Genomic DNA, 288,358 nt, shown 5'->3' with positions numbered 1-288,358 from the left:
GCACAAAAGCAACCTACAGGATGATTATACATAACTGAAGTAAGGCTGTGTTTCAATAAAACCTTATTCACAACAAGAGTAGCAACCAGATTTGGGGTTATTCACTGAAGTTTGCCAAACCCTAGAAAAAACATCCAGAACACACATTTTATCTATCCTTGTTATTATCATTATTTTATATTTGTGAGGGAATCTTTTGTAATCAGTGGCATTTGAACTATTTAGTCAGATTTGTATTTGCTTCCCTCCCCCAGTTATGTAGGTGTATTAGGTGTCTGAGAGCAGTTTACACTAAATGGTCTGCTTAAGGTTTTTGGACAATCCAAGCAGTGTGAATTTAAGCCAAAAATCCATGTTAGTAAGAGCTGTGTTCCAGACTTTTAAGGGAGTTATTTTTTCCTTCCTTCTTTTTGACTTTACCAAGGTCAAAACAAGACAGTTCCTTAGTTACCTTTCTGCATGCTGATTTTATTACTCACTTGTGTAACATGAGGATTTACTTCTTTGCTGCCTACTTTCCATGGAGATTTTCTATTAGACTCCCATCTTGGACACTCTTATCTTTTTTTTCAGTACGTAAAACAATCATATGCAATAATTGATGGGGCTCTAAATTTGATGAAATGTGTTACTAAGGGTGTGGGGAGAGTTAGCTATTCCTATTTATGCTAATTTCTGAAGTAGATTCTATGAGGTGCTCTGCTGGATCACCTTCCCAACCATTACCTCTGTCCATCCTATTATACTCCAAGTACCTTCTCAGAAATACCCACAAGGTTTTCCATACCTTTTTCCCTAAGGCAGGCAACAGTCAGGACTAAGATTCATGAGTGATACAGTCTGAATAATGAGCACTCTAAATTCATAGGTTGAAACACTGACTCCAAGTATATCAGAAGGTGACGATGTTTGGAGATAAGGCCTGTAAGCAGGAGAGTAAAATAAAATGAGGCAGTTAGAGTGGTGTCAAACAATTATGTCTGGTGTTTTTATGCAAACAGAAAAGGAGACATCAAGAGCACAGAGAAAAGCCTATGTCCTGGCCACCTGCAAGACAAGGAGGGAAGCCTGATAAATCTTTCCTTTATGGCCCTCAAGGAAAGTACCCTGCCAGCATCTTGATCTTGGATTTCCAGCCTCTAGAACCGTGAGACAGTAAGTGACGACTGTGTAGCCATATAGCCTGTGGTATTAGGAATATGGCAACCCCAGAAAACCAGTATACAGAGAACACAAAATGCCAGTCTTCTTCCCTGTATTAGCCAGACCTTGTGCCACTGTGACAAAATACGTGACACAAATAACTTAAGGGAAGGAAGTATTTACTTTAAATTATGATATTACGGGGTTCAGTCCATGGTCACATGGCTCCATGGGCCTGCTGTGAGACAGAACATCATGGTGGCCAAAATGCAGGGAGTAATGAAAGGACTGGGGACCAGGTTCATCCTTGAAGGTATACTCCCTGGCACCTGCTTCCTCTGATTAGAACTCACCACCTGAAGTTTCCAGAAGTTCTCAAAATAACACCACCAGCTCAGAATCAAGAGTTAAAAACTTGAGCCTAGGGGATCATTTCATGTTCAAATTATACCATTGCCTCAGCGAGGACAAATCTTGTCGGGCCCCATCCCCTTCCTCACTTGTTTCCTTGCTTCTTGTCTCCTGAGCACAATCCTTCAATACGTTAAGTGCATGCAAATCTGACTCAGTTTCTGCATCTAGAAAACTAGACCTCAAATCATGCTGAACTTTAAAAAGATTCAGAAGCCTATCAGTTCTGAGAGGTAAATGTTAAGGATCCAAGTCAGATTGGATTACATTGGCTACTGTTGTAAAGAGAAAGCTGAAGGGGCCCAGTAAATGTTTTTCTCAGAAAAACATCTGTGCTGATATTTCCAGCACATCAGTCCATTCCGGTGATCCTAAAATATCACGTGTATTTCCCACTGGAATAGAAGACACTTTGAATGTAGCGTCTGAGCTGGCAAAATGACTCAGGAAAAACCTGGTATTCTTAAGCACATGTGGGCAGCAGACTTTTCAATATTCACATCAATCTAATTACAAAAAAGCAGGAAAAATATTAATATCCTAGACATATGCAGGAATTTCAATTATCTTTTGCAATATGTTATGATTTTACATGTTGCAAAACACTGTTATTTTTAGTCATTAGATCGTGATGCATCTTGAGAAACTTTGTCGATTTTTATGGACTTTTTAATAAGGTTTTCTTTATTAGAATGTATTACTATAAATAGCTGCTATGTGTGTGTGTGACAGAGAGAGAGACAGAGAGAGAGAGAGAGAGAGAGAGAATAAAGGGAGGGCAAAAAGAAGAAGACGAGGAAAAAGGAATTCTATAGAGATGAACATACATACACAGATGTAAAAACATGTTTATAAAAAGTTAGATATTCATTTGAATATCTCCTTACTTGTAGGACACCAGAGCTTGTAATACAGTACCAGGAGACAGTAGTGAGGGAGTGGTTGGGATCACTGGACCAAGAAGTAAGTTATGATTAGGTCTCCACAGTATGATTAAAACTAAAACTTGAAACAATTACAGGTAATTCAATGAAGTTCCCAATAATTGCTGTAATTCTTAACCTCTTCTGAGATTTAAATGATGTGTACCTGAGGCAGATGAATCATTCTAACTCTCACAGGTAAATTAGGGTGAAACGAAAATACCAATAACCCTAGATGGAGAGTATACTCTCCTTTACTTTTTCCTTTTCTTTTCTGGACACTGTAACCATCTTGTATTGTCCCTGAAACTTGCAGTTCTCTAAAACTGTCCTTTGTCTCTATTAGGAAACAAGAATGTGATTGCTTCCTTTCATATTCTGCCTGTCCCACCTGCCAAAGTCATGCATGTGTTCACTTACTCCCTCCACTTAGTTCTCAGTTGAACAGAATGCTCCACATAAGCCTAGCCTCCAAAGCAAAGGCTCCCAGATTTGACTCCTCATTAGAATCATTTGGTGAAATTTTGAAAAATGTCATGCCCACACCCCAGCTCTGACAAATCTAATTCCCAAAGTATCAGAAACCTGTCCCTAATATACAATAGTTAAAACAGAAGACCTCAGTTGATCTTGCTCTTTGATTTCATGCTGACCATGAATGTAAAATATCTTTATGTTACCTTCTCCCCTTCCAAACACATGACAGACAGCATTAACCCTCTCCCAGCATTAATCTTTCCCAGTGAGTTTTCATAGTCTCATAACCCTCATTACAGAATTGTTGGTGGCTGCTAGCAACTGAAATAAATAAATAAAAACTATTTGCTTTAAAAGGGAAAAGAGACCAATTCATTCAATTGCTGTAAACATAGTAAAAACATATGAAGTAGCAACCTGTCATACCATAGTTATTCAACCTGTGGCTGATAAATTCGTTTTTTACATATCATCTGATGATTTAAATATAATGGACTATTCTCTCCCCCTAAGGCATATTTTATGTGTTATATAGAATACAGTTACATAGAAGTCACCTTGATAGATAAGTACCCCATTAAGTGACAGATAATGTTACATCATAAATAGAAGAAGCAAAAGAAGCGTTGTTCAAGTGTTCAAACCTCCCTCTCCATGTTTTCTTTATTCTGAGAACATATTAGTCTTCTTAGTGTTAAGAAGATTCTAATTTACAAAGCTTAAGTGAAGAAGATTCTACTTTTATAAACTTAGTTCTGTAATGCTCTAATTTCAAGAGTGGATGAAGAATTTGATTAAGAACTTGTTCACTCAGACAATAATGGGATGAGAGAGAGGAATGAAGGCAAACATAATGATACCAATAGAGCCAGCAAGGGTACTGCAGGCCAAATTAAATTTTTTGAAAATTGCACAGTGTAATATTAATAATCAGAGTGAGGACTGATATTAAAATCTAATTGAAATGGATTCATACAGAAAAATTCAGTTCTGACACTTCAGACATGAGCTCCTGAAGGCAGCTCCTGATTTCAAGAGGCCAGACTTCTCTGCAATGTCTTTCCTTTAATATTTCCTTCACAGATAATTGAATCAGAATACTTTTACACATAGTAAGCCTCTGGAGTATGGATCTGAGGGAAGCTGCTATAAGAAAGACACAAGTGAGGAGGGGAAGAATGCATTGGATACTTAATGCAGGATTTTTTGAGGTGTGGAATGTGACTTAGTGTTTAATTATGAACTAATTTAGTAAAGTAAGATTTTTCCAAAGAACAAGATAAAATGATGGACATTTCAGTCCCCAATTTCCCATAGAGAAATAGTTATTGGGTAGGAAATGGAAAAAAATGAACATGGATTTGAAGTGATACTGATGTATGTGTGTTCATTAAAGTTGTGATAGTCTATTTTTCTTAGTCAGACTTGGCTCTGGATTTCCATAGCTTCAGGAATGCCATATGTCTAATGAAGGGTCTTGAAAATTGCGCAAACCAAAAAGGGTTTGTCTTAGTTTATATTATCCCAAAGCCAGAAAGCCACTGATATTTTGGGGAGTGGAGCATGGCTAGCTCAAACAGACAACAGTAAAATGTCAGGGTTTTGGCCTAAGCACATTGCATTTGGTGCAATTTCGTTTCGATTTGATAACTGTTGCCTGAAATATAGACTTTGTAAGAGATAAATTGGTTACTATTTCTACCTTGCATTTTTTCTTCTTATATATAAATTCTTTTTGAAGAATAAAGGAATGACATCCACTAATTATTTTCTTACAAGGTATTTTGCTATTTTTGGCCTCTTTTTGATAACAAATTCAAATCCAGCCTTTAGAGAGCACTTATAGAATGTGCTCAGCATATATTTGAACATAAAAAGTTTGACCAGCCCCACTACCGATGAGTGGATCAAGAAAATGTGGTATTTATACACATTTGTGGCTTTTTACTAAGCCACAAAGAAGAATGAAATCTTATCATTCGCAAATAAATGGATGGAACTGGAGAACATCATCTTAAGCAAAGTTAGCCTGGCTCAGAAGACCAAAAATCATATGTTCTCCCTCCTATGTGGATTATAGACCTAAAACAAATGCAGTAATATTATTGGACATGGGTCACATGCTAAGGGGAGAACACATACAGGAGGAATAGGGAAAGGGAGGAAAACCTTGAAAGTGTTTGATGTGCCCACTGTAGAGGAGTTAATAAAGTAATCATAAGCTAACAGAGGCCACTATGGGAAGGTGACTGGGAGGTAGTGAAGAGGTCAGGTAGAGATGAACCAATATGGGTTGTAATACACATGTGCATGGAAGCAATGCTAGGAATCTCTCTGTATAGCTATCTTTATCTCAAGCTAGCAAAAATGTTCTTTCTTATTATCTCTTATGTTTTCTCCTCTACAAAATTAGAGAAGAAGAGGGCAGAACAGGATCTGCCTGGAAGCGAGGGGGGGAAAGAGAGGGAAGTGGAGGCAGGGGGAAGAAATGGCCCAAACAATGTATACATATATGAATAAATGAATAAACAATAAAAAAACTTTGACCAAGTTACTGTTACTTTTATGTCATCGAATTTTAACAGATAATCATCATAAAAACAGAACAAGTCTTCTTATTTGGGGAGAATGTCTTAGTCTGCTTTCTGTTGTAATAACAGAACACCTGATATTGGATAATCTGTAAAGAAAAGAGATTTAGCTCATAGATACAGAAAATGCAAGTCCAGGATCAGGAAGCCACATGGTTCAGGAGCCTCATGCTGCTCTGTGAAGAGCAAGAAAGTGGAAAGGCAAAGCCATGTGTGTAAGAGATCACTGGTGAAAGGGGAAGCAACAGATGCTGGAGAGCCAAACTCACTTTGTACCAACCAATTCTGGAGTAATCCAGTTCATCAAGAGGCAGAGCTCACCCAAATGAGAAAGGCATTAATCTTTTCCTGAGCATGCCACCCCCATGACCCAAATGTCTCCTGTCAGGCTCCCATAGCCCAATATTTCTGAAGTGAGAAACTAAGCCTCAAATCAAGTTTGGGTGGGAACAAAGCATATTGACACCATAGCAAATAATGGAACCTCCCACTCCATTTGACAAAAATAAACTTGATTTAAATACACTCCTGCGGAACTGGCATTCATGCAGTAAATATTTGGGAAAGATGTTACCCCACTAAAACTTAAACCCAAGTATCACAAGGCAGAAAAAAACCAGTAACATAGAATGTCTCCTCAAAGTGAGGTAAGCTCCTTGTCTGAAGCACAGATTCTGCTCATTGAACTCAAGGGTGAAATGAGCCCCTGACTTGTTTAACAATAAATCACATCTTTGGACTTTTAGCGTCAAACTAGCTCTAAAAGAGGTTTTCATGTTTAAAATCTTGCTGAAACTTATCCAAGTAGAAACTTGTTTAATATGAGTGTAGTGTCATTTTCTTTCAGATGTGATGAATGAAAGTCAAAATTTAATATATGAAAGATGTAGTAGTATGGAAAGTTTTAGGATTCCAAGCTAAGTTCTGACATTTATTTGAGAAGGAACTAGCCTAGAAACCTCAAACTCTACATATATAAAATGAGGATAGTAATAACACCTTATTACCTGTCTCCAGGAATGATCTTCAAAATATATAAGAAATAGTTGGACATGTGCATAAAAAAATCAGGACACCCATTTGACCAAAATGAGTGACAGTGACAGTTAACACATGTACCACTCCTCAACACCAGTGTTGGTCTGTGTGATCAATATACACTTTATTGATGAGGTCATGTTCTCAAAGTCAGTGGAGTCTCTATCATTTTTGGCAACATTCTATTCTTTGGTCATTCCTTTGGCAAAAGGAATATAAGTATAGAGCCTGATGTGGTAGGGAATTGACACCTCCTCCCAACAGCCATGTTAATGAGTTTAGAGGCAGATCCTCCCTAGGTGCAATGAGATCCCATATCAAAAAACAAGCCAGTCATGGCAGTATACACCTGTCATCCCAGTTATATAGGAGGTGTCAGTAAGAGGATTGTTGTCCAGGCTGGCCCTGGCAAAATCTCAAGATCTTTTCTGAAATATACTAAAGCATAAAGGGAAGGAAACATAAGTTCAAATCTTGGTACTACCCTCCCCGCAAAAATACAGATCCTTCAGACCAAGGAATGCTTCTAATGAGTAATTACCCAACTTACAGCATGACATTAATTTCATGACAGATGTAAGCCAGAATCACCAAACTAAGTGGCTTCTGCATTTCTGATCCTGGCATCTGTGTGAGATAATAAATACATGTGGGTTTTGTTATTATATTATTTTGTTTTGTTTTCCTTTTTATTTTATTTTATCTTATTGATTGATTGATTGAATAATTGATTGATTGTGTTTTTAAGAAAGGTCTCACTTTGTAGCCCAGGCTGGCCTCAAACTCCCAATCTTCCTGTCTCAGCCACCCAAGTGCAGGGATATAGGCATCGTCATGCCCATCTTAAATATTTGTTATCTTAGGCTGCTATGTTTGGGGTAATTTTCTATGCAGGAAGACATCTCTAATTCCATAAATAATTGTAACTAATATATAAAAGAAAAAATGAGGAGAAAATGCATCTTGGGGCAGAAGGGTGTATACTATTTCTTAATACAAAAATTGAATAAATAACAGACCTTAAACAGGCTCGTCTTTGTTGGCTGATGTAGGAGAAAGGAATGCTGCAATTTTGATCATGTACCCTTAACTAACCCACTGAGCTTGGTGCTTTTCAAAAATTAACTAATATGATTCTTGCATAATCCATCTACATAGATTTTTTTCGTATTTCTCATTTTACTAGTGAGAAACCCAAAATTATGAAACTTATCCAAAGATGCACATACAATAAATGAAGTATGCATCACATTTAGTTGTAAGATGGTGCTACAGACAAGGGTGTCCAGCCTGGGATAAAGAAGAAACTCATAATCAAACTGTGCTCCTGTGCTCTGCTTTCCAAGCTGCCTCACCTGGCTCAGAGTTGCATCCACACAGAACTACCAGTGCCTGTTTCTAACTCACACAAATGTTTAATCCCATTGCCAAGACATGTACCCGGTGTGGGGGGGGGGGAGCTAACCAGCCCAGGAGGCATTTTTTTCCTAAAAGCATAAAGATACCATATAGGCCATCAGTGGTCCAAGGAGAATTTAAAACCTTTTGAAGAGCATTGTTCTAGTTTCAAATCCTACCTACCTCATTTATTTTATGTGCACCTCTGGATAAGTTTCATAACTTCAGGTTTTTCTCTAGTAAAATGAGAAATACAAGCAAAACTATCTATGTGAATGGATTATGCAAGAATTATAAGAGATAATTTTTGCAAAGCACCAAGTTCAGTGTGTTAGTACAGGGTGGAGGATCAATAGTGCAGCATTTATATCTCCTTTGCATATGTTTGAGTGTACGGAGAATAAAAAGGATGTTATAGAAGAGATTACAAGCTTGCCAAATGAGTCAAAACTCGTAACATTTCCTGCTATAGCAATCATTAGGATATAAGCCTAAAGGGAAGGCTCAGCACAAAGTCCTGAACTGTTTACCTGTGAGCAACACAGAAATGAGATAGGTGTTAGGTAAAAGATAGATAGATAGATAGATAGATAGATAGATGATCAATTGATAGATAGATAGATGATAGATGATGGAAAATTACATATGGAATAGAGAGCAAGAGCATACATAAAATACAAAGATATTTATTACAACCTTTCTTATGATAGCTATAGTAAGTTTCCAATAAATAAGAGTGTAGAGAACTCCTCTCGAGATAATTTAATTACTATATTTCCTCTTCTAAAAAGAATAGGGAAGAAAATTTATATGATTTATCAGGAACTAAATAGTCTTAATTAAAAGTTTCTGTATTAATAGTAAATATGCTCCAAGAGATTCAAAATAATCTATAGAAAAGGATAAAACTCTTTATGATAAAATTATTATTGTAACCAATCTATGGATACTTATAGAAATTAATCTTGCACTTATAATAAAATTGAAAAGAATAAAATTATGTTCTGGTTTATTATTTAGGGTTTTAATGTGAGTAACAAGGAGTGAAGATTGCTAGAATTAGCAAAATGAATTTATTACAGGATATTTCCAGGAGTGAGTTGGGCAAAAGATGCTTTCTTCTTGTGTTTGTCATCTCTATGGTACCTTTCAGTTCTCAAGTTAATAACTTTGTACACACTCACATTTCTTATACCATATTTTCTCTGACCTAAGGTGCAACTCTAGCCTGATAAGGGGCAAAGGGAAAAACAATGGATACATCCAAGCCTGAATATGTACAGTCAAGTTAAAATGATTATTGTTTAAGTAGGTCAATTGTTTGGGTTGGTTTTCTATATTATAATTTATTGTGACTATTGCTTAACTATACAGTTTTAAATAGTTACATAATTAAATGCATAATTACTTAAGGTTAGAATTTTCCTATAACTTATTCACACATTTCCTCATTTTTTTCCTACTGTGTTAACTTTACCAATTCTATTACTTTCAGTTTCACATAGCAAAAATCTCCCATAGGCCAGAAAGAAAATAGAAAAAGAGGTATTATCAACTTACACTCCCACAGCCAAAATACTGAATTATTCTATTTTCTTTATTTTCCAAGGGAATTCAGTTACACCAGCAAACAGAGCAGTAGCCTCATTCTATTTCACTTGTTCTACCAAGTTCTGACTTTTCTTATTTCCTTGTACAGGTTCAACAGACATCTAAAAGCCCTCATCCGAGAATTGAAATGCTGTTAAAAAGGGAGAGGGACAGAGAAACCTGTTGAAATATATTTTAAAAAAATATTTCATGTGATGCCACTGTTTGAATAAACCATTCAAGTTTGAGGTTTATGACATTTTGATTGACAATGTGCCTAGGTAAGATCTAGTGCTGATAATGCTTTGTAAAAACATTTGCAAATGCATTGAACATTGCACAATTTGTACATATCTGGCAATTAACCAAGAAGGAAAAAATGAGTGACAAGAAGCACAGACTTGTAGGAATTTTGAGTAAGAGTTATCACAGTACGAATAGTTTACAAGTGGTAACATTATCCTGAAGGACCTAAACTGTAGTGTTAAAACATAATGTCTTAGTGGAAGAATACATTCTTCAAAAGAAATCTTACATAGTATTAAAATATGTTATTAAAAAATAATGATGTTGTTACAGCATCTGGAGTTGATATTGACTCCTGGCACATTGCTATGTGGAACCATCCTCCCTGCCTTCCTTGCTTTCATCTACTCTCAATTCTATAGCAAGCAGAATCCCAGCAGGATAATACAGCACACTCAAATTTAGTAATTTGAGCATAATACAGAGATTATTTATAAAACTGTAGACAAGATATAAGGAAATTAAAAAGTTAGTATAGTACGCTAATTTAATAAAAGTCTGAAACCATGAAACTGCATTAAAAAAAACCCTATTTTCCTTCCATGTATTCCTTTTACAGTGTCACTTGGTATTCCTCCCATGAGAAAGAAGTGTCACTGGTCCCTTCCCTTGAATCTGGAATCAACTTGGCTATGGTAGAAAATGAAACTACGTGATTCACCTGGCTGCATAATTTATATGTCTGGCGTTCTTCTGGAAGTTTGCCTTTGGAACCCAGTGAAGACACTATGAGGACGTCTAAGCCATGGAAAAGTCCATGCTGTAAAGAAGCCCACATGAAAAAGAATATAGTCTCTTTAGTCCAAACTGAACTCCAAGTAGACAGTGAGTACCTTCATGCAAGCCATGCAAGGTTGCCAGCAGACATGGTGAGAAGCAGAGTGGCTTCTCTAGTAAGCCCTGCTGATTCTTGTAAAAAATATATTATTTTATTTTTATGTTACTAAGTTTTGAGATGGTTTGCTTCGCAGAATCATAATTCAAATGAGAACTCACTACTCTAGGTCTGGAGGAGAGAAGAAAAGTATTAGTTACTAAAACTCAGAAGCAGAAAGAGTGGTGTGTAATTAACTCTCTCTCCCAAGAGAGGAGAATGGGAGATTAAATACCCTAATCTTCCAATCTTTCTTCTGGATGGGCGCCTGCTGATTCCCTCATTGGCTGAACCCAATGGGATGCCAGGGAGTAAGGAAGTCTATTGACATAATCCATCTAATTTAGCTCCATGAGGCACAGAGGAGTGAAGCAAAAGCTACAAAGATAATGTCCAATCCAAACTCCTTCGAGCTATCTTCATGGCTCTGTGACACCATATTTTAAGACCCCTGACCTAGATAGGGCATACCCATAGATATTCTTTTTTAATTCAACTGCTCTATAAAATTTTGCTATAGATTACCTCATCTCTGGAAAGTCATGTACATGGGTATATGGATCAAGAGACCTATGGATAGATCAATATACAGATATGAAATGTGAATATGGATTAACATACTATATTGTCAAGATATTATTGGTGATTACTATCATTTTAAAGTTCTTCTTTTATTCTATCGCTTTGGTTTTCTATAATGAGCAAGTTTTACTTTGGGCATCTTCAAAGTTATTACCCAAATAAAAAATAAGTGTCAGTAGAATCAATAGAATCTTTTAAGTTCGTATCTTTCTTCTCTGCTTAAAATGCAGACTATTCTGGGAAGGTGAGAGTGTATTAAAATTTAGGTCATCGGCCCTTTACTGGGTATATAAATGCATTTTAAAGACTTTGTTAAAGACAGGCTTTGATGGGAGTGCAAAATAAGGCTTTGTGGATAGTGGAAGAGGAGGTGCAGATGAAGAGATACAATAAAGTCACTGAGACAGGGACTAAAAGAGGTAAGTTTCTGAGTCTACAGAAGATCTTTGAATATTTCTGTTTGGATGATAGGGTACTTCTGTTTGCAGAGCAATGTCATTGAGTAGCAGCAGGAGGTCTTACTGCCTTCTATGTGTAGGATTAGTTTATGCACATCAGACTCAATACTTTTCTCAGTTACTTGTCTGCCTTGTTCTTCAAGACTCTTTTAAATTATCTAAGAAAGGTCAAAACCCCAAGATATAACCAAATATGAACACAAATTCTGTAGTTAAGAATCATGTCTTTGACAAAGAGTGATACTAATTTAAACTACTGAGCTTCATTATTAGGTTACAGTCCAGCTCTACACAGGTTGAATGGCATCAAGTGTGCTCGAACATATAGCTCATTCATTGTTTTATTGCACTCAAGTCTAAGAGATACTACCCATAGAATTTACAGTTATATTGTGGATTATTTAGAAGAATCCTATTGAACATTTCCTCCAAAGTAGTAATCCAGGCTTTTGAGAGTCAGCATGACACTTAAATGAATTATTCATGCAAGATTCTGCGAGATGGGCAAGTTTCCTGCCAGGAGATGCACAGCAAGGAGTGTTATAAAACTGAAATTGGTGTGCGTAGAAGGAGTCATTGAAAAAGATGTCAAAAGATGATCCCTTTGCTGAGAGGGTGTATATGTGTGTGTGTGGAAATCCTCTAGACCTTTAAACCTTGCTTTCACAGCAGAGAGCATTCTAAATGCTCTGATTCTCTCCTGCCATTACTTATCATCATTCAGAAGCCCAAGATGCTAAAACATAGCCCTTTCCTAAGTTGGTTTAATTAGAATAAGAAAGCTGTTTTGAAATAGACCAATCAGTTCTGAAAGGACATGTTAGCATTTCATTGTATGACTCTGGTTACTTTGGTCTGTGCAGATGAAAGGGGCTTGAATGGCAAAGTTATCGCAGTTGTACAAAGGCTCTATCTTAAACAAACAAGAGTTGCACATGACCGCGTGCCTTTCTTACAATACATAGACATGAAACTTAACACCAGCCCTGACATATGGCAGCAGTACAATGACAATTGCCAGTCCAAGGATTAAAGCCTTTGAGTTTTCCCCACGTTTGAAGGATTTTAATACTTTGATGCAGAGCTCTGGATCTGTAAAGTCAGTGATGGAACATCCCACTGAGCAGCAGTAAGTAAGCTCACAACAGAGATAAAAGAAGCCATACCCGAGTAAGCAGTTAGAAGAATAAATACAAACTACAGATATTACTTATCTGGTTGGGCTGTACGATTTCTGGGCCAACAAATCATTCAGCACTGAATAGTCCTGGTAATGACAATATGAATAATGCAAACCATCAGAAGTGCAAGGGAGGCCATCATTAGTGCAAAGCTACTCCATGCTTCTGAAAATGTGCTTTTTATTTTAATTTATATCTTAGAAAATGTCAAATACACACCATTCACAATTAGGACAGAGAGCTTAACAGTCGTTTATTCTAATTCGGTCTCAATTAGGGATTTGGTGGCAACCCAATCTTTCCTTTCAGCAAAGCACAAAGTGATAGTCTGCAGGTTATTATCCCAATTCTGACAATCTAAGAAACTGCAGTTAGAAAGTAATGAAAAATTCAAGTATTTGTGCTACCCATTCTTTCAAAAATGCTCTAAAAGACTGTGTTCATATTCTTTAGAGAAACACTGAAATGGTCTGCTATAGTGAGCTACAGAATATGTAAATATATCCCTGAACTATTAAAAATGTGCACACCTAAATGCTCACAACTAAATCTTGTAACTTGTCCTATGAACAAGGGAAAGTGTAATGCTATGAGTGAGATTTCGATTTCAAGACAGAAAAACAGTTATTTATTTGTGTCTAGGGAGTTATGGATTGGATTTGATTTTACTCAATTTCCCTCTGGAAATTGTTTGGAGCACTAACCTACTTGAGCATCAGTGGGACTAATTAATGGCTGGCGTATGCTTTCATTGAAGAAAAATGTTTCCATTCCACAAACATGTTATTGGGATGTTTGGAAAAATACTGTTTACTTCCATGCTCCTACGTGTAAGGACTAAATCCCTGAAACACCCCCCCAGGCTAGCAAAATAAGTATGATTAATGAAGAAGCACAACCCCCTTACTTGACTTGATACTCTGCTTTTGAGTGATTTATTGAGCATCTGTGGTACATAAGGTTTATACAGTGTTATTAGCAATAAAATTAAATAATAAAAGATTGACTACTTCCTAATTTCAAATACATAAACTTAAAATAGATTCTCTGGAATCCCTAAAATAATGAGTTATCTAGGCAGAAAAAAAAAGCATTCCTCCAAATAACTCATTGAGAATTTATAAGACTATTCAGAAGTAATGTTCACATATCTTAAAGTGAGTTACAAGAATCAAACATCTAAAAATATATTAGGTCAGTTAGGCTGGGGGAGTAGCTCAAGTGATTGAGTGTTTATGTAGCATTTGTGAAACCCTGCAATTGATTCCTAGATTATCATTGGTGGAAAATTAGGTAACATGAGAAATTACTTTAAAACCACTATTAGATACAGATGAGAGTACACTATGAGCAAAGTTTTCTTATTATCCTCTGAAAGTTTCATTTTATGAATTTTTATGCATTCCATAGTATTCATAGAAAATTTTTATTAGTAATTTATTACACATTAGTTCATGGTGTCTGAGGTGATTAGTAACATAAAGATAGGCCTGAAGTATATCAAGAAGATGCTGTGATTGATGTTTTTAGTATTTTGAGAAGGTCTTATATTTGATCTCATTGGGGATGTAGCTCAGTGCTAGAGTGCTTGCCTAGATGCCCTGGGCCTAAGGTTCAATCCCCAGCACTAACCAAAACCGGTAAAGACACAACCAAAAAAGAACACTCTAGACCAATTTTCTTGATGAATATGGATGCAAAAGTTCTCAATAAAATACTTGCAAACTGAACTCAAAAAACACATTAAAAAGATTATACACAATGATCAAGTTTACTTTATTCCAGGGATGTAGGGATGGTTCAACGTATGTAAACCCATAAACATCATACAATTTGTAAACAGAATCAAGGACAAAAGCCACACGATTATCTCAATAGAGGCAGAAAAAAATCTTTGACAAAATTTAACACCCTTTCTTAATAAAAGTTCTTAAGAAACTAGAAATAGAAGGAATGTATTTTAACATAATAAAGCTATATATGATGAACCTGTAGCTCCAACATCCTACTAATTAGGGAAAATCTGAAACTTTCTTCTCAAGTCAGGAATGAGACATGTGTATCCATAATCCCCACTCGTATACAACATAGTACTGGAATTACTAGTCAGAGCAATAAGACAAGAGAAAGAAATAAAAGATGATAAATTATTCCTATTTGCAGATGATATGATCTTAAAAGATCTCCATCAAAAAACTCTTACATCTGATAAGTACTTTATCAAAGTAACACAATACACAATAAATATACAAAAATCAATAGCTTATCTACACACCAACAATGAAGAGACAGAAAGAAATCAGGAAAACAATCTGATTCATAATAGCCTCAAGTAAATCTGAGAATAAATTTACTTAGGAGGTAAAAGACTTCTACAATAAAAAATTATAAAATCCTGAAGAAAGAAATCATAGAAGACACTTCCATGTTCATGGATTGGCAGAAACAATATTGTGAAAACGGCTTTGCTACTGAAAGGGGTCTATATTCAATGCAATTCCCATCAAAATACATGACATTCTTCACAGAGGTAGAAAAATCAATCCTAAAGTTCATATGGAAGTACAAAAGGCCCTGAATAATGAAAACAATCATGAACAAAAAGAGCAATTCTGAAGTTATCAGACTACTTGACTTCAAACAAAAATAGCATGAAGTTGGGCACAGTGGCTCATGCTTATAATCCTAACTACTCAGGTGATTGAGATCAGGAAGATCAGGGTTCAAGACCAGCTCAGGTTAAAAGTTCACAAGTCCCCATCTCAACCAATAAAAGCAAGGTATGACATGAGATCCTAATCTAAAAATAACAAGAGCAAAAGGGGCTGGGGCATGGCTCAAGCAGTACAGTGCCTACCTGCAGGCTCAATACCCTCAGATCAAACTCCAGTACCACAAACAAACCAACAGCAAAACAAAATAGCATTTAAAAACAAACCACAAAAAATTAAAAAATAAGATAGCACAAAAGAGACACATTGATCAATGAAATAAAATTTTGAGTATCCAGAAATAAGCCCACACAATTACAGCCAACTGATTTTTTTTGATAAAGGTGCCAAAAACATACATGGGAGAAAAGATAGCCTCTTCAACAAATGATGCTAGAAAACTGGACATGTACTTGTAAAAGACAGATACTAGATCCTTGTTTCTTATCCTGTACTGAAATCAATTGAAAGTGGATCAAAGACCTTAATGAAGGACCTGACACTTTGAAATTACTACAGGAAAACACATAGAAAACCCTGGAAAATATAGTAATAGGCACCAATTTCCTATTACTGAGTGAATCACCAATTTACTGAGTGAATGGGACCCCAGTCACTCAGTAAATAAGAACAAGGATTCACAAATGGGATTGCATCAAACCAAAAAGTTTCTGGACAGCAAAAGAAACAATCACTAAAATGAAGAGACAACATGAAATCTTTGCCAGCTATTTATCTGACAGGCTATTCATCTGGTTATTAATAACCCAAATATACAACATTCTCAGAAAACTAAACTCCAACAAGAACCAAGAACCCAATTAATAAGTGGACAAATGAGTTGAACAGGAAATTCTTGAAAGAAGACATACAAATGGCCAATAAATACATGAAGGAATGGTCAACATCCTTGGGTATAAAGGAAATGCAAATCAAAACAACACTGAGATTTTATCTCACTCTAGTTAGAAAAGCCATCAAGAGTACAACAGCAAATGCTGCAAGGAAGGGGTTGGGGGAGAGCCCTTTTGCTGGTGGGAGTGTAAATAGTATAACCACTATGAAAATCAGTATGGGCTTTCCTCAAAAAACTGAAAATAGGACTATCATATGATCTGGTGATACTAGTCTTGGGCTATATTTGAATGAATATAAGACAGGATACAATAGAGACACCTGAACACACATACTTATTGCAACACTATTCACAACAAGCAAGCTATGGAATCAGTCTAGTTCCTCTTCAACAGATGAATAGATAAAGAAAATATGGTATATATACACAATGGAGTATTATTCAACTATAATGAAGAATGAAGGATTCAAGATGGTGACTAGGGTGCTGAAGCAGAAAGCCTAAGTTCTGTGACTCCAAAAACCTCCCTGAGACGTTGGAGCCACAATTAGGTAATTCTGATTGCTTCTAGCCAAAACAATAACTGCCATCACATTAGGTGAAGAAAAAAATTCAAAGACTCACTCTCAAATCAGCCCTTAATTGTACCTAGCAACTTCAACCGCTACACAGCCAGCAAGGTGGGTCCAGCCCAGGGGAAATCCTCCTACCCCATGATGATTTATTTTTCTTTTTTTCTTCTCTTCTCCTTCCTCCATCAAGTGGAAATAAAACATCAACAGAATCAGACTTTTGACATCCTGAACCCCTAGCCTGTGGAAAGCTTCCCCATGCCATACCGCACTAAGAAAATTGGGTGCCATTTCTCACTGCCACTGGTTGCTCCAAACCTCCCTATACATCAATTGACAGAAGGAATGGATGAGCATGACACACCATGCAGGAATCCCCTAACCACTCCCAGGAACATAAACCAGTGCAGCCCCTGGGCAGATGAGTCCCCCAGTAGACAAAACTGGAAAACAGTGAACTGTATTCAAACACGGAGAGCGGAGGGGGTGGGTTGCACACTGAACCTGTGCTGGAGAAAGGGGGCACGGCAAGGGGATAAACTCAGTAAATAAACACAGGAAAGGCAGCAAAGGCTGAGAGCAGCCAGGTGATAAGCCACTCCCCAAAACAGGGCAGGGAATGGAGCACAGAGATCTCCTGAGCAAGAGAGTAGCATTCAAAACTGAACTGTCCTGCAAAACTGAAAAACAAATAGTGAACTGTAATCTAGCACAGACAGCAGAGGGTGTCGGTGGCATGCTGAACCTGCCCTGGAGAAAGAGGGTGGAGCAAAGAACTAAACTCCCAGCACTGAATTCTCAGTAAACAAATACAGCAATAAGCCACCTCCAAAGCAGGGCGGGTGGTGAATCACAGAGCTGATCTGACACATTCAAAATTGAACTGACCAACCTTGCTGGAGCAGGAGCTGACCAAACATCTGCATCTGAAGGATAACACCACTATGATCTGGGGAAAACAATAACTCTGACCACCCAGCATCATCTGGCAAACCTCCCACACTTTACAATTTCAATTAAACTGGTAGACAAAAGAACAAAGCACTACTCATAAGTCAATCTCCTAGTGAGACCACATCAGAGAATCTGCTTATATGCCAAGACCAAGACTGGCTGCCAGAAGAGTAACTCCAGAACCTAAACTAAGACTTAAATTCTATTGTTCCTACACCTGGTGATTTTTATTGTTTTTTGCTTGTTTGGTATATTACTGTGAGTTTATTATTTTTATTCTTATTTTCTTTCTGTATTATCAACTTTACCATCACTATGTTCTCATCCCTACTCTCACTCCCTTCACTCTCCCTCCTTCTTATGCACTAAAATCCATTGCTCTTCTTCCCAACTACTATTTCTGCCCCTTTTCATCTACTCTTTCCCCTTGCCCTTGCCTTCCCTCTCATTCTCCCCCAACCTATCAACAGACTACCCCTTCCTCCTACACTCTCACCACCTGCTGACCAACCTACTATACCAACTTTACACAACCCCAACCCTATGCAAACCCCGACACAAGCAGCCTACACTACAACAACCGAAATACACCCAAACACACATAAGCTGCCACAAAACCCAGCAGCCCCCACACTGCTTCCCCCACTCACCCACACCACTTCCTGCCTCCTCTTTTAGTGCCACCTTAACCAATTTCCCAAATTTCTATAGCTAGACTGAGAACGTTAACCCCTCAAATCCCACTGTTTATAAATATTGCCACCAAGGGGCCTTCTATATAATATATAAACAACTGGTCAGGTATCGTACCTGTGAATTAGTTATTGCTAAGTTACACCTCCAGACCAGGGACAGAAATAGCACACTAACCTAGCTAACAACCAAGACAGCCACAAAACAAAAATTAAATCAAAGGAAAGAAAACAGGTAATTAAAACCACTAACTAGCATATCAAGGACATAGTTGAATAGCGCCAAGTGGAGCAATGGGAAGAAGAAGAAGGGATAGAAAACAATACAGGATTCAGAGGGAAATGAAGAAAATGGATACACAGTTCCTGACCCCCAAAAAACAATGATAAATAACACTAAGGAATCCAGCAATGCTCCCCAAAAAATCCTCAAAGAAGAAATCTTGTAAGAAATCACTGAGAATTTCATGGAGATGATACTAGACATGGTTAACCAAAATGTATAAGATGAACTCAAGAAATTTCAAGACACCAAAAATAAGGAACATGAGAAGACACAGAGAGAAACAAATGAACTCAGAGGTGACCTAATTAAACACCAAAATGAAATAGAGAACACTATAAATAGAGAGATGAATGAATTAAAGATGAAAATTAAAAACTATTAAAGAGGAAGTGGCCCAAGATATGGAAGACCTCAAAAAAAAAAAGAATCAAACAGAAATACAAAACACAGTAGAAGGCCACTCCAGCAGACTAGAACAAGTGGAAGACAGAATCTCAGAACTCAAAGATAAAATAGAAATAAAGAAAGAACTAAAGAAATGTTAGTCAAACAACTCAAGAGCTGTGAAAGGAATATGCAAGAACTCACCGACTCCATCAAAAGACTAAACCTGAGAATCATCAGTATTGAAGAAGAAGTCCAAGCAAAAGGGATTTATAATATATTCAGTAAAATAATAACAGAAAATTTCTCAAATCTCGAGAAAGTTTTGCCCATTCAGGTACAGGAAGCCTCCAGGACACCAGACAGACTTACCCAAAATAGAACCTCCCCACGGCATATTATCATTAAAACACAAGCACAGAGAATAAACAAAGAATACTAAAGCCTGCAAGGGAGAATAAAACAAGTAACATGTAAAGGTAAACCCATCAAAATCACAGCAGATTTCTCAACAGAAACCTTAAAAGCAAGAAGGGCATAGACTGAGGTATTTTGGGCACTGAAAGAAAATAACTTCAACCCTTGGATATTCTACCCAGAAAAACTATCATTCAAAATACATGGAACAATAAAAATCTTCCACAATAAGCAGAAACTAAAAGAATATATGACCACCAAGCCACCACTACAAAAGATTCTCCAAGGAATTCTGCACACAGAAGATGAAAGCAAACAAAACCATGAGAGGACAAGTAATACCAAACCACAGGAGAAGAAAAGACAAGGAATCAGAAAGAAGCATCGATTCAGCTGCACACAATTGAGCCCTTAAACAGCAAAAACAACTAAATGGCATGAATCACCACATACTTATCAATATTATCACTGAATATCAATGGACTCAACTTCCCCATCAAAGGACACCATTTGGCAAACTGGATTAAAAAGGAAGGTCCAAAAATCTGTTGTTTACAGTAGACCCATCTCATTGACAGAAACAAACACCATCTTAGGGTGGAAAGCTGGAAGATTTCCCAAGCCAATGCCCCCGAAAACAGGCAGGAGTAGCAATGCTTATATCAGACAAAGTACACTTCAAACTTATCAATATAAGTTGACCAAATGAGATAACGAAGGACACTCCATACAAATAAGATGGGAACTACAGCAAAAAGAAATAACAATCTCAACCTATATGCACCCAATGTCAGTGCACCAAATTTCATCACACATACTCTGAAGGACCTAAAAGCACATATAGACTCCAACACAATGGTAGTGGGAGACTTTCATATCCCCCTATCACCAATAGATAGGTCATCCAAACAAAAAATCAATAAAGAAATTCTAGAACTAAATCATACCATAGATCAAATGGACCTAAAACTGATGTCTACAGAATATTTCATCCAACGTCTGCACAATATACATTCTTCTCAGCAGCCCATGGAACATTCTCCAAAATTGATCATATTTTATGGCACAAAGCAAACCTCTTCAAAAATAAAACTGATCCCCTTCATTCTCTCTGATCACATTGTGCTACAAATAGAACTCAATAACAACAGCAGAAAATATGCAAACAATTGGAAGTTGAATAATACATTGCTCAGTGACCAGTGGATCATTGATGAAATAAAAGAGAAAATTAATCCTGGAAGTTAATGAAAATAAAAACACCACCTACCAGAACTTATGGGACAAAGAAAAGGCAGTCTTAAGAGGAAAGTTTATAGCCATGAATGCATATATTAAAAGGACAGAAAGTTCTCAAATTAATGATCTAATGCTACATTCTCAAACACCTAGAAAAACAAGAACAAGCAAAACCCAAATCAAGCAGAAGGAGAGAAAGAATAAAAATAAGGGCCAAAATTAATGACATACAGACCAAAATAAATAAATAAATAAAAACAAAGAATCAACAAAACAAAAAGCTGGCTCCTTGGAAAAATAAATAAGATTGACAAACCCCTGGCAAATCTGACTAAAATGAAGAGGGAAAAGACCCAAAACAATAAAATCAGAAATGCAAAAGGGGAGATAACAACAAACACCACAGAAATCCAGGGAATCATCAGAGACTACTTTGAGAACCTATATTCCAATAAATTGGAAAATCTTGAAGAAATGGACAAATTTCTAAATACTTATGACCATCCAAAACTGAACCAAGAAGATATTAATCATCTAAACAGATCTATAACATGAAATGAAATTGAAACAGCAATAAAGAGTCTCCCAAAAAAAGAAAAGTCCAGGACCTTAAGATGATGTTCTCCAGTTCCATCCATTTACTTGTGGTTGACAAAATTTCATTCTTCTTCATGGCTGAGTAAAATTCCATTGTGTATAAATACCACATATTCTTGATCCATTCGTTGGTAGTGGGGTATCTTGGCTCTTTCCATAGCTTGGCTATTATAAATAGTGTTGCAATAAACATGGGTGTGCAGGTGCTTTTGTAATAACCTGAGTCACATTCCTTTGGGTATATCCCTAGGAGTGGTATTGCTGGATCATATGTTTAGTTTTTTAAGAACCCTCCATATTGTTTTCCAAAGTGGCTTCATAGGATGAGTTAGGCAGTGTTCCTTCCTTTTCTCTTTCATGGAAAAGTTTAAAGGAGAGTTGGTATTAATTCTTTAAAGGTCTGATACAATTCAGCTTGCATTCCCACCAGCAGTATATGGGGGTTCCTTTTCCCCCACATCCTTGCCAACATTTTTGTTGGTGGTGTTCCTCATACTAGCTATTCTAACAGGGGTGAGGTGGAATGTTAGTGTGGTTCTGATTTGTATTTCCTTTATGGCCAGGGATGGTGAGCATTTTTTCATGTGTTTTTTGGCCATTTGGACTTTATGTCATATCTAGCCTTTATAATGTTGAGGTACACTCCTTCTAGTCCTAGTTTTCTTAACACTTTTATCTGAAGTGGTGTTGAATCTTATCAAAGGCTTTTTCTGCATCTATTGAGATGATCAAGTGGTATTTGTCTTTGCTTTGATGAATGTGCTGCATTACATTTATAGATTTGCCTATGTTGAACCACCCTGCATCCCTAGGATGAAGGCAACTTGGTCATGGTGAATGATCCTTCTGATATGTTATTGGACTCAGTTTGCTTTTATTTTATTGAAGATTTTTGCATCAACATTCATTAAGGAGATTGGCCTATAGTTCTTCTTTTTGGATGTGTCTTTGGTTTTAGGATGAGTGTAATAATCATCCTAAGACAATGTATGCACATATGAATAAATGAATAAACAATAAAAAAGAAGAATGAAGTAATGTCATTTGCAGGAAAATGGATGGAACTGGAGTTCATCATGTTAAGTAAAATATGCCAGGTTCAGAAGGACAACGGTAGTATGTTTTCTCTCCTATGTAGAATCTAGAGCTTAAATATATGTGAATTTTGTGTTTGTGTATACTAAGATTATAATTGTTGGGCTATTTGAGAAAAAAAAGAAAAGGGGAAAACAGAAAGAGAATGATGGAGTGAACATCATGAAAAACATCATGTCTATATGAAGATAACATAAGGAAACCCACTGAAATCTGTTAAAATTGAGGAGCAGGGAAAAAGAGAGAGTAATAGAGGGGGTTAATCTGATCAAATTACATTATATATGCATGTGTGAGGTACCACAGCAAAACCACTTTTTAACAATTATTATACACTGTAAGAAAGAATTTTAATATTGGAACTAAATCTAGTCATTACAACTTTAGCATTTTAATGATATATTTTGCATAGGTTATATCTACACAAAGATAACAAATTAGCTTAGAGTAAATATAAGGCCATTCTATCCAGCTTGTTAATGTCTAGCATAATACTTTTTCATTACTTTTAAAAACAGAGTCTCCAGTTAATATATCTTTTGTGCTTTTTGTTTGTTTTAGGGAACATGATCTATGTCTGAGAAAAGTTGGTAAGACAGACTCCGGACAAATATCTGTGCATCACAAACTTGGAGATGTCATGTGTTTTATTTTGCTTTGATAGAGTTCTGTAACAAGGATTAAAAATTTCTACAATTCTACATAAACTGAATATCTACTTGTTGAAATAAGAATGTGTATCAAACCCATTCACATGCTGTCATTTTAACATTTCGCCAATATAGCAAATAGCCGAACATATCCACTTGAAATATATTCACTCTTTAAAACAAAACAGAATCAATAGGCACCCAGAAGAATTTTGTCATCTATTTATTTTTATGATATTAAATAACTGACAGTATAAAATATTTTTTTATGCTTCACTCCCACAGTTGCTGTTATTTTTCATAATAGTTAAGTTTGCTTCTCCCAGTGCCTAGACAACCTCTATTCACAACTTTAGGTTTCATATTCATTCTTTTAGGCAACCAGAATTGCATTTGGTAAATAATGTCACTGTGCAATACATGTCTGCATGAGGAAGCCTTCCAAAATGGTCTGTTCAAAGAAGATCATATCCAGGCAAGTATTAAAATGAAATCCTGTATTAAAATGCTTCCATACTTGACACATTTTTTTCATACTTACATACTTTTCACATGAAACCCTCTTTCATAGACTTTCACTCAAAGAGTTTAAGGCCAAATATGGTCTAGACAATGCTTTAGACTGCAGGAATACAACACTGACACTGTGCAATGGTCAATGAATTCTGAGTCCAGTTGGAAGATCAGATAAGAGCAAAGTAAGAATGAGATGAAAGGGACAGGCATCCTTTATCAGACAGTCAGATGATCCAAATGTCTTTCCAAAATGGTGATGTCTATATTCAATCTTGAAAGAAAAGTCATAGACAAATTATAATTGAGGGTTGTAGGAGACAGGTCAAAGTAAAAGCATTTCCAGAGGAAAAAGGGACATAAGATTATACCATAGCCCAAGAAATTTGTCCTCAAGTAGGCAAAAAAAGGTTAATCTCTACCCAGGCAAAAAAATGTACCTTTTGACATGTGTGTGTGTGTGTGTGTGTGTGTGTGTGTGTGTGTGTGTGTGTATGGCTAATTTTTTTAACCAAGTCCTCTTTATATAGCAAGTAGTAAAGACAAGGAGGGATATTTTGGGTTAACTCCAAAAAATGTTATGAGTTTAAATTATAGTTCTATAATACTTTCAAAGAAATTTTAGTTATGTTAATAGGGATGAAATCTATGAGTAAAATAACAACAAATAATAAAAAAGTAATAATGCATACTTATAACACAGCCAATACACAACTTAAACACTGATTAAATCTTCTTAGTATTATCTTGTGAAGTAGATACTATCATTGACATGCTACAAATGAAAAAACTGAATCCAGAAATTAAACCAAAGTACACTGGATGGTGTGTAAGCAAAATACATGAAAACAGCAACTTAGAAGCATGAAAGATTTATTTTATTTCATGGTTTCAGATTTCACTCCATGGTCAGCTGGTTCTGTTGCTTTTTGGCCTGTGGTGAGACAATACATCATGGAGGAGAATGTGGCAAAACAAAGTTTGTGACAACTGGGAAGCAAAGAGGGGATGGTATCACAATATACCCTTCAAAGACATGTCCCAAATCATCTAACATTTCCCCTATTATGCCTACCTCCTAAAGGTTTCACCATCTCCCAGGCATGCCATAGGTTGGCAGCCAAGTCCACAGCATATGGGCCTTCAGGGTCCTTTGATAAACAAATGATAACAAAGGGTGATGTCAGAGAAAGCCACCTAAGCATTCCTTATAAAACACCTTCCTGTAACCAATAGAGAAAGAGAATAAAATTATCCATAGGTCTTAAATATGACTCATTGCAGTATTTTTAATTCTGTTATTTTAAGCACTGGATATTCAATTACATCTAGTTAGATAACACCTGCATTAGAAATACTTGTATTTCTTTCTAAGATTGGGTTTTTGTCCAACTGATCTTCAGTATGCAGATTTGGGGCTTGGATGACCTTGAAGATATAGGAATTCACAAACTGGGCTTCAAGACATATGTTGCTATTTCTAGAATAGAGCTATCACTTCCACCAAAACACAAGTTCAGCTAATGCCATCCAAAACTAGTGCCAACTCACAGCATTACATGGGTTATAAAAATAAAATTAGTTCTGACATTACTCACAATGTACTTAAAAATACCTAATTATTCTTTCCAGGCCCTATTTGATTTCATCTGTATATACCATATGCTTGATACCCTATTTTGGGTAGGACATAAAATTAAAAATAAAACAATATCATAAAAAATTTTGAATTATTGATCCATAATTTAAAATTGAGTTTTTTGGTGAACACACAACCCACTTGCACTTTGCACTTCTGGCTTCTGTTGTCATCAGCAGTTTGCTGAAGAATTACAGCCTCTCATAATTCAAACTTGTTCATTCCATGGTTAACAGTGCAGAAAGCAAACATCTTTGTATGCTCAAAATATATGGTCACACATTAAAAGTATTCTAGATGATATTTGCTCTTGCACTAGGTTAAAAATAAGAATGGTTATTACATGAATTTTATTCATTCTGAAATATTTATTGTATGATAGTCACACAGTACAACTGGATACCAGTTGGGATCAGAAATTGAATGCAACACAATTACAATGAAGGTAAGAAAAAAAGTGTTTATCTATATGTATATAAATATTAATTAAAAACAGCAAGTATGTAACAACCTACAGGCAAAATTGTGAACACTTAATAAAGTGTAATAGTTTCTGAAATGTTAAAATTCATTAAGCTTTCGAAGTAAGGAAATGTGTGTTGTCAGGATAGAGTTTGGGGAGATGCAAGCTTAATCCAAATTTTTTTAAGTTGAAGATTATTTTTAATTATTCATTTATGTACATGTGCATACATTGTTTGAGTCATTTCTCCCCACTGCCTCCCTCCCCCCTCAGTTCCAGGCAGGTCCGGTTCTGCCTTTATCACTAATTTTGTTGAAGAAAAGACACAAGCCTAATAAGGAAGACAATGCATTTGAAGATATTTTGGAGGCTGAGTCTCAGCTTCCACTCTTACCTGCTGTCTTATATTGGGCAAATTAGTTAATAATTATTGCTTCAGCTTCCTAACTCCTTGGTGGGGTTAATAATAAAGCCACCTGTAACAAAATACAGTTGCTGTGAGCATTAAATGAATAAGTACTGCCAACATTTAATCTTTGGAATTTTCCACACCAGGACTTTCTGAAATATAAGTATTATGAGATACTATGCAAAAAATGTTGTTATGTAAGCAAATGTGGTCGACAGTAGGATAAGCCTAGTTAAACAAGCATCTCAGAACCTGAATTAAGGACACGGTGAAGGTACCAAATCACTTGCTTGGAGATATTATTTATAACAGGCATTCACTAACTCAATAATCAAGATAAATATTTTTATATTTATGTGTTTTTGTTTCTGTCAGTGCTTACGATTAAACCCAGGAATTTGTGCACGGTAGGAAAGGAACTTTTGGCAGAAAACCACGGAACTACATACTCAGACCTTGGTTTTTTGAGACAGATCTTACTTTATAGCCCAAGATGGCCTCCAACTCACTATAATCCTGCTTCTACCTCCAGGGTGCTGGGATTATAGGCATGTACCACCATGTCAGGATTTATGCAATGTTTTTAAGCTCAAATGAGTATAGTATGCAGGTTAGTTGTCATTTTTATAAAAAAAATATTATTGAAGTGAGGGCCAGTGTCAGGGTGTGGTAAGAGAGGAAGGGCTGTGAAGTATTGCATACTGCATTCATTTAAAATGTTTATAATATAGTGATTACAGACTTTTTCATAAAATGTGGATGTTGAATAATATTCCATTAAATATTTCATCTTGATTACTGAACTTTTTTGATACCTTATTACTTTTGGGCCCTGATCCTGGTTGTACAATGTTCATTCTGAATCAGCAAACCTGAAATATTTCACTAACTAGATTGGTCATGGAATTTTTTTCTTTGTCACACATACAGGGCTAGTATTTGGCAGAAAACACTAAGGGAGACAATAATCTATAAATGCCTAAGCACTTATCCTTCTGCCTTAACCATAAGGGCTGCTAGTCCCAATGAAAGGGAAAGGGAATTTAATAAAATAAAACTTGGCTGATGAGAATTTAAAACCCCATAAGTTATACCCTGAAGTATATGCATAATTAGCCTGGCAACCAGGACAGGACCACTCAAAATTGGATGGCCTACATGTGGTGCAGATGGTGTTGTTATGAAAGAGGACTCATTTCCAGCATCCTTTTAAGCAGAGTTCAAGGCTTGGTCCTGATTTATCATGTAAGTGAAAAGGGTGAGGTCAATTCCTAACTGAATTAGGAAGAAATGGCTCTAGTGCCAACTTTTATGGTCCTTTAGGACCACAAGGCTGTAAGGCTAATTCAGGAGAATCTATGGAAACATCAAGCAGAATTTAAACAAATGACAGAATTTCAGATAACTTTTCCCTATTTGAGTTTCTAATAAAATGTCTCTTTTTCTTCATGTGAATCACAAGAGAACTTGTTCCCCATCTTGTAGGACTTAATCATAGTTTGTCTTATTCCACAGGTCTTTGTCAAGATATGATTCTGAGTTCTGAGTCTGTGCTTTTCTCAAATACAAATGACTATAATGATATAATGAAAATTGGATATAATATCTGGTTTCACAAAGTAAAATGTGGATGTCAAAGGGCTATATTAAACTCTCAAGCTATCCATAGATAATACACAATTCAAACCTCAACCTCTTGGAATACCCCTTAGGTCAGAAATTATATTTCTCAATTACAATGTAATATCAGTTCTGATAGCTAACATTCATTAAACATTGTGGGGCAGGGCTGGGACTCCTCTGAGCATTATATGGTTATGAACTCATTTTTCCCTCCAACAAACAATGCAAGTGACATCATGACGACCTCCACTTTAGAGTTAAAACATCTGTCTGATTGGAGAGAAAAGGGGAAGGAGAATCAAGTTTCCTGCTTCATTGGAATGATTTTACTTTGCTGTTATTTCCTTATGGAAAATGAAACTTTTTATCCTTGTAACAGACTCTGATTCTCATGTCCCCTATGCTATAGCTTAGCCTTCCAGGGTTGTTAAACAGTATGGAGAAGCCAGAATCAAGTCTGCTTGTCTCACAGAAAACACATGAGTTTTCAAGCCTCTATGGTCACCCATCATCACGTTCCCTAAGTATATGCTGTAAAAACCTTACCTGTGCTTCCTCCCTATATTTCTTCCTATATTTCCACAATAATCCTTGTTCCATGATGACACTGAGAATAATTTTCTTTTCCTGAGCTCCTTCACCATGAATTAGGTTACAGAAATACCAAATACCTCCAAAACCTTATGCCTTCTAGTGATATGATATCAACTTTGAATATCTTGATTAACCCATTAACAAATACTTAAATAACTAAATTTCTCTTTTTAAATTTTATACTATTTAAAGGGGAAAACATTGCAATTTCTAACTACCAAAGAAGACTAGAAGTTAACTCTCTGGGGGTATATAGACAAAGTGAGAAGGCAAGACGTCAGAGGCTGTTTTCAATACTAAAAGGCCGTAACTGGGGAAATTACAGCAGTCTAGAAAGATTATTTGGCATTAAAAATAAGTCTGTATCATGCAGCCCTCTGGCTATAACAGAAAGAAAGAAAGAGGATGGATTTAGAAAAATCCCCTCTGTGAAAGTTTTCCCAGTTCTGCCGCAAACTTAGACAACCATGGCAACACCAAGGGAAGCAGTTGTTTCTGAGTAAGATTATAAATCTAAATAATTTGGAAGATTTTCTGGTAATATGCATCCTTAGGCCACACCTCTTGTGCTGGTTCCATGAATAAGCACAGGGCCCAGAGTTGTAGAACCATATCTCTACCTTGACACAGAAGATATGGCAATGGGTGTGCATGTGCAGGTGTGTGCATGGATAGGAAGGTGTTGTCAGTAGTAACTCAAAGTCTGGGCTCTGGAGCCTGACCACCTGGTCAAATTGCACTTCCCAATTTTGTGACTGCAGGCAAGTCACTTAAGCCTTCCAGCTCTCAGGTTTCTTCCTCTGTAAAAAGGAAATAATATTAGGACTTATCTCCTGGGGTTGTGATGAGGATTAAATGACTTAATAGCTAAGAACAGGGCTTTCCAGAAAGAAGCACTGTAGTGCGACTACAATGACAACAATATACGTTAACATTGTTGAGCATGTAGGCAGCCATGATACATACACACACTTGATAGTGTGTGGATGTGTCTGAGCTGTGATACAAGTGTGGGTCACTGAAGGCCATTGAGAAAAACAGAAATCACTTTCTGATGCAGGCCTGAGACTTCTAGGTTATTATGCCAGAGCTATGGTAGAGCTGACCTTTGGAGCTGAGAATGTGTGAAAATAGAGCACCAAAAGGAAGAGAAGCTTATTTTGTAGTGGCTGAACCTGCTACAAAAAAAGCAGAAGAGGGTGAGCAGACATAGCCGCTCTCTCTGCTCCCTCTGCCCTGGATTATAAGGAGTCAATAAAGTAACTGAGGCCAATAGGAAAAGGGGAACAGGAACTAGAGAAAAGGTTAGATCAAAAAGAATTAACCTAGAAGGTAACACACACGCACAGGAAATCAATGTGAGTCAATGCCCAGTATAGCTATCCTTATCTCAACCAGCAAAAACCCTTGTTCCTTCCTATTATTGCTTATACTCTCTCTACAACAAAATTAGAAATAAGGGCAAAATAGTTTCTGCTGGGTATTGAGGGGGTGGGGGGGAGAGGGAGGGGGCGGGGTGGGTGGTAAGGGAGGGGGTGGGGGCAGGGGGGAGAAATGACCCAAGCCTTGTATGCACATATGAATAATAAAAGAAAAAAAAAAGGAGTCAATAAGAGAGAAGACAGACATTTGGATGCACAATATTTTGAAACATTCTTTCCTTGAAGGGTAATCTGCACATATGGCTGGGTAAAGATCAATGTGCAGCCAGGTGTGGTGGTGCATGCCTACGATCTCAGTACTTGGGAAACTGAGGCAGGAAGAACATGAATTTGAGGCAAGCCTGGGCTACCTAATAAGATCCTGTTTCAAAATAAGAAATCCTTGTGCACCCCATGTGGATGTACAGATATATATCCTATACAATTTTTAAAAAGTTCTACTGGCAACTCTACTTTGTATTCCACTGACAACCACCTAGGAAAAGAGAATCAGGACATCTCACTCGCTTTTATATCATTAGTCCAATCAATTGACCCAGACTGCACAGATGGCATTATAGCCAGAGGATTTCTATTTGCTTTTTTTTCTTGATGAACTCTATGTTTTATCTTAAAGCATCTCCCTGCAAAAAAAAAAAATAGTGTCTCTTTTTGCAGCAAGACCTGTAGATCTATACTAATGCAAAACATCCAGAGGTTTTAGCCAATATGAATAAACAACAGTACTTGTGCATTGCTCTGCCTCAAAGAACCAGAGAAACAAACAAAAAATTGAGGAAAATGATTGAGAGAGAACTCTGGAAACTAGCAAGGAATTGAGAGGAGCCCTAAACAGAACAAAGTCAGAAAGGCAACCTACAGAAAAGAATATAGAAAGTCGCAATTTCAACCTGAGTTCCCTAGCCAGGTGAGAACTTCTCACTGCCAAGAAAATTTAAGTGGGAAAGTACCAGCAACATCTATCCAACCAGCATACATGCAGTCCTAACTGCATGAGAATTCCACAGTCCTCACTGCTTTTTAATCCAGTTTGAGGTCCTCAAAGAATCACTGCTCTGTACCAAAATGGTTATTCACTTTAGGCCTACTCCAATCCCCAGAACCCAAGCTGCAACAATACCCACTGGTAGACACCATCTCACCTTCAGGTCTGTCAGTCAGTTCCCTGACTCCCCCAGAAGGCACTGGCCAGTGCATGCCTCACAGAGTGGGCGAAAGTCCCCTGAGCATTCTGTAGCCTCAGGACCAGTGCCTATCATAGCCACAAACCTGAGTCTAATCCACACTTTCCCTACAGGAATGAGGAAGGTCTATACCACAGCCCACAGTCTTGGGGCTGCAGCTGCTGATATCTAGTCCCAATTTCAAACATGTCTGTCCATCAGAAGTTGGGGAAGGTCCCAGCCACATTATTAAGCTGCAGGAACATGGCTCCCTGTGGTCCCAGTCCTCAACTCCACCTCTGGTCACCCCATGGGAATGAGAAAACGTCTCTTTCCCAACCTATCGCCTTGGGACTGTGGCTGCTGGTGCTGAAAACCTAGCACCATCCATACCTGTCTCTCCAGGAATTTTCCAAATGTTATTCTACGAGACCAGTAGTGTCCTGATACCAAAACCAGACAAGGTCACAACAAGGAGAACAACAGAAACCTACTGGCCAATATACTTCATGAACATAGAGACAAAAGTTCAAAGTAAACTAGCAAACTGAATTCATTTGCTAGTAAAATAAAAAATATTCTTCACGTTACAATCAAATGGCATTCTTCTAGGGGTACAAGGATGGTTCATTATATGCGAATTGATAAGCATGGTAAGACATCAACAGGATAAAGGTTTAAAAATAGATGTCTTAATAGATTCAGGGAAACATTTGCTAAGATTCACTATGCCTTCATGACAAAAACTCAAGACTTAAATGTGGAAAGAACATGCCTCAAAATATTTAAAGGCTGTATGTAAGAAAAGCAATGTTATTGAAGAGAAATGTTGAAAGTGTTTCTTCTGAGGTCAGAAATAATACAATAAAGTTCACTTTTACCACTCTTTTAATATAAATAACGCTGAGAATCTTGGTAAGATCAATTAGGCAAGAGAAAGAAATAGCAGGCATCTGAATTGAAAAGAAAGAAGTCAAATTATTCATATTTATTGATAACATAATTTTACTCATATTAAAGACTACATACTCAAACAAAAAGCCGTTAGAATGGATAAAAGAATCCAGCAAAGTTGCAGGACACAATACTAACATACGACAAGTAGTGATTTTATATACCAATAATGAATTGCTTGAAAAGAAATAAAGAAACCCTATTCACAACAGCTACAAAAATATTTCAGAATGAATTTAACCAGAGAAGTGAAAGAACTCTGCAATGAAAAATTACAAAACATTGATGAAAGAAATTACATTAAATTCAGTAAAATGGAAAGATAACTCATGTTCAGGATTGGAAGAACTAATCTTGTTAAAATGATAATACAAACATTGTAGGAACCTGTGTAAATGCCACAATGTACCCTCACCCATCACAATTATAAAGGAAAAAACTAAAAATATAAATAAAAAATGATAATACAAGTCAAAGGAATCGATACAGTCAATAAAATTCTCATCAAAATACATTAGCTTTCTTTATAGAAATAGAAAAAAAATCCTACAATTCAAGTGGAACCACAAAAAAAAAACCAGAATAATCAAAGCAATCTAAAGCAACAAAAGACCAAAAGGTGGAGGTATCACAACTCTTGACTTAAAAGACAAACTACAGAGCTCTAGTAATCAGATAGCATAGTGATGGTATACAAACATACACAGAGACCAATGAAACAGAAGTTAGAGCTCAAAATGAATCCATGTGCACACAACTGATTTTTGACATGGCACCAAAAACAAAGAATGGAAAAGATGTCTCTTTAATAAAATGTTGCTAGTAAGAGGGTAAAGGAGGGTGCATATGATTGAAAAACTTCATACACACGTATGAAAATAGAAGAATAAAACCCACTGAGAATTGTTTTAAAAGGGTGCAAAGAGTAATAGAATAAGAGAGGGGGTGAATTTAATCAATGTACATTATATGCATGTATGGAAATACCACAATGAAAGCCCTTTGTGTAATTAATATGCACTAATAAAAATGAGAAAAATGATAAATGGTGCTGGCAAGATTGGACACACGTATGCAGAAAATGAAATTTGATGCCTTCCTTTCACCATACACAAAGTACAACTTAAAATGGATCAAAGACCTAAATGTAAAATGTGGAACTGTGAAAACACTTGAAGACATTGATTTGGGCAATTGTGTGTTTGATAGGACCTCAAAACACAGGCAACAAAAGTAAAAATAAACAAATGGGAGCAGATCAGACTAAGACACTTCTATACAGCAAAGAAAACAATCAAAAGAATTAAGAGACATCCTACAGAGTGGAAGAGAATATTTGAAAACCATTTAACTTGACAAGAGATTGATAACTAAGATACATAAAGATTTCAAAAAGCTAAACACCAAAAATAAATAAATAATCCAAATAAAAGGGGGCCAAATAGCTAAATTGTCACTTTTCAAAAGACATATAAATATTCAATAAGTATAAGAAAAAGTATTCATTTTCACTAATCATTAGGGAAATGCAAGTCAAAACCACAAGGAGATATCCTTGTTAGAACAGCTATATCAACAAGATTTTAAAAATAATTCTGGCAAGGATGTGGTAAATGAAGAATCTTATATACTGTTGGCGGGAATCTACTTAGTATAACCATTATGGAAATTCCTCAAAATACTAAAAATAGGTCTACTCTGTGGTTCAATAATTCCATTACTGGATATGTCTCCAACTAAGATGAAATCATTATACTAAAAAGATATTTGCAATTTGAAGTTCTAAAAAGGGCATGAAAATATAGTTGCAGAAGGAGAATTAGTTCTGATTTTTCCAGAGCACAGCAGGGTAACTATTATTTATTCAAAACTGGTATGAAAAATTAGTAGACAAGTATGAAATTTCCAACACATAAAAATCTACAGTGTTTGAAGAGAAGAAAATGCTCACCTCCTTCGTTTGCTTATTTGTTTACATATACTGCATTATCATCATGTGTCTCCTAATGATGTACAGATATTATATATCAATTTTAAAAAACAAAGATTTTTTTGCAATGCTAGGATTTGAATACAAGACAAACTAGGAAAGTGCTCTACCACTAAGCTACATCCCTAGCCCGAAAATAAATTAATTAAAAAAAAAAACCTTCAAATGAAGACTTTTTTTTAATACTCAAACCTTCCATAATAATTTTTGCTAGAAATTACAATCAAAGTTCTGGTGAAGGGGGCCTTAGGGAGTACTCATTGTGATCTAAGGAAAATTTAAAAAAATTAAAAAGTAGCATTTATAGTTCACAAGAGAGATTTCCAAACAAACAAGAAATAGATGGACTTATAAACTGCTGAACGTGTTTTCAAAGGCAGAAACTCCATGTGTTATCAACTAAATGCATTTTGTGGCCTCTCTAACCCTTCCAGAAAAATATTGTTAAGAAATTATATTACTTGCAAATTATTAAAGAGGCAAAATAGTGTGTATGTAGCAATAACATTTTAAGTATCACTGATAAATAAAACAAAAGTTCAAATTTTAATTAGGAAAGGTTAATACAGAGTATGTTGCAAAGGAAAAGAAAGAAAAGCAATTTTTTTCTATTGCTTTCAAAGAAGGAAAGAGGTACAAAAATGTTGGAATTGAAGAATCTGTCAGAGAGAAGATATATGAAAACGTAATCCTCTTTGGCACTTCGTTTACAGTGTTTTCACTCCATCCTAAATTGTTTTGACCCATCATATTTGTCTTTCTTGTTTCCCTTAAAGTATGTCCATGCTTTGTTTTGACTTCACCTTGCTGATTTAAGCCTCCAAATAAAGTTCTTCCTACCTTCATCGTTTTTTGTGACTCACACATTTGTACTTTTATCTGCTTCCTGAGTCCCTTCTCTTCTCAGTTTCATAACTTTTGTTCTGTATTTTTCTTCCTTATGCTTTATGTTTTTTGAAAGAACAGTGAAAGTTTTCATCTAATTTTGGTTACAAGACTTGTTCAAAGAAGCTAAGGAAAAATGAGAGGTTTTGAAAGACTGTCCATTTATACAACCATACTTAGAATTCTTAGAACAGGCTGCTTGCTCATTCATAAAGGTTGTGGATAGACATGAACATAATTTACTCTTTCATTTGTCCTAGTACACAGGCAAGCTTCCAAATCCCTTATAATCTCCCCACAGCAGCTTCCTAATTATGAAAATTAGTCCATAGCTTCTTGCTTGGGTTCCATAAACCATTTATCCTTTCATGCCCTTCTCATTTTCTTTCAAAGATATTTAGGGCAATGGGACCATGCATATAAATTTTATTCAGTAGGTCACAACTAGAAATTTGGGAAAATGTGTTTCCTACTTCTTTAGGAGAAAAAAATACGCTTGATTTTAAGTAAAATTCAAAAAATAAGAAGAGTGGGTAATATCAATACCCCAGGAAACAGATTATATTCTCCTTGTACACAAGGAGATATCTGTGAGGCTATCTTCTCCTCTCCTCCCAGAAGAATGTGCTGTAGTTATCATTTTCTTTCCCTCTATGTGGAACTGTATAGAAAGGAATAACCAGGTGTGGCAGTGTATGCCTGTAATCCCAGACTCAGAGTGACTGATGGAGGAGGATCACAAATTTGAAGCCAGCATGGGCTACTTAGCAAGACACTATCTGGAAGTAGGGAGGATACAAAAGAAAAGAAATGGCTCTTGGCGAAGGTGGAAGTAATCTTGAATATAATCAAGCTCACTCTTACTCATATTTTATGGCTGTAAACTGAAACCCAGAAAAAGAAATGAGCTGGTTGTAGCCCAAGGGTTGGTGAACACAGGATATGCATGAGTTGTGTTAGTCAGCCTTCCATTGCTGTTACAAAATACCTGGCATAAACAACTTAAATACCTGGCTTAGTTTTAGAGATCTCGGCCACGATCGGTTGGCTCCATTGCTTTTTTGGGCCTAAGTTGCATCAGATCATTATGACAGGGAATGCATGGTTTAGCAATGCTGCTCACTTTATGAAGCATTTGCCAGGAAGCAAAAACAAAGGAGGGTCCAGGACCCCAATATCCCTATTAAGGGCATGTCTCCAGTGACCTAACTTCCTCTCAAGAATCTACCTCCTAAAGTTTCCACCTCCTCTCAATATTGCCAACCAAGTGTTTTAACATGTGAGACTTTGGGAGCATTTCCAAACCATAGCAAGACACTTCTCCTGAAGCCACACCTCTCCCAGTACTGGGACACCTGTGCTTTGGTAGGAAATGAGGTGATCTTGCCACAACCCAACAGTGTCATGCAGAATCTCCAGTGCTTCAGCAGTCTTCAGATTCATTGCTCTCCACCTGGTCTATACATCCTGCCAATGAGAGATGTTTGAGTTAAAATAATAATTTAGTAGAGTCATTGGGTATTATATAATCTTAATTGTTATATAATCTTAATTTTGTCTCTTATCATGTGAGGAAAAAAAACAGGAGCTAAAGACTGTGGATAATTATTACAGAAGAGGAAGATGGCAGACAGAATCAATTACCTAAATTGAAGTGTCCATGAGGAACACCAGTAAGACAATGCAAAATATAGAGAAGCAACTTGGCTGAAAACCATCAGGAACATGTATTTTTGGGAAGATCACTTGATTGCAAAATAATAATTCAAGAAAATTAGAAAGAATTACTTTAGCTAAAGTTTTAAAATAAGATTATAGTCATAAAAACTTTAGACATTCATCATACACTTTGAGGCATTGATTTAAGGGATAAAATAATGAGAAACATTTAAGACCATTAAATCTTCTTGAGAACGATGAGTGTTTATATGGTCATTATTTAAAGCGCTTGCTTTTATGTGATCACAGTACTCAGGAGGTGGAGGCAGAAGAATGGCAGTTTCAAGAACAACCTGAACAAAGTTAGCAAGACACTATCTCACAATAAATAAAAATAAAGGGATCGGGACATTGCTCAAGTGGTAGAATATTTACCCAGTATGTGTCAAGTCTTGGATTCAAAATCTCTAGTACCACAAAGAAAAAAATAGAGCTTGCATTAAACTTCTCCCCTGTATTGAAATGTTATTAAATCTATACTTATTTTATCAATGAGATATAGAACGAGTGCAGAGTTCACCATTTAAATCATGTGGCAATCACTACAGGATTTTTGTACAAACAACTAACAGTAGCAAACATAACTGAAAAAGGAAACAGTTTAGTACAGTTATCAAAAACTTTCAATTGCCAAATGCTGACAAATGTCAAATCTAAGGTTTTTCACACCTGACTACATTTCACATGCTTTACATATCAGCTTTAGCATGCCAATCAGATTTGAATGAGTGAATCTGAAGATGTTTTGGTAAACTCATCCCCAATATAGGCACATACTGGACATGGTAATGGTAAGAAATATTTGGGGTTGAGTGTTTTGTTCAGATCCAGTTATTAATTCATAACCTTAATCATCTAGAAAAAAAAATCAACTTTATACATAGAAGATGCTGTAGGCTACTGATAATTTAATGCAAATCAAATGTGGAGAGTTTTGTTTTGTTTGTCTGGTTCTTGTTTAGTTGGTGTTTTGTGGTACTGAGGTTTGAAATCTGGGCCTTTCCCTTGCTGGGCATACACTATACCTCTTGAGTCACACCTTTAGCTCTCATTTGGTTGATTTTTGATATTTTACTTAACCGATTTTTCTAACCTTAAGTTCAATGCAAAATGGTACTCTAAAAATTGATAGTTATGGCTTTTGTAATAGAGTAGAAATAAGAGAAAATTATAGCAAGAAACACACAGAGGATGTAGGTTTTACAGCCTCAACAAACTGAACATAGCTTGTGTTAAAGCAAGTGGCAGCTACTACCTCTGACATTTCAATATAAGTTCAAGAAACACACTCAAGAATCACTGGCAGTTGGATGTAAGGGATATTTTCACAAGGAGTGGACCATCTAGAAGGCAACACCAAGCCATTGCGATATCAGTTTCAACATTTCAATACTTTATAATATCATGGAAGCCAAGAAAAGTCAGAAGTCCCCAGAAGGAGATCACAAATCCTAGAAGAAAACTCAACACTAGTTAGATAGTGTCACCTTGATGAGGACTGATGGTGTTATGTGGGCAGTGGTTATGTAGGGAAAGTAGTTACCAGATCTTCTTTTTCTGTTTGCTGAAAGGGTATTTGTCCATTACTACAGTTCGTGTCAGACTTCCTTTGAAACTTAAAAGACTGTAGGAGATCAGCCCACATTTTTTGCATTATTGAAAGGGAGGAGACCGGCAGAATACCCTTCAGTAAGAATGATGAACAGTGGACTTGATCAGATTAGAAAACTCTGTATTTCAAAGCAAACTTCAACAGCACATCATGTAGGATGCCAGTTAAGAAGAATTCCTAACAGTATCTAGTGCATAATCCTTCAGGTTTATAGAAATAACCTAAGAGACACAGGTAAATAGGAACTGTAGGAAGCCAATGAGAATTTTGGTTCATTCTGATATGTTAATTTCATGATATTGCTGATATAAAATTAAATTGCCATGACATTGATCTAGGAATTTACAAATGGGCAAACAATGCTCTTCTCCAAAGTTTGCATGCAGTGCATTGTGGATGTTTCAATTGTCTCTTGCTTTATACCTAGCCACCCCAGAGTTTTGTGATTTTAAAGCAATTACCATGTGTTAGCTCACAAGTCCATAACTTGTGCCAGGCTTTCTACGGATGGATCATCTCTGCTCCACATGGAGTTGCCTTGGATGACTTACTTACCTGGAAACTTGGCTGGGGCTGGAACATTCAAGATGGTTCACTAACAACTGAGTGCTACAGTTGCAGTGGTCAGAATGACTCATGTTAGCTTGCTCTCTCTCTCTTTCTCTCCCTCCCTCCCTCCCTCCTTCCCTCCTCTGTCCTCCTTCTTTCCCTCTTCTCCTCCCCCTCCCTTTACTCCCTCTGCTTCCCTCTCTCCCTCTTTATTTCTCCATCTCTATCATAATGGCATCTGTATCCCAAGAAGCCAAAGTGTCATGAATCTCAAGACCTAGGCTTGGAGGTCTTATTCTATTAGCCAAAAAAGCCACAAGAATATCATTAATTAAGTAGAGAAAAACAGACCTTGCTTCACCATGGAAGGAGCTCCTGGATGACAGTCAAGGCTGACAAGAAACATTGGCAACTATCTTTGGAGATAATCTACCAAAGTATGTAGAAGGATTATGTCCTTAAGAATGTATGGCAAAAAATAAAACAGAAGATAAAACAAAAAGTAGTATTTATTATCTATTTTGTTCCATATATAACATCTTTATTGAAATGCATCTTACCAAGTCCTAGGAAACAGAAAAAATATTTTTCACAGATATCAATACAAGCTACATAGATGAAGCAATTTTATTGAGACAATAAAAAGATTTAAGGTATATGTAGATAGGGGAGAAGAAGGGACATTTATTTCAAGCTAAAAGAACGGCAGAAAATAACCAGTTACAGGAGTTAAGGCAGAAACTTAGATGAGAAGGGTCTGTGTGTATGTGTGTGTACACTTAAGGATTGAAATATAAAGCAAAATAAAGTGTCATGAAGTTAGTCCTGGGAAATGTGGCAGGAAAAACAGTATGGAAACAGATGGTAACATATATTAGCTACTGAAAACATTGCAGCCAACAAGGCCACAGGATCTGTGATTTGGGCCAGAAGGGATGTTCCTCAGATATTCTAATCTTCTTGAGGATTAACAGCATTGTATCTTCACTACCTATGTGATTTAATTTACTCAATTAAAAGAAGTAGTATATCTAAACTTAAACCCACGTACTTAAGAGTATTTGGTGACATCATGGCACCAGTACACACAGGGAGAGAATCCTTCATCTGTCCTCATCATAATCTTTGCCCACTCATCTTTGGCAGGGATGAGAAAGATACAACCTTGGTGACATAGACTGAGCACTGAATGATTACTTGCTGATGGACTGATGTGCTGTCTTCTTGCTGAGTCAGCATCCTCATCCCCAAACTGCATCACCACTGCCAAATGAGATTACCTGAGGAATCCATAATTGGACTAGTCATTCCCAGCAAGGAAACTAAAGGCACCTAAATGCCTCAAGTCAAAGTGTGGCAGGGTACAGACTCCGTTAACATTGCTTTCAGACACTTACCCTTTAAATTCACAATATAGAAACATTTCTGCAACACTCTGGGTGCCTGGATGGATGGATGCCATTTTGGAAATCATTTATCCTTTGGGGTTGTGAGTAGTTGGCAGGCCTCCACTGCAGGGCTCTCATCAAATGTTCGAGTGTTGCCAGTAATCAAACTTACTGCATGTCAGCTGCTTTCCAACATCCTTCTTTTCTATCTTACAGCCAGATACTTTCCTGGTTGCAGTGAAATAAACAGCAATATCCATGCTTGCTTGGACAAAGTGTGATGAGGCATTCTTGATCTGGCAGCGACAATTTATGAACACACTTTGAAAACAAGAGATTTTGTCAGAGACATATTAGGCAACAGTGCATCCTAGTGGATAGAGCTTTGCTTTAGAGATTTAAAAAAAAACACAGATACATTTTATTTCCCTACCTAGATAGCTAGCCTTGTGAGCAATTCTGCAAATGGCATTTTTTAGTTCACAGTTTACAGTCTTCACAGAGGGTTCAGATCTTTCTCTCAAAGATCAAACATATTATGTGAGGTTCTCTTCTAGTGAAGAGATTTTGTGGCATATAAGCCTCCAGCCTAAAGAAATTCATTTAAAAAAAATCAGCTGTGGTTTTTAAAATAGAAATATACAGCAATACTTGAAAAAATTGGAGAACATAATCTTTGTGTGAAACCAAAGCTCTACTTTTCTTACTTGGTATTTTTGTAAATCTCTGTGTAGGTTTGCAGAAGAGAGAGAAGGAAACTGAAGATTCAAAGGCAAAATTTATTAGTGGTTAGACTTCATCTCCTAGCATGAGTGTTCATGTGTCCATTTCAAAAGTTTATATTGAATTTCTAAGAAACTTAAATTTAGCCATTAGTTACAGTTACAGGGAAAAAAAAACCCTTGTATATATTATGTCTTATATAGGTAGAATTTCATAATCACACATGACAGAAAGTCTCGAGTAGGTAGGTAGAGGATTAGTTAATTCTGTGGCTTAATGATAGAAATTATTCTTAACTTCTCTGCAATTCATTCAGTTTTCACTTCCTGCCTTTGAAGTGGCTGCTAAAGCGTTCACATATCACATCTACAACAACAACCAAAGGCAAAATGTGGCATGTTTCTGCCTTGTGCCCATTTTTAAGAAAGATGGTGACTTTGCCAAAAGCCCCTCCAGGATAACTCCCAGACAACTTTGATATGTCATCATTACACTTTCTGTCTAGGCATTACCACAATAAATACTGTCATTGTGATTTGCTTGTAATAATTAACATTTCCCCATTTGCCTTTTCGGAGAAGCTATAGGTGCCCTCCTGAAGTCCATTATTACAATGATAATAAGAAAGAGGGATGGGATAGCTAGTAAATTGGAAAGTAAGAGAGCAGTACAAATATTTTCTTTTCTGCAACTATGACTATGTAGTTTACCTTTGCTGCATAAAAAAAAAAAACTCCAAAATTTAGACTTAAAATAACATCATTTATTTAGCTCCTAATTCTGTGAGTAAGCAATTTTAGCTGGGCTCCTGTGGGCAGTTTTTGGGCTGGTTTTGACTGCTCTTACATCTGCATCTGCAGTAATCAGGTAGGCTGGGAGCGATTTGGTGCAGCAGATCCAGTCGTAGTGGAGGTCCTTATCACCAACTTCTCTGTTGCATTCCATGTGTACTCACAGCCTTCGCAGGTTGGCTGGAACTAGTTTACAAAGTGGTAAAGAGCTTTCCAGAACCACAAGAAGACAATCCCTAATATACAAGTGCTCGTAATGACTGTTAGCTTCACGTTTATAGCTTATTGATCAAAGTGAATCACATGCAGAGCCCTGGTTCAAGTGGTGAAAACAGACCCCACTTTTTTTTGACAGTACTGCAGTTTGAACTCAGTGTCCCACACTTGCTAAGCAGACACTCTATTGCTTGAGTCATCCCCCAGCCCTTTCTGCTTTAGTTATTTTTCAGGTAGGATCTTGCTTTTGTTGTCAGAGAAAGACTGGACCTTGATCCTCCTACTTAAACTTACCATGAAGCTAGAATAACAGGTATGCAACCACCACACACAGCTTTTTCCTTGACATGTGGGTCTCAATAACTTTTTGCCTGGGCTGCTCCCAAATTGTGATCCTCTCCATCTCTGCTTCCCAGGTTGCTTGGTTTATGGGAGTAAGCCACTGCATCTGGTCTAGACTCGACTTCTTAATGAAAAGACATGCAGTGCCATACTGCAAAGTTTGAGTGTGAGAGAGGAAGAATGTACAGCCATTTTCACAACCTACCACACAGGTTCTACTAGAAACTGTTAGGTTGAACTATTTTACAAAATTCTTACAATGTATGGGCAATGGCAAAAATTAGAAAAATAGCAAGAGTTACATAATATTTTGTATGTGCCATACATGACTCTCAAAGTCTCACACATTAATTATTAAATTTATAAAACTGGGAGTCTACAAGGTAAAGGATTTATGATACACTGAAAAGAATATGGGCTTTTCTGCCAAAAAAAAAATCTATGCTACTTACCTTATATTAGCAATATGTGTTGACCTAGGGAATGTTACATGTTATTTACTTTCTCCATGCATTGGATTTCCAAGTCTGTAAAATAGGATTGTGTTAATTTGGGTCATATAAGAAGCAGATCCCAAGACACAGTTAAATATGCAAGGGATAGATTGTCCTGCAGAGGACAAAGGGCAATGAAGCAAAAATAGCAGAATGCAGTGAAGTTCTACACGTGTGAATGGGGAGGGTGAATAGGAAATGAATAGTTTAGACCACAGCATAGCACTAAAACAGTCTAAGGGTTGATGGGGAGTCCTTGAGCTAAATGAGTTCATTAGAAGAACATGGATGAGTCCAACAATGAGCCAGTTCTACTGTCCCCAGTGGACTTAGTCTATATCTGGGAGCTAGCACCCCATGGAAAGGATAGTCTGGTGTGAATCCAGGGGTGAATTCAAAGAGGGTTCAGCTAGAAATAGTTATTTAGTAATGCTCCCTGCACCCATTCTCTTGAAGAACATCTGAGCAGTACATATTGATGGCTCCTTCAGAGTATAAAAATGTCACCCTTTGACTTATTATAGTAAAGAAGGTACATAATTTCATTTCAACTGCTCAAGATAGAAATAGCCTCAAATTTGACTATCAAATGTGATCAAGCCCACTGCTGAAGGCAAAGTAGATGCTTGATAAAATATCATTTTATATCCACCAGCTATTACATTGTTATCAAAGCCCAACTTCATGTTTGGGAACAGTTCTTGCTTGAGTCTGTGACCTACATCCTATGAGTGCAGAAGCACTCATTTCTACATAAAATATCTGTACCATACCACAGATAGAGTGTTGACTAGGAATGGACAGGTAACTCAAAATGAGCTCATGAAATCTCTTCCCTGGGAGCTGAGAGATGAAAAAGCCAATTTGGTTGTTCTCCGGGTTTATGAACCAGAAGCAAGAATACTCAGAAGTTATATTTCCAGCATGTATCCCAGCAAACAGAGAATGTCAGAATATCACCAGGAACAAAAATAGTGTACGTCATAAAAAGAGCAGATATGAAGAACAAAATGAGTGTCCTTTCAGCATTTGAACCATTTATTTCAGTTCATTTCTAAATTTCTGATGCATTTCTCTCTTTTATTTATTTGGCACATAATATATATTGTATACCATACTTCCTCCTCTTGTGCTTAAGTCAGCTCAAGTGGGCTTTTATGATAAAAGTAATGTAACTGATTTATCAACATATTCAAGTGTTTGGAAGTTACAACAAAAATAACTAAAATATAATACAATGAAAAGAGGTCATCTCTGTAGCAATCTTGCTATTTGACCAATTAAAAACTGCCTAAATATGAGTCCTTGGTGGCTTCAAATTGAGAACAGTAATATAAAGCATACAAATTGAAAGCACATTGAAAAATATATGTTAACTATGAGAAGAAAACAAATTGCTTGCAAAAGCTCACCAGTATGCAATTATGAAAATGAATGTAGGAGTTTTAAACATTGGGGATTACTAGAGAGAAACAATTTACAAGGCTATTTGTTAGAGCTTAGAATTCTTCAATAGTAAAGGACATTCATGGGGTGTTTGTAAAAATTATTTAATTGAAAGGATTTAAATAGATGGTGGCTGATGGTTCTCCTGTAGTTATACAAAATGGATTCCAATCATTATGAGACTAAACCAGATAACAATTTAGTCCACAAATTCTGATTCAAAAAATAACTACATAAATAACAGTACACAGGGCATCATAGGAAATTTAAGGATTCGAATAAGCATATGAAAAAATATGTTCAGTTTCCTTAACATTAAAAAAGGTATACTAAAGCATTAAAAGACAACATTGCAATATTAAGCAATCTCATAATATTAAGTGTTGGAAAGAATAGGGCAGAAGAGGGACTTCCCTACTCCACAGTTGGAGATATAAATTAGTTCTATCCAATCTTCTTATGTTAAGACACATGGTTGTATACAAGAAAATTGGTAATGCCAATACACTCCAATAATTCTGAATCCAGGTTTATAAACTAGAATTACTCTTGCACAGGTGCTCAGTATGATGTGTATAAGTGTGTTTGTTGAACTATAAAATAATATAAATACCTATCAATAAAAGAATAGATACATAAGATGTGATATAGTCATAAAGCTGAACTCTATGGGTCACTTAAAAAGCACATACAGGATCTACATTAATATGGCTACACAGCAAAAACATATTACAAAATTGTGTAAGTTGGAGTAGGAATCACATACTGTAAGACAATCTTTGTTAGTCCTGGCTATACAAAATGTCACCAAGCGTAGAAAAAACTTTCAAGTAATTTATTAGGGGAAATTTCCACACGATAGGAAATAGAAAGGCCTTTGGAAAAGGCTGGGAAGTTCATGAGACTTTAACACTGTTTTGATATTGGGGGAAGAGAGGCAGAAGTGTGAGTGGAAGAATTCTACACTGACTTAGGTCAACTGCAAACATCTACTGTTTTATGCTAACCCATTATGTGGTCTAGGATAGTGACATTAAATTAGAACCTAAATTATGAATTTGGGTATTGTAAATAAGTATGCTTTTCTTGACATAAATGTTGCATGAGATAATGACACCAACCCAGACAAGTCACATCCCAAGGAATTTATAATACATAATATAATATCTATATGTAAACATTCTTTATGAGGAGTAAAATCCTCCCAGTCTTTTGTACCTCCCTGCACATCTGCCTTCTCCATTCTATACAAATACCTGCCACAAAAATCTATAAATGTTTGTTTTGCTACGATTGATGGCTACCTTGCTGAAAAGAGCCTTCAAAAGTCTGTTAATGACAACTTTTGGGCATAAGAACGTTGACTCTACAACTTTTTAATTTATAAATAGTTGAACCCAGCTAAGCAAGCGCTCTATTCCTGAGCTGTACAGTCAACCCTATATGGGGCTTTAAGAGAAAATTTTAAGGAAATTCCAAAGGTCTTAAATAAGAGATTAATTTAGTACAACTATCTTCTCCCAAATAACTATAGTTTAGAAGTTTCTAATTGATTATATTTGAATATTGCCTTATGCTATTATTGTCATGATTATGATTTAGTAAAACCGCTGGATAAAATTGTTGCTCATTTATACGCAGCTGTTACATTCTTACTCAGAAAGACATTTGGGAATAGGCTTTCTAATAAGAGCCAAGAAAGGCATCTTTCAGATAACTTAATACTCATATTACTTCTTTGTGCCCTCAGCCAAGCTTTGAGACACAATAGCAGTCAAAATAATTCTGCCATATGATCACTAAAATACTTTAAATACCTTATATATGCTCTATTAAAAATACAAAGCTGATTACATCAATATTTTTTAGTTTCTCTTTACTGGGTGGCTATTAATTACTATAAAATTGAAGCTTTCTCATTTTATTTTACATAAATAGTAGGGACACTGGAAAGGGGCACACATGCTAGGAAAAGGAAAACTGCCTTCTACTCTAATGAAGAGTTTTTAGTAGCCAGAGAGTATGAAGACAAGTTAATCCAAACACTTGCTAATATATCTTAAGGGAATTGGCTCTTTCACAAGCCACTTACTTTTGGAACTGTTGATTCATGAATCTAAATCACACTCCAGTTTCAGCATGTTCATTTGTCTCGTAGACCACAATGATCAGTGTTTTCCTGCGCAGGTATTTTATTTTATTCCACTTTAATGTGGAGTACAGTTCTGCTTTCATGCAGAAATTACCTTTGGTGCTTCTTTTCATGAAGAACACTTATTATTTGAAGGTTCTTAAGCTAGAAGATGCTGAATTTAAGTGCTTTATTCTCTTGTGTGATATTAATTGACTATCATAACTGAATAAAATTCATCAAACTAAGGATCCAGTTAACAGAGGAATAAGATGATCTTTAAAATTCCAACATTTAATTACTAAGGACTTTTCTTTCACATGATGCAGGGCTGCCCAATAATACAAAGTATCTAATAAACAATAGCTTTACACTGATATTTAACTTGTGTGCTCATTAGAATCATTATCTCTACCTCTGCAAATGGTTAGTGTTAAGAATACATACTGTAATTCTATGACTTAAACAGAGAACAGTTGTCTTAAATCCCATTTGTCACCTGACTGCCATTTTCCCCAAGTCCAACTAGGATCTGAGGATTGTTACTTGTTATAAATAAAATCAATTAAGTGAGAAAAGTATTAATTTAAATTTAGGGCAAACACAGCCATAATGTATTTCATGTTGTGAAACACATTCCATGAGTAATGTGTGTTAAAAATATTGTTGTTAAAGCCAAACATTTTAAATGCCACCCAAAACATTAAAATACCAAAGTAGTAGTAAAAGAGTTCAGACAAATGATCTGATCATATTCCGATGGATCTTATTTACACTTTTTGCATTATAAGTACAAGCAGGTTATTTCTAACTCAAAACTTTCAGTTCATTATATCCTTGTAGATGGGGACAGTCTGATAAACATTAGGCTAAGCAATAATCTATTAAATATAGTGATTTGAAAAACAGGCTGTTAGAATTCAAGGGCAAACAAGGATTCTAATTTCTGACCACATTAGGGAAGTTAATCATGTAAATTTATAAATTATTAGTAGACATATTTTTTATCTTTCTTAAGTTTAGTTTACTTTACAGTGATCAATAAATTTCCAATAACCAGATCCACTTGTGATCTGCTTTCACAATTGCATTATTTTGCATATTCTTATTTTTATCCTAAGTTCATTTCACTAACATTGGTAAGTGTACAGATATTTAAATAAGCTTGTATGTCATTTAATGAAATAATTATTTTACATCCTGATGACAAGATGCCTGACCTCTGACTTTCCTCACACATAAAAAGATTCAAACTAACCTAAGCTCAAAGGGGAAAAATGTCTGGAAATATGAGAATATAGCTATGTGTAGACATGCACTTAATCTACATACTCTCTTCTACTCAAGTTAAAAAAAATCTCCTAGAATCACATGAAATAATACTTATAATTTGCCTTTACAGTCTCTTATATCCATGTAATATAAGTCAGTCCCATGTCTGAGAAGCCATGTGTTTAAGATCAGAGTAATAGATTTAGATCTGCTTTGGTAAGTAGGTTAGCCACAGGCCACCTACTTCATTTCATTTTATTTTTAATTAATTAAAATAAAATGAAAAATATACTTTCTCAATTGTGCTGGCCACATTTGAACTGCTCAAAAGTCATGAGTAGATAACGAATACACATTCCTCAGTGTAAATCTAGAATATGTACAGCAATCCTCTAAATCAGTAAGAGAAAAAAATCCAACAGGAGAAAATAGTCTATAGCAAGCATTTCCAACACTACATGCCACTGAACAGCCATATCAGAGAAATCCAGTCTACATTGTTTGAATAAAGCAAACCTATGCTATCTTCTTTGGTGCTTGGTGATTTTCTTTTTGACAAGTTCATATTGTGTTTTATTCTCAATTACAAAAAGAGCACCATTGATTTCCATAAGTCAGTTGATATAGAAATTATCAGCAAAGACATAGTCCAGGGGCATACAATGAAAAAAATTGAAAACATGGGACAAAGTGGTGATGATATAAATAGAAAGAACAGTGATTCTACAGACCTAGGTATCAGGTAGATCCTGTCCGTATAAGCAGTGCTAGAGATAAGTCACCGTCTGCCCCTCCTTCTACTAGGTGAGTTTTGCACCTGCCTTTAGAAATGAAAGTGATATGTTTGTTCTAGGAAACAAGTCACAAAGAGAATTTGGTCAAAAATTATTATATTTGAGGAAATAATTATAAAAAGACCATACTTTTTTCAGAAACTACAAACTAAAGCTGAAAATCTCAGATGAGGCATCATGAGTGTGAGAGTGTGTATGTGTGTGTGTGAGAGAGAGAGAGAGAAACCATCTCACATTTAATTGTGACTTTAACATTACACAAGTGTCATGACATCTGCCCTTCCACCCAAGAATCATGAGTATTTTTAATGAATAAAGAACAGAGAGATTCTGTAAGAGGGCCCAGACCCCCCCCAACCAAAAAAGCCCTCATTTGTGTCAAATGACGGACAGAGTAAAAGAACATCTACATTCTTATATGTTAAATACTGATCTATATATCTATTATATGATGACACATATCACACGGTATTTTACATGACTGACCAGGGATCAGTGCCAATTATGTCAATTATTTCTAACAAATTAAACCATAAAAGGCAAAATGCTACTTAACTGAATTATGCTTTAGTAAGAAAGAAACTACATTTCTCCCACAGGTTCATTGTAAATATTTGTAAATCTTTCCTTTCATGTTTCTAAACTTCAGTTTCCTCATCTGTAAAGTAAGTAAAATATAAGTACCAGTCTCAGAAATATAGTATGAGAAATAAATGAGATAATGTTATAAAACACCACTCTGGGATGTAAGAGCTTAATATATTTTAAAAGATGTATTTATAAAGCACTTTTCAGAACTCATAAACAAGCTTCAAAATTTATAGTTCCCCCAGTCCCCACCGAGAACAATAACATTCAGACCAGAAATTAGATTGAGAAAAAAATGTAGCTGGGCCAGTGGCCAGCCATCTGGTTGCAGGGACTAGCCAGGACTTTCTCTGAGCAGACTGGCATAACTCCATGTCTGAGGTGCTTAGCTGCCAACAGCATAGTGCTCTATGCTCCTGGCCTATACCCAGAGGGAATCTCAGCAGTGGACAACCATAAAGTAGCCACTGTCAAACAGTCTGGCACATCTGGGAATGGGGATGAACTGTTACCTACCGCTGACAATGGGTCCAAGATATCGGGAAAGCAGAGAGATGGGGCTTCAGTTCCCAAGGTTCTTAATCCCATTTACACTATTGTAAAGAGCAAAGTGCATGTCTTTGTAACTTATTTCCTTTTCCATTTGGAATCTTTATCTAACTCCTCACCCAAATTCAGAATAGCTGCTCAATAAATGTTGACAATTAACTTCAGTTGACTGTGATGTCTCCCTTCAGATTTAAAAGTCTAGGGTACTAGGGTGAAATAAATGAATTCTGTCCATGTTGATAGTCTTCTGGCAAGATACAAAATTCAAATATATCTGTCCCAAAACAATGGGAGAAGCAATGTTACAGTATAAATACAGAAAATACATAAATGATAACAAACATTTACTGAGTACTTACTATATGCCAGTAATTGTGCATGAATTATTTAATTTAGTTTTTACAATAACTTTTTGAATTAGATATTGTTATTATTGTAACTTAATATAATTCTATATTATATAATTATTAATATGAATTATTATTTATTATTTAGGTATTATGACAAAATTAATAAAAACTGGATTAAACCCATAGAATTTTGATTCAATCCCACATGTCTGATTCAAAGAATGGATTCTCTAACATTTTAATTAAATTCCTCTTAGAGAGAATAAAAATGAAGAAGAGTGTATGGTTGTAGAAAGATAAAGGACATAGGTCATTGTGGCCATTTTAAAGCATGATTGTAACTACTTTGATGTTCCACTCATGAGAAATGAAGCCTCTGTCCCCAATCCTTTAACCTGGACAGACTCAATGACTGTTTAAACCTATTGTATTACAGAATGAACCTTGTGTACCTTCCATTGCTACATCATATAAGCCCACAAAACTTCTGCCTCATTCATGGAATATACTCCCTGTGAGTGCCATCATTCTGGGAAGGACATATGTGGGTACTCAGCATAGTCCAGACACTGCTACTAAGTTAGCAGACATGTTTTTGAAGGCATCTTGGGTAGTCAAGACTAGCTGAATGTTACAACAACATGTTAGGGACAACTATGAAAATGAATTTCTCCTATCTTCTTCATGATACTCAACTTCAGGGGGATGTAAATGACTGACAGCCATCACTCCTGATCTAGCAACCCATTTGACCTTCTCTTGGGCTCCTCCCACCCAATGACTGAAATCAGCAAGGTTACTAATAGACATCCATTTCCCTAGGAAAAAAGATGCTTTCTAAAGGTAATTTTTAGTCTGGACAAACCTTTCTTAGGACACCACTGCAATCTGGTCATCTTCTTATTCTACTCTCGTTCCTATCCCACCTCTATCACAAGTATAGTGTCTGCACAAGCGATGATCCGCCCACAGAACTGAAGTCTGAGCTATCAATTCATTTAGGCATGCTCAAAACCTTATTGGTTTCAGCACTGAAATTTCAGAGTCCAAGGAAACCAATTACTCCAGGATAAACCAAGACAATTGTCCATCCTACCTATTACTCTTCATTTGCACAAAGTGCAAAGGTCAAAGACTTTCTTCTTGGCCTTGATGGACCAAAGAGTGGCTTTATTCCTCAGAGAGAACCATTACCTCATTCAAGAGTCAGTGTACAGGTATAGGCACAGATCGATTCTATAAACTAAAATCTGAAGATAATGTCCCCTGACTACTGTCCTCTGTCTCAGTGAGCACCTGTCATAGAAAGTCTCAGATACATTCCATTTACCTGCCAGGAAGCTTAGGTAGAAACTGCATCCTCCACCACAGTCACCTTCTGAGCCCAAGCTTTCATTTCCCAGAAAATACTGTGACTCTGAACTCTTCTACCTGGAGAAGCTTTAATAAATACTATTACTAGTATCAATAATAATATCCATAATGGAGCCTAGGATTAATTTGGGAAACACTGCATATTCTTGAGAACTTCAGCATATATTGTACATTGAGAATCTCAGTAGATTTAGATAAAGGTTATCTTTTTTATGGGGACTACAAATCACCAGATCTGTTTCATTTATCAGATTAGCAATACTTAAACTAATCTATAATATCTATTTCGGGCAAGCAAATTGGGAACAAGTTCTTTGGATAAACTGCTGTGAAGGAATAAATTGAAAAGAGATTTTTGGAGAGGCAACTTGACAGATTTTATTAAATGTAAATGTATATATTCTTCTGTCTAGCAAATTTGCCTCCTGATATTCATCTTAGAGCAAACATGCATCATTGCACAAACATGTATACAACAGCTTTATTTCCATAGTCTGTGTATTAGAAAAAATCAGCATAAATGATCACTTATACACATATATTATCTCAGTGTTTATTGAATGTCTGCTACACGCCAAATATTATTCTACTCAGATGAGCCTATAAAAAATGGAGATAAGATACTGACCACTGTCACAGAGTTTATGTAAGTGAGGCAAACATACAGGGAGGACAGACAGGGCTTATAAAACAAAATGAGAAATGAGAAAAATCATATAAATATACACTACTTATTTGAGTTAGCTTAACTGGACTCACAATAATAGTTGCTTAAATAAGAGAGTTTGTTTCTGTTTTGGGGCAAATTGTAGGTAGTTCATTCACAAATGGTTTGTTGATTGTATTCTTATGGAGTCCAGTTACTTCCAACATTCTGTTCCGCTATCCTCACGTAGCTTTCACACGTAAGGTCCAGCATGGAGCTTGGGCCATTGTCACATCCATATTCCAATCGGAAGAGTGACAAAAGGTGTGAAGAAAGGGCATTTATCTTAGAAGTTGCACATACCATGTTTATTTAATTCCCTCAACCAAAACCTCATCTTGATGACGTGACAAACCATGAGGAAGCTAGAAATGACAGTGATGCTTTTCTTCTAATCAGTCATATGTCCAGCAGTTCTATGAATGTGGAAGCAGGAGAAGAGATATTTGGTGACAACTAAAAATTTTGCCATAAGATAACAAGAAGTCATAAAGAAAGCAAATGGAGAGATATGTTGGTGAGGAATGGGTAGCAATTTTAAATTAGGTTGTTTAGGATGGCATTCCTAATTGTTTGATATATAGGTTGATACCACCCAGAAAAGAAAAATACATCCTATATTAGTTATCTAACTTCAGTAATAAATGACTGCCAAAACTTAGTAGCTTAAAATAATTCATATTGATTATCTCAAAGTTTCAGTGGGTCAGAAATCCAGGCATGACTTACCTGGGCTCTCTCTCTGTATATGGTTTAACAAAGATTGAGTTAATACACTGACATCTTGCAATATCATCTCAAGGCTCATCTGAGAAAGGCTCCACTTGCAAGCTCACATACTTTTAGCAGAATTCAGCACCCAGAAAATTGTTGGACTGAGGACCTTGATCACTCACTGGCAGTCAGTCAGAGATTGGCCTCAAGTCCTGTCCACTTGGGGCCACTTTAACATGCTACTTAGCTTCATCAAAGAGCATAAACAGATTACAGATTTCTGTAACCTAATCTCAGAAGTGATAGCCTATCACTTTCTGCTAAATTCTACTTATCTGAGCAAGTTACTAATTCTAGTACTTACCCAGGGGAAAGAGATTACACTAGGGCATTATAATAATAGGAGATGGGGCTTTCTTAAATGCTGCATCCATACCAGCTATGAACATGCATGCACTAAAATCATTTCAAGCAAAGGGACTAACTACAATGAGACTCTAATTGGTATTTTCAAGAAAGAATGAAGGCTGGTAGGACTGGAGCATAGGGGAGATGACTGGCAAGAAATAGAGATGCAGTGATAGGAAGAGGTTAGATCATGTTAGGTATTTTAGTCCAGGTCAAAGAGTCTGGATGTTAATATGTTATGGAGGCTTTGGAAAACTTTGAGCAAAAAAGTGATATGATTCACTTAATGCTTTACAAAGCTCACTCGGGGCCACCATGCAAGATAAGTCAAGAAGGTAGAGACGGTATGGTCAATACATAAGAGGAATTGGGAGGAAAGGAAATAATTGTCACCTCCTGAGAGGTAAAACGGAGGTCAGAGAAGTGCCCAAAGGATTCGGAAACATAAATGGCACTAGTGATAGTGGAAGCAATTTCAGAGAAGCGTGGGTATTGAAGACTGGAGTGGGAATATGATGAGGAAGTTGAGAAAGTAAATATAGACAGCTACCTTAAGAAGATCTGTTGCCAAACAAAATTAAATTTGAGAGCAAAGGTTTGATTGGAGTTTGATTTTGTGTAATGGTATCAGTTAAACTTGACTAGGTTTTGCTAAGAGAGTAAATGTGAGGCTCAGTAGTTAACCACAACAAACATTATTTTCTTACACACATTATGAACTTAATACAGGCTTGCAAGGTCTTTGCTTCTCATTCTAACTCAGGGAGCTAGGTTGATGCTGACTCCATCTCAACTATTATGTAGTATGTGCTGGGCACAATCAATGACCATGTCTTAGGAATGACCCTCAGAAATGACTACTCAAAACAAATCACAACACTAACTAAATGCAAAAAGTTTATTCCTGCTTGACAACACAGTAGGAAGGCTTCTAAACCATTGTTAAGAACTTTTATCATTAAATATATGTGTCAGTTAACTCCATGTGTTAACTACAACAGCAGTAAAAAAAAGAACTTGATGGTCCTGAAGGAAAGAGATTTGTGAGAGAAGATGAGTCTCCAATTCAAACTGAACAAATATTCTTAATTTAATATATACAGATACTTTAATTTATTGGAACTATTATAAATAAGAGCAAAGCAGAATATTTGGAGAGATTGGTATATTTGATAAGAATATTTAAATAAAAGACAGCCTATCACACTGTTACTCTTTCTGATGAATGAAGTTGTTTATACATACTGATGAGAACAAGTATCTAAAAGATATTATTTGAAAATAGGTACAGATTAACATTTAGAAAGGATACATAAAAACTACGGAAGTTATTTATGTAACAGCCACCGAAAACACATACACGTGCCTGTTCATACACCCTTTGCCTATGCAGCACACATAAGTATGCACCATCACTGGAAAAAGAATTTCCGTGCTTACTCATCAAAATGACAAGCATTGCTATTGGAATGGCATTGGGAGTGGAGAAAAATGAGGAACTTTGACTCAAGGGTTATTTTCTTGATCACCTTTTAATAAGACATCAGTCATACAGTATTTGTATAATTTTTAAAGGCTAATTAAATTTGTTCATCCTAATACTACCTAAATGTAAACCTCCTTAAAATGTGTACATTATAAAAGACCAACTATTGCATGTACTCACTCACTTTTAGAAACTAAGACTGAAATGATGATGATGATGATGATAGGACCTGAATATATATGGGGGACTGTCTAGGGAGGAAGTCAGCAGGAAGGGGAGGAAGAAAGGATACTGAGGGGTGAAAAAGATGGAAGTACATTACATGTATACATATGAAGATAGCAAAATTAAACCCATCAAACGCCATTTGAAAAGGGGGGAAGAAGGGAGAAGAGTAATGCAACTAAATGGAGGGGCTGAACATGTTCAAGGTACACTGTACACATGTATGGAATTACCACAATGAAATCTCCACATATGATTAATGTACAATAAATCAGAAATAAAAAACAATTGAAAATACATGTGCTATGTGTATATATATGCTTATATAGGTACATATTATCTATCTATATAAGAACATACATATGTACATATATATACATATACATATATAATATACATATATATACATATATATAATATACATATATATACACACACATATGCATGTAAACTATGTAAAGTCCTATGGAGCAAATTGAAAAAATGCATTTGACTTCTACCTAGGCTCTTATTGGGGCCTCCGTGGGAGAAAGAAGAAAACTCTCCATATTTCACAGTTACATCTTTTGCAAGCTATATCTCACCTCTGTTCATTCAAGGAAGCTGGAAAACTGGTAAGAAGTTTTTTTTTTTACTTAATATTTCTTGTAAATAAATCTTCCATCAGAGTACTTAACCCTTGTGCAAACTGTTTCCAAAGATACAAATGGAAGATGACTAAAAGCTAGTCCATATGAAAAGCTCTCACACACTCATGAACAATGTACTGTGTAAAAGGGAAGGCAAACTTGCAAAGGTCTTTCACACCCCACTCCAAAAGACATCACTCAGTAAATAAAATGCAGAGAATTAATCAAGGTTACTTTTGTTCACAAAAATTAACACAAAGTAAAATTAAAATGTCAAAGGAGGTTTTAAAAAGGGTAGAAACTACCTTCAAAGAAATCTAAGAAACCTACAGGTTATGAAGGGCAGATAAACTTGATAAACTTCGGTGACTTCTGTTTGGAGTAGTTTTATTTTCCTCCTCCTCAAATCAGACACACAAAGGTGAGTTTGAGATAGAGACTCATCAGAGTGAAAGATCAGGGCCCTGGGAGGAAATGACTCACATTCTTTCTCCTTTAGTGTCTGACAAAGAAAGCATTGTGATTCTGTCCTTAAGTGAGCTACAAGGAGAAATAAAACATAATATCCCAATCAAATTTATCCACTGAGGACCTTGACTGAAGTTAACTAACACAGGGGCCATTAGCCCATCAATAATGTCTTAAAAGACATCCCATCCTTTTAAAGACCATCTCTCACCTTCTGGCTCACATCTTAAGAAAGGCTGAAGGCTGAACAGTCATAATAATAAAAGACATTATGTCAGAACTTTCTTAGCTCAAGTAAAGAAAATTCAATACATTCACTAGATAACTAAACTGAAAACCAGTTTTTCAAATTTTACCATCATGTAAAATATGTTTAATTCTCTTAAGGATCACTTTAGAAGAATGATTGATTTTAAGTGAGTATTTTAGTTTGGGGTTAAACTATTATTCCCTTCATTAATAAAATAGATAAGCACACACACATACACACACGTGCATACTTGTATCCCTTTCTCATAAACTCACAGGTGTGTATTTGAGTGCTTCAAACTAGCAAATTCTTCATGCACTTATAATATCTTACACCCTCAGTATTTATAGACAAACATAGTTGTTTTGTTGCTGTTTTCGTTTGTAATAAACCTCTTGCATTTTGTCCTGCAATCAACGGCTTTAATTACCATCAGTGTGTTGATTATGGTTTAACGCTGTGAGCATTTTTCTTTCACTGTAGACTAATTTTATTTCCCCTTGGGAGTCATTTAGTATTTCAGAACTATGAAAAGCTGATGCTGTTTTATTGAGGTTTGTAATATAAGTCTGGAGTCAGAAAACTTTTCTTGCAAAGGGACTGACAGTAAATATTTTGGACTTTGTAGGCCACACTTTTGGTCACAAAAGCTCAGCTCTGCATTTGTAATGTGAAAATAGTTAAAAACAGTGTGTAAGTGTAGCTGTATTCTGTAAAAGTTCACAAAAACCAGAGTGGCTAGTAGCTATAATTTTCATTCCCTTGATAGAGAACTATAGCTCTTAAAATATTAGAAGAATTAAATATTCATTTATGCCTATGATAATATCCTATGTATTAAGTCATAAATTTACAGTCATAAATAGAGTCATAAATGTACAGTAACATTTGTGATAGAAGTATTGGTTCATGTCATAAATTCATACCATTGTGTAAATTTAAGTGAGATTATTAATTTACCTTATTTTTAGCACATCATTGGTGGTTGATTATAATTATAAATGAGTTAATAATTGCTTATTTTTAGACATTATAATATTCACACAATGTGATAGAACAGACCCACTATTACTATCACTATATCCTGTGTAGAAATACACCTACAAAGGTTGAGTAAGTTGCCCAAGATTGATGCACTTTATAAAAGTAGCAAAACTAGGACTGGAACTCAAAGTCCAGACTGTCCACTGCTGTTTCTACTACATCACTCTGCCCGCTTTCACTAGAAAGAAATCTCCATTGTTCCTGCAGAGTGATTTGTTAGCTTATTAGTAGAAGTTCCAGGAAAAGCACTCAGATTTAGGGAATGGAGGAAGGTGAGGCTCTAAATACACAGACAACAGTTTCCCGATATTTGGACAATGCTGAGTGATGCAGAGGTTTGGGTTGGTGGCCTGAGTATTCAGCAGCAGTGTTCTACGTATTCAGTGGCAAAAAGCTGAGAATGATCTCCAAGTATATATTAGGCATTTGCTCTAGATATGTGGCATGAGACATTACAATCTTGCATATATGTTGTGTATCCCTAGAATCCCTCTCCACACCCACAGTGATATCACTTATCTGTCATGGCACACCTAACATCAGTGCTACATTCTAATCTTCAAGAGATACTCTCTATAGGCTTGAATTTTCACAATTGGGATCTATTTGCCAACCTTTTCCTCAATGATCATATTATTAGCTCTAATCTAGCTCTGAAGCTGACATTGAGTCTAGACTTTACAGTGCTATATGAGTTTTTTTTTTTTTTGATAGCATCAACTTTGTTCCAAGACTTAGTTGACCAGTAATGTTTCAGATTCAAAGTTAGGTCATTAGTGAATGTATGAATGTAACTGCATATAACAGTGGCTCCGTGGATCTCAGCAAATGGCAGGTATTTAAAAAGGCATTTGCATCTAGAGCATCACTATCCATCAAAGAGAAATGAAAAATAAGAATAAGCTATGTGAAATGAAGAAAAAAGGAGAGGAAAAGCAGATCCACATCCATTGTTGCAAATGGAGACATCTGGAGAATGATAGATACCAAGGAGATTTTCTGGTATTCTGGGTAGACTTCCTTTTAGAATAAGGAGCATTTTTCAGTTTTTGCATTGATAAATCAGGTATCTTTTGTTCTCTGAATAATTACTAGTGCTCACTAAGTTTTGTGTAATGTATTCTATATCTTTCTCTTCAAAAGAGAGATGGCCTTTTATATAATAATATAGTTACACAACTAATGTGTTAACATTTTATATAAGTGTGATTTACCCACATTTGAAATACTGTGATACAAATGACAAAAATTCCTTTTTTGAAAACATCCTTCCCTTCCAAAATTAAATTCAAATATTAATTTGATTGCATAGCCAAATGCTTAAACTATACACCATGTGAAGTGGCATTATCATCTTTAGCTGGTACATAAGGAGTCTAGTTTACCAGGAAAAGTCTTGAACTATGTGACTTTTGGATTACTTAAGGCAGTTAGTGCACATACTCTGGCATAAAGTGAAATGCCCTGAAAATCAGAGTGTGTTCAATAGAGTTTCAGCAGGTAGGTAACTAAATACAAGTGAAATATCTCAAGGGGTCTCAAAAACTATTAACTATATAAAAACTTCTGAGCCCAAAGGGATTCAGATAATGATGAACACAGCCTCTATAGCAATGAGCAATCTATTCTATCTTCCTTAACTACCTGAAAAAACTAAAATATCACGGAAGGAAAGACACTATGCTTTATTGCTAATTGAACCAATAACCAAGGTTTGTGTTGGTAGTTCTGAGTCTTTACACTCACTAAGATACACTTGACAGTGGATAGAGATAATTGTGAGCAATTACTGACTAGAAAGACTTAATGATTATAGCAAAAGTTAACCTGCATTTTCCATCACAGAGAAGTATATCAAATAATTTTACTGGTTATTATCACTATTATGATAATAAAAGAAATAACTACAGTCTTGTCAGACTGTACAGATGTGAAAATAGAGATTGTCAGTGGAGTAGAGAGAGCTATGAAAAACATCAACTAATCCTTTGTCTGGTTCAGGATGTTAAAGTCAGCTCCAGTTTACATTGTGTATGTATTTGATTGAAAATAAATATCAGTTTTGTCACACCCTCACACTCAACCTAGTTGGTTGGAAGTTGCTTTGTTTTTCAAGTCCCTTTTCTACCGTTATAATTTGGGATTCCTTTTACCAATTATTTCTTTGTCCATTTCCTTCTTTATATAGGCAGATATTTCCCCTTTGGTAAATCATATACTATAAATGATTATCCAAGTACTGAGGTGTCTTTACATTTGAAATCTCATTCTTATGACCCATGTCTAAACAGTGTCTTTTTTTTTTGTGGTACTGGGGCTTGAACTCAGGGTCTTCACCTTGAGCCACTACACCAGCCCTATTTTTGCAAAGGGTTTTCCAAGATAGGGTCTTGCATAACTATGTGCCCAGGGTGGTTTCAAACCCTGATCCTCCTGATTGTTGCCTCCTAAGTAGCTAGGATTACAGGTGTGAGTCACTGGCACCCAGCTAAACACTGTTTCTTAAATATCCAGAGAAATCGAATATTTTAAATTAGAAAGCCAAGAGGATTGTTTCAAAGGGCACTGGATACTGATGACCTAGAAATTCTCTCCAAATATGAATTATGCTTTTTTCCTAGGAAAACATACAAAGCAGAATTACTGGTGAAATTCACAGATACATGAGGTATGCTGGACATGTGTTAGTCTGTTGGGTGTGGGAATGCTACCCAGGTGGGTGCTGGGGGATGAAATGGACATTGTTTAATAGTGTGTTCCATCTGCTAACTTCATTAAGAAAATTTATGCACTCAATATTTTTGTACCCTCAAAATTACTATTTTTGAGGAGTCAGCATGGTAGCACACTGCTGTAATTCCAGATACCGGGATACAGAGGTCTGGAGGATTGTGGCTCCAAATCAACCAGGGCAGAAGCTAGCAAGTTCCCATTTAAACAATATGCTGGGCATGTGTTTCACAACTGTACCCCAGTTACACAGATATATAGGTAGGACTGTGCTCCAGAGTTGGCCCTGAGCAAAAGCTATACCCTCTCTAAAAGACAACCGAGGCAGAAAGGGTTGTAGACATGGCTTAAGTAGTAGAGTATTGCTTAGCAAATCCAAGTCCCTGAGCTCAAACCACAGTAACACCAAAAAAATTTAATTTTATGCGACCTTGGAAATGACTGTATTTGGAGACAGAGCTGGTAAGGAAGTAACAAAGTTAAATGACAGCTAAAGGATGGGGCCCTGATTATGGGTTTGTGTCCTCAGGAGAAGAGACGCCAGAAGTCTTGTATGTGTGTGCTCTCTTTTCCATGACCTTTTACCCTTTCTCTGCTCCTGCCTCTGTATTGTGATGATGCAAAAAGAAGTTGTCTGAAAGACAAACAATGCCCTCAACAGAAACCAGTCAACCGGCACTCTGATCTTGGACTTCCCAGACTTCAGACGTGTAAGAAATACATTTCTATTGTTTAAGACACCAGTCTGTGGCATTTTGTTATAGAAGCCTGAGCCAACAAAGACACATTCATTGTCACTAGTTTTAAATATGTGCTGTTTTATTGTGTAGGGGATTGAAGAGACCAAATCCTCCCACTTTTTCTATGGGTTATAGGAACTTCAGCAATGAAGGGCTAGAATTTAGAATCAAATGGTCTACAATGCACAACTGGCTGTGAGAACCTGGGCCTCCTTAAATTTAATTTTCATTATCTGAAAATTCTTCTGGTCATAGTATCTGATGCTGTGAAGATTAAAGAGAAAATTCTGACAAAGCTTAGCATAAAGAGATCAGTAAAACTATGCATTCATACTGACTCTATCAGTATTCAGAGGAATGAGTAAACTAATGTGAGGTCTCAGATGAATATTGCTGAATTGTAGCATTTAATAAAATGGATGGCTTGATGATTCTTGAAAACATTTGTCATATTGCGACCAAAGTGACAATGTTGAGCTGTTCCTGAGCCCTGTGTTCCTGGAAAACGTGGAGAGTACTGAGAATTCCCCTATCCTTTTACCTTCAGGAAGAAGGCCTTGCTAACTAGAAAGAAACACCTTTCCCCATGGGTGAGGATGAGACTCAGGGCATCCTTCATTTACCTATGACAAGGGTGGACACAGACCCTTCAAATTTCATTAGGCACCTCATTAATAATTAGCTGAAATTGTTTTGGCCCCATTGATAAATATAACGAACCAGTTGTGGGCCAAACTTTGGTTAATCTTTTCTCCTTTCCCTCAGCCCTTGTATTTGGAACCACTCTCAGTCTGAGCCAGAATACAGCCCTTCCTCAGAGGTCAGTTCCAGGGAACCAGGTACCATCAGAGTAAAACACACTCTGATTACTCCATGGCCACCTCCTCATTCATCACACTTCCCTACACCTGTTCTGTTTTGTTTCCTCCTCTTTACAAAAGAAAACTCTTTTTTACCTAACTTTTTACCTTCTCTGTCAGCCAGCTTTCTAGCATTATAATAAATGCCTGAAATAATCAACTTCATATGAGAAAAGGTTTATTTTGGCTCACCATTTTGGAGGATTCTATCTATGGGACCCAGGCCTGTAGCAAAGGCAGCACTTCATCGCGAAGCCTTGGAAGAGGAAGACCACTCACTCATGGATGAAAAGTACAAAAAAAAGAGCAAGGGGCTCCATCTTCTTGAAGGACATGCTGCCAAACCTGAAGATCTCCACCTAGGCTCTATCTCTTTAAGGTTCTACTATCTCTGACTAGAATAGCATTAAAATGGAGATGAAATTTCTTCCACATGGGCCTTTGGGGACCATTTAAGATCCCAACTATAGCTTTGCTGATGTGGTGAACAAGTCACTCTCTTCCTATTGCAACTTCCCAATCACCACTCTCAAATAATCCTTGACTGTCTCTTCCTACTGAAGCCCAGAGCCATTTCTATTTTACTAAACAATAGAAACATGAAAGAAATAAAAATTGTCTAAAGCCTCTGGGATTCTTAGATTAATTGGCTCTTAGAATTGTTTGCCTCCTCTTTCCTGTGACTGTCACAGTTTTGGTTTCTTCTACTATAACTGAAAATGGATGGGTAAGATAAAATGAGGCATAATGAAACTAGGGAAACTTTACCTACCTTTCAAGAAGATTTTCTGTCTAATTCAATTCTAATCATTCTTATAAAATTTCTCATTATTCAGCATCTTTTGTACATTTGAAAACTGTGCTATTTTACCAAACCACCTTTGGGGTGATTTTATGAGACAAATTAGAAAAGTGAAGTCATGTTTACTTTGGAGAGCAATGGATATGATTACAGTCTCATAATGTCCTGATCAAAAGGTTTGCATGTTAAAATGATTGGGGTTCTTGCTAGAGTCATATTTTCTACTTATAAGTAAGTAAATTTGGCTCTGGTTTATAAGATCCTGGAAGTAGCTGTGGTTTGGTCACGTAGGATTAGCCTCCAATTTCAGTTTGCTATTTTAGTGCAGCTGAGTGATTTAGAGCTTTAATTGCTCCACCTGAAAATTCGGATAACAACACTTTATCTTACTTGTGTGGGGAGAATTGAATTGGATGTAGGCAAAGTGCTTGGCAAGGTGACTGGGACAGGTTAAATAAATAGATATTATTAATAAAGTAACTTTGAGTTTCTCCATCCTCTTGATCAATGAAAGGGAGTCTTTTCCTGTGTCAGTACAATAACCTAGGCAGTTCTATGACTTTACTCATCTGTTTTAGGAATTTCAAGTCCAATGTTTGTTTTTCCCCATCTTTATTGAGATATAATTGGTATACAAAATTGCACATGATTGATGCATACAATTAGTGAGTTTGGACATATTTATATACTTGTGTTACCATTGCCACGATCAATGTAAGAAATATAGCAATCATGTCTGGAAGTTTTCATGTGCCCCTTAGTGATGTTTTTTTATTTTGTTGTATGTATGTGTGTGTGTGTGTATGTGTGTGGGTGTAATAAGGACTTTTAACGTGAGATCTACCTTCTTAAGAAAAAAAATTTTTTTTGAGACAAGGTCTCGCTATGTAGTCCAGGTTAGTCTTGAACTTGCAATTCTCCCAGTGCTGCTAGTATAGTTGTGAGACATTATATCTGGCTTTCGTAAGAAAAATTTAGGATAACAACACTTCATTGTTAACTGCACGCACTTTGTTGAACAACAGATCTCTAGAGCTTACTCATCTTGTGTAACTATAATTTTATACACATTGAACAACCAAAATCCAATGTTACCTGAAGTTACTAAAAGTAGAAATGCCTACATCCAGATAATATTGATTTTACAGTAAGCCAGCATATGGGATCTGGTTTGCTTCTCTTTTTCTCAGTCTCTAAGCCTGGCAGGTATCTGTGGGGTAAGCCCCTCCAACAATTCCCTTCATGGAGAATAGGGAAAATAGGCTCATAGGATATAAACTGTTTTGCAATCTTTCCCCAAGTTTCACCCACACTGTGTGTAAGGTGTTTCAGCAAACTTCTAAGTGGTTCTCAGTCACCATGCCAGGTCTATATGAATCCTTAATCTATCCCTTCCTTCTGTCTTTCTTCCTCTCCCTCCCTCCCTTCCTTTCCTTCTTCCTTCTTTTCCATCCATTTTTTTCTTTATGTTGTCATGCTAGGAATTGAATCCAGAGCCTCCTGCATGTTAACACTCTACCACTGACTAATATCCCTGTTTTAACCTGAGCTTGTAAACGCTGCCCAGGTGAACCTTTTCCCAGAAGCTTCCTTGGTCATGCTGAAAACTTGTCCCAGGCCTATATTTCACTTATTCTATGGGAATAATTAATTTCACTTAAACTGTGGGAATAATTAATTTCACTTATACCGTGCGAATAATTAACACTCTGGGAAGAAAACATGTTCTGAGAATTTATACAATAGTTTGCGTTAGTTTGGTTGGAGAAGTTATCTATCAGTTTAAAGAAGAAGCTTCTTTAAGTTTTCCACATGGCCCACCACAGATACAAGCAATAATTCAGTAATTTGCTAATGGATTCCAAAGTGTATTTTGGTCATACGAATGATAAAACACAATTTCCACAATTTGGGGAGAAGCAGAGATGCCAGCCTTAAATAGAGGACAAAAGATTATGAAGCTAATTGTTTTAAACAGCCAGACTAAACAGAGAAAGATGACTGACTGACAGAGGGAAAGAGAGCAAGCAACTCACTTAAGAGCAGGAGAGGACGCAATTGAAACCAGTGTTTCCCAAACTGTGTTCCCACTCTGTTCCACAGACTGTTCACAGGAGTTTGTGACAAAAAATAAAATAAAAATGAGTTCTAAGAATGAATAAGTTTGTGAAACACTAAATTAAACAGGTTTGCATCCTAGGTCTTTGAACATGCATTTTTGATGCTCCAAGAGGGACCTATTTTAGAATAGTTTCACATTCCTTTGATCCTAGAAGCCTTTTGTTCTCACATCCACACACTCCCCCAAAGGAACAAACTTTATGAAACTAAGTGCTAGGGTCTGTGGAAGCTTCTTTGAGAAATGGCAATCTGTATGGTTGCAGGGCAAAAGCTACCACTTCAAAGGTCTATTTTGAATGTGTTTATTGTAAGGGAAATAGAGTTGGAATGACAGGGGTATTTTCATCCACAGAAGAAGAGTCAAATGGCTTTCTGGGAAGAAGGAGCATGATCAAGTCAGATGTCTGATCAGCAGGAACACTACATAATGAGGTTGCACATTCACCCCACAATCTGATGTGGATACCCCCAGACTGATGGCAAGACTTTGGCTTCTCTTTGAAAATTTTAAGTGATAAATGTTTATTTTTAGCACCAAAAGTCAGTCTTTTCTCAGTAGTGATTTTCCAGCTGAAGTAACTATCATAATGATATGCACAGACCATACTACAGATAACTTCCCTCTGCCATCTGCAAATGGAGCATACACACCAGGAGGGCATGACGGCTACAATATGCAGCTTCTGTTAGTAAAAACCAGTGAAGAGCAGCTGTTAGCAAGGGGAGTGTTCCAGTACTTTCTAATATATTTATTGCTTTACATGTCAACATGTCATAGGAGTCCTATTAATTTAATTTTGCATTAGATGAATTGTAGTTAAGTTCTGCTGGTAGAAACAAGCTTTTCATGCTACTTCAGAAAACAGTGCAATTAAGATCACTTTCACAGAAGCTGACCTCACTGGATTCTAACACTCTTAGAACCTCCTTCCAATAGCTAAGAGCAGCAAAACTATCACCCATCTAGCGTTCATGTTGATGGCTCAGAGACGGATCACTGTCATGAGCCTTATGAAGTACTTCTGAAAGTAGCTGCTCCTGATCTTCTTGAATGACCTCACAATTTCAGCAAGCACTATAATCAGCAGCTTTCGAATCTCCTCTTAATTGTAGATAAAAATAGCTCCTGGAATGCTTTAGGGGCATGAATTCTTCACCTCTGTATCTAAGGGAGAGCAAAAATATGTTTAAGTAGTTCTGCTTAAATGAGAAAAAGGATGTTATCTGATAAAAAGGTGATGATATTAACATTGATATTCTCAGATATTGGGTAAATAGTGCTTTGAGTGCTTTAGGTAAAAATGCTTTGAGCTTTCTGAATTTTTTTAAATGATACTGAAATGAATATATTTTTTGAAATGAATATATCTTTGCATGTGTGCAGACAATGCTTTTTAATATCTTTTCTTTAATGTCTTTTCTTATATGAGTTATGACTAACTAGTGGCATGGGGGATAAATATTTGGAGTGACAGAGAGAAAGAAAGAGAGAGAGAGAGAGAGAGAGAGAGAGGGACAGATTAGCTTTCCTCAAGTTATAATGGATGAAACTGACTCTCTGAGAGAGTAAAAAATTCTCACTGATATGGTTTGATTGTGTTCCCTCTGAAATTCATGTGAAAACTTAATCTCCACTATGATGATATTAAGAGGTAGAGCTTTTGTAAGCTGATTTGACCATGAGGGCTCACCTTCAGGAATGAATTGGTGCCTTATAAAATAGCTTGAATGAGGGAGTTCACCCCCTCCTAAGCCTTCTGCCATGTGAGGACATACCATTCATCCCCTTCAGAGAATATAGCAACAAGGCACTATCTTGGAAGTGGAGACTAAGTCCTCACCAGACACCAAAATGCTGGTTTCTTGGTCTGGGACTTCCCAGATTCTGGAACTTCCCAGATTCTGGAACTCTGAGAAGTAAATTTCTGTACTTTGTAAATTACTCAGTCTCAGTTACTTTGTATTGGCAGCACAAAAAAGCACTCATTTAAGGCCACTTACCTTTTCAGCTTGTACTTGGGAATGCCAGGAGCTATACCCAGAAACACTGACTCTTAAAACCTAGGATTCATAACCACGAACCCAGGAAAGGCAAAACACACCATGCCCTACTTCTCTGTGTATGTCAGTCATTAACAATCGATTCTGGCCATCTCTGCTGGCCTTGCTCTCCATAGCCACTACCTACCGAGGGGCTGGAATTGACATGTAAAATGAGTTGTCACTCTTTTATCAACAAACCTGACCTCACAATTCATTCTTTAAACCACAAAGAGATACTCTGAACACAAAGAAATTGCTAACATATTTTATTACCAATTACTATTACCCTGTCACTATTCTTGCCACATAGTGACGTTTATATACGCATTTTATTAGTTGACAAGTAGAAAATGAATTGAATGATTGTTAATTTGGCACAGCAGTGCATGCAGTGTGAGGGTGGTGATCAAGGAGCTTGTTTGATATGGAATATGCATTTTTAATTATTTAGGCAAGTGTAGTCATTGTGACTAAGTTCCAAAGTATAAATAACATTTTAGATACCATGTGTCCAGCCATCTGCAGGATTCTAGGATAATGTGTGTTCCAATGAACTTAACTATACAATAGGGAATTGTACAAGCAATTAGTTGCTTTTTGTGTGTCTTTTGATCTCACCAAGGCTGGCAGAGAAAGCAAAAATTTTACAAGGAGAAAGGATAAAGACAAATGTATACTTTTAGTTGGTGGGATCATGAGTGCTATGGCCATCTGCCCAGAGTCTTGAAGGAAATGCAAGTGCCCTGAAATCAATACTGATAGGAGATTAAAATCTATAGCAATGTATCAGTTTCCTGAAAATCCTCCAAACTATAGGGAATTACCCATTGAAATGAAACCCATGAGGGCACAAAAACTGGAAGTGAGTACACGCGATTTTCTGCCACTTGTTCAGATATGATTTCCTGATAGTTTTATGAAAAAGGCTGCAGATAATTACCGTGTATGACATGGTGGTTTCAGTGGGAGTATTTAGGGAGGATCTATGGCTATTCATGAATGCTCTCTTTCTCCTAGCAGAGTAAAAAGATGTGAGCCCTCTGGTGCGATTAAACCCAGCAGTTTCTGCACAAAAACTGTTCCCTATAAAGCATGTTACAGAGCAGTTCAGATGTAAGAAAATTTCAGAAATCTCCATAATGCTAATTATAAAGAATGTTTTTATTTTCCATAAACAGTCTCCATGCTTTTATTTTACTAATCTTAAAAATTAATCTTGCTTTTTTCCACACACGATCATTGTCAGAGTTAATTTTATGTGTCAACTGGTCTGGACCACAAGGTGTCCAAATATTGGCTAAACATTGTGTCTGGGTCTCTGTGAGGTGGATTGTTTCTGGATGAGGTTAATACCTGAATCCCTGATTGAGTAAAGCAGATTACGCACACTAATGTGGGTGGGTCTCACCTAATCTGTGAAAGACCTGAATAGAAAAAAATTACATAGTAAGAATTCTTTCTTTCTGCCTGGTTGCCTTTGAGCTGGGATGCCAGTCTTTTCTTGCCAACAGACTGGGATTGAGACTGGAGCTTACACAATTGTCTCTTCTGGTTCTCAAGATTTTGGACACAAAAGCTATACCCTTGGTCCTGAGTGCCTAGCTGCTTGTTATAGGTCTAGGATTTCTCAAAGTTCATAGTTATATTGGGAATTTTTTATAATAAATTGATAGATGATAGGTACAAAGATAGATATATGTGCATGTATGTATATTTGTGTTATGTATTATATATAGCATATAATATACAATTAATAAGTTACACATTACACAATTTAGAAGTCTATTCTACATTTTATGTTTTATATATTATATGTGTATTATATGATATTCTCTCCTCTTGGTTCTGTTTCTCTCAAGAACCCACATTTATACAATCACAATTATATTTTACATGTGTTCACCAATGCCCCATCATCTTTTGGTAGGATTCTACTTTATTCATTGTTATTGCAGTTACAATTTTCTCATTCATTCCTCCCCACAAACCTGAAATTTGATATCATTACAGATAATAACATTGCATTTCGTGGTGTTTGCCACATCAGGCAGGTAGTAAGTGGGAAAGCCAAACTCTGAAACACTGGATGAAACACACCCACCTGAAAATTTGGTGGCTACCTATTTTCTTTCACCACTAAAGATAAGCACTGGGACTTTGGGCAAGTCCTTTCTGTAGCTCATTCTATGAAATAATGGCACAAAAGTTGCCATTCTTTTTTTCTCTCTCAAGGAATTTTATTCCTGAATAGTTATAGATGCAATACAGCAAATACAAAAACACATATGGAGATTTCCTATGTAAAAATAATAGCAGTAAAGAGATTTAAAAATTATAGAAAAGGAACAGGATTTGAAATTAGAATAAATGAAGCAGGAGGTTGTTTGGCATATGCTGTAATTAACACAAAACCTTTGAGACACTAATTTCAGACCTTAGTATCTTCTTCCAATGAATGTGGAATTGAATAGATAAGGAGGCTATGAGCAAGGTGAATAAGGTTCACTTGCGAGAACTACTAAAACTCCTGTATTAATTGCAAATTAACCAAAGGGGTAACTTAAAGGCTTTGAGGAGGCTAGAGTTGTGGCTCCAGTGGTAAGCTGCCTTCCTAGCAACCATGAAGCTCTGAGTCCAAACCCCAGTACCACCAAAAGAGAGGGAGAGAGACTTTGGCAGAAGTTATTATGAATTTTCCCAGAAAATACATGCATGCATGTATGCACATAAATGCAAAGTTTCTACATTATGTCAGAGTATTGATTCCTAAAGTAGATGAACTGCTCGAGTCACTTTGTTCTGATGGTCTATTGCTATAAAATGCTATGTTCATAATAGGCTTTATTTTATAATAGCTATGTCAAAACACTTTCATTGTATTGATCATTCTTCCTTATGGTTTAATATAAATTATAGGAAAATAAGAAATATACAGTTTTTAAATGTTTTCCTGGAGTTTTGATGCATTTGCCAAATTGTTCTTCTCAACTACTTTACCAATCTCTGTTCCCAGCAAGAGTTGTGAGTGAACAGGTATCACCTCCCTTGCCAGCCAGTCACATTAGCATCATTTCATATTTTTGCCAGATCTGCGGGGACTAATTTTGCTCTGTTTCTTATTTTAATTTTACTGTTATATTATTTCCACTGGGTTTACATCTCTCAGATCAGAACTTGCCATTCTCATGAAGAAGGGCTATAGAACTAGGTTCTCATGCATGAAGCCCTATATTGGTACATCCTGTGTGATAACTGGGGTGCTCACTTCACCATGTACACTAGATGTCCCCACAACTCAGAACTTCCTAAGCAGCTATGAAGCAGGAATGGGAAGGATTTTGGGAAGATAATTTAGAAAGGATTTGCAGTAATCTGCCCTAGGCACACACTTTAAAAGGTGCTGGGGAGATAAGAAATGGCAGATAGGAGTGGATTAAGAAACGAGTCAGGGAATTGATGGATTTAACAAGTTCTGGGCAGCTTATCCCTGTACAAAGGCACTTCCTGTCTTGATTTGGAGAGAACCATGAGCAAATGTGAGATTGCTCTGCCACAGAACCGAAACAGATGCAGAAGCAATTTTCCAACCGTTTCATGAATTCTCACAATCCCCTAAGATTAGTTGTTGAATACTGGCTCAATTTTAAAAGAAGTTTAAAAAAAGAAAAAATATAAAATAAAATAGAGTTGAGAAAATTTTTCCTTGATTAGCATTTCTTGGGGTAAAAAATAAAAAAACTATCTGCCAGATATTGTAATCACTTGAAAATTTGTATTGCCATCAGGTGTGGCGGTGCACACCTGCAATCCCGGCACTTGGAGGCAAGTCCTGCTGGAGCTACATAGCAAAATTCTATCTCAAAAATCTAAAACATTAAAAAATTTAATTATAGTAGTATATTGGGAATTTTAGTCAGAAATCATGAAAAAAATGTGCCATAACCTTTCCATTCTGAATGTGACCTTGCTGCTTTTTAAAAAGAATATTTAGAGAATGGATGGAGCATAGCTATATTAAGGACTTACTTGCATTTGGTCAAAAATTTTCTTAGGTTTTGCTGATTGTTTTCAAATCAATGCATCCTTGCAGGGTATTGATTCATGAGGTGTGATCCCTGGACCAGCAGCAATAGCAGTACTTGGAAACTTATTAAAAATGCAAATTCTTGGGCTGTACCTTAGATGTACAAAAGTAGAAACACTGGGGACGAGACCAGCCAGGTGATATGAATGCTTTCTATTGTTTGAGTCTATTAATCACATCAGAGTTTCTGTTCAACTTGTTTTTGAAATTAATGCTTTATTTGTAATACATTTAAATTCAGATTTCACCTAGGGACCTTTCTTGACAAGATACAGAGCTTATTTGCATGCCTTATCCTGATAGAGGACTTAAATGGAGGAAAAGTTTTATTTTGACTCATGGTGTCAGGGGTTTCAATCTATGGGTGCCTGGCTCCATTGCTGTTGGGCCTGGGGCAAGGCAGAGCACCAAGGAGTGGAGCTTGTGATGGAGCAAAACTGCTTACCTCATGGCCACCAGGGAACAGAGGAAGGGAGTTGAGGGGCAATAGTCCTAATATCTCCTTCAAGTGCACAGCTCCAGTGACTTAACTTCTTTCCACTAGGCTCCACCTTCTCAAGGTTCTACCTCCCAAGGGCAGCAGGGGCTGACAACCAAGCCTTTAGCATAAGGGCTTTTGAAGGACATTTGTGATCCAAACCACAACAGGGTACTACTAGGATTTCAGTATGCATGTATACATTGGAACATATTTTCCTATTGTTCCTAGGCTATTAATATGCTAATGAAAAAGCAAGTACCAGTTTGTTAGAAATAATAACACAAATAAATCAAAGGTCACTGTCATTGGTTTCTACCAGAATTTAAAAAGATAAAAAGTGAAAATTTTTTCATGTTGTAAATACTATAAAAAGATATTTTTATCATACTTTGATAACATTTGGAAAACTCATCCCTTCAAAATTAAAAAATACCTGTAAAATAAATAACATTTGTCTTAAAGAAAGTTAATAATTATAAAGAGACCACAATTTAGAAGAGAAACTAGAAGTGTAAATAAACCCCTAATACATACATGCTAATACTTAAAATTTTTTTAAAGGAGAAAAATAACAACAAATTAAAAAAGAAAAAAAAAAAGCAAACGAAAAAACACCCTGACTATAGGATGCTCTTCTATTATTTTAAAACATTTCCATCTAGCGGCTATATACTGTAACTGCATCTTTTTTAAATAAAAAGAATACTATTTTTATCCCATGATACTTTGAAACTTCCACTGTTTAACCAAAGAGGAATATGTTGGAAATTCTAAAATTCAATAAAATTATAGCGAATTCTCATACTTTATGTAGGAATTTAATTCCTATAATATGAATATTTTCACCATAAAATTAATTGCAATCATACATTGTGAACATTTTAACCCATAATAATCATTAAAATACACAGTGTACTGCAGTTAATGTTATTCTGTATAACTTACTAATATTTACTGAAAAATTTTTGTACTATTCCTATAATTTCAGTGTCACATATGTCTGAAAAAAATATTAACAACTTCCTTTTCAAAAAAACAGAATAAAAGGAGCTTGGCATGAGCTTTTAAAAACAGAAGTCATTCTTTGCATTGCAATCAGGGTTCAGTATACAGTTCTATGTTTTTACACTATCCAAGGGTTTTGGGTTGGAGCCAACATAATATTAAATACATGAAAATGCAAATATTCAAACCCACAATAACATTAATTAGGTATTTTTCTTAGTATGAATGATTTCACTTTCCCATTCGGGTTTCAGTTCATTAGTTTACCCAACCAATTTGGCATCTACTATAGGTGGGGCTGATTCTGCACATGAAAACAGTGAAGAAAATACAGAACTGTTGATCTCATGGAACTTAAAATACAGGGAGTACAGAGAAAAAAGAGGCACATAAGAATATACATTAAGATATCAATAATTGCTATGAATAAATAAATAAATAATGTAATGTGGTGTGGCTATTTCTGAGCCGATAATCAGAAAAGTCTTCTCTGAAGAAGTAACTTTGAAGCAGAGATATAAGCCAGTTTATACAAAACTTGGAAGAAGAACATTATTGCAGTCAGTAAAAATAGCAATTGCAAATGTTCTTAGGTAAGAATGAATTTTTGTGGTCCAAGCTTTGCCTTGTGGGAAGGTTACAAGGTCAGCAGAGGCTAGGTTTGCTCATATCTGGTGATGTGGCTAGACATTGGGATTTGGGTGAAAATTATTGATAAACTATTACTAAAATCTATGAGTGAAGTAAGATCAGTTACAGGAGAGAGATGACTTTGGCTTGGTGTAGAGTGGTAGCAATGGCAGTGGAGAAAAATTAATGGATTTAAAATATGTTTTGGAGTAGAATGATTCAAATGCTATGTATTACAGGATACATGGTAGAATTATTTATTAAGATTTTGATCCTGGCATGGTGGTTCAGGCCTGTAATCCCAACACTGAGGAGGCAGAAGCAGAGGATCATGAATTTGAGTCCAGCCCATGCTACATTATAAGATCCTGTCTCAAAAATTAATTAATAAATAAAGACATGGACTGTGAATGTAGTTCAGTGGTACAGCATGTTCCTAGCATGCACAAGGTCCTGGGTTCAATTTCTAGCACTGCAAAGGTTAAGAACATGGAGATAAGAGCAATTGGAGGTACAAATAGTACCTGTTTTTATGCATCTAGACTAGCATTCCTCAAATGCATTCATTATTTATAATATTCTCCTTGTCATTCACTCTTTTAATTGGAAATATTTAATAAATGCCCATCAGATATCAGGAAATGGGCTAGATGTTTGTTATTTCTCATAAAAATGAAGATCCATCTTGCAACCTTACAGAATTTCTAGGCTAACAGGTAAAATAGAGATGGTTATCAAATAGCCATATAATAAAAATAAAACTGCAGCAGTGACTAGTGTTAAAAATCAGAGGAAATTAACAATAGTATGAAACACTAAAATCAGGTGATTTGACCTAATTTTGAAAGTCTTGAAAGGTTTCCCTCAGGCAATTACATACTTGAACACAGACCAGTGATTCTGTGAAAGGAAAATGAGAAATTTAATGGTCATGGAACAAGAAGGAATTCAGTAAGTGTCTGGAAGTAATAAAAGACAAGAAATTTAGCCTGGATTCCTTAACAGCAGAACCTGTAGCCATCAACGTATGGGTTACTAATTTATTATGGAGTGCAATGCTAAGTAGCAGGTATGTAGGAAACAGAGAGTGAAACAAAAGGGAAAGGGGAGAACCAATACAAGGTGCATTATTGAGTTGGCCACTATTAAATGCTTTATCCCATGGGACCATTCTGTACAAAGGTAGGGAGAGGGAGGCAGAAGAAGACAGAAGAAGTTCAAAATTTCTTAATCAGTTCCCTTCTCCCATTGGGTGAATGTTTGCTGCATGGAGGGTTAACTCCTTCACTCTTTCAAATTGAGCTTGAATGGGTACTGGACACAATCTCACAGCATTTCATGCCATTGTGCCAAGAGAGACACTGGCACACTGCGGTTAGTTTCCCTCTGCGTTAAGCAGTCCACGTAGAGCTGCTCACTCCAGCAGAGGCCTAGAGAATACAAGGCAGAGGTGAAGAGGTGTGCGATACAATCATCAGAACTGGAATGGAGAGAGTCGGAAGAACAGGAAAAGAGGACGTAAGACCTAAGTAGGAGTCTGACCATGAAGGACATTGGAGACCGATGGAAGATTTTTGTTCTTATAGTAAAAAAGAAAGCCATTCTGTTGATACTGTTCACAGATGATAAACAGAGTGAACAGATTTCCCCTTAAAAATCACCTTACCTGGGTAGCAGCTAACAGATGAGGAGACAGTAGACACAGAAAGACCACTTTGCATAAAAGTGGTCCATCCAAAGCAGTCACCAGGAGACAGATACAGGAGATACATGGGAGAAAATAGCAACAGGATTTAGTGATGAATTCTGCACGGGGACTTAATGCCTGGAATTTCAGCTTGAATACGTGAACAGATACTATTGCTATTAAGTGAATAGTACAGAGGGGGAAAAAAATTGGAAGAGGAAATTATGCATTCACTTTTGAAACAGAGTTTGAACTATCTTTCAGATATCATCAGACAACATGAAGTAGAAAGTCATAAAAAAAAGCCTCAAATCTCAGGAAACTACTGGGCTAAAAATATTTTGAAGTCATCAGTCCATATATGGCAATGAAATTCTGGGATGGACAAGATATTTTCTTGGGAAAACAAGAGGGGAAAGAGATACTAGGTTGGGTGTGCAAAGTAACTCCGAGATCCAACAAGGTTGGTTGCATTTTCCTAGCAATTCACATGTACCAAATGTAACAATTTGATTATTTTTTACCAGTATTCCTAAAATATTTTGACCAAAAAATCATTTTCCACAGAATCAATGATTCAAGAAACCTCCTTTGGAAAAAAATTATGTTAATGATCACTTTGGCAAATTTAAGATTTTCCATTATGTTACAAATACAATGAATGAAAACCTTAATCCCCTCTGTTAATAGAATATATATGTAAATATGTCATATGTATATATGCTACTGGGTCCTGAAATCAGACCCTCATGCTTCCTATCACTTAAGCTCTCTTCCACTTGAGCATACTCTGCCAACCCTGGAATTTATATACTTGAGTTGTTGTGTAATGTACAATTTCAGATGATTTTTTTCAGGTAATGTATTTTAGATTTTCTTTACATATATAGTATGTATAATATATAATATAAATATATATAGTATAACATGTTGCTTCACATTATAAAGATAATTCCAACTGCATAATTAGCACATGCTTAGCAAACATACTAAACTAAATGTCCTCGAAAAGTTGTGCTTATATTTATCTGACTTGTGTCTGATTTATCTTGGCAAGAAGGAATCACTGTAAGTGGGGTGCTATAAATCCAAGGGTATATGGCTTACAATTCTCCGTGCTGTATTTTATAGGAAGCAAAAGAGAGTAGGCAAAGAAAACAGATGTCCCATTTTAAGACATAAGTATCGACTTAAAAAATTCAAAAGAATTACTGTTGAAGTCATTTTTGGTAGCAATCTTCAATTTTTTTTTCAGACTCTCTTTCCCAAAAGAATAAGCAGAATACAATGAGAATTTGGAAATTCACTTTAAAACAATTGCTTTTTGCAAGTTACTGCATTCTGACTACACACATTCAGTTGTTTTACACAATACTTTATATAATAAAGTGTTGATGTATTCCTCTATTTCAGGAGCCGATGCATATTTTAAAACCAAGACTTGGGAAATCTGTGTTAAGCTAAACTCACCTTCCTTTAGTATTTCTAAAAGGATATAGAGGTAGATGTGAAGAAATGAAAATGCACAAGAATGATGACTGTGGGCAGGGTTTTGGAGTCAAACAGCCCTGGGTTCAATTTCTAGCCCTAGCTCACACTTGTGATATTCAATGAGTTTTTTTAAATCCGTTGTGCCGTAATTCTACTGAGGATCATTTCAAGGTTAAATGTGATAATGTATGTGAAGTGCTTACTATAGATAGAAGTTTTAAAGACCATGATATTCTATAGATTGTCTGCTGAAGCAAATTGGGCATCCTAAATCTGAGAGACTAAGACAAAATTATTTGCTATTCATATTTGAAAATATAGCATATTGTACTTTTTCTTGAAAAGTGGCATTTTTACATTTTTCTAAAAATAACAAGATGAATATACATTCATCTTAAATTTATATTTATCAAAAATATAAACTTTATGTTACATTTCATAGATCTTGAGGATATCAAGTTTATTTGTCAATACAGTATTCAAGTTAAAATTTATGATTATTTTATATATTCTTTTATGCTTCATTTACAGATATTCCAGAGTGAGTAGCAAGGTTGATATGTAAATTTTGATTCTTCTTAAATGACCAGAAAAGAATATAAACATTTTTAGAGTACATGAAGTTGAACTTTTATTTGGAAAGCTGAGTTTCACGTGTAATGAAAATACTTTTGAACACACAAATTCATAAGCATAATACAAACACCACCTACAATACAAACACATTTAATGAAGTTCTACTATGAATATTAATCAAAGTTTTTTTTTTTAAAGAAAGGGTAATCAGGTGAACCTGCTCCACATACCTTTTTTTACCTCTTTTGATGGTATAATCAAACAATTTAAGATACAAAACAAAGTAAACTTTGGCTCAACCCTACTTATTTCACTATACGAACACTAGGACATATACTATCACAGATTACAAATCAATACTATTATAACCAATTTAAAATTATTACAAGAATTATATTTAATTGCATGTAAACATATTTAGGGTTTCAATTGGCAATTATGTTTCAAATGCTTAGAAAAACACACCAACATTTCTTTATTGTCCTCTCTTTAGCTTTTCTCTTCCATGAGTATAAAATAGGAAAAAATATTATTTGAGACTTCCAGCATAATTTCATTGTGCTCTACATTTTTATAAACATGGGTACATCTAAAATATCCGATGCCTTTAATATCAACAGAATAAATGCACCAAATTCACATTTTCTACAAATATGCATGCAAAATTAGTGGAAAACACTTTTGTATAGCAAAGACCCTGCTTAATTTTCTTCTGATTAATAATTTTCAATGGCACAATGTAAATCAGACTGCTCAGTGAACAGTAGACTTAATTTATTTTCTGTAAATTTGTTTTTGTATAAAAATATATTTATGTGCTCACAGGAAAAAAGTTGACTTGGTATGGGGGGTGACTTTTAGGTACATAATTTGATTATATGTGTATGTTGGTTTATGAAGTTAAAAGGCATCTTAGTTTTTAATCACTTGCAAATTTTTCTTCATAAAAAAGAACACCCTGTGACAAAGATCATTAGCACTTTGTAGTGGAGAAAGCTTGAAGGAAGGGAGGTAAGTCATTTGCCTATGGTTATATACAAAACCAGGGCTGGAACTAGGAAGAGAACTGGGTTTCTCCTGACCCTTGGACAGCTCTCTAGGAGCTGGTCCCCATCAGCGACCTTGAGATTATATGCAACCCTTTACATTAAAGTAACACCGTCAGTAGACTACAGAAAGTTACTGTAAAGCCAATTAGGAACAAAGTTCTACATACTGTTGTGCCTTATCACTCAATGGGCCTTTTACAAATAATTATCACCCATTTATTATCATCATTGCACATCACAGACTGTTACTCATTTTCTGAGTGAAAACAATAAAATCTATGTTAACCTACTTGGATTTTTCCCATTTAAATATATTCTGATTCATAAAACACATGAGAAATACAATTTCATAATTAAAACCAGGGAAAGTCTCCTGCTGTGCTGAAGATTTCCAGTAGAAGTCAGAAGTATTGAGGCAAGGAGTGATGGCAAAATGTAGTCATAACCCAACCTCGTTTTTCCTATCTGTAAGTTTTGACTGTTCTGAAAACAATATTAGTAATACCCTTGTTTCTTAAGCAGCTAAAGGAGAACAATGAAGGCTAGTGAGAGCAAACATTTCAGTATTTGTGCTAACTTCCGACTTAAAGATTATTACAATGTAATGAATACACTTTTAATTTTTGGATATTACTTCCAATCTACAACCAATTTACATGACCCTCTCAAAACCACATCTTTGCTGCTGACAAAGTAGAGGAAATTGAGTTATAGCAGAATTAAACTTGAAAGTCCCAACCTTCATTTCCTCAGTAGCTGAACACCACCAATTTCTCTCAGATAAATCATTAGTAAATGATGGTTGTTCTTGCAGAAAAGTTTCCTCGCAGAAATCAGATGGGGATGGAGCTCGAGTTACACTAATGGATGTATGGATCCTTACACCCGAAAGGGATGGAAGGTCAAGATTCCTTCACCTTTCTACTGTTATTTCCAGGAGTGTGGTCAAATCCTGAGCCCATGAAATATGGTTTTAGATAAGACATGTTCTTCCTGCCTATGCATTTTGAAGGGCAATAAAACAATGTGCACTGCTTCATTGGCCATAATAAATTCCCTAATTTTGATATATTTAAGAATTATAATGGGTGACATAAATCAAAATTGAGAATTTAGCCATATACATAATAATTATAGTTCAAAAAATAAAATAAAATCTGTGATTCAATTTCACTGAAGCATAGCTAATAAGTTCAGGGTGAGGTTAAAATATGTTTCTATTAGATTAAAAACTGAGCACTAAATTTTACTGATATGTATGTATAACCTATCATTCCATTTTGAAAACATTTCATATAACCATTATAAATTGACAGCAGCCTACTTGCCAGGAAATAAATTCTATGGATTTTTACTGACTTTGAAAAGAGGAGAATACAGAAAAGCAAACATAATATCACCATAAATACATTTAAAATATGAATCAGACAAACATATGTGTAGGAATTTTTACTGCAAATAGTTTTATTTTATTGAGGGCTAGAGTAGGGTATACTCAACAACCAAAACTTATTTTGAAAAATATGAAAACATGTCCCTCAATATTTCTATGACATTTTATTTTGAGACTGTGGGAAAAAAGGCAATATAAGAACAAAACCCAAATGCTTTATACAAAGGCTTTGCTTATGAAATCTCATGTTGTAGCCCTGGAATGATGAAAATGGTATCTTACTATATACTCTAGCTGTACAGTCACGCCTATTAATGGTCTTTTTCTCACTTCAAAATAAAACACTTTTTTAAAATTGTGTAAATATTAACATAATATGTACAATGTGTTCATGAAGTATATGCAAGCATACCGTTACATAAACATAAAAAAGATAAAAGCAGTCAACTTAGGAATGAAGATATTGAAGAGAAACCTATTGGAATCCAGAACTATGGACATGTTATATGTGGTCTTCATAAAATAACCTTCTCACCATTTCCCTTTGAAGCTCAGATTAGTCTAAGTAAAAAAACAAAAAATGAAGATACTTGTGAATGTCATAACTGATAGAAATAAAAAGTTCATGTTGAAACTGAAAAAGCTGTAACTCAGTTTAAACATGACCATCTCTGGGCAAAGAGTTAGAAGCTCAATAAATACTGGCTGATTGTTCACCTAAGACTTTTGCTACTAAAATTTTAAATAATAAATTTAGACTGTATATATTTAATGAACTGTTTTATAAGACATTCATATTCCTTTTTACATTTTAAATAACCACTTTGCTTGTGATCTTTTAAACTGTAGTGAAGCAAAGCCACTAAGACAGTTCTCAGAGACTGAATACGAATGTGAATACAGAGAGAAACCCACAGGGTAGCAACACCTATACAAATATACCAAGTAATAAAATCAGGCAGAGAGAGTACACTGAATGGTCACTTTGGATTCAGTCGAGGTGGATCGAAATACAGGATTTGTTTCATGTTCTTCATTTTGAGCATCTGAAAACAAAAGGACAAAAAAAAAAAACATAGGCCTGACGTACTTGGTGTTTGATTTTTGAAGGCAGTGCTTCCCCCCCCCCACCCCCCACCCCCCCCCCAATAAAATTGCAGGATTTCACATTCTGGACACAAATCTGCCAACATGTTTCTACTCCTACACAGAAGTTCTCGCTCCCTTGAACAGATAAGCATGAAAGATAAGGGTGAGCCAGTGATGTGTATGTGAGTAGTGTTTATGCCCGCAGTGGAAATGTTGCTGTTGAACTTCCATTGCTTTCAACAGATCCCTTCTCCTTGGATGCAGCGTATGCACCAATGAACGACCCATCTTCATTGAATAGACCGTGATCCCCTTCTCCGTACTCCACTAAACTGTCAGCACTTTCCGTGGCCTGCATGTTCCTATTGAGGGACCGAAGGCTTCCTTTGAGGGGTTTCTCATCACTGTCACTAGAAAACAAGAAAGAATAGTTTAACAAAGTCTCAATTTCATAGTTACACAAAGCAGGACTCATTCGTAAGTGTTGATAGGTTTTATAACTTTTAAGACAGCCATATTAGCATGGAAGACAGAGACTTAAAGCCCAAATAACACTTCCACAGATAAATGTTTTAAAAGTCCTAAATGATTTATATCATTTGAGAAATGATTTTCTATTATTCAAAACATCTCACCTTCCTTTTTGAGTGGAGATTCAGCCTATTGATAGAAAGAGGTTGCTGTGGTCTGAATGTTTGTGTGGCCCCTAAATTCATAATGCAATATTAATAAGAGGTGGGACTCTCCTCCAACAACACAGAGAACAGGCAATTTTGCTGATGAATGTGTAGTTTTGGAGAAAGAACTTGAAAGACATATTCCCTACTGTAAAGGTGTGCCATGTGAAATAATGCAGGAGGTGATGTTACCTATCTTGAAAAGAAGCAGTCGAGTTCAGGGAAATGAATTTTTGGACAAGGTGCTGTTTTAGTTTTGTTTTGAGTTTTTTCCCCATAAAACAAAACTAATACTGTCTTTCAAAAGTGTTTTTAAACAGTTGTCATAGGCCCCAATGATCCCTGCTTTATGGAATTTGAGTTCCTATGCAAACCCCCACCTCCAAATATGTTACTGACTCACGTCTATAGAATGCAACAGAGCAACGGAATATAACTTCTAGCTTAGGGGTGCAAAGGGCTATGGCTTCCAACTTCGCTGTTCTCTCTTGCTTGCCTGTTCTACAAGTCGCTGGAATTTCCTGTGGCATGGAATTGAGATGATCTCTGGCCCGAGAAAAACTGAAGCGATATTTTCAGTAGTATGTAAGGAGCTGAATCCTGCCAACAGCCACTTGGGTGGCCTAGGAAGTACATTCTGCTCCAACTCAGCTTTTTTTTTAGGGATGACTGAAAACAGGAACGAGTTTAGTTATCAGGCAACATATTGCTGCTGGAGAAGAATGATGTAGAAAGAAATGGTTCTCAAAGTATGTTCTGCCACTCTTTGGAGTCCTGAGAGACATTTAAGGATGATCCATGAAGTCAAACCTGTTTTCATAGTAAGTTAAAGCAGTATTTTCCTTTTTCACCTACTAAATTCCTACATGAACATACAGCGGAGTTGTCCAGAGTCTGCACGATATGAGAGTACAGCACACTGAATGTGTCTCAGTCCACCAACTTTCCTCTGTGCACACCTATTCTGTGTCCAAATGCCCCCCTTTTATGAGGACACAACTCATTTTATATTAGGGACCCACCCTATTCCAGAATGACCTCAGGTAAACAACCCTATTTCCAAAGAAGGTCAAATTCTGACCTTAGACTTCAATAGATGAATGGGGGACCTGATGCCATTTACCCCTGATAGCCTCGGGATGGCAAATGTGGAAGGAACCAAGTGCCTGAATGACTGCCTGGAACAGAGCACCGCGCAAACAGTTGGGCAAGTTAAGTTATAGTGGCTTGGGAGCTTGCTTGTTACACCATCCACCTGAGCTTTTAGATGAAATCACAGCCCTGGTCAAAGCCCAGCTGCAATGGCTTGAGCTATCCTTAGCCAGAGGCGTAGAGCCTGGCCATGCCTGGATTCCTGACTCACAGGGAACTTGAGATAATAAATGCTTGTTGTGCTAAGCTGTTAGTATTAGGGATAATTGTAATGAAGCAACTGATAACTGATACACTAACAATGAGCATAATTTATAAACTTAAAAAATTCATTCTTCATTCTTCATGAAAAGCAAATCCATAAAACATCTATAAAATTATATAATCTCCTAAATTTCTGATCAGGACATTTTTAAAGTAGCAAATAATATAAAGCTACATACCAAATACCATGATCTTATAAAATCCATAAAGGAATAATTTGGAAAAAATATAGTTAAAATTTATAGATCACTGTAATTTCTTTCTCATTATTCTGGGAAGAATTTAAAGTCATTTATTAAGCAATAAAAAATATAAAATGAGTATCTACTAAGTAGAAGAAGGAACAATAAGTACAGAGCAATTTAGAGGTTCAATGATGCTCAAATGTGTATCAGTTGCCACAGGATCTCTAATCAGAATACTCTAAATCCCTGGTTACAGTTACAAATCCAGAGATGAGCAATGAGGGCCAATCAGAATTCTTATTTGATATGCATTCCTGATATCATGCATGCAAAATCAATATAAGTCTAGAACTTGTAATAACTCTCTTGACTGCAACACACAGAGGACTTTTAAAAATTTATGGCATCCCAAGTAAGAAGAGCTAAGAAAGTCCATGGGTGGTGAAAAGGGGAAGACAGAGACATCTAACTTAAGAATGAGTTTTAACCCTTCCGCAAGAGATACCTGTCTTGTATCTGACTTTGTGCTATTTCATCCATGTATGACACCCTTTTATACCCTCTCTATCTAGCACTTAACAGTAACAAAATCTTATTCATCCTTGTCGGCCTGGTTTATCTCTTAATTGATTCTTTTGTCCAGAATCTTTTCCCCAGGCAGAAATAGTTGTTCCCTTTTGTGCTTTCTTATTCTAATTAATTAAATACAGTTACTTTCACATATAAGTCTTTGTTCCCTTTGAAGTCTAGCTTTGTATACAAGATTGGGTTTGTGCCCTACATATTTTGTAGGTACACACAGTAGATTTATAATCTGTGTCTATGGACATATATAAATGAAACCTGAGTTTGTAATGACTAGGCTAAACAGTTGCTTCAAGATGTTTTAACTACTCCAAATAGATGTTCAGTCTAAATAAAAACATTGTCCTCATGTTATACATGGAGCTTTAAGAAAAATATCCTGATGTTCATGGCTACCCAGATTGTAGCTCTTAACACACATGAATGCTGAATACAGAAATTCAGTTATTGTCACTTAAGTAGGCCCTACTTGAGCAAAAGTATTTGTTTTATTACTATTGCTTTTAATTTCTTGTTTTGTGAGACAGAGTCTCCCTGTTTAGCCCAGGCTGGCCTTGAGGTCATATCCTCTCTCAGCCTTCCAAGTACTGGGATTATAGGTGTGTGTCATTGTACCTGGCTACAAAGTATCCTTTATAAAAAGATTACAATATAGTGTCATAACTATTAAAAATTAGACTTGTGTCCATTTAATAACCACGATAAGTACATCTTCTAATACATTTAAAAATGGAAAGTTACATTTACCTGTATTCACCAAAAGTTTCATCTTTTACTGACTGAACTTCTGGGTCTGGATGCAAATCTTCCTTTTCTTTCACTAAAAAAAAAAATAAATAAAACAAAGAGAAAGTAATGCAAAGGCGTTTTAAAGCACTGTTGAAAGGTAAATAAGAGACCACTAAAGAGAACAATCCTGTCAAAAATTTTTGATACCAGTGATACAAGTTACTAGTTTTTCTGCAGCTATAACTACAATATATCACTAACACTCTTGTTTAAACCAAAAAGAATGGGGCATTTTTTTAGGTTCTACTTATTTATCTTTAAGTCTGTAGCATACTGACTGCTCATTATTATATGGACAATGAGCCTTATTGGAAGACTCCAAATTAGATTGGTTTCTCCAAAAGACAGAATACTCAATGTTCACTTCACTACTCCAACTTTTTGAAGATGTCATAGATTCATATCCAATGTATGTCATGCAACCATGATAAACAGAAAAACAGTTAATCATTAGGTTCTTCTGCTTTACTCTCTTAATCAAAACTGTCCCAAAAATCAGAATAATCAGGTCTATGATGGCATTTTGAATTTTTATTTATTTGGAATTGTGGGATACAAATGAGCACTTGCTTCACTTTCCTTGGAAAATTACAATAAACAATCCTTCTAGGCTGTGTTTACCACTACTGGCTAGAAGGTTCTCTTTGTTGTCCTGCAGTGTAAAATACGGAGTTATTTTTGTTTAATGAGCATGATTTGAGGAAGCTCTTTAGAATATGGTGGTTCCACACTTCACAAATGGTTATTTGTAGAGTGTAATAAAGGAAGAATACTATGTCTGTTAGGTTCCCAGTGAATTACCGAAGATATTCATTAGTCATTGTGAACATAATTAGACTGCACAGGAAAAACTGAAATATAACTGTATAAATTATCCAAGTAATTTCGTTTGGTTGGTTCTTGTTTGTTTTTATTTTTATATTTTTGAGACAGGATCTTGTTATACAACCCAGGCTCTCCTCAAACTCATTTTATAGCTCAGATTGTCCTTGAACTTGCTATCTTTCTCGCTCAGACTGCCAAGTGCTGGAATTACAGTTGTGTCCTACCATGTCGGTCCTTAAATTATCCATGTAATTTTATAAAATCTTAGAAGTCATACTCTTGATGGATCTATGTACATGACATTCTCAATATTTACTGAATGAATCACAAGGCAATAAAGAACTTTTCACTAATGTGAACATCATCACAGTAAGAGCTGTGGGGTCTCATTCTTTCCCCCTTATAAAAGCACTATGAATTCTAAATAATAATTAACAATAACAGCAATAACAATATGTATGCCTGAAAAAGACAAACTTGGAAGTTGAGTGTAATTAAAATCAAGGCAAATATATTAACAACTAAGATGAGAAATGGAGGAGATGATCCAATTAAAGATACAATACATAAATATATGGAAATGCAACCCTGTATAGATATCTTAAACAAATAAAAAATGTCTTTTTTTCTCTCACAAATGGAGGTCAACAAGGTAAAACAAGTCTTGTCTGGGGGTTGGTACCAGTGGGAGAGGGGAGGTTACAAGGAAAGGGTGAAGGAGATGAATATGGTGGAAATATTAAGTACTCATATATGAAAATGAAAAAATGAGACCTGTTGAAACTATTGTAAGAAGAGGGGAAGGGGGATAACAGAGAATGATGGAGGGGATGAATTTAACTAAGATACACTATAAGCACTTTTGTAAATGTCATAATGTACTTCCAGTACAATAATATAATAAAAAATATTAAAAAGCAAGGAGGATGGCTTTTATTTATATTTAATTTGCCATTAATTCAAGAGGTAGTATATCCAACACATACCATGGTAATAAGAAGTGCATTCTCAGGAATGGTTTCCTCTAACAAGATGACTAGTGGAGCCAGTACTACTAGAATGCACACCACAAAAAATCTAAGTCATGTAGGTACAGAGAGGTGTGTGTGCTTTCAATGGGCCCCTTCTTTTTAGGATATTAAAACATATGTGTGACTTAGTGATATGTCTTCTCAACATCTCTAATGTTTTACGGGCAGAAGAAAGAAGCTTAGAAGAGTCCTCTTGGAGCCTGTTTTAATTACTAGACACCGGTAAACAAGTAACCACTTAGAGATAATATTTTAGACCAAACTTACTCCCTGTGTGGTTGGTTAATTTAGGAATATTTCCCCTCCAGTATATAAATATATAATATTTGTCCTAAATGTATCATTTTAAAAATAAAAAGTCTCTAAAAAATGCCTCCCAGAAAATACAATTTAAGAAATTAAAAATCACATTAAACTGTTATACCTGAATACTTTCCTCCTTTGTTCCTCTTCACAAAGCAAACAGTTAGCAGTATTAGTGTGAGGAGAGCTATCGCACACATCAGTCCAATAAACCATCCTTGAGTAGAGATGTCCTCATATAAACCGGCATATTCTGTTGTATAAAGAGAAGTCACACCATTGAGCACTGGACACAGTCCTTGGGATTGGATAAGTTTCGGGAAAAATCAGATATCATTTTTAAATACACAAAATGAGTCCATTTTATTTTTCCTTTGAGTAAACCCAGAGAAGTAATCAGAAGAATATTTAACTGGGGAAATGCTAATAAATCATTCCTTCTTTCTTAAGAAAAGACCTTTCTCAAGTTGCATTTGATTCTGACTACAAAATCGAGAAGAACAGTGAAGGCAGGAGATGTTAAATGCAGAAGCAGCAGGGAGAAGCAAAAGCAAGGGCTGTCTGGATATACACAGACCACCACAAAGCCTTTGTGGGCTTTGGTTCGTTTAGATCTTTCCTTTTAGTTTTTGTTATTAACATGTGTTAATCAGCAGGAAATATTTTTGGGTGACTACTCTGATAAAAACAGTAAGGAATAAGTTGGACTATTCTGAAAGATTTTCATTTCAGTAATTTTGAAATGCTATGCCAATAAAAAATTGAAATTATGGCTTTTATATCTAATGTACAGTGTATTTTTTTACTTTAATACAGGATGTATGTAAAAAAATCCACATGACACAGGCATATTGTCTAAGACTACCCCAAATATAATCTCAGGTCTCACCTCTCCCTCTTGTCTCAATTACATCTTGAAAAATGCTATCGTTATCACCCCAATTCTTAGTCATTAGGCGAACTATATGTTCCGCTCCCGGCTCAAGTACCTCTATTGGGTGAATCTTTTGGGTAAGATTTACTCCTTCTGAGATCTTCCTGATACCTTTACCTAAGAAAGGTACACAGTTAAATCATATGAATGGTAATCATTGAAAGGCAGGACATGAAAGGTTAAAAAATACTGTCATTTGAGATGAAAAAAATCTATTTTATCATTTTTCCTTAAATATTTCTCAAATTATCAGATCAAGAAAAACAACATTTTAATACTTTTTTCTTTCCTGTATTGAAAATGAGTACATGACATGAACTTAATTCATGGTCACTTATGATGATGGGCTGTTGATGAAATGGTACTATAAATCTGCCTGAGCATATGAATGGCTCAAAACCAAACACGGACTTAAAAAAATTATACAACATAACTCTGTGTAGTTTGGGTTTTTACATCTGCTGGAAAACTGAGTATGGTTTTCTGACTTGTAATTGGATATTATAACATGATTTTATTTAACTATATATTAAGTATAATTACATATTAGATATATTAAATAAGCATGTTAAAGATCTATATAGCCTACTGAAGGAATAGTATTATATAATAAGATGTTATTTGAAATTTGTTACAAACTTAAGCTGCATAAAGTGCAGGTTTATAGGTACATTTAAATAAAATGGTTTCACTGACATTTTGAAAATGGTATGACAAATTAATATTCTCCATAAAGATTAATGTGCCAATATGTAGACAGCGGAATCTCACAGTAACAGATGAAAATGATTCAAGTTTAATTAAATAAACACTATTTTTAAATTTTATTTTAACCAAGTATTTTTGGCATTTGGCCACAGTTTTGCTAGAAATTAGCTCAATAAAGTAAATCAGAAAATAGCAACAATATATACATGAAATAAAATCTTTCTCAGTGATAATGCAGGGGTCATGAAACCTTTATGTGGACATGTTACACATCAATATTTGGTTATAATTTTTTACTGCAGAATAAAAATTGATTACATAGTTACTGAATAACAATAGGGTTTTATTAAAAATGTTACATGGAAGAAAAAAAGGCCAGTTACATAGGGGAGCAAAGTTTTTAAGATGGCTCACCATTGAGATAGAATGCAATTAATTTTGTCCTTAGAAAACAGAAATATTAGTATAATGTTAAGTAGTTCAAGCTTTTGAAAAATAGAGAAAAGCAAGTGTTTTATTCAAATAACTGATAACACAAAAGCATCCTTCTGATTAACTCCATCATCTTCCCCCTTATATCACTAGTCATCTGAAAACTGGGGTGACAACCAGAAAACATTCACATAAAAATGCATGACTAGTAAATCTCATACTGTGAGTAAATATCAAGTAATCCTAAAATACGCTATGTAGGCAGAGAAAGAGAGGAAAAATAGGCAGCAGTGTTTTCCAATTTTAACAAAAATAAGCATTTTGAGAGTGTTTAGTGTAATCAAGATATATCTCCTCTGTGGAAAGATATAGACCATGTTGAAATCCAGTGGAAAAACACACTTAAAAGATTTTTTTTGCCCTTAACGCAAAGAAACTAAAGCAGATACCTTAAAGCAACTGAGGCCAATAGGAAAAGGGGAACAGGTGCTAGAGAAAAGGTTAGATCAAAAAGAATTAACCTAGAAGGTAACACCCACGCACAGGAAATCAATGTGAGTCAATGCCCTGTATAGCTATCCTTATCTCAACCAGCAAAAACCCTTGTTCCTTCCTATTATTGCTTATACTCTCTCTACAACAAAATTAGAAATAAGGGCAAAATAGTTTCTGCTGGGTATTGAGGGGGGGGAGAGGGAGGGGGTGGAGTGGGTGGTAAGGGAGGGGGTGGGGGCAGGGGGGAGAAATGAACCAAGCCTTGTATGCACATATGAATAATAAAAGAAAAATGAAAAAAAAAAGATTTTTTTTACTATAAATATGGCAAGACATGCTTAAAGAAAAGAAATCATTATCAATTGGGGAAGGGGCTGTAGCTGGAACACAGAAAATGCAGATTCCTGAAAAAGAACAGAAACATACTAGTAAGGAACATTCTTAAATCACTGACACATAAGAGAGTGAAGAATTCTGCTTTTAAGCACTGAAGCTCATTACTTTTATCTTTAGCTTGTGAAAATGAAGTGGCATAAGCTACAAAATCACAGAAACAGCACTTCTAACCTCAACAAAATAACAACCATGTCTGTGCTTTAAAATCTGGTTTGAAAAATGTAGAAACCACTATTCTGACATCTTTGAATTAAACATTTGATGCCAGCTTGAACCCAGAACACTGTAGTTAATAGAAAGTTTTCAGTACATCTTGAAGTCAAATTTTTATGACTAAATAAATTCCGTCTGGTGTTTGATTCATCCGTGGGAAAATTTTGCATATATATGTATATGCATACATACTCTTCACATATAAGGGAGTTAAGTATTTAAGGAGTCTTTTTTACAGAAAAAAGAACTCTTTTTTTACACAGATAGAGAAGGAAAATAAGAAGGAGAAACTGACACTAAAGGCAGGCAAAACTGCTCAACACAAACACATTTCTTTGGAATGATTCACAACCTCAAGTCAATTAGAACACATACTTTATTAAATGAGAGACTAACTTCCTTCCTGGTGTTTCCTCCATTGGTTCTATTGTTTCTCTAATCTATAATTTGGAAAAACATACATAACTGAGTGCCCATTTACTACATGGTAAATAAATGGTTTTATTTCACTTCTTGCCTTCTCCCAGTTCCTTCTTGTCCCTCAAATGCTCCCAAGTCTGCCGAGCCTGAATTCTGTACAAGTCGAGCTCTTTTAACTGACTAGTGTATACCTCAGTTCCTCTGATGCATTTCACTTTATTACTCTACCCTCTTCGTTCTCTGTTGATGTCCTTTGGATGTTGCAGAAACTTTAGCAAGAACACTGCTAAATCATCAATGCAGAAATAATTTAGGAAGGAAAGTAGTTGTGAGGTAAGAAAAACCAGAAACGTGTAATTGAATTAGGAGAATTGTATTATAATAAAACCATAGATTTATAGGCCATTTTTAATTCAGTTATTTGGCATAAACCACAGTAAAATAAAATTGACATATGACTCAACGTACATAGGAATTGAGGCACGGAAGTGGTCTATATTAGATTCTGTGTCGCAAAAAGTCTACCAAGGCAAAACACAATTCTTATTTCCTTATGGAAACATTTCCCAAAGAAAAATATCTCTTCAGTAACCTTATTAATAATTTTTTGAACTTATGTCCTTTATTTTAATTAAGCAGAATTATGGGTCTTGACTTTGTGTCCAATAACAAGCTGTGGTATGATTGCTGCTGTTCAGAAATCTGTAAATTAAATCAATGTGAACTTTATGATGAAGAGTAGTAAATTCTGTGGTGGTAAGTAGAGGGTAAGATTGGATCACAGTCATTTCTAATTTGCAATAACTAGCAGGATGCATTTCCTTCAGTGTGTTTAAAAAGTCACAGCAGGCAGAAACCCCATGTACTTACTCCCTTCTGCTAAAGTCGCGCTTTCTTCAGTGACTGGCTTTCCACAGCCTTTTGAAGTACAAGCCCTCAAGTAGAACTTGTATTTTGTTGTGGCACTGAGGTTTGAGAGGCGCCAGCTGGGCTTTGATGGAGTGGTGATGTTGATATCATTTAATTCTCCAATCTCATAGGTATCATTTACTAAAGAAATGAGCAAGAACAATGACTCAAATTTTATAGTGTTTAGCAATTGCAATTACTGTGTGTTTCATTTTTGCTTCTACTCATGTCTGTGGCATGCAAAAATTATTATTGTTATATTACTAGTTTGGTGGTATTGAAGATTGTATTCAGGGCCACGCACTTGCTAAGCAAGTGTTCACCACTTGAGCTACATCCCCAGCCCTCTTCCTCTTTTTTTTTCCTTTAGTTATTTTTCAGATAGGAACTCAGTCTTATACCCAGAGTCAGCCTTGGACCACGATCCTCCTACCTACCCCTCCAGCATAGCTGAGATAACAGGTATGCACCACTGCACCTGGTCCAAAAGTTATCTTAATTAGTTATAGACATCAACCTACTTAATGTTATGGATACATATAGTTACTATCACTAGATCACACATGAGAAATCTGAGGCCAAGCAATGATAAATATCTTGTCCAGATCAAAAACCAGTGATTGCTACAATGGGATTTGAATCTAAACCACACACAGTCTTTGAGTACAGAGACTCTGTACTCAAAAAGACTGTGGTCAGTCTTTTTTATTATTCCGGTTACAAATGATAGACTTTCCCAACATCATTTTATTTTTACTGTGTCATTGACCTAAGGACTTTTAGATATCCTTTTGTGGGAATAATTTGGATACTTTTTGGTATATTCTATAGTTTCTCATTTAACATGTGGCAATAAAATAAGTACAGATACTCCTTGAATTTTAACAAGGTTATGATTCTCAGCCTTAGTAAGGATTAGACAAAAATATATTTAATACACCTAACCTACTGAATATAGTAACTTAGCAAGACAGCGCACAGAGGGTTGGATGTTAACCTTCATGGTTCCGTGGCTGACTGGGTACAGTCTTGTGCTGCTGCTGCCCAGAGTTGCAAGAGAGTGGGATACTGCATATCGCTAATCTGGGAGATGAACAGTAAGAATTTGATGTATGATATCTACTGACTGTGTATTGCTTTCACACCATTACAATGCCAAAAAATCCTAAATCAATCCATGGTAAGTCAGGGACTGTCTGTATTCAGTACGTGTAGAATCAATAAACTAATGAGTGAATTAATTATTTTTAGTTATCTACTATGCTCTAAGCACTATGTAAAGTGCTAACAGGGAAAAGATGAATCAGTTTTTTTTGAACTATTTGCAACCCAACAAGAACATGCCATTTGCATAACAGCACAAAGTACCATAAAACTACTATTGCTATAGGAGTAATCCAAGTAATAAAATGGTATTTTCAAGAACATGCAGTGGTTAGTGTCGAGAAAGGACTAGAAAAAAATACTGTTGATTCTTAAATACACTGTACAGTTAAAAATGTATTTATTATTTGCATAAAATGCATTCCTTGTTCTATAAAATGCAAATCAATCAACAAATAAACAAAAAAACACATTAGGGATCCAAACATTGGAAATAAGGAACTAAAATCATCATTGTTTATCAATTATTTGAGAACACTAATGTGAAACACCACAAAGTCAATTAAAAAAAAACTAACCAATAAAATAGGAAATCATATATTCAGCTGTCATATATAACAGTTTTTAGAATATATAATAGTAAAAAGTCTGTCTAAAATATCTCAAGTATTGAATATTAGTAGAAAAATAAGTAGCAATAAAATTTTATTTTTAAATGGACACAGTAATGACTATCAGAACCATTATAAATGTTACTATTTCAGTTCTGTATATTTTCTACAAACCTGTTTTAAAACAAATTTAAGTCTTATATACAAATAATATAAAGATTGGAATGTAAATGATGTTAAGTTTGTTATTGTTAAGATAAGGATAACACACATCTCTACCAAACAAAATGATTTTTGTTTTACAAGTTAATATTTAAAAACTCTTCAAATATTTCTTATTTGTGGATTTTTTAAAAAGTGGTTCATGGGATAGTGTAGGCTAAGAGCTTAGTATCTAGATGCAGACTGACTTTAGTTTGCATTTTTGCATGACACTTCTTTCATTGTGTGGCCTTAATAAGTAGTCTATATGTCTCAATTCCTTCATGGTGACAGTATATTTCTTATTTTAATGAAATGGCATAGGAAGAGTACTTAGTGCTAATCCTGAAAGCACTCAAATTCTAAAATGCTACCTCCTTTTGGATTTTTCCTGTATCAATTTTTCCCTACTCAACAGAGACCATCAGAAACTAGACAGCAGCAGCTCTTTAAGTGATGTCAGAATAGCACATCAGGTTGACTTTTTGCAAATAGGATTCTCTGTAATCTTAGTGTTTTGGCTACTTAGAAATCTATGCTTTCAAAGTCTGATTTTTTTAAGGTTGGGCTATCAATAAAGTTTTCTATGATATCAGTCACCTAATTTCCATTTTGATATTATGCTTATATCTGAAGACTTCTAGGTAAGAGGTGGTGTGATTTAAAAATGATCTGATTTTAACAGAAGCATGTGCACAGAGATTATTCTGAAGAATGGTGCAAAGACAACTCTTGAGTCCTCTCAGTATTACCTGCCAGAACTGGTGGGATACAAATACAAGAGTGTATACAGGGTTGAGATTGCTATCATGCACCTGCTGCAGAAGAGGCAGTATAGTATGGGACTTAGCGTGTGCTTTGAATCTCCCTTAGATTACTCACTAACTCTGTTTCTTTGCAAGCTTCTAAATTCTCAAGGCTTATGTACAATTAGTAAACACATGTTTCCTGGCACCCACTGGCACATTGTCTTACTTCTAGAGTAGTTGTTGGCAAGTCTTTCTATCAAAGGCTAAGTTGTAAATATCTTAGACACTGAGGACCATGTAGTCTCTGTGGCAATGGTTCAATCATGCCACTTTAATGAGAAAATAGCTGCAGGCAATATGTGGGTATGGCTATGTTTCCATAAAATGTTATTTAGAAGACAGGGGCTACAGTTTGCCTGCAGGCTAGTTTATAGGTTCCTGTTCTATAAGGAAATACACGAGCATAAAAGCCATGGACTTCAGTGTTTAATACATCATTAATGCAGCAACCCAAAACATTCAACCAAAAACTGAGTTTACTAGTACATTAACCCCAATTTGCATTTCTACTTACTTATCTGGTATTGTAATAAATAGCCAGTTAAATTTCCATTCAATTTTTTAGGTAGTCCCCAAGATAAAGTGACAGTGTCTTTGTCCACTTTGATGACTTTGAGAAAAGCTGGCTGTTCAGGAACTAGAAAACACAAGATCATGAATGGAATGCTCACAAATTAGTAAATTCCTGAAAACCAAAGAACATCCCATTAGATTACAAATTTTATAGAAATTGACCAGTTAAATCATATGAATCACATACTAACTATGAAAAAGGAAGGGAATATTTAATACAGCCATTGGATAATTTGCATTGTTGGCCTTTGTTACTCTCTCACCTCCTTCTGGTGTTTGAAATATATAAGGTTCACTTTCTGGACCAGCTCCTTTGGAATTATAGGCTAAGACAGTTAAATGAAATTCACTAAAAGCATCCAGGGAAGGAACCATTCCATAATTTCTTTGTCCTGAAAATCTTAGAATGTTCACTTCTTTGGGGTGTGTTCTTCCATCTAACAGACTTTTTGTTTTCCACCAATTTATCTGCAATGAAAATATGAATCTTTTAGCATAGTAACCATGGTGTCAGATACTCTTGGCTTCTTCTAAAATCAGTTCCTATTCTCAGGGAAGATACAAATTCAATAGCAACAAGAAGGAAAAGTTGATAGAAACCTGATATCCTTTCAGATGTCCATGTACTCTGTCCTTTGGAATTGTTGACCAGGTAACTTTAACTAAGGTGCTGTTTATAATGTCCACGCCATGAATCACTGGAGCTGTGTCAGGATCTGTTAAGCATTTAAAATTAGTTAAGCTTTCAATCACTTCAAATATGATTGTGATGATCCTTTTCTAAAAGTGATTTGCATAAGGTTTAATCTAGGGAAAGCACTTTTTAAAAATGAATTCCAAATGGAACCAAGAGTTTCTCATTCCAGAGAAGTTTCTTAGTCCAAATGGGCTACATGGTACAGGACAGTCTGTACCATGCTGAGAAATCATGTTATCTACATTGGTTTATGTAGGGAAATATAAACAGAAACTCAAAACATTGTCCAGTGAAATATTCTTGGGATGTCTTGCCTTTGAAGGCAAATTAATTACACTAGCAACATAAAAAATGCCCTTGGAATTTGGCCAAATATTAACAACAGCAGTTAACATTAATTGAACATATGCTGTGCTTCAGGCACTCTTATAAGAACTTGACCTGGGTTGGCTCATATAATCTTTAGAATAACCCTGTGAGATGGGCATTTTATCCCATTTCACAGGACAGATTACTACAGAGGAATAAACCAAAACGAAGCAGTCAACATAAATAGTTCACAAGTGAGAAGTTCTATATCTTTTAATTTGAGTAGTAAAATTTGAATGGTGGATGAATAAGGAATTATTTATCATTCTTGACCTTTTCTATTCTTGGATCAAAATATTACTCTGGATATTAGAAGAATACCGAGAATAACATCAGTGTGCAGTGATACAGAATGCAGTGTCTTCTCTCTTTCCAGCAAAATAATTGCCAAAATAATACCATTATGTTAATAGTATTTAATAATAAGATCATATCACCAGCACTTCAAAACTGTGTTACATTTATATAATTCCATATGAAAATCTGGGTATACATCTCATTTGTTTTGGGCTCCAGACATGTGAGTGATGCCCAAGGCAGGTGTCAGTGACTATTAGAACATCCTTAATGAATAATGACAAATTTAATTGAAAATGTCATGGCAATTATGCTGCTCAACTGGGTGCATTAATGATCCCAGATCTTTGATTTTCAAAATAGAAAAAGCTTTACTGGGATTCTGACTAAGATTGAAACTTTCAATATTACCTACCATTAATATTTTGAAAAATGATAAGCTTCTTACTGAAAAATCTTCTCTGCTGACTGCTTTCACTGCTGAAAGGGAGAAAGGCAAGCAGCCAGCCAGCTAAAGTTCTGTACTGATTATCTGTTCTTTGGTCATCCCTAAGATGAGAAGAATGCATATATTTCTTTTTTCTCCTACAGCTAGCATATTCTCTTTGTGTGCAGCAGGTGCTCAAATATGTTTATGCAAATGCAATGTACTTGAGAGAAAAAGTTCCTGAAGTGCTTAGGCTTTTAGGGTGCATCACTTACAGTCTTCCCCAGAATAGAGAGTCACTGACTGAGGCTCTGGACCAGAGCCAAGTTGATTGATGGCTTGGACTTGGACATCATAAGGAGCATAGACAGTAGGTGTCATCACCCGCAATGTGTGGTTTGTAACTGTTTCCTCTTCCCACTCCACTGGGGCTCCCTGTGGCTTCCAGGTCACTCTGTACTCCAGTCCTGGCCCATTCTGCTCCATGGATTTCAAAGGCTAAAACCAAAGCCAAGAGTCATCGGATGTAATTATAGATATGTTGACACAGAAAAAGCAGAGAATCAATCTAAATGGGCATTAAGAGTTTCTACCCTCTTTGGTTCGGAAATAATTGTGGAATTTTTTTGTCATTCTGTTAAGTTTGAAAATTATCAATGGTAAGCCCTCACCTTAGATGCCTGGGTTATGTCCTTGTGGTTAAGTCTGTTTTCATATATGAAAGAATTTACAAATAAATTCAACAGAAGAGTTTTAGCTTTTGCTTAAGCATTCCACTGTATTCTAACTTTCACTCCCAAAGAATCAGCAGAAGTAAAGACATGGCCATGAATTATTTGGTTGTGAATGGGATTCCCCTAAGGCTTTTCAGGCAGAGATCTTTCCTTCATCTGATGCCATTCTTCTAGGAGAGAGACTGAGTCAATCTTTAGTTTTGGAGAATGCACATGTTTACACTCTAGACCCAGAAGTAACAGTTCCACTTTATAATCAAGTACTTTTCCAGTTTCTTGACCATTCTGTCTCTATTTCTTGAAAACAAAATCCTCTCTTGCCTACTTCATTTTCTTGTACAGGAATGTTTGGTGGAGGAAGAACGTCTATTATAGGAAATTTGTTATTTCTACTCTAGTTTTTAATTAAGCAATACTGTAGTTTTTAAAGTGAGATTTAAAATACCTGTTTAATTTCACAAAGAAGGAATTTTATTTAAATGATTTGGTTGTATAAAATACATTCAATATAAAATTGAATCCTAGATCATCAAGTTCACTTATATTAAGAATAATTTTGTGGTGTTCTTATAGAATTTATAGTGGGTCTTCAGTCAGTCTAATTTACTAACATACCTATTAGAGACATTGGTTTGAATTAAGTTGAAAGCATCATGCTGTATCAGCAAACAATGTTATGTCTGTTCCAAGGTGAGTTCTTAAATTAGCTCTGAGAGAAAAATATAGACTAAACAAAAACTCCCTGATATTTTCCTTAGTCATTTTTGTATGCAGTTTTATTGGAAATTTTGCTCCCAAATATTTGTCAGTATGATATGGCTATAAATTCAACAGGGACTTTAGAATTGTCCAAATGAATTACACCACAATCTTTTAGCTCCATACTGCAATCTGGAACTCTAATTTCCTTCAGCCCCTACTGAAAATAAATGTATAAAAATAATGTGATTCAATTTACACATGTTTTGCCCCATGGAAAAGAGGAAAATTTGATAAAGTTTGCTGACAAATTTTGAAATAAATTGTGATACTCTTAAGAAAAATATTATATTGTCAGCCTCTTTGATGACTGGGCTCCTGAAGAAACAGTAGAGACACTTTTATTTGACTTTGAGACCATGGCCAACAGAACCTTAAAAATTCTCAAATATGCTCCCCAACAAAGACAGAACAGAAGATAAAGGATAAAGCAGGCAAGAAGACCACAGCTTTGTTTTCCTCTCACAGTACCGACCATGAGGAATAAGCCTCTAGAAAAGCTGTAATTAAATAGGAATCTAAAAGTCACTAGACGAGGGTCCACAGATGCCTCCAAAGGCTCTGAGAACCCATGGTAATGTTGGCAAGATTTTGTAAGTGTAAAATTCTAGAAAAAAGAGTCTATACTTCCAACATGCTTCAAGAATTCTAAGAACCAAGCAGGGCTATAACTATCCATCTAGAAGCTGGACAGATTGCCACACAGCCTTAATCTTATTTTTTTATAATGTCTGAAGAATATTTTTAAATTGCACGCATTTATTGTGTATAATGTATTTCAAAATATGCATACATTATAGAATAACTAAATTGAGTATATTGCCTCACCTGAAGATCTTCTTTCAGAGCAATTTTCAAGAATACAATACATTTTTTAAAAAAATAGTCACCATTTTGTACAATATTCTGGTTAATTCCATTTAATTCCATTTTAAAGCAGGTGAATTTTCTTATTACACTTCCATATGAATAATACAACCTATGTGTTTTGGAGGTTAAATAGCTTGATTGTAGTCATATAATTAGGTAGCTGACAAAGTGCCTACTGGCCAACATTAGTGTGGAATTTGGGTGGTTTTTTTAAATTTGTTTGTTTGGTTTTTGGTTGGTGTTTTTTGCCTGTCATGTTTCAGCACTCAAAACATATGGATGAGTCATGACCCACTTGTAATACAAGAAAAGTGAATTTGAGAAGATTATACCCACCCAAAAGACTAGTTCTAGCATTAGGTTAAAACTTAATATACATGCTTTTTTTGATTGAATCCTGTTTAATGCTAAAACAAACAAACAGAAATTAGTGGTGTGCAGTTTTTGGTGGTGCTCATCTGTGTTGTCCATCATTCTGTGAAAGATCAACTTATTTTAAAAACAAATTGTTTTTCTCTGGTCATTGCTGTGTGGATAGGAATAATTCTGTGAGTTGTTTCCTGAAGGGGTCTGGTAGTTTCTTCACAGCATTGGCATATCCCTTTGAGAAAATGTCTGGAATTTAACTCTCTTCTACAGAACTGTCCATGTAAAATAATACTCAGTGAATAAATACTCTTAAGCTTCAATGGCAATGCCAAGAGTTATTACTAATACTTCAAAATCACATAAAACACAATGGCATATGTTATGAGCATAACTGTCAATCTAGTTCCTACTTCCTGGTCTGAGTCAATCAATTACTGCTGCATGGCATTTAGTCTTCAAAGACAAATTATAAACACTTTCTTTTTGTAGTCTCATTCTTACTGGAAAAGAGCAGCCTTGTGTGTCTTTGAGGGGGAAAAAGAATGACTTAGGAGTAAGAGAAGCAATAAGGAGGACAAAGATTCCTGCCCTGCTTCCATTATGGACTCAGTGCATGGTACCTGGGAGAGGGCAGTAAACAGATTCCCCAGCTTTTCTAAATGAAGCAGGATGTTATGGTGTGCCCACAGCGTGCTCAGAGGAGTAGTACGGATCCATGAGCTCACGTTAGTGGAACATGGTGTGATTCTCTGAGAAACTGAGTGGCAGATTACATATTATTGTGATCTGACCACTTACACCATCCATCTCTTGGAAATGTCCATGGAACTTAAAGAAGCATAAGACAGACATACTCTAAAAGCATAAAGGATTAACATAATTTCAGACTACAAGTAATTATTAAAACAATTTAGAAGTAACTACTTACATCTGCAAAATCAAGGAAAGAATAATATTCTTGGATACTTTTATTTTCTTTATATTATCATATTTTTCAAATTTTCTACATCTTAAATTTGTAAAGTTTCATTTACTGAAATGGAAATAAAGGGTGAACAATGACATAAAAATATTGCCTAAATAATTTCTAGGAATGAGTCATGTGAATACATAATAAGTACAAAAACCATTATATGAGGGTAAAAAAAGCAAGCATAACTTTATACATTTAAAAATTCTTCCAAAAATCTCATACCTAGAATGAGGTATAGTATGTTATAGAATATATTTTTCAATGTCCTATTTTTATTCAAAGTTCAATGAATTCCATGTCAGAGATCTATCATCACACACGTCAATATACTTGTTCATAAAATATATGTAGAGAAAACAAATTCTCCACAGTTGCAGAAAAAACTTGGAAATGGTACAAGAATAATGAAAGTTATCTCAGTAAATATAAACTGTTTTGCCAAATGCAAAGAGTAAAGTGTATTTAGCAACACTTAACAGATAGATGTAAAGGAGGGAAAGTAGAATTTGAAGTCCAAATAACCCATATTTAAATCCTAGCACTGTTAATTTCTACTTGAATGGGAATAGGGAAGACATCATCTTGGACTTTAATTACCATATCTAAAATAAGGTGTTCTTTCTTGACAAGGTCATTCTCAGAATTAGAAATGAATGTAAAAGATGCCTATTGGAGTTAAAAAGTGCTGACTATAATTTTGGGATAATCCTTTTGTATAACACTTAATATAGTGTATCAAAAAGGTTTTTAGTATTTTTTAATTTGATATATATACTGGGAATTTGAAAGTGTTGTTTACAAATTCCAACTCAGTCAACCTGTATAGTCTTCCTTAAATTGCTTATTGGTGTTAAGCTGTTCCACACTAGATAGTCTAATAATAATAATCTTTAAACTGTACACTGATGATAACTCAAAAATTTGTTTTATCTCTAAATTCGATTTCTTGGTTCTTAAAAAAATGTTCTGTCATTGTCATCAGCATGCAGATGAAGTAGGAAGTATGAGAAGGTCATGAAGAAATACCTAACACTTGAGGAATACACACCTCCCACTTTATAATCATCTCCTTGGGTTGAGATGCTTGAACTCTTAAGTTCTGTGGATTCTTGTCTGGAGCTGCAAAATGACAAGTATTAAAATTATTTTTCTTATTGCATAGTAACTTATAAGGAAATCATTCTTCTACTCTCTCCCAAAGACCAGATATTTAAATAACCTTGGTTATATTTATTAATTTCAATATGACCCAATTCCTAAAATGTTAAGGCAGCTTTTAACTATATATTTTATTTGAAAGAGTAAAATAGTGTTATTGGAGTAATATAATTATTGTCTAATTGATACTACATAGTTTGCTACACATAAGTTAAACTTAAACCTGCTAGTTAAAATTCTAAACCTATTAAAAAAAACCATGTTTTCATTTTAAGCTTGCTGTACTTTTTCAGTTAGAAATGTTGATAGAAATATATGCTGGGAATTTTTGCCTCTAGGAGAATAAAATTAAATATCATGTATTAAAACCAACAGTCAAGTTTGAGAGACTGCAAATAGAAAATAGCATGTAATGTAAACATGAAATATAATCAGATGGATCCATTTTACTAGAAAGAGCTAAGCCGAGAGTGTAGTGCTCCGTCCAAAATACAATAAAGTTGAACAAGTATCTGTTATTACCTCAACTTGCCCCTCTTATTACAAAAGGAAATTATATCCCAGTCTATTTATTTCATGTATGAAAAGAGCTATGTATCATGCTATGACCACACTGTTGCCCAGTGCCAATTCAGTAACACAAATGATGTGAGCATTGCCACTCTTGACATTAAGAAAGAAAAAGCATCCTGACAATTTAGATAGATATAGCAATACTGAGATCCTAAATGTATATGAATTAATATCAGACACATTGAAAATTTAGCCAGGTGCCTATAATGAGTAAAAAGTTGTATCTCAGAAAATTAAATTCTTGACTTTTATATTGAACATCCAGTTAGAACTTACTTTTATGATATCTGACTTAAACATCATATTTCGTTATTGGAAACTGATCAGAATAACGATTTTTATATACAGTCCACTCAATTCCCTTCTCTCTAGCCAAAAAGATTATGTAATACTTATGAGACTAGTGTACGTTAAATATTTTGTGTGATTTTAGCTTATAGAATTGGCCAAACTATTTGCAAAAATCTAAAGTCCTACACGACTTGATCAATCTTTCTATTTTTTATATGTTCAAACATGGAGCCAAAGTAAAATACATTGTTAGAAACCTGGTGTGAGAACCTGCTTACCTGCTGGTGGGGTTTCATGATGGTCTGATGGCTGGCTAGGTTGACTTCTCCCTACTTCATTCACAGCTATGATCCTGAACTGGTATCTCACATATGGAGCCAAAGGCAATATAACTGTTGTTTCTTCTCCCTGGACTCTAGTTAGTTCTTCCCACTTTCCAGGTTCTTCTCTGTTTCCTTCAAATTGTATAATATATTCTGGAAGTAAGAACATGGGCAAAACATTGGAACATATTGAGAGCACTTAAGTTATACTAAGACTTATGTGCAATATTAAAAGCCTTTTAAAGGTATTCTCCAAAGGATAATTGACCCAAGGAAGTTAAAAATGGCAATAATATTAATTTGACTTTGTTGGGTAAAGAAAATAGTTATGCAAGTCTACCTACCACTAATATTGCTATTGTGGTCATCTCCAGCTTCCCAGGATAGACGAACACTCCTATTCTGTCTTTCAGACAAGTGGAGGTTTTCTGGGGGATCTGGAACATCTAATTTAGAATGAAAGAGAAAGGTTAGGAAAATGTATTGCTTTGTTGCAGTGTTTCCCTGATTCCCTTGACACATTGCTAGCTTCGCTTCCTCTCTGGGTCCACTCTGAGTTTATATCTCACCAGCCATGGCGTTTCTCCTTCAAATGTAGTTCTGTACGTCTGGTTCCTACTTGACTCTATCATTTCCCTTTTCTCTGGTTGCACTTGTCCAAGGGCCACTCTTGATTGACTATGGGCATCTCAATTCTTTTATGAGTAATTCTTAGCTATGAAGTTTCCTGCAACACATCTCAAGTTTACAGAAGGAACTGGGCCCAGGAATTTACATTTGCAAATATGCTACCCTGGTGAGGATAAGAACATTCAAGTTTGAGAACCTTGATAGGCCTCAAATGGATCACTTACTTTTTTTTGTTTGTTTGTTCTTATTGAGCTCACTCTACTTATTTTCTGGGGATACAGTGACCTTATGAATCATACGGTTTTGGATCACTTACTTTCCTCCATCTCATCCTTATGTCTTATGCCTGAGTCTTCTGCATGTGACTATAGGATGTTCAAGGTAAGGGATCTTTATTGTATTAAACTTTGCATTACCCATAAATATTTTGTGACTAAATGAATAAGTGGAAAATATATTGTCTCTTCAATCATGCACATAATTATCCTTTTAAAGCATTTATCTATGGTTATAGATAAATAAGATAGGAAACATGAGCTCTTTCTTTCTTTTCAACAACTGCTTTGAATTTTTATTGTAATTTATGAAAAAGAATTCTCAGAATACAATAGCAACTTTTATACTTTCTGGGCCCCTGGAGTCTGAAAAAGAATAGAGAGGCATTTTAGATTGGAACAGGCAGATTTGGCTGTGGTAAATGTTGTGATAGAACCTGGAAAACTCTGTAGGTGATGACAAAAATTCAACAGTTGTTAAAATATGTGGAAATTTCTAGTACTTTTAAAATAAAAACAACAGCAAAAAGAAACCTTATATATAATGAAACTTCCCAAATTTGCTCTCATTTTCTCAAGGATTTGAAGACATTTATCTTTGCTCAGAGGAGATAGTAAAGTTGTTATCCAAGGTGGCCTTTCTATCTCTGCTGGATATTTCATTTCTTGAAGATATGCATTGGCAAAAAGTATTGTTTCCAATTTAGAATTGAACATGCTTATTTTTAAATTGTGCTACATAACTATGTCCAAACATTAGGTCCTTGAATAAGGAGGTATGTTTTCAATAGTCTCTGTAGCTCTGAGCTCAGAGTACTTATTTTTCTCTTAGCATTTACTAAGAATCCACTAAGTTCTAGTTTCCTGGAACAAGTAAGGCAGCATCTGAGATTAAAATCTGACACTTCCAAGCATCAGAACTTGCAACTGAGACTTTAAAAAAAAGATGCTCAAAGAACTTTATGCTTCTTATCAAAGCAGGTTATGTCTATGCTTTTAAAACTGTTTTCTTTTTTTTTTTTTCATTTTTCTTTTATTATTCATATGTGCATACAAGGCTTGGTTTATTTCTCCCCCCTGCCCCCACCCCCTCCCTTACCACCCACTCCACCCCCTCCCTTACCACCCACTCCACCCCCTCCCGCTCCCCCCCTCAATACCCAGCAGAAACTATTTTGCCCTTATCTCTAATTTTGTTGTAGAGAGAGTATAAGCAATAATAGGAAGGAACAAGGGGTTTTGCTGGTTGAGATAAGGATAGCTATACAGGGCATTGACTCACATTGATTTCCTGTGCGTGGGTGTTACCTTCTAGGTTAATTCTTTTTAATCTAACCTTTTCTCTAGTTCCTGGTCCCCTTTTCCTATTGGCCTCAGTTGCTTTAAGGTATCTGCTTTAGTTTCTCTGCATTAAGGGCAACAAATGCTAGCTAGTTTTTTAGGTGTCTTACCTATCCTCACCCCTCCCTTGTGTGCTCTCGCTTTTATCATGTGCTCATAGTCCAATCCCCTTGTTGTGTTTGCCCTTGATCTAATGTCCACATATGAGGGAGAACATACGATTTTTGGTTTTTTAAAACTGTTTTCTAGGATAAAAGTCTTTTAGAAACTATACCTATGTCTCATCACTTATTACTGTCAGTTGCTGAGACAGCTTTTTGTAAACTAGATTAAAAATATTAGAATGCAAAGACAAGAAAGAAATTATTAAAATGAATCCTATCTCCTACAATACACTTTAGACAATATTTTCATCTTTGTTCTAAGCAATTAACTCGTACATAAACACTGCATATGATCATAAGCACTGTTTATTTTAAATTGCCAAAATTTAATGGTTTTAGGAAATGGTAGGGTAATCACAAGAATGAAATCTTATATTCTAGAAGGACTTTGACAAGGTAAGCAGCAAGTAGTAGTTAATCCCTTTGTCACTGCCTTTACTCAAAATCCTTAGGTACAAAGCTCATGAAATCACATGGTGCCTGAGATAAATTCCAGTTTGCCTGATGTTCAGCTATTCTATATGGTAAACTATTGTTGGGTTAGGATAATTACTAGAGGATTATATCTTTTTGTTCATAGAGTACTGAAGAAAGCTCACATACCTATGGCCAAAGGTACAATTCTATTGAGCCAAGTCATACCTTCTACAATCTTGGATATACTTTGTTTTCCCCTAGTCAAACCTAACTTCCTGGTCATTGGATTCATTTGAAGAGATCCAACCTGTTTACCTGTTTTCACCATCCTGTCTGACAACAGACTGGATGTGTTCCTATCAGTCTACATCCTCCTCAGTAATCTATTTGTAGACCCCAGCAACCAGGATATTAAAGAAACAAAGGCCTATGCATAACAATGATTAGTCTAGACATAATAGATGAGTTTAGGCAAAATCAAATGCTTATAAAATACATCAACAAACTAAAAGAAAGACTAAGTGGTACCCCCACGAAGTAGCATAAATGAAACTATAAAAATGTCTATGGCAGTTAGAATCCTGAAACAAAATGTTAGGATATGTCAATAGTTTGGGGAGGTTGTTCTGTGGGTTTTTTTTGTTTTGTGTGGTTTTTAGTTTTGTTTTTTGGCAGTATTGGGGTTTGAACTCAGGGCTTTGTGCTTGCTAGGCAGGCACTTACCACTTGAGCCCCATTTTAGCCCTTTTTGCTCTGGTTATTTTTGAGACAGAGTCATACTTTTTCTGTCTGGGGGTCATCCTGGACCATGATCCTCCTGTTTACTCTTCCTGCCATAGTTGAGATGTCAGATGCATGACACCACACTTAGCTTTTTCTATTAAGATGAGATCTCCTGAACTTTTGCCTGGGCTTGCCTCAAACGTTAATCCTCACAATCTCAGCCTCCCAAGTAGCTAGGATTATAGATGTGACCCACTGTTCCCACCTTTTAATAATTTTAATAAAGGTTCTTTAGAAACATGTGGTCAGGGTGAGCAGAGGTGGTAGCAGAGATGACTTGAAATACTGGTGGTGAGTGAGCAGTTGCCAGAATATCACCCAAAAGAATTGTGTGGAAAACCCCCATGCAGCAGTGATGACTTCAGCAGTGATACACAACTGGGCTGCTAGGAGGGAAATTAGCACTCTTCCTGCTATTCCTTGGGCTTCCATTGGGTGCATCAAATGAAAGCCGGAAGGCCAGTGGTATGCTGATGCTGCCTTTACCGGGCAGGTTGCCAGGTCAAAGAGCTGGTGGAGTGTGATCTGCATAAAAAACTGGAAAACACTCAACAAACAGTCTAAAAGATGTAAACGTTGTGATTTCAGTAGTAATTGCATTGATTACACTAGTGAAGGGTCCATACTGTTTTCTAATTAGCATGATTGCTTTAAAAAAAAAAGTCAGTTCTTCCTTCAGAAAATGCTTGAAGTCTCTCCCCATCCTTCCTGTACCCCTGGGATCTCAGTCTGTGTTTCTAGTGTAGAGCATGACCACTGTGCATCATGTTGGTTCCTCCCCATCCCAATCCTTCCACTCTAGCCTCCTCCTTCCCCATCCTCAGCCCCAATTCTCTGCACACAGCAACGGGTGGCTCTAGAGCTCTGGAATGCAAACATGCTTCATTGTTCTTCCTGCTGATAGTATAGCTTTCCTCCTGAAGCTATTGGGAGCTTTCCCATGTAGGGAAAGGAAATTAAACATTAATTAATTTATTTTGTATGAGAAGAGAAGAAAGCCTTTGAAAGTGGGGTTACTTTTCAAACAAAACTATTTGTGTCAGGGCTGAAATAATCACAGGCTTTATCACCTATGAACCTGTAACTTAGGAAGCTATGGAGAAGACATGAGGAGAAATCTCTCTAGTTACTGCACTTACCGAGGACAGTTACTTGAGTCACCTCAGTAACACTATCCAGAGCAGTTTGAGCGGAACAGGAGTAAATACCTTGGTCCTCTAAAGTGACATTAGTTATGGTCAGATTAGCACCATCAATAGCTATCCTATTAGGAAAAAAAAGTATAAGAACAACAGAAATAAGAGAAATGCAATCTTTTCAAAGTACATCGTAGATACGTGTGGAAATGTCATGATGAAATGCATTTTGTACAAGTAAAAAGAGACTTATGGAATAAATACTTAGATCCTCTTAACTTTTGCATATTGGAAAAAGATGAGTTTGAAATTTAGACAAAGAAAATAGGCAGGAGAACTGGAAGTTCACAATACAAAGAACACACATGTCTCTTGGTAAGACACTTCATTACTATCTCTGTTAACTTGGTAAATGGCTTCCAAGACTGTGTCAGCTTGCTAAATCCTACTGAACAATTAAATACATGCATATTCCCTATGGAAAATGATTCATGGAAGAATGATACAACAACATCATACAATACAAAATTCATTAGGGAATATTACAGAGGGAAACTAGAAATAAAGCATTTGACAGTATACATCCATGTGTATATGGTCATAAGTGAGATCACATTTTAAAAAATTAGAAAATCCAGCCATCTGTGATGCATAGGACATGATGGAACTATTTGCTGCCTGTCATGTCCAGGAAGTCCACTATGCTTCTATTAGCTATGATATATATGAATAATCCTTAAAATATGAATAGGGAGCCTTACATAGGTCAACTGGGATGGTTCTTATGAAGACATATTCCTGAATCCCCCTTCCCCCAATTCCAAAACTAGAATGTCTGAGTTGGAATCTGATAATCTCTACTGTTCACAGATTTTCTTTTCTCTACCCTCTTTGCCACCAAACAGAATGCACCTGAAGAGCTGGTATTACTCTATGTGATTTATTTGAACAGTAGGTGGCAGGCTAGTACTTCTGTCTGCAAGTCATTTCAACTAGTTTTTTATCATTTGGGTATTTTTGTTTTTTGGATTTTTTTTTACCAGTTTGTAACAGAAAATTTTACTACATGAAAATTGCTCCATTATAAATTATAACTTTTACCCTATACTTATGTATTGTCAAAATAAATGTTCATGCATTTTACAAAATAAAGCTCCATTAAATTTAAAATATATTAATACCAGTGTCTACTTAGTTGAAATAATGCAAATAGTGTCACTTTTGTGGGGAGGAAGGGAAAAATCTTATATGGTTAAATTTTTAATGTAAAATCCATTATCTGTGGGAAATTTCAAATATAAAAAACTACTTTAGATTGCAGTGAAATCAAACATGGTTCTGCCTTTTGATTGTAGACAGTCTCATTGCCACACCAATGACTAAACAATTTGCCAATCGATACTAGCTAATCTTGTTGATCAAGAATCTCTCTATAATTATTGACAAAATATAACTTTGAAATGAAATAATTTCTCAGTTCATGAAAGTTATATGACCATTGGACACAAAGCAGAAAGTTTCATACACTGACAATTGTGGAAAAGTTTACCTTCTTAGATGACTGAATAGATTTTCATCACCTTTACAAACAGGATTGCACAGAGCTTCTTGTTCACAATAGCCCATGTGAATTAAAATATTAATCAAGATTTCTATCCTGGTCTGGAGCTACTGCTTAGGCCAGAAAGAAAGGGTAACTTTTTACTAATTCATTGTTGCATTGTGCCTTTTTTTTTCAATCTTACAAATGTGCCTTAAGTAAATAATGAAGATAGAACAACATTAAAATTTGGTGGGTGAGATGTACCCAGGGAGATTATTAAAAACCTCATGCTCCAGCCTCAATCTAGGTTTAAATGAAAACATCTGAAGGTGGGCCAAGACCCATCACACTTGAAGATAAGTCCAATTCTGACACATCAAAATCTCACAAATCTATATTAGCAAGGACACAATGTGAGGTGCTGCAGTGACAAACAGCCCCATATTCTCAGCACGTAAGGCAGCAATCACATTCTGTTCCCATCACAGGTTGACTAAATTCTGCTTATGAAGTTCCACATATCTATTCTCATTGAAACTGTCTTTAGCTTCATCTTCATGTCTGTGCTTCACAATTTTTCCTCTGTTTGCTTTGCCCTGCTTCATTACCTCACAGGAGTAACCTGCTATCATCCTCAAACTTCTCACCTCCTTCATCCACAATATCCAGCTGGCTGGTCTGCAATCCATGTTAACGTCTCTTGTTGTTTTACTTCATTCTACCTACGTAATAGCCATTTTCACCAAAGACAATATGACAAAGTGATTCTCTGTGTTTGAGGCTTAGTTCTATCAATTATTACTTATATAATCTTGGGCAAAACACTGAGCCTAATTCAGCTGACTGAAATAATGGGGATAACAATGTGTTTTTCACATTGTAAAAGTAATTGAGGTAAATCACATTAAGTGATTCATTTAAGCAGCCTGGCATAGTCTGTGTTCAGAGTATTAGTAATAATATTGACCAAGTTTATTTGTTTCTGGCTTATCACTAATCACATTTGCAGATACTTTAACATCACTAATCCCCATTTCTAATGCTTGCTTTCACAAATTCCCTTAGTTCATAATTTGTAAGAGGAGAGCCCTCATCACAACTACCCTACAATATTTGCATCTTCATTTGCCCACCTCACAAACTCCTCCCATTCATTTGTTGCCTTTCTGAAGGGGAAAGAAACAGCCCTTTCCTTTCTTGGCACCTAGAACAGAGCCTTCCCACTTGTGTTCCACACACCCTTTCCTCCTACACACTAGTCATCAATGTATTGCACAGCCCTCCCTCCCAAACCACTGTAATCTCTGCAGCAGAGCTGGATCCTGTGCCTTGCCTATGGTCATGAACAGTATCCATTGCATTTGTTTAGCACAGTATAAATTAAAAAAAAATTAATAGCAAGAGTGTAGCTTTTAGCTACCTGCAGAAATCCACAGAAAATGACAATCTGGCCTAACTGATAGGGTTGCTATGAAGTGCAATGAGGAAAAGATGTGTGAGAAATATTAGGATAATATGAATAGACATAATGGTTGAGAGTCCATCCCCATCATCTACCATTGCCTTATATATGGAAGGTGACAGAAGGTAAGAAAATAATTTTCACTTTTCATTACTCCCTGTCTACCATTGATTAGAAATCTAACCCCTAGTTTCCCCAGCCTAGTGATAAGGAGAAAGTATTCCAGAAGAATGTATAAAGCAGAAACTTGCTGATAGTCTTCTAGAAATTTAGCAGGTGGCTTTGGTCTCAATTCTATGCCTGCCCTTCACAGAAGTTAAGGCTAGCTACAATCAATCCCAGCCTTCCCCACTCCTGTAATCACTTGCAATCACTTCCAGCCAGCCCACTCCTGGAATTACTTCCAGCCCTCCCCACTCCTGAGGTTCTTCTGAGCTAAGGTTACTGTCCCACATCCCCATCACTTGTCTATGGCGAGCTGGAAGAACAACTGCAACCCTGCCTTAGTGCACTCAGAGAGTCAGAGATCTATGACTGACAATCCCAGCATCTTAAAGAAGTTGTAACTGGACCACACAACCAGGTTGGCAGGCCAATCTGAGGCCAAAACCTAAACGTACACGTCACATTACCAACATAGGTCTCTGATTCTCTTCCTGGATGTAGCCCAAAGATAACATGGCTGGCCTCAGATAATCAGATAGTAGTGGCAAAAGAGGGAGGATGTGAGTAGATATTATTAGTTGAAATATCAGCTGAGGACTAATCTGAGGATGAAGAGTTCTGTTGCAAAGTGTAGAGCTGTATGCTTAATATCTTCTCTTGTTTCAATGAAGACTATTTGCAATACATATAGTCACTTTCCACAAATCTTTGCATATACAGAAAGGAGACGAGGGAATGAATTTGGAACCAAGGATGAGGTCAATGCCTTTGAACACAGGTGGCAAACACACATGCAACAATAAAAATAGAGGCAAAGCAAGAAACAAAAGAGAAACACAGACTAGAGAAACGAGTAGAATGAAAAACAGTAGTGACACAGGAAGGTGCACATTGTATTTTCTAAGTACTAGGTACATTAACTCACAATAACCATATGATCAAGCCATTATTTTTCATAAAACTATGCTACAGAATGTAAAACAGAGGCATAAAGACATTAAGCAGATTGTCTGAGATCACAAACGCAGTAAGTAAACAGAGTTGATACTCAAACCCATGTCACTAGGCTTGAGTCCATTGTTTTAACCATGACTCTGCTGTGGTCTCATGAAAGGAGAGCATGTCTCATGTAAAGACCTGCAAATTTACTGTCCCAGCATCTTGATTAGCAAAATCTAACTTCAGATGCGATTTGGTTCCAAGACAGCAAAGTTTTAGCTCTTAATTAGTGACAAGGCAAAAGGAAGCAGAGCCAACCTCCACAGGTTTTGGAAAGACAAAGTAGGCATTCTGATTCTTTTCAGTCTATTGATTCTTTTCTCTCTTTGATGTACTTGATACCATCAAGGGCTATTTAGTGTCTATTCAAACTTTCATCTGTCTTCTATATTTTTCCTATTCAGAATGCTCAGAAAAATACAGGCAGCCTCCATGTACATGAGTTCTACACTTGTGGATTCAACCATTGTGCATGGTAAATGCTTTTAAAAATTGCACCTTCTGAAAATGTGCACATATTTTCTTGTTTTCATACCTAAACAATATCTTATAGTGACTATTTACTTATCATTTACATTACACTGGATATTATAAATAATCTAGAAGTGATTCAATGAATTAGGGAAGATGTATGATTTAAGGCATAAGGGAGGTTATATCCAAATACCACACCACTATATATAGGAGACTTGTGCCTCCCCAGAGTTTGGTATCTTTGGGTGACATAGAACCAATTCCCCACAGATACCAAGGAACAACTATTATTGTCAATACGTCCTAGCAGGAGGAATTGCAGGTATAACTGAGGCTCTACCAGTGAGAAGGAATCAAGCAGATTGGGAGGTGGCAGGGAAACAGGCTTTCTCCAAAGCAGTGTAGGTGGACAGTGGCTTCCACAGGTACTGGACCCACCAGTAGCTCCAATAGGGTAGGATGACTGTGGAGACAATAGCCATGTCCAGAAACCTGGATCAAAGTTACAGTGCCATATGATCAAGAATCCAAAAGAGTAGTAAACAGCCTCTGTTAGGCCTGGCTTCTCCAGTCTTTCCAATGGTTTTGTAATTACCTGACCCCATGTAAAAAATCAGCCTCCAATACCTGGTGTTAATGCTCCTGTTTCATGCACTAAAAGTATGATCCACATTACGTGAAAAGTCAGTAGCAAAACCCAGCACATAAACATGTGATAGAAAAGTGAAACAAGTGTTATATGACCTTTAAGATAGTGACTGGAGAACTGAAATATACTAGTCAGGTTTTGCATTTTAATTCAGTGTGAAGTCAGGTTTTGCATTTTAATTCAGTTTGTATGACTTTAGGGCAACTTTTTTCCTAATGCGAGTTGTCAAACTCAAGCACAGATTATGATTCATGGGTTACTCACCTGCCATCTTCTGTACCATTAATTTCAAAGCCTTCTCCATCTTTGCTCCAGGACAGCTTCAAACTATGTTTCAAATGAGAGTCACATTTGCTTTCACAATATAGTTCAAGTATGTGTGATTTGGGGATACGAGGGTTCTTAGGAGAAACTGTAAGTGTTGTGGCATCTGTTTTACCAAACAAAAATAGTAGTTAGAACACAGAGCACAGCTTACTTTGCTATCAAGTGCTGGCAATTTAATCAAACAAAATTGTCAACATCATAGTCAATCATCATGTAATGCTCATCTCAACATCATTTTCAAAATCGTATATTGTTAGTATTTTCTTTCTAGTCAAGTGTGGGAATCTGTGCCAATTAATAATTTACAGATCTTATTATTCTTGGGTAAAGGGAATAAGCAAAGTGTGAACAAACAAATGCCTCTAAATGTTGAAATAATATCATTTCTCCTTCTGGTGCTTTTACATATGTGATCAAAGCACTATAAGAAAAAGGAAAGTTAGATGATTTTCCATTGAAATGATTTTGTTAATTCAGAAACTTGAACTTAAATGGTGAGCTATCAACAAGAAGGTGGAGAATTAAAAGTAAGCCCACAAAAGGACTAAGTAGGACTGTTTTATTACACAGCAGTATCCCCAGACCTTAGAAGGCAAGCTTGTACACAGGAGGCACTCACTCCATGCTGAATGAATTTCTTATTGAATGATTTCCAGTGAGTGATAGCTTAAAACAAAAATTAATTGCACTAGCAACAATGTGAAGTTAAAAGATTAAGAAATATTAAAATCAAAATATCAATGATGCACAAGGGCTATCAACAGTTTCCCAGGACTGCCTTAAAGAGACAAAGAACAGAAAGGTGATTATGATTTAAAAAGAGAACAGCAACAACAACAAAAATTCCCTTTCATAATTTAGTCTTTATGAAGCAGACTTTCCATGAGTTTGTAAAATTTTTAGCTCAAAGTTGATTATTTGTAATATTATTTGAGTTGCCTATTAAAATATGCTAACAGAAATATTCCAAAACAGGGAATTTTTTAATATTGCTGGCCATCTACCATGAAGATCACTTAACTAACTTCCTTTTCAAATTGTATAAGTCCTCGTATACATCATACCCTATCAGGCTTGCAATAATCTTTTAGATGGAACGCAACCTAACACTTTTAAAAACTGTTCAAAAGAACTTTATCAGGTATACAGACTTAACTTACATTGTTTCATTTGCAAAAATAAAGACAAACTAAACCCATCTGAGAAATCATGCAAAGTAAAAATGAAGTAAAAATACTTCGAATATCCAAACTGGCTGTGACTGCAGTTTTTCCTTTAGCATTTTCTACCCAACAAGAGTAGGAGCCTGCATCTTCCTCGGTGGTCCTGTTGATCTGTAATGTGCCATTGCTGTGGACATGGTAGCGCCTGCCTTCAAGGGGTTGTGCTTCATCTGCTGTCTGCCTATGGTGACACAAAGCATAAATCAATGACAGGTGTGACAGAACGGTATACCCTTTTGATACTGCTCACTAATGTCACATAGCTCATGCCTTCCTCAGAGAGGACATTTTGAGATGGTCTACCTGGATTTACATTTTTTTTGAGTTGGTCATGTATGTACATCTTATCTGCCAAATAGTCTGCAGCTAAAGGAAATTCCATCCCTGCCCTGTGCTCCTGCTGTTTTCCCCATGGCTATCAGCACCATTTTTCATTTGTCCTCAGAGCTTAATAAATATTTTCTGGCTTATTGGTGGTAACTCTTTAGTTAATGATTGCTCTAGGGTACTAAATGGGAAAGCAAGTAATTGAAAGAGATAATGAACCTTCTGAACCTCCTGCTGTCCTGGGAGAACATTGGTCATTCAGAAATATTAGAAGCCAGAAAGTCTAGCCTCTTCTGTGGACATGGATTACAATCACCTCATCAACCTCAGAGTCATTTTCTCCTACATTCATCCATTTTCTAAGCACTTCCTGCCACAGCTTGATTTACCCTGTACATTTCACAATAAGTAACTGCTCCAGCTAAAATTTACAATTGTGCTGCTGCTCACAGAGGCTTTTTGAGGCAGGGACTAGGCTGAAGGAAGGGAGGGCCTAGTCTCTGACACAAAATTTAACAGGGTGTCAAAATTTTCAAGATAAATAACATTTTAATGGCGTATTTTTCAAAATTATTAAATTCAAAACATTAAAAAATATTGCCAAAAGTCCATGATGCACAAAATAACACAATTTTAATTAGAGACAAGATCTGACGGTATTTGAATGACCTGACATCACTCCTCTCTTCTAACACCAGGTCCTACAGAGCAATGGTAAAATAACTTAAAAGCAATTTGACCAAACTTTTTCATTAAAGTAACCAACATGGTATGTCCATATGACAATATGTTTGAATATAATTGAAAACCAATTGAAATACTGAAATTAAAATCAAAGGGAATATTGGTAAATTTTTAAACATATGTATTTGGAATTAAACTCAGGTTAATTATTTAGATAATCCTGAAATGACAATAGTAAAGTAAAGTATGACCTTGGATAAGCCCATGATGAAAACAAAACCTATCTTTAAAGTTGTCACTTCACTTCTTTGGTTTTCTTTATGAACACAAATGGCTCTCTATATTTTCCCATGTGAGAAGATCCTAGAAAACTAACCAATAGTTTCAAGAGATGCAAGTAATTGAGTTTGTTCCTTTATTTCTCAGAGGCATTGGCTCCATGCAACAATATGGACACATTGCAGTCCATCAAATGATGGATGAAGAAACAAGACAAAATCTACCCCAGCCATGCTTCTAAGAAAACAGCATACCAGCTTACCAGGTCACTATTGCCTCAGGTGAAGCAAAGAACTCACAATGCAGGAAAGCACTGTACCCAACCACAGTAGCATAATTTTCTTCATCTTTAGTTTGTATCAATGGAAGAACATCTATTTGAAAATAATAAGATGACTTTAAATCTTCTTTTAAGTACAATGTACAGGTTACATTTTTCTATGTCATTGCCATGTTAAGAAGAGTGGAAGACTATTACAGTACATATTCTTGAATTAGAGAAGTATTCAAATTCAATACATTTTGAAAGTGTAATTTCAGTATGAAGGCTAATGCCAGCATACAAGGAGAAAGATGGCTTGATTTTTTTCCCCCAAAGCTTTATGTGTCAAGAATTCATCTGGTACCTGTGACTATGACCCTGACCATTTTCTCTCAGAAAACAACAGGTTAAGTCTGCTCTCTAGTACACTCACCCAAAACATCTATATTAGCATTGGCCAGAATGGTTCCATGGACATTGGAAGCTTCACACTGGTACACAGCAGTATGATTCGGCTGTAGGTTGGTGAAACTGATTTCTTGGGGGAAGACTACATCATCCTCAAATGGATGATCTAAAGGAGATGAAAGAATGTCACTATGATAAAGATTAGGACATAAAATATTTATGCACCATTTATTAAATGTGTCACACAGCATTTATATTTTAAGATCCAGTTTAGGGTAAATAAAAGTTCACTGAAGCCATGTTCTTAGGTTTTCTTACAATCAACCCTAGTTTTTCTTTTCAGACTCTTGCATTTTCAACCTTCCTTCAAAGAAATACTTACTGTGAAAATAGCTGTTCATCTACAATTTACTGCCTCTCCATATTCCTGTTTACGCTAAGACTCCATATGATCTGTTTGGCACTCAAGGCCTCCTAAGAACTGACTCTCACTTATTCTTCAGAATAAGGTCCAGATTATACCCAGCACAAATCACATAGTCAGCACATTGTGACTTCAGTAATCCATAAATATTGGCCCCTGCCTTTGACCCCTCTATTTCTGTTTCGCTTTTCTGCCCTTCTGCAAATTTCTGACGCACATTATTCATTTCATGTGCCTTGATTAACCGTTTGACCACTTCAGGTTGTGGCTCATGTACTTTACTTTCCCAGTAAGATTACACCCTTCTTGAAGCTGTGGCCAGGTCTACAACTTTTTTGGCAATAAAACCTACCCACTCCTGATTCTAGAACTAACTTTTGGAAATAAGAATATCTAACATTTCTGGTGCATTTATTAAATGCCAAAGAGCTCCACTGGATGTGGCCCATGCATTATTACTTCAGCTCTGCTCAGAACTCTTGCTGGATCAGCATTTAGGTGATCATTTTAGAAGTTAGTTTCAGAGAAGACGAATGACACATCCCACAGCTTTTGGCAACATTTCTAGCTCCAAATCCCGAGCCTTTTCTATGACACTACAAAATGAAGTAGAAAGAAAAACTTACTGCCTAGAAATGTTGAGAGAAGGTTAAAGATGTAAAAAGTTTTACTTTAAAGGGTAAGAGTGACACTTGAAATGTTTTCTCATTGTGTTTCCATTATGCAAAATAGTAAGTGCATTAAATTTGGGGTTATAGAAAACACTCAATCTTACATATTTTTAAAAGGCTTTTTTCTTATACATCCTTTTCTCTCTGGGAGTAATAGCTGAATACATTTTTTTTTTTACTTGACTGCAGCAGCACCTGTCCCTGTGGTTGTGCAATATGTCCCTGGCTCCTGAAGAGCTGCTCTCACAGAGCAGGCCGTCAGTAAATACTTGTTGAAATTGCTGAAAAATTACATTAGGTTGCACTTTATTTATGAAAGGCCACCATTTGTAGGCAGAAAATAGTCCCTGAAAGATGACCATGTTCCCATTCTCAGAGTTTGTGAATGTTACTTTACATGGACAAAAGAACATTGTAGATGTGATTAAAGTTAAAGATTTCGCAATGGATTAATTATCCTGGGTTATTCTGGTAGTCTCCATGTAATTACACTGCTTTTTAAAATTAAAAAATCTTTCCTAGCTATGACCACAGGGAAGCATGAGAAAATAGACAGATGCAATGTTGGTGGCTTCAAAGATGGGGGAAGAGAGACATGGACCAAGGTATTCGAGCAGCCAAAAGAAGATAGGAAGGAACACAGCTATACTGACACCTTGATTTTAGCCCAGTAAAACTCATGGGAGACTTCTAACCTACAGAATTGTACAGTAATAAATTTGTACTGTTTATAGTCTCTGGTAATTTGTTACAGCAACATTAGAAAGCTAAAATAATCCACTGGAATGATTTATCATTGATCTTTGAATTAGCAAGATGAGCACATTTTCCAAGTTTTTAAAGGCAGAACTCTTAAAAAATACTGCAAGGTCTATATCTCTGATTTCACTCTCCACTCATATATCCTCATTCAGATTTCTAAGCCTTGCAGAGCTAATCTTTTCTTCCCCTGCAGTTCTTCTGGTCCCACTTGCAGCTCTCAATCAACACAGCATGGTAAAAAAAGAAATGAGACTAGGGCCTCATGTTTGAGGTGAAAAACAACTAAACATTACTTAAACCCATCATCTGGGAACGGACATGGGAATTGCACAATATGCCACATAATGACAAAAGAAAATCAGAGTCCTGAAGTACACAAAAACCAAGAGTTACATAATATCAACCAAAACTCTAGTCTTGCCATAACCCAGGAACTTTTTTGTGTGTGTCAATTTTGTCTTTTGTCAAATCTATGGGAAATAACATGAAATGGTGGGACAGACTTGTCTTCTTGACTTCACTTACTTCTGAGTTCCATCTCTAGTAAGTTTAATTGGCTTGTGTTTCCACGCAAGTAATATAACCTCTGTGGGCCTCAGTTGCTACATCTGAAAACTGGAGAACAATGAAATCTACTTTTTCATGGTAGCTGTATGTCTCAGAAATACTGGATGCCAAACATGATAAAGGATAGGCCTATAATCAATGACAGTTGTTGGAGACCAGGCATGAACCCTGGACTGGGAAATAATAGAGCTTGCACAGCCTCTCCATAGTAGGAGCTTGCAAAGCTTCTCCTACCATATTTTTCCCAGCACCTGGTGTCTTGAGCTCTGTTCCTACATCTCCTTGAAGAAAACAACCTGCTGTGTCTGCATACCAGCCTCCTAATGCAAAACTAGATAAGTACCAGAGCTATTTGGAGACTCCCTGATGCCAGATTAATCAATACCTTAGATAAGGTGTCCTGCGTGCCTTGATGATTCCAGAACTGATGTGTCGTAACTAAGCTTCATTAGCCTTAGGAAAATTAGCCCACCAAACCTCATTCCTTTCACCTTGTATCAAAGAATTATTGAAGCTTGATTTTTACCTGAGTCTTTTCCTTGTACTGACCTGTAAAACAAACACTCTGGCTCAGGTAGCACTCACGTTCCCCACCAGGAATGTGCAGCCCTCCCAATCCCACTTTTCTGTTTTATGTCTGTATGTCTGTGTGTGTCCTTTTATTTCTCATTACCTGCTGCTCTTAGTCGGGTTCACTCAGTATACCCACGCAGGTTGCAGGCAGACAGTATTCATTTTGGTTTAATTTTGAAATGAGACGAAGGATTTAATTCCTAAATCCATAAAATCAAAGAGATTTCAAATTCTTTAGTGCACTGTCATTTACATCCTAAATTGTGAGTGCTTGAGACCGCTTTTCAGGACAGCAAGGACAGCTGTAGCTAAGAGCAGTGGCAAGAACACTGAATTTGGGTTCCAAAGGTGTGGTTGTGGTTCCAAGTCTGCCATTATTCAGCTGTACTACCTTGCATAGGATAGCCACACCCTTCTCAACAAACCTGTCGGGTTTATTTTGGGAATAAATGTTGAATGCAACCACTAGTATGACCAGTCTAGTCCAAAGTCCCCATAATCTTTCAGACAATCCCTACTGGAGTCATCCACTTAAAGTCTATTCAGAAGCTTTGTTAAGACATAAGTCATATAACATCACTCTTCTGCTCAAAATCCTTGAAGAGTTGCCTTGATAAAACTCCAAGTCACCATTTGAGTTTTACCTTTTCCTATGCTCTGGTCCTTTTACCTCTTGGTTGATCTCATCACCCAGTGCATTTCCTTTCTCACTCTCTAGACTTTGGCCACATTGGTCTTTTTCCTCCACAAGCCACAATCACTGGGTAGATTTTACACTCACTGACCTCTCCACCCCAAAAGCACTTTCACAGATATTAAAGGACTCACTTCCTCACCTTCTTCAGGACTCTACTCAAAGGTAAATTACCACAGGGGATTAACGATTATAATCATAAAACAATACAGAAACCCTACATCCCAAACCTTTCACACTTGACCCCTTATACAGCAATTTTGTTAGTGCACAATGTAGTAAATGCCAGCGCTTGTCTACTGAGTATCTCTACACTACGATATCGGATCCAGTAGAACAGACATTCTATGTTTTTCACTGCTGTGGTCCAAGCAATGAGCCCAGTGTCCGGCATATAGGAGGTGCTCAATATATATTATTGCATGAATGAACTGTTGAATACAAATAATCATACCTCCTTTATAATGTTCTTTTTGTAATTTGTGAATGCCTTTCATAAACAAGCAAATATCAATCAAATATTAAATTAGAATCTGCATTTTAGCATCTAACTTTCTTATAAATAAAATTTATTTCCATTTTCCTTTATCTAACCCTAAACCTCATTTTTTTTACATTTTTTATTCTGTTCCTTAAAGAGAAGAGGAAAAGGTCTCATATTTGAAGATAGCAATAATTAAAGACTAAGGCTTCCTGAGTACTTGTCACGTGAAAGCAAGAGCAATTAGCAATACTTTACAGTTGTTGCTCTAGTGGCAGAGCCAGTACAAAGCATTCTCTGAATGGTTTTTCATTTAACCCATATAACCAACCCACCTCTCACTGTGCTTTTCATATCCTTTTAACAGAAGAGGAAACAGGTTTTAAAAGGGTAAGTAATATCTCCAGTCACACAGCAAGTAAATGGCAGGGCCGGCATGCAAACACAGAGTTTATAAATGACCACAATGCACTGGATGAATCACTACCCTAGGTGGTTGACTATATTTATCTCACTCAGTCACAATCAACTACCATCATTTCCATTTTTCAGTTTAAGAGCTTAAGTTTGGAAAATTCAGCAAATACTCATTGCCATACAATAGAAGGACACACAACCTAGACAGGACCTATGACCATTTGACATGTCATACGTCTAATATTGTATCTTCTCTCAATGGACCTGATTAACTGAGTTATAAAATATAAGTTCAAACTGAGAGTTTCTAGATTTTAAGCTCTATCAAGCAAGGTGCTCAGTTCTGGCCCATCCCAGTCTTTCCATGTTTATACATCTGGACGGCTCAAGGCTGACCGGGGTAGTGGGAATTGGTTGAAAACGAACATGGATCTGAGCACATTGTGACAGGTCAGGCTTGGCATGTCTCCTGTCCATAAGGATTTTTCAGGCCATGGAGACAAATGTGACCAAGGATGTCCAGAGCAGGGGCCAAGCCCAGAATAGGGGTCACTGGTGCCTGGGTATAAGAGATGTCCTGACTTCCAAACTATGTCCTCAACCTCTTGAGGACATATCTGTTTCTTCTGGGGGAGAGGAACAGTTGTCTTTCCTCCTTGAATGCATCCTCTTTCTCATTCAATTGGGTTTTTTAAACTTAATTTTATATGCAATTGAAATAATGACTTAACTGTATTACATTATTTATGGCTCTTCCATGAGTGTCACATTCCAACAATCTAATTGATTAGAAAGAGACACTTTCTAATTTCCTAGTCAGATATGTTCTGGTAATTCAGCCACTTCCCAATTGTACTTTACACACACCCGGGGTGTCTGACAATTCCCTATCCTCCCAACCACTGCCCTCTGCATTGCATTACACTTACTGTCAACTGGAGAGCCATTGACTCTCCACTTGATTGTAGGTTGAGGTTCTCCTTCAGCCTCACATAACAAGATCCCATTGCTCCCTGTGCTGTACACACCACTCTGAGGTTTCTTTTTCCAGCGCGGAGGCTCTGGAAGCAAAGTGAAAAGCTTATCAACAAAATTATCTACACCAAAAGATCCAAAAATGTTAAGTTCTGCACTTCTACTAAGCACCAGCAGAGGGCAGGCACCACAAAGTATTTCACAGTAGCTCTTTTTGCAAAATTTGCAAGCAAGATGGGTGGTATTTTTGTGCAGTATGACCTGTGGTGTGTGTGTGAGTGTGTGTGTGTGTGTGTGTGTGTGTGTGTCTTATTAGTGCCGACTCTAATCATGTTCAATAAATCAACATACTAAAACAGTCATACCACCACTTTAGCTACACAAGTATATATTTCACTAGCAAAAAATGAGAGAGGAATAGCAGATGGTAAATTCATCTAGTGCTGGATACAGCTTATCTTCAGGCTGAAGCATGTCGTCTGAGAAAGGCTGATATTTGAGTATTTGAGGAATATATTTAAGAACTTTTTAAACAGAAGCAATTAAAAATTTCAACACTACATTTCTTTTCCTTTTCCCTCACTCTTTCTCTCTCTCTCTCTTTTTTTTTTTCCTGGCAGTACTAGGGTTTGAACACATTGTGTTACACCCCTTGAGCCAAGTCCCTTTACCCCTTGTTTGCTTTTAGTTATTTCTCACGTTCTTGCCTGGGTTCTGGCCTTAGATCATATTCATCCTACATATGCCTCCACAGTAGCTGGGATTACAGGTGTGACCACCATACCCATCCCTCAACACTGCATTTCTTGATTAATGACTTTATCTATAGCTATTTATCTAACTAATCAATATGGAAACTATGACTTGCTAGAAATTTTCTTCTTATAAAGGAGCAGGGAGACAAGCTGAAAAGCAACATTTGACTTTTTACTCTCAAAACAATGGAGTAAAACATATATATATATTTAAATCACATGCAAATTTCTATGCTCCAATCTTCCAATAATATAATTCTAAGTGGTATTTCAAAACAAAATGAGACATTTTTCTTTAGTTCAAACATTACTGTCATGTTTTGTCACCTTAAGAATATTGTTATGTCAACAGTGAATAAAAGATTTAAATTAAAGTGTGGATGGTATGAATGATTTGATTTCAGAGAAAATTGCATAAAACATGCAGGTAGTAATTCCCATCAAATCTTGCTTGGTTATTTCCCCTAAGATGTTTTAGATTTCAGTTTTTATTTAAAAATGAAACTCTTTAAAGATATAGGTATGCATAAACTGAAAATTATCTTTTAATGTTTTTAAGGAAAAGAAGACAAAAGGGATTACGTAAAAGCAAAATACCTATAAATTCACTAGGAGAAACAAAATTATACAAATAACTCTGTCAAGTTCAAACTTGTGCAAAAGAAATGCACTTGTAGTTATTCCACAGGGTGTCGACTTAATTATTAAAGTCCCAGTTAAATATCTGTATTCATAATATATAAATCTGGATATCCTGAGTTAATGCAAAATTCAGTAGTCTAAATTATAAACCATGGATCACTTTCAGGTGGTGTGTGTTTCTGTTTTACTTTACAGCTTTTATTTTCCTTTTAGATTTTGATTCTGCAATAAAATTTAACAGTTGTAAATGTGAGGGAAAAGCTCTGTGAACATGAAATTTTTCTTGCATCACAGAAAACTATGACTACTGCTTTAAGAGCATGAAAAAATAAAAATCATGGTATTTTTCTAAGTATTCCTATGTAATAAAACTAAGATTTCTATTTGCATTCCCATCCTACAAATTTCATTAGTGTCTTAAAGTATATGTTGAGATGATCTTTTGCTGTTAGGGTAGACAGAAGTTATAAGCTATCATCTCTTCTTGTACTTTCACCTTACAAAAAGAGGAATGAACACTGGAGAAGTCATTGAATGTAACAAGGGTCATCAATGAAGAAAACATCCCTACATCCTGCTCCTGCCACTCCATGCATCTGTGGACAGAGGCTATGAGGAAGCAACACTGAGTCTCAAAGCCATGTGGTTAGTTTCTAGCTCACTGCTATCTTATAAATCTAGACCAAATAATTCAATTTACCAACTCTCTCCTTGTACTTCAAATCCAGGCTCCCCAAATGTCTATGAACAGACAGGAAATTTCAAGCATTCAATAAGGATCATGACTGAATTTAACCTTAGGCCTTCTTCATAGATTTGACAAATGATTGGAAATTCACATCTGTGCTTCTCTTGCAAAGTAAGCTAGTGCTGTGAGAGGCCGACTTCTCTATGCAATCTGAGAGACTTCAAGCCTGTCTTTTCACTGCCCTCACTTCCAGTCCACTCTAATTATTGACTTCAGTGGTTGAATATTCACTAGTTCAACCACTGAAGTCAATAGAGTTCTTAGACTAAGATTCCTGTGTCTCCTCTGCTTGTTACAGTGTCTAGCACACAACAGATACATGTAGAATACTTTTCAGGAGCAACAAAAAGATCAATTCCCAATGGCTCCAGTGAAAAAGATAGGGAAAAACAAAGCACCTTGGGTCGGAAAGAACCATGGCCTTCTAGTCATTCACTTCCTTATAACTGCATGTATTTATTGAACATATTAGCTAATGTTACTTAGCTCACTAAAGAAACCATAGTGTGCCTGGAGACATTAGATTTGAAATGAGAAATTTGGGTGGTTGGGGTACAGGCCAGAGGCAAGCAGGGACAAAGAACAAGCAGATGTTTTCCAAAGCTCAGAGTACACAAGTGGATATGAGGTAAGAACTAGTTGAGAGGATGAAAAAAACAAAGAAAAACAAAAAAACAGACTCAAGAGAGAGGAAAGGATGGTTAAAATTGAAGATGCTGGAGGAAAAATCATCAAATCACATTCTTTTATCTATTATTGTAAAATATACAGTACTGATAAAAATTACTTATCTTAAAACTTTACCCATTTGATCACTATTTTAAACAAAAGAGCTAGGGGCACAGCTCAAGTGGTAGAACACTTCTCTAGCAAACACAATACCACAAGATAAAAATTAGTACTGCAGTTCAAAAATTAAAAGAGAGAGAGAGAAGAAACAGAAGGTAAAAGGAGAGAAACTTGGTGAAAACAAAAATTAGACTATAAATATAGTTTATGCTGCTGAAAATGGAGATACAAATGTCTGAACATTGACAATATTGTATGCAAACTAACAAGCAAACTCTATCATTAGAACAAATACTGTACACTTGGAAATTTGGTACTTATCAAACACATAACACAGTTGGTATTTTAAAGTAAAACTCATCACAGATTCTCATTAAATATTTATATTCTAATAAGTCAAATTGTTGGATTCATCAAAAGTTGTATTTAATTGTAACTTTTAAGAATAGATTTCTTAGTTGCAAATGAAATTTTCTTCAGGATATGAGTACAACCCATTTTGGAATATATATATACATAAATAATTTACTAATCAATAATTTCTATTACATTTCTAAAATTCAAAAACCTTAAATGATTCAAAATTTGGCAACATGAAAGTTTTGGTAGGAGCTTATATTTAAAAAATCAGAAATGTGATCACAATCATATTTTTAATTTTGGATTTAGCATATTTCAAGTGTAATTCTAACAAATCTCTTTTTACTGTATGTGTAATTCTTTATACCATGTATACAAAGAAAGTATAGTTATGCTGAGTTAAGTCATGGGGATGGTTTTGCTTATACATAAACATAGGATTTGAATTTTAGTTTGATTTCATATTCACAGTGTCATAGCTTAAACTATAAGCTCATAGAATTTGAGTTTCATATTTGGGAAGAAATATTGCAAACAGAAAAAATATAATATAAGCTGTGCTCTCCTGTAAGCACAAAGGATATCTTCAGAATGGACTAGAGTTTCAAAACATACACTAGCATTGCTCTTCTCCCATAGGGATAGTCCTTATTATTTAATTTTGATTTCTAAGTGAGGGGAAAAATAAGGAAAGAGAAGGATTTAGGGATAAAGAGAAGATAATTAAGTAAAAGTGAACTCTTCCATCCATTCAGATGACAAATGAAGATTATATTTACTGCTTTTACTGCTTTTTACTTTAAGAAAAAAAAGACTTCTTGAACATAATTTGTTTTTCACATGCACTTTTAAGCCATTCAACTGAGGGTACATCTAGTAGTTTGTAACTAACAGAAATGATTAAATGTTCCTCATAAAAACATTATTTACATCTCTACAGTGCTAATAGCAGTTTTATGCATAGTGAGAATAATTTGTTCAGGAAACATATATTCTTTTGGTGTCCTATAGTCAATAGTTTAAATTGCATAATTAATTTTATATCTGATGATTTTTTGCAACCCTTGCAATTCTTTTGAATGCTTCAGTCCTAACAGTCAAGAAAACTATGGCCAGATTGTTAAAATATTCAGCTATCATAACAATGTTCCAGCCATCTGGAAGGATTTCTACTAGTCAGCAACTTGGAATAGTAGCAGTTAACAATTCGACATGACTGGTTCATGTGTCCATACACATGTGCTGGAGAAGGGACACAGGGTTATGGGAAAATATCCCTGTTGTATGATGTAGCCAAATTACAAAGAAGTGTCAAATGATGACTAAAATTATAGATAAAATAAATCCCTTAAATTCTTCCTCTCTGAGTTTTGTGAATAATTTATTGTCAGAGGAATATATTACTGCTGCAGATGTGGTTGTTAATGCACAATATAAGAGACTATACAGGTTTTGCTTTTATTGAACAAGTGAAAATAAAATTCTCATCTTTGGCTTTCTACTTTTCCTACCTTAATGAATCATACTCACTGTGAGGAGTTTGAAAACAGTGCTATTCTGAAAGGGGCATGACTAAGTCAATTATGGTAACATTTACTTGTGAGTGGAATTTATGTCTGAGTCTTTTTTCCCCATTAATTAAAACATCAGGCCATTACTTCAGTGTTCATTGCGCAAACTGAAGCTTTAAGAGGTGAACTTTATTGGACTATTAATGGAGCCCTGGAGCACTAGCTCACTAAAAGATAGCCTGGGAAAGACAATTTCTTTCAATGGTTAAGTCTACGCACACACTAAATAAGTACAAATGCAGTAATCATTCCATTAATCTAATCAATACAGTCAACTAAGCTACAGATAGAAGACCTTAGCGTGATCAGTCCCATAGAAAATAGTATGCATCAATCAAGTTCACAGAAGGACCAGATAACCTTTGCTTATACAGGGCAGGCATGACCCCAATATTTACATTTTGTGGCTTCTCCTTTATTAAGGTCATCATTGCCTACCTATTTCTAGAAATACAACAAATGATGGTAAAACCTTACTTGATCAAAAAGTTTGCATTTATAGTGAGAAGATGAATATAAGGTGTTTTTGTACTTTTTGAAATGGAATTAATATTTATATCATAAGTCTGTTTTTTGCCCATAAGTAACATGTTGAATATTATCTAAGCCCAAGATATGGACTTAAAAATGTTAAAGATAGGATGAAGCTAAAGCAATCTGATTCTCATTTCTTTGCTGAAAAAATTGAAGTATAGAAAGGTGAAGAAGAATGAAATGTTGTCATTCGTTGGTAAATGGATGGAATTGGAGAACATCATTCTGAGTGAGGTTAGCCTGGCCCAAAAGACCAAAAATCGTATGTTCTCCCTCATATGTGGACATTAGATCAAGGGCAAACACAACAAGGGGATTGGACTTTGAGCACATGATAAAAGCGAGAGCACACAAGGGAGGGGTGAGGATAGGTAAGACACCTAAGAAGTTAACTAGCATTTGTTGCCCTTAAAGCAGAGAAGCTAAAGCAGATACCTTAAAAGCAACTGAGGCCAATAGGAAAAGGGGACTAGGAACTAGAGAAAAGGTTAGATCAAAAAGAATTAACCTAGAAGGTAACACACACCCACAGGAAATTAATGTGAGTCAACTCCCTGTATAGCTATCCTTATCTCAACCAGCAAAAACCCTTGCTCCTTCCTATTATTGCTTATACTTTCTCTACAACAAAATTAGAAATAAGGGCAAAATAGTTTCTGCTGGGTATTGAGGGGGTTGGGGGGAGAGGGAGGGGGCGGAGTGGGTGGTAAGGGAGGGGGTGGGGGCAGGGGGGAGAAATGACCCAAGCCTTGTATGCACATATGAATAATAAAAAAAAAAAAAAGAAAAAATGTAGAAAAAGGAATAAAAAAAAAAAAGAAAGGTGAAATAAAGTGATCAGGACATAGCAAGCTGGTGGCAAGTTTAGGGAGCAAAGTCCAAATTTTCTTCTACTCTCCTTGTAATAAGGTCTGCCATTGAAATGCTGATTTTCTGATGAGTGAATATTATGCAGTGTCATACATATATTAAGATAAAAATCATTGCAATAAAACAATATAGGAGAGTAGGGTTAATCACTACTTAAATAATTTTAACACATAACCTGCACAGGCAAAGGTCCACGTATGAAATGAGTTGTTGGGGTTTTTTTGTGAGGTACTGGGGCTTGAACTCAGGTCCTTCACCTTAAGCAACTCTGCCAGTCCTTTTTTGTGAAGGTTTTTTCAAGATAGGATTTTGTGAACTATTTTGCCTGGCTTCAAACCACGATCTCTTGATCTCTGGCTCCTGAATAGCTAAGATCACAGGCATGAGCCACCAGCACCCAGCAAATGAGTTTTTTAAGTAGAAAGAAACCATCATAGGGAACATACCTTCTACTATGACATGAAAATCATGACTGACTATTCCTAAGGAATTTTGGGCTGTGCAGCGATAATTTCCTTTGTCCTGGAAGGAGATGTTCTCTATCTTCAAAGTCTTGCCATAATTTTCTTTTGTTTCTCTTCCCTTTGGCAAATCACCACCCAATTTGTTCCATTCAACCTGTGGAGTTGGTCTGCAATAAATAAATAAGCAAATATATAAGTAAATATTAAAAATAAAGAAACCATGAAGACTCATCCTTTAACAGGTTGTTTTAACATAACTGAATTATATCAGCTTTATCCACTGGAAAGGCTGACTATGGTAAGATGAGGTAAGGATAGATCTGTATACCACCAACCATGGTGAACAGGGTAGGAGTAGGTATCTTTCATCATAAGCTCCTTTAATAGGCTACTTCCTGGAAATCCTCTGAACTGTCTATGAAGCAGTCTAACTACATATACATGCTGAATAAATGTGGCTGAAGGATGAATAATTGGAGTCCATAGAAGTAATATTACAAGATACTTCTCAAGTGTGAAAACATTCCCAGTGGGTAACTTGAGAGGGTCAGAAATAACAGCCCTGGCCAATGGGCAACAGTGGGAAACCATGATTTCCCTTTAATGAAGATGGCATTAGAGGACATTGTTCAGATATGAAGCCAATTGCATTGGCTGGATGGAGAAATAGCCCCTTCGTTCTAGGGCTAGTTGGAGTCTGCAGTACAAATATTTCTGTCCAGATAGCTTTCCACTGTGTGGGGAAGAGGAAAGGAGGAAGAACCAAGTTTCCCTAGCTTGGAGATTTGGAAAGATTAACTCACCCAATCAAAGCAAAGAAGGAAGCAAAACCAAAGTGTGAAATTGCCACATACCTGCACAAATATTGTTCTCCACCTTATAATGAAGGAAAAGAGGAGTGGGAGTCACACTGACTGATCTTAAGAAAAACCCCTTCTCATAAAACCCAGAGCAGAGAAGTGATACACTTTGTGACTCAGGTCGTTTTAAAATTGTGTGGAAAGAATTTGCAGCTGATTGTATATGATAGAGGACTTGCTTTTTCTGCTCTTCCTCCATGGGCTACATGAATGAATGGAAGAAACTTAATTTTGCTATTTTTTTTAATATTGCTTTTTCTCCCTCACCATAGTACTTTTTACTACTAATAGCTGTACAGTACTGAATATGTCCCAAAGGTGGGCATTATTTTCATCAGGTTAGCAGTAAGAAATCTGACGCTCCAAAAAGCTAATTAATTTCTTTAAGGTCACTGGGACAATAAATAACATAATAGAACTTAAATTTTTCTAACTCTAAACCTGTGTTTTCTATTAGATTCATGTTTTTCATAGGAGTCTACATCTTTCTTAATCTTTATTTTTAGAACATATGCTTGTGACCAAACTACTCATTTGCTACCAGCTAATCATTAAATAATGACCTCAAGTTGTGTCAATTGTCTCAAATGGTGAAAAAAGCTCAATCATTATGCAATAAAATATTAGAGAATAAATAACATAATATAACTTAAATTTGTCTGACTCTAAATCTGTATTTTTTTGTGTTTTCTATTACATTCATGTTTTTCATAGGAATCTACGTCTTTCTTAATCTTTATTTTTTAGAACAAATGCTTGTGACCAAACTACTCATTTGCTACTAGTTAATCATTAAATAATGACCTCAAGTTGTGTCATTTATCTCAAATAGTGAAAAAAGCTAATCATTACGCAACAAAATATTACAGGTAAAGATGAAGGCTCTTTAACTACAAGCTTGTGTTCTTTTCCTCTTCTTTTAGACCTCAAGTGATTAGCAGCCTTACAGACCTGGAATAACTGCCCTACTATGTGACCAGGCTTAGCACACTGCTTTCTTCTTTAGGAAACCGTGGTTAGGATCAGCTCTGCACGTTTGAGAGTACATTAGCTGTTGACTTTCTGAACAACCATCGAACAGAATGCAAAACCCATGTCTCTTAAGTGCTTGCTTTTTTACTCCATCTGTTAAAATGGTGATCAGCCAAGTTACAAGCTGCTCTGGACCTTGGTTCTTCCCAGACAAGTTTTTCAGGAGTCCATGCCTTAGCAGTACAAGCTTCTCACTTTCTACAAAATGTTTTTTTTTTTATTCCCAGTCCTTGAGACTGACAATATTCTAATACTTTTCACTTTAAAGAATCAAATAAAATGATTTAAGTATCAGATGAGCATGACATTTTATCTAGGGGTGGGTTGATAACACTTCAAGAATTTCTATTCTTGCCAATTTTTGCTTTCCCTTTTTTTAGGGAACATTTACTAACAGCATTTGGATAATGATGGTTTGAGGGAAAATATATTGCTCAATACTTTATTATACACAAATTTGTACTATCTCATTAATGTTTGCTCAAGCTCTTATCTGCCCAACTTTTATTTTTCTTATAATATAGTATCTTGAAATAGGATGATACCTAACTTAAATTCTCACAGGGTGTAAGTGTGAATTATTAAATGAATGACTCTTTTTACTGACAATAGAACCTGAGGGTATGAACTCCTTTCTTTCCTAATGAGATTCAAAATATCATGTAACTATTCCCAATTTCCACCTTACTCACAGAATCTAGACTCTCAACCTCTCAATATGGGTATCTATTTGAAAGCTTTACTGTTTTAATTAATGTTATCAACATTTTCATTATAACTAAGCATTTACTGAAATATCTACTTTATGCAAACCACTATAAGTAAGAAGAAACCGCCTCAGGGGAAACCTCTCATGACAGCATATCAGGAATCTTCATATGTCAAAGATGACATATATCGATGTTCATTTTCTTTTTATATAGTGCTTCATGACACTTCAATTTCTAAAATGCACATGACAGCTTTTTTATTATTTGATGACAATCTGTCCTGTTGTCGTCCAATTCGGAAAGTAAATAATAGCATTTGTAGGAAATAAGAAGAAAAAATTACTGAGAGGTTTGCCTTACCCAAACAGTCAACCTAGAAGAGTAAGGAACCCTAAAGGAATTTAACTTCTACCATATAAATGCACATGAATGCAACCAACAGAGTGGGTGATTACCATCAATGTTTCATACTGAACGTGAAGGCTTTGATTTTCTAAAATAAAACAGAACCCAAAATTCCCGATCAGAGGTCATGTCCTGGCACATTTAAATAGTTTGTCACTTTACATTAGCAATTTAAGGCAATAAGCAACCTGGATATTTTTGCTGGATAGAAAAAGAAATTTGCAAAGTATAGGAGTTGTGAAACCATTAAAATCTTCTCCTTTTCTTCATAATCTAATTTAAGATTAGTTATTATGAATATTATGAATATGAACTTTAAATTTGCAAATTCTATTCTATTAAACAGACTGCTCAAAACCCAACAATGAGTCAAATGAATAAACTCAGATGCTGGGGAAATGAAATGCCCTTTTCCTTGGCATTCCTATTGGTGTCCCTAATAATAGAGACAGACATAGAGACAGACTGTTACTTTCAGAGGCATAGTGACAAAAGCAGGTGACCTACTATCATCAAACACTAAGTAAGACAGTCTTAGTTACACAGACTTACAGTGGTTACTTATCAAGCATAAGCTGCAAGAGGAGACCACGGGAGGATCCTGAGGGCTTTGTGGAGGGCTTGGAAAAGAATATTGCTTTTTCAGGTGTGAGGAAAATTCAGTGAAACTCTCATAAATGCCATGGTCTAGACCTGCTGGTGTGCAAAGACAACAGCACAAAATAAAGAAAATTGGGAAATTAAAAGGGAGCACAGCTAGTACCACAGCAAACAGGAGTGGAATAGGATAAGAAGAGAGAGAGAGAGAAATCTGGCACCAATAGAAATGGGCTAAGAAGGAATACACTGAAACTCTTGAGAATTAGAATTCACTATTGATGCAGGGAAGGTGAACACTGTCCTTGGTCCTGACATTCACAAAATCAGACAGGAAGAGTTCATTAGAAGTCAATTTCAGTCATAGCCTGAAGTCTGTGAGTGAAGTGCAAAGTTTCTTTCTCTCAAAATACCAATAACAGGCTTTACTTTTTAGAAAAAGAAAGAAATTTAACCAAGCGTATACAGTATTTTCTGAAGTTTTGCTTCACTCTTTACAAAACTGGATGGAAAAAGTCCGAAGCAGGAGTCACATTACTCACAGGCCCTCAGCAAAGCACTCCAGCAGCAGGGTGTCCCCTTTGAGGACGGTCACTGCAGACTCACTCCCTCTCTCAGGAGGAGGCAACAGCAGTCTGGGTTTCCTTTGCTTGATTGAATTTGCTACAAAGAGAAAGGAACGTCAGGGATTTTTCAAGCTAAGAGTCAATATTCTGGGTCACTATGTCTTCCTTAAAACATGAATTTGTGTAAAGGGAAGTAAGTGCGTGTGTGTGTGTGTGTGTACCTACATGTGTGTATTTTCACATTTCAGTGTACTTCCATTTAAATAGACTGCTATCTTCCATCTGACTCAGGCTTCAGGCTGTCCCTCTGGTTTGTTAACTAAAGGCAGCACCGTGTTTTCTACAGGTTATTGTTTATTCCATCTCTTCAAATTCAGAAGTTCAAACACATCCAAGACAAATAATTTCTTAATGAAACTTAAATTGATTGATAGTCTATGAGTTCATATTCTACAATCTCGCCTTGTCATGTTTGATAGCTGTGTGTTTTTCTTTAATTTAATGTGCCTAAGTACTTAACAAGTTTCCTATTAAAACCACAGTTTTTGGCCATTGTGTCAGTGGCTACTTGCGTGGCAGAGATGGGGAGGCTTGCAGCTTGAGGTCAATCTGGGCAAAAAGTTCATGATTTTCCCTCATTTCAAGCAGTGGTTGGGTGAGGTGGTACACACCTGTCATCCCCAGCTAAGCAGAGAAGCACAAACAGGAGGATCCTGGTCCAGGATTACCTGAGCAAAAGCAAGACCCTATCTCAAAAATCACCAGCTGGGTTCCAGTAGCTCATGCCTGTAAACCCTAACTAATTGGAAGACTGAGATAGGGAGTATCCTGATTCAAAGTCAGCCCAGGCAAATAGTTTGTGAGACCCCATCTTCGAAATAATCAGAGCAAAATGGACTGGAGGTGTAGCTCAGACAGTATATTACCTGCTTTGGAAGCATGAAACCCTTAGTTCAAATCCCAGTTATGCATACACACAGAAAGAAAGGAAAGGAAGGAAGGAAGGAAGGAAGGAAGGAAGGAAGGAAGGAAGGAAGGAAGGAAGGAAGGAAGGAAGGAAGGAAGGAAGGAAGAAAGAAAGAAAGAAAGAAAAAAAGAAAGAAAGAAAGAAAGAAGAAAGAAAGAAAAGGGATGGAGGGGTGACTCAAGTGTTAGAGTGCCTGTCTAGTAAGCTTGAAGCCCTGAGTTCAAACCTCAGTATTGCCTAAATAAATAAGTAAAAAATAAATAAATACACACAGCTTCCTGGGCTCAGCATGCAGAAATTCTGACTGGGGAAGCCTACAGTAGAAACTAAGCACCTACGATTTATCTAGCAATTCAGGCAAGTGCTTAAAATCTCAGGACCTCCAAGATCAACAGTGTATTAGTAAATAGTAAGCATTTCCCCCTAAATGCAAAAGGACTTGTCCTATTTCTTCCTTGCTTAATACTTTGCAAATCCAATGGCAACTTAGGGATCTTCCACTTTCATTGCTAATTGTGATTTAATTTCCAAATGGTAGCATAAAATGTTTTTCCCCATCCAATGTCAACCGCAATTTTACTTGATACAGAAAGAAAATAAATAGCTGACATTCTTTTATCAGGAGAAAGGAACGTAAGACAGTGGAAGCAGCAGGCACTTTGCTATATACTTCCTTTACAAATATTTATTTTTTGAGAAACAATTATCGACCATGTACTGTGTGCAATGATTTTTATTAAGTGCTGTGAAGATAACACCATGCATGTCTGAGTTATTGATCTCAAAGAAAATGATGTGAGGGAAAACGAGTCCACCTGAAAACTGAGGGTAACCCAAGAAGAAACCCTGATCTTCTGCGATGTCACCAGTATATCAGAAACCTCAATCACTGGTCCACATGACATAAAGAATATTTGCTTCATTTATGTATTTCATTCTTTTTGTTATAAAAGACTAGTATATAATTCAGGCTTATCCAGTAGTTCTAATAGATTCTCTGTTAAAGAAGAAAAATAAAACAAAAAGTCTCCACAAAAATTTCTGGAAAATACTGAAAAATGTATTCTTTCTCAGAGAATCACAACACATGGTAGCATATTAACTATTCTAACAAGTCTTGAAAGAAAAATGTTCAATTTAATTTTCTTAAGCTCAGTGTTTTACCACTTCTTTTGACACTTAACCATTTCTTCTTCTTTTGTATAAAGTTATCAACCTTATTTATCAAATGAGACATTTTAGGAAACCCATAATTATTACTCCATTAAATATCTACTTCTGTAGCTACAGCTATCTACATGTGTTAATTATAGTATATGTAAATGTATAATTATATTTATATAGTTACATATGTATGTACCTTTAAGAGAAGAGTGAACAATAAAACTCTACAGCAAGGGGTTTTTCTTAATAGGAGTATTAGCATTTTAACAAACTCATGAAAGTAATAAGGAAAATGAAATTCTTAGATGAAAATGGCTACACAAGGTGAAAATATGAATACTAACATTCTACACGTTTGACTTACCATTGGAACTAATTTCTGTGGATGAACTTGACTCATTAGCATGCCTTACTGAAATGACAAAGATGGAAGAAAACAATACAAACATAATGGTAGATGCTGATATTAATAAATAATGAGAAGTCATATATTTCTCTTCAGAAACTTACAGAATGTGATAGAATCATACTGCACTAGAACATTACCTATGGGAATATAATTTTATACAGAAAAAATTATAAGGTGCTTAAACTTGAATTTCCACAGATGCATCCAGGTGGAAAGACTTCAAGTTATTGTTCCACTGAAGAGAGATTTTAGTCTACTGAAAGGATGTTATAGTTAAGCCCTGACATAGTGTATCTACATAAATAATGAAAAAAATTATCGACCAAAATTAGACAATGAAAGGGTCCTGCCAAGTTCAACTATACTAGAGCCAATTATTTGGCCAGGAGCTGCTGGGGATTATCTCTTCCTTTTGAATCTTACGCTTTCTCCTCCCACTAATTACTTCTCCCATTTGGGAACCCAGACTGGCATCTGCAGAATCAAGTAGGAAACAGAATCAATTCAAATAACTTTGCCAATTTGGGAAGGACAAAGGAAAGGCTTGATGTGCTAAAAATATTAATATGGGTTCTTTTTATTTTTGACTGTTATTTTCTCCCCTATTCCTAGCCTTGCTGATTTATCCAAGGCCACAATCAATGCTGGAGAGTTGCTTAGAAAATCCAGGAATTTCATTGTGCATTTCACCCACTGAAAATGACTAGATCCTGCAGACATCAAATGAAACACATTTGTACTGTGAATTGAGATTTGAGTTCCTGGCTGCCAGAGGCACAGCTACTGTGGATGTGCAGCTGCAAATTCTGCTTCATCTGGATGAAGTCTCTAGAGTTGAACTAAAAGAACAACAGAAAATACCAACCCAGCTTTAAATGGCTCCAGCCAGGATGAAATTATACACATATCTGCATTCAGCATGCATGATGGAATGATAAATTTTTGGACTTACAACTGTTAACTGTTAGTTTCATTGGCATTTTTTGTACAATCGTCCTTAATCTTGGAAACGCAGCAAAGCAGCAGTAGTCATTTCGACTGTCTTTTTCCTCCACATTTGCAAAGTACAGATCTCCTTTTTGGCTCATATAGACTCTTTCATCTTGTTGGATGTGTTCTAATTCTGAAAAGAAATACCTTGTGACTATAAGGGGCTATTTTCCCTCACAAAGCTTCATCTCCCTTTTCTATTTTTGTACCCTTTGTGTTGTCTCATTTCATTTGGTGTTTTTTTTTTTTTTTCTGTTTTCTGATAGGACTGGGGTTTGAACTCAGGGCTTCATGTTTGTAAAGCAGATGCACTCTATTTGATTCTTTTGTCTGCCCTTTCTATTCCTGTTAAGTCTGGTCTTACTACAGAAGCAATGAGTGGGCACATAGTTAAAAACAACAGCAACAAACCCTCTGGCAGCACACTTTTCATGCTTAACCAAAGAAGCCCACTGATAGATGAACATTTGGACATTCTACCTCTCCTTACCATCTAGGTCTCTTCCTCTGTGCTCTGAGTCAATGTTGGATTACTGGAAAACTGATCAATTCTGATAGTTATCTGAAATTATTACTAACTTATCACTTTTATTTTTTGGATGATATTTCTTTAAAACAGTGCTCCCCAAAAGCAATGTTCATATTAAACTCCCTGGCCTGGATGCAACATGAAATTTCCAGGGTGATTGGAGTCTTAAAGTTTTGGCTACAGTCAAGATCAGCTTCATTTACTTTCTTCTAAGTTCTTTATACTTATCATTTTCCTCTGTGGGACACAATGAGGAAATATATAGGGAGTTAAACACATGCTAAAAGGAAAGGGGCTTAACAAGAAGCTTAGATTTCACATGAGAAGTCAAGAAAGATTTGTGGAAAATTAAGCACAAAGGTTGATACTAATTTTTGTGAGTCACTTCATTTAGCATGTCTGATATAGCTAAAATAGAACATAAGCTAGCTGCACAAACACAAGCCAGTCTCAAGTCTAATATGTCCTATATTCAAAAGGAAGGCAAGTTTGAATATAAAAACCATGTTCTTCACAGATATACTCTGTCATATTATTATTTTCTCCTCTTTTCAAATACTATAAAATCGAGAGATATCTTTAGTCGTCTTCTGGTGTTTTCACATAAACACCTTAGTTTATTTAGGACTAGGAATAGACTTTCAAATGTACCAAATTTAAAAAAATCTATGTGGTTTCATAAAGATAGCCTTATATGAATAGTTTATATTTGGTTTCTTTTTGTTATTATATAAAATTAAAGTGCCCCCTTATTGATAGAACCATGTATTACTTACCTATATTCATCCAATAAATGTGTAAAGGTGGGAGGCCTTTGGGAGGGTTGCATGGGAGGACGATGGGGTCACCTTCCTCCACTTCTAGAGGGTCAATTTTTTCTTTTGGGAATTTTGGAACACCTGATATAAAGATCATTTAAAGGCATTACTTTAAAATGAACATTTAATGTCACAATATTTTCTATGATAGTAATAATTAATAACCTTCCTCTTAAGTAATTGAGCATTTTTAAGAAATGCAATACTCCCAGTTCTCCTTCTCATATGCTAAATACTATTAAGAAATTGGAATGCATCCCTACACAACTTAAAAATATCTCTGTATTTTGAAACCCTAGACAAAAACATGTTTCCTGTCTGAAATCAATGAGGCAAAAATATGCTTTGTGCATAGAGCAGAGTTGTAAATCACAGGAATAACTTATTTTAGTTTTGGTAGATATGAAATCATTTTTCTCTAAACACTGCCACTTCTTTTTTGGCAGTTATATATTCTCTATCCCTTATTGCAAAGATCTTGATGGTGACTGGCAAATATCCTATTCAGAGTATTAACTACACTAAGTAAAAAATTCAAAGCTCTCATGGGGAAATGCTAAGCATGCAATGAAAAGCCAAATATGACCATTCGAAGTTACAAAGAGAGCCATCCACATTGGAGTCACTCTAGTCATGAAATTTTAAATGAAGTTGAATTGATTTTTCCAATATTCCAATCTTTTGTTTCCTTCACATATTAGAGACAATTTCCTGAAAGAGCAAAGCAGTTATGGTGGGACTATTAGTCAGAAAATCCAACACCAATATTTAATATGCCTATAAAAGTATTTATATATTAGGATATTCAAAATGCATTCAGCCTGAATGTTATATGGTTATCTTTCAATGGGGGAATTTTCATTACAGAATTATACAAGCTCTGATGGAGAAGAATGACCTTAAGAAGGCATTTATAATAGTTGTGACCTGATAGAATTTATTAGTGGGTATTCCATTTCTATGTTTTATTCTTAAATTTGTGATTCACAATGAATTATCATTTCTCTTGGAAATCTAAAGATGTAATCATTTACTGAAAAGCTTTCTTGAGAAGCTTTGTGCATTTCTTATATGTTTATTGTATAGTCACTTTATCCCACACCATACTGTTGAGCAGTTGAGGGAATTTGCTGACATTTCTCTTATCGATGCACCAGCTGGTTACAATGAATTGCTTTTTGTCTACATTCAAGGACTTTTCAAAGCTTAACATTGCAGGAGGCAGTGTGGTTACTGGAGCGCCTCTGCAATTTGGGAAGGCAGACTTCAGTGACATGTGACAGTCCTTCAGTGAATTCCCGCCTGGTCAACTTATTTCTATCAGATTTTCCTGGAAACATATTTGAAAAGTCAGTCATCCTTGGATCACATTTTTGATATAGGTAGCATGAAATTTTCATTCAAAGACAGGAAAGTATGTTTAGTACATTCATTACCTTAAGATCCTATATAAAATATCACTTAGGTTGTTTGGTAAATCCTTGCTTGGATTGAGGGCAAATGTTATTACGCAAGTTATTTTATAGGAAGTATGCCTTATGCAAATAAGATGCAGTAACTAATATAACTATTATGTACACAGACCTCCAAATTCAAAACACATGTTTAGTGTCAGTTGCTATAACTCAAGCCCTAGTATGCACTGATATAGAAGTCAGCAGTACAGTAGGATAGCTGTTGAAATTATACTCGGATACAATGACAACAGAGAAAGGGAAGAGTGGATCAGAAAATGGAAGGGGCATGTCATTCTATTCTATGATGCACATGCTTTACAGTACTTAACATCAATACACACTTCACTGGACGGTACTTGTAGCAAAGTAGAAATTAGTAAGATGTATAAATCACTCATTGGAAAACCGCTCTTTCAGGGCATGCTTATGATTCAAACAGATAATACTGCCATTGAGGCTCCTCACCCCAACATTAATTAAATCTAGATTATAAAGTTCTAGCTATGAAAATGTAAATACATATTTCAACTGACTTCTAAGCCACCAACACTAAAAAAGAAAAGAAAATTTATAAGTCTACCAAATTGTGTAGCACAATGTTATAAATCTTTGGAACAGCTTTTAACTAAAAATGAAATTGATATGAGCAAACAGGGAAGAATATTTACATATTTATTAATTTAAGGTCTCAGAAGAAATATTAAGCAGAAAATTAATTTGTCAGAATTATTTAGGTCTTACTCTTGACTTTGGAACTGTGTAATCTGATGCTATTCTAAAGTGTGAAAAACTTTAACATTGGCAGATAAATGCTAAATGTAATTACTATAACACCACAACAGGAGTGAAGTCAACTTCAACTCAAATACAAAAATGACTCCACCTAAAACAACTCTAACTAGTTACTTCTACTCATTGTGTTTCTTTGATGATAAACATTAGCATTATTTACTGTGGACAGACACAATAGTTTTAATTATAAACAATAATTTGTATGCATGTGAGGCAGCTATGTTCCTTTGTTTGACAAAGTATTTCCAATGCACATTCCATCAACTCAAAGAAACAGCTACTTATCTGTATTTCAACAAGACTGAGTTTGACCCTGAGTGGTCTCCCTACAAAAGGATCAGAATCTACTTATACATCAGTGTCTATCTAAGCAAGACATAAAGAATATTCCCAAATCCCATAATAACCAAATCTACACAAAATCAATTTCTTTTCTATATAATGTCACTGCCAAACTATTTGCATCAGGAAATCAAGGACACCAGAACAGCTATCTCCTCACCATTCTCTGATAGGTCTTCATGTTTGTTATTCAATGCAGTGAACAAATTTAGAGACCACTCCAAAACTGTAAGTGTCACTCTAATATATTCATGCCTGGCTTCTTGAAAACTTTCCCAGTTAGAATCTTAACCTTTCCTAGAAATGAGTTAGCTGCACACCAGGTCTTACTAACAAAAGCTATCAAGACACAGTGCACCTGAAAATAGGAACTCCATCAGAGTTCTGCCACTTCAGGTACTATTGATGACTTTTGAAAACTCAGCACCTCAATTCTTTCAACCTGACATACAGAAAAACTTATCATTATAATGGCATAGAGAAGACTGCCAACAAAAGATTTTATACTATAGAATATCCTTTATGACAAACTGGACTCTAGCCTGAGCTCTGAAGCCAACTGGTTATGTGCTTTTTGATCAATATCTTTACTTTTGTTTATTTCCTTTTAATTTTCTTTGTCATCCTAGACTCCTCTGAATTCAACTCTCAAAAGGATTCGCCAAAGCTTCACTGGGTTAGAAGCTTCCTAATGGTAGGGATATTATAAAAGCGAGACTACATAATTCCACCATGCCAACAAGCTTTACAGTGAAAATTAGTAATGAAATCACATCAGGTCAATTTAACTAAGTAGAATTCAGGCAAGTAATCTCTCCAGCATAAAAGGCCCTAGTGACATAACCACTACCAAGTTGTGTAACACAGAGATTACCTTTCTCTAGCACTGAAAGAATTAAGTCAGTATTCTCTTACACATATGATTCTGCTGCTCTACAACCAAGCTATTTTTAAACAAAATATAACATCTTTCTGCTTATCTAGAAGATGTATTACTTGAATAACCAAAATATATAGGCAGCACCACATCGCATCAGGTTATTCGCACAAACTATGCAGTAAAGTACTTGGGTTTGAATCCTGACTTCATCTCTTATTATGTAAACTTTAGCCTATTACTTAACATGTTTCAGTTTCCTCATTCATAAAATGAAAAATTCAGTGACATCTAATTCATTTAATTTGTGTTAAAGCTTAAATGCAGTATTTCATGCAAATCAATAAAATAGTGTCTGACATTTAAAGCATACCCAATACACATTGGCTACCATTGAAAATATTTCAAATTTGCATGGTGCATACTGCAACAAGTAAAAAGATTTGATAGGCAAAGGATCAAGGAAATTTCTCTACTACTTCCACAGATTTTTCCTGTAACCTATATCTTAACAATGTTTGTGATTTTATGCAAGTATTTAACTTAATTTTTCTGAAGAGCTGCAGGAGGCAGATGGAAGGAAATGCTGTGTGTTTTATGTAGAATCTATAACATGCTGATTGAATTATTTCTCCCCTTCACATCCTATATCAAAGAGCATTATCTATTTTGACTTGTTGCTCTGTTTATAGGATTGGCCTGGTGAGCTTTTGAGTGTCTTACATTTCACTTGAATGTGTTTGGCAAATTGTTTCCAGCCTTTTATCCTTATCGTGAATGCATGCTACTGAGCTCACATGTTGTGTTACCCCTGACTCCAGCTTCCGACTGTAAAGAGACTTAATTGATTCCCATTTCCTGTAGAGTTCCCCATTAATCCACTTAGGACTACAGAGAAATAAGACTGCCTTTCAGTCCATGAGCTTGTAATGCATTCATGTTAAGGAAGGACACCCAATTCAACCCATTTCATTCCAGTCATTCACATACTCTCATGAATGAGTGCAAAGTCCTCAGCCTTAATTAAATCTTTAAAATTCATAGTTGTGCTCTCTCAACTGAAGAAATTGATCTTCTTTGCTTGGTTAGCACATATTAGAATAACTTAGTTTATGATGCTATGCACTATTTTCCTCCCCAACCTTCCCAAATAAGAGTGGTAAAAAGCCAGCTTTTATATTAAAGAAAATTTCCAGTTGAATTTGAAGAAGGTATACAAATGTAGAGCACTACATGAAAACATATAAAGAATTCCATCCCTATGCCTACCATTTCTTAGATTATTTTAGCAGCATGTCAGAATTATGTTGCTTTTATTCATTCTTTTCTTTGTCAGCCTATCAAGCAATTGATCAATAGCTAATATGCATTTTGCATCATCTCCAAGGCCATGCAGAGCAGGGAGAATATTATAGCACAATATTTTTCTTATTTTTAAGGATCACAATTAATGCATATAATAATCTCAATGAGTGCACAACTAAATGATTTACAAACTTACAAATAATTTACAGTGGTACTATTTACAATAGACCCAAAGAAGAAACAATCCAAATGGCCACCAGCATACAGATGGATCAATAAGATGGTATGTCCAAATAAGGGCATATTATTCAAGAATAAAATGGAACAACAACATGGATGAATCAAAAACATACCACATAAACACACTTATAAAATATTTTATATCATATGATACCTTTTATATGAAATGTCCAGAAAAGTAAATTTAGAGAGGCAGAAAGTCCATGGATGGTTACCTAACTTTTGAAAATAAGAAGAGTGTGTGCTTGAAATGGACACAAGAGATATTTGGTGTTGTGGGGCAAATGTTGGAATTCTTCTAATATTAGATTGTGACAATATTCCACTAAAATTGTTTGCTAAGAAACCATTGACTGTACACATAAAATAGGACATGTAAATGGTACCACAAAAAGTTGTTTTAAAAATCAGAGAAAAGAAAAATCATATAGGCTCAATAGGTGAGGACAGATGTATGGAGAGAGCTGATATGCAATCTTAAGTGTGGGGAGTATTAAATAGTCACAGTAGGATAATTTATATGATCAGTTTAACTCTACTGATGTTAGATAACGAAGGCAAGAAAATAGCTTCCATTCTCTACACACTCACTAGCCACATCAAAGGTTGCTGAGCCAGCCTTTGTTTTGCTCACTGTGATATCACAAGTGCCACGGTTTGGCTGTGTGTCTTTTTTTTTTTTATTCATATGTGCATACAATGTTTGGGTCATTTCTCCCCCCTTACTCCCACTCCCTCCCTTACCCCCCTATCCCCTCCCTCTTACCCCCTACCCCCTTGCTACCTGGCAGAAAGTATTTTGCCCTTATCTCTAATTTTATTGAAGGGAGAGTATAAGCAATAATAGGAAGGACCAAGGGTTTTTGCTAATTGAGATAAGGATAGCTATACAGGGAGTTGACTCGCATTGATTTCCTGTGCATGTGTGTTACCTTCTAAGTTAATTCTTCTTGAACTATAATGGTCTATGCATTAAAAGCTGAGTCCACATGGTCATGCTTTGGGGAGGTGGTAGAACCATTGAAAGGTGAGGTCTGCCTTCTATTCCCATTCCTTCCTTTCTTCTCTTTCCCTTCCCTTTGTTTCCCTTCCCTGCTCTGCCTTGCCCTTCCCTTCATCCCCCTTCCCTTCTCTTCTCTTCCCTTCCCTTCCCCTCCCCCTCCTCCCTTCCCCCTCCCTTTTTTCTTTTCTATTCTCCTCTCTCTTCTCTGTCCACCTCCTCCTCTTCCTCCTCCTCCTTCTTTTCCTTCTAATTTTTTTTTTTTTGGTAGTACTGGAGATTTTTGTGTTGTGATTTAATTATTTTCCAACTCAGGACAACGCAATTGCTAGGCAAGAGCTTTACAACTTGAATCTCACCTCTGACCCTTTTTGCTTTTATTTTATTTTATTTTTCAGATAAGACCTTGCACTCTTGCCAGGGCTGACCTTAGACTGAGATCCTCCTATCTCTGCCTCTTGCTGGCTGGGATTACAGACCTGATCACCACACCCAGCTTGTTTTATTTGAGACAGGGTCTCTAACTTTTCACCCTGGCTAATCTCAAACTGTAATCTTTCTATTCCCACCTGGTATGTATCTGGGGTCACAGGTACGTGCCACCATGTCTTCCCTCCCCATCCTCTTTCTCTCTGCTCTCTGGCTCATGAAATAGGCAGGTTTTACTCTTCATGTGTTCCAATACAATGGTGTACTACCTTATCACAAGCCCAAAGCAATGAGACAAACCCATGATGGAACATAAAACGGTGAACGAAAGAAACCTTTCTCTTCATAAATTTATTGTCCCATGTTTTCTGTTATAGTGATGGAAAACTGACTAACACGATTAGAAAATTAGCTCATGTATGAAGGGAGCTTAATAAAGACATGTTGACTAATACACTAATTCCCTATGCCTCATCTTACAAAACCCATTTAGCTAAATGATCTCTCATGTATTTGTAAATTACATGTTCCATTTGCTGATTTTTTTCACTCTCTTCCTACCAAACTCAATTACAGTAGTGTTAGAAATAGAAAGCTAAATATTGTGTATAAAATTTCTGTTTATAGAAAATAATAACAGAGGACTAAAAGATATAAACTCTAAAACTAGAATCACAAAGTTTCTGTAAATATAACAGAAGAATCAATTCTCTGCGGCTTAAGAGAGGAATCAATTGTTAAAAGGTTGTTAGGAAGCTTTAAATGGTCTCAGATTTCTAAACCATCCAGGATTGGAGTGGTGGGTAGTTCTATTCAGCAAATAGACGATTCAAGAGAGCTGTCAGATGATGAAGTAATTTCAGGAGAGCCTGGAAATGATGCATAAGAAACCTGATTGATTTTGCTCCTTTCTACAGCAGAAGAAAAACAGAGCAATTACCTACACCACATATCTTAGATCTGCCTCCCATCTCTTAACTGCAATAGGATTTTCTGCCCAGAATTACCTTTGCATTGTTCATGTCTTCACTTAGTCTGCTTAGGTGATAACAGAAACATTTTTTTAAATCTTTTAATTGCCAAAACTTATACAATATTATGTAATTTTTTTCTGTGCAATAGATCTAGATACAGCCTTTTTCTTTGTGTCTCCATAGCAACCACTAGAATTCAGGCTAGGATCACTCTCATGGTTTGCTTTCTACAACAGACATTTAATGGCCCTCATTTTATATTTCCAATCCTAATGTATTTCAGTTAAATACATATGTACATATACACGTATATATATGTCATACACCCACACACAGAATCATTAACAGGCATATACCTATACCAGGGATTGGTTCCTTGACCTCCGTGGATAGCAAAATCTATGATCCTCAAGTCCCTGATATAAAAAGACATAATATTGGGATATAACTTGCACACATCTTCCTGCATTAAATCATCCCTAGGTTACTTATAACACCTAACATAATACAAATGCCATGTAAACAGCTGACATACTGTGTTGTTTAGGGGATAATGACAAGAAAAAGTCTGTACATGTACAGTACAAGTGCAAATGTTATTTTCAAACGTTTCCCATTCAAGGTTGACTGAGTCCATGGATGCAGGACTCATGGATATAGAGGACTGACTACACATTTTATTTTATGTTTCATGATCGTCAACCACAATTTTCACGGCAATACTTTCTGACCAGAATTCACGGGCAGTTCCCAGTGAATGTAATTTCGAATGTAAAATCCTAACACCAATGTCCAACTGCATGTGCCACTGCTATAATCTCAATAACCAGAACACTTACTTCAGCTGAACTATGCTGTATACTTATGAGTTTATGAAAAGACCATCTATGAAATAAATGCAAAGGATACAAAGAAAGAAAGACATAAAACTAAACCCCTCTCACATACCACCCACTGTACTAAAAGAACTCATCACCTTTCTGTCTGGCACTGACTCCAGACCCACGTATTTCTATTAGAGTAATTACTATCATTAACATTGTGCTTAGCAATGTTTTTCCATTAAAATTTTATCTCATAAAAACACATTCCTAATCAATATTTTATTTAGCTTTCCATACTTTGAACTTACTTAAATAAAATCACACTACATGTATTTCTCCAAAATTTGCTTTTATAGCTCAATATATTCCTGAGGTTCTTTTCACTGCTGAGTAGTATTTTCTGTATGAACATACCACAAAGTGTGCACTCATTCCACCATGAATTGTAAGCTTTTATCAAGTATGTATATATTTACTTTTGCATGATATGTCTGCATAATATTTCCATATTTGATGTTTATAACACTATATCCATATGCATATTATATAAGCAATGTTACCACAAATATTCTTGGCATGTATGGACAAGGTAACCAATACACTTGGGAAAGGAAGTAGAATTGTTGGGTCATAGGTACAGTGACTATCCCCTTATCAGTGGTGGATAAGTGTTCCAGTGCCTACATATTCACAACTAAAAGAGTTACTCTCAGACTTTTTATCATATTTCCCAGTTATATAGGATCAAATGTTTTTATTATTGGGTTACAACTGATCTGCTCTGACTGCTAATGGTATTGAACATTTTTCCACATTTTCACTTACCATTCCAGTCTAAGGGTTAAGTTTATTTATTTTGCCACTTTGACCTTTTCAATCATTCCTTAGAAGTTTGCAAAAATACCTATAAATACATGATATTTATAATTATATGCTTTGGCAATAATTTTTTCTGAGGTATGTCTTATTTTTTGTCTTCTTTCTGATGTGAGTGGGATTACACAACTTGCTTTTCTCCATCTAACAAAATACAAGTAAGAGTTATCTGATAATGGCTCAATGAAAGCATTTTAAGAATCTGTATATCATTGCTCATGCTCACTTCCCCAGACTCTTTGTTGAAGGTGGCACGTTTCATGGAATGCAACTCAAGGAAGATGGTATCTCCATTAGCTTGCATCCCCAAAAAGGCTTCATGGAGACCATTGGCCCTGAAGTATTGTCAGACCCAGAGCAAACTCTATTATCAATGAATAACTTTGTCTCAACACAGGGACTTTGGAATTATCTGCCACTGCAGATTAATTTAGCAGAATTAACTAATAATACATTTCACTTAATTTTCATGATACAATGCAAAGCAAGATTTAAAAATTTTTTTTTCTCAAAACACAGCAAAATTACATTGCTTTCTAGGGCCATCAGATTTTACATTTTAAGACCTGGAAGATAATTTCCCTTCTAAATAAAATATAGGAAAGAAAAGCTGGTTAAATTAATGCTCATTTCTTTCTTTCATTACTCTCCAGTATAACACCAATGTAATAATTAAAACAGCTATAAAATGAAATCTCTTATAACACTTACTTGGAACTATAAATTCTATTTCTTCTGACATAGCAACTCCTAGTTTATTAGACGCAAAGCAGCGGTATTTGCCTTGAAAATGTGATATGTGCCCCTCATTCAGTATCTTGAAAGTTCCCGAATTGTTAGATACAATTATCCGAGGGTCAGATAGATCGAAAACCTTGTCTTCTTTAGTCCATGTAAATCTATAAGATAAAGGTAAACTTAATCTTAAAAACATCATAATATTTCTTAATTTTTAAAAATATTGTAAACAAATGCACAAAATGAAAAAAGATAATTTATGGTAAAAAAAATGTATGCAATAGAACACAAATAAAGGTCATAGAAGAGTCTGAGGAATCCCACAAGCTATGAGAATGCAATGACAACCAAAAGGATAAAACTGAAGGTATGTTTTGTTTAAGTTCTTTGAAATTAAAGTTATTTTTAAAAGTATTTCCAATTTGAGTAATGCAGATTATTGCTAATATTTTAGAAACTGGAATAAAGATAAATACATGATATGCTTTTGTGTGTGTACATGTATTAGTGTGTATAAAGAGCTTGTTCAAAGTCACAAAACACACAAGTGAGTTCTATTAGTTGCTCATATTTCCTATTGGTATTTAGAATTACTCACCACATATTTGTAAGTATACTGAATATTCTATTTTTCCAATTATGTTTTTTTAGTTTTACAATGATATTAATGGAACTTTTATGACTGCATTATTTTTGTCACATGGTTGCTATTGTATTTATTTAACCATTTCAATAGATTTTTTTTCCTTCTGTAGATAATACTGTGATAAAAACCAAATTTATATTTTGATACTTATCCAAATATTTCTTTAGGGAAATTCCTTAGAAATAAGAAAAATATATTAATAGTAACAGAATTTTTTATAGTTTTCAGTAAATATCACAGAATTGTATTCCTGAAAAAATACACAGATAAATTCCCACTCCAGTGTGAAATAGTCTGAATTATATAGACAATGATGTAAAAAGTCTTATGCAACATATATATGTTAAATAACCAAATTTTGTTTTTGTAGACAGAGCATTCACTTGAACCCTAAGCTTCGATCATATATAGGTTTATAACCCAATAAACTTATGATGGTCAGATTAACGTATTGCAAAGGAAAGCATACATTTAAAGAATTATTCAGTCTGAAGGAATACTTACATTGGTTCTGGGTTTCCTTTAGCTTCACATTCAATTTGAAAATACTCGTCAAAAGGAAAGGCAACTTGCACTTTTGACTGTTTTATGATTGTTGGAACCTGTTGAACTAAATGTAAAAATATATACTTAAAGAACAAGCTTCTTAATAAACTGAACATGGTTAATTTAGTTACAACAGACACACTTTAAATGGGCTGTCTGTATTGGTGAGTAAATACTGATCTAAAAGTGAAAATCATGTAATCAACTTGATTTCCTCTTTGCAACAGACATGTACTTCCAAGGAGTGCACTCCCTGCCATCAGATTAGATTACCAGGAGTTGTCTATGGCCATCCCACCCTGAACACGCCTGATCTCCTCTGATCTCGGAAGCTAAGCAGGTCCGGCCTGGTTAGTACTTGGATGGGAGATTGCCACGTGTTGGTTTTATTTAACCCCAGAAAATGTAAACATTTTTAAAACAGAACAAAATTTTTCTCATTACAAGTTTAAAACATTTACTTTAAAAATTATTGTCATTCAGTCTTTGTTGATATGAATATGCTTACTAGGTCAGTCATTTTGAAAGTTTTGTTATAGTTTCCTATGCTTCTATAGTCATTATAATTAATGTAGGCTTTTACATTGTTTCTGACCTTGATATGCTATAACTCATTTGGACATCAGATTATTTTCTATTTCTTTCTTTCCAGGCAATATGTAATTTAATAGGTATCCTTGAGCATATAGACAATTTTTGTTGAGTTACTGACTTACGATACACTCCTAAGCTTTGAACGTAGATGGCAATGCCTCCTGATAAATGTAAATTCATTTCATCAGGTCATATTTAGCATAAATAATGTGTGATTTTACAGTGGTTGCCTACGACCTTCCCTCCACTGAACACTAATATGTAAAAATTTTTTATTAGCATTTATTACCAAGGAAAAATATATTCTCATCCTCTTTATTTTGATTTCCATTTATTGCTTTTGTTAATAAAAGTTTTTCTATGAGCTTGTTCAGTGTCTATCATTTCCCATTTATAAACTTTCCTTTCATCTTTTTTCCCACTTATTTATTGGGAGCTTCAGTTATCTTTTTCATTCCACAAAATGTAACCATTGCTACAAAAATTGTAGCTCGCTTATAATGTGTTTCTAAATAGATTCTTCATATTCAAATATTCCATTATTTTATAACAAATTATTATTGTCTGGCAAGTTAAGTAACTCTCAAGGCAAACAAAAATTTTTAAAAGTCAGGGGTGACTTTGCCTCTCACCTAATATTCAATAGAATAGACTACATTTCTAACTATTGTGACTATAAAGTAAATGCCCTAAAAATAAATCAAATATACCAGTGCTGAACACAGAAACTTGGATTAGGTTTTGAAAAGTGACAACAAGTAATGATATACATAAATACTCAGTACTTTCAAATTGAGACATTCCTTGTTTGTTTACAGTTCTTAGAAACCTTAATAAGATCACAGGGTGGAACTTCTAAGGAAGTTCCTGTTCAGCATCAGGAACTGACTTTGGCAAATACATTTGAAAAAATGCAATTTGCAGACAGGCACAGAGCCTAAATTAAAAGAGTTAATGTTCAACAGTAGAGCCACAAATAAAAACATCAAACTCTTGACATTGGCCCACTCCTGGATCCCTTCCTTCTTAAAATTATAAGACAATCCAAAGTGCTTTTATTCACATGGGTTATAACTTACAATATTCACTCTACAGTGAATTGTAAGTTATAACAATATTCACTGTATATTACAATATTCACTGTATATAACAGTGAACACTAAAAACTGAAACATCTTTAAGTTCATTTAAAATAATCCTATAGTATGTTAAAATAAATATTCATGAAAATAAAAATTCATGAAAAATGTTAAATGTCATGAGAATACTAGCACATTTTACATTGTTCCAAATCTTTGTGATTTGAAAAGGTAACTGAATTCTTATATCTGCTTCTACATTCTTTATGTTGCCATATGTTGATTTGTTTAAAGGTAAGAAGAAAATTCAGCTTTACGTAGGTAGGTATTTGATAAGTTATGGAACATTTTGTAGAGCTTTCTAGTGACTGTACTCTTTCTTTCTGGATAGTTCACCAGAATTCAGCAAGTGGTAGTTTCTTAAGTGTTTATTGCAATGTGGAATCTGAAACCTACCAATAAACTTTAAATGTTCTACAACATTAACAATTTTACCTGTTTTTCAACCTTTGCATAATTTTATAACGTACTGAAGTAATCATTTGGAAAAAGCATTGTTTCACTAAGTTAGGTAGATCTTCCAAATATTGATTCATCTCATAATAGAAGATGAAACCTTCACTCTGGTTAATATTACCACTGATCTAATCAGAAAAGTCATTAGTTAGAAAACTCTCAAGTTCACAGCAGAGGATACACATTTCCACAATTCTAATTTTTGCTTGAACACTCAAATTTTAGCACTGACTACATGAATTGTCAGTTATTTATCTTGAAGTGACAGGCTCACTTGGCTCATTCGGGGATGATATTTCATCTGAGACATTTTACTCATCTGAGAAACCATAATTTGTCTGTCAATCATAGTCTCAAATAAGAATGATATTAGGATAAAATCAGGGAATATGCACAATCCTCATAATTTAATGCACTAGAATTATTTTATATCTATTTTTAACTTTATCCAAATATTAGGAGGAATGCACTCAAGGATGGAGAATTAAAAGTTTAAAAGCATTTAATGGCTACAGGAAATAAATCTTAAACAAAATTGTTTTGCTTTGGTTTTTTTTGTTTGTTTGTTTTGTTTTTTGCTTTTTTTTTTTTTTACCATGAGTATACTGCCGTGAGAATACTTTCAGTACTAGTGTGGATTGGTGCCCACAAACCACATTTTAATTATGGAGAGACAGTATAAAATAACTGAAAGCCTGTCTCAATTCTAAATTCCATTTTCTTTACTTTTACCTAATAAATCTGATAAATGAGTATCACTAGCTGTGGACATTAAATCAAGTTCAGTGTTTATCCATTGGATATTCATAAACAATTTAGTAACACACAAAAACATCTATATCTTCATTGACATTTACTTTGTTTTGTCTGATAAATACCATTTCTAAGTAGAGTAAATCTCGAACTTATTATAAATTCATATTATTTAAATTCTATTACAGTTATAAATGTAGAGATATGGTATGCAATGGCAACAGTCCCTAAGATATCAGTTAATAACTCAAGAACAACTTGTTTATTACAACATTTTTCTTTTCTAAATTTGCTTTTGTTGTAAAGTCTCTGTAGTAAATAATTATTCAGGGAATGGAGCTAATAACCTTTGGGTGTTTATACGAATACATATTCTACATTATAAATCCTTGCCTTTGTAATTAGGCCAATTACAGAGACACCATACTCATTGACATTCAAATTGGATCCCTTCCTTAGTTGCATTTACTAGTGAGTGCTCTAGAGTACCAAAATAAATGGGTAACATCCAGTTGTTCTGAAAATATGCCATTAATATTTTATAACAACAGTTGTCTAAGGACATTAAAGCATGAAAGTGCATAAGTACCTGGGACAATGAGAATAAAAATAAGTGCCATGGATTAATAAAAAACTTCACATTCTTCAACACTGATGAATAAGTGAGAAAAGATTTAGGATAAATGTATTTGTTAGAGAATATAGTCAGGAATGTGAATCAGGGATCCCAGAGACACCTTTGCTGCTCACAACTTAGCACTGTACGCCCCTTACAAAAGAATCTGCAAAGATGAGAGTGCTTCAGGCTCTTAGCCAATATGCCTGCTCTTAGGATGCTTGGTGATGAGTTTTGACATACTGTATAAAGGCTGAAATTTTTCAGCTAATAGAAAAAGAATTTCACATCTGAATATCTGTAGGTCAGGAAAGTGGCATTCCTTAGGGAAGGGGCATACTGAAACAGAGGCTTAGCTGTCTGTTAAGAATAGTAGAGAGGGATTCTCCCTGGGGGAGGGAGGCTGAGCTACAGGACACTGTCACATCAAATAATTTAAAGTCACCCTCAGAAATACTTTTAATATACACTAATTATGCAATCAGGGCCATTATCTTTTCTAGTCACATTCAGCCTGTCTGAGTAATTCAAAAGGAAAGTTTCAGTTCAATATTAGCACTTCTCTAACATTTATCAAATTTTCTGAGGTCATGACTTTATATCTAAAATTTAAATAATCCATATGATCACTTCCAATGCTGAGATTCTACCAACCAACTAATGACTCATATTATAACCCTACAGATTGTACATGGGAAATATGTAATGATTATAGAACTTTGACAAAAATTTCTAAATTTTTAAGACCTTCTTAAAGGTATTTTATAACCCATATTCTTATAGCCACAGAAAGGTTCTGCAAGTTGCTATGTTACATACCTGGCATACTATTATGTAAAGTGTGCCTGCTGATGTATTTGTAAATTATTAATTGCTATAATCTGTTCAAACTGGATATGATGGCTAAATATTTACCAACATATGTTAAGAAATATTCATTCATAGGACCACTAACTAACCTCTTTAAGTGAATTTAAATAGAAAGCACTAAATTTGGGAATACAGCTACATTTTCAGTTGTAAATGACTTCATTTTTTCATAATTCACTGTTTTCATTTTTAAATATAGTCATTTTGAAAAAGAATACAAAGTTTATTCAACTTCTTTTGTCATAACTGGTTGGATACCAATCATTTCTAAATTATAGTTCTCCTTAAACTAACCTAAGCATATGAGTTGTTTGAAACATTAAAGAGACTTAGACATATGAGAAAATATCACTTGACCTATCAGTTATATTTCTTATTGTAGAATAAGTTTACATAAGAAGCAAAATCCAGAGCTGCAAAATAATTATAGCAAACAAATAGCAGCCAACAAAAAATGAAAAATGCAGATATGAATTCTCATACAAATAATAGAAAAGTTATATTCTCAATCCACAAGAATTCCACCCAAAACTGAATACAAATATAAAATTTTAAAATAGGTATGAAAGCTGTCTCTTTACCTGAGAGTGGTATTTCAATTGTTGTTGACAATTTTAACAGGAAGCAAAGTAGAGACAGGATTAACACTCTTTCACTAGACAGCATCCCCATTGCTCATCAGGAAACAGACACAGAAAGATTTAAAATTTCAATGATGGTCCTACTTTTCAGTCAGAGAAGAAAGATGTGGATAGTCTGGAAAGCAAAAAAAGCAACAATATATTAGTTCACATACTTTAAAATGTCAACATAACAGAAATTGAATTCATTCCAATTATACTAATTTTAATTAGCCTATTCTCCAGTAATTCTATAAAAATATGAGTTTTTCATCTTCATAGCTAAAACAAAAGATAATTAATGTATGTTACATTGTAAACCATAACCCATTTCAGTGTATAATATTTGTAAGTCAGAGGGAGTTTTACTTAAATGGTATCTTGTATATTGTAATGAGTTTCCATGGCTATGAAAATGATTTAATTTATTTAACTTCATTCAAGAGGTGACTCTCAATTAATTTCTTATATCAGGCATTGAACCTTATAAGTAATTATTAATGATCATAAATATAAATCACATATCCTTCTGGTGAAATAGCTTTATTTATTCAAAGTTTTCACAAGAGAATATAAATATTTCTAGCAAGATATAAGAAGAGAAAAATAAAGAACACATGAATAAGGATCAGTCATTTCCTATTGATGGACGTTTATTCATTCCAGTGGTTACAGAAACAGAATAAAAATTAAAATGTCAGTTTCCCTCTACTTTGTCTTACTATTTTATTTTATTTTTTTCTGTTCAGTGAAAGGGATCAAACCTAGGGCCTAGTGAATGCTAGACAAGCACTTTACTACTGACCCACCTGCCAGACTCCTTTCTTTCTGAAACATTGTGATGATAAACATCTAAACACCATTTATAATGTATTTGTTTTCTTTTTTGATGCTAGGGATCAGTACAGGACCTTCCACATGTTAGTCAAGAGCTAGTTAATAGTTATACCACTAGTTAAGGTAATCTTAAAATTGGTAATACAGTAATTTGCTCCAAAGTATAATATATTTCAAGTATATAATTTTTTCCTAAGAAATCAATTATTCCATGTGTTCACTTGGAATTAATGATGGATGTTTACTTGGAGTTAATAATGGATGTTCACTTGGAATTAATGAATAAAGAAATAATGAGGAGAGAGACAAAGAAGCCAAAATAGCTATTATTTAATTACAAATATTTTGACTTTTTAGCTTCATATCAAATTTGCAACTCAATAGTTTATAGACCTGTGTCTTTCCTATATATGTACAGGTAGATCAAATTTAAAGTACTAATACTACTGCTTTGTTTCCAAATTTTAGTAATCTTAAGTGATATCAATCCCATATATATTTTTACTTTGAGTAAAGTTACATTGATCATGAACTAAAATACTCATCTCTCTTAACACTCTCCCCAAAAGCTGTGAATTGAGAAACGGCATTACCCTACTTTGTCTGATCTCAATTGTCAATCTGCAAATTGGGAATTAGAAAAAAAAAAAACCTATCCTTGTTTGCATCAGAATATTTCCTAAAAGACAACTATAACTAATTTAAAATATTTTCAAATATATCACTATGTTGACATCCTTTTCTGATAAAATGACTTACTCTAATAAAGAAGATAAAATACAGAAAACATTACTTTTATTGTAATGATGATGAATTGTCTTACACCACATGCTAAGTGATGACTGAACTGTTGCAACTGAGCTCTACATATTTGTACAAAGCTGGGAGAAACTGAGTCATGAATGTATATCGAAGAAGAAAAATCTAAAGAAAATACTAATGCTGGGTTCTTTGAATTTTGCTTTTCCTTCTTTCTTCTAAAATAGTTTGATAAAAGTCATCTAAACTTATTGTTTCCAGTTACATATCACTCTTTACCTGCAATTTATTATTTAATTTTCTCTTCCATTAATATTCAATGTTGACTGATTTTCATGGCATCTCGTAGGTATTTTTAATGAGTTGCATCTATTTGTGAAGCTTTTAAAACCATGATGTTATTAGAAGACCTAGCTCCTGAATAATATCTCATATATCATCTTTTCCTGAAATAGGAACAACCAAATAAGTGCTTGCTTCAGCAGCACATATACTAAAATTAGAGCGATACAGAGAAGATTAGGATGGACCCTGAACAAGGATGACAGGCAAATTCATGAAGCTTTCCATATTTTTACAAAGTAAACTTCAAACTAAAATCAATCAGAAGAGACAATGAAGGTCACTTCATGTTGATAAAAGGAACAATTCATTAAGAGGAAATATCAGTCCTTAACATTTATGAACCAAGCACAGGGGTACCCATCTAAATTAAAAACAGCAACAACAACAACAACAAAAAAAAAACTCTAATGGCCCTAAGAGCACAGAGAGATGCTAACACAGTGATAGTGGGAGAACTGAATACCCCACTGTCACCAATAGATAGATCATCCAGACAAAAGATAAACAAAGAAATTTCAGTGCTACTCCACACATTAGACCAAATAGATGTGGTTGGCATCTACAGAGTATTTCACACAACAACTAGGTAATACACAATCTTTTCTGCATCTCATGGAACTTTCTCCAAAATAGATCATATTTTAGGATGAAAAGCAAGTCTCAATGCATTCAAGAAAATCAAAATAACCCTCTGCATCATATCAGATCACAACAGAATAAAACTAGACCTCAACAACAAAAGAAACACCAAAAATACTCAAATACATGAAAACTGAACAACACACTGCTAAAATACAATGGGTGACCAAAGTCATAAGGGAAGAATTAAAAAAAAAAATTCCTAGAATCCAATGAAGATGAAAATACAACATATCAGAATCTGTGGGACACAGCGAAGGCCATGCTAAAAGTTCCTATATTAAAAACAGAGACCTTTCAAAAAACAATCTAGTGATGCACCTTAAGCTCCTAAAAAAACAAGAACAAAGCAAATGCAAAACCAGCATACAGAGAGAAGTAATAAAGATCAGGGCCAAGAATAATGAAATTGAAAGCAAACCAACTATACAAAGAACCAATGAAACAAAAAGTTGGTTCTTTGAAAAGATTAACAGCAGCAACAAATCCTTAGTCAACATGACAAAAGGGTGGAGGGAGAAGACACAAATTAATAAAATCAGAGCTGAAAAAGGGGGCATAACCACAAATACCCAAAAAAATCCATAAAATCATTAGAAAGAACTTTAAAACTTATATTCAAGTAAACTGGAAAATCTAGACGAAATGGATAAATTCCTAGATGCATGCAACCAAACAAAATTAAACCAAGAATTTATTAAGCACTTAAACAGTCCTATTATATGCAAAGAAATTAAAGGCTATAGAGTCTCCATACAAAGAATTGCCCAGGACCTGATGAATTCACAGCCGAATTTTCCAAACTGTTAAAGAAGAATTAACACCAATACTCCTCAAACTTTTCCAGGAAATAGAAAGGAAAGGAGCCTTATCAAACTCATTCTATGAAGCAAGAATTACACTCATTCTGAAACCCAATAAAGATGTAACCAGAAAAGAAAATTAAAGACTGATATCTTTAATGAATATAGATGCAAAGATTCTCAACATAATACTGGCAAACAGAATTCAACAACACATCAAAAAGATCATACAACATGACCAAATCAGTTTCATTCCAGGGATTCAAGGATGGTTCAACATAAGTAAATTCATAAATGTAATACAGTACAGAAACAGATGCAAGGACAAAAACCACATTATCTTCTCAATAGATGTAGAAAAAGCCTTTGACAAAATCCAACACCTTTCACAATAAAAGCTTTGAAGAATCTAGGAATAGAAGGAACATTCTTCAACATAATAAAGGCTATATATGGCAAACCTAGAGACAACATCATACTAAATAGAGAACAACTGAAACCATTTCTCTTTAAGTCAGGAATGAGGAGAAAGCTGTCTGCTTTTTCCACTCCTATTCAATATAGTTTTGGAATTCCTAGCCAGAGCAATAAGACAAGAGCAAGAAATAAAAGGGATTCAAATAAGGAAGGAAGAAGTTGAACTATACCTATTTGCATATGACATGATCCTATACCTAAGAGACCCCAAAAATTCTAATCAGAAAACTACTGGAAAACATAAACTTTTGGCAAAGTACCAGAATGCAAAATTAATATACAGAAATCAGTAGCTTTTCTATATACCAACAATGCACAGACTAAGAAAGAAATCAGGGAAACAATCCCATTTACAATAGCCTCAGAAACAATAAAGTACCTTGGAATAAATTTGACAAAAGAAACCAAAGACTTTTTAATGAAAATTATAAACCACTGAAGAGGGAAATCAAAGAAGACTTCAGAAGATGGAAAGACCTTCCATGCTCATGGTTGGTAGAATCAACATTGTGAAAATGGTCATACTACCAAAAGCAATCTACATGTTCAATGCAATCTTGATGAAAATTCCAAAGATATTCTGCATAGAAAGAGAAACAAATTGTGAAGTACATATGGAAACACAAAAGGTCTCAAATAGCCAAAGCAATTCTGAGCAAAAATTCTGATACTGGAGGTATCACGATACCCAACCTCAAACTACACTGCAGAACCATAAGAATAAAAACAATATGGTATCAGCACAAATAAAGCCAGGAAGACAAATGGATCGGAATAGAAGATCCAGACATAAGTCCATGCATCTGTAGCCTGCTGATCTTTGACAAAGGAGCCTAAAACACACAATGGAGAAAAGACAGCCTCTTCAACAAATGCTCCTGAGAAAACTGGATGTCCACATGTAGAAGACTAAAACTAGATCCCTGTCTTTCACCCTCTACCAAAATCAGCTCAAACTGGATCAAAGACCTTAACATAGGGCCTGAAACTGTGAAGCAAGAAACAGTAGGAAATACACTGGAACAGATAAATATAGGGAACGACTTCCTAGATAGAACTCAGAAGACTCCGCATCTAAGAGAAACAATGAACAAATGGGACTGCATCAAGCTAAAGAGCCTCTTCACAGAAAAGGAAGCAAAGAAAACAAGCACCAGATTCAAGAGAAAGCCCACAGAATGGGAGAAAATCTTTGCCAGCTACTTATCTGATAAGGGACTAATATCCATAATCTATAGGGAACTCAAAAATCTCAGCCCCCAAAGAATCAACATCCCAATGAAGAAATGGACAAATGAATTAAACAGGGAATTTTCAAAGGAAGAGGTACAAATGGCCAGTAAATATGTGGAGAAGTGTTCAACTTCCCTGGTTATAAAAGAGATGTGAATCCAAACAACACTTAAATTTCATCTCACCCCAGTTAGAATGGCCATAATCAACATAATAACAACAACAAATGCTGGTGAGGAAGTGCCGAAACAGGAATCCTTTTACACTGCTGGTAGGAATGCAAATTAGTACAACTAGGGAAAGCAGTGTGGTGATTCCTCAAAAAACCAGAGCTAGAACTGCTATATGATTCAGTAATACCACTCCTGGGCATCTACCCAAAGGCATGTAAGACAGGATACAGTAGAGACACCTGTACACTGATGTTCATCACAGCACTATTCACAATAGCCAAGCTCTGGAAACAACCCAGATACCCTACAACTGATGAGTGGATCAAGAAATTGTGGTATATATACATAAGGAATAATGACATGGGATTTGAAGGTAAATGGATGCAATTGGAGAACATCATGTTAAGTAAAGTAAGCCAAGATCAGAAACACAAAATATGCAATTTTCTCTCATACCTGGAAGGATGATAGATCCAAAGATAAACATACACACAAAAACAAGCATGATCATATACAAACTCAGTTGTAGAACATATTGGTAATGATGTAACTACTCTATGGAACTTGAGGAAAGAAGGAAAGGAAAAGGGAATGATAGAGAAACAATAATATTACACACCACAAGATGTGAAGGTAGAGGATATAAGGATGTGTACTGAAAGATGTTGAAAAACGGGGATTGGGAGGTAAAGGGGTAAGGGAAAGTATTCATAAGGATTGAGCAGACCAAATTAAATCACATCTGCAGAGGGCATAAATTAAAACACCCCTTTGAATGTCAACTCAAATATTAATTATGAAAACCAGGACTGTAAAATTGGTACGGTGTGGGGGGGTTACTAGTGGGAAGAGGGAAGGTGAAGGAAGGAAATTAAGGTGACAGTATATGGTTGATGGACTTTATATACCTATATGAAACAGAACTAGAAAACCTCTTGCAATTGCTGTAAGTGGGGTGAGGAGGAGGCTGAGACGGAGAGACAATGGGGGGCAATGTAAGTAATGTACAATTTAAGTCTAATCATAATTGTCACTATGAAACTTCCTCTTATCATGAATAAAAATTTATTTAAAAATAGAAAGAAAAAAATGAGAAACTCAATTTCAATTACTCTCCTGATTTAGGCTAGCAAGTTCAATGGTCTCTAATTGCTATAGTATAATAGTTTAAGGATGCTAATTGTTCAGAAATTGACTCGTCTGACTTTGGAATATTAATGGTATTGAGTACATAGTATTATATACTATTACTATGCTATTAAGTATATAGCCCAAGGAATTCTCTTCCATGAAAGAATGCTGCATTGAGCCCTGCCTTAAAATGACACTAAATATTCAGAGACCCAACTAACATGGATGACATCATCAACTTCTAGAATATGAATAATGGTTAATTCTCTACTGACCTTATCTCCTGCCCAGATTAGCTTCAATTTATCTGAGATTTACATGCTCATGGGCTGTAACATTAAAATTACTGAAAGTTAAAATATGGTCCACTGCAAACAAGATTCCATTTAGTGATGACAGAAGCCCCAAAATAGCTTTCAGATTGCAAAGTCAACCTTAATTTCATTGTCAGATGCATTAAGGAGCACATTGTTTAGTAATTCTGTTTTGCAACAATAAAACAGCAATAGAATTATATTCCAATTTATCTTTCTTGAAAGAATATGAGTTTAGTACCTCATGCCAGACCTCAAAGATAAAAGTACTTATTAAAATTCAGGATACAGCTGACACTTCAGACAAGAGCAAAGTACACCAAAACATTTTTGAGACAGTTATAGAAAGTTAATGTCTGATAGCTTAAGTTAATGATATTAACTCATATCCAAAGCAAACCAGTTAATTTTCATGAATCTGATAAGTTATGTTAAATTTCCCTCACAATTTTAGCTAATCTTAGAAAGAAAAGAAATCATCCCTGCCATCTAAGTGAACAGAAAATAGACATGCTAGTGTCACATCATATGACTGACACTTCCTCACTGTCCAGGTCTCCCAGCCATTTTGAGACACCAGCATAAATATGGACAAGCATGCATACCTCACGGGACTACTTCCCATGCAGCAATGCGGAAATAAAGCCTTTGCTTTTTCCAATCAAAGGCCTGTCACATACAGAATCATCAGTATTACAAGGTAACCTCATAGATCCTGCTTAAGTCATCTGGAATTATTTTTTTACCAGGTTTTTTGTGCTTGGTTTATCAGTGCTGAGAATCAAACCCAGGACTTCTCAGCATGGTAGGTAGTACTCTCTCACTAAGCTACACCTCCAGCTCCTTCTGATGTATTTAAGAGTTTGATAGTGACAAATCTAGAAATAATTCACTCCGTTAGCTTAAATTCATCTTCGGCCTTTAGAAAGGGAAAAGAATTGTCTAAACCTTTGTCAATTCCACCTGCCCTTCCAAGCAAATGGCAAGCCACTGGGGCCTGAGGGAATGATGTGCTATGAATGAGATCATGGAAAAATGAGTTAGTATAAGCCATCGCTTGGTATGCAGCCTACAGCAATCAACCCAACCTCTTCTCACTCACTCCCATGAATGGGTGGAATAGCTGCTATACTGGAAGATATTTATGAGGGTCATGTAAAGTCATGTCTAATTAGTCTAGAATGATAAATGAAATTTACCAATAGTAGTGGTAGTGATGGTGTTCCTAGGGGTAAAAGGATTAGGCTCTACTAATAATTTTATTCCAAGGTTATTTTCAACTTATATGGCTTCTATTTGTTACAAAACCACAGCAACTTACAAAATAAAAATATATTCTCTAAAGCATTTAGTGACAAAATGAAATCAACTGACTTAAAATATTGTTGAAAAAAAAAAACACTGAGAGTGTCGAATATTGATTGCAATGCATTCTCAGTTCTTCCTTCTTGTACTCATACACATTCATGTCACTTACTGCTTCTCCTGAGAAGTCACTTCCTGACCTCTGGCACCAGGCAGGCCTTTGACCAACAGAATGAGCTCTGAGTCTGGGTCTCAAGAAAACTTTCTCTTTTTTATTTTCTTTATCTCTGAGAAATCTACTCAGTTATCATGAGTACAAGTCTGGTGGAAGATAACAGGCACATTTCCTGTCACTGCTATATTCTTGGCCAATACCCAGCCCATCAGTAAAGAGAAAGGGCAGCCATCTAAATGACCTACAGCTGGACAAGGATACAAGAACCAGCTCAGTCAAAGGCAGTCTAGACCGGCTATAACTGGGCTTTCTGGTTCACAACTGTAATCCCAGCATTAATGAGGCTGAGGCAGGAGGATCTTGAGTTCTTGGCCAGTCTGGGAAATATAGCAAGACCTTGTCATAAAAAAAGAAAAGACAACACTAGCTGATATCAGCAGCTTCTCCCAAAGAAACAATAGTCTTTGGAACAATAGTACATTTTCTTTTCATCAAATCACTTGGTTTGGGGGTATTTTGCCATGCAGAAATAGCTATTTGATATAAAGAGGATAAAACAAAAGAACTGATGCAATATTGGTCATTGCTGACTCTGTGAAATACAGACAGCTCTAGAGGTTCTTTACACATTTTTTCTCTATTTCCATTTTTATAGACATTTATACTTAATGTCTCTGGCTACTGTTAATATATTCTGAATAATAATCATTCCCCAATAAACACTCATTCTTTGGAACTCAGAAATCAGTCCAAAATATTCCAACAGCAGTAAGGCTGTTGAAAAGTCTGTTGGCATTTATTTAAAACAAAAATACAGAAAAAGACTTTCTAAGGCTATCATGCTGTCCATATCACTTATTGGAGTGTGATTTGAACATATGGGAGCCTATGAACATTAGTATGTATATTCTATATATTCTGCACAAGTAAATCATGTCAGTCCATGTTTTTTCCTTGTTGGTTTAAGAGGTTGGAGAGTCACGGCCCAAATAAAGGAAATGGAAGCCCAATTCATTGTAATTATTTAAATCTTGGTAGCTGTTAGTATATACTGAAAACATGTTGTCATCTTTCCTTTATGCTTTGATTGTAAATACAGCAATTTGCATTATTTCCATAGGCAGATGTCTAAATTATATTAATAATGTATAGGCAGTCAAAGATGAATACAAATGAACTAATAAACTCTCACTTCTGATATAATTACATGTCTACATATTGTCTACAGTTACAAACTACACTCAAAATAAAAATATTTTAAAATTAGTTCCAAGGTCTTTGGCTATTTCAGATGCATCCTGAATAATAATCATTCACTTGTTTTTTTTTCACCTAGCAAAAATGGTGTCATTTTTCTAAGTGTCAATTGGCACTAAGGTTCTGTAATGTTTTTTATGATCGGCAAATGTTTTTATTTTTCTTTCAGAAAATAAAATTATTCAAATTTGTCTGGTTGGATTTGATGTTAAAGAGTTTTCCAGAATATCCTAAAAAAGAATAGAATCTGACTAGTGTGGTGAAGGGACAAAGAGCAGTTTAGAATGGCAGCCCATTTGAAATAGTACATTTTACCTTCATGATATTTTTCAAATTCTTGGCATTTTTTCTTAGTAATTATTCACAAAAATGTTCAGGTCAAATTTCTAAAGAGAAAATATAAAAATGCAAAAGGAAACTCTTATGATCACTATTTTAACTACACAAAGCAGCCACTACACAAAGCAGAAATGCCAATGACACCCCATCTGTCATTTTTATAGAAGACATGGAATGTACACAGCCAAAAAACAAAAAGACTGTGTGACATTCCTCTTCACTAAGAAACAGCATTAAATTGTCTCAGCCACCATGAATTCCACAGACTGGAATTAACTTTGTGCACACTAAATCATTAAACAACATTTATCTACTCAGGATACCTGAGTATCAACAATTTTTATTATAGCCAGCAGGAAGAGATATATTACAATACTGGTGTCCACATAATAGTTTTAAAAATAATTCAATGGATTTATATAATAGCCTGAGCCAGTGTTATAACTTGGAATTGTTTAAATTTCCATTTCACTACACATCAAAAGGGCTTAAGATTTGCTGAGCTGCACTAAGCAAGTTGTCTTATATAAAGCTGTTTGACACTTTCATGATGGAGTGGATGTCACCTTCACTTCCCTCTGACTTCAAGTGTCCCTTTATGAAACACTTTTTTACGTGATTGTCAGGCTAGGGTAAACTATTCCCCTAATTTGGAATCAGGTCGTATGAGGGAAAGGAGGTCCAGCAATTTCCATAAATCTGAAATATGATTGGAATCACTCCACACCTTGGAGGTGAACAAGGATAAGCACAGAGAAAATTAAAAAGCTTTTGTTCAATCACCTGCTTGGCTAATATCATAAGTCAATTTGCAAGTGCCATAAACACAGCAATTTTAAAATAACTGTTAATAGCTTCTCACTCTGAAAACAAAGAAATACTATACATTACAGCCATATCCATTCAGACTCTGTTTCATGTCACTGGAGTGACAAGACAAAAGAATTGCTTGAAGTGCTAATTCATTCTTCTTGTAGAATTGGCATATTTTTATACTGAAGTTCCTAGAAATATTCTATTATCATTACATTGATTTTATTGGAAAAATGTCAGTGGGATCAACTAATTTGACTAATAATACAGTTTCTTTAAATAGCAAAAATACAGTGATTGCACTCTGATGGGCATATAACCGGACATAACATACACACAAATACATAATTGTTCTTCCCTTTATTCACCAATACATCCAACAAATAGCACACACTGTAAAGATATTTAATTCAATTTTTTTCCAGTGAAGGTTAAAAAAACCAAGGTCATTTTTCTGCAGGGATAGAGAAAATGATCCCAACATGTAAGCTATCTTCTGAGTCAGTTTTTTCAAAACACTTTATATACCACTGATGGTAATCTAGGATGTATTTTTAAAATTAAGAAAAAACCAAAATGTACTAGAATGCACAGAACTTTAGCATATAGAGCAACAAATTTTTCCTCTCTATTTGAGTAACCACTCCTCACATCTCTTAAGAGTTTTAGTCAACAAAAGCATTCCATTTATTCATTCCTAGAGGATTCCAGAAGGCTAGTTTACATGTGGGTAAATCTCTTGATGATCTTTTATTTCACTGGATTCCAACCAGGGTAGAGTACGCCATGTGATGTTTGGATTAGATAGATACAGTTTTCTTTGTCACAATGACTAGGGAGTGATCTTGTCATTTAGCATGTAGAAGTCATGGATCCTAAATGGTCTGTACTACACAGCACTGTCATTTTCAAAGGAGAATGATTGTAATTGCAAAATCCCAATCCCCCTGTGAGATATACTGGAGATTTAGTGTCCTCAGTGAAGAGGGATGTGTGGTCAATAAATAATGATATGGACTATACACTGCTATTGAAATAGTCACTTTGGAAGATAGTCTGATGGCTCTTATAAAAATACAATCCTTACCATACAATCCAGCAATTACACTTCCTGGGTTTTACCCAAAGGAGTTGTAAACATGTGCACACAAAACTCTGCACATGCATGCTTATAGAAGTGTTACTCGTGATTGAATAAAGCTTGGTGGTCAAGAAGCAACCAAGATGTCCTTCAGTAGGTAAATGGACATATAAACTGTGATACCTGCAATCAATGGAATATTATTTAGTGCTAAAATGAAATGGGTTATCAAGCTATGAAGACATGAAGAAGCTTAAACATATTTTATTAAGAGAAATAAGTGAATTGGAAAAAGACTACCTACTGTACTATTTTAACTGTATGATACTCTTGGGGGAAGAAAAATAATGGGGACAAAAGATCAGTGGTTGCCACTGATTAGGGTGAAGGAGGAAAAATCAGGCAGATTACAGAGCTGAGAAAGCAATTTTGCATAATACAATGGTAAATACAAGGCATTACATATTTATCCAAACCCATACAACAAGAGTGGGCCCAGTGTAAGCTGTGGAGTTGGGCTAATTATGATGCATTAATGTGGATTCATCAGTTGTAATAAATGTACTACTTGGGTGGGGGATATTGATAACAGGGAAGGTTTGTATGTGTGGCAGAAGAAATAAAAGAAATCTTTATACTTTCTGCTGGATTTTGCTGTGAACCTAAAACTGCTCCGAAAAATAAAGCCTAAGCTGGGCACAGTGTCGCGAGCTTGTAATCCTAGCTACTTGGAAGGCTGGATTGTGGTTAGAGGGCAGCACAGGCATAAAGTTTACAAAAATTCCATCTAAACCAATGTCTGCAAGTGGTACACACCTATCATCCCAGCTAGGCAGGGAAGCACAAATGGGAAGATCACAGTCTAGGCCACACTAGGCCTAAAGCAAGACCCTATCTCAAAAATAACTAGAGCAAAAAAAGCTGATGGCAGGGTTCAAGTGGTAGAGTGCCTTCCTAACAAGCACAAAGTTCTGAGTTCAAACCCCAGTATTACCAAATAAATAAAGTCTGCTTTTCAAAACCCAGCAATATATAGGAAAAAAGCAATTATAACATACAGATTAGATTTCTAACCCATAACAAATCAAATCCAGGAAATAAGTTTTTACATTAAAGAAATTTTCATAACTCTTTTAGGCTTCTTGAATCCAGACCCAACTCAAAATAAAGAAAACAACAGACTATAAAAATCTTTTGACAAATAACTATTGATTTGCACGTGGCTTTTAGGTGACTGTTCATTTTCTAAAAATGCCTCCTTTGCTTCTTCTCTTCTTTTGTCATTAAATATTGTCCCCACTGTTAGTGTCCTCTTTATTTCTTATATATTTCAACTTTGCTCAGCCTTGTAGAAGGAAATTTTAAAAAAGAAATAGAATATTTCCAGGTAAGATTAAAAAGTCTCTTCATTAACAATAAATATGGAACTATTTCTCATTGTATGTGAGAAATAACAATAAAACTAAATCATAAATAAGAAATTTGGAACTTTTTTAAAAAAGATAAATTCAATCTCTAATGCTGGATTTTAACTAAATATTACATTTAATAAATGGGAAACTGATTAGGGAAATATACCTGAGGTTTGGTACATTTTTAGCTGTTTTTCTACTTTTCTGTATTAGTCAATTTTTTTAGTGAGTATATTGTACTTATAAAACTGAAATAAGGCTGAAAATGTAGCTCAATGGTAGAGCACCTGTTTACTATGTGCAAAACCCTGAGTTTGATTCCCCAGCCCCACAATAAATAAATGAATAAATAAAATAAAATAAACAAGGAATCACAAGGTACATTTGCACCTGTCTTAACAATATATTTTGGATTTTTTTCTTCCATATATTTGCAAGACATCTTACATTTTATGTGGTAGGGATCAAAGATTCTATTCATCCTTATTGTGCTTGGTATAATGAGGATGAACTTGATAAATCTTTCCAGAAAAAAAAATGGATTTCATACATATAAAAGAATATATTCTATATAAATGTGGAATATCAATTTAATTTTAAATACTTTTTTCCTTATTCACAACTGAAAAGACAACTAAAAATTACATTTTCTAAAATACTTATTAAAGTAAATACAAGTTTGAATGCTTAAAACTTTGAACTAAATGTGTGCTGGGTTTGCTTCAGTAATTCTGCAAAGACTAATAGAAATAGAAATTTCAATGAATCTCATTAATTTTATCAGTGTCTACTTGATGCCAACTAGATCTGTAGGTTTTAGTGCTTCTGACATTTGCTAATAAAAGTAAAGGATTAAAGTTTTTAAATTTTGCTTTAAAAATACTTCAGCATAGACTACATGATAATTATGTAGATGTCACTGAACTTTAATATATTTCACAAGTATGGTTAGATTTACTTGAAAGGAGTTAGTCAAAACTCTTCTAAATCTCTATTCAAATGTTGTGAATTGGCTACTATATTTAGGTTAGGTACCTTTATTTTGAAATCTATCAGATGTTTGTTAGTTACCATAATGGGTGTTAGAAGAATTAACAAGGGTGTTCAGACAGATAGAATCGCTAGAAATGTTTGTCTAGGCACCCTTGATTGAACATGTGCAAAAATATTAAGGGTGCTGTAGCCTACAGACAATTTTATTGTGCTCCAAGATTCCACTCTTTCCTAAATGCATTTTCCTCTGACTCCAGTTGGAGGAGTAACTGAACCCTGCTAGAACGTCTTCTCATCTGCCTGTAGGGAAGTTTTGTGGCAAACTCTGTCACAGTGCCTCAACCATTTAACAGCTGGGTGTTTACTGAGCTAGCATAATGCTCAGTGAGACTGTAGTGTGTGTGTGCACAAGCACACACCCATGGAAACATGCATGAGCACTTGTGCACATCTAATGGCTGGTACATAATTGTTTGACTGGGAGTCTTAAGTTTATGACTCTCCTTGTCCATTGTAGCCAGGTTATGAAAGAGCACTAAAGTCCTCATCTTCCTGTAAGACTTGGAAACATCCAATATCTACCTTTTAAAAAAATGCTAATGATGAAAAATGAACAAATGAGATTAGATAGAAACATGAAGAAATTATGACATGCTGTGACTTTTCTATAAAGAAGCACTGTTAAAAATTACTTTTATAAAACCGAGGAAGCTACAACTGTTAACATTAACCTAAAACCATTCTCAAGGCTTTAATGCATGAATTTCAGCAATTGATACTGGAATGTTTGTTCTTTTAGTCATCAAAGGGCACTTATGGTGGAAGGATCATCATCAACAGGTAGGAGATATTAAGCACTTAAATATGGTACTGGTAGATTAAGGGAGAAGAACACTAGACGATTAAAATAGTGGTCCATGGTTTGGGATATCTCACCTCCAATTCTCTATGTTTATGCTATTCCACAACCATTATTTTTTCATCATTTCTGCTTTGTCCTCAAATTTCTTTTTCCATTCTCTGAGGCAAAAGTACCCAGATAATTTATAAATTAAAAACTCTATAAATTTTGTCAGCCATGTTGTAATACTAAAAACTTTAGATATTTTCACCTAAAACTTACAGTGTGTCAACTCAACAGTGAAACAGCCAAATAATTCAATTAAGAAATGGGAAAAAGAACTGAATGGAAACTCTGAAGTAAATGAGTATATGAAAAATAGTACTGAGAATTGCTAGTCATCAGGAAGTGCCAAGAAACCATAATGAGGTATTGCCTTACTCCGGGTAGAAAAGACAAAAAATAACAAGTGCTGGTAAGAATATGGCAGACTCTTACACATTGTTGATAGACGTGTAGCACAGCCACTGTGGAAAACAGTATGGTGTTTGTCAATACATTAAAAATAAAGCTACCAGATCCAGCAATTTCCTTCCTGAGTTCATATTCAGAGGATATGCAATCAGTAGGTAGAAAAGATATCTGCACTCCAATGCTCACTGCAGAATTATTTACAATACCTAAGATATGGAACCAACCTAAGTGGCCATCAGCAGATAAATGGTAAAGAAAATGTGGTATATATACAAAATAGAGTACTATTTACCAATAAATAAAGAATGAAATCCTGTATTTTGAGGCAATAGGGATGACCTGGGAGATCATAATATTAAGTGAAATAATAAAATCATAGAAAAATAAATGCCACATGATTTCACTCCTGTGTGGAATCAAAACAGGCTTAACTTACAGAAGTAGAGAGTGGAATGGTGGCTATTAAAGTTGGGGAGGGTAGAGGGAAGAATATGGGAAGAGACTTGGTAATGAGTACAAAGATACAGCTAGATTGGAATAATGAGTTGTGGTGTACTGTTATACAGAAGGGAACTACACTTAACAATATTGCATGGTATAAATAAAAATAGTTAGATACAGGATTTTGAATCTTCACATTAAAAAGAAATGATAAATGAGATGATGGATAACCTAAATATTATGTTGATTGTCATACAATGTAAATATGAATCAAAATACACACAGTGCTCCATAAATATGTACAATTATTACTGGTCAAAAAATAATAAATTGAATATTTTTTTAAATTATAGTGTTAAATATATCCCTCTTGACAATTCAAAACTTTCAGGTGAACCTTAATGAAGCAAATCAACTATGATGAAGGAGGCTTGGGGCATATTTAAGAAGTACTGCTTATGTATAACCACATGTCAGAGGTTGTCTAAGGAGGTTTTATGTGTTCAAATTCATTTAAAAAGATGCAAGTATTTTTGTTTCAGATACTCTAAAAGATGTAGTATGTGAATGCTAGACTATATGTTAGTAGAAATTTTAATCTTGGTACTATACCAATCCTAAAAATGATCATATTCCATTAAAGCCATATGATACAGCATTTCCAGATACTTATGAGAAATTTATAAAAGGTCTTATGATTTCCTTTGGCTCACCATCTACTCTGATGATGACATTGGAAGCTGACAAGGTTGATTGATCATTCTTTGCACTTTTATGAGAAGAATTAATACAGAACCCTGTGCCAGTGACCTAGATACCTAAACCCTTCATACTTACTTCCCATGAATAAGAAATAAGAACAGGAAAGCAGCACCAGCTTGCATGTCATTTTAAACAGATTACCTTCTTCTATTTGAATGATACTTTTGTGATATAATTTTCTGGGGTAGAGTGTTGTACAATTTACTTAAATGTATATGTTTAATAACCTTAAGACTTTGATTTTAATATTATTAATATTTCTCAGAAACTTTTATTAGCTACCATTTTAAATTAACTTGGTTTTATTCATTTTACAACTTAAAAAATTCCCATTGTGAAGGAAAAGACATAGGTGGGATAAAAAAGTTAAAGACTGTATATACATCTTCCTGCTCTCTATTTCTACCAGAAAACAGCTAAGGTAAGATAGGCATTTATATTTACATTTATTTATAGTTAGATTTATATCATATATTATGTGCAGTATTTTTATAACAAATGACATACCTATGATATTTTATTAAGTGAAAAGGCAAGTTGGAGGGAGAACTAATAGGCAAGGGCTATGGACTTTTCCTGGAAAAGTCACAAGCTACTAATTGCAGTTTGGGGAAAGAGTGATAGAAAGAACTACTGTGCAAAATCTTACATTTCTGCAGTTATACGTTCATAATTAAAACAGAGGTCACTGCATGTCTGGTGAATAATCGTAAGTTTGTCCACATTTGCCAACACTAATTCATTCATTGGGTATATTTAAATACACAGAATGTTCATCTTATTCTAGAACAACTTGCTTTAACATTGTGTTTTCTGACCCCAAAGACAATGCCAGAGTTACTGAGACATCCTGAGTGATTAGCACGTGACAGTGACAACGTGTCACTAAACTAAAGTAAACTAAAGCAACTTTTAGTCAGGTAATTTCTTCTTTGTTAAAGAGATCTTCTCTTGAATGGCAAAATTCCAAGTGTCATCCTTTACTGCTAACATAGTATTACGACCAGTAAATTACGATTCTAGAGACCTGACGTTTCATATAAATGCTGTACTTTGACCTGAAATTTGAGTTCAAAAAAGCTAATAGTCAAAAAGGAAATAAACCTTATCCATGTCCAGATATGACTATAGTATAATTTATTAGGGAGTAATTGACAAAATAAAAACTCTCACTCAGTCACTTGAAGAGTGACTTCTTTTCGGAACTGACCTTTAGTCAAGGAGCCAATTTCCATGTAGTAATTGTGTAACAATAGTAACTACTATGTTGCAATGAAACATCTCTTTTGAAGTAGTGATTTTCACAGCAAGAAGTCTACATTTGCTTCTCACACTTTTGACTAGACAATGATGAATCTCAGGAAAGAGTCACATAACTACCAAAGAATCCTCTCTCTGAACAACCAAAAATCATCTCCATTAAGTGTTAAATTATTCAACAATGGTTGTTGGTCCTCCAATGGTAACTACTGGCTCTATCCATTCACTATGACATGTTTTAGGGGTTAAAATTGTTAATAAAAGGTTGCTGTTGAATAGTGCTAAGCAGCAGATATTGTAAGGTGGTTTTTGTTTCTTTTTCCTTATTATTTTTTGTTCAAACTAGCTCTATTTTCTCCACAGAAGCATCACCTACCAACTGAAGCACTAGGCCATCCAAGCAACTGGTGTGCAGACTCACTCAACCATACATATTTGTGCCTGAAATAAAAACTATGAAGGGGACTTGATTAGGCTCAATTATTCTTGATGCAGACCCCACAGGGAGGTGATGAATCCCTTCTATTTTGCCCTCGTTTTTCAGTCCTCCCTGTCTGGGCTACATTATCTGGACAACAAGATCTGGGCCAATGATCTTTTTTAAATGAAAATTTACAATGCTTTTCATAATTCTCATAGCACAGATGAAAATCCTTGCTGTGTTAGGTAAAGTCTTGGTAGTCTTGAACACATCTCTTCCTCTGTTCATTGCTCTTGAGCTCCAACTACATGTTCTTTTAACTTTCCACTTACACCAAACAACTTCTTGTCATGTGTTTTCCCTCAGTCTGGAGCATTCTTTACTTCTGTGATCCTTTACTTGGACAACTCCTCATCCTCCAGGTTTCAAGATAGCTCTATTTTCATACAAGTCTTTCCAATTTCATAAGGGGTTTGGTTTTTTTCTTGGAAGTGAGACTTGGTCTATGCAAACACTTATCTGGGTTTAGACTTACACTTTCCTTAGTGTGGTAGCTGACGGTCTTCCTCACTACACTATAAACACATGAGACAAAGAACCAGTCAGTTTTCACACATCATCACATACTCATCTCAAAGCCATTGCCTTCCACACAGTAGGTACCCAGTGAACAGATATTGCTGAGTACAGGTTGAGCATCCTTAATCTGAAAACCAGAAATGCTACAGAATTCATGGACATAATGCCACAAGTGGAAAATTCCACACTGAACCTCACTTGAAGTGTTGCAGTCAAGAAGGAAGAACTCTGGAGTGTTTTGTAAAATTATCTCCAGACTGTGTGCAAGGTGGATATGAAGTAAAACTGAATTTTATATTTAGATTTGGGTACCATTCTCAAGATATAGCACTATGTCTATAATGTTTCAAAATCTGCAGTATTTAAAATCTGAAATACTTCTGGTCATAAAGCATTGCAAATAAAGAATACTTAACCTGCATTCATAGAAAGTTTATGTGCAAAATAATGAATAAAGATAGCAAAAATGAAAGTTTAATAGCATTATATCTTATGTCCTTATAAGTCTTTGCCATTTAATATTCTTTTCCATACACTCTCACAAAATTAATTGAACCCAAATCTGTGTCTTTTATCCTAGTACTTCTATTTGTATCACATCAAATTCCTGCCTGCCTGTACACTATCCTAACCTGAAACAAACAAAAGTCAACATCCTGGCCCTTTAAACTTAGAAAATCCAAAGATGCATTTATTTCCCTTTATTGGTAATTTCTATCTCAGTGCAATTATTACTCATCTTAGTATTCAAGCTAAAAGCTTGAGTGCCCTTCATCACTTCAACAAATCTTCTTAGTTTTGGTTTCTATCAATTGATCTATGTCTGACTCTCAAGCCTCTCTTATTATTTCATTTCTGGACTATATAGCAAGCCTCTAATTATTTTCCAATGACAGATTCTCTGCTGCTATTTTCCTTTAAATTCATGGCTACTTTATCTTTCTAAAATACAATAGTGATCCTGTCATTCTCCCACTAAGACATTCAAGGTAGCGGTAGTCAAGGACTTTTATTGAATGGGGGTCAGGAGCTGGATGGAATGGAGAAGGATGAAAGTAGAGGACTCGTTTTGATACTAAATTTCCATAGGTAGCTCACTCCTGGGTTTGTTTTTTGTTGTTTCTGTGGAATATCTGCAGAGGTACAATGACAAACACTAAGGATGGTGACCACTTGTCCTCCTAGAACCATTCATTGCTACTGATGTTGTTTTATTGCTTCTCAATTAGGTTAGTACGATATGTGAACCTTTAAGCTTATGGGAGCTAGAATGGTGACCTGTAGGGGGAATAGGAGATATATTGTCAGTCAGGAGCTCTTTCTGATTACCTATATCCTTAAATTATTACTGAATTTTGAAATAATGGGGCAGATATATGACTCTCTGGAGCCTGTTTTTAAAAATTAATCTATTATATTATCTTACCATCCAATAAATATTTCCTGTAAACACATTTTTAAGTCTATTGAGTATAATGGGCTGAAATTCTGAGCAGTGGATTTATGCAACTGCAATAGTTTTGATATTGAAGATCTCCCAAAGGCCCATGAGGCAAAGGCTTGGTCCACAGCGGATGATGCTATTGGCAGGTGGTGGAATATTTGAGAGGTGGGGCCCAATGGGAAGTTCTTAGAATACTTGAGGAGTACCATCAAAGGTGATTATGAAACCTTAGTGTCTCTCTTTGCTCCCTTGCCCATGAGATGGACAGTTCGTTCCACAATGCGCTTCCCACCATTGCCATCCATCACCTCCATGACAGACCCAAAACAGTGGGCTTACTTGATCTTGGACTGGAATCTCTAAATCAATGAGTCGAAGTAAACTTTTTAAGTTAATTATGTTATTTTGTTATGCTCATGAAAATTGACTAAGATGCCAACCAACATTCATGTACTGATATATTATCTATTTCCTAAGTTATGACCACAGGAAACCATGAGGAAGACTGGTTGTACATACAGGCAGAAGCAATATGCCCACTCAAGAGTGCATTAACATAATCACAGTTGATTACAATGATGGTCTTATAATATACTCTCATTCTAGACCTGACAGCAATACCAGACCTTTGGAGTTGGTCTGCATTTTGAAGTCTAATCCAGCTCTATAATCACTAGCCCACTGGGATGGCCGAGATTACATTTCCTCCATCAGAGTAAAGAATTCACAGTATTAAAATCAATTTGGCTTCCTGTTGTTCACCAAGGGTCTGTTTCTTCAGTCCCACAGAGATGCGGCAAAAATGGAGCTCTCTTTGAAGTTAACAAAAACTTAAGGTCAGATCATCTCCATGGGATACAAAGCAAACACAGACAGAATTAGCAGCCAAATAGTATTTGAACTGTTCTACCAGAAAAAGCAGTGCTGTAACACACACCACTCATGTGTTATTTGACAGAGCTTTGTTCTCTTCCCACTGTGTTTGAAGTACTACATGATTTTAAAACAGAATATGTTCTCTCTTCCATTGGTTAAAATAGCACTATTGTCTGAGAAACTGTTGTTCTATTGGTTTATACCATATTGAAGGGCACTTCTATGTCAGAAATCATTTTTACCCACAATTCTCATTTTATATTATATCTTCTTATGATTTCAAAATAATCTACTTGGTGAGAAAGAGTGAATGCAAAGATAGCTATAAGAAGAGCACTTAATTTTCTCTCATGTTAAAAATTACACTCTTCTGACCTCTTCTCTATCTCTAGTCTTGTAACTGTGTCACCACTCTACATTGCTTTCCTGATTTCCTCTATGTTTTGTATTTATAACTCCACCCTTAGCCAGGTTTTTGTACTAGTCCTTATATACATACACCTCACATGCTAACTTCAGAATTCCCCCACACTTATCTCTGTTCCTCTCCTTACTATTCCTCTGTCTCTTCCTTGTCATTCTGATTTTCCTATGTACTGTGCTGATATAATTATATTCAGATATATTCAACAATCCTACAAACAGATGAATATTTGGTTTAACTATTTTTCTCTGAAATCAGTACCCAGTTTTCCCTTTAGGGGTTTTTTATGTAAGTATACAGAAAGTGATACAATAAACAAGTATTATTTCTGCCTGTTTCCTATCTTTTCTCAATTATTTTTTATAATTTCCCACTTATTTTGTTCCAGATGTGGACTCATGGTCTAAAAGCTAGTGCATCCACATCTAACCTCTCAAAGACACAGCAATGAATCTAAGAGATGAACCTGTGACCCAAGTGCAACTGGTCAAAATGATTCCCTGAGAATTTCCAAAGCCTCTTTTCTTCTGTGGTTATGAAATTATGAAAGCATGAGTCACAAAGTCTCTGTGACCATGTTTCTAAACTCTTAGAGAAGTCTGGGAAAAATAAAAGTGAAACAGATGCAAAGATAAGCAGAGTGTAAGAGAAAGGTGACAGATAGGATACACATTCTAACAGAATGCCTCTCTAAGGCCAGGTGCAACCAGTTTCTAATATGATTTTGATGTACGAAATAATAAATTCCATTTTCATATTAAACAGCATGGGTACAACGTTAGTCAATTGCAACAAGTCTATACTTCTATAAGAGATACAAAACTCTGTATAATGAAATATATAGTGATAAGTCTTAGTAGTAGACCAGGAATATTGTTAATTTCAAGAGAAACTCTATGAGTATTTACCAATTAACAATTAAGTGCATTATGGGATATTAAACTAGAAATTTCAGCTGACACACCAAAAGTTGCAAGCAGCACATTCCAAAGAATGTGCTATACTAATTGAAGCATTCACAATATCAAAAATATAAAGCAATTGCTAATTGGGATGAAAATTGCTGGTGTATTTGTTTGGGGAGAGTTATGTTGTGGTTTCCAAATTCCCCCAGGAAAGAGGGGCATCATGGCTCTGTCTCGTAAATCCAAACAAAATGAAACAGAGTTAGATTTAAGCAGATGATTACAAATCTACTGACAATCACTGAAAGCGTTAAGTCTGGGATCTGATCTGTGGAATGAAACGTTACCATTCAGAAGATAAGCCATCCAAAATGTGGTAAGTCACAAAGAGTTAACAGTAAAAGAAGCACAAAAGAAAAACCTCATTCTTTGCTTGGCTTTATAGGCCTGTTTCTGCTGTTTAGAAAATTGTGTTGAATTGCCATTTTGATGCTTCCAATTCAAATTACATATCCAAAAGCAAAGAATTGATCTTTAGCTGTTTTTCTAGTAGTCTTAAGGCTTGCCTTTACATATTTACTTAGGGACTCAGTTAAAGATGGATGATTACATTTTTCTTTGAATTATTTTCTAAGAGCAGAACATTTTCCACTTTTGCATCCTTGACTTCTTTCTCCACGAGTTCTTGTTACTTTTTAATGTCCTTGTGTTGTTGTGCTCTGCTGGTGGTTTTACTTTTGTTTAAGTCCTATACATGGTAATCCCTTTTGTCCTTCCTTTCAGTGCTTTTGCCCATTAGTCAAAGGGCAAGCAATGTTTAAGCAGCTGCTCCTTGTGAAGCTTTGGGGCCCTAGAAACTCCCTTAGTTAAATACTGCCTGCTCTTTACTTCATGTTTAGCCTTTGGTAAGGTGACCACTCATGTATTAAAAGTAATTCCGCATCAACCTTTAGCCTTTTATCACTCAAGAAATGCCAAGTCAGCTCCCTTCATAAACCCTGTTAGATTTGAGGTGGGGATTGGAAGACAAACCATGCCTAACAAACAGAAGTGAATGGTAGAATCATAGTTATGGTTTCAAAATGAGAGTAAGAAAAAATTCAAACTACAAAATTGCTATCATTTTAATAAGTATTACAATAATAAGTAATCAAAAGTGTTTTAAAACATAGTGTCTGGCACATATTAAGCATTTAATAAGTGTTTATTAAATCAATAAAAAGGAGCAAATTAATGACATGTAACTGTAACAAACAGGCATAGATTTTCATGTATTTTCACTGATGGATGACATAAAAGCTGAATTGTGGTCAACTTCACCTCTGAGGGTCAATATGTGTTCCTTCCTGGATGAAATGAATCAAATTTACCAATTACATTGACTATATTCATTTTGATTGGGGCCATCTATGTACTGCTGCTCAGAAGTTTTTTGTTTAGAAAAATAAGACTTAAAGTTGGCCCTCCATACTCACAGGTTCTGCATCCATACTGTGGACCCTTGGTGCCCAGGGCTATACGGTTCCTAGGACACCACCACTGAGAAAAGTTTGCAGGGTACTTAGTGTTCAGTGCTATACTACAGGTGCTGGATTCATTTTTCCCTTAACTCTGTTCAGCTTCAACTAAAGACATACAGCTTTTCAACAAATCTAAAATTTCCACTCTATCACTTATATCAAACACATTCACTTTTTTCCTTAGTTTTGGGGGCACCATTTGCTTTTTGAGAGGCATTTTTCTACAAAATTAAGGGTAGGGAAATACTCAGCAGATTGCACAATGATTTAAACACAACTGATGACAACAAAGGACTGGCTGAGAGCTTCTCAGAATCAACTGATCTGTCTAATATGTAAGGGGAATTCAAAATTTTTATTTTTCAAATTTCTTTTGTTATTTTTAATTTATTCTCTTTTTTTTAACTACTTGTGGTCAAAATCATATTTGATACTTCAGGGAATAAGCTGGCTTACTGTATTTGAGGAAATAAAATTGTATCTGTATCGAACATGTACATTTTTTTCTTGCCATTATTACTTAAAGAATAGAGAATAGCAACTATTTGCATTTGCATTGTTTTAGGCATTATATGTGAATAAAGATGACTTAGTGTACATGAGAGAATGAGGATAGGTTACACACAGATGATATGACATTGTATCAGACACTTGAGAATCCAAGGATTTTGGTATATCCACTGGGTGTCCTAGAATGGATCCTCCATGAATATTAAGGATGACTGTATTTTAAAAGGATTAGTGAATGACTGCCTTACAAAATCTAGTAACAACAGTAAATACAAAAAAAAAGAAAATGGAAGATTTTTTTTCCCTTAGACGCCAAATGTTATGAGAACTTTTCATATAATTTGCTGTACTATTTTTAGAATTACTATCAAAATGTAATCTGAGTGTATTTTTTTAAGCACATGCAATTAAATGCAGTCATCCATTGCTATCTTCAGGGAATTGGTTCCAGAACTCCTTGTGGGATGCCAATATCTTTGGATGCTCTGGTCTCCTATATAAAATGGTGTACTATCTACATATAACCTCTGTATATTTTAAAGCATTTCTAGATTATTTATAGTACCTAATACAATTCAGATGTGATGTAAATAGTTGTTATACCACATTGTATAGAGAATAATGACAAAAATAGTCTTGTGTTAGATTTTTCATTCCTGTGACAAAATACTTGAGAAAACAACTTAAGGGAGGAAGGATTCATTTTGGCTCATGGTTTCAGAGGTTTTCAGCTCCTCATGGTGGAAAGGGTATCGTGGAGCAGAGCAATTCACAACTTAGTGATTAGGAAGCAGAGAGAGAGAAAGAGAATATCTGTACTAGTGAGTTCTCTTCTTTTCTTCTATTCACCACCTGCACCCATCTATAGGATGGTCCTGTCCACATACAAATCAGTTCTTTCTTCCTTAGTTAATCCTCTTGAAACCTCTCTTCCTACCAGAAGTATGAGATTTACCTTTTTTACTAAACCAGAAATTTAGTAATCTCCTAGGCCCTGCTTAAGCCAATCAAGTTGTCACCCAAGATGAAACATCAAAAGTTTTTATGCAACAGTTTTTCCCCCAAAATATAGATCCACAATTGTTTGAATACACAAATATGGAACCACAGATATAGAAGATATGAGTACCTTGGGAAAGTCCCAATTAATTTATTTTTCAAATTAACTCAGTGGAATCAAAGACAGTCTTCTAGATTCCCACTTTTATTTTTAAAAGCCTCTATAGCTTTTTCACCTTTACCACTAGAAGAACAGTTTACCATATATAAATATGTTCAATGATATCATCAAGTCATAGTGACTCAGCATCACCATGTGGAAAATCTGACAGGAGAACAAAGGTGAAAGCTGTAGGGTTTGTGCTGTAACTTACCACACATTAGCATATATGCTGCTTGACTTCTGATTTCTGAATAAATATTCCATGTTTATTGGTTTTCGTTTACTTCTATTCAAGCTGTGTCATTTCCAGCTGATTTATTTTCTTTTTTAGTTTACAACTCAGCATCTTGAAACTTTAACAAATGTATAAATACTTTATTGTTTAAAGGAAAGAATTAATACTGATTTTATTAGCTAATTTGAAATGCCTATTTATTTATATCCAAACTATCCATCAGTAAACTTTTATTGGGTCTTACCATAAACCCATGAGTCAGGTATTTGAGTAAGAACAGCAATCCCTCCCCTCTAAAAAGATTTATCTAACAGGGTGTAATAAATCAAGCATGCTAATTATGTTAGCAATATTAATTTCCATGCTGGTCCTATAAACACTAATTCTAATGGAATGGTCTTTATTTAAAAGAACATACTGAATGACTGTAACAACTAACTCTTGATTTCCACACGTAAAATAATAATAAGTAAATACACGGTGAAGGCAAGCAGAAACTTGTTATTAAATGTGCAAAAATATCACAGATAGTCCCTCAGTGTCTACAAAGATGAAATGCCAGTCAGGCAACAGTTTCTCTGTTTGTAGAAACAACACAGCTATTGACAGTCCTGACTTAAAGCATCTTTAATGAAAACGATACATCTGCCACTTAAGATATTTTTATGGGATTTAAAATACAGAGTCAGCGTTTCCAGAGTGTCAATTTGTGAGAAACTCTTTTATGATTTCCAGATTGTGTGCATAGCAGAAAATGCAATAAAGCATGAGATGCAAATAATAGACAGTTTCAAACACTAAGAAAAGTGCAAGATGAATCATTTCCAGCTTTTCTTTTTCCTGCTTAGCACTGAGACCAAAATGAGCATTTGGATCCAAAGGTAAACTTAAGTCCTGCCTCAGAAAGGGCATTTCCAAACATGCAAAGGCTGTATTTATGAGCTGAGCTGCAAGAGACAATTTTCCTGCTGTGAGGCTCCACAGGATCAGCCAAGTCAGCAGGATGTTAAAAATCCTTCTGCAGACAAATGTTAGCAAAGCCACTGGACTGATCCAAAGCTCATTATGTCCACTGACAATCATTTTGAAAAGTTATAGACCAAATGTTTCTCAGTCTACCAGGGCTAATATAAATCAGTCAATATTTCAAATAAGAAGAAAAAAGTGATCTTTAAAAATATTTTATTTGTAGAGCAATAGTACGTTTTTCATTGAAAATAATAATGTTCAGAAAATGTTCTTACTTGCCTGTTTGCAGAAAAAAAAAATTACTTATTTTTTAAATTTTTATCAATGGTCCTAAAACTAGTATCAGGGACAAGCCAAAGTGTATGATGTAACCTGAGGGGTTGGGTTTCTGTCTACTATTAGATATTTAATTCTCCAGGAGGAAGAATTAACAATTAATATGAGGACAATTGTGTAATTTACTTATTCAATTTGATTTTCTAGTGACTACAAAAGTGAAAAAACCCACATAAAATATATTTATAAAAACAAGCAAACAGTAAGGCTAATGTGTATCTCAGTGTGAGCTTCCTGTTTATATTTCTGCAAAAGTCCTTTCCCTTTGTGCAAAGTTGGCACTGCTCTTTTTGTTAGCCAGCCTCTTCCTCCTGCCCTTTCATTAAAGGAGTTGCCAGCTTATTACCTTACATTTCAATATCTACATGAAACAGGCAATTCCTTTCTATAGCGACAAATAATCCTATATTAATGTGTTAAACTGTATCATATCATTTATAAATTAATGCCCATTACAGTATTAAGAATAATTAAAAGCCTCATTATGGATCTTTTTTGTATGATTATAACTGTATTCAACTTATGGGTATTTACTTTCATAAACTTACAAATGAGGGTGGTTCACTCATTATCTCAATAAGCATCCACATGAATTCCTACTATATTCCAGTTATACCACCAGGGGTTAGAAGATGAGAATGATAAAGACATGGCTTGTTCCTAAATTATATTAGTCGGGCATGACAAATTAGAATGTGTCACTTAATTAAGTAAATAAGAAGCCAAGACATGGAAGGAAATAGCAAACCAAGGTCTTTCACTGACTCGTCGAGTGACTACGAGGAACTTGTTCCATCTGAAACTCTTATAGAGGCAGTTCTTATTCATAGAATCTGTACTTACAAATTCATCTCCCTGCTAAAATTTGTTTTTCACTCCCATTAATACCTAACAGCACTTTTATGGTCATTTTCAGACATGTGCAGAAAGTCAAAAAATTAAGTCATCCAATAATTTGTTTTCAGCTGACTGCATAAAGCAATGCTCTGCCTTCTTATTTCAGTTCTCACTCTGTAAACAAGTATCCTTCTCATAGTTTTTTTAGTTCTTCTCCTTTATATGCTGCTTCTTGATGATTCTACTGTTTAAAATGCACCTTGTTTAAAAGTGTAGTGCTGAAGTACAATCTAGTGCTTCCAAGAACAAGAAGGCTGTGACATCCCACATACAGAAAACAAGTTTCAGGTGTTAAATAAACTTATTGATGCAGAAGTTACAGTGCTGTTGACTATGATGACCACATTAATGAATAAACAGTATATCTTAAATAATGTGTAATTAATCAGACATAGAGAACAAGGTTATGTATTGATCATTTGACAAAAATGTGGCCACTGTCAGTTCGAGCCATATTCTGCATTTCCCCTAGGAGCAATGGCTCCTGTTTGCTAAATCAGTGTTTGTGGCTGACTTGATAGAGCTACCACACATAGTGAAAATTGACTGAATACTTTTGGTTTTTGCTTTCAGCTAGATTTTAAAGTTCTTTCACATTTGGAATTGGTTTCGAAGAAAATCACTTATCATGATTCACAATAGAGGCTAAAGCAAAAACAATCCAAGGGTTAAGTAGCATTAGTATTGATAAACATTGTCACAAAATTAAATATATCAAGTGTTTATATCTCTAAAATAAAAAGAAGTAAATCTAATTTGTAGTAAGTGCATTTTTAATTCTGAAAGTATTATCTCAACATTTGCTTCACCACTCTGTTTTAAATTAAAAAGTTTGGATGATGGAATAAGACCAAGAAATTAAAGCAAAAAAAAATGAGGCCAAGATACCATTTTTCCCACTTGAATTGTAGGTTTGTACTTTATACATTTTCCACTAGAGAATGCTACACATCATCATTCAGCCTGTTTGATGATGCAAGAGATGTTGATTAAAGATACCCAAAATGATAAAATATAGCATGGATGGGAAAAGGAGCTAACAAAGCCAAAGTCTTGATATTTTTTTTAAAAAATGAAAAAGTATGTCAAGTATGGAGGTGCACACCTGTAAGGCCAGCTATGTAGGAAGCGAAAGTGGAAGGATCAAGGTCCAAGACCATTCTATGCAAAAACTCAAGATCCTATCTTAAAATTGAGGTAAAAAGGGCTGGTGGCATGACTTAAGTGGTAGAGCACCTCACTTGCAAGCGCGAATTCCTGAGTTCAAACCCCAGTACCATCAAAAAAACCCAAACAACAAAAAAAATCTAATGAAACTAAAAATAGATTAAATTTTCAAGTAGTTTCTAAAATGTTTCTCAGTTTCATAATTAAGTTTGTTCCAAACTATGCATAATGATTATAAAGACAGATGTTTCTGATCCAGTTGATTTAAAAAATGCTTCACTGTTCAGCTCTGTGGATAAAACCTGACATAGAAAATAACAAAGATGAAATGCTCTCCACACATGCCATTTGTCAGGAAAATGTTGAGCCTTGACTGGCAGAGGTAGGGGGCTGGCAGAGAAGCATTCAAGTCCTCCTACATGCCCCCCTCCCCTGTGACCAACAGTATTTATGAACGGCGGCCCAAGGGGTCTTAGTACAATCAGTGACAATGGAACTGGGCCAAAAGACAGACTCAGAGAAACAATAAATCTGTAACCTTGACCTCATTAGCAGCAAACTGTAACCAAATGCTAATTACCTTATGGCTATGTTGTAAATTGTGTATGTGCATATGTAAATTGTACATGTGTGTTTGTAAATTCTTCATGTGTTTGGCAGCTAAAATTTGCAACAATTTAATATGATGATTAGTGTTAGGGAAAGAAGATACTAGATTCACCTATAGACTCTAATGGAAAATAAAGAGAAAAATCTTAAAGTAATGGCCAACTTTCCACTGGAAAGTAGACTGATTGTACTAAGTATATTGACCTTAAATTATTAGCATGGTTTTGTCTTGTGTTTTGAGGTGTTATTCCAATCAGCATCTAAATAAACTACAATTTACTAAAGAATAACACTGTAGCAATGTATCTATGTAGTAACAAGTAGAGTGCTATTAGTAAATTAAACAGCTTATTAAATTCAATTAGTTATATTTATTATAAATATTACCTCAAGGGTTACTCCTATCAAATGGAAGATTAACATTTATATTCTCTGTAGAAAAACTTTCATAAAGCACATTACTATTGCAAAAAAATAACTACAAAGTCATTTATCTTTTCTATCTCAGTGCAGATTTTTGATGTAAGACAAGATGAGAGGACAACCCAATATACAAACCTATCAAGTGGCAGTTGTGGTTTAAAGGGAAAACTCTTCTGCATTGCTTTGGCTTGTCCCTTATGAAAACTCATGTTCAAATCTAATCTCTGTGTGAGCATAGAGAGTAGAAATGTAATCTAAGAATGATGTTTAGAGTCAGACCCTGGATGGTGATTAGAGTCCCCATGAATGACTTTATAAGAAGAGACAGCCAGGTCGACAAACAGAAAGGTAGAGAAAGAAAGACAGGGATATCAGAAGATTCATATGTTCCCTGTGTTCCCTGTCTCTTATCATGCAAGCCTCTGTCAGCAAGGCCATCACCACATGAGGCCTCTTAACCTGGGACCTCCAGAGCTGGGAGCCAAAATAAACTCTTCTTTCCTTATAATTTATCCAGTGTTTGGTGTTGTGTTATGAGCAACAGAAAATGAGCTCAAACAAACAATTAATATATACCGAGTGTCTACATGTACTTGGCACAGAGATGGTGTACAGGGACCAAGAGGGAACCAAGCAGATGCCATTACTGACCCATCACAATTTACAATGTAGTGATGGGAAGGAAAAACATAAATGAAACAACTCATGGTTGGGTAAATGCCACACAGGAGACATGCAGGGGTTAGGGGGAGACATACCTTGGAAAGTGATGTCTAAATTGAAATCAGGATTCAGAAAATGGGGTAATGTACTTTATGAATTGTGCCCGTCATAAGTTATGTTTTGTTATTGTTCGTTACTCTACTTACGAAAGTGGGAGGACAAAAAACTGGCAAGAGAGAAATATAATGGAAAAAAGTGAGTAAAAGTCATCATAAAACCAGAAAAACTGCTTTTTGTCTCTCATTGCAACCATTTCTCTTTCCTACTCCAAGCACTTTGGAGTCCCAATTTGTTCATATTTAGCAATGACCACAGAAACACAGGAAAATCCTGGGTTGTTTGTTGTTGAGTTTAGATCACATCTGTAGGAAACAAACATTGCCAATAATAACTATTGGCAATTATTTACTGACTACTGTCTATGTTATGTGTATGTTGTATACAGCATTTCATTTATCCTCAAAATCCTAGAAGAAAAGGATTATTATTCTCATTTCTCACTTGAGTAAACTGAGATAGAGTCTATATCATTTACTGGAAGCTACACAGTTTCTCCCCCAAAGCACAAACTTGTGAGCCTGAGATTGTTTGTCAGCAGTATTGGAGTTTGAACTCAGGGCCTCACAGTTGCTAGACAGGTGCTCTACCAATAAGTTACCCTCCCTGTCCCCAGTCTGTGATTTTTTAACTACTATGCTGGAAAGTGCAATTAAGGAAAAATTGAAATAATTATCTTCTCTGGCTCCCTTTATTCATCTGATCACCTCCTGAATTCACTGTACTGAATTTTGTACTCAATTATATAATGGCAGCATAAAAATACACATTGGCTTCTCTGGTGACACTACTTTTATGTGCCAATGGAAGTTTCAGAGAAAAAGATGGAAGGGACTTCACCAGATTTCATTTGAGTCCCACATCACTCAGCTGTAATGATGTCTTTCTTAGTAAAGAACTGTATTATTTTGGAATTCATCTTATCCCTTCACAGCTTTCCACATTTCATCAATGCTAGACTAGCAACTCCAGCTTTGACTTTGTCCAACGTCTAGCAGAAAAGGTGATGATGTGATAATGAATCCATTACTCTGATTAATAGTCCAATCATGCTTGCAAATAGACTTTTACTTCCAGTAGATAAACCTACTTTTAAAAGGCAGACATATGCAAAGTGGCTTATATTTATACAGGAAACATTCCAAAGCACCAAATTCCAGAATGTATTATTTGGTCAAAGAATGACAAAATATATTCTGTAGTATTTTATACTTACTTCACTACCTATTTCCAATGGAATTATCAGTGAACATCATACTCAGAAATGCACAGTTTTCCATCAACACAGCTATATCCACTTATCTAAACTACAATATAGTTTATTGAGCGTACCCATTTTTAATGGATTCTCAGTCCACTTCAAATTCATGATAAAATTAGGGAGGTCTAACTAATGTCCTTGGGCCTACTGAAGTTGGAGAAAGAAAATAAAGACAAAAATTATTAATCTGACTACTTTCCAGTATATCAGGACAGAATTTTCCTGTGAATAGTGCTTTTTGGTCACTACCATTTCTCTAAATGACATATAATATCATAAAGGTGGAGATTCTGTTTGTGCTTTCTCTGAACAATTCATAGTTCTTGTCTCATGTAGGATACATTAAGGAATGCAAATATCACATGTGCTTAATTTTTAATTTTTAAAATTTTTATTAGCATATTATTGGGCTGGCGTACATTGTGACATTTATGAAAGTGCTTGCAATGTATCTTAGCTAAATTCATCCCCTCCATCATTCTCTTTTATCCCTCTTGCCCCCACTTCTTAGAATAGTTTTAATAGGTATCATTGCTCCATTTTTATACATACGTATACAATATTTCTATCATATTTACCCTCCTTTGCCCTTTCTTTATGTGCTTCCCTTTTCCACTGGTAACCAACCACCCCAGACAGGACTTGTTTTACCTTCCTGTCCTTCATTTTTTAAAAAAAGACATTTTTGTTTGTCTAGGGTAGCTATATAGGGAGTTTCATTATGACATTTCCAGTTATATGTGAATTATATCTTGAATTAGTTCATCACCTCCATTTTTCTCCTTTCTACCTTGGGGGTGTAGCTCAAGTGGTAGTGTGCCTGCTTAGCAAGTGTGAAGCCTTGAGTTCAAACTCCAGTACCACCAAAAAAAAAAAAAAATCTGAAACTTACATGAGCTTTCAAATAGGCTACCAATTTTTATGGCATTATCATACAACTGAATACTTTGACTGGGAGGCTATAGAGGTTCATTTTTTTTTAAATTAAGACTTTCCAAACAGTTGGGTATTGTTCCTAGTGTTTCCCACACAAATATTCTGGTGTTTTTCTCACGTATAAGAAGATAAGTTTATAGGCTACTGAATGATCATCTTTTTGCCCTCCTGGTATGAACTATGAGTGCTTCATAAGAAACAAGTCAACATTAATGAATAATTCATTCACATCTTTGATTTGCTGTCTTTTTATTATTTACTTCTCACCTTAAATGTCACCTCAGAAGGTCCTTCTCTATACAATAATCTAAAGTGCCCTCTACCTTTCCTTTTCAATTCTCTGCTTTATTACAAATAAAAACATTTAATGGTTTTTTTTGGTTAGTTATTTTTTTTCACTATTTCTTAGTCCTATGAAAAGGCTTTAAATTTCATCAGGGACTTACATTCCACAAATGTAGCCTCACTAAGTGGAAATTGCTTAACATATAATAGGCACACAATAGGTGTTTGTTGAATGACATATGAGTAGATGAATTAACAAGCAAGAGAGTAAATATCTACAAAATATATAGATATGAGATATACACTCATTCATCTAATAAATATCCCTATCGTTACTGATTATTAAATATTGATTATAATCATGCATATTATGATCAAATAAAAAATGTCTTTATGTTTATGGCTGACACTAGTGGATAATTCACCTGCTAAATATTTTTAATATAGTAAAAGAATCATGAAGAGAAAAAAGTGATACACTAGAAAACATTTATTTAACTCAAAGGAGAAAGTAATGGATAAGGAGAATAAAAAAGGACATATGTAGGGAAAAACAGCAAAATGCCAGATGTCAATTCTACCTTAACAGTAATTAACTGCAAATGGATTAAGAACTATAGTTGAAAAGCAGAGATTGGCAGAAAAGTTAAAATAATGACTTTTTGTGCCATTTAGAAAAGATAAAATTGAAATTCAAAGATATTTACAGATTCAAAATAAGCAAATACACATCTTGGAAATGTAACTAAACCAGCGCTGGGGCATCTAACCTACATCAGATAAATAAACTTTAATTAAGACAAAAATTATTACTAGAAATAGAGAGGGACTTTTTATAATCATAAAAAATTATAATTATAACCATATATGTCCCTAAAAACATATCTCTAGAATATTAAATGCAAAAGCTGACAAAATTAAAGAAGGAAGATGAAGAAAATTCAACATAAATAGTTACAGGTTTCAATACCTCATTTCAATAATGGAGAGAAAAATCAAGACAAAGAAAAACAAGGAAATATAAGGTATAGAAGACTAGAGATTTCTGTGGTCTTCAGGAGGAGGACCGTGGAGTCACATAATAGACAGCTACAGGCCCATTAAACCAAGTTAAACAGCTCTGTATTAATAAAAGTTCTCCAGAGAAATAAAACCAATAGAGTGTGTATATATGGGGGAGGGGCACAAGGAAGAGCGAGACAGAGGGAGAAAGAAACATTGAGGAATTGCCTACTCTGACTATGTAAGCTTATTAAATCCAAAATCTGCAAGATAGGCCAGCAGGCTGGAGACACAGGAAATAATTGTAGTTTGAAGTCTGCATCCAAAAACAGTCCTGTTTATAGAATTTTTTCTAGTTCAGAGAGGTCAGTCTTTGTTCTAATAAGTTCTTTAATTGATTGCATGAACACAATGCAATTAACTAATGGCAGAACACAATGGAGAGATCAGTAAGAAACCAAAAAAGAGCACAGCACCAACCACTTGGGCATGAGGCCTCTTTCTCTTGTGGTCTTGTAGTCATGTGAATTCCCAAGCTCATAGACAATTTCATGGGGAGTAGTGTAAAGAACAAAGAATAACTCTGAAATGTTGTACAATTATTAGGAAGACAAAGTGATCTAAAACAGCTGCAGTCTCTCAACCTAAGCACTATTGAAATTCCATTTACAAGAATCATCAAACTCCACACCTGAAAAGCTACCAGTACAAGTCATAACAATCAAAAAACGTCTCTAGACAGTGCCAGATGTCTCCTGGGAGACAGTATCACCCCAGTTAAGAAAGACAAAGTTTGAGAATGTGAAACCATTAATTAGAAGTTCTTTAGCCAATAGTGTGTGTGTGTGTTTGCATTTAATATTAGCTAACTCTTAAAACTAGGGACGAAAGTTTACTTCCATCCTTTTATCTACAAGAAAAGAGCATTTGTTAAATTAATCACCCAACCACTAAACATCCTCCTACTTCATCTTCATTGATTCTTTCTCATAGAGAAAGTTATTGGCTGAAGGTGATCAAGGGGATGTTTTAAATGGCAGAACCTCCTGACTCTTTTTAACATAGTAAAACAACCAGAAGCAGTTTTGAGTTCATCTGTACCTGTAGTAAAAATATTTCAGCACTTTAATTTTTATGCAAATTATTTTGTGGGTCCTCAGTTTGCTGCTAATAATAATTTGTCATATGTATACATTTTTTCTTTTTTAAAAAAAAAACTTTAAAAATTTCATGTTTTGTTAGAAAACAGTGTAGATATGGTATTTGTTATCTCTCCATCACTATAATGAAATACCTTAGACAAGCCACTTACAAAGCAAAGAATATTTATGTATCTCAAGTGAAAGATTAGGTGGTGCTATTGCTTTGTGCTTCTGGTGCAGGCACAAGTGACAATGTGGAGATACAGTGGTAGAACAGATCTCTGATAACAAAGGACCAAGAAACAGAGAGAAACTGGGAAGCTGAGGTCTCCTAATCCCCTTCATGGGCACACCCCCAAAGACCTAACTTCCTCTCATTAGGGCCTACCTCTTAAGGTTCCATTACCTCCCAATAGTACCATGCTAAACAACAAGTCTTTAACATATTGACTTTTGGGAGATGCTTATCCAAACCACAGTAGATACTATTCATTTCAGCACCAGTCTACTGAAAAAAACCTTGAAAGGCCTCCCATTGTTTTAGATACAGATACAAAAATTGCCATTACCATTATTGGCATAAAATAGATACCTTTACTCTATCAAGAACACTTTTTGTGTGGTACTGGTGTTTGAACTCAGAGTCTTGTACTTTTCTAGGCAGGAGCTCCACCACTTGAACCATGCTCCCAGTCCTTTTTTTACTTTGGTTATTTTTCAGGTAGCATCTTGCATTTTCACTTAGGCAGGCTTCAGACTGTGATGTTCCTATTATAGCCTGTCAAGGCACAAGACACTGTGTCTTGCCAAAAAGTATTTTTCAAAATGTGTTTTATTTTAAATTTTATCATGATCCTGACTTAGCAATGATATTACATTATGCCTCACCTCCAAAATATGATGCAACAATATAGCATCTTCATAAATCTTTTTATTTGTTTTACTTTCCTTTACTTTTTGGCTACAAGAAGCCTGACTTTACCAAAATTAGCAGCTAAAAAAATAAAGTCTGGACATGGTGAAAAAAAAAAAAGATCTAAATTTTCATGCAATGATTTTATACCCAGTCTGGGGGGAAGAAAAAAAAGCTTGCCAAGGTATTAACACACTTTCAAGTAACTTCTCAAGTGCAATTTTGTTTTCCCCTGGCTCAGCATTTCATTTTTATAGCTTCTATTAATCAAGACTGAGACGCCTATAAGTCCCCAGTACCTACTTCAAATTACCTCACAATCTCTGCCCCCTTTTCTCACTGTCTCTGGCACTGTCTTCTCCTGCTTCCATTGTTTTAACTCAGCCTTTTGCTCTACTCTTTCAATCATCCCAACTCTACCATCCTTTGAGAATAGCAGCCATCAATTTTTAAAACCACAGAACAAGGACTAATGTTTATACTTCCAAAGGGAATTCACTGAATAATAAAGACAATTTAAGAAATGCCAGAAAAAATAGATTACTCCAGGATTCAGAGCAACCAGTTCAAATCCGGGTAGAACAACACCATTTATTCCTTAGAATTGGTGGATAGAAAAAAAGACTATAAATTCATCTTTGCTCTTTATGGTATTTGAATTTCAGAATGCATAGAACCTACAAATCATTTAACTTAGTCAAGAAGAAAGAGACTAGCTTTAGAAAATAGCTCCCCCTTTGATTAAAGTAAATGCTTTAAGAAGCTAAGAAATGCAAAAAATATTCAACAATATCTAAAAATAGTAAGTGATGCAAAGAACTCCAGATACTTTCTCTACTGATGAATCATTTGATACAAAAAATTATTATCCCACTAAGATAGATAGCCACAGAAAAATGACTCACTCTTTTCTGTCCTTATCCTTAAAGTAACTGCTAGGGATTTAAAGGCATCATTAATCTGTTTTTTCTCAGATACTTGTCATTATTTCAAATATTTATATCACATAGATTCCCCTTTTTGTGTCCCATCAGAACACTAAGAGATATATGCATGAGAAACAGAGAAATCGGAATGCACTCCATGTTATTTGAAACTATTGAAAGACCAGGGCAAACTCAAGTTTCTGGGCTTTTCCTTCTACAAGATTCAAAATAATATATTTTCTTGCTCTGTTCCTGTCTGTGACAGAGTTCATATACCCAAGCATAAGATTTACAGATCACCATTCAAATATTCATAAAATGCCACCTTTCCTGAATAGCAATGTGTGTACTTCTGCAAAGATTTTGTCTATTTACTGAGTCCTGCATACCAAATCTACCATGATGCTTCTTTAAAAGTCACAGGAAATTGCTTCCAAACAGAATTTCTTTTCATCCTTGTCATGGAAAATGCTAAACAGCAGCAAATCTGAAAAGGAAAACAGGTTAATTTAATGCCAATCATGAAACTTGGTGACAGGTGTCACCATATGTTAAGACAAGATCTCTCGGCCATGGGTCAGTGCTTTGAAAGGAACTAACGAATGCTTGCAGTACTGTGACAACCAAAAGGCCCCCTGGGATCTCATGCATAATTTCATGACAGGTATGAAATTAACTCATAGCATCATGGTATTTTCCAATCATGACAGCTCCCAGATCAGTTGCTACTTAGCGCAGTGGGAATTTGGGCATGTAGTAAATGATTTCAATGGGATCTCACATGGTTCCTAAGGACAGTCATTCCCAAAAAGAATGTTTAAAGGGTTAAAATCATAGAAGGCAGTTGTCAAACACATAGATTCTAGGAAAAGTGATTCTTGGTCTGGAGGCGTGGCTCATGCAGTAGAGTGACTAGAAAGTGTAAAGCCCTAAGTTCAACCCCCTAGTGCTGCTAGAAAAAAAAAAGTAATTCTTCCTGAGGATAATGTAATTTTAATTTGCTTCCTGGCCTAATTTCAAAAGAGCAGATAAGGTCTTCAGTATTAGATTTTAAAGAGCTCTTTATTTCTTTCTAAAACTGGACAAGAGTTTCATCTACAAGTTAAGGAAATACTGAAGCAACCATACTTCCTCCTAACATACATGCATGAGCATTCACACACACTCCATTTCTCTGCCTAGCAAAATAAAACACAAGTGCTCAAAGTCCATGTTTTATTATTACATTTCATGCACAAATCTGAAAGCTATAATTACAAAACGACTCATGAAAGAAAAGAAGATATTAGTAAGAGAACAAAGCAAAATATATAATATTTGCATTATATATAAGTGAATGCATCACAACCTTACTTTACCAATTTCTGAGTTAATTCTTCTTATATCTAAAATGTCATGTTAAAGAAAATAAGAGGTAATAGAAACTAGGGAAAAGGCAGAATAAATACATTAATCTTTTAGGACAAAAGTTGCATAAATAATGTATTTATATTCTTTGAATTGCTAACATAAAAACAACACAAGTTGACTCGTGCTTTTTGCATATTTTCCCAGTATAAGTAAAGAAAAATAAGTTATAGTACAGTGATTATAATTTGAAATGAAAGCAATTTGTGGTCCAAAAAAAGGATAAAAGTAACATCTGAAAATAAATGTGGTAGAGCAAAAATGAGAAAATACATGTGTCTCAATTTTATGCTCTTCTGCCAACAATAAAACTAAGTGTTCCAAATGTTATGTGTGTATACAAATATAGAATATTAGACTCTGGTTTCACCATCTGGGTCCTACTTTCTCACTCCTGGTTCTTTATTTTGCATTTTATAATTTGAATTTCTTCCATAATTTATTTATGTTCCAAGGATGTAGATATTATCATTCAATTCAAGGACCTGAAATACCTTAACACTTTATCAAATCATATCCTTCAGTTTTTAAGCAGTCATGCAATTTTTTAAGATCCATAAACTGTAAGTGTTTATGATCAATGATTTTCTAAGACTAATACACATATAACAACCACTATATAACACATATTATGTGTCAGATAATATTCTAAAAGCCATACAATTCATCTAGTCTTAGTAAAAGTAACCCTATGTACAAGGTAGTATTATTATCTAGAATTTTCAAATGATATTACATGGGTGCAGAGAATTCATTTCAACCAGTCACTAGCTAATCTGTGGAATGTTCTGGAGTTTAACCTTGACATCTGGCCCATACCCCATGCTCTTAACCTCCATGCTGAGATGCTATGGAATTCCTTTTCAGGTCAGTGCACAACAACACTTCCAATCATGAGCTTTTCTTTGGGACTTGTTCTTGCTATTGTCTCTTATTGGAGCTTCATGGTCAAAGACAATGGAGTTCTTGAATTCCAATACTTATAGCAATGCTGCCAACTTTGTTAAATACCAATTTTCTTCCAAGTACACTAAACTTTCCCTTCCCCATCTTTAACTCTCAAAAAATTTGTATGAAAGAAGAGTGTAACAATTTAGTGTTAATGACCCTAACCATCAGAGCTCAAGATAATTCAATCAATGTATTTTATTATATATAACTTATATACAATATAAATCTGTATAATACAATTTATGTAATTATATATATAATTTATATGTTGGAGTCTAACAGGTCTTTAACTCCATCTCCTCTAATTATTGCTTTTTAAAGCATGAATTGTTTCCTTAAATATATAAATTTCCACGTTTCCATCCATTAAAAGTTATTTTAAGGATTAAATAAGATAAAATATTACATACTTAGAAAATCATTTAGCATATAATACACATTCAGTTAATAGTATTTTTAGTCATTATTGCCAAGAAGGTTTAAATTTTATGCAAGTTTCCATTCATACAAATTTATCATTATCCTTTTCCAGACTAAGAACATTTCTTTGGCCTCATAGTTATGATCTTTTATTACCATCTGACCAAATAAAGATTTCTCATTATATAACAATAACAAGTTTATTAAAGTCCCCATTCAACATTCTCATTAGTACATAATAAGGTACACTACCTGAAAAAGGAAAAACACCTAGTCCCTACATGCCTACTCATCCCTGCTGAGGATGTCTTGGAAACCATTTGCTAGCTTTCTCTGCAGCAAAGCAGTAATTTTTGCCTATAAATGACAAAAATTGTGTCATTCCAGATAGCAACTAAAGCAACTTATAAGATATACTTTTTATATAGAGATGAGGTAGACCTAGACCCACTCTGGCCCCCAATACACACCAACAGAAATAAGAAAGAATATTATGAAAGTTAAAAGCTTCCAAGCATAAATGGAAAGCAAGCAGGTATTTGCTTCTGTTTTCCAAATAATTGGCTCCTTTTCTTAACAATGGAAAACTGATCAGTAAGCAGGAAGTTTAAATTAGTGCAATTTTTAATGTAGCAAAATACTTTCATAAGATGTTAGCATGATGCTAGATAAGTCACAGAGTAATTAAGAGCCTGGACTTTACCACTGAGCAGCTGTGTAAACTTGGCCAATCACTCACTCCTCCCTCTAAGGGGCAGTTTCATCCTTAGTAAATAGGTAGAATAATACTAGACCACAGGCTGTTGCAAGAATTAAGTGCTACACAAGACACAGAAGATAAAGTGGTAAGATCAGTCTGGGATTCGTGCTACCAGAACTTCCTATTGAAATTGCTTGGTTACCAAAGGGAGGTATTGCTCTTGTGGCATACAAAATGCTGAGAATATGTTATGTGGTACCCTAGGGTGATAAGTGAAGATGCCACAAGATCACAGCAGTATATATATAGAAAGTAGGAGGATTCAATAGTGTCATTAATGCTTCTTGCACATTAGCAACTGGGTAAGCCATTATGTAATGTAAATGTAAAAAATGGGGAAGTTATGCACTAATGTAGATGGATAAACTTTATAATTCACAAATTGTGCAAAGAAATTCTCCAATTGCATATGACTTAGATACTCCTGGAAATAGTCTAAATTATCCTACATTAAAGGGCATTTTGTTGCACTCAGGAATTCCAGAACTCAGGAAGGAGAATCAGGAGGATCACAGGATCAAGGTCAACCTGGACTACATAGCAAATATGAATCAAGACTGGGATATATAGCAAGACTCTGTCTCACAAAACAAATTAAAAGTTACCATGCTTAAATTTTCAACATCATATTAGAAACATTCAAACCAAACAATGTGCAGCTTGCAATGAAACATAAGTAGCACCTATAGCTCACTAGAATAAAAGCACTGAACTAAATAATGAGTGTACCAGCATCTGGGTTTAGACTATTGGGGGTTAATGACCTTGAAAAGCAGTTCTTTCTCATTTAACTAATCTAAATATTAGGCATATTGATTCTGCTTATCCAAAGATAGCCTTACTCAGCTTAATAGCTCTGAATGTTCTAATTTCAGCATTGATTCTCTTAGACAAATGCATTTATATTGAAATACTAAGATTTCTGATTACCTGAAATGTCATGTGAGCATGTGTGCAATGTCTTAGCATGACCACAAATTTCATGCATTAATCTGTCTAGGTGTGCTCTTAACAGTCTTTCCAGAGATAGTGAATCCCAGGAAGTGATCACTGAGCTGATACACAGAGGCTAGTTAGGCATGAAAACAAAAGTGTAGTTCGTACATGGATAAGTACAGGCAAGGGTTCTATTTTCTGACAGGAGCAGAGAATATAAGGGAGGAAATTAAAGGCCAATGAATGAGAGCTAGTGGATTGAAAAGTGATTTGGTCAGACTTGAGCCCACACGTTATTGGGTCCACTTCATTGAGGTTTTGTGGTGTATTTAAAGGTCTTATCTTTGCCCAAAGAGAAATGAAAGGTCATCAACACTGTTTAAGCATGATTGATTATGGGATCAAGTTTGTATTGCAGAAAGGATGCTATAGGTACAGTGTGTCAAATGACACCATGAGAAGATTGGAGTAGTTAGAAAATATATCTAGTAGGTAAATAAATTTGGCATATGCATTTCACCACCCCACTACCTCTAATTTAAATAAATTCAGAAATATAATTATTTAAAGATAAGAAACATTCATATTAGATATATATTATCCATCTTTGAAAGAACTCATAATAGAAAACATGAACTTTCTCTCAACATTCATGGTTCTCATGATTTCATGCCATTTAATTTTGTTCTTCCACACGGAAAATGAGAAGAGGAATGGACAGGGAATGATGTGAAAATCTAAAGGTAGCTCCAAGCAAATACTGATGAGGCATAATGACAAAATGATAAAAGTCTGGAAGAAACAGGTCCTGAATAAGATTAAAGGAGATAATGTAGAGGTTAAGGGGGAAAAGATTAAGTTTGGGAGTGATAATTATCTCTATAGAATTAAAGAGCTTAAGTATTTGTGGGAAAAAAATAACAGCTTGCAAAGCATATTGATTGAGGTTCCTGGGTAAGGAATATTCTCTTGGCCCAGGATGTACAAACTAATTTCAGAGTGAGCAATAACGTGGTCGAAGAAGAGCTAACTCATTTTGGTCATGAAAAATCCACCGATCAAACTCTATTAAACACACTCTGATGTCAATGAATGTGAAAACAATGCACCTTACTTCAAAAAGTGCTTAATTTAGTCCCAACACTCACTGTTCTTGGGACAGTGACAAGCTCCTATATTCCCTGGTACTTTACACCTGCTGTTCCCTCACCTGGACAGCTCAGTCCCAGAGAGTCACAGTACTGCACATAATTCAGATCCCTGGTCCAAAGGCAATCATTTCAGAAAGGCTTTCCTGTTTAAACCACTCAATTCTCTGGCTTTTCTTTGTAGGCAATATTGCTGTTGGGTGCTTTATTATCTCTTTATTAATTTGGTGGTTTGTTACCTCCCTAGATTAGACTGCAACTCACATAAAGGCAGATCTTTGTCTTACCTCTGCATCCTTTGTGACAAATGCCTAGCAATCATAGGAGCATAAGGAATGTTGAATGAAAGTAAAGACTGGATTAATCAAAGTATGGAAACAGTTGTGAGTAAATGCTACAATTCGGATCATCTTTGAAACTTACACTAAAAATTGTGACAATTGATGCTTTGAACTATTTGAACATAATTGACTTTCCACACCGTGAGTAACTTTGTGACATTTCTAGTTATAAGACCTAAAATTGTCTTTGCCTTAGATTCTTGTAATCAAAAGTGTCATGGCTAACACACTAACTTACATAAGCTAGCTGAGGGCAGAATCTAAGTCTAATTCATCCTCTTATTTCCACAGAACCAAACCAGACTACCTTTAAAGCATGGAGCTTGTATCCTTAAGAAATTTCTGAAGTAGAAAGACAAAAGTGAAATGAAGGAAAGCTTGAAATTTATGAATTAGAAATATATCTATTACTAAACCTGAGACTTGGAAAAAAAAAAGTTCATGCAAGCACAGCAAAGAACAACACCACAGTTGTATAGTGATTCACCTACCCAAGAATAGGAAGAAGACCACAGAGTCCATACAAATAGGACAAAGAACAAAGTAATGATAAAAAAAAAATTCTGAGACTTTTAAAGAAAAAAGTCAATGCCCCAATATTGTTTTGCCATTGCTACCTGGGCTTATATAAATGTCATAATGCTTCAAATAACAGCAGCCATAAGACCAAGATGGCAACTAGGGCACAGAAGCAGACAGCATGAGCTCCATGAATCAAAACCCTTTCTGAGATGCTTGAGACACACTTGGGGGAAATAAAGCACCAAGGAGAATCAAAATTTTGACACCCTGAACCTTAGCCCATAGAAAGCTTCTCCATACCGCATTACACTGAGAAAATAGGAGGGCTCCCTCCAATGGAGACATTCAGCAGATGAAACAGGTAAGAGCCAAGCATCACATGGTATTCCCCCAGCCACATCTGGAATAAATCAGCATAGCCCCCTAGGCAGACTGACCCCCCCCCACAGAAAAAAAGAACTGAACAAACGATGAACTGAAAACTAGTGCACAGAAGAGGTGGCAGGAACTCTGAAAGAACACCAGAGAAGGGGGGAGGGACAAGAAGCTAATCGTCACATGAACTTCAGTAAACAAATGGCTGGAAAGGCAGAAGGGCTGACAGTGGGTGGATGATAAGTCGTTGCCTGAAACGGGCAGATAGCAGTCCACAAAACTCATCTCCTGGGCCAGTGAGCAACACAATCAAATGACATTGCAAAATTGAAAAACATCAACAAACCATCGCAACATGCTGACAGCAGAGGGCCAGCTGATGGATCACTGACCTTGCCCCAAAGAAAGTGGACAAGGCAAAGAAACAAGTCCCCAGTAATCAAAGCACAGTGAAAACCCAACGCTAAAGCAGGACAGCTGGTGGGCTACAGAGCTGATTCCAGAACCTGAGTACAACATACAAACTTAAACCGCCACACTCACTGAGAGAGGAGCTGACCAAGGTGCTACCTCTGAAAGACAGAAGGAAAAAAAAAAACAACCCAACCACTGGGCAAAACTACAACAGAGCATCTGCTTAAATACCAACACTAGGACTGGATGCTGGAGGAGTAACACCAGAACTTAAATTAAGACTGAAATTCTCTTGTTCCTGAACATGGAATTTTTGTCTGTTTGTCTGTTTATTTGTTTTGTTTCTTGTTTGTTTGTGTTTATTTGTTCATCTCTCTCTTGATTTCTTTGCAGTATTTTTTGTTGTTGTTGTTAGTTTTACTATTGTGAATTAGCTAATAGTAAATTACACCCAGACCAGGGACAGAAATAGCACACTCTCACTTAGCTGAAAACCCAATACAGCCACAAAACAAAATTAAGCCAAGTGAAAGAAAACAGGTGACTGAAACCACCAACTAGCCTATCAAGAACATAGTTGCAAAGTATTAAGTGAAGCAAAGGGAAGACAAAAAAGGGATGTAAACCATTCTCCCCCCCAAAAATAATTTAATATAGGATTCAGAGGGAAAGGAAGAAAATGGATACCCAGTTCCAGACTCCAACAAAAAAAAAAAGATATATGATGCCAAAGAACCCAACAATATCCACAGGAACAACTTCAAAGAAGAAATCCTGAAACTAATCACTGAGAATTTCATGGAGATGTTACTAGACACAGTTAACCAAAACATACAAGAGACACTCAAGAAATTTCAAGATACCAAAAATAAAGAATAAAAGGAGACACAGAAACAAATAAATGAACTCATAGGAGCCCAAAATAAAGACCAAAGTGAAACACAGAACACTATAGAGAGATAAATGAATTAAAGATGAAAAAAGACAATATTAAAAAGGAAGTGACCTATGATATGGAAAACCTCAGAAAAGAGAATGAAACAGAAATACAAAACACAATGGAAGGCAACTCCAGCAGACTAGAACAAGCAGAAGACAGAATCTCAGAATTTGAAGATAAAATGAAAATTAAAGGAAAAACTGAAGAGATATTAGTCAAACAACTCAAGACCTGCAAAAGGAATATGCACAAATCCCATCAAAAGACCAAACCTGAGAATCATGGGCATTGAAGAAGGAGAAGAAGTGCAAGCAAAAGGGATTCATGATATACTTAACAAAATCATAACAGAAAATTTCCCAAAAATAGAGAAAGCTATGTAAATTCAGGTACAAGAAACCTCCAGGACACCAGACAGACTTGACCAAAATAGAACTACCCATAAAAATGACATATTATCGTTAAAACAACAAGCACAGAGAATAGAGAAAGAATATTGAGGGCTGTAAGAGAGAAAAAACAAATAACATAAAAGGTAAACCCATCAATATCACAGCAGATTTCTCAACAGAAACATTAAAAGCAAGAAGGGCATGGAGTGAGGTATTCCAGGCACTGAATGGAAACAACTTCAACACTAGGATACTCTACCCACCAAAACTATCATTCAAAATAGATGGAGCAACAAAAGTCTTCCATGATAAGCAGAAACTAAAACAACATATGACTACGAAGCCACCACTACAAAAGATTCTTCAAGGAATCCTGCACACAGAAAATGAAATCAAACAAAACCATGAAAGGACAGGCAGCACCAAACCACAGGAGAAAAAAAAGACAAGGAATCAGAGAGTAACATTGATTCAGCAGCATACAATCAAACCCTTAAACAACAAAAACAACTAAATGACAGAAATAACCACATACCTATCAATATTAACACTGAATGTTAATGGACTTAACTACTCATTAAAAGACACAGACTGGCAAACTGGATTAAAAAGAAAGATCCAACAATGTGTTGTTTACAGGAGACCCATATCATTAATAGAAATAAGCACCAGCTTACAATGAAAGGCTGGAAGAAGATTTACCAAGCCAATGGCCCCCCAAAACAGGTAGGAAATAGCAATACTTATCTCGGACAAAGTAGACTTCAAACTTACATTGATCAAACAAGATAAATAAGGACACTCCATACTAATAAAAGGTGATATAAACCAAAAGGAAATAACAATTATCAACCTATATGCACCTAACATCAGTGAACCCAATTTCATCAAACATACTCTGAAGGACCTAAAAGCATATATAGACTCCAACACAGTGGTAGTGGGAGACTTTAGTACCCCCCTGTCACCAATAGATAGGTCATCCAAATAAAAAATCAATAAAGAATTTCTAGAACTAAGTCACACCATAGATCAAATGGACCTAACTGATGTCTACAGAATATTTCATCCAATTTCTGCACAATATACATTCTTCTCAGCAGCCCATGGAACTTTCCCCCAAATTGATAATATCTGAGGGCAAAACAAGCCTCAGCAAATATAAGAAAATAGAAATAATACCATGCATTCTATCTGTTCACAATACATTAAAACAAGAACTCAACAACAAAAACAACAGTAGAAAAAATGCTACATCTCAAATTCCTACAAAAACAAGAACAAGCAAAACCCAAAACAAGCAGAAGGAGAGAAATAATAAAAATAAGGGCCAAAATTAATGAAATAGAATTAAAAAAATGGAAACAATCAATGAAACAAAAAGCTGGTTCTTTGAAAAATAAACAAGATTGACAGACCCCTGGCAAACTTGAATAAAATGAGTAGATAAAAAACCCAAATCAGTAAAATCAGAAATGGAAAAGGGGAGATAACATCAAACACCATGGAAATCCAGAGAATCATCAGAGACTACTTTAAGAACCTATATTCCAATAAATTTGAAAATCTTGATGAAATGGACAGATTTCTAGATATGTATGACCATCAAAAATTGAACTAAGAGGAAATTAATCACCTGAATAGATTTATAACACAAAATGAAATTGAACCAGCAATAAAGAGTCTCCCCAAAAAATAAATAAGCAAAAGTCCAGGACCTGATGGATTCTCTGCTGAATTCTGTCAGACCTTTAAAAAAAGAACTAATACCAACTCTCCTTAAACTTTTCCATGAAGTAGAAAGGGAAAGAAAACTGCCAAACTCATTCAATGAAGTGAGTATTTATACTCATCCCCGAACCAGACAAAGACACAACCAAAAAGGAGAACTATAGGCCAATTTCCTTAATGAACATCGATGCAAAAATCCTCAATAAAATAATGGAAAACCAAATCCAACAATATATCGGAAAGATCACTCACCACGACCAAGTTGGCTTCATCCCAGGGATGTAGGGGTGGTTCCACATACACAAATCTATAAATGTAATACAGCACATTAATAGAAGCAACAACAAAAAACACAATCATTTCAATAGATGCAGAAAAATCCTTTCACAAGATCCAACACCACTTCATAATAAAAACTCTAAGAAAACTAGGAATAGAAGTAATGTACCTCAACATTATAAAGGCTATATATGACAAACCTATAGCCAACATCATACTTAATGGAGATAAACTGAAACCATTTCCCCTAAAATCAGGAAAGAGGCAAGGGTGCCCATTATCCCCACTCCTATTCAACATAGTCCTGGAATTCCTAGCCACAGCAATTAGGCAAGAAGAATAAATAAAAGGAATACAAATAGGTAAAGAAACTGTCAAAATATCCCTATTTGCAGATGACATGATCCTATACCTCCAAGACTCAAAAAATTCTACCCAAAAATTCCTAGACACCATAGACAGTTTCATCAAGGTGGCAGGATACAAAATCAACCTACAAAAATCATTAGCTTCTCTATACACCAACAGCAAACAAATTGAGAAAGAATATATGGAAACAATTCTACTTACAATAGCATCAGAAAAAAAATCAAATACCTAGGAGTAACCTTAACAAAGGATGTGAATCATCTCTACAAGGAGAATTACAAACCCCTGAAGAAAGAGACTGAGGAAGACTACAGAAGGTGGAAAGATCTCCCTTGCTCATGGACTGGTAGAATCAACATAGTAAAAATGGCTATACTACTAAAAGCAATCTATATGTTTAATGCAATTCCCATCAAAATCCCAATGACATTCATCACAGAGATTGAAAAATCTACCCTAAAGTTCATTTGGAAACACAAGAGACTGCAAATAGCCAAGGCAATACTCAGCAAAAAGAACAATGCTGGAGGTATCACAATACCTGACTTCAAACTACACTGCAAACCAATAGTAAAAAAAGCAGCATGGTATTGGCACAAAAACAGATATGAAGACCAGTGGAATAGAATAGAGGACCCAGATATGAATTCACACAGCTATGCCCACCTTATTTTTGAAAAAGTCACCAAAAACATACGATGGAGAAAAGACAGTCTCTTCAACAAATGTTGCTGGGGAAAATGGTTACCTGCCTTCAAAAAACTGAAACTAGATCCATGCTTATCACCCTGTGCTAGTATCAACTCAAAATGAATCAAGGACCTTAATATCAGACCCATAATTCAAGTTAGTACAGGAAAGATCAGGGAATACTCGGGAAGCAATAGGTGTAGGCAAGGACTTCCTCAATAGAACCCTAGCAGCTCAGCAACTAAGAGAAAGGGTGGACAAATGGGACTTCATAAAATTAAAAAGCTTCTGCACAACAAAAGAAATGGTCTCTAAACTGAAGAGACCACCCACAGAGTGGAAGAAAATATTTGCCAGCTATACATCAAAGGACTGATAACAAGAACATACAGGGAGCTCAAAAAACTAAACTCTCCCAAAATCAATGAACCAATAAAGAAATGGGCAGATGAACTAAACAGAACTTTTTCAAAAGAGGAAATTCAAATGGCCTAAAAACACATGAAAAACTGCTCACCATCTCTGGCCATAAAGGAAATGCAAGTCAAAACCACACTAAGATTCCACCTCACCCCTGTTAGAATAGCTATCATCTAAAACACCATTAACAACAGGTGTCGGCAAGGATGTGTGGAAAAAGAAACCCTTATAAACTGCTGATGGGAATGTAAGCTAGTACAACCACTCTGGAAAACAATATGGAGGCTTCTTAAAAAACTAAACATAGATCTCCCATATGATCCAGCAATCCCATTCCTAGGAATATACCCAAAGGAATGCAACTCAGGTTACTCCAGAGGCACCTGCACACCCATGTTTATTGCAGCACTGTTCACAATAGCCAAGTTATGGAAACAGCCAAGATGCCCCACCACTGACGAATGGATTAAGGAAATGTGATATTTATATACAATGGAATTTTACACAATCGTGAAGAAGAATAAAATCTTATCATTCGCAAGCAAATGGATGGAACTAGAGAACATCATCCTGAGGAGGTTAGCCAGGCTCAGAAGACCAAAAATCATATGTTCTTCTTCATATGCGGACTTTAGATCTAGGACAAAGGCAGCAATGATGTTGGACTTGGGTCACACATTAAGGGGAGAGCACATACAGGAGAAATGGGGATGGGTAGGAAATCCAAAACTTGAAAGTGTTTGATGTCCCCATTTCAGAGGAGCTAATACAGTAACCTTAAAACAACACGGGTTGATATGGGAAGGTGACCGGGAACTAGTGAAAAGGTCAAGTAGAGATGAATCAATTCAGGTTGTAATACACTTGTGCATAGAAGCAATGCTAGGAAACTCTCTGTATTGCTATCCTTATCTCAACTAGCAAAAACACTTTGTCTTTCTTATTATTGCTTATGTCTTCTCTTCAACAAAATTGGAGAAAAGGGCAGAACAGGTTCTGCCGGAAGCAAGGTAGGTAGAGGAAGGGGGCGGAGGGTAGGGGAGAGAAATGACTCAAACAATGTAAACATATATGAATATATGAATAAAGAAAAAAAGTTACAACAGCCATACTGTGGTAAAGCACAAAACAATGAACATTTTAAAGGATTTAGTTGAGAAAAATGTTCTGTATTCTTAGCACCAGTAGGATTAGCTATGCTGATGTTATTTAGTAATAGAGGTATTTCATTTGTTGAAATCCTGCATTGCAGAAAATGTCTACTTTATATGACTTCACAGTCAGCACATTTCAAAATAGTATTTATCACAATGTGATTTTTTTAAAGCTAGAGATAAAAGTATAAAATAGAAATGTCATGAAAACATGATCTCCACTTAACATGAAAGATGACATTTCATGAGAGAGCTTCAAACACAGCATGCATATTAAATGGAATAACTACAGTGCTTTCCCAACACAACACTCTTACCTACATTCATCAATGTTCACTTTCATTTCCCTTTCCCGTCTCTTTGGCTTCTCTGAATCTATCTGTCAGATAAACATATCACACATGTCCTGATTTCCACAACTTAGTGTGAAAATATCAGCCTTCTCAGTTCCACATCTTTGGCTTCTTATTTATGCCAATGTCCATTCAAAATTACAAACTATTGGCTGTTTTCCTCCATCCTGACAAATGAACATGGCCAGTACATAAATCCCTTACATTTTTACTCGTAAGAATTTTTTTTGTGTACTTGGATTAACTGTGAAAATGGTCTTTATAGAAACCTTTGCACTTTTTGTACACATGGGTTAGGAAAACAAATCTTTCAAATCAACTTTAGTAATAACTATACATCATTTATTAGTGACAAGTAATAAGAGCTACTCTGTATCAAACACTGCTTATCTCATTTAAATCCATATTAACACATTGAAAAGGTCATCTTTGCTTTCATTTTGTAAGAGGAAACTGGAAACCAGGGAGGTAAAGTGACTTGCCCAAATTTACACAGGTAGAATTTTGGTAGTTGTAGAAGGTAGCCTCCTGTTCTTGTTCTTACTCTTTTTGCCCTTACAAAAGAGAACTTTGGCTAAATTATGAGAAGTTTAGGTCAGACTAAGGAGGCGATTCTGGTTTTTCACAGGATGGTGGATTTAAAACATCCCTAGAAGGGTAGAACAGGTCCTGTCTGGAGTGTTGGTACCAGTGGGAGGGGGGATGAGGGTGGGGAAAAAGCATGTGAATGTGAATATAATGTAAATATTGTGTACACATGTGTGTAAATGGGAAAATGAAACCTGTTGAAACTATTCCAGGAATGGGGAAGGGAAGATAAAGGAGAATGATGAAGGGGGTGAATTCAAGTATCATATATTTGATATATTGTAAGCACACTTGTAAATGCCACAGTGTATCCTCATCCAGCACACAATAAAAACATAATAATTAAATAAAAAATAAATCTCCACAAACTCTTTGATGACTTCCTATTAAGAAATGAGATATACACCTCTTTCTGAGAATCTTGGCTGACCTTACTGATTCACTTGTAACTCAGGCTTTGGGGTAAGGTATGACACAAAGATAGTATGACACTTCCTCTTAGTTCCCTGAAGGTGCTTGCTTTGAAAAAAAACCTAGCATAGTCATGCATGAAGTTCAACTGCCCTGAGATGCCATCTTGGAGCGGTCATCAGTAGGTATTGGGATCCACTGCCCCAGCTGAGCTGCCAGAAAATAGCAAACATCAAATGTAAGTCATGTTAGGGAGACATTGAACATTCATCCCAAATGAACCTTCAGTAACTGCAGCTCCAGTTTCCATCAAAATATATACTGATAGTGCAAGCTAGTCATCGTTTCTTACTATTTTTACATGTAGTTGCTACAACTTCTGGAAAACTCCAAATTACTTCAAACTATTTTATTCCCAATTTGATATCAAGCTTGAGCAATATATAGCCATTTTAATACAAAAGATTATATCAGCTGAGCACATGTTGATGCAAACAAATCTGAAGTAAGAATAAAAAGAAAATGTGATATTGACAACAAATCTGAATTGAATAAACCACCAGCTGTGATATGAAACCAAAGCAACATTTTTTACAAGAAAGGCATAGCATTTAGAATTGACCATCAACAGAAGAGCATATCAAACATAATTAAAAATGACAATGAATTCCTATGATAAATGATATATTTTCCTCTTCAAGAAAATGAAGCTTAATTTGTGTTTCATTATTTCTTAGAAATAGTTCATATTTTTAAATCTATTTTCTTAAGAAAAATGCCTTTTAAGTCTCACAGCATAGATTGGCTGTCAAAAAGCTGTACAATATTTAGCATTTTTCTTCAGCTTTATAGCAATTTAATGAAAAAAAAATCAATGAGAACCTAGCTTGACCTATAAGATACACACAAGGGTTTTATTAGTGTTAATGTTAAAATCAGTGAAGATAATGAGATTTAATGTATAAAGTGGTATTAAATACTCATAAAAAGGAAATTTTAAGAATTATGCTTGTAGTTATAATTTTTGATATATAAAATGAATCAGCCTCATAATTTTAAGAAAACAGTTACTAGACATTTCTCAATACTAAAATTTCTAAGGAAATGAATGTAATATTAAGAAGAAAAATATTAACATAAAATAGAGAAAAATGAATAATCCCAGTGCCCCCATAAATCCTAAATCACCTCACGATGGTTAATTAGAAACTTCTGCAAAGGAAGTTGCTGCCAGAGCAAGGAAACAAATTCTTATTAAATTCTGTGCTCAGGGATCACCAGAGAAATGATGGTAAGGTTCTTCTTAGCATAATTTTGAACAGAGATCTTGCTGCTAAGTTAACTTGCATGAGCAAAAATGGTATCACATATTTGTTCAATTATTCAATAGACATTTATTTAAATCCTGCTGTGTGCAGTGAAAGCACACAAAATAAACAGAGCATAGGATCCCTACCACTCTGAGGTATGAAATGCATACTGAAAATAGCAGATTAATGCCAGGAACTAGAGGCATGTATATGAAAAGTAATGAGAACAAATTATGCAGGTAAATGCTACAGAGGTGCTGACACATGGTTTCTGATCAGCCAGCTGCCAGGAGATTCAATTCCTAGCATTCTAAATTCAGGGAGGGTGAGATGATTTCCAGGATCCTAAGATAATCAGGGAATAGTTTCAGATCTTATTAAGTATTGTCATAATAATTTGTTGCCTTTGTGGAATACATTTTTTCTTATAAAATAGCAGTTTACTTAACCAGTTAAGACATTTTTGTCATGATTTGAATGTAAGATTGTACTTTTTTTGGATAGGACCTCAGTGGGTTGAATGATGCTGTCTTAGGACACAAAGGGTATTCCTAAATATTTGTCTAATACTAAGTTTGAGTGGAATATAAACATACTTTGAGTATCCTTTCAGAAGCATGATAATCACTGGTGTGTCTCTCTGATGTCCACTATTTCTGCACACAGATCTGATCACCAGGAGGTGTTTTTTCTTGTACATTCTTCATGTTACTGTCTATTAAACTCAGTGAGGAGTTTTACTTGCAGTCACCGCCTGTGAATTTTGGATGTTTTAATAATGCCATTCCTATATCATTAGTATTATATGGAGAGGATTTGTGATTTCTTTCCTTATTCTGTTGCACATGTGGTAGCACAGAAGGATGTAGTTCACCCTGTTCACTCACTCATTCTCCTGCCTATGGAATATAGGTTAAAATTTATTTTTTTATGCTGTGGACTATCATCCTTGATTTTGTCTACCAAGCACTAGTGTTTTGTAAACTTTTATATAGAATTGAGACAAAAATACTGGCATAGATACATAAATTCCAATTTTATGAAAGTTGATTGTGAATTTATTTCTATTGGTATGTGCTTGTTTATTGTGTGATTTGTGAGAATCACAACTTGGAATGAACCAACTCATTTACTTTTGTCTACTATTAAACAGAATTTCTGTTTGAAAAATAAAAAAAGTATTGTGGTAATATTACTATAATAAGAAGTATAAATTCATTTTAGACTGTGCTAAACTAAACTGTGGGAGTGTTGCCTAGATGATTTAGAGAACATCTCATTTCAAACCTTTTGATGCACAAGAACTATATAACCGCCCTCAGATAGGTTGCCACAAAGCAAGCCTTTAGACTGATGATGCTAGCACCAAGGCCAGAACCTAACGCTTTTGCATGAGAGAAAAAGCAGCTATGGTACCATCTTGTACCTTGGAGAAAAGGGCTAGATCCTTCATCATTTTCCTGATCTCCAAAGAAATTTATAATCTAAGTAAGTTAGCATGCCTCCTGTGCAGATAGAGCCTCATGTCTCTAGCTAGATTGCTGCCATTGGACCTCTCTTTTCCATGTGGTAATTGTCTTCATTTGCTACTCACCAGTTCTGCTGCTGTGGGCTCTGGTCAATGCTATTTGTAGGTCCAAAAAAAAGAAGATTTAAGCTAAGCCTGATGCTCCTGCTGCAATCACAGCTATGATACTAAGTCCTTACCAAGCTACATAATTCTTCATAGTGCGAGAAAGAAGGATTTTCCCTAAATTCCTTAGGTACACGTAAATGCTTCACTGAGGACACTGCACAACAAAGCTGGCCCTGATTCTTAAGCTCCCCAAATTTGACAGACCCTCTGAAAGATTCCCCTAGAACACAATCTGGCCCTAGTGAACACACTGCACAGAAGGACAACAGCAGCACCCTTTCAAACATCACTTGTCTGTTTCTTTCTCTCTACAGGGAATGTTTCATTTGTTGTTTATTACAAGAGGCATGTTAATTTGGCCAACATTCAAGAAGTTTCCAGAACTTTGAAAACTGAGGGGAAATCTCTTCCCTCCCAGAAGACTCCCAGAGTGTTCATCATAATTTACCATTTCCTTCTCCGTTCCACTCCCCTCTCCCAGAAACCATCAAGTTTAAAACCTTTAAAATTCTACCTCATTACACCTCCTACTTTGTGGTGAATACATTACAAATTCTGATTTTCCATATCCATACCTCCCATACACAATATATCAATATAGCGAATTCTAGAAACATGTCAGGTGCAGACTTTTCCCCTGCCTTCTACACATCTTCCCTCTCTGAGGCTTAGCTCAGACCAGTCAGCATTTGAATTTCCATTCAGAAATTCATACTTTAATGAAGAACTTAGTGTGAGCTTCAATTACTCATCTATAAAATGAGATTAAAGCATAATTCTTTGGTCTATGGTGATCAGTAAATGATAACATCATAGCCACAGAAAATATGAATTGAATGAATGATATTATAGAAGTGTTCTAGAAAACTTTCTTTGAACATTTACCATGTATTCTAAGCACTCATCTGATTTAAGCACATAACATTCTATGAGACAAATATTTTCCTGATCTCTGTTTTATAAATAAGGTAATTGAAACACAGAAATGTTAAGTAATTTTGCCAAATTCAAACAATTGGCAAGCTATGAGAGACAGAATAGGAACTTCAGTCGTTTGCCTCCAGAGCCTACTCTTTTAGCTCCATTGCTTGTCACCCCCTAATTAAACAATGTATATCATACAAATTAGTGATAAGTAGCTCCTGCCATATAGCCAATCTGACCAATAAGGAGCTGTCATAGTGTTCAAAGATTAGACAGATATAACGCCCCTGTTACATTATTAGCAAATTTACAAAATTTTTTTACTGCAAAGGGCTGTAACTCACTTGTACTTCCTTCCTAAGGCCCAACTATAAAGGCTTTTCAAAGGTGCCATTATTACTGACCAGGAAGGGATGACTGGGAAGGAATGTTTACACAGTGTCCATAGATGTCTAATTCACTAAGTACTCTGGTCTTTTATGCAAACCATCCATTATGAAAAGAGACAGAAGGTCTTTGTCTTTCAGAATGACACATTTCTCCTACAACCCCCAGACTATTTTATTAATCAGAATGGTCTTTGTTTAAAAAACAGGGAACATTCATTTAATTTAGATATTGAAAATTGAACTCAAGTTTCCCAAATATCTCCAAATTCTCAGTATCTCAAGAACATGAAGGGAGAGTTTACTTGTATTTGATACCCAGTAGGTCTAGATATGTATAGGTACCATGCATAAATGATTTAGGCTAGGAACATGTTGTTTTATAGTCCTGGAGATTAATTCAAGAATGACATATTTGATATATTGCAAGAAATTTTGTAGATGTCACAATGTACCCCTACCCAGCACAAAATAGTAATAATAATAATAATAATAAAGACAAGACCAATTTCTGACAACTACATAGTTGTCCCTTTACAGTACGACTTTTGAAACTTCTTCTGCCTTATGCTATATGTTTATTATAAAAGTACACAGCCATATTACTACTGAGTTCTTATCTCTACTGGAATGCAAAATAGGAGATTTACAAGTTCATCTTTAAAATTATTCTCATCATAGGAAAGAGCAATGAAGGCCTGGATTATAAGGGGTGACATTTATTGTGTAGGCTTGTTTTAAGAGAACATGAAGAAATAATTTATTTTTCCCATTCAAGTGGTGATGAGTTTAGTGTCATTTGAATAGAGCACATAAAAAAGACTCTTTCAACTCATTTAACTACTAATTGGTTATCTGTACAGTAAGGTCTGAATGGCCTAGCCAGAAAAAGCATTCAAGGGAGAAAGAAATGCAGAACAAAAATCTCCAGGGCGTTTCTGCACATTTATCTTAAGACAGAGACAATGCATTCTATCAGTACACCAGTACTATCCATCTTAGATAAGCACACTACCGAAAAGAGACACACAAGGAAGGTCATTCTGTTAAAATCAATATTAATACTTTACCGCTATTTGGCAAAAGACATGGACATAGTCCAAAGACACAGTTTCTACAAGTGTTTGTAGCTGAGAATAGTACAAAAATTTGTCATCATTAAAATCATTCTTTCAAGGCCAACACAGATGTGAGTTTCCAAGGACTTCAAAAGTCCAGTATCAAGATATATAGAAGCAAACACATGCATAAATCAAAGATATCTGTGATATGTCTGTGATAAAATGGTCTTGATAAATCAATTATGAGACTAAATAAAAACTAAATATCAATGCAAACATATGGCTGTATGACTGATGTGGTGCAGTGACAAACCCAAGTGCAAACAAGAAACCTTTGATGATATGCTGTGTAGGACATCCCAACATTGAAATTTTCCTATAACAAATGAGCTTTTTTCTCTCCCTAACGTTATGCGCTCCTAAACCAAAACAAAATGACAAACAGGAAACATGTTCCAAGAGTACAAAGAAATAGTTAGAAAATTCAGAACCACTGGGCTATAATTAATTTTTTTTTCAGTTGAACGTTCGGCAAGCCAATTGCCTTTTTTCTTCCCATCAACTATTCCAAAAGCCATAACCTCTGAATGCACCAATAATACAGTGGAGATGAGAGTGAATTAGGTCTTTCAGATGGCCAAGAGTTTGTGTGATAAATCACCAGCAGACTGAGGGCACTTGAGTGGACCCAAGAGGGTCAACAAAGCAATTCTTCCAGTCCTGGAGGTCAGTGCCAGGGCATCTGGATTCTAGTTGTGTGCATCTATTGGAGATATTTTTAAAATAATCTACTCTCCAAATTTCCCTTACTGTGCACACCATTTGGACTGGTCTTCACAGTTCCAGGCTATTCTAAATTCTGCCAGGAAGCACAGTCATTAAATACCTAAACACGGTTGTTAGAAAATTGTCATCAAGGACTGAAATAAGCACAACTGGGGACATACTCACAGTTGTGTTTTGTTAAGCTTGCACAGTGACCTCTTTGAGGACTGAATTAGCTTCCATTTCATAGACAGTATGAGTTTTAACTTTACAAAATCTGAGTTCTTTATTCTTCAATGTAGAAAGTTTGACAAGATTAGTCTTGCTTTGACACATAGTAACAATCTTCTAGAACTGAACAGAAATTTTCTGTTTTAGAACTGTGCTCTCCAGTACATCTGTCCTCAACCTCTTCCTGTTGTCTTATACCTCTCCTGAGGTATAATCCCAGACTAGTTAACACTATACAGATCTAAGATGTGAATGTGCTCAAGCTATAAAACTCTCAAACACAATAAACAATATCAAAGAGTTATTAAGACTACATATAGACTGCTCAATTTCTTTCTATTAAAATATTGAAGACTGACTTTTAATTCAGCAATAGTTGTACTTCACGATAATTACCTTTCTATTAATAATTTATTTCTTCTTATACATATTGATGTTGCTCTTCTGGAGCTGTTCTTTAACTCTGTGGCTTATACTTTTAAATACTCTGTTCTTTGTGTTTCAAATTTGACAGACATATTAAAATTCAAAGAGTCATATAAGTTTTACAAGTTTTAAGGTTGGAATGTTTCTTCAGCATCATTCAGCTCTAATTCATGTATCTTACAAGTAAGATTTTAGCTAAATAAATTAATAACTTTTTGAGTTCGCACAGGTAGTCAATATGAAATTCAGAAATGGAATGTGATTCCGTAACCTCACTCCAGTGCTTGATTTTGGTAACAACTAGTCTTAAGTATTCCATGGTGCTTCATGGAAAAAATAATACAATTTTTTGAATTTTAGAAGTGTGTCTTCTCTCTCTCTCTTTCTCTCTTTTCTACTTTTCTTCCCTCTCATCTCTTTTTTTTCTCTCTCTCTTCCTCTTTCCTCTCTTTTTAAAATTTAGTTTCCTGGGAGGTAAAAAATAAATAAACTTCATGATAAATATATCAGGAGAAAACTGTACTGAGTAATAAAAAATTAATGGGATAGATAGAAGGGCTTCTAAAACTATCAAAAAAATTTAAAAAACCAAGAAGAAGAAGAAGAAACAGGCTGATTCTGACAATTTGGTGACTGCAGAGCTGCTGATGCCTTCTGGGAAAGTCTGAGAAAATAATTTCATTTAAAAACCATTTTGGCTTCCTTAATCTTATTTGTTTCTTATTGCTCTTCTCCCTTATTTTATTAGTAATGAAGTTTACAAGGGAAAAAAAAGTTTCTCTTCAGGAAAGCTTTGCAGATCTTTTCCTTCCACTTTAACTTCTGAGATCAGCCTTCTGACCCAGCTTCATAGACTGCACCCCCTCTTTGTCAGTTAGGTAACTTTTCAATCTATTTATCTGAGTCTCCTTTGGTAATACGTAGCAGTCTGCAAGTACCACCACATGTCTGTCCTTGGTCGTACTGGCATGGGAGTGTAACTCGGGACATGGGAATGAATTTCAAGCTACTGTGGCATCATTGTCCAAACAGGAGCAAATGAAGGTCCTTGCAGCTTTTTAAATAGCAAACCCATATTAAAGTAAATGCTATGTTTTGGGATACATAGTATTCCAGTTGTCCACCTATATACAAATAAAATTTGAGATGAACATAACTATATCCAATGTCTTCATATGGACTTTCTCCTTTATGAATATAAAGGAGGATAGTCATTGTATTTCAAAACCTTATTTTTTATAATTTATTGTCCTTATACTTTATATTTTATACTGAGCACCATACACATTCATTTAAAATCAGGCACAGTAAAGTTTTAGAATATACACAAAGCACTCAGCTCTGAGCCCCACTGCTAGAAATTCTTATTTTTTTTTAACACGAGCTCCTTATGTAGTCAAGGCTCACCTCAACCTCACAATCCTCCTGATTTAGCTTCCCAGGAGCTGGGGTTATAAGCATGTGCCATATGCCAAGCTTGAAAAGTTTCAATTCATCAGTCCCAGCAGGAGCTCAGGAATGTGTATTGCAATTGCAGCCTAATTGGTTTTTGTTTGTTTGTTTGTTTTGGTGGTACTGGGTTTGAACTCAGGACCCTGTCCTTGCTAGGTAGGTACTGTACCACTTCAGCAATGCCCCCATTCCAAACTCATTCTTTGATTTATTTATCTAATTGTTCATTTGACAAATTCTTTGGTGACAAATATTATGCTGTGTTCTAAGTACAGTGGATACATGGCAAATAAACAAACTGCTTTCATGAAGTCTTTTAATACATAAAGAAAAAAGATACAAAATGCTTGGTAGTGATAAAAGCAATGAATAAGAGTTAAATAAGATAAAGTAGGTAGCCAGAATGGTGGATAAGATAGTAAGGGATGGATATTCAGGGCAGGTCTGTGCTGATATAAGTGGTTGATGACCAAATGTTTAGAACTACTCTATATAGACAAGTTAAAGAAAAATCAAATGGATGCCTAGCTTTTCAGCTTGAACTTGGTGTCACAAAATTTCATATATTGTCAAATTTCCAGATTTTCTGTCCTTAGTAGATTACTCATATTTCAATTCAATTCCTGTCTTTTGTCCCACCCTCAAAACACACACATGCAACACAGATGACATCCATGTCAATTAGAAACATGGTGGCATAAGTTTAAAATAAAGAAGGATATCATACATGGAAAGAAGTAGCAATTATAATTTTACAATAGGTGTACATGTAATGTTGTTCAGCCTAGGCATTAATTAAAGAGAAACAAAACTGTATTTGCTTACATGAAATGTTTATGGAATAATAAAGTTAATCTTGAAAGCAAAAAAATGTGCATTTTAATTGTGTATTGCAACTTTTTAAAAAAAGTATTTGCCGACTATGATGAAATTGCCAAAAGATTAGTATTTTTAGGATACAGTAAGAGGATGATGTCTCAAATAAGTGATGTGATTATCTCATTCTCTCTATTTCACTCAAGAGAGACAGGAAAATTGTACTCAGGTCTAGGAGCTCCTCTTTCAAACTGACTTAGACAAGATGAGTTGTTAAGAGGTAAATCCCTAAGTTAAAGGAAGGCCTGCAACTGTCTCATGGAAAGAAAAATTCAAGGCAATAAAGATGTTTTCTTGGAGAAGACATGAGTCAAATGAGACCAAAATCCTTTCTTCAAACATCTGAAACTCTTAGAAAAGAGATTAGACTTTGTTTTCTATGGTCTCATGGGGCCGAACTGAACGAAAAACCCTAGGAGAAAGACTTAAGATTCATATAAACATAACTGAAGGTTTGGTGTTAAACAAACATGGACTTGCAAGCTTCAGGAAGAAGACCCCTTATTAAAAGAGTGGACACCAATGTCAATGGCCATGTGTTAGAATGGTATGTTTGTCAGCTTTTCATCACTATAAAAAGGACCAGAGATAATCAATTTATAAAAATAAATGGTGTATTTAGGCTCACAGTTTTAGATGTTTCAGTCCATTAGTAAGTACCACTGTATTGGACCTTGGGTAAGGCAGCATAACATGGCAGAAGTGAATGTTGAAGCCGTCTACTCACCTCATAGCTAGGAAGTGAAAGAAAGAGAAGAAAGAAGTGGGGTTCTACTTTCCCTTTCAAGAGCACCAACCAAATGGCCTGAAGACCTCTCACTAGGCCTCACCTTCTAGAGGCTCCACTACTACCCAATAGCATCACTGTGGGCTCAAGCCTTTACCACATTGACACTGAGGGACTCTTAAGATTCCCACTAAAGCAGATGGCAAAACAAAGGCCTTCAAAACCCAAAGAGTAGTTGAATTGAGGAATCTCTGAGGTCTTGTTGACTCAGAGAACCTATGACATATGATTCGTAATTCCGTGATTCATAATGGTATTACTGATGTCTTCTGTGAAACAAAACCTCCTCTTACTTTCAGAGGCCTCCGGACCAGAAATTGTGGGCATACTGCCTGGGCAGAAAACCATGAAGGAGGAAATAAGAAATTTAATTTGATGCAGTTGTCCTTTAAAAAGGCTCTTCATACACTTTCAAGGTTGGCTTCATCCATTGGAAGCTGCACTCTTCTAATACCCACGGTCATCTCCCCAGTGACCCAACAGAAATATGTATACATCCATGAACATGCTGCCTCTTTCAGCTGGTGCCCTTCAGATTCTTTCTTTTCCAAAATGTGATAATAGAATAAGACATTAAATAAATTTAGTGTTTCACAACCCAGTGAAGTGATAGTCATGGTTTTTCATATCCATGCATTACTTGCACTTATTTTTAATTGACTCATTTTTCTATTTAAACTAAAATATCTTAAATTAATATGTTTGCTCACTGCTGCAAATGAGAAATCAACTCTACTTCACATAAAAGTATATATATTGAAACCAATACTGTTAATATCTAAATAGAATTTAGGGACATTTCAATTTCTGATTTTGAGGTCTGCTCTCTTTTATGAAAACAAGATAATAGCAATTGTTAAAAATGTATAAAATCCTAGTCGCACAAAATCAGCCTTTGATTTCACTTGAAATACTGAAATAGAATTAAAAAGGGAGAGAAAATTAAAAAGAAAACTGTTTGCTTTATGGAAGTCTATTACTTAATTCCATTTCATCTTAGATTGCCTATGATCATTTAATATCCCATCAATATTATCCATCTTATAACCTAGGAAATATTTAATTAATTAAAATTAATGTCCCCATATTAGATGTGACATGAAAGTTTAACCCACGAAAGCTATCCAAATGGACAAAACTTTAAGGGTAACTAATTAGAGAATGTCAGACACCATGGTAAATTCAAGTCTCTCCTTGAATTAGAATTTCCATGCAAAAACAACCACCAAAATAGACTCATTTCATTGTTCCTAAAGAAGGACCCATTAATTTCAATTGCAGGCTGGCAAAGTAAGCTTGTCCAGTTCAAATCCTTTGCTTACTCAGTCATCTAAAAAAAAATTATGTTAAGCAGCTAATACGTACCAAACACTGTTCTATGCTCTAGGAATACAATCTCTAAAAAATATTTCCTGTATTTACATGGAAATTTTATGGGACAGAAGAGTGAGTAGAGTGATCTGAGGTTACTCAGCCTCAGCATGACTGACATTTTGAGCCAGATGATTTTGGGGGGAGGCAAGTTGTCTGGCACATTGTGTGATGTTCAGTACCATCCCTACCTCTTATGTCTTCAAATATTACCCAACTCTCCGTTGAAGACATCACCCCTTGTAGAAAACCACTAATATAATATCGTCTTCGGTCTAAAGCAAGAGTACCACATTGCACAACTGTAAAGTACCACTCACTAGTAAGCTATGTGAAGTTATCAGAGTTGTAATAACTGCCCATCACTGAAAAGGAAAAAAATCTGCTTCATTATATTATGCACAAAAATCACAAGCTATGGGGATATATATTAACTTAGAGATTTAATCAATCACCAGGATATAGAATACCTATCAAAGCTCTATTGTATCTTTAAATTATATTTGTCAATGTTGATTCTCTTTGTGTTTTCTTCTTTGTCATGCATACACATATACACAACACAGATGACTAGTGTGTAATATGCTTTCTTTGCTTAAAATGTCTTTGGGTCTAAGCAGAAACTCAATAAAGATAAATAGGTGAAGGCATTATTGATGAATTCTGTAGATAATAGTTAGTAATTCACCATATTTTTGGAAACAGGAGCATGAATGCCAGGTATTTTTAAAAGTTCAAAATGCAACAACAGAAAAGGTAAAAAAAAATCCTCCACCTACAGATGCCTTTCTTTTAGAAATTACAACAGGACAATGGTTCCAAACTCTAATGGTATAAGACCATGGATAGAAATTGACAAAAATGACTGCCACCATGCAAATAAAACAGCCACCCAGGTTCCACCTACTGAGTCAGTGTATCTATCTAGGAATCCTTGGACATTAAAAAGTGCCACAGGTGATGATTATAGGCAGTCAAAGGTGAGAACTACCATTCCAGGTTTTCAGGAAATACTAGGAAAAAAAACAAGAGAAAACTTGCAGCATACATATATAACCCATTTATCTCCACATTTTACAGATTTCAGGTATCACTTTGATTTCAGAAAGCCCTTATACTAGCCCTAAATAAAATGAAAGCCTTTATCTTTTATATGTGTTTCCTAAACAATATTATATAGTGTATACGTGAGTGCATACACATACATTTACATACACAAACTTTTATCAGTTTTAAACACCTTGATGGCAATGGTGCCCATCTGTGCCCTCTGTGACTTAGAAGTTACTAAATTTAAGAGTTACTTGAATGGTTCCTAGTTATAAGTTAATATGGCATATAAATCATAATGGCTTGAAATATCTAAAAAGGTTTTTAAACACGCAAAAAGTTCTAGGATATCTCTCCAATAACCTTTCAATCCTAGCCTTTTGGATTCTAGCTCATTTCAGTAAATAAGACATTTTTTAAACTACACACAATTGCCTGACTACATAACAACTCATAGGTCAAAATAATCTTCTCAGAAAACAACTGCTTTTTTGAGACTACAATTATAGAAGGAAGTCAGTGAGAGGATTAAGAATGAAAGGATCTATGAATAGAAGTCTGAAAGAAAATTACTCTCTCAATGCCTGAAGGCAAGTATGATTTCATGGGGCTGAAATGAGCCCTATTGTACCTAGCGACAAGGGTAGGCAAATCCTGGTACACAAACAAAAAGAAGTGGAGGAATAAGGAAATTACAATTCTAGTTTCTTCGCATAGTTAGGTTGAATTTTGTCCTTTCCAAAATTCAGGTGTCGAAACCTAATAAACATCATGATGGAATTAAATGTGGGAAAGTCTTGAAAGATGGTTAGCTCCTAAGGGGTCCTCCTCCATGAGTGGGATTAAGGTCCTCATAAAAAAATGGCTTGCCCTTCTACCTTCCACCATGTGAGGCATAGCTACTTCCCCTTTGGAAGACACAGCAAGAAGGCCCTCATCACAAGGTTAGTGCCTTGATCTTAGACTTCCCAGCTTCCAGAACTATGAGAAGTAGTTCTTTACAAATTTTTCCAAATATGGTATTCTATTGTTGCAGCAAAAATGGCCCTGCATAGCCTGGTACCTGGGGCCCTGTCAAGCCACTTTCCAGTCACCCAGATCTTTGTGCTCTAGCTACTATAGTCATCTTTAAAACCCTATAGAATGCATCTTCCTGTCTCACCTCACACTTGGGAGATATACTTCTCTCAGCTCCCATGGGTCTCAGCTGATCTTTACTTCTGATAGAGACCTTGTTACTAGCTGGAGAGCTGGGACAAGGCCCTGTAGAAGTTACCCTAACAGATTGCTTTCCCTGGGAAGCAGACTATGGTTTATTAGTAAGGAATGTGAGGTTAATGTGTGGGGAAGGGATGGGAAGAAAACTCAACTAAACTAAGGGAGAAGGTGAGTATTTGATTGGCCTCAACCTATCCTACAGGGAATTCTGAAGTGGAGAGGACTCGTAGAATTGTTGTGAATTGGGAGGAGGGTACTGGAACTGTATACTTTCACACAATGCAGCAGAGATGGCTGCCCTGGAAAGGGGACATGACTTAAAGCAAAGGCAGATTCTCTTCAGTGGAAGTGAGCCCTGAAAGGGGCTAACTCCTGAGGAATAGCTAATGTCAACACTACCAGTACCTGGAGAAAAAGAAGTTATTTCTCCAAAAAAGGATCTTGGTAGAGCATCATAGAGTCTACAACTGTGACTTTATCTCATGGCTCCTCCATTTTCAAAATTTTGAAATGATATCATTGACCTCAAACAGTGTACCTTATCAAACATAGCTGACTCAATGTAAGTTTTCAATTAATACTAAATGTGTGTCTTCTTCTTCTTTAGAAAAAGTATGAATACATTTTTAATAAGAGAGTTATTTGTTTTTTAGAAAGACTACCCCTTCCTTTTCAGTTCATCCATCTTATTCACCCAAAATTGACTCATTGGGTCTGGGAACCTAAGGAACAAATGACTGAGTCAGTATCCCATCCCCCATGGAGAGCACTATGAGCCCTGTACCTTGAGAAGGACTTGTAAATCTTCATTCCTGCACCCTGAAGAGGAGACACATGGTCTTATAAATCTGCCATGGGGTTGTTAAGCAAAATGCCTCAAGTTTGTTTCCCCCCATAAGGGGCAAACAGACCAGCTCATTGAAGAGAGTTCATGTGTGCAAATCCACGGCCAATGGAAAGAACCCACCTAACCCTTATCCTAACCCAGAGTTAAAGCATCCATAAAGAGCCCCAGCCTTCACCTCAGTGAGGAACCACTGGTTTCTGGGCTCCACTGCACTGCTCTGGCTGTAGCCTTTTCTTTCTCTAATAAATCCTACTTTGTGTGCTGACCTTGTTGTCCCATGAGTCAATCGCTGCCTCACGAGCCAATTCTTTGGCCTGGGAAGGCAAGAACCCTTGACACTGGCCTGCAACAGACTGAATGTTTACTAGATAATAGGGATTTTTTTTTCCATCACTGATGAAAGGGTTCTATTGCCATATGGAACTTATGTTTTACTGACAATTCAAAAGAAAATAAACATATAAATAAGTGATAAGATTCTGTTGGGAGTAACAAGTGTTAACCTGAAAGACGAAAAAATATGTTTAAGATGTTGTATTACTGGATCCCATTAGTGAATCACAAAAATCCAAATTAAGCTAACTTAAGCAAGAGGACTTTATTTACCCACAAGCAAAAACTATAGAAAAGAGAGAGGGGGTTAGAATCCTCAGGGACCTCTAGATCAGGAACCCACACAATATAAAGGCTGTCTTGCTTTCTCTTGTGTCTTTTGCTGCTGTCATTCTCTAAAATAACATCAGCTGTGTTATCCCAACTTGAGCTCAAATCCTCAGGGAAGGCCTCTAAATTTTCAAATTTTCATGACTGGCCAAACCTTGTGGCCAGAACAATAAAAGTAACACCAATAATATTAACTTTTACAATGTATAAAATACGATATGGTTATATGAATGTATCTATTTAAAAATAACATTATTAGTCTTATTTTCTTTACTGATGAGAAAATGAAAGCTCAAAGAGATTAAGTAACTGTTAAAAATACACATTAGCATGGCAAGCAAGAAGCCCTCAATTCAAACCCCAGTACTGCCAAAAAAAAAAGAAAGGACAAAAAACAAGCATTAGTAGGTAATTGCTGAAGGTCATGTTCAAGTCCACTTCAATCCTTCAAAGCACACACTCATAACACCAGACAATTAGGTCATGCTAATGTTGTGTTCCATATAGTCATATTATAGTAACTGTAATTATTTTATTACCTTAATTAATCCATGCTAATCAGTCTTCCACACAAAATGAAGTATGGTAATTGAAAACTCACAAATGAAAAGTATATCCAAACAGAGGCCAACATATGGAAAATTTTACAAGATAAAAAAATTGAAAAGTAAATCAGTGTGAGATAGCACTTAAAACTATAATGAGTGAGGCTAGTCAGACATTGACTGACCAGTTTCATCAGGTCTAATTTATGTTAGGGTTCAAATGCTTTCATTTATTGGGTAGGGGGAGGTCAATGTTATGTTGTGAAACCCATAAAGTGATGTGAAATGTGAAAGAGACATGAGGTATAATTCTCAATAAATATGCAGTTGACCTTCAGTAAGTCAACACTTTAATTTAGGAACAACAGCACAGAACTACCTATTCTATAAGTTTAATATAGATTCCCCAAGTATAAAGATAAATATGAAAGCATCTAGTATACTTAACATGCAAGCCTGAGGGTAAGATTTGAAAGTACCAAATAAAGAAAACATGTATCTAGATTCCATTTTTATATCTATGGCATTACAAGGACAGATTATGTGTTTAATAAAAACACAATCAAAAGTAAACTTTGTAAAGTTAAGAACAATAGTAATGTAAATGAAGCATAAACAGTGCCAAGAAGAGGCTCCAATAGAGTTAAACATTTACACAGTTGAATAAATAAGTAACAAGGGGTTAAATGAAATATTTTTCCCTTTCCTTCATTTATACATGTAATATGACTTTACTTTGGACACAAGAATCTTAGAAATATTCCTCTATATTTTACACAAAAAAATTTCCACTGTTTTCTGGCAGTCCTTATAGATTGAGGTAGTAGAGAGCTTTGTCTTGTAGGATGATTTCTTATCATTTGATTTTACAGTTCTTGGATTTCAATTTCCAACTCAGCTTGATATTTTTAGTTCAAAAACTATATTCATTTTAAGCAAGACTGTAAAAATGTGACAATTACAAAGAGAATGATTGGAAAAACCAACCATGATGGGAAATTAAATGTCCCATTGAAACGCTTTAAAGCATTTTAGTAGAAGAAATATGTGCACTAAAATTTAAACTAAGATAACAGAAGCTCCTAAAATGTGGATTAAAGAAACATAAATAAAGTTGCTAAAAGGTAGAATTATGCTTCTTTGTTAAAGTTTATTTTTCTAAAGCAAGGCTTCCTAACTTCTTACAGGCTTCCTTTATTTGGACCCAAATTACCAAATTTAGATACGCTTGGAAAATAATTGGAAGTTGAAGTAGGAAAGAATGTTGAAAGCATTTAACCCAACACTTCCCATTTTATGGATATATGAGGATAAAACTCAAAGAGCAGAGATAATTTGACTAAAATCACACTGCAAATCAATGTGATAAAGATGATGACAACAAGGATGCTAACTGTAAGACACGTTTATTGAGTCAATTCTCTGAGAAATCCTCATTGTACAGAGAGGTTAGCAGTTTGAGTGTCAGAGGTTGACTAATTTATTCAGGTTCCTCAAGTGAGAAGTTGGCAAACTGAAACTGTGACTCAGATTTTGCTGGATCTAAACTTCATTCTCTTTATCAATAAATTATCTGTAGTTGAACCACTGTTCCTTATTCTGTAGCTAGACTGATTTTCCACACACATACCCCAAAGGACTATGTAATAAAATTCTCTAATCAATTGGATACTCCCAGCACACCTTCTTGTCTAGTTTACTTCCTATTGCTGATCAGGCATGGATTCCCCAGAAATGCCTTCTCTTACCACCATAGGTCAAATCCTATCTAACTCCCTTCTACCACTTAACTGACCAGCAACTAAACACTTGTTTGCATGACAATTTGAATAACACCTGTCTTCTCTTAGTAGACTATAGGCATCATGAGGACAAGAACTCATCTATTTTTATTTGCTATTGTATCCTGAGGTTAGAGGTGCTCAACAGCCACACAAAAATAATTATTGAATGAATGTTTCTAAAAATGTGTAATTCCTAGAAATTAACCAAATATCCTATCGTTAGACAACTAGAAAGATATTTGATAAAAAAGATGAATTCTACTTTCATTGTCATTTTACGCATGGTTTAAAATGTTATAAAATACATAAAGAATAACAGGAAAATACAATGTGCAAGAATTGAAGGAGACCAGAACATACCACCAGAAAATATGTCACTTTGGCAAGAGTTATTTTAAACTAAGGACAGTTTTAAAAAATGGCAAACCCAGAAAGAATTCTTTGCCCTCCCTCCATCTGCCTAAAAGCAGAATATAAATTTCCTTTTCTGAAGGTGTCCCCCTTTCTTCTCCTGTGCCAGGAGGAGAACGATTATCCCTGGAGGTGAAAGTTGGCACTGAGATGAATCTGCACAAACCAACCTTACTGAAATAAACTTCCTCTTCCATTAGTATTTCATATGTATTTACCTTCCTACAATGTGTTACCCAGAGAATCCCACACACTTCACCCTCTGTTAAAATGGTACATAAGCCCATAGATTTAACTGCTGTTTGGGGTTTCTACTTTTTTTCTATGACAGCCTCTGTGCACATAAAACTTAAATTATTTACATCAAATAAAATTTGTATGGGTTTTCTGCAGCAAATTAGCTCTTTCTTTGTTTAATTCACAGGCCCAAGCTATACTATACTAGTGTATAAAAAAGCTTTTTACCTCTCCTACAAAATATTCTCTTAAGGAGTTAGTTATGCTTTTTGTTGTATAGAAAACAACAAAAAAATTACATAAAGCTCAAGATAGCTACTTAACAAGAAGTGAACAATTAGAATTTTAGCATGGGCCAGAGTCTCTGACTCAACTTAAATCCAACAGACAATAATCACTCAAATAGGAAACTATGTACCTGCTGTTTGCAGTTGTGGAGAGGATCTTAATATATGCAACCAAGGGGAATAAATAAAGGAAAGCAGTGAAGCAAAGAGTACTGCCTCATATTTTTCTTTAAATAAGTTACTTAAGTCAACAGTGCCAGCTTCACACAATTTTAAAGTAAGAAATCAAACATACTATAAAAATCATTTTCATTTTTCTAATAGTGCAATGCTATCTTTAAGAAAGGGATATTATATTGCACAATGCACATAGCAAGCTTTGATGTATTTCTTCTCTTTTTTCAGTTCTCTCTGCATTTTTTTCTCCTGTAGGGCAAGAGTGCTGTGGTATATGTGGAGGAACTAATCTTTGATCTTTGTGCATGAGGCTTTCTTCCACTGCAGGATCATTTATGACAGGCTAAATTAGCCTTTGATCAGAGGCTTTGATTTACTTCTTAATTCCCTACTTTATCACTAGACTCTGAAATGTGCTTGCTTTCACCCGACCCAGTTCAGTGGTGATAGTAGTGATCTGTGTATGTCATTGGTTTGCTTCCGTTCCACGGCCTCAAATATTTGCACATGTGTGCAGCTAAATAAAATCCACTGTTTAGGGGCAATGTCTAGCATTTGTGTCAATGTTATACATGTTATTTTTCTCCAACATAGACTGCCTTAAGGCAAAAAAGCAGCATTTTGATGAGGAAATAACAATTTTCTCCTTTCATTTGATTTTGCTTCAAGTCATTTGTTTGGTTGTGCTATGTATTTTCATGGACATTTTATTTGTTCAGTACATCACGTTGCTCCTTGAACAGTCCTTTAAATATCAACCTAAGAGCAAAAGAATTCACTTATTAAACAGATCACCCAAGTTTTCCTGGGTTTCCATATCATTTTAACATTTTAGTAGTCAATTTAGTCATTCTTTTCTCTGCAATGCAATAGCAACTCTTTTTCTTTTGATACAAAGTTTCTGCCTTTTGAATTGGCAAAGAATGAAAAATTAGCAAAAAAGAAGAAATTATCTAAGAAAAACTGACACCAGATCTACTACAATCTTAAAAACCAACAGAAACAAAGGGGCATGTAGTAAGTATGAAGGTAATGAATATGTTTATTTCCTTGATTGTGTGGTGGTCTCAAGAGTATTTGAGTATGTCTAAATGCATCAAACTGTACAAGCTAAATATGTGCAAATTTTTGTGTTACCAATTATACCCCCAATAAAGACATTAAGAAAAACCAACAAGCTGACAGAAATAACAAAAACCTGCAATGTGATAATGGACTTAGGCTTAAAAATACAATTCTTCACACAAGCTCATTCTATAATCTTTTGATTTTGAGATGCCATTTTCCTAGAGACTTAACGTCTACCTGTAGCATTTTAACAACATATTTGTGTATCTCAGCTTCCCTTTGGAGCCCTCACTGAATTTTCATGCCTTGGAGCTTGCATTTATTTGTGTGTGTGATCAGAGTAAAAGCAACTTCAATAAAACTCCAGTTGAAGCAAATGTACTTTTGGCACCTCAATACCAAAATTATGTATGCAAATTGGAGGTAATCCAAACAACAGCCACAAAAATGATGAACGGAATGGAGTGCCTGTCTAAGGAAGAAATGAAAGGCTTGTGCATGTCCCAAGAGTGGGTAAACAACAATAAAGGAATATAACAGCCCATAAATATTTAAAAGGTGTAAACATCAAATATGGAGAGGAATGATTAATTCTGAGACAACAGCACAGAACTATTTTGATGCATTCATATCATAGGAAAGGAAAAGGATAGTGTTTACTATCATCATTTTGAAATATGAAACATTAATTATTTATGCATGATATTCTAGCATTTGATGGAATCTTTTATCACCTCCGAATGCCCCCTCTCCAGAGATGCTGAAAAACTGCACTTAATTATTCAACAGAGGGGAACTTCTTTCTGAGGAGATCAGTTTTATTTGGCTTCCAATCAGCACTTCTTGGAAAGATTTTTTCATTTTGCATAATATCCATTGACTGTATCTCACACTTTTATTTCCTAATGGTACTAAAGGGAACAATGGTATCCAAGACCAATAAAAGATGAGAAGCTACTTGGCCAACTGGGGATATCAGAAAGCTGACAGATAAGGAAACATTAAAACTCATCACAAAAGGTGTTTAAAATTAACTGGACTCTCCTAGCAAGATTGCCAGGAAGATTACAGGATCCAGAGAAATGATTCAGGAAATTCTCAGCACAGATGTGTAACAGGAGATGCTACCCTCTCTCCATTCCTCCTTAGCCTTCTTCCTCACCCCCATCCCCCACTTTCAAAACATCTGGCACATCCCAGGTTCTATTCTTGGTGACAATGATGCAAATACAAATTTGACTTGGACTCTGCCCTCAATAACATATCCTTAAGAAAAAAAAGCATAAACAATCAATTGTAGCTGAATGTAAGGGGTGTAACCCGAAGAAGGCAGAGGCAAGATCAGCCAAGCTGGTTGCATTTACACAGAATGTATAGCTTATGGTACTGAAAACATTAGAAAAGGAGAGTACTCCATCTTGTCCTAGACTATAGAAGCTAAATATGACCTGGCATAAGCATGTAAATGGTCTATTCCAGTGGACTTGGGTATCATTAGAAAATCATCAATACCTTTTGAAAGTTCACAGACCAGCCAGAGAAGGCAGCTATAATCTCCTTTCACATGATATTGCTTTTCTAAGATTAAATGAAAATATTATTCTCCTTTCTGGACTATCAGAACATGTAGCCTAGTCTTTGATGTAAGAGAATCCATCAAAATCCATAAATCAGTAGGAGGAACAATGAGTATAGATAAGAACCATCAATCAGTCTGGTGTGTGCCCTATGGTGACCTTCTGCTACATGTGCTATCATTAAATTCTATTACAAATTCCTAGTCTCTGTCAGTCACCTACTTAGGCCGTCTATCAAGATGCAGGGATAATTTACTCTTTAGATAAAATATACATAGGGATAGTGACTGTATAGCTAATCATATATTCATCTGATAGGCACAAATTCAACCTCATAACATTTCTAACACTTAGAAGTTTTCAAAAGGAAAATTAGGAGTGTGTGTGTGTGTGTGTGTTATTCTAGAAATATGATTCTAAAAATCCTTCCTGGAAGCTGCATGACTTATTTCTAAAGAACCATAATGAAAACCAATTCAAAAGAAATTATTTTGTAGAATTAAATAATGGCTTGATCAATCATCAAGAATAACACAAGAAATAAGTATAATTAAATAAAATAAAGGAAAAGATGCATGGCAATGAGTGAGCAGTATATTTTGCAGGTTGCCATTCATTTCCATGATTTCAACAGATACAATTATTAATATATCATCATGACACAACCTCAATTAAGGTTTTTCATGGTAGCATGATGATATATTTTTAATTTAGTATTCTGGGTAGATTTCTCTGGTTGGTTGGTTCTGGAGATTGAACCCCAGGCCTTGCGTGTATCAGGCAAGCACTCTATCTCTGAGTTATACTCCCTGGCCCATGGGGATTGGATTTCATCCTTTATTCCTTGAGAAGATTTACCTCAGTGTTTTATGACCTAAAAATCATAAAAATGTTTTAATGAAATAAAAGTACCCCCCACAAGTAATATCATCAAAGGATTTGATTAATCAGATTTTAGGAAGAGTTTTTCCTGAGGACATAAGATACTTCAAATGTTCTTTAATCTTAACTGAAGTTAGAAAGCTTTCCCAGTGATACCCACGTAGAACAAGTTCTAAAGGGAAGACCCAAATATGGCAGAGGCCAAAATCACTCCAGTGAATGACATAAGGTGGGTGTTATTCAAAGTGCATGCACACAGTTTCCCTATAGACTTATTTCTGGAATAGCCCTCCATTCATTTAGAAAACCCCTGGAGCTACCAAGAACTCTATATGCTAATAATGACTCGTAAAGTCAAGGTGCTTTGTCTCTTTCCGTATTATTTCCTATTGATTAAAGTTGAACTTACAACCAAATATATAGAAAACTTCTTCATATGCCAGGCAATATCCTAATTCTTAAAGAGTTTATATTCAGTTTTTGACCCTTCACAAAAAAAAGGGCTGATGGAGTTGGCTCAAGATATAGGTCCTGAGTTCAAACCCCAGTACTGAAAAGAAAAAGAAAAAGAATTTAAGCTGCATCTCCAGGCAGTTACAACTCTTCCAATCCTATGGATTAGGAGATGTAGGCTTAAAAATATAAATAGCTTCCTCAAAGCCCTATCATTCTGTGTCTACTGCAAAGCAGACTTTCACACACTGCTCCAAACTCTTTGAAATTATTGCAACAAGAATTCAGTAAAACTCCAACATAGGACTCAAGTCAGATTTCACATTAATCCAAATCACAGGGGCAGCTATTGCAGCTGAATTTCCCTTCAGACCATAAAGGAATGAGCTATCTTTGACCCCTCGAAATACAGGTTTCCACTAAAACTTCAAGCTTGCTAAGAAGTCAACCTTCTCAGAGCCCAGTGGTCAATTTTTCTTTTCTATTAAAAATGACATTTATATAAATTCAGTCAAGATGCTGCTTGCAAATATGCCAAGAGGTCAGCTATCAAGATGAATCACTTGAAGAGGTTTGCTCTTCCAAAAATAAGGCAATATTTTAATGTAACAACAACAGCAAGAACAAAAAAAAATTCTCCCTATATTAAATACCTGGTCTATATCCACTGTGAGACTCTGGCTATACTATACTGTAGTATGTATTGCAGTAATTATAATGCAAGCAAAATGCATAAAATAACTGATTAAGGAAAATATTCTTACCGGTAAATTAAGTTCCCCTTTGTTCCACTATAATATGTGTGCAGTATTAAGGCAGGATCATTGTTTGCAGTTTACAGCACCTAGGGATACATTTGAAGTTGTAATTTTGGAACTAATTTCCAACTAAGGAGTCCTTTTAAATTAATTTTTACATTTTTTCTGTACAAAAAAAGAATGGATTTAATTTCTTTCTCCCCACATCCCTCAAAAATTTTCAATCTAATATCTAAATGATAGCATTGCTGTTGTTAAAATGTGATCTTGGGAATTTCTGTTTTGGAATAACAGAAACAGAAAGGGCAGAAATGCAGAGCTCAGTCACGTAATTATTGATGTCTTCTCTCATAGATTGAAATAGTTTGCAGCAGACTACAATTTGTAAGGATTCCTATTTGGTGGTCCTCCATAAATGGTTTTGCACGATAGCCACTTGCTTTTGTCTGATGCGGTGACCAATATGTCAAAATAAAACAATACAGACTAAATGGAGGTGAGTTCTATCAGAAAGCACTCAAAGATCAGACTTCTGTCAATTACACAGAAAACATAAGACTTCTATTTAAGAGGGCATCTTCCACCAAGATATGTTCATTTTAAGATGCACATTTTCTTTTTATCAAATCAACATGTAAGTGAAGGAAAGGTTTACACCAATATACACAATCCATTTATTGTTAATTCCCAGATGATTTGTGGATTGGCTTTCAGTCTCTAGAAGCATGTTCATAAGCCTGTTTTCTAATGCTGTCCCATGAACACACCTTGAAAAAAGCTAAGCTTTCGTCTAGTGCATCAAGACAATCAAAATAAACCAAAGATTTTCTTTTACGTATCAGTTCTTGTAATTTAATGAACATTATTCAGAACATCTAAATCCCATCTAGTTATCCTACCTCATTCTGGTAGAAATTACTAATTCAAGATATGTATAAAACTGTAACAGTTTTGGCCCTGAGTAAAGGAAAGGATGGTTACAAAAATTCAAGCAGCCCACTTCAATTCTGTGCATTAATTGACTATCACTTTGGCTGTATTCCAAAAGCTGTTGCCAAGAAGTTATAAACAGATTGCAATGCCTCCGGAGAGAATCTCACACCAGTGCACCGAGAAGAAAAATTCCAGCCTGAAGTGTAAGAAAATCCCCACTGCTTTCCAACTGACCAAGTGACACACTGCACAGACTGTGCCCTTTATACTTTTGATTAGTAACCTCATTTCAATCCCATTAGGCCTTCTTCTCTCTCCATTATTATTTTCATGATTAGAACAAATAGAATTGTTTATGCACAAAACAGCACTTAATATGGCTCCCAACCAGTGGCACATGGTACACATTGTTCCAGGATAACTGTTTATTGACTCCTTCAAGCTAATAGAAGATGGTTACCCAACTAAAGGAATAGGAAAAACACATTGTATCATTGTGCCTAACATCCTGTGTTCCAACAGTCTCTTTCTCAGTGGGGAAAAGAGAAAATGCAACGTTTACACTTGCAAAATCCAAGTGAAACTTGCTCAACCTCCTGTTTCATTTGCTGAGGTTAAAGTTAAATGACAAAAAATAGAACAACCTTTATTTATCCCAGTGATAGAGCATGTCACAAATTCAGTGTCTGTCTCATACGATTGGAGTGCAACATTCATTGTTCCAGTATTAAATCTCTGTGAGCCATCCCTCTGACGCTCTTCCATGCTATGGAGCTATCACAGCATAGGTCCCCAGGGGTCTCACCTTTTTACCACTATCAAGGACACCCATGGCAACAGAGAAGGTTGCCTGTGCTGAATCTCCCACGCTCTCTGTAGGGATTTTGAAGACCGCTGTTCGGCATTAGGTGTGGAGACTGTAGTACTGATGAGACTTATTTGTATGCTCACAGTGGCCGCCTGCGCCTGCTGAGCTCTCATCTGCTTCGTTCAACTTTGGTTGAGAAGGCACTCACATTAATAATCATTGCTATCAGTTCTTTCCTGCTAATCTAATCTAATCACTGGTGCTGTGTGTGTATGTGTGTGTGTGTGTGTGTGTGTGTGTGTGTGTGTGAGAGAGAGAGAGAGAGAGAGAGAGAGAGAGGATGCACAGTTGGTAGTTGGGGTATATGAAGGTTTATCTCTGCATTATTCAGTCTCTTTTCCTTCTTTCAGGTGGAGGTGCATGACCAGTTCAGAGGGGTATACAGACAACCTTCAGAATGCAACAAGTAATATGTACACATACGCTTGTATTTTTACCTCACTTTAAAAAGTTTCTGCCTCTGTCTTCTTTTTTTTTTTTTTTTGAGGGTCAAGACAATGTCTCACTATGTAGCCCATGCTAGCCTCATATTTTGAATCCTTCTCTCTCAGCCACTGGAGTGCTGGGATTACAGTCATGAACTGCCATGCCCAGCTCCAGCATTTTTTTCTTATGGTAAATTGTAGCACCCATGAAATTTAGAATGTGCTTGTATACTGTAGGTATAGACTCCAACCTTATCATAATAAGAAAACACATGCTACTACTGTAGACTAAGAAAATGCCTTTCTAATTCTGCTTTTATTCCACTAACAAGATATATAATCCTTTGGATTTATTTATTCTAGTAACATTTACCCTATCCCTCACCACTTCTGAAATAGATATGAATATCTTTTTTTTAAAGTGAAAAACAGTTTTTTTTCAATACCCTTAAGCTTCTTCTCTTCATGAGATATGAATCAATATACCTACCAAACACAAAGGCATGACTGATAGCTAAAGTTTACCTACTTAACAGGAAAAAGAAAGACAGAAGGGAAGAGGGAGAGGGAGAAGAAGAGGAAGGGAGAGAGAGAGAGAGAGAGAGAGCAAACACTACTAGAAGGAGAAATAGAACTTCCTCTAGAACAAGGCATAGTAAAAAACATACCAAACATAGCAAACAACATAGCAAACATAGCAAAACATAGCAAACAACATACCTATCCATGGCAGATGTGAAATTAAAGCTCTAAGTAAGCTGAACTTGGGTCCACATACCCTTGGAATAGGAACAACTTGCATATACAGTATGATGTTCTCTAGCATTCAAAAACAGTATTTTATACACAACATGGCCCTTCAACAAGTCTGTGACTTCATCAGGTGATCATCGAGAGAAAGGTGATCTCTCACCATGCTGGAGGAACAGTTAGTTGTGTAAGAATTATTTAGAGAAAATCTGTCACTTTTCAGCATGATGCCTTTCTAAAATATTTTAGTATGAATTTATCACACTAGCAAACTGCAATTCTGTCCTTGAAGAGAGAGCACCTGAAGACCAATAGCCATCATAAACATTCCTGTTAAGTTTTACTCCATATATTTAATAGAATCGATCTTGAGTATATATCTTGATTGCTGTTGTCATCCCAGGTTATCTACATACATCTGAGATGAATTAGTAAATAAATTCATGAAATTTACACATACAATTGATAGTAGCACATCATAGCTCTACCATGACAGTCCCAGGTATGAATGTTATACTCCCATACAGCAGGAGGGAACATTGGCAGATAAGAAAAGCAACACAGGGGCTGAAAATTTAACCAATGTGCTCCCTCTCTCTTCTTGATGTCACGCTAACCATGTTACCTTTCAGCACACCAATTATCTGACTGGTAAACAAGGGATATCAGTGTTTCCTCATAGTGTGGGTTTGAGGAGGTAGACATATACTTTTAAAATTCTTAGCTCAAGGCTGGACTCTAGAAGGTACAAGGGGCCACAGCAGCACCTCTCTCTATCATTAACTACTTATCACATTCTTGGCTCATGTTTTATCATGATGATAAATTATGTGTTAGATTTATCTAAATTTTGTTTTTGTGCTCATTTTTGTTAGACTACTAGCTTATATTCCAGGGACTATTATGTGCATCATGTATCATCCCCTTTTTTTTTCCTACGGAACTGGGGTTTGAACTCAGGGCCTTCACCTTGAGCCACTCCACCAGCCCTATTTTTGTGAAGGCTTTTTTGAGATAGGGTCTCATGAGCTATTTGCCTGGGCTGGCTTCAAACTGCAGTCCTCCTGACCTCTGCCTCCTGATCAGAGATCAGGAGGACTGCAGTTTATAGCTTACAGGTGTGAGCCACCGGCACCCAGCTCCCTTTTAAAATATATAGTAATTCTACAAATTTGTATTGATTATCTCAGCACATGTTTTGAGGGTAGAGGCCTCCAGCTCCATGATTTAAATCAAGAGCTCATTCCTTCCAGGTAAATGAGCACTGGAGCATCTCCTGGTTGTCTAGCTGGAGGGTCACCACTCAGAGTGAGTAAACAGGGGAAACTGATGGTATCCCATATGATCACATATGAACCTGACAGCTGTTGTGAGAGCCACATGTCTGGGAAGTTACATGCCTTTATTCTCACCCGGCAGAAAGGGGCTTTTTACAGTGTTTTATGCAAGCTTACTGAGGTCCTCAAGGCCAAGGGAAAACTGTCTCATCAATTTTTACTAGTACCCAAGTATGGTGGCTATCAAATTGTCAAATATCTGCTATTTAATACATTTATATTGAATGAAAAGGCTTCTTTTATATTTGTGAATTTGCAGTGAAAAGTAGTTATTTCTTTTTCTTTTTTTTTTTCCTTAAAATGTACCTGATCTCATCATTGATCTTTAAACTCTAGAGACTTTCTGGTAAAGAATACCACTAGAAAAGCTGAGAGTACCTCAGCTTTTAGCCAATTGTTGGGTCAATAATCTGAAGAAGGTGAGATTGAAAAACACTCTTTTCCTGTCTTCAGTTAACATTTACCTGGCAGGAATGAGCTCCTTAAATTCAAATCACAGAAGCTGAGATGATCGATACAAATTTATTTAGTGGCTATATATTTTTAAAAATGGAAGTGTATATAACAGTCCCTAGAACATAAGCTAGTAGTAGAACAAAAGTGAGCATAGGAACAGGAATTCTTTGATAAAATTAACATAAAATGAAACACAGGAAAATGTGATGAGTAGTGAATGTTTGCTTTTGGAAATTTGTTTACTAAACTGAAATTTTTGACCCGTTCCTGAAGATCAGTCTTTTTTTTTTCCTAATCATCAATTGAAGTCATATTACATGCTAGGCAATTTATATATTAGCTCATGTAATGCAACTATCCTTAAATTTAGTACTACTGATCCTACTTTTATAGTAGATTAAATACATTCAGATAGGTTGAGTAGCATGTGTAAAGTTACAAGGAAAATGATTCCACGCAACACCAAAGCCTATGCCTTCATCTGCACTAGACTGCTTTATCACGTCATTCATGAAAAGTAACTTGAGTTTCTTTGGGAAAAGAACTCCATCATAATTATTGTTCTATCTTCCATTATTTTATTATAGTCGTGGGGATCAAACCTAGGCCCTTGCACATGCTAGGCAAGTGCTTGACCACTGAGCTGCATCCCCAGGCCTCCTACTAGTTTTTAAGACATGCATTCAGCTGTCTGAAGCAGGCCAAAAGCACAATATGGAGGAATCAGCAAAGACTATTTCAATGCAAGTCAGAAGTTTGAATGAGTTTATTTCTACCTCTGTTACTAACACTACTTATTAATGCAAATTGCTAACCTGCCTCAGAATCCTCATCTACCACCAGAGAATGTTGTCTGAATAATTTTTACAGTTTCTTTTTATCTTGAAGTCTGTGATTATCAGCAGAAAGAAACTCTATGCTAATGGGACTGAAGGAAGTAGAGAGAAGTGCAACTAAGCTTTTCAAGAGAGTACGACTATGGGATTCTTATTCAGCCAAGGATTAAAGACATCAGAAATCTTCAGTGGGGAAAGATGAATGCACTCAACAGATTGGCCAAAATAAAATTACACTCTTTATAATCTTAGGCTATTATAACTTGAGAAAGGGGAAATTCCTCAGAAAAAAAATGGGGACAAAATCAGACACAACAGAATTCTATCACTATTATAATTCATACATCTTATAGAAATAAATAGCTTCCAATTTTGATATATTTCATATACCAGTGTGCTCATATATTCAGAAAGGACAGTGGTTAATTTCTATCATTTAAAACATCCTGGAAACCAAGACAGCTCCTCAAGATCCTTCTCTTTCCCCCTAGATGACCACTCAGGAAGGACCTGAATGGGACCCATGAGGTCAGTAACTCTTGGGCACTTTGACCAATGCCAGCCTGTAGCACACAATAATCAACACATTTTTTCTTGAATGAATGAATGAGTCCTGCCACTTACTAGCTATTTCACATTGAAAAATGACTTCTCTCTTCATTTAATATCTGTAGTCAAATGTGGATATGACAAACCTCCTGGGAAACTAACCACAGACAAGTGTTCTTCACAGTGTAACACTGAGGTATCAGACAGGCCCTGAGGCCATGGCTGCAACACAGGTAGAAATCCCTCATAATACCACTGGTGGTCTTGCAACCATGAAGAATAAAGTGGAAGAAAAATCTGGAAGCCAAGTTTCAGCCTTGCTGTGTAGTCAAGTCACAGCCTGAATATCAGGGGAGGGGTTGGTGCTTTCCCAAATCAGAACTCTACAAACCCCACCTCCAGGAGGCCAGACGCCCCCTTCTATGCTAGTCCCTGGTTTGTCACCATGGATGAGCAAAATATCCTTCCCCCCAAATATATGTCTTTGACATAGTTCCAGTTAGATGTGTGAAACTTCACTGAAGCCAGCTCACAGGAATGACTTCACAAGATTGGCCTTTTCTAAGAGAAATTCCAATTTTTAAAAGAAAACTGTATTTGTGAAGTACACAGTCAGCAGATGTCAAGAGATTTTTCTATATGATCCTCCTTTCTGCCTCAAAAAGAATTTTTTCACGAGTAGAAGAGATTGTGGTGTGCTATATGGCCCGGATAGAGATGAGAACAGGTGGCTGTTACGAGACAATTCTTATTCCATGTGTACCTCTTTTCTGCAGTCTTTACAACCTGCTCCCTTCTCCTTTTCCCCAGAAGCTCAAGTCCCTACCCCCTTGTTTAGCTCTATAAAAGTTTCAACTGTCTTTGAGTTTCATATTGCTGTATATGGTTTCCATGTTAAAGCTTTGCTCATTATAAATTTTGGGTTTCTCCTGTTAATTTGCCTATTGTCTATTTATAGTCAAATTATCAAACTTTCAAAGGGAAAAGAGTAAATTTTAAAATTCCTTACAATACTTGGAATCTGATGGCAGTGACATTCTTCGTTTTCTCATTACAGTTGAAGGTAGCGGGTCACAAGAAATCATGTTCGAAATGGTTTTGAGAGCAATAAGTAAAATGTCAATGTTTTAAGGCAAGAATAAATCAAATAGATAACCTTTTAGGTCTCAAACAGAATGTAGCTTTGATTTCATATTATTTTCCAATGCAATTGGAAATTGTCTCCTCAGGAGGTAACATTAAAATTTTGCAATAGCAATTCTGAAAACAAGTTATAAAGAAGCACTGTTTTTATGCACAGTTCAAAATATATTTGACAATAACCTCAAATGTCAACAAAGCAGGTCTCTTTCACCTAAGCTTAATCAAACCAGTTGATTGTGGGCAAGTTGACAGCAGTGTCTGCCTCCTTTCATAATGATAAGAGGATACATTTATTCAGGGCTAACTATATGCCAGATACAATTTCATTAACTCATTTTATTCTTACAACCCTATGAATTAAATTCTTTGGATTTTTTTAATGTCCTCATTTAAAGATGAGAAAACTAAGGCACAAAGAAATTACATATTGCCTAAGGTTACATAATCATTTCGCCAAAACGGAGCTTTATAATTTTGATGGCCTTAAATACAGTCAAAGGCAATATCCATGCACTTCTAAGGCAGACTCTTTGTTCTTCACTGCTACAAGTTTAGTGACAAATATTTCTAATCATGATTAAAGAAAAGAATTACCACTTTATTTCAGCATAAAACATGCTGAAATACATATGAAAACTGCCTGGAAGTCTTTTGTGCATATTTAGGTATTAAAAGAACCTATCATAGCTATTATTAGGACTTTCTTCCCTGAGAATTATACAAGGGAGTCTTTGTTTGTTCATTCAAGTATTTGTTATGGCCTATTCTGCATCTGGCACTTTGGTAAAGGCACACCCATGAATGGTGGCTCCTATATCCACAAAATAGGAACTTGCTAAACAACTCTTGATCCTAGGATATTACTCCCTGTGCCCTGATGTAGCCATTGCACCTGCTGCTTTGATCTGAGTATTTGTTAAAACACCTTTCAGTCCCTGACCATCTTCCAAGATCCTTGCACCACTACTGGCCTTTGGAACTCAGAGTCTTTTTTTTCCCCCTCACTGCCCCAAAGCAAACCAAGAGCTAAATCCTCGAACTCTCTCTTAAAATATGACTAAGTTTCAGAACTCTACACATGTGCCCCAGATATTCAAACACTAGATTCGAATTTTAGTCTTGGAAACTACTTAAGGTCTTCCACCATAGTAAACATCAGGACACAATAAGGAATTTTCAGGTGCTTTCTCTGTTTTACCAATGAGAAATTCACTGTGTCTACCATGATGTAATATTACAAAGGAATTACAGAAGATGGCAATTGGTTAACGTGGATAATCATGGGCTTTTCTGTCTTACTGTGAAAGTGATGGTGGAGGGGGTGAATTCAAGAATGATATATTTGATACATTTTAAGAACTGTTGCAAATGTCACAGTATACCCCCAGCACAACAATAAAAAAAGAATATATGAAATAAATAAAAGTAAAGAATATTCACTGCAGAGATTTGGTAAAATATAAACATGTACAAACGTGTGTGTATGTAGGTGTACATATATAAATATATAAATGTGTATGTATTTACATCTACATATGTACATAAGAATCATCTGTCAAGAATGATAACTATTCATATGTAGCATGTTGTCTTTGACAACTGATATATCAATATTCAACCAGTGCTGTATATACACATGCATATGATATGTGCACATATAAATACATGTATATATACAGCATGTAAAATTATATGCTGTTTTATCTCTAGATAGCATTATGAACATTCTGCTTTTATTAATAATACACTTTTTTGCATTCATATGCTGGGGCCAATATGTACACATGTAGAAATCTAGTTTAAGTTCAGATTGAACACATTAAAATATACTCAAACCTCAATGCAAAATGATATTTACAGATTATAATTTATAAAAGCAAAATTTTGGTAACAACTTAAATGTTCAATAATAAAGAAATAGTTAACTACTTCAAACTATTATGTATTACAAAGATTTATGATTTTAAAATGTATTTTCAAATAATGGATGCTAAAAGAAATTTCTTATGATATTTTATATAGGTGAAATGAAGCATTACCTATTTTATATAGACTATTAACTTAATTTTGCATATAAAGAATTCTATGTGTCTATATCTACAACATTTCTTATGGAGTAAATGCATAAAATTACAAATAGTGTTGCTTATAGAAAGAAGGAGGAAAGGAAAAACTGAACATGATCTAATTTAATGGAGACATTTGTAATGATCATGAATTACTATTTGGATCAAAATAAACATGTTAAAAAATAAAAACACTTTTTTCCTCCAAAGCCACATAGTTATTTGGTTAGATAGTAAATGGCATGGTTTACCAAAGTAAGTCATGGCCTTCCAGTTTGAGAGTAGGAGGTTATTCAGAAGCCTACAAGCGCAGAAGACAGTCAAGAAGATATATGAAGTAGGATGCTGAAAATGAAGGGCGTAAGTGCAGGGAAGAGACCATAAAAAGAGATGAGGCTGAAAAGGTGGGTGTAATGACATTGGGAAGAGCCCTAGGTGTCACGCTAAGATAATTAACCTTTATCTCACAACTGAAGACTATTGTGGGTTTTTAGTAGGAAATGACAAGATCAGATTTATGTGTCAGGAAGATAATTCTACTTTGACCACATTATATTTTCAGACACATTTAAGGTTTCAAGGATATTCGAAGTCTTGATTCATTAAGAAAGAAAGAAAAATATAAGGAAAGAAGTCACCAAATTGATTTGGGGAGGGCTTGCATTCAGTACTTACTTTATAGGAAGAATTTTAAGTGTTCATTAGTTCCCAACAGAAAGGGGTCTTTGAGTAGAGAAGAAATGAAGTATCAGAAAAAAATTTAGATTATAATGTAAAGTTCAGTGATGAGTAACTCTAACTCTGGCACTTACTAGCCATGTACTCTGCGGGTATCACAATCTCCCTGGATTTCTGTTTCTTATTTCTCTTATCTAACAGGGACTAACAACCCTACCTCACTTCCTTCACAGGAGGGCAATGAGAATTTATGAAAGGCAAAGCATGCAACAGAATGAAAGTCCAACATAATGGTAATTATTTCATACACATGCAACATCCAATGGAAACTTTGATTAGAAACATCTAAATGCAAACACCTAACTTGTAAAACTGAAAATAAGTAGCTAAACAGCAGCAAATGAACAAGTGACTCTAAAACCTCTAAAACTTCTACATAGAGATGAAGTAAGGTGTTCAAAAAATAAAGCAGACAATAATTATTGACAGAATCTAAATGTTACTGTAGTTATTTAGTTCCTAGTTTATTATAATCAAATGCTATCATATCGGTTATAACACAGAATATGTGTTAACTCAATAATAACTCCCCAAATATCTTTAATGAAGGCCAATAATAATAATAATCCAGTATAGAGTCTCAGTAAAAGTTTATAGCAAAATGATATACAAAATTGTGTCACTCAAAACAATAGATCAATAATTTGCACACAACCTGTCAATATGTAGCCTGGGACTGCAATTCTCCAGCACCTCCTCACAGTATGTGTGAGGAGACACCCAAACACTCTCAGTTGGAGAAATGAACATGCACTTCCTTCATACAACCATCTCATCAACCGCTGGTTGTTGCTATGACTTCCTCTCCTGCCAAACATGGATCAGCACATCAATCAGATGTACAAGGAAATCTATAGTTTTTTAGCATGAGGAGAAGAGAAAATCATTAGTGATGCTTTAAGAAATATTCACTAAAAATAAACTTATATTGGGTGAGTTAGTTGAAAGTACAGTTGAAGAATATATCAACACATTTAGGATGAGAACATTTGGAATGACAGTGTAAAAACTAGACATGTATTCACCATTGGAAATTTTAATTAACATAAATTTCTTTAGATATTAAAATCAACATTTAGTAGAAACTTTATTTAATCTAATTCTAGTTTGCAAAATTTGAGTCTTCTTTTCACCTGCCTCTTCATCTATCTATAAAGTTGTGCACCTGTGGTTGTCTACACAATCATCAAAGATGAAGTCAGGGTATTAGTGACAGTGGTAGTGTTAGTGTAAAAAAGGGAGGGAGAGAAAGAAGGAAAAAAAATTAAAAACAAGACTTAATTATGAAATATTCCTGAGGTACTTGTTAAAGTTTTTTATAAATGTTGAGGAAAATTATTCAGATCTCCAGTCAGCATTATCTCTTTCACTTAGGGAACTTAGAAGATAGATATTCTATTGCACAGAGTTCTAGTTAGACAAAATAAGTAGAAAATATTAGTCAATATAGAAAATCGACCCTTCAAGTGTCTAGCACTATAATGGCAGGACTCCTAGTCAATGTGTAAAGAGAACTTATAATTATCTGATTAAGAGGCTTTTAACCCCAACTAGAGCCACAAGCACATTTGAAAATGTGGTGAAGACTAATGGTGCTCCAAAAACATGCAGGCACTTTCATGTATACACAGTGGTCATAATAACAGCACACTGAAAAATCACCCCTGATCTGGTCCATTCAAAACATTCAAGACAAAGTCCAGTTGAAAAAAAAAGAATGTTCAGCCTTAATACAGAGAACTTAAATATGTCGTCATTGTTCTTTTGAGTTTTATTTTAATCAACTTATAATATGGCATCATACATTTCACAGCACTCTAACAGATTTGTTTAACCCTTGAAAGAACTCTGCATGTTTATTTGATAAAGTTCATTTAAAAATGAGGAAAAACAAAATTTGATGGATTAGGTTGATGTCACATATGAGATGTGACAAGCAACAATTATCAAATAGGGGACCCAAGTACTGTGGTTCTAATTCTGGTCCTTTCTCAACAAATGTTAAAACACAATCTGTACAGAAAAAAAAGTCCAAACAGCTTATACTTTGTGAAGGTGGACAGTTTAAAATGGCACAAAACACAATCAGTCTTTTACTATGAAAGGAAGATATTTTTTTCAAATCATCAGCTGGAGGTTTGTTATGAAAAAGTGAGCAAGCTGTAGACCCAAAGCTTTCCTACATGGGATTTTGTCAGTTTTAAGAGTGCTTTCATCTATTCTGTTTAATGTGAATGACACAAAAGCCGGAGAGAGCCACTTCTTCCTAGACTCTCCACATAATCCAGGCATGATATAGACACTTAGAAGACAAGCTTTATTCTCTTCATTATGTCCTGAATGATCAGAATTTATTATACAAGAGGCCCTTTGATCCCTCAGAAACAAGCTCTTTTTGAAGCTGTGATGAAAGTGTCGATGAGGATTCTTCCAATAGGGGACAGTTGGTCACTCAGCATAAATTTTAACTACCCACTTTGCATAGCTCTTATTGGGTCTTTTCAACACTGCACGAACTACCAGGGAGGGTGGGGGACAGGGAGGCAAGAGAGAAGATCTGCCCAAAACAGACTGAAAACAACAGAAATAACGAGGTGTGGCTCCTTTCAAGAGACCAAGAGATAATGGAAAGAGAGATTTTATCTCGTGAATTCTGTGATAGAGGAAGGAGTAGTTTAGGCAGGGGCAGATAACCAATTTTCAAGTTAGAGATAAAAAAATTAAAAAGATTAAATTCAAAATTATATGCAATTAACATCATTTTCTGCTTTTGTTTAAAGCCATATAGAAAATGGCCATGTTTATCTGGAACCCAGGTATAATGATTTCATTTAAATACTAATGACCTTCTCATCATCCCACCAAGAGTGGATAAAATGTAGTAGTTGAGTGATGAGCTAATTATCTGGAAAATTCCAGCAAATGACCCCTTCTTGAAATATTTTAAAATATTTCCTTTGTTCTTCATAATTTAACTTACATATATATACATATATGTATCACATGCATATATATATATATGCATGTATATATATTTTTTGTATTTATTAGGGTACCATGAAATGTAAGATGCTATCAGGCTCTTCATTGGAAAATGGACTCAGTTCTCAATAACCAGCTCTCCTTCAGACAGTCCCATTCTTTTCTTTGGAGATATGTAATATTCTCAGAATCTCTCTCACATTGATTATTCACTTAGTATACCTGGAATGCCAGCAATTGAGATTGCTTCTGTCTTTCAGCCAAAGACTTACCGCAACTTATCAATGGAAACTCACTAATCAGAGAACCTTTGGTGAATTACATTTTCTCCTGCCATTTTTTACACATCAGTGCTCAAAATTAATGAAGTTTTGGAAGGGCATAACAATTAGAAAAAAAAGATTATGAAAGCATTTTAATAAATTATATCAGGCATAAAACATGTTTGCAGAAATTATAATTAATAAGTGAAATGTAACACACCTTGAAATAGAAAGCAGAGTCCCCTTGGAAACAGCACATGGAGCTAATGCAAAAATCAATGCTCACTGTGCTGGTTGCTTACAAAATTACACAATTAATCCTGTGTAAACTAACCTATCAGCAATGCACACTGCAGGGTTGCTGGTAACTATCAAGCTGCATGATATATTAAAAAAAGAGAACTTTAATGAGATCCCATGAGAATGTAAAGATTTAAATCACTTTTTCCTCCCTAAAAGAACATTTTTATTCTACTTAATGGACATTGCTTTCTATATCTGATACACATATGGTCAAATCCACCATTAAATCAATCATCAGGAACCAGAAAAGAGTCTATTGTGAGTCTTTAGATATGCTACTGAGCTGATTTCAAAGTAATGGAGGATTTAGAGACCTACATAAGATGTTACCTTATCTTCGTCATGGAGTTGAGAGCAATCTGTTATCATCCTACATCACTAGGCTGTCACAGAGGCTAATGAGCCACTACAAAATTTCTGTTAACACACTACATACCACGTGAAGATATGTGATCCCATGGCATTCACTTTGTGTTTGTCTTAGTCCACAGAAAAAAATAGAAATAAAGGAACCACTTAGGTATAGTCATTTAAAACGACATTTCCCCTATTACCCATGTGTGTATATTTGCACAACTGAATGTATGAAAACGTATCAGCATTCATGTGCAAGTATCTCATTGAACACTTAACGTGTAAATACACACTTGTGCACAAGTTAAGCAAAAAACCACTCCTGACATTTTTTCTGGTGATTGAGGGATGCTTTTAAGGGATTTTTTCCCAATTCTTAGGTTGAATGTAATCTCATCCAAAAGTATAGATGAGACCTGAATAGAGACTGAATGACTTTTCAAACACTCCCTTGCATTTCCATTATATCCTTAATTGAATTGAAATGGCTCTCAAAAATAAAACATATTATTGTTAAAACAATACATTATGATAATATCATTAAATTTGGTCTTAACTTCTTCTGAGTCCTGACTCTGTAATCCCAACTACAGTCTTATTACAGATCAAATCCATGAAGGCATTGTTTGCTTCTCTTGCAAAGCTCTATGCTACAAAAAATGGATGGAAGGATGGATTGATAGATGGATTTTTGTATAAGTACCACACACTAACCAGTTGCACCACTGGAGATCCATGGATGGATTTTTGGATCAGTGGATTTTCAGATGGATGGATGGGTGGAATGGATAGATGGATGGATGAATGGATGGATGGATGGATGGATGGTCAGATAGGTGGATGGATAGATTGATGTGGGCCTCAACTGCAGTAAGCACAAGACAGAAAAGGACGCAACCTGTCATCATTTTCTCACAGTTTCCTGACAGGCATTGGCTGACTTCCTCTACATTGGCTCACACACAAAGAAAGCAGAATGCTGATTCTGTAACAAAGTTGTTAATGGGCAGAATTGAAAGTGATGAACTCAGGAATCTCAAGGAGAGGAAAGATGCCAAAACATAGGGAGAGGTGACAAGAGGAAAATACAAGAGAAGAAAAGAATGTAGATGCACAAAAGGGAACAATGTGCCCGCAAAGCTGGATGGCTACACAGCAATAAAAAGAGCTTGCTTCTGTGCTGCATCAGCATTAAAAATGTAGCAGATGTCCACATATGCTATTTTCTGCAGAATTCAGCCATTTCCTGTCATTTTTGAGTTCTATTCCATGCCTTTTGTAACCGTTCTCTACACACGTCACCTCCTGTCTTTCAAAAATGAGAAGAGCTTTTAGTTCTCATTTTCATGTAACAAGAATAGAGTATGTTAGAGAAAATACAAGGAATTTTTGCTTCTGGGTTTGTGTGTTTATTTTTGTCCCTTAAGCTCAGAAGTTGGATTCTCTCCCACTTAATGGCAGAAACTAGTGCCGATTTTCAGTGCATCATTAAAGCTTGGCCACAGGTACAGTACTGTTCTAGACTCTTATTTCAGGTCTCCCTTCAAGGGAATAATATATCATCTCCTGTCTCCTACAGTTCTTTTGAGATAGCTTTTCTATAAAATCAGTTAGGCAGAACACATGAAGAATGACTTCAAAACTATACTTTGTTTTAATAGATGAACATTCATGGGTGGGGTTTATTAAAAGAAAAAGTAAGATGTGCATGGGGTGGAAAGGAAGTAGATAACATTTATGCTCCTTGAAAAACCTGGTTAATAGCTACACCTGCTACTTTCTAACAAGGCATAAACATGAATTTTACCTATGAAGACTGCTGGTGAAATTATTTACCTGAAATAATAGGCATGAATTAACCTGCCATGCATTTCAGGTTTCACCAAAAAAAAAAATTCTGTTTTCAACTAGAAAATATTTTGACAAGGATTAAGACACCTTTCTTATTCTGTTTTCAAAACACTCCCATCTGAATTCTACTCAAAAGAAAATCTCTCTTTACTGAATTGTCTGCTAAACACTGTAGAAAGAGGACACATTCTGGAGATGCCAGGAAAGATAAAATTTCTAAGTATGACAGGGCAAAAATATTTTGTCCAAGAAGTCATGAAAATATTTCACTTTAAGAGTAGGAAGATATACACTACTCACCCCCATGTTATGTATTCTTAACTATCCCTGTCTTGATTTTGGTGTCTAAAGAAGTATGTGCATTGGTTAGTTCCTAGACAGTGGAGTGTGTGTGTGTATGCGTGTGTGTGTGTGTGTGTGTGTGTGTGAGTGAATGTAAGTAATTGAATTTTTCATATTACCAACAATCTCATAAAGAAAGAAGATGCATCTTAAGAATTAATTCAGACTTACTGGATGGCTCTCTAATTTATATTCATTTTCAAACCTCAGAGATGTAAAATTTGGTACATAACTCTAGGAAGCAAACAACAGTCAGCATGACTTCCATAGCAGAATTATTTGCTATAGATGATTATTTTATCATCTACCTCTTCTAACAGACTCTCCACCCCGAGGGTGGAGAGTACTCCAACTTGCTCACCATTGTTCTTGAAAACTTGGCAGAAAACTTTTTATAGACTCAATGATCAATAAGTACATATCAAATTATAAAAAGGCTTATTAACATAATCTGCTAGTCTATCTTATTTTTTCAGTCCTTTCCACTAATTTTTGCACTTTTCTCTCCCACTGAATTCAGGCATTTGATGTACCTAAAATTGTTTTTGAAAACAATCTTCAAAATAATACTAATATTATCAGCAAACATGTACTTAGCTTTGTGTTAGTTACTGTTCTAGCAACTTTTAAATAGTAAGTCATTTAATAATTGCAACATTTGAAAATTGGTTCTATTTTTATGTCTTTTACAATAATAGTTGTTACCATGCAAAAACTGTCCACATTTTGAATAGTAAATATACTCTCAGAGAGAAAAGATGGGCTAGCACCCACAGAAAAGTTATTTTAACACTATGAGTCAGTACTTAGAACACATTTACTTTCCTGTATTAACTTCATGACGCAGATCTGTTTCCTGTAACACCTCTCTTAAGCACCACTATTTGATGTCAGACACTGAAAGTGAGGTACCAAGAAACTTTCATCAAATGGTTACTTAATTGTATGGCTATTTCGACCAGAAAACAGTTTAAAGACTGATGTGGTTGACTAAAATAATAACTCTAAAAATGTCCACATCTTAATTCCTGGAATCTGTGACTATGCTACCTTGCATGTCAGGTGGGACTTTACAGGCAGGTGCTCTACCACAAGAGTCACAAGTCCAGCCCTGTTTGGCTTTATTTATTCTTAGCACCATTGGCCTCAGACCTTTATCCTCCTGTTTATGTCTGCTACATAGCTGGGATGACAGGATCACACCTGATGTCCTGCTTATTTGATGAGATAGGTTCTCACTAACTTTTTGCCTGGTCTGGCCTCTAACTGAAATCTTCCAGATCTCTGCCTCCTGAGTAGCTTGGATTATAAGTGTGAGTTAGTCTTATGGATCTTAAAATAGGGATTTTATACTGAGTTATGTGGGTAGGTCCAGTGTAATCATAAATGTCCTTACAGGAGGGAGGCAAGAGGATAAGAATCTGAAAAGGTGATAATGAAGACAGAAAAGAAAGAGAAAGAAAAACTGAAAGATGCTGTACTACTGGCTTTGAAAATGAAGGAAGAGACTATCAGCCAAGGAGTGCAGACAGTCTCTGGAAGTTAGAAAAGATAAAAAACATGTTCTCCTGGAGAGCCACTAGAGGGACCCAGACCTGGGAATGCCTTCAGTTTAGGACTTTTGACCTCCAGAATCATAAAAGAACAAATTCATGTTGTTTTAAAGCTGCAAGGTTTGTGGTAATTAACTGTTGCAACAGTAGAAATTAATAGGAGACATAATTTGGAACTGTGTAGATAAGCATTTACATTTTAATTTAGGGGGCATTTTTTATACTTCTTTCGAGTTCATATAAAATACATGCTGCCTTTATTCTAATTATTTTGTGAGGAGATGAAGTAATATTATATGCATGTCTAAACTTAAATGATGCTGCTTCTGACCAAAACTCAAGTCCTAAAATCAGATTTATGCCATGCATGAAATCATATTTTTACTTAGCACATAAATTTTTTTTCACAAATTCAGTTGACAAATGGGAAGGCATAATAGATCAACAGCATGTAAAGTTAAGCATAGCACCTGTATTATTATTAGCCTAATATTAATCAAATAATTGAAACTCTTCCTTCCATGGTGAACTCATCTGTATTCCAATGGTGAGGCACTTACAGCACTGACAAGGACATTGGTAGGATTACCTGACATGCTAAGTGCTACTAACATATAAGGCTAACATATAAGTGCTGTTCTTATGGAGTCCCTGTACTCTTGTGAGGAAGAAACTAAAATCAACTTGACTCCTTGTCTATGCCTTAGCAAATAGCCATGATATTAAAAATGGATAACATGAGACTTCTCGTAGATCTAAGCAAGTGAGTTTTTGAATAAGTGTAGGATGTGCTACATATAAATACTTTGCTGGGGACAGAGATGTAGGTTAGTGACAAAGTGTTTGCATGTGCAAGGACCTGGGTTCAATCCCCAGTGATGCAAGAAAATGGAGAGGGGGAGAGAGAGAGAGAGAAAGAGAGAGAACTCTAAACTGCTTCCTCATAATTTGGAACCGAAACAAAGGCATATATAGATGTAGGGAGATAGATAGATAGATAGATAGACAGAAACATAGATTTTTTTCTTCAATCTTCTTGATAATACTTCTACAATTGATGGCTTAAATGTACAAATTAGTATATTTACAATTTTTAATGATTTTTAGATGTTTTCTCTTTTATGAAGAAATATAGATACTGACAATATAAAAATATAATTGCCAGCTACTTTTAACAAATATTAACATTTTGCTGTATTTGCCTCTGAACTCACTTTTAAAAATAAATACAAGAAATAAGATTGAAGTCCCTTAAATTTTCTTTCTTAATCCTATTTACAAGACTGACGGAATGCCTCAAGTGATAAGAGCACCTGCCTAGCAAGGATAAAGCCCTGAATTCGAACCTCAGTGCTGCCAAAAATAAATTAAAAAAAGAAATCCTATTTACCATTACTCCCCAAAAGCAGCAATATAATTCAGTTTGTAAAGGATGTTTTTTTATGTTTTTAGAAAAAGACAATATAATGATGTATGAGGGCTTTTTTAGCATCAACTACAAAGTACCAAGCTGAGACTTACTCTTTTAAACTACTAGTTTTGAAATCTACATTTAGTCTTAGTTCACTTATTTGAACTGTTTTATGGAAGTCAACTTGTAAATGTATTTAAATATTTGTATATTGTATATTTGTTATAATTTAATAGCTATTTCATAAATTTCAAACTCTTCATCCCTTTTCAATAGGCATTTTCCTATTGAACCTATTTTCCTACAATAGGTTATTTCCATTTTTAAAATTTAAACATGGTCACATGGTATTATGAAAGTCCTCTCCAAATAGGGTCTGCCATTTTCACTCGCAACAACAAGGCATTTCCTGATGACTTCACAACACGCTGCTCTAAATGTTTTCTTTGTTGTAATCTATTAAATGTCAAGCAGTTTCTTATTTGCCTTTATAATCAGAGTGTAAGGGTATAATTTACACACAGTCTAATTAGTCCATTTTAAAAGTTCAATTCAATGAGTATTGACAAGATTATATAGTTATGTAAAAACATCACAGTCAAAACAACCTCTCCTCATGCTCATCAGTAATTTTATTTCTGTTCCTTCAATTTTGCCTTTTCCAAAATATCATATAAATCATATCACACAGTGTGCAACCTTCAACCGTCTTTTAGCATAATACTTTGGAGAACCATTTACAGAGAGAGAGGCAGTACTGGGGTTTTGAACTCAGACTTTGTTCTTGTTAGGCAGGCACTCTTCCACTTGAGCCAAGCCTCCATCACTTTTTGCTTTAGATATTTTTAGAATAAGTTCTTGGATTTATGCCCAGGAAACCCAGGACTCCAATCCTCCAGTCAGCACCACCACACCCAGATTTAATTGGTTGAGATGGGGGTCTCGTGAACTTTTTGTCTCAAACCTAATCTCCACTTCCAAGTAGCTAGGATTGTTGGCATGAGCTCCAGCAACCCAGCTTGACAGAATCATTTGTATTGTTGCATGAGTTAGGACTCCATTCCTTTTGATTGCTGAGTAACATTCCATGTTATGGAATTTCTTTCACTGAGGTTTTAATTTGCATTACTATTCTACTCATGAGGTAAAATATATTAGCATGTATTGTTGACCATTAGAACTGTTTTCTCTGAAATTCATTCTACTCCTTAGCTCATTTTTCCATTCTTTTGTCTTTTAGGTTATCAATTGGAAAAAATATTCTTGCAAATATTTTATGTATTTTCTTCATAAATAGTAGATACCATCATTTCCCACAAATAAGAAAGTGAACATTCAAACCCTACATTTTAATTTTCCCAGAAGCCCTTGACATCACTAATATATCTGCCCAAACTTAAAACAGGAATTTATGCTAAAGTAAACATACTTTATTTTCTATTCAGTCAACATTTAATTGAATGAATCATCTCTTCCTTGGAAAGGGGAAGGTCCTTAATGTGTCCTCCACTGATTTGGAGAAAGTTAAATATGACATATGAATATATAGCAAAGAAAACACCTATTTCATACAATTGTCATGACACTTGAATCAACACACATCATGCTTACGGTCAATACTTGAATTGAAAATGTCTTTCATCTTCTGTGTCTAACACATAACTGCTATAAGAATTAATGAGCAGGTTCTGTCAGTGCAGAAAATATGCAGGAATTCTTTTTGCAAGAATATATCCTGGTCCAGAGCAGAAGCTTACTAAATGTCACACACATACTCACACACCAGCCCTGAGCTGTCCTGGAGATCAACCACTCACCCTGCAGCTAAGAAACAGCCTGAAAACAGGTACCTTACACCTTGTCATCACACAACTGCTCATTCTTTAGTTGTTTCCTATATACAAGGGATGTGGGGTATAACTTACAACAACCCTCAATACAGCTGTAGTATTTTAATAGAAGGATACTAAATAAAACAACAGTATCGCTTATAAGATTCCCCTTCTCACATTCTGGCTCAAATCTAAGCTGTTCTCATGTCCCCTGTGGAATGCCAGCTGGTCTTACCAACAGAACAATTGTATTCATCATGAAATAGCTAGTTTGTAGGATTTTGGGGGAGCAGGGCTGTGTTGTTTGTTTGCTTGCTCTTTAGAAACATAAATTACACTGACTTGCAAAATTGCTTGAGTTCCTACATTGTACTTAAATCCCCATTGCCACCTATAACCTGTGAGGCCTTTTGTGATCTGCCCTGAGTTTACCTTGTGCTAGCCAGGCTCTCCCACGCAGGTGCCCTGCAGGTTCTAGCCTTCTGTCCACTCCAAGCCAGGCCAAGTTCCCATCCCACACTGCCATTCTCTCTCTCTCTCTCTCCCTCCCCCCCGCCCCTCCTTTTCTGGCTTTTTCCCTGCTTGCCGTCTTTCCATTCTGGCTCAGCTTGAAAGCCACCTTCTCAGAGAATCTTTTGTAAGTTTCTCCTCCCATTTTTCTCTATCACACACCTTTGTTTCTTTCCTGTAATAGCTTTTTGTGTTTACTTATTTATTGGGTAACATTCTTAGTAATGACAAACCAGGAGGGCAGGGAATTTGTCTTCATCACAAGGCTTAGCACAGTGCCTGGGATTTAGTCATGGCTCCATAAATATTTGATGAATAAATGAATGAATGAATGAATGACTCCTTGGAATCTCACACACACACACACACACACACACACCCCACATTTGACTTGGAGACACTAGATCTTCCCCTTGTCTTGTATCTGGGAGCACAGTTACCATCTCCTAGGTATTTTTTTTCTAATACTGTCTTTTCCCAGCAGGAATCTGCTTGAACCAAATTATTCAGGAGTTTCACAGAAGGTAATGCCTACCCCAATGCACACAGGGATGAAAGGGGAAAAACATCAAGCTACTAAAATTTCCTTCGTCTGCAGACTTAAACTGCTAATCAGCACTAGCAGCTTGTAAGCAGATTGAGCGCAAAAGGTTGCTGAAATGGCACATAACTAATTCCAGGTGATTTAATATCTTATGCCACTGAGTGAAAATATTGACAAAGAAGAAGAGTATGACTGGAGTCTTTCCGCACTGCTGAATTCCATCTTAGCTTTTGAGCTCCTATCAAGGCACTCCTATAAATCAACATTGCTTAAGGAAGAAAAACTGGGTGTGGCATCCAGAAACCATTGCCAAATTGGGGAAATGCCATTTCTCTGGCTGCAAATGGCCATGTAGAGCTAGCTGCTTTTCTCCAAAAATTTATGGTGCATTTTGGTCATTGATACCTAAAGCTTTTGGAGGAAATAAGTTTACCAAATACATTACCAATACCATGGGCGGTTGTTGTGAGTAATAGGAGAAATAGGAAGTTCATACCCTTTTGATAAGGCCATGTCTTACTTAAAGCACATTAGAGCACAAATTCTTTTATGATTTTTAGAAACAGGTTTGGTCTAAAGTTGATTCTTCTTTGTTTCAGAGGCTCTCTTTTAGGTTAACTCTCATAAGCTCTGTGAAAGAGAATATTTATTTTACTTCCCCTGACCACATGAAAAAGCACAACAGAAACGAAGAGATTTTGGTCCAACTGTGATACCGAAGGGTCACATTTGGTGCCACAGGACATCAAAAAAGGGGAAAAAAATAATGTGTGCAATTGTGTCAAGCTTTAAATACCAGTAAGACTATTCTCCCTATAAAACTCCTATTTAAAATTGTCTCATCAGAACATCAGGGTTTTGTTTCTTTGTTTGTTTTGTTTTGTCTTGAGATAAGGTCCTGCTGTGTAGCCGAAACTGGGCTCAAACTCATGATCCCCCCCCTCAGCCTCCAGAGTACTGGGATTATAGGTGTGTATCACCAGGTCCTTCAAGGCATCACTTTTTAAATATTTTCATCTCTTTAAAGTATGGAGGTATTTTTACACATCTTTTTCTCTTTTTTTATATTTTTCTCCATTGTTTTGGCAACTAGGTCTCACATCCTATGTTCTTATATGTAAAATATCCCTAAAGGCATATAAGGTCACTCAAAGGGTTCATTATACCAATTTCCAAATGTTTAGGTTTGCATTTAACCAACTTGGTAAAACTGAATGATTTGTAGAGCTGGTAGATCAAACGTTAACGGAAATGCTGAACATGAAACAGAAAAATTCAGAAATCATGAAATGGCAAACTCAGAAGTGAGTTTCACTATTGAATCATTTAACAGGGAGCAATGCACCTTTTCTGAAAGTCGAGTCGAAAAGCTTTTGCAAAAGATGCTTCAGTGCACAGAACCATTTTATAATTAATCACCTAGTATGTGGCCAAGAAATAGATGTCATTTTTTCTGCTAATCAACACGCAGCAAATCCCTGAAGGTATTAAGCAGTTTTTACTTTGCTGATGAATGCTTTATGAGAAAGCATAGACTAAGAGAATGACTTCAACACAGGTGATGTGGTATAGGTTTGCAAAAGAACAGTTATATGCATACATATACAGTGTATTTGAATTCTCAACTTTGTACTCTCTAAATTAGTCCTTGTCACTGATATCTTATTACCTGCACATAATTAATCTTTTCAAGAACTTATTGCAGAAAACAAAGTTAGAGTATTTCCCATCACTATAACTATTCCTTTAAAAGCACTAATAACAGAACCTCTTCTACCTGAACTTTGAATAAACTATATTCTGTATTTCCAGGTCTAAAATAAAACCCACAGCACTCAGATAGGGATGCACTATTTAAAGTGCTATCAGAAGCAAGAACATTACAAATTAGTGCAGAGGGTATTTGTATCCATACCTTTTTTTAAAGTGCAATGTCTGAAAGTTGCAAATTTTATTAAAGTGCAATATAGAAAAATTATTCAAGTCCATTACTTAGTTGTATCCCTAGCCAATACCAAATTGATAACTGGCTAGAAATGTGGCTGAAACAGTAAAGCACCTGCCAAACAAACACAAAGCCCTGAGTTCAGATCCCAGTAAAGCCACAAAAAAGAAGAAAATGATACTGACATTGCAGTACATAACATCATACAAAAATGTACATAGTCTTTTAGAAAACTGTGCACAATATTTCACTTGAAAAGATAGAAAGATTATACAGGTATAAATAGTCAAACCCTAACATTTAAGGTCCTTATTCTTTTCCTTTTTCACTTTACATGCATAATATGTTTAGAGAGTAACCAGAGAATAGCCTTCTCCTGCTTTGTCTGGGCTCCTACGACTGAGAAGCAGGCCCTAGAAGGGCTCAGAGAACACAGCAGTACTGCTACAAGTAGAGGAGAAATTAAGGGAGCTGAATTCAAAAAGGCAGGTGTGGTGCTTTTTTTCTACTGTGAGCAGCTCATTTCTTGGTCATCTAAGGACTGAAAAGCACCTCAACAGGTGATTAGAATCAATCATCCCTATGATGGGTGAATATCCACACCTTCAACCTCTCTGCCAACCAATCAATCAAATGTAAGTTTGACTGCCATATACAGATGCTGTGAAGGCCCATCGCAGCAAGGTAAGAACCTTCTTCCACTGATACTTGGTTTTCTCTGATTTAACTCCAAATTACAGCAGGCTCTTGCTTTATAATATTGGGAGAAATCTTTCATAAATTAAGAAAGGTATTTAAGTCACAATTTATCACACCAGAAGGTTTTCTCAAATGCCACTAGATAACACTGTGATAAATATTTCTATAAATTAAGTGCTCATTAAACAGACTTAAACACTTATTTGTTGGAAAGAGATCGTCACCATGGAATTCTTTCTTTGCTCATCAGATGCTACCTTCTCCCTAATCACTTTTAATAGTGTGTAAGCTAGAAGGAATCATTGTCTAGCCTGGTCCCTCAGCATATTAACCATTTTGCCCTCTATTTTGCATTGTCCTTGAGTCATGTCCCAGCTCCTTAATTAGACTGGAGCTTCATAACATTTGGGGGATGTTGAATCTAGAAAATGCAAAAATGTCCATAACGACAATGTTTTCTGGGTATATATTTAGTGACAACTACAAGCATCTTCAGGTCAACAACTGAGTCTAATTCACCTTGAAATTCATCTCTCCAGCACAGTGATTTTCACACAGCAGGAACTTAATAGATTTTCATTTAATGATTACATGTAGCAACAAAATAGGAGTGTGAAGAATTTTTCTTAGGGGTGTTTTTTTAAATTCATTTATTCACATGTGCATACATTGGGTCATTTCTCCCCCCTGCCCCCCGCCCCCACTCTCTTCCCCCATCCCCCTTGCTTCCAGGCAGAACCTGTTCTGCCCTTGTCTCTAATTTTGTTGAAGAGAAGACATAAGCATAATAAGAAAGACAAAGCGTTTTTGCTAGTTGAGTTAAAGATAGTTATACAGAGAGATTCCTGGCATAGATTCCATGTGCAAATGTGCTACAACCCAAGTTGATTCATCTGTAACTGATCTTCACAATGATTCCTGATCCCCTTCTCATGTTGACCTCTGTCGCTTTAAGGTTTCTGTATTAGTTCCTCTGCAGTGGGTATATCAAACACTTTCATGTTTGGGGTTTTCTACCTATCCCCATACCTCCCACATGTGCTTTCCCCTTTCATGTGACCCAAGTCCAACCTTAAGGATGTTTTGCCCTCCTTGAGTGAGAATGTATCTCCATAGCAGTAAAGGCAGTCCTAAAGTCAGTCCTAAAAGGATGTTAGAATGTGCTCCAGGAAGTACATCAGTGAACACATCATGGGAATGTCAGTGACTGGGAATTCTCTTTCCATTCTTCTGACTACAAATTGCTAAAAATCTCAGGTAGCATCCAATACATCATTAACAGCACTTTAACTTTCCAATTTCCCTTCTTTTACAGAGAAAGTAGGACTCAAACCCCAAGCCTTTTTAGGCAACAATATCTAGTTAGAATTTAATGAGCTTGGGTTGCTGTCATCCTACTCATGTTTATAGTTATTTTTCATTGTTTGCCTCTGTTTCATTTACCATAGTGAAGTAAAACCTCCACTTTGAACCTATGCATTTATTTTTAACGAGCCAGTTAAAAATTTAAGCGAATTATAGTAGGTGGCACAAAAATATGACTAGAGTAGCCAAGAGAGTGAATTTAGGGAAATGTGGTCTAGAAAATAGGAAATTCTTGAGTGATTGTTTATTGCAGGAAGAAAGGACAGCAGGAAATCTGTGTGAGAAGCCAGAAGCTCTGAGAAGGCAGAAGCAGGGAACTGTTTTGTCCAAGAATCTCTAAGGACATAGGGCTGTAGAGGGAAATAATGAAGCCTGAGTCCTGGTGAATGTGGAAACCAGCTGTGACAGTTACTTGGCCTGCAAAGCCAGGGGAATCCAGGGGAGATTTTCAGGAAATAAGTGACATCGTGGTCAAAGTGACAAGCGAGAAAGAGGATTTTAACAGTGACAATTAGGCCTTACTGAAGAAGAGAGACTATAAAAGGCACAAATCCGGTGAAGGTTGCAGTGGTCTAGTGAATAGAAGACTGAACAAGGAATTTTCCAGAATGGTTTGGGAAGAAATAAATCTTACTATGTCAAGGACAAAGTTAAAGCAGGTTTTGTGGTAGATTCAAAGTGTGGAAAAGACAGAGAGGACAGAAAATGGCAAATTCCTAAAGCAAGACTGAAAAGAAAATGATGTCTGCTATGCTGAAAATGTATTGTGCTTTTGCCAAAGAGAGAATGGGAAAAAAATAGGATTGCTTATTGCTCTAATAGATCTAATCTTGGTTTTTTTTTTTTTTTTTTTTTTTGGTGATACTGAGGTTTGAACTCAGGGCTTCGCCTTTGCAATGGTGAGTGAGCCACACCTCTATCAGCTCTAGTAATTTTTTTGAAGTGAAAACTCATTGTTGTTCATTACCCTCTCCTTTCTCAGGCAGTTCTCATCACCAGTCTCTAATATTTCTTACAATTTTTGCATGAAATCTAAGAAAGCAGAATTTAATATTTATAACACTTCAGATTGTATCATCTAAAAATGAAACTTTAAGATAATGCAAATTTTTCTGAATAAGGCAACCTTTTATCAGTGGTTGGATGATTTGTGACTAAAATAACTTAATTAAAAAATCAGACCAGTTCCAGTTCCACTATCACACCTATTTTTTCTACTAACTCCAATGAAATTCTTAATCAGGATTGATACTACCTACCTGCATAGCTAGTTATAACAAATTAAATGATACACACACATGATGGCTTTCATTCAAAGGCAATTGATAGCATTACCAATATAGAATTAAATTCACCATAACATAGCATTTTAGAGTTATATATACTGCCTTTGCCTACTGAAGTAGGTTTTGAAATGTGGAAAAGATATTGCAATATTCTGTAAGTGCTTTTGGCAAGACTATGGTGGCGAGGACATCTACTGTTTATCTCAAGGTGGTATAAAGCTTCAGAGGCTTAAGAATTGATAGTGAGAAAAGAATGGTGTGCTTTAGAAGGACGACTGGGGACAAGATTTAGGAAAATAGCAATGACAACATATGCTGAACCCCTGTCAGGCAGCAACTCTTCATCTGTTACAAAGAGGGTAAGAGAAAGGAAGTTTCCTGGCTGTCTGTTCTTGACCTGCCTCTTGCTCTGTGATCTCACAATGCTGCAGGAAGACGAAGGATAATATTGTTACTCACCATCCATTAGTCCCCTTTTCATTGTGGCCATGCTTCTGAGAGCTATAGGTAGAGGAAGGCTACAGCCAAACTCATTATCATCATTTCAGTGCCAAAAGCCTGCTTCCCTTTCCATTTGTGGCTATAATAAAAACATAGAAGGAAACAGAGAACTCTGATCTCTCACTCCTGCAGCAGGGTTCCTTGAGCAATCTAAGCTCAGTCCTGAGGTTCCTGACATGTGGGTTTCACTACCAATGGCCCTTCTGAATCTGCTGAAGGATTCCTGGCTCACACTAGCCCAAGCTACTTTCAATCAAAAGGAAGAATAAACCTTACGGGGTTAGAGGGAGAAAGCATCAGAGATGCTCATTAAACTAAAGAATCTTAGCCTACCGCATTCCCAGCCACTACAATGCCTCCTTCTTCTCACTTCACTTCTATTCTCTTTCTGGACAAAGCCATGGGCACCACACGGGAACTGGGACTGTAATACCGTGATAGAGCATGTACTTAGCATGCACAAAGCCCTGGGTTGAAACTTCAGCACCAGAAAAACAAAACAAACAAAAGCCCATCCCCCCCCAAAAGGAGGACCTCAAGTTGGCTAAAGTTCAAAATTCATTGCTATGTCACTGCTTCTTCTCAGACTTATGGGCTTAAGATATTTAAGAAGTGGGAGATTAAGAGGAGTGTGCCCTTGGAACACATGACTTTTCTACCAGTTTCTTCCTTTCTCTTTCTTCCTTTCTTTCTTTCTCTTTTTTCCTTTCTTTCTTTCTTCCTTCTCTCCTTCCTTCCTTCTTTCTTTCCTTCCTTGCTTCCTTCCTTTCTTTTTCTTTCCCTTCCTTCCTTACTTCCTCCGCCTCCCTCTCTTTCTTTCTTCCACTATGTAATCAGTTACATTATAAAAAAGTAATACACCACAGGAGGTATATTAGTCAAGTTTCTGTCATTTTAACAAAATACCTGACATATTCAACTTATAAAAGATAAGAGTTACTTTGGCTTACAATTTTGGAGGCTCCAGTTCATGATTGATTGGCCTTGTCACTTGGAGCCTATACGGAGGCAGCATTTCATGTGCATAGAAGAACAAAACTGCTCTCTCCATGGCCAGGAAGCAAAAAAACAGAGGAGGAAGAGAGAGATGAGGTTCCTCCATTCCTGTTAAAATTGACTTCCATAGACCTAAGGTTTTCCCACTAGCCTTCACCTCCTAAAGACTGCTATCTTCCAATAGTGCCCCCCTGGGGACTAAGTTCAGGCCTCTGGGGGATGCTTATCCAAACCACAGCAGAGGGTTTAATAATTCTATTCATTAGTAAGCCTTTCTCTTCATCTTTCCCTGCATTTTCTCCTAGAATTCTCCATAAAGGTCACTAGATGGGTGCGTCCCTTGAATCTCAACTTTTCTTTTTTTCTTATTATTATTTTATTATTCATATGTGCATACGAGGCTTGGGTCATTTCTCCCCCCTGCCCTCACCCCCTCCCTTACCACCCACTCCGCCCCCTCCCTCTCCCCCCAACCCCTCAATACCCAGCAGAAACTATTTTGCCCTTATTTCTAATTTTGTTGTAGAGAAAGTATAAGCAATAACAGGAAGGAACAAGGGTTTTTGCTGGTTGAGATAAGGATAGCTATACAGGGAGTTGACTCACATTGATTTCCTGTGCGTGGGTGTTACCTTCTAGGTTAATTCTTTTTGATCTAACCTTTTCTCTAGTTCCTGGTCCCCTTTTCCTATTGGCCTCAGTTGCTTTTAAGGTATTTGCTTTAGTTTCTCTGCATTAAGGGCAACAAATTCTAGCTAATTTTTTAGGTGTCTTACCTATCCTCACCCCTCCCTTGTGTGCTCTCGCTTTTATCATGTGATCAAAGTCCAATCCCCTTGTTGTGTTTGCCCTTGATCTAATGTCCACATATGAGGGAGAACATACGATTTTTGGTCTTTTGGGCCAGGCTAACCTCACTCAGAAGGATGTTCTCCAATTCCATCCATTTACCAGCGGATGATAACATTTCGTTCTCCTTCATGGCTGCATAAAACTCCATTGTGTATAGATACCACATTTTCTTAATCCAGTCAGTGGTGGGGCTGCTCTTCTGAGAGCAGACTTTAAAAGAACTGTCAGGCTTCCTACTTAGATTCTTGGAGCCCTGAGCTATCACGAAAAGTCCAATGACCTTGCCAGAAAGCCCAATGAAGAAGGCCTAAGGCTACATGAAAAGGAAGAAGGGCCCGTCAAGGATCAGCTTCTTTGACACAGTACAAGAGAATAAAGCCATCTTGCAGTCAGCAGGCCATCCCAGATACCCCCTGAACATCACTGTAGGACACCAGTTGTTGCCAAGTCAGATAGAAAACAATCACCCAGCTGAATCCTGCCTGAATTCTTGAGCCACAAAGTCAGGAGTTTTCATTAAATGGTACTAAGCTATTACTTGGATTATGGGTTTGTTTGCTATGTACCAATAGGTAAGTAGAGAAATGTCCCTGCACATTGTACATAACTTGTTAATGGTCACGTTTCAGAATCGTTTTGCATCTTTTCTCACCTTAGCTACACTCTAGGTACCAGGTACTTTTCTCCTCAATAACAAGCAGCATGTTTATTTCCCTACTGACACCCCAAGAATCACATATGCAAAATACATATCTACTGAATTTATAAACTCTTCTAAGCCATCTGGTGAATTCCCTAGACACAATTCAGCAAAATAAATGATGAAAATAGCATGAGCTCAACTTCAGAAGAGAATGAGGATAGCATATACAAAACCAGGTCACCCTGCTGACAGTAACCAGAAAAGCACTGGGTGTTCACTCTGCAATGGGCCAAACAAAATCCTACCTAGAATAACAGCACCTACCATGGATAGTTATTAATGCATTGATTATACAACAACATCTTTGAAAAAAGGCTTAGTGTTTTGATTCAGGGTTTGTATGTAACAGTATTAAGGAGCAGTACCACTAGGAAGATGGAGGGGTTCAGGCCGATCTTCAGATAATTGATCTATATTCTATAGGTGTTATGCCAAAAATTATTTCTTTTATTTTAACTATTTCATACTTACTTAGTCATTCAGGACCACCAATATAGTCATGGTGATCTCTATGTAACCTTTTTCTAGACTTTGCCTGTGAAAGAATCAGCAACATTTCTCCCCTGTGCTCCAACTTGCAGCTTATGCTCTGTAATACACCAATATAAAAGGGACAAATACGCTTAACAGAATGGCTCTAAGTTAAGAGAAAATAGTCCCTGACTAAGGAAAGTCTTTCCCTAATAAAATGTTTCACTTTGTGAATTTTTTCAGAAATAGAGATTTAGGTTGCAATAAGACTCTTGATACTGACCGAGGATTTAAATACTTGAGGTAGATGATGATGACCCACGTCAGGTATTGATTTATTTTATTATTTTTTATTCTTATTTGCTGTACTAAACTAGCTTTAAAGAAAAATGAAGATCATTTTGGCAACATGTGAGAAATACTTGTACTGCCCTTTACCATCCCATATTTTAGGACGTTTATGTAGATTGAAATAAATTGGGATTGATTAACACCACGTGCTAATTACAGTAATTTATAAATTTTAAACCTAGTCTGTGCAATTTTATTTTGCAATATTTGTGAACTCGGAATAGATGCATTATTATTTTTATCCTCTATTTTAGTTTTAATAGTGAGTTTTGAACATGCATACTGTTCCCCTCCCCCATGTATAAATAGCTAAGCAACCACTCAAGTAAATCCATTTCATTCATGGTACCAGTATTAAATAATCAAAAATATACTGGAATGCAATCTCCAAAGATAATAAAATGCAATATAAATCCAGTTGAATAAAAGCCTAGAAATGGGCAAATCATTCCTTCCATAAACAACAGAGACAAAAAGCACAAGCTAATGAGTCTCCTGTTAAGGATGGAGTCTAGCTTTCTGCAGAATCAAAGGATCTAAATGCAGTATTTAAGTGAACTTGGGGACTGATGACATATACCTTTCTTTTCCTCCTTCCCATCTCTCAATTTGGAGGGGCAAAGAAAGGTGTGCATACTTAATTGAGACAGTAAATAGTAGGCTGTAGCAGATTGTTTTAGTGTTAAATACAGTAATGGTTTTTTAATGGCTGCTGTCCAAAATTACCCTGGAGAAAAATGGTTTATTAGTAATAATAATAGCTAGCACCTTTATCTTCAGAGAACTTTATAAATATTAGCTCATTAATCCTCCAACTGCCACTGGAAAGCAGTGGTAAATCCTGTTCCTATCCTCAGTTTACAACTGGTGGAACAAGAAAATAGAAGGCAGTTTTCAAAAGAAGATGTTGACTATGGTCAACTTCCAATTTAAACAACTCATATCAATTTTTATACATGAATGGGTGGCATTTGCTCTGATTATGGTCAGTCCTTTTGTTGCAGAGACAGTGGTTAAGGTCAAATCCAATTTATTAGAACTTGGCTCATAGAAGCACACATGAGTTGTACCTGAATTGCTCAATGCTAGTCCTTTAATATTACTTCAAGCAAATCAATTGTGTTCAAAATTTATTCCACCCAAATCAATTACATGCAGTAACTTGTATGCAGAGAAAAAGCAGAATGTTGAGACCCTTTGAAATGTAGCTTCTCTGGTAATTTCTAGAGGTCACAAAGCAAAATGTGACAAATTTTTAAGCACTGTTTTTTGGCTTTCTGTTTTTAATCTATTCACTCAGATCTTTACAGGAAATAGTATCTGTCCCATACCAGTGAACAATAACAAATAACCCCAAGAGTCAATTGTTCATTCAGGTGAAGGCTATTGACGTTAAAATTATTGTTTTTGTTTGCTTGTTTGCTTATCATTGGAGGCAAAGTTTCCAGTTTCTTGACATTTTATAATGCATTAAATATTCCTCACACCTTTATGTTTTAATCCAATGAGTGAATTCTTCATTATTTCATCATATGCATCTTGCAGGACATGTTTAGAGAGTCCTTAAATTTATAACCGCCAGATAAAAGTACTTCCTGAGCAGTCAAATGCTGTTCTCCAGAGAAGCAGGCAGGGGTCAAATAAAAGCCTTATAGCAAATCCATTCCACATGGAATAAAAGGAATATCTTGTCTCGCCAAAACAGGAAGCAAAAATATTTTTGCCATCATGACACAAAAAGGAGGTTTTCAGGGCCACTCAGAATTTAAGAATGCCGTTTATATTAAGAATGCCGTTTGTATTACGCCCAAGTTAAAAATACATCAACTTTTGCTTCCAAGTACTCCAAGGCTGAAAATCCTTTCAAAATATGTTTACTATGTCTGGAAAAGTGCTTCATTTCTTTCCTCTTAAGCCTTATCTTAATTGACAGCTGGTAATAAACATAGTGCCATTGTTATATCAGTGTCATTTTCACGGACAGCAAGGCTGGGATATGACATCTGCCAGCACCAACTATTTCTTTCTTAATCAGGAGTGGCAGATACTCACACCTTTGTGGAAATGCCAACCGTGTAATGCAATTGGTTACATATCATACCCAGATGTGAGGAGAATCTATGCATATTGATATTATGGAGCATCAGAAACATTTCTTCTGAGAAAAAAGAAATGATAATCATGGCAAGCCAAAGCTTTAGGGAGGATAAAGGTTGATTTTTACATATTCTGGTGCCCAGGGTCTGGTATAGGAACAGTCAGAGCAACAAATGCTTATAAGACATGATTTTGGAAAGAATATAAATGTCCCCCTCTGCCAATTTGTCTCCAAATGACAGCCCCTCTCTATTAATTCATTGCATTAATGATTTTAAAATCTCTTCTAAAATGCCACCACTTCTAGGATAGGAGATATCTGCATGATAATGCAGACCTATAAAGACTCGTTTATAATCTTCTTTCCTCATATTTACCTGGGATACCTGGACGTAGAAAAGAGAAGTGTAGATGGACAACAGGAAAGAAGGCTAGTTCATGGTGAAGATCATAGTTGGAGGATCCTGTTGTTTACGGGGTTGCTGGTAGACCCATTGTACATTTCAGAAATGAAAGTCCAGAATAGAAGAAAAGGATGTGGAAACAGTATAGTAGGTCACAGGTAGCACAGAGCAGCAGTTAAGAACTTGGGGAAGGGAATCAGATATTTCTGAATTTGAATTCTGCCTCTGACATTTGCAAGCCATATTGTGCATATGATTTTTGTACAAGGACTCTAATATGGCTGTACCACCCACATAAAAATGGATATTATGATAATGATAATTTCCTCAAACTGTTGATGTGGAGATTGCAAAACAAATAGTAAACACTCAATAAATGATAAATGGTGGCTATTTAAGAATCCGCCTGTCTCAGATCTAGTCCTATGACTAGCACAAAGAGATTATTCAATACAAGATTTTTAAATGACTGATCACTTTCAATGTCTTATAAGACTCACCCTCTATGACCTCCACCCCCATTCACACACAAAACTACTCAAGTAAATATCATAAATTTGAGGAAGCTTTAGAAAAATCTAACCTCATGTCTACATTGAACCTTGGAAACATAACTGGTGACATTTTTAATATTTCCCCTACATTCATTACAGCCTTCAGTTTACATAGTAACTCTGGATTTTCATTTTTTTAAAAAGATTCACCACTACTTTTACAATATTTATGTTTCAAATAAGGAAATCTAAAAACAACACAGTGGACTATGTGCTGGGTTACAAATCGGAATATTTGAGCTGTAATTCTGGTTTTCACTACTGCCTGACCAACTATTTGACTTAGTATCAGTTTTTTGTTGTCAGTTGGTTGGTTGTCTATAAAATGTACTGACAACCTTTCATTTTTTTCATCATGTTGTTGTAAAACTCTAATGAGATGGTATGGGAAGTTCTCTAAAAAAGAATAAGGCACTTAAATAATGCAAGATATTGAATTTTCAATAGAAATCAGAGGTAATCTGAATGAATGGAAATGCAGTTTTAAATGTTAAACTCTCAGAAAAGGTCAATATTTATCTTTCCTCAACCTTTTGTGCACATGAGATGATTTATTTCTCTTGAGTGTATCGATATGTAGGGCGTCCTATAATGAGATAGTACTCTCACTTTACATTCTTTTACAAAGGTCTTCAAAACAATAACAAATTGTATTCATAATCAACTCTAATGACATCAGATCATTAAACCTGGCACATTCCTCATGCCCACTTATGTTCTATTAAGTGGGAAATACATCCCCCAGCCTTCAGAAACACAATTTCTGACATTAGTATGCTACCAATGCATTCCTGACCTATTTTCTTATTCTTTTCATGTGGATTCAACTATGAAAAAAGAGGGGTATCTCTTCCTGAAATCCAAATATCCAGGTTACTGTGAAGTTCAACTACAACACTGCTATTTGAGCCTTCACTTCCCAGACATAGCACCTACAATCCCCCATCAGAATCACCACTTAGAGCAGAGGTTTTCATTAAGAAGGAACCTCTAATGAAAATGCGAACCTGTTACCATAGAGGCTGTCTTTTGCATTCTTCTATTGTATGAGCTCTAGTCTTGGGAAGCAGACATAATACAAGGGAATGGGCAAAAGTTTGGGAGCTACAACTGACACCTATCTTTGGGCATAAGCATACCTCTCTGTATCAATGAAAGAAGGGAGGAGAAAGGGATAACAAAGGAAAGGACTGGAGAAATCTCTGAATGCAAATACAATGATTTTCTTTTTTGCAATGGCTTAAGCAGTTCAGTCTTTCTTACATACATTGTATCATTTGAATCCTCCAAGGTGTGCTGGGTATTCTTCACGAACATGTCAGATTTAGATCTATTCTCTACCTTCCTCCACCCTGCTCTGTTCTGGTATAATTGACCTCTACAGACCACTCCAAGCAGGCACCCTTGCCCTCTGACTGCTGCTCGTTCAGTACCTCTGAAGAAGTGGTCAACAGAGGACTTCACTGTCATGTAATTAGACAGCAGCTCCATTACTCTATCAAAAGGCAGGTTTTACCTGGCAGGCCTTCCAAAAGTTACTGTTCTCATCTCCTTCCAGTACTTTCGCTCCCATTGTCTCTTTAAGATAAAGGGCAATAACAGCTCCCAGATAATTTAGCAACCGCTATTGCTTTCCCTTAGCCCTGTCCATAAAGAAGTTAAGTTGTTCCTTCTTGAAACCCTCCCTTGTTTGCCCCTTAGAAGTATATCTTATATATAAGAAAGGACCAGTGTGAAGGCAAGAGGAAGCTTGGTTTTACCTAGAGATGAAACAAAACTGTGAGTCCTTCAAGACCACCAAGGGATCATGCCATTCAGTTATCAATGGCCCACTCCATCTCCTGGACATTCAGGTCCAATGATGTACAATATTAGGTTTTTCAGGATAAGCCAGATATATGGATTTTTAGGATTTTCAGTTTTTACATGTTGATTGAAATTTTTCTTTAACATTCTTTTGGCCAAACAAAATGTTCAAGGGACATTAGCTTTGACCTTAAATAGACCATGGTGCTTCCTCTTCAGAAAAAAAGTGTATTTTTAATTTCTACTGTACAAGTATTGAAGAAAAATGTTGAACTCCACACCTATGAAGCTTTTGCTTACGTGGTAATTTAATTCAAAAACAATTATTCTTCTTCCCTCATTTGAAATGTTAAGGTGAAACAAGAGCTCAGGAGTCACAGGAATCTTAATATCTCAGCCTGTTCTAAGTGTGCAAATCTAGTGAAGTCATTTAATTTCAGTGTGGTTTACTCCATTCATCTGCAAAATCAGAGTAATGACTTCTTTCCTACTATCTTCAGAGCATTGCATTGAAAAATGAAATTATACCCAGTAAATGAAAAGTGCATTTGAGATTCTCAAAGAACAAAGTGCTATTTAAGCCAAAGGAAAAAAACCTGAGAGATTTGCCAAAACTTTATTCTTTTCCAACCACATTTTGTGACTCCAATGTAACTATGAGTCGATAATTCAGGTTAACAGGAGCTTATGCAAAATTTACCCAAATCTAACACAATCTTGTTGATACACTGGAAGCTTCTAAACATCCAGGTGCCTGGTCACCAATCCCAAAATTATTACTGAACTGGTCAAGGATGGTAGTCTTAAAAATTTCAGCAAAGCCTGAGAACCAATCCTCATAATACCTCTCGAATATGTGAAACAATCACTATTCATATGTGCATTTAATCAATGTAGGTATCAACAGTTTTCCATTTGATGGCACCATTGATCAGAACTCACGCTTATTCACATACACAGTGATACCTCCCCCCCATATAAAAACACCCTTATTTCCCTATCTCTAACCACTCACACACTGAGAATGCTATGGGAGGATAACAATCATAATAATAAAAAGCAGAATTTATTGAGCACTTAAGTGCTACTAAACTGTCTGCAAAGGATATCTCATAATATCCACAACAACACACATGAGCTAGGTATGGACATTAATTCCATTTCCATAGAAGAAATAAATCTTAGATCGAAATGTTTTAACCACAGCCACACATTTACAAATTGGCAGTCTTTGATTTTGAACCATAGTAGCCACTACCCATTGCTTTCCTCTGTGCCAAATACTGTATGGGTTTATGAGATGCATACAATGAAATGAGTGTTCTCAAAGAGTTATGATTTGAGAATGGAATTGTGATGCTCACTAAAATTCCTAGGCTATAGTGGAAAATGCTATGATTGGAGTTCTTGGCGATAGAGAAAAGTAGATCAGAAGAGAGCACCTGGTTGCTTTGCTAAGCTCCTACTTCTGTAGCTACAGGGGAAATAAGGTGCACATAAACATCAGGAGGGAGAATGTGATAAGATCACCAGAGTAGAAAACCTCATCAAAGAGTGGTAAGAGTGGCTCAAGTAGTAGAGCACCTGCCTAGCAAGAGTGAAGCCAGGAGTTCAAACCCCAGTGTGTGTGTGGTGGGGGAAGGAGTGTATAGGAAAGCCTGGTTAATGTACCAAGTGTATTAATATGCTTGCCAGTTTCTTATACTTGCTACTTATTATTGTTATCATTATCTTCCAGCATCTTTTGAACTGGATACTTATACACACCTTAAATTTCCTAAATTTGCCAAATGGTGGGTACAACTGGCAAGCCATGAGTTTTGAAGAACTTACCTCACATCAAACTCTACTTTTGATTCTTACTGAAATTCTTTTCATAAATATACACTACTTATCATTTGGCTTTCAAAAGAGACAATGCAAGTTGTATTCTTTTTGTATGAAAAAATTATATGAAGATGAAACAGATACTGTTTAGAGGATATTCTACACTTTGAACACAGAATATGCTTCTTTGTATTTTTATTGTCTAAACACAATGGAAAGGTAAGCAGAATCATTTTTTATCCACAATACATAAAATCTCAATTAGTTATGGTCTATTTGTGCACTGACTAAAAACATTCATTAACAAAACAGAATTTTCTAGTTTACTGGATAAATATACCAGAAGAAATTGCAGAATAATGTTGGGTTGCCAAGCAACCACAGCTCTACTCTCTCTTGTTTGTGATCAATCCAACTCATTCATCAAGCTTCCTAACCCAGAGCTGGAACATTCCAACCAATTTGTTTCTTGGGAAAATTATATTGACTTTTGGTAACACAATAACACTTTTATTCTCAGAAGATAAACTTGGATGTTCTTTTGATCAAAGGGATGTGTTAATTCATTATTTGCTACATGGTGCTAATGAGAAAGCTATAATTAAGTAACTACACGATTGCACCACACATAAAATAAACTGCGGTAATTGGGAATGTTTAAGGTGTTAACCAGCCCCCAAAATTAGAAAATACAGAATCTTTCCTCTGATAAAGATGTATAGAAAGGAGAAAGAACCGTATCTAATTAAATTGAGACTTGTTTCCAGTCTTTCCCAAGAGGAATGAGAGAAGCATGTGATCACCAAAATATGAGAGATTTCACTTTAGTAACAGAGAGAATGGCTCAATGCCAACTCTACTTGTAGGTAGACAGAAAGTGCTGTCAAATAATGTAATCTTTTCTTTCAAAGAATGCTTAGCACAATATTTTTCCAGGAATGAATAGGAAAAATATTATGCTTTCACTCATTAACTGTGTTAACTTAGCATATTGTATGTAAATCACCATAATAATTGGATTCTCTTCAGACTGAATTAGTTAGAATGAAGCTGTAATCAAAATGTTCATAATTGAAAATATAGTATTCTCAGACTTGGTTAGAAAAATAACAGTGAATGCTGAGTGACAGATAATACAGTTCATCACTGAAAACAACCTTAGTACAGAGACAAGTTCATCCTCTGGATTATACTGTTGCATGTTAATTAGCTCCCCAATTCAGGACTCAACACCTCCCAATGTGTCATGATTTTCAACTGTTGCCCTTTGATTCTGGCCTAATTTAAATTTTCCAAGTGTATTTCTTGCTTAGATTTTTAAGGACAATACAAAATGGTGAAAAGCTAAATTTTTGTTTCTAAAATATATTAGACTCTATTGTACTGTTGGCTGTCACCAATCAAAGAACAAAATAATTTCCAGTAAATGGAAATTTTTATACCAAAGCTCCTGGGAAACAGTATGTAAATGGTCACATGAATTTCAGACAAGCTGTCACACTAATTACTCAAGGTACCTGTTACAGATGACATACCCACTGTGAAGATGAGTGTTGTAAAAGCCAAACGTGAAGTAACACTCTACTGCCTGAATTGATACTCACTGTATTTTCTGACTATCATTCCTTCAAATTGGGTGCCATTAGTCACCTCCATTACTTAATTTTCCTTTATCAGTTAAAAACTACTAGAATCACTCATCACTCTTGATCATTTCCTTTATTGAAGTCTCCATAAAAGCAAACTGAGCTAAATTATTTCACAAACAAATTCTCTTATCCTCAAAGATTTAAGAAGTAACTACATAGTTGGCTTCTATCCAGTTAATATTGTTTAAGTGAGGTCTATTTCATTTTTTAAAAATCCCCAATATCTTTGGGATGGTGGTATCTAAGTGGTTTAATTGCCTCAAGTTCTATCAAGATGTGACTATATTTAAGCAAAATTTTTTTTATTTAAAACCAGTTGATCTAATAGGATGTGTTAACTTAAAGGTAATAAATATATTACATGCAATATCAACTCCTGTTAGATGTATGATTGGGTCCATGATATATACAGTTTGCTCATGGTGAGATAAGGTGGAACACCTAGGTAACCATGAAGTATAAAGAAACAGCTATAGCCTTTACTTTAAAGGAAGGGATCTATAAGTCTAGAGGTAATATGAGTAATCTTGAAATATATATATATATGTATATAATTTATTTATGTTATATATTATATTTATATTATCTTTATTGTGATTATTATATAATATGCATTATATTAATATATATTTATTTATATGTGTATATACATATTCACCACAGTCCTGTGCTTCTACAGTAAAAGTGGGTACCAACATGCCCTGAAAGAGGTTTGGGTGAGCTGCCACAGCCAGTATACACCCACACCTAGTAATAACAGTCTCCATGTATTGGATGACAATATTCAGGGCTTGCAAGGAATGATTACACACTAGACTCTGGCGCTAGTAGAAGTAAATTTACTGGAGCACTAAGGCAATAAAACTAAAGTCCGTGTATATCCACTAGACTCTAGAACCCAGTTAAATTACGAAAGCCATAGGCTGGTCCACTATGAAGAGACTGAAATGAAGACACACCCACCTGCAACATCAGCAGGTGAAAGAGGAAACAAGATCTTATTCTCAAAATTGCGGAATAAGCTTTATTTTCTTAACACCAAAGTTTTCCCAAATATCTTTCAACTTTCTCTCTTCAACAACATACTGAAAAGCCAACTTGACCAGTAATTAGCTAATTATATTTTCCAATCTGCTGCAAGCCAGAGCTTTGTTAAGAGTTCAGCTTGGCATTAATAACACTAATATTAGTTAAGAATTATTCTCTAACATTAGAAAACAGAAGTTTGCCTTCAATAGCTGCAGAGAAACAAGAACTCACCATATTTAATTAATTGGAGGATTAATATTAACAGTAATGCTATCAACGACAACTTTTGAATGCGTCAGATGCAGGGTTAAACTGTCCACTTGGACCACCTCATTTCACTCTTCAAACAACCCATTATGGAATGTAGTACTACTATTCCTATTATTTAGAAGGGGAAACTGAGGCACGGAACAGTTAAATGGCTTTTTTCCAAGTCACACATCACCGAGGTAGTGGAGCCGGAATTCAAAACCACGTGGGCGCCTCCGGAGACCACCTTGAAGAGCCCAGGTGCTTTACCAGCAGCCCATCTCCGCGCGCACGCGCACCGTACCCCCCTCCTCGTTCCCGCGGGAGCGCGCGATGGCGCACGCGCCTGTCTGGGCATCACTTGCGGGCTCTGGCAGCTCTCGCTGGCGGGGCTGAACACCGAGCCCTATTAGGAGGACACAGCCTAGGGCTCCCTCCCCTCCGAGCCTCCCCGCGGTGCCGCTGCACACCTGCCCTCCGAAGTGCGCTGCCCACTCTTCCCCGCGCGCCTTCTCGGTGACAGCGCGACCACCCACCCTGTGCACAGCCCCGGGCACGAGTACCTGGCCCACGACTCCGCGGCTTCTCCGACCCCAGGTTTTTTGATGAAACTCCTCAGTGCTGCCCCTGGCTGAGAGTGCGGCTCGCCCAGAGCAAAAGCCCAGGAAATAGAGAAGCCGGCGTTCCCCAGCCTCTCGGCTTCAAGCCCTGCTCTCCAAATTAATCACTTTCTCTGCTCCCTCCCCACGCACACTCCCACTCGAGGAAGAGAGAGAGAGAAGGTGGGTGGGAGGGGGGACAGAGAGAAGGTAGGGGAGGGAGGGAAGGAGGGAAAGAAGAAGGGAGGGAGGGAGGGAGAGAGAGGCACAAAGACGAAAGGGGGACCATCCGTGACTGGCATCTCGAGCTCCCGAGGCTCGGCTACCAGGGAGCCATGGCAACCAGGGACCCTGGCCTGCCCTCTCCCCCCCCATGGTGGTCAGGGGTGCAGCGCCAGTACCTCCCAGTTTTCTCATCCTCCCCACACCTCGTGGTACACAGAATCCCTGTTCCAGGCAGTCGACATTTACGGAACCCCACTGGGATCTAGAATCCTCTCCTGAGACTAAGAGCAAGATGGGGGCGGGGAGGGGGGGACTGGACGGATTTAAACCCTGTGAGAGGGGGGATAGAGGCTAAGACCGATCCCAAACCGAAGTGGAATCGGACTCCCTATATACACACCTGAGAGGTTTAGACTCTTCTGTAGGGTATGGAATCCGCTCTAGGGGGTGGCGGGGGAGGGGGGATGTTGGAGGAAAGAGGAGGGGTCAACCCACCGGTGAACAGCGGGAGTAAGTGGGAGCTGGAGGATTCAAGGACCCTGTTCTCTCCATCCGACTGACCCGAGCTGTCAAAATCCTGCCTCAGCCACCTGAGGCGACACTGGGAAAGGACAGATGAGTCTACACAGGTTAGGGAAAAGACCTCGGACCACTCCCATTTGGGGCAAGGATGGAGCCCTGAATTGCGCACCATTTCTCTTCCATAAAGGGTTGACCCTTTCTTCCCAGAAGCAAATTCTTAATTCTCCCTTCATCTCGCCCAGAGTTGGCTAATGCGCAGCTTGGGAGACTACACTAGGGCTAGCAAGAGACATGCAAATTGACTCACCTGGGTCGCTTCTGCACCCTTTCGGTCCTAAACCTTCCTCCTGTGAAACAGCTCCCCAAGCTTGCTTGGAGTGGGAAGAGAGACAGACAGGATCCAGCGGGAGTTTCTTGCCGGCTGCTCTCCACTGATCCGCACCCTGGTCTGCCCACAGAGATCCCGTCTGATCCCTCCCGCTGTTGGCACTCCTAGCTAGAAGGCTGGACCTGTTCTGGCTTGCACCGGATCCACGCCCTCCTGCCAGAGACTAGCTCGCGCCTCTCCTCTCTTCCTCAGTTCTGCTCTGCCACCCCTCATCCACGCCGCTTGCCCCCACCCACCCCTTGGCACACTCCCTTGGGACAGAGAGAGTTACAGGCTTAAGACTTTGATTGCATTAAAAGCAAGGGACAAAGCCAAAACTTTGTTCGTCTTTTTTAATATCTCTAAGTCAAAAGAGGTAGGTAGGGTGGGTCCCTGCCCAGTTTATCTACAAAAGAGAAATGTAAAAGAAGCCCCTCCCCTCCGTCTCCTGTCCGCTGGTTTCACTCAGTTCATATTCCACGCACGAGCTGCCAGTCTGGTTTCCCCCCTACTGATGCATGGTGGAGGGGTGTGGTGCCATGTGCCTATTAAAAATTGTCCTTGTTTTCCTTCCTCACTTAAAGGTGTGATGGGGGCTTGCTATTTAATTCACAAAAGAGACCCTTTTGCTGCTATCATGTTTTAAATTTTTCCCCTAATTCTTACAATCCATATTTCACCACGTTGTTCTATAGCAGTTTTCTACCTGCTCTCTTATTAATTCAATGCTATAGAATAAAGCCTTGTGTGCTAATTTCCAGTGCAAAAAACCATTCCTGATGCCTTACCAATTCCACCAATAAATAAAAATATTTATTTTAGGATCCCAAATATAGGAAAGTTTCAGGCTTAGGCACTGTAACTGATTTATATACTTCTTTAATTTTCCTCCTCATCACAATATGTTCACACAACACCACCTTATAAAAATCTTCCATGTAAGCTCTCTAATTATAACAGAATTATTGGCTTCTAATTTTTACTTCACTATGGCTGTGAGATTGACCTTACAGCCTTATTTTGTTCTCATCTAGTGCGTTAAACAATGAAGACATTTAGAGCCGTGAGCTACCCTCAGAGTTAGATGTTGCTACAGGGAGCAGGAAGAGGGGAGGCAACTCATGACTGCCTCTGAAGCAACTGAATAAAATATTTTGAAAATGAATAAATGGACTTTACATGTTAATAATTGCTAACTTTAGGCCTTGATTCTGGCAGTTCGCAGTTCGTGTATGGGCACAATTCCTACTGACTATAAAATGCAAGTGAGAGCAGGATTTGTCCTGAGTTTAAATTGTACTGTTGGAGTGATTTCTTTGCCTGAGGCATCATTATTCATGTGGCATGTTTTTAAAGTAGAAACAAAGAAGAGTGGATAAAATTCCAGCAAGGAAAATACTGTGCTTATAGGAAACCATTTCCAAGGTCAAGGAGACACAGAGAGACAAGGCCAAGTTGTCCTCAGGAGTTTACCATCTTCTGGGGCAGCACCCACTGGACAGAGACTGAGAACTTTATTTTGGCTAGAATGACAGAATACTTTAGATATATAGATAGGTAGCTATATAGATAGATGATAGATAGATAACAGAGATACAGATATAGAAAAGAGTACAAGAAACTACTATTTTCACTCGATAGTAGGAAACTCAATAGATAAAACCAAATCCTTCTTTTTAAGTTAAATATCAAAATATTTATTAGACAATACTAAGGCACAGTACTTCAAACAAGAAGATGAAGTGTTGCTTCTTAAATATGGGTTTTTCTTAATATATGTACCTCTAATACTGCATATAAATGTGGCAATAATAGCTGCCTGTGACTTAATAGGAACAGTAATTAAGCCAGCATATATGCAACACACTTTACCCTAGGCAACCAAACTTTCAGAAAGAAAGGAGAAAGGGAAGAAAAGCAGAAAGGCAGGAAGACAGGAAGGGAGGAGGGATGGAGGGAAAAAGAGGCAGGGAAAAGAAGGGAGGAAGTAAGAACCAGGCAATGATAACCCAAGAAAGAAAAACTGTTTTTTTCAGAGGTGTGGAAGCAGATGCTTTAAATTTCCACATCCAAAAAATACCTCATAGCCATGATCTCTAAGGATGGGTTCATATTTTTTATACATTATCAAATACAGACAACATAGCTTCATTTTCCTGGCCAAAGTAATTCACAACCCCACTGCTTGGCTTCCAAAAAGGCTGGAACCAGAAGGCAGCCTTCAGCCAGAGTGGATGGTTGCAAAAGATACCTTCTGCTGCTGCTTTGGACCGCTCTCCTGGCTCCTGTTCTACTGTCTGACACTTTGTTTAGACCCATTTCCCACTCAACACAGACTCCAGATATATCAGACATCGCACAGTTGCACATAGGTGCTGGAGAAGGGCTACATTCTCATGAGTCACATGGAAATCTGATCATATTAGCTTTGAAATGTGTGAATTTTCTCTCTCACAATTGATGAAGACCCTGTCAAGTGAAAATACTACTATCAGACCACAGAGAAAGGGGAAAGGGGGATTCTCTCATCAATAGAAGCAGAAGGTGAGAGAGATAGGCCAGTCAACTGGAAAAAGATAAAAGGTATTAAAGCTGGGGTATTTTTCAGCTTTTACTGCTGATTTACTGCTTACCCTCAGCCTGAACCACCATTTGGTGTCATTCCCAGAGCTAGGGCCATTGGAGGAGTATTGCCTTTTGGCAAAGCCAAGTTGCTAGTGATAATGGGATCGTTCCTAGAAAAATTGTTTAGCAGAAGAGCTGTAGTTTTGGAAATGGCATTTCAGTCTCACAGTTCCGAATAGTCACAGATCGACAGTGGTGTTCTGGCAAACTGCTGTAATAAAGGAAAACAGGTTGTTCCACTAAGGAATAGATCCTTCAAAGACAATCTTGGACGTACAAAACAGCCACTTTCCACTTAGGTATGAATAAAATGAAAGAAGAGCATAAAAACTCTGCAGAGTTACATGGACAAAGTCAATATTCCTTTAACCTGTCCTTTCATAAAGAACAAAGGACATGTATTAAAAATCAAAGGGCAATAATTCTAAAACAAATAAAAAGGTAAAAATCTTGTATTTCATGCCATAGATCATTAATATATGTGATTTGCCCAAGGTGGTTATGGAGTCAGATCCTTTCTCTGGATGTTAAAAGGCTAAGCAATTTTATGGCCATTAATAACATTATCCTATGGAGCTAAGATAGTGTTAAGTGTTATCAACTTTCGTGTCTTAAGGCATCCACTGACTATTTCTGCAAATCAGAAAGATTTCCCATGCCAAACAGAAATGCGTGCCATGTCTAGCTTTTTCTTCTATTGGTGATTTGCTCCAAAGTCATATTCAGTCAAGTTTCAGCTCAAAGCCCTGTGAACTGAGATATAGGATGAATTCTTATTTGTTGGTAAAAGGTCTGATATATTTAAAGGGTAGGAATTTCATCTAAACCTATTTACAACATAATACAAAATCATTTCACTCTGGAAGAGCTCTTAGACATTTACATTTGAGGAGAATATAAAGTTCAGAAATTTGCTCAAAGTTGTTCAACTAGTTAGTGACCTAAAATTTATTGGAAACCTTCTAATTCCTAATCTGGTACCATTTTAGATGATAACAAGTCACCGCCACCTTTGCAGGTGATTCTATATATTCCAGCTCTGCTACAGAAAAGATGACAAATATTAACTAGTGAGACAGTAAATGATAATTCGGCTGATCTTGGCAAAGACAATGAGCCAAAGTCAAAGTCTTCCTTTATCTTCTTCTTGTGGATATTTTGTCCAGTTGAGTTAAAAAAATGTTTCCCATTCAGTAAATAAAGAAATATGTTGGAGAAAAGGAAAAAAAAAAAAAAACAAGTGGGCTTACTTAATGTAAGAGTTTGTGGTAGCTACTGGTTGCTTCTCTACCTCCTTCTCCATCAAAATTTTCTTTTTGGCCACATTACCACACACACAAAGTCTGTATTTTTCAGCTCTCCTGTGGCTAAGTTAGGCCCCATGTGTAGGTTCTTGTTCAAAAAACCTAAGGAAAAATGTTACTGGCAACTTCCAGGTCATTCACTTAAAGACAAACTAAACACACTTTTTTTGTTCTAATTAGTCATGTTGAGGATGACAAAAGAACCACTATCAGCCTGGATCTCTGCATGACTGTGGATCAGAGCCTAAGAAACTTTTCTCTTCTTCGAACCAATCTCTTTCAGAATTCTTCATTGTGACATTTAACTCTTCTGTTTGCTCCCTGACTTATAAGCAGTTTTTATTTTACATACTTTTCCATCATGATGTACTATGCTGCCACAAGTCTAGAATAACAGAGATAATTGATTTTAGACTTAAATCTCCAAAACTATGAAGCAAAGTAACAGAAAGCTGACCAATCATCGTAGAGGTCTACCTTGCACTTATGCTTAAGCTACCAGGAAGAAAAAAACTTGAGGGTTGCTAAGCAGATGTAATATGAACCAGGAGAAAAATGGCTTCTTATTCACCAATTATTCCACCTGAGAAAATCAAGTCAACATAGAGAAAAAAGAAAAGTAATTGGAAGTCTTATTTGAAGAGCTAATCTTTAAGTAAGCGACAATTTACTGTTTATTTAATGCAAAAAATAAAATACAGCTTGACTTTGTAACAAACTGAATTCAATAATAAATCACAAAGATCATACACTATGATTGAGGTGGATCATCCCATGGATACAAGGTTGATTTGGCATACAAAAATCCATAAATATGATACAACATATAAACAGAATGAATGATAAAAACCATGTAGCCATCTCAATAGATGCAGAAAAATGAATACAATAATATTCAACATCTCTTAAGATAAAAACTCTTGACAAGTGAGGTATAGAATGAGCATACCTCAAATAATAAAGGCAGAATATGAAAACACCCAAAGCCAGTATCACACTGAGCAGGGAGCACTGTGTACTATTATTTAATATAGTACTGGTGGTCTTAGCAAGACTGGTTAGACTAGAAAAAGAAATAAGGGACATACCAATTGTAAAGGAAGAAGCTAAATTATTCATGTTTGAAGATGACATGGTATTATGCACAGAAAAACCTAAATGCTCCACCAAAAAACTTAGAATTGACAATAGTAAAGTTGCAGAAGCAAAATAAGCATACAAAAAATAAGCATTTTCATATACCAATAATGAACCTTCTGAAGCAGAAATTAAGAAAGCAATCCCATTCACAATAGCTATAAGAAATAAAATATTAGCAGGCAGGGGAGTGGCTCAAGTGCTAGAGATCCTGTCTAGCAAGTGTGAGGCTTTGAGTTCAAACTCCAGTACTACAAAAATAAACAAATAAAAATATTAGAAATAAATTTAACCAAGGGGGTGAAATATCTCTACAATGAAAATTATAAAGTACTGATGAAAGAAATAGATAACATACAAAAAATAACCTGGATCAGAAGAATTAATATTGTTAAAATGCAAATTATTCTTATGACAAGGGATTAATATCCAGAATACATGGATCTCCAAAAAGTTAACCATAAAACAAGTAACAGAATTTAAAGTGGGCTAAAGGTCTGAATAGACACCAGAAGAAGACACACAAATGACTAAGAGGTATACAAAAATATGCCCACCTCAAAGACAAGCATCTCATCCTACATAGAATGGCTATGATAAAAAGACACAAAAATGTTGGTAAGAATACAAAGAAATGAGAACTCTGAAGCATCATTGGTAGGGATGTAAATTAACATGGCTGTGATGGCAAACAGTATGGAGATTCCTCAAAAAATAAAAATAGAACTACCATATGATTCAGCAATCCCACTACTGAATATATATATATATATATATCTCCAAGGAAGATAAAATCAATATGCCAAAAACATACTGTGCTCTTTTTATTACAGCAATATTCATAGTGGTTAAAATATGGAATCAACCTAAATGTCCATTATCAGATGAATGGATGACGGAAATGTGATGTATTTGTAACAACATGGATGGAACTGGAAGTCATCATTCTAAGCAAAATATATGGAAAGACAAATACCACAGGTTCTCCCTCATTTGTTAAAACTAGTAAATCAGTCTGGTAGAAGAAGGGAATGGAATAGTTTTCTTGAGAGGATGGGAGTACAGAGGGGAGCAGGGACTGAAAGTTCAATAAGGGACATCAAAACAAGTTAGACAGGAGGGCTTAGTTTGGGTTTTTCTATAGCACAGTAGCATAACTACTGATTAAAACAATCTATGATTCATTTCATAATAACTAGAAAAATAAGAAATTCCCAACACAAAAATACATTGATGTTTAAAGGGACAGAAGAGTTCATCATCCTGATTTGATTATTACACAGTGTATACATGTAATGAACTACCATAATGTACCCCATAAACATGTACAAAGATTATATCTCAATAATTTAAAATTTTTAGTATTAATCTAGGCTGTAGGGTCTTCTTTTTTAAAATTAGGATATCTTAGCACTTTAAAAAATATCATCGACCAATTATCCCTCTACATGCAACGTTTAGGGACCATATTTCAGTCTGTCAATTAACTGCTGTTCTTGCAAATTGGATGCTAATATGTGATATACTACATTAGCACAAACATGACTCAATTTTTTACTATAATGCAGTAGATTTATCTTCCTTCAAGAGTTAAATGAAATTTACAAATTTATTTTTATGTTGTTTCTCAGGATATAGTAAACAGACAATCCCACTCAGGCATTCAAAGTTCTAATCCACAGTACAATGTGCCCTCAGCAAAGGTTTCAAATCAGTTTGTATTGACATGAAATTATTTTATAGGGACTAGTATTTCTCAACCAGGTAAGTTTTGTTTCTTTGGTTGTTTTGCTTTGTTGCCAGTTCATTCATACTGTAACATTTTAGGGCATGTAATCAGACATAAGTTTTACATAACACTTGTGTTTCTCAAATATAAAGTTTTCTCCAAACAGGAAACACTTTTTAGCTTGTATTACCTTTTGGTACTTCTCAGTCCATCCACAATAATACAGATGTAAAATAAGTTTGAAAAAAATTCTGCCTTGTATATGAAAACCTCTTAAAAGATTCCTATGGTAAAGCTGATTTTAATGTCTCAAATATGATTAAAGAAGGGAATTTAAGATGCAAACTCAAATATTCTTGGGTATCTAAAATGTTCTGATACAATAATCCAAAGAAGAAATACAGAACAAGCATAAAGAATATATTCATGGAAATAATAATGAACCAACACAAATCAAATTAAATAATTTGATAACATTTTTTTTGTAAATGAAAAACTAGCAAAGCCAACCTGGTACTTGGCATTACCTGGTACCTGCCATTTTAGTATATATGCCATTTTCAATACCATTAATGCGGGCAACAATTCTAGGAAAAAATAACTGCAATTATATTTAATCATATTAAAATTGAATAATAAAATTAGCAATTATATTCGAAATATGAAGGTATATATGAATTTGGATCCACGCATTCCATTTCTAAGACTCTTACAAATGTAAATACACAGAAATACAAAAAATCTATATAACTATAGATATCCAATAATAAAATAAATTAAAAATATATAAGAACACATTTATTGGCTTGAACCATATGAAATTTCAACTATTTGATCATTTCTGACCTACAAAAATACAGCAGTTCTATAACTCTATGAGGAAACAGTAAATAAATTATGTTTACAAAGACATAATAAGAGAAGTTCTTTACAATGTAAAGTTATGGATTTTGAGAAATGGATCTTTTCAGAACAAAGCATCCTGCAGATAAAACCTCTGAAATAAAGACAAAATACAAAAAACTAATACCGCTAAAGCACTGGAAAGTGACCTCAAACAGGCAGACCTCAGTGGAGGTCTAGGAAAAGAGAACCACAGGACATGACTTTGTCACTTTGTAGCTTTTAGCCATATGTGGGGATCCAGTCTGTTCATTGTAGGTGAATAAAACTAGAAAAATAGAATTTGCATTTTCTATCTTGAAGAAACAGTAGACAGAACTTAGGAAACTAGAGCAACTGGAAAATGAAAGGAGAAGTTAAACAAGGAGACAGCCAGAGAGAGGGATTCTTAGATTCTATGCCTAAGTGTTGCCCAATCTCTGCCCATTGTCTGAAATATGCATTATTAGGTGCAGCAGAATGAATAGCCATGCCCCATCCCCTAAATTCATTAGAAACCTAATCCACAATGTGATGATATTTGGAGGTACAGTCTGTGGATAGTGATTAGATCACAAGGGTTGGAGCCCTTGTGAATGCAGTTAGTGGCAGTGAACACCTTTGCCCTTCCCCCATGTGAGGATGAAGTCAGAAGATGGTGGCCTGTGAACAAGAAATCTGGTCCCCATCAGACAATACATCTACCAGCACCTTGGTTGTAGGGTTTCTGGCCTCCAGAACTGTGAGAAATAAATTTCTGTTGTTTACAGGCCACCCATCTGTGATGTGCTGTTTTAGCAATTAGAATGAACTAAGACAATAGTTCGGCTGAGATTAAAAGCCGAATTAAAATTTCAGCTACCATCCACTGCAAAAGGTATGGTAGCTGGATTTTTTTTTCTGCTCTGCTTACCACTTGCTAAGAAAAATAAAAACTAATATTATTTCAAGAAGGTAACAGTTCCCTGAATATTCTGGTTATCAGTCCTTTGTCTGATGTGTAACTGGCAAATATTTTCTACCACTCTGTGGGTGGTCTCTTCAGTTTACAGACCATTTCTTTTGTTGAGCAGAAGCTTTTTAATTTTATGAAGTCCCATTTGTCCATCTTTTCTCTTAATTGCTGAGCTGCTGGGGTTCTATTGAGGAAGTCTTTGCCTATGCCTATTAGTTCCAGAGTGTTTCCTGCTCCTGCCTGTACTAACTTCAGAGATTTGGGTTTGATATTCAGGTCCTTGATCCATTTTGAGTTGATACCAGTACAGGGTGATAGACATGGATCTAGTTTCAGTTTCTTGCAGATGGATAACTACTTTCCCCAGCAACATTTGTTGAAGAGGCTGTCTTTTCTCCATCATATATTAAAAGAAGGTAACAGAATCCAGAATCTCTGTACCACTGAAAAAAATGACCAAAATGTCTCAGCGTATGATAAAAACAGGACAATAGTTTCCATATTCAATATGAGTATGGACAGATTTAAATATTGGCCTTAGTATACGGAATTAAAAGCACAATTATAATTAAACTTGAAGAAATACAAGGCTTTCTTTAAACACACCAAAACTAGGAAACCTAAATGGAGAAATAGAATCTTTTCAAAAGAACCAAAGATAAAAAGAAAATGTTGAAAACAGTCAAGAAAACAATGGCATACTATATGTTTACACAAAGTTTAAAGTGCCTAAAGAAGACTAACAAAAAAAACCCTTGCAACTCGTAATTCTTAACTAACTAAAATATTCAAATATGTAGGCAAAACAGTGATGTTTTTTCAGATAAAAGAAAAGTAAGAGGATTATCATTATCAGAACTGTACTGTAAGACACAATAAAAGATTTTCAGGCGGAAGGGAAATGATGCCAAATGGAAACTCAGATCTTTAGAGAACTAAAGAGCTTTAGAAATGGCAAATATGTGAGTAAATATAAAAGGGTACTTTTTCCTTTCAGGTTACTTAAATTCTATATGACTGTTGAAACCAGAAAGGCCTAGTGCTTACTTTCAATAAAATAGAAAATTCCTCAATTCCTGAGAAAATGTACATTATCACACACATACAACACACTATTTTATAAATGAAGATATGTTTTAATAATCCATATTTCTTAAATAAAAATATATCATCTTTCACAGTGCTGATTTCATCTAGTGTTTTGTGATTAGCACATCTAAAGAAGCTTGCAGAGATTATACAGAAAAATCAGCCCAATTAGATAAAAACGAAAATCTTCTTTTTAGATCTCAATTTTGTGTCATCTCTCTAGGAAGAAAGAGATCATTAAATTATGATATAGTCACTGGATTCTTTACTGATTAGAATGCAAAACACAACTATTTTCATTTGACGACAAAGTGGAATAAATATAGCTAGTCCACTTCAAAATAAATGAACTTAAAATTTACCTAAATTTGAATGAATTGCTTAAGAGAAGTACAGAACAAGTTTCTGCCCAGTATAATGTGGGTTTTGCCCATTATACATGGAAAACAGATTGTGCTAGAAACAGCTAGCACTCATTAATTGATAAATATCTTACAATGTAATTAGCTACAATCTTGTACATCAAGCATGTTTTATTTGCTTTATCTAATCAAAGATACATTATGGGGATACCTCATTTTTCATTCTCAAAAATACACTGAAAATTGGAAGTTAATATTATTCAGCTAATGATTATTTGAAGAACAGACACAATTATTGTGAACCAAAAAGAAGTTTTTCTAAAGGCATTTCATTCAATATCAGACCATATATTTTCTTTTATGCAAAAGTTGAGTATCAAAGGCAGAAAAAAACTTAATTTTTTCTATCTTAACCAATGAATTGTGCAAGTATAATTCATGATATATTATTATGAGATTTCAATGCATTAGTAAGTGTTGACAGTCCAGTTTAAAGAGGACAGAAACAAATCAAAGTTAGTTTGCCTATATTCATAAGCTTTTTCTTTATGAAGAAAATATTTGGAATGTACTGATATTTATAACACACATAAATATATCATAAATCTAATGTGACTTAAATAAACAAGTAATACAGAAAAAATGACATAACTAAAAATGCCTCATTTAGTAAACACTTTACACCTTCATTCCACATTTCTTAAGAATAGGCCTTTAATAAAATATACAGAAAACACAATTTTCCGTTAGCTGCTAATCAAATAAAGAGCAAATTAAGTTTTTATACTCTGATTTTATCTATCACCCTTGTTATACTTTAATTCACAAAACCACACTAAAACTCAAGTATACCAAAACCCTAAAGTGCTTCCCAAGATATGTAATGAAGCATAAACAACAAGCTTTGAAAAACTAAAATCCTCTAAAAAAAAAAAAACCTTTCACTCTGATAAAAAGTTATATTTACTAGGGCTATGTTGTAGAGCTTTACTGACTAATGCTTCCTCAAATGATTTAAATATCAAATTCTGGTGCCAGATTTTGAAGGTCATAGCTGGCAATTAGCTTCTCTGAAAGTTTGTGAATAAAGCATGGCATATGTTCCACACTTGACGAATTACACACATCCATTATGAGATCTCGAAAAGAAAAGCATTCCCATGCCAACCTTCAAACCCCAACAAGAATTTATTCCGGCCATAACTCCACACTGATGACAGAGCAAACCAACATAAAATGGGGACTTTACCAAAGGAATTGTTTATAGAAGGGTCAGAAGAGGTTTCCCGTAAAATGCTGTAGAAGCCCAAATGTTTTGTTCTATTTTACACTGACCGTAATAAACTCCTATCCTTTAAGTTATAGGGTTTTCTCACCATCATGTGATTGAAGATGTAAGGTGAAACAGCCCTTTTAGAACTATATCTCATAGTGAGAAAATACAATATGTTCCTTGAAATAATGACTGGGGTTTTGTTCATCCCCTTTAGCAAATGAATTGGCCTCCTTGGGAATTGGTGGTTAAACAGAAATCCATTCGTGAAGAGCATCACCAATTTTGTACTTACGACTGTCAATAGGTGTAGTCTTGTATATTTGTTGAAGACAGATGACTTTGTTTCTGCTCTAGATTCCCAAGACACTGAACTTTGATAAAAGGATATAGGCAGTGTTGTTCAACAGTAAAACTATGGTGCATATTCAATTCAGAAAATAACAAGCCTAAAACATGAGCCAACATTGCTTTTCCAAGCGATATAGAATTAATAGGAGGAGAGAAAAAAAAAGGAAAAAGGGCATCAATAACATATTGCACACTAAAAATACATCTAGGAAGCGAATTTTTATAACTTCATTTCGCAGTGCTGCCTGTCATCCCAGCTACGGCAGGAAACATAAGAGAATCATGAAGTACAAGGCTCACATTCCAGGCTCCTTGGGCAAAAAGCAAGACCAAATTTCCAAAATAACCAGAGCAAAAAGAACTGGAGGTTCTTTTTGCCCAAGCAGCAGAGTGCCTGCAAAGCCCTAAGTTCAAACTCAGTACAAAATAAATAATAAGTAAATAAATGGGAATACAAAAATATACACAGGCAAACAACGGACAATCAGATGCATTTTGTGACGCTCAAGACTTTGCACTTATTCCCTGGACCTGAAAGTGAATAATAAGGTGAAATTGTATTAATTATACCATTGTTTTTATAAATTATCATAAGAGAAAGAAATGGCCTCTAATGCCACCTGAATCATCATCCAATCGAACATCATATATACATATATACATACACACATTCTTAATGTGCATATGGTAAACATAGTGACTCTCCTTGAGTGAGAATGATTTATATTCTAAATATTTGGAATAAATACAACATTAATATGTCCCAACATTTCCTTTGTGATTTCAGGACTCAGGAAGAATATTGCAAAAATCACCTTGGTTACTTTAAGGAAACAAGAGTCCTTTTCTGTATATAAAGTTGGAGTGATTCACTGCCTTTGGACAGTCTAATCCTTACCAAATGGTGTCCTGTGGATATTTTCAGTCTGGACCACAATGGGGGGGGGGCTTTGTATCTCAAAAGCAGCTCTGATAACTTTACCACTTGGAGGATACTCAGGGAAGGGATAAACCTGGAGCATCTTGCCAGGCCAACATTAATGCTCCAAAGACAAAGGAATTTATAACAGGTAGGTCGAACTCTTGCAGGTATGTGGAACTCTCAGCAGGTAAAACACTTTCTGTAAGGCTGATTTATCTTCATTGTGAAGACTGATTCTTCCAAATAGCCATTTCATCAAGGCCCTCAGTAAATATGGGCTTGACGTCATAGTTGGCCAAGTTATGAAAAAAATTTATTTTATTCTGAGAGGCAAATTATTTTAAGTCGCTCCTGGACCTTCATAATCATAGTATGTGATCAAAACAACAAACATAGCAAAGTAGTGCCAAATAAGATGTTTCCATTTAAATTAAGTGACTTATTCTCACAATGGAGACACAGTGGTTGATATTCATACCTAAGCAGAAGTTGATAGAATAATCAAGTTCTTAATCACAGTGAAAACTGCATCTCGCAATTATAATCAGCTGATTTTGTATTCTTACTATTATAACAGTGGAAATGAATTGGCTGCTATCTGTAGTCTTTTCTATCTCATAATAAAGGACCACACATATTCCTAACCATAAATTAACTTGCAACTAATGCTACAAAATCTAACCATGGAATAAAGTGACAAAAGGAATGTGTCTTCCTAAACTGATATAATTTATAAATTCCTAAATTGTTTGCTGTAATCAAAGAAGTTACATTCTAATAAATGTTTACTTGCTGAAAACCTTCTATGTATCAAAAAATAACAATGGTCAAATAAAACAGTTCGTTCTTGTTCCACATGGAAGAATGCAATACATAAATGAGAAAAATAGATAACTGACCTTAACAGAAGTCAGGCAGGGCATACATAAAGGAATAAGAGGATTGTTTTAAGACTTTGGTAGGGGGGATGGGGTAAGGGGAGAGGTTGGTGGTACTAGGATTTGAACTCAGGGCTTCGTGCTTGCTAGACAGTCCCACTACCATTTGAGCCATGCTTTCAGTCCATTTTGTGTTGGGTGTTTTCCAATCAGGATCTCATAAACTGTTTGCCTTGGCTGGCTTCAAACCACAATCCTCCTGATCTCTGCTTCCTGAGCAGCTAGGATTAAAACCATGAGCCACAGGCAGCCAGTGTCTACTATAAGATTTTAAGTTGTTTTAAAATGGTTTCCACCATATTACTCCCTTATTCAGAAATATCCTATGAACAGGAGGAAGTGCATATCTAGGCTCATTATAAAAAAGGCGATCAAACACCGTGTTTACTCTTACTAGCCTTACACACAAACATTAAATCTGTCTTCACTTGAGGTATTTTAGTAAACTGGCCCCTTAAAGGCCACAATTTACTAAATCATTATCACCCCCGATACTTCACCAGGCAGTTAATCATGTGTAACTTGGCTGTAACAGTGTCCTTTTCAGTAACACTAGTGGTTGTAATAAAGGCTAGCTTTTAGTGAGTGCTTATTATATGTTTGGCATAATGCTAAGGCTTAAATATGTTACTCATATCACCTCATTCATACTCACAGAACATCTATTATGTACATAGCGTTAGCAGGTACAGTTTACACATGAGAAAATGAGTGAGTGAGAGGTTATGTAAACTGTCTAAGGCTATAGTAATTGAATGACTCAAAATATTTACGTAAGACTCTTCTACTCCATAACACTTGAATATGACCAATGTCATTGTCTATCACTCCTCAGGAGACCATACATTCTGAAATGCTAGTGGTGAATTGATATTTCATGTACCCCTCATAAAGAAGACCACAGATTACTTGTCTTACAGCAGGACATTAAAAGCCATTGGATGAATGGATGGATCTGTGGATGGGAGGCAGAATTTAACTCAGGCCTGAGATTTCAGCTTCTTCTAAAAGGATCTGGGTGAAAGGATGGTATTTGAAGAAGGACAGGATTTGACAAGTTAATAAACGAGAGTAGAAGAATAAGGAAAACTGATAACGTAAAAGATTGAAGCCTGGGAAACTCAAGCAATGGTGGCAAGTCAGAAAGATAATCCAGGTTTCCTACAACAGGGCTGAGCTTGGTTTGGGCATGTTTTGACATGGGTTAGATAGACTCATGGAAATATTAGACTCCTATATTAGGAGTCGTGTGAAGGTCACTTATATGAAAGGGTTCTCAAAAGAGAAGGGAAGAGAAAAGAGGTATGGGAATCACTTTTTAGGGAGGGAAAGCCACCAAATTATATGAAGAAAGACATACTTAAAAGGTAGGAAATAGAAAGGTAAAATGCCATAAACATTACAGGAGAAAAGTATGTCAAGAAGCAAGTCTTGCACATAGGAATATAATAAAAAAAGAAAAACAAAAAATAACAATAAAAAAGAAGCAAGTCTTTAATAATACAAAATGAATAAAAGACATGAACCAAAAAAAAAAAAAACCCCACAAAAACCAAGACATTGGACATTGGTGCTACTGGGTTTCTAGATATCATATAAGCATATAACATTGAGGATTCCTGAAAAATTTAGGTATTAACAAACTAATATCAAACTTCTCCAGTTTGTAAGCACTGAATTTAGTATTCTATGTAGAACAACCCTTTTAATTCGCAGCAAAACAAGCAAACTTCTGAGTTTGATACTGTGATTTCACAAACTTTAGTAAAGAAAAAAATGGGAATTGAGGGAGGAAAGAAAAGTGCTTTGAGTCATAAAGTATAAGAGCAAAAGATCAGGGACTGGAACTTGCATGAGTGTGACTCACCCATGCTTCGTAATATTTTGCAGACTCGCACATATCTTACTGTTAGAGACAGCAATATCTTTAGAAGGAACTCATGTTAAGAGGTACATTACCCTTATAAGGTAATCCTTATAAAGTGTCCAGTAAAGATGGAAAGAGTAGAGATGATAGTCAAAAGTAAAGTTGATTAAAAGATTTCTCAGTATGTAAGTAGAGAAATCAAGAAATAGGCAAATAACACCCTTTTCTAGGACATCAAAGTGAGAAAATAACTAAAATTCCACAACTTCCTAGTTTTGCCATTTCTTTTTTACTTTCATAGCCAGCACAAATATTTACCTTTGATATCAAGTTCATTTTCATAAGGTGATTTTGTTTTATGGCTCTTCAAATGACATGCCATTGCTTTGACCAGGTAGATTAGAGCACAGCACAGACACATTTTTATGTCAGCACTAGCAATCAGCTAGGTTCCCTGACTATACACAATTAGCTGAGCACAAGACTTTATACAATAACAAATTACCTGTGCAAGGGGCTGGCAAACCATGGAGAATAGTTCAAATGTGGCCAACCATTTGCTTTTGTAAATAAAGTTTTATTGGAACATAGCCATGCTCATTCATTTGCGTTTGTCTTTGTATTCTTTTATGCTATAATGACAGTGTTCAGTATTTTTGATAAACTGTATGGTATCCAAAGCTTAAAATATTGACTATCTCTCCCTTCACAAAAAAAGTTTCTCAACTCCTGTTCTGTAATAAATTTTGACTATTATGAGTTAAGAGTAAAACTCCAGAGTAGGAGGTATGGCTAAAGGGGTAGCACACCTGTCTAGCAAACATGAAGCCCTGAATTCAAATCCTTAGTACTACCAAAAAAAAAGTAAAGCTCCAAATCCAGATCATCTTCTGAATTACTTTATTGGAAATATACATTACGTATCAAATTAGCTACTTCTTTCTCTTCCCCCTTATGTGCAAGTTTGCACACTGAACATTTGAGGCCATGGGGCAAAGAATAAATCTTGCTCCTGAGCACACAGCTGAACTAGACTTTTATCTGAGTAGAGCTATATGATGAACTTGTGGCTAATTGAATATGGAAAGAAGAATGCATCACTTCCAGGATAGCCGTAAATAATCCTTCAAGCTTTCTCTCTCTGCATCAATGTGGCTAGAAACAAAGGAGAAAACGGCAGAACCACAGGGGAGAAGAGAGCACTTTCTGAGTTAGGTCTTTAAGACGAGAAACCCAACCTTAAATGTTTAAAATGAATTTATTCTATTTTATTACTTTTCGTTCGTTTATTACTTTCATTTTGCTATGTAGCCCAGGTAGGCCTCAAACTTGCCTTCCTCCTTCCTCAGCCTCCCAAGTGCCAAGATTACAGGTTTGCACAATTATGCCCAACTTATAATACATTTGTATAAACAAGGAATAGAATTTTATTCTGTAAAGCCACTGAGCTTGGGGGAAGGGGCAGAATTTTTTGGTCTAATTGCTGGCATTTATTACCTTGACTTACAGAGTACACAAGGTATATATTCCTTCCAAAATAAAAAATAGCCTTATATTCTACCTTTCTGACAGTACCATCAGATCACTTAGAGACAATTATCATTAATTTATAAAGCCAGAGATATATCAACATGCCCCTGTTTATACTAATTCTGTGGGTCCATCTAATATGTTTTATTTCTCCTTTCTCCCTTTCTGTGACTGGCATTGTATTGGTTTACAAGGTTTATTATAACAAAATACCACAGACTGGGGTTCTTAAATAATAGAAAGTCATTGACTCACAATTCTAGGGCTAGAAATCTGAAATCGAGGTGTCCATAGGGTGGATTTCTTTTCAGGCCTCTCTCCTTGGCTTGCAGATGGCTGCCCTCTCTCTGCATGTTCACATCATCTCCCTTCTATGCTTTCTGCTTCAGAATCTCCTTTTATAAAGACACTAATTGCATCAGATTAGAACTCACCCTAATGACCACATTTTAATTTAATCACCTCTTTGAAGACCTTCTCTCCAAAAACAGTCATATTCTATAATACTAGTTTAGGGCTTCAATATGTGAATGTGAAAGCAGAATTGGCAAAACTCACTTTATAACAGGAACCAATAATCATCCAGTACTTTTTCACCTTTGAGTCTTTCTTTTTCACTACCTCTTATGTTTATTTGCCAAGTCTGATTACATTTTTCTCAGAATGACCTTTCATTTCTCTCTTCAGTCCATTTCTAAAGCCACCTGGTCCATTATCTCATTATTTTTAGTATGGACTTTAGTTGCTGTCTTCTTAATTTTCCTCCTAGATCTAATTTCCTTGACCTCTGATGTGTCCAAAATGTGTTTTAACTGCTCAAAAATCAACATAGGTTTTCAACTGCCCTGTGGAATAAAGACCAGAATTTTAAGGCTGAAAGACCATATTTCA

The 288,358-nt window shown here is 35.7% G+C and overlaps 1 protein-coding gene and 1 non-coding gene across 10 annotated transcripts; one reads left to right on the top strand and one right to left on the bottom strand.

Annotated features, from left to right (window-relative positions):
• Positions 1 to 80,207: 80,207 nt before the first annotated feature.
• Positions 80,208 to 270,718, bottom strand: Chl1 (cell adhesion molecule L1 like). 9 transcript variants are annotated; one of them, XM_074044257.1, is made up of 29 exons: positions 270,444 to 270,718; positions 227,967 to 228,046; positions 200,767 to 200,821; positions 152,553 to 152,727; positions 147,502 to 147,607; positions 146,325 to 146,512; positions 136,456 to 136,578; positions 135,113 to 135,283; positions 134,116 to 134,163; positions 131,597 to 131,717; positions 127,433 to 127,617; positions 120,672 to 120,803; positions 115,179 to 115,319; positions 114,746 to 114,857; positions 113,208 to 113,374; positions 111,908 to 112,073; positions 106,355 to 106,479; positions 101,950 to 102,051; positions 101,561 to 101,758; positions 100,309 to 100,379; positions 95,831 to 96,053; positions 94,366 to 94,481; positions 94,029 to 94,233; positions 93,707 to 93,829; positions 90,429 to 90,608; positions 86,850 to 87,011; positions 86,082 to 86,213; positions 83,760 to 83,832; positions 80,208 to 80,559 (listed from the first exon to the last, which is right to left on the bottom strand). In XM_074044257.1, exons 4-29 carry the CDS (start codon positions 152,641 to 152,643, stop codon positions 80,343 to 80,345), a joined length of 3,678 nt encoding a protein of 1,225 aa, XP_073900358.1. In that variant the 5' UTR covers positions 152,644 to 152,727; positions 200,767 to 200,821; positions 227,967 to 228,046; positions 270,444 to 270,718; the 3' UTR covers positions 80,208 to 80,342. The 9 variants fall into 9 exon arrangements, with proteins under 9 accessions (XP_073900358.1, XP_073900362.1, XP_073900356.1 ...); XM_074044261.1 differs by lacking the exon at positions 200,767 to 200,821; XM_074044255.1 differs by lacking the exon at positions 227,967 to 228,046.
• LOC141413107 (U6 spliceosomal RNA) lies at positions 154,657 to 154,763 on the top strand. Its single transcript, XR_012437931.1, has one exon. It is a non-coding gene; the product is annotated as a U6 spliceosomal RNA (small nuclear RNA).
• Positions 270,719 to 288,358: the final 17,640 nt, after the last annotated feature.

This window comes from Castor canadensis, chromosome 10 (genome assembly GCF_047511655.1).
Source record: "Castor canadensis chromosome 10, mCasCan1.hap1v2, whole genome shotgun sequence".
Classification (NCBI taxonomy): domain Eukaryota; kingdom Metazoa; phylum Chordata; class Mammalia; order Rodentia; family Castoridae; genus Castor; species Castor canadensis.
The sequence above is the reverse complement of the archived record's forward strand: the minus strand, read 5'-3'. Positions and strand labels throughout refer to the sequence as shown.

Coding starts and splice junctions, on each gene's coding strand:
- Chl1 (XM_074044257.1), bottom strand. CDS start 152,643: ATGGGGATGCTGTCTAGTGAAAGAGTGTTAATCCTGTCTCTACTTTGC. Junction 136,579..146,324: donor AATAGAATTTATAGTTCCAA/GTAAGTGTTATA, acceptor TCTTTATATCAG/GTGTTCCAAAATTCCCAAAA. Junction 135,284..136,455: donor CATTTATTGGATGAATATAG/GTAAGTAATACA, acceptor ATTTCTTTTCAG/AATTAGAACACATCCAACAA.